Below are 274,281 nucleotides of genomic sequence, written 5' to 3'. Positions count from 1 at the left end.
GGGTGTACAAGTGTGTAAAGGTAAAATTAACATTCACTACTCTGCCCACTTTTGTCTCTGGTCCTGACCAACACTGGCATGCGCCCCCTGAAAGGGGTTGAAAAATGTTCATGATCCCTGATTTAAAGCAATAGTGGGAGTGGTGGGAAATATAGACTACACTAAGCCAGATCTCGAAGAAAGAAAGAAAGAAAGAAAGAAAGAAAGAAAGAAAAAGAAAGAAAGAAAGAAAGAAAGAAAGAAAGAAAGAAAGAAATCTTCATTGTCATTTTGTTAATGAGAGGAGAAGCACAGGTTACATAGACTTTTCCCAATAAATGGGACAGCAATAAAACACCACAAATCGGGAGGGGGAAACCAGGATGTTGCAGAAGCATGCAATGCAACTTTACAAAGTGATCATAAATAGAACATACAGGGAGAGAAATAAGAAAGTAGGCTAAACTTTTATGAAGCCTCTCCACATAGTAACCTAGGAAATTGTGGAGGTTTGGTGGGTTTTGCATCTGCGTTGACAAAGGAAAAGTGTTTGTGCCACATCAAATGAAAACAAGTCTATTTTTGACTCACCTCTAAGTGCTTTCCTTTGCTGTGTTAGGTGTTCTGCAATGAAATGTCCCAAATTCTTCCAAACCACTCCTCCCGAGAGGGGGATATGTTAGATTTCTAGTGAGACATACTTTAATTTGTCCTTAAGTGAGCTTTCCGAAATAGGCTGACTTTTGGGCAAAATATATTTAATTGTACAGATTTCTCCTTTTTCTCCAAAATAGGAACTGGTGATGTTTGTCATTAAAGCAAAAGGCTGGAGTTCCATTTTGACACATAAGAGTTGAAGCCGAGTTGTCAAATCATATGTGTCAACTTTTAATTGGAAAGTCTCATAATACAACTTAAGATTTAGGGCACCAATACCTTATTTAGTTCTTGGTCAATACAGGGTTAGACCGCTCACCTTGCTTCTTTTACCTCCTGAAATAAAATTTTAATCGAGTGTTGCCATCAAGCCAATTGAGAATTATGGATAGGTATGGGCAGGGTCTGAATGAAAGAGAAGAATTTAGGGAAAATATATATCTTCACTTGTGCGTTGGCCTGACCCACTTAAATTTAAACACTTCCAAGACTGAAGTTGTTTGTGGTCTTTTTGTGACAGTTCTCAAAGTTCCTTCAGCCAAGTTGACATAACTCCACGAAGATAACTCCACCACACAGCAATTTAAAACAAGAGTTAGACCTTAACCAGTTGTGTTCTGAAGTCATGGAAATTATAGGCAATATGACCAATTTGTTGTAATTGATTTTTAACCCAGCAGCCTTAGCCAACATATTAAGATCCTGCTATAGTGGCAAGAGAGGATGACAGAACATTAATAGCAGATTGTCTGTGAACATATTTAATTTGTGTTCAGTTCCCTGAATTTAGATATCTTCAATTTCAGTGGAGAATCTCAGAATCGTATTGAAAACCTCTACTGCCACTGCAAATAGGAGGAGCGATACTGGACAGCCTTGTTTGTTCCGTCATTTGTGAAATGAGCAGAGTTAACCCCATTAATGGTAATGCAAGCCAAGGATTCCAAATAAATTATTCAATTAAATGTAAAAATCTATTCCCAAACAACATGTTTGATAAGAGTCTCTTGAGATAGCGCCATTCAATACAATCAAAGGCCTTGAAGGCATCTAGTGAAATTAAAAGTTGCATGCATGGTGAATTATATTGAGAGCCCTTCTCATAGCATAAGAAATTATCCTCTGAGGAATAAAACCAGTTGGTCCAGAGCTTAATAATTGCCAATAAACACATCGAGTTGTTGGGCCATTGCAGATAGTAATTTTGCATTAGCATTCAATAATGCTGTAAGTCTATATGATTCCACCACAGTGGGGTCGGCATTAGGCTTAGGGATTAATACAATTCTAGAGGTTGGGGGGGCAGTGCCCCCTGACAGGATGTCCTTAAATAGTGCAGTCGTTTGAGGAGCTAAAGCCTCAATATCTCAAGTCTTGAGCCCTTGCAAACATAATCTTTTCCAAGTCAGTTTCAACCGAGACAAGGAATTGACATCTTGAACTTAATCTGACACATCAGGCTTCATCCACAGACAGGAGAACGTTTCGATCTACTTGCTGTGAACTTTCTCTCTGCCCTAAAAGTGCTCATCATATAGTTTCCCACTGGGCTCCCCTCTGTTTTACCAGCAATAATTGGGAACTAAACAGTGATGCCTTATTCAGAGGGGCTTTTGAGCAAAATGACTCTGTAAAGAAGAAGAGGAGGAAGAAAGCTATCAACACCTGAGGAACAGGCCTGTGTTTTGTTTTGTTTTGTTTTGTTTTGTTTTGTTTTGGCTTTGTTTTTCTTACAGCCAGGAAGACAGAAGGTGCAATAAACCATTTAGGAGCTCCATACTAGCAATAGTGTGCCTTCCTGGATGTCTTGTGACACAAGCAATTACAAATCTTGGAGATCTCCATCCACCATGGTTGCCTTAAGCAGCTACTTACTACTAGTTTCTTAAACTAGAGAGCCAGTGTGGTGTAGTGGTTAAGAGTGGTAGACTCGTAATCTGGTGAACCGGGTTCCCGTCTCCGCTCCTCCACATGCAGCTGCTGGGTGACCTTGGGCCAGTCACACTTCTCTAAGTCTCTCAGCCCCACTCACCTCACAGAGTGTCTGTTGTGGGGGAGGAAGGGAAAGGAGACTGTTAGCCGCTTTGAGACTCCTTCGGGTAGTGATAAAGCGGGATATCAATTCCAAACTCTTCTTCTTCTTCTTAAACTTGGTTGTGACTCATAGTTTTTGACACCCTCACAGTACATTTTATAGCAAAACAAGATGGAGTATTAGCTCCAGCATAATGGAACATTTACCTTCATTTTCACACTGTGTTCCTGATGTCTTTGCGCAGGCTTTCTTGTGTATTCAACGTGCTCCCCAGGCGTGGGTGGCTGTTTTTCTCCCCCGTCCCCCCAAAAGCCCCCCTACTAAATGCATTGCTTTAAGCGTTCTCCAAGGGATATTTAATGGCATTTCTGTAGATATGCTCCCATTTAGAGGGGGGAATGCTGCTTACAAATGTATTCTTCCTACTCTCCCTAAACACAAGGCATTTTACTATAATGCACTTGACCATCCTCATAAATGCTTCTTAGCTTGAGGGATAAAACAAGATGTTTACTTGCTTGTAACATTTGGGAGCTGATTACCTTCTTGGATACGCAGGCTCCATTTTTTCAAAAAATATGCAGGTAAAAGTGTTATTAAGGGATGCATTCTATTGTATAAAGAAAATACTCCCTCCTCTTGTGAGTACTCACCGAACACTGGGACATGGGAGAAAATGTTCCATCAATTGGTTAGAAATTATTTTTAACATGGAATTTTTATTTGTCTGAATGTTGAAAGTGTGCTCAATTCTTATTGTCACGTTGCCTGATGCTAGAGAAGATGTGAGTGAACCACCCCTACTTCAGCCCCAGCAAACATGGCCAATAGCCAGGGATGATGGGTGTTGTTGTTCAGCAGCATCTTGAGGACCAAAGGTTTCCCATCCCTTTGCTATACAGATGAGTGAATCTGAAAACCACAGGGAGCTCTATCTAGGGTTAAGCATTCAGAATGTTTAGCCCAGGGCAGGTTCCTTTAGTAGGCGGACTCATATTGTCCGTTCCATTCCAAACTAAATAGTTTTGCATATGAGTGCATTTTTGCACACCACAAACTACTGTGCATCTCATTCAGGGACTGCCGTTGCTCCCGAGATTTTGTATTTTACAGTGGTACCTCGGGTTAAGTACTTAATTCGTTCCGGAGGTCTGTTCTTAACCTGAAACTGTTCTTAACCTGAAGCACCACTTTAGCTAATGGGGCCTTCTGCTGCCGCCGGAGCACAATTTCTGTTCTCATCCTGAAGCAAAGTTCTTAACCTGAAGCACTATTTCTGGGTTAGCAGAGTCTGTAACCTGAAGCGGATGTAACCCGAGGTACCATTGTAGTTCATATCTTTGGGGTCTTGAGGGCTAGAAATTTGCTTCCTTGTTCCTAAATTATGAGCCAAGTTATTCAACTAACAGTGTGCTTCTGTGGAAGAGTTCTGTGCAGAAGAATTCTTCACCCCTGCCATCCTACACCTTCAGCTCTTTATTCCCGTTTCGCACAGGCCCCACAAGTTTCAAAGTGCATTCTGGAAAACTTTCACTTAGAATTCGGACCTGTTGCTGCTCTGTTTAGCCTTGGCCCTCTGCAGCTTTCATCTCCTATTAACAGCTGTCTGCAATAGCTGACATATGGTGCTGTGGGGAGAATCGACTCTTCCCCACTTCAATTAACCGAAAGTGAAAAGGGTGCTTCAGTTTCTCCCCTCCTTCCCCGCCTCCCCCAGGCTGAAAGTGTGAACTGACACTTTCTTTGCTTCTCCATTTACTTCTCTCAGCGTTGCAGGTTTTCTGCTTTCTCGGTATCACAGGTCGTCACAAAACTGGTAATCAAAGCCAAAATAATAGAGCAGAAGCTGCAGGGGGAGTAAAAACCATCAGCAGTCCTGCCCTGCTTGTTTCTGCCTTTATCACTTGGATAGAGCTGCATCCTGGCTTAAACAGCAGGTGTTGAGCTTTTGACCTCCAGAATGCTTCTCTCTCCCCTGGGACTTTTGCTCTCGAGTCATCATAACCACTTACCTACTTTCCTCAAGAGAACTGGGGGGAAATTCAGAGATCATCCACGTACAGCTTTTGACTGCTTAGGTCAAAAGCGGGAGAATTGCATCCCTTCAGAATTTGCAGAACTACAACTCCCATCATCCGTGATGATTGGCCTTGCTGTCTGTGAGCTGATGTGATTTGTAGCTCAATGTCACAGGGGTCGGCAAACTGTTTCATCGGGGGGCCGGTCCACTGTCCTTCAGACCTTGTGGGGGGCCAGAATATATTTTTTTGGGGGAAAGAACAAATTCCTATGCCCCACAAATAACCCAGAGATGCATTTTAAATAAAAGGACACATTCTACTCATGTAAAAACATGCAGATTCCCAGACCATCCGCAGGCCAGATTTAGAAGGCAATTGGGCCAGATCCAGGCCCCGGGCCTTAGTTTGCTTACCCATGCTCAATGACATCAGGAGTACAAGAGGTTCACCTGGCCTAGGTACAAATCCATGTGGACTCAGATATTCAAGCTTGTTATTGTTATTATGTTATTATGTTATTGTTATCCTTGGTCAAAGGTAGAAAATTAAGGTCTCAGTGGGCAAGATTCAATCTAATGGCTGGAGGAGTAATTCAAATTTTGATTGTGTTTCGATGAGAAATTAAATCACAGGTCTCAAACCAAAGTGTCCTCCAAATTATGTGACACCACACAATGTGTGCAAAGATGCATATATTAGGGGACAATTTGCATGAAAATGCATATATTAGTGAAAATAGCATAATGGAATCTGGGGGGGGCACTTGCAAAAATGTGCATATTAATCGAAGCAGTGTAGAAAAATATGTATACTAGGAGAAAATTGTACTAAAATGTGACTCAATTTTCATGAAGATTCTTTTTTTAAAAAAAAAAGCAAAATGCTGCAGACGTGTGGAAAACTGGATTTAAGATTGGAAAAGGGAAAGCAAATGGAATTGTCAGATCCATCCCTAGTTGAAGGACAGGTAGATTTCAGCTGAACACCAGGAAAAAACTTGGTTGAAAGAGCAGCATGGCAAATGGAAGCAACTTCCTACAAGGGGGGTGGGGTCTTCCTCATTGGTGGGCTTCAATATGAGATTGGGGGTGCTCTAAGTCTGGTGACCCTGAAGGTCTTCAAGGATCAATTGTGCTTTTTATCTAACCAGGTTAGAATCACTCATTTTTAAAGGAATACCTGGAATCGTGTATGTTTGATCTGCATAAATGGTAAATGCAGGGAAATGGGTGTGGAAAATTTATTCCAGAAATGACTTTATTTTATTTTTTTTAATAATATTTATTACTTTTAAACACTACAAAAGAGAAAAGAAAGAAGAAAGAAAATGAAAAAAACAATACAATACAATATATAAACATTGCACAACACAACATAAACCAAACAAAACAAAAACAATTTAAAACTCAGATCATATTTCAATATCTTAACTTTCATTCACTTGTTTCAGGGACCTCCTCACACCTCCTTTTTTGTCTTCCACTTCTATTAATTGTTTCAGCAATTCCTTTCCATCTTCCTCTATTTTCTGTCATATAGTTATCTTAACATATTTTAATCTTATTTTCCCTTTAATACTTTAATAATCTAATTGTACTTAATTCCTTATAACATTTCTACTAAAGCCATGTAGCTTCATTCCAACATTATTCCAGAAATGACTTTATATGCACCCATGAATACTGTATTCATCCACTCATAAACTGTCATCCTTCAAATCAATGCCATTAATCAATCCTGACTGATCAGAACGTCCCGCTCCCTGTCAGGGAATTCTCTGGCAGCTGTTAGTGATGTCTTTTCATTTCTGCTGGCATTGATCATAATTTCCTATCAATCGCCATGCTTAAAATCCATCACAGAATATAACACATTTTGCTCACTGCCAATTATCCTATCGCTCTGAGTTTCTCTCTGCCGCTGTGTTATCTATCCCTAGGGGACTGCATGCTATTCTCCCACTCAGTTCATAAGTCCACACAAATAAATCGTTTAGTATATCCAGTATACTCGCTGATTTTGGAAGAGGGTCACAGGGAGAATGGCAATGGGCTGGACAGCTTCTGCTTTGAGATTCTTAACATTCCTGTTCAACCCCATCTGGCCCTTTGCAAACTGCTACAGCTGTTCCTGCCTTGCCCTTGGGTGTATCCCCACTTTATTTTTTTCCTGAAATAATTCGTATTTCATTTTACAAGTATAAAGTTATAACAATGCAAAATACATATCAATATTTAGAGATTTCTCCAAATCTCTAGACTTCCCACCTTTCCCTCTATTATAAACCTTTTCAACTGAATATTATTTCATCATCCAAATGTTATGACTCTCCATTTTGTCCACAATGTCTTCTACATTACAAGTGTTATTACAATTCTGCTAATGTTTTCATCTGCTTACAGTGGTCTCTCAAGTAAGTTATGAATTTTCCCCATTCTTTATGGAAGTTTTGGTCTTCTTGGTTCCTGAGTTTTCCGGTCAGCTTTACCATTTTGGCATAATCCATCAGCTTGCTTTGCCATTCCTCTCTGGTAGGGACTTTGTCTTCTTTCCATCTCTAGTAGCATCCATGTGCCTGTTGTTGTGTACATCAAGAGTCTTTTCTGTTCCTTTGGAATTTCAGTACCTACAATTCCTAATAAAAAGGCTTCTGGTTTGTTTGTTTAATAAAGGATATTTTGAACAATTTTTTCCCAGTTCATTATATATCATTTCCCAGAATGCTTTTGTTACCTTACACATCCACCACATATGGTAAAAGGTACTGGGTGTATCCCTACTTTAAACCCTTGAATTTTCATCCTCTTCTTCTTCTTGGCTGGAAGAGCCAGGCCCTGTGACTGGTAGGGCTTTGCAGGACTGGGGCCTTCCTAAATTTGTTCTGAAGAGGCAAGGCACGGCCACACAGGTGAGGCCGATTGGTAACTCACAGCACCTGGTGGCAAGAGCCGGGGAGGGATATAAGGTCAGCATTTCCCTTTGGCTCTTTGCCGCAGCAACACGCTTCCTGCGTTGCTGTGTTTGGCTTCTTGACTCCTTGCTTCCTGGCCCTCGGACCCTTGGCTTCTGGACTCCTGGCTTCTGGACTCCCATTTCTGCTCCCACCCCGCCCTCTTGCCCCTGGTCCCGACGTCCTCAGCCAGGACTTCGACTGTCCATAAACTGGACCGTGACAGTGTCCTTGAAGAATGCTAATGCTTCTTGTTTGTCTGGATGGTGGATATAAAAATGTGTAAAAACAACCACAAATCTGACATCAGTAATGGCAGTATCCAAAAACCAGTGGAGGAACAATTCAATCTCCCAGGACACTCGGTACCTGATCTTTAGGTGGACATCAGAGCACAAGGAAACTTCAAGGGAGACTGCAACAGGGAATTTGTGAATTAAAATTCACCAGGAAGTTCAGTACTATCACATATTTATTTATTTCATAAAATTTATACACAGCTTGACAGGGGGGTAGGAACCCCTCAAAGCAGTTTACTAAATCTGGATGTGTCTGGGTTGTTTTTAATCACACTATAGGTAGTATTTGACTTACCAATGACAGGGGGTTGGAAGTTATACCCAGAGCAGACCCGCTGAAATTAATGGCCCCTCCTTGCTTCCCTAACTCCACATCCACAATTCTGCCCAAAGTTGTCACTGACTTTAAACATCATGACTGAAGGCTGCAAGAGATACAAGCTCTAAAAATGTTCTTCAAGCAGATGTTTCCCTCTTGCTTCTTCTTTTCCATTTGAAAACGTTAACGTCTATTGCCTTGGGGGGCCTGAAGAGATTGACACACTGGATGGTGGGTTTTTTCATCAAAGAAGAAAATTGAGTCTGTATTTGCAGAAAGTATAGACTCAATTAAAAAACACACACAAAACTTCCTAGCTAGCTGTTGTCCTCATCATAGCCTTGGTTCAGTGTCGCCTATCATCATTGCAAAAAAATAAATTCAGCTGTCTGTGGAAATCAGATAGAAAGTATAGTCAGAATAGATTATGTTGTGTGCTTCCTTCCTGCAAGCTATAGTGACTCTATACGCAAACCTACACATGCATATAAAACTGCAGCCAGAGTTGTGATGAACAGAGAGTATTGAAAATGTGTTATCTTTGTAATATGCAACAGCAGCAGAAGTTGTCACTTGTCCAGCTACCCCAGTATTGTCTACTCTGACTAGCAGCAGATCTCCAGGGTCTTTGTTGTTGTTTAGTCATTTATAAGGCAGTTTCATACATTTATGTGGAGTTGGGCTGGGAATAAGTGCATTATTCCATTTTCTCAAAGGGATTTTCATGCCTGTTGCACTTCTAGTATCAAAGAACTAACAAATCTATTTTAAGGGGGGAGAGAGAGAGAGAGAGAGAGAGAGAGAGAGAGAGAGGTTTTCCGCTTCAAGGAGGGGCATCATTTGAATAGAAGTGCCATCAAATTAAACAAATACCCGGAGCAGAATATGAATTTAATGCTGTAGTGATGTAAGCCCGTATTCCAAACCAGTTCCATTCTCCCCAAAGCTATTGCAAACCGAGATGAATATTAAACTCTCCCCATCCACTTACTGGTTGTTGCTGCTACTACTGCTACTGTAATAGTAGGGTGGAAGGAAGGTAATTTCCCAGGCTACCATAAATCCATAAGAAATCAGTGGCTCGGGGAAAACTACATATCCCAGGGTCCCCAGGGGCTGGGATGATTCCAGATACTGCAGATGGGGGGGGGGGAGTGCAACACCTCCTGCAGGTAAAGCAACTTGGGAGATTTAAAGGTAAAGGTAAAGGGACCCCTGACCATTAGGTCCAGTCGTGACCGACTTTGGGGTTGTGGCGCTCATCTCGCTTTATTGGCCGAGGGAGCCGGCATACAGCTTCAGAGTCATGTGGCCAGCATGACTAAGCCGCTTCTGGGGAACCAGAGCAGCGCACGGAAACACCGTTTACCTTCTCGCCGGAGCGGTACCTATTTATCTACTTGCACTTTGACGTGCTTTTGAACTGCTAGGTTGGCAGGAGCAGGGACCGAGCAACAGGAGCTCACACCGTCACGGGGATTTGAACCGCCAACCTTCTGATCGGCGAGTCCTAGGCTCTGTGGTTTAACCCACAGCACCACCCGGGCCCCTAAGATTGGGAGAGTTACAGGGGTAATTATAAGTTAATTTAGAACTTTTGTGGGGCAGGTGGCTTTAAAAAAACAAACACATTATCTAAGGTAACTCATAACTGCTAGTTCCTTTCTGAGTCAAGCCAGGCAGTGCTCACCCATCAGTAGTTTTTGGAAATAAGAGTGCTTTTCTTTCTTTTCTTTGTATAAAAAAAGAATTGTTGGCATCGCTTGATTCTTTTGGCAGGCGTCAACCAAAAGAGCTCATAAACTGTCAGCTGTCAAATACTAAACAACATTGCATGCCAACTTTCAGATACAGTAATGTCCTAAATACTATTGCAGGACAGCTGCAAAAGACTGCCAAATATCAACTGCCAATAGAAACAAATGTTGCAATAAAAACGCCATTGTTCCCTCTGTTGGTAGTGTTCACGTCTGAGAGCCAATCCACCCACCCTTAAGTTAGTTACAGAGGTAAGCACTTTCTGTCTGTGGCTGTTTTGGCAACCGGAGACACGGACCAATATGAGATTGTTTTAATGTATGATAGGACCCTAGTGCATTTGTCATGCCTGTGATGTCTCACCGGACACGAAATGATCATTGGAGATTAGACTGACAACTACATGCTGCCACTGATGAAGGACTTTATTTTTAGGCTCAACAGAGCATGCTGGCTTTGGCCAGTAAAATATCTAAATTGCTATATAATAATAATAATAATTTATTATTTATACCCCGCCCACCTGCCTGGGTTTCCCCAGCCACTCTGGGTGGCTCCCCACAGAATATTATTAGTAATAATAACCAATAAAACATCAAACATTAAAAAACTTCCCTAAACAGGGCTGCCTTCAGATGACTTCTAACAGTTCGATGGTTGCTTATTTCCTTGACATATGATGGGAAGACCTTCCACAGGGTGGGCACCACTACCGAGAAGGCCCTCTGCCTGGTTCCCTGTAACCTCACTTCTCGCAGTGAGGGAACTGCCAGAAGACCCTCGGAGCTGGGCCTCAGTGTCTGGGCTGAATGATGGGGGTGGAGATGCTCCTTCAGATATACTGGGCCGAGGCCGTTTAGGGCTTTAAAGGTCGGCACCAACACTTTGAATTGTGCCCGGAAACATACAGTGATACCTCGGGTTAAGTACTTAATTCATTCCAGAGGTCCGTTCTTAACCTGAAACTCTTCTTAACCTGAAGGACCACTTTAGCTAACGGGGCCTCCTGCTGCTGCTGCCGCGCCGCCAGAGCACAATTTCTGTTCTCATCCTGAAGCAAAGTTCTTAAACCGAGGTACTGCAGCCTGAAGTGTATGTAACCTGTAGCGTATGTAACCCGAGGTACCACTGTACTGGGAGCCAATGAAGATCTTTCAGGACTGGTGTTATATGGTCTCGGCAGCTGCTCCCAGTCACCAGTCTAGCTGCCGCATTCTGGATTAGTTGTAGCCCCATGTGGAGCGCATTGCAGTAGTCCAAGCGGAAGATAACCAGAGCATGCACCACTCTGACGAGACAATAGGGTACCAGATGGAGCTACACATCTACTGCACCAGAGGAACCAGCTCCCAAGGGCTGAGCCCTTTTAGGCCCCCTCAATATTTGGGGGGTTGGGGTTGGGGCCGGGGCTCCTGCCCAATGTTCCAAAAGCGCAGGGGCAAAGCATGGCGCTCAGCAAAGCATGACTCCAGGATCCGGCTTCTTCTTTTCTTCCTGCTGCTGTGGATAGGAAGGAGGGTCAAGACAGCCAATGGCAACGCCAAGAGGAGGGAGAGGAGGAGCTGTCGACCATTGAAGCCATGAGGCTGCTATGTTTGGCTCCACACCCAGTTGCTCCTGATGACGTGACATCACACGCATGACGTTGACACCCCCCCCATCGCCCTTGCAAGCTGATGCCTCTGAAATGCACACCCATTTACCCTCCCCCCTAAACTTCATTGTAATGGGAAAAAGGGGCTGCTCGTGCGTAAGCGTTTAAGCCCTCCAAGCTTTACCATAAGTTCCTAAACTTTCCCAGTCCGAGGAGCCATGGGTGCGTGGCTACCTCAATCGCTGGCAGAATCCGTCAGTGGGCGTTTCCGGAATTTACGCCAACATAAGAGTTCCTTGACGGAAACTCTCCTTCTGGATTCTCTGCGTGACAGTTTCCTCCACAGAGTGGGCGTCCCCAGCGGAGGTCCTGAGCCCTCCCCGCTGTTCTCACTGGAAACATCTTGGAGCCATTCCTCCGGTTGAGTTTCTGCAGGAACTCTCCCTCTCCCCCTACTGGTTCCTTCCTCCGCATCCGAAGCTCTCCTAGCCTCCTTGAGCCCTTCCACCACCTGACTCTCCGATGGCAGTTCCCTGACATTCATTTACTCTTAAGTTGTTTTTGTTTGCTTTGCAGACCCCTTTGGTACTTCGTTGTGCTGGAAAGCGGTTTATAAATTCTCTGAATGCAATAAAACAATCTGCTTCCTTCTGAATTCTCCAGAATGGCACGCCATAAACGTTATCTTTCTTGAAAGAAGCGGCAGATTGCAAAGCTGAGCAATGAATAATGCATCAAATGAACTGTTTCGTTTTGTTCTATTCACTGCTGATTGCCTGAAACAGCGAGGGAAGGCGCCTTTGAACAGACTCTCTGCCCAAATGTTGTCAATAGGTGTTATCCAATCTCACTTCCCAGACAGTTATGAAAACATCAGACAGCGCTTCTCACAAGTTTGCTCTGGTTCCCTTTGAGGATTCAGTAAATCACTAAAATAATATATATGTTGTTTCTGTGATTAACAGAACAGTGCATTTTATATATATGTGTGTGGTATAATGTTTCAGTTTCCTCCTTCAGAATATCTGATGGAGGAAGCTGAAACGATTTGCTACACAAACAATACTCGGTTCATCACAGTATTTTTTGTGTACACACACACACACAAGCTGTTTCAACGTGTCAAAACTCTGTGTAGAATCAAATGGGAGGGAAATAATTTAGATAACTGTATAATTTAGATATCTAAAACATAAGCACTGCTTCACCTTTCTGCTTATTTAAAATATTGTTTGGTTGTTTGTAACTGTTTGGTTGTTTGTAACTGCCATTAATGGCAAATAACAGCAACAGCGAAACACAGATGAAAGTGGGCAGATTGACTGGAAAGGTGGGGAAAAACATCACTCAGCTTCTTTACAATGTCAGAGAATGCAACCATGGCGGACACCTTTTCTGAGGGTAAATGAGGGTTGGAAGAAATTGCTTCCTTACAGACAGTTGTAAATTTCCACGTGAAAGGAGCTTGCAAAAATCTGGATCTGTCTTTCATGTCACAAAGGACATTGTGTACAAAGGGGCTCAAAAAACACCAAGCCACCCAAAGTTATTTTTAAAAGCAAAGAAGAAGGCTATATCTTTGAAGTGCTTGAGAATTTCACCATGGACTCTGGAGACTGTAAATGTTACATCATAAGCTAAATGAAGCTGGCCAGTGCCTGCAAGGTCTGTCCCCTCAAGCCATTGGCTGAGCATTTTGTGATGTCACAGGCAGAAGGTTTCCCTTTCGCACACCTGCAGCAGGAAATGGAACAGCCTGAGAAACCTTCTTAACCTGAGGTACCACTTTAGCTAATGGGGCCTCCCACCGCCGCTGCGCCACTGGAGCACAATTTCTGTTCTTATCCTGAAGCGAAGTTCTTAACCTGAAGCATTATTTCTGGGTTAGCGAAGTGTGTAACCTGAAGCGTCCGTAACCCGAGGTACCACTATATTTATTATATTGGCAAGTCGCACTGTTTTCAATTGAGTTTACTCCCAGCTGAGAATTGCCGGCTTCCTGTGACACCAATATCGGACGTTGAAGCCTTTGTCAGATATAGACGTCAATCTAATATAGATTCTGACAATGGTGCATCTTCAGCCTTGGGCTCCAAATGTTTACAGAGCGGACAGAAGAGGAGAAAGTGGAAAATAAGTGAAACATTCACATTATCCAAAGGATTCTTCACGCACTCCAAGTTGTGCTTGTTATGTGTGTGTTTTCCTTTTCACTAATACTAATGCTACCATCTTCCTCAGGGCACAGGCTGATTATCCTCAATTTGTGGCAATTTAATTTTGTAAAGAACGTTCTCAACATTACTCACGTTGTCAGCATAAACATTCCAGCAAACAAAAACCAACTCTTTGTCTGCGCGAGGGAAAAGCCATTAGTGCCGCTGTCATGGTCATTTCAACCAGCTATTTCCTAACAATTCCCACCCACCCACCCGCTGAGGCCCCCAAACCAGTCCTTGGCACACATCTTATGTTTTAAACAGTGAAAGGGAGTGGGGGGGGGATTTGGTTTTGAATGGAATTGATTTCAAAATTCCTTTCTGTGAATTGCACATGCAGATGGGTTTCCCAAGAGATAGTGCAGGGCTTGATAGATTTAAATGGTATTTATCTTTCCACAAACGTTATCTGCCCTATAGAAAACAATGGTCAAGTACCATAATTCTAGTGTCATCTCCCAGTTGGATCACATCCCAGAGCAGGCCACCTCCTCAGTGGCATAGAATCTAGGGGGGAGGAGGGAAGAGAGGCAGGGGGCCTGTGGCCCCAGGTGCAAAGTTATGAGGAGACACTGCCAGGCGCCCCCACAAAGGCACCGGCTTCAGCGGAGAGCCCCACCCTGGTGAAGGCGGTAGAGCAGCCTGTTGGGGGGCTGCTGCCACCGCCCATGTGTGTCCTGGCGGGCCCTGCCCCCCCCAGCTTCCTGTCCCTGCCTGCCTGTCTGCCTGTCTGTCACCAAGGGTCTCTGGGCCCCAGAGCCCAGCCTGGTGTCACTCCGATATCCTTGGCAGAGGCCGGCAACCATAGAGGCTCCATGCAGGCCAGGCAGAGGGCTTCATTCACCCACCTCTCACTTCCAATGGTGCAATTCTCTAGGCCAGGCTGCCCTTCGGACTCCAGGTTGGGCTGAATGGCTGCCCAGTGCTCACTCCTGGAATCTAAAAACCCAAGAATCAACTGCTGCCCTAAACATCATCTCCTGGAATGTTGCCGGCTGGTCCAGATGCCTCTCCCACTGTACAGATATTCCCTTCTACCGTCAAAACTTTAACATCATCGCTCTCCAAGAGACATGGGCGGCTGAAAACCCATCATTGGAAGGATACTATACATATGCAGTGAGAGCAGTTGCAGGCAGAGGACCAGGGAGGCTCAAGGGGTGTGTTATGCATCCTAATCTCACTCTCCTTAAACGCCACCTGTAAGGAACTGTCCCCCCTAGACCCCTAGACTAGTCAGTGCTCACTCACTCCTCTCTCAGCATCCCATGCTTCCCGGACAGCAGTGGGAGCAGCCCAGGCTCATGCTGTCAGCCCAGCCCAGCCCTTCTCCTTGCAGGCGTGGGGGGGGGGGGCTCATGCACCAAGGGACACATTGACTGGCCAGGCTCCTCCCTGCATTGGCCACCCCATTTTTCTCCCTCTCTGCCACCTCCTTTCTCTCTCTTTCTCTCTGCCACCTTATGCAGTTTCTACTGCCTTATCCAGAAACTTGGGGGGCAGGGGAGATTGCTTACCATCCAAAAAGTGACTTTAATTTGGAAGGAACAAAGCAAGCAAACAAACCTTATTCCCCTAAAAACCCCTTTGCCCTTTCCACCACTTTTGGGGGTCTTTGGCTTTTGCCCTCTCTCGTTTGTTCTTTGGAGAAGATCAAGAGGAATATTGCTGTTCAGCTTGAATGGGAGGGTCTGAAACAAGTGAGCGGCAAAAGCTCTCTCTCTCGCTCTCGCTTGCTCTCTTAATGGGCCTTTGACAATTGATCCGTTAGAGAGAGAGAGAGATGTTCAATAACACAATGGGGGTGTTCATGGCACTGCTGAGACTAAGGGATGAGGAGCCTCAGCCTCTAATTCCCATCCACATGCAATATTAATAACCACTTAGTTGACCCTTAAATTTGTCTAAATGTGCCCTGTCATAATTGAAGCTGCTGCCCACACATATTTCCATTAAGACTTTGAGAGAGGGCAGACTTCCCTCTAAGAGCCACCCACTCTTGCACTGCTTGGAGGCAAATCTGAAGGCTACTCAGGAAAGCTCATTTGCAAAGGCAAGGGAACATCTTGAGCAGTTCACCCTCCCTGCACTGAAAGGCACGAACAAGACCCTGGAATCCGGTCAAGTGCAGCTACTTCTGAAACTTTACTTTGCAGAGATGGCCAGTTCCTTGAGAGGATGCTGCAGAGTGGCTGGCAGCTGGTTTCCCGATTTTGGACTGGCCCTATCATTAGGGGATGGGATGCAGGTGGCGCTGTGGGTTAAACCACAGAGCCTAGGAATTGCCGATCAGAAGGTCGGCAGTTCGAATCCCCATAACGGGGTGAGATCCCGTTGCTCGGTCCCTGCTCCTGCCAACCTAGCAGTTCGAAAGCACATCAAAAGTGCAAGCAGATAAATAGGTACCACTCCAGCAGGAAGGTAAATGGCATTTCCGTGCGCTGCTCTGGTTCGCCAGAAGCGGCTTAGTCATGCTGGCCACATGACCCGGAAGCTGTACGCTGGCTCCCTCGGCCAGTAAAGTGAGATGAGCACCGCAACCCCAGAGTCGGCCACGACTGGACCTAATGGTCAGGGGTCCCTTTACCTTTACCTATCATTAGGGGAAAGGTCACAGCTTGGTGGTAGAGCGTCTCCCAGTAGGACTGGGAGAGACTCCTGCCTGAAACATAGCTTTCATCCAAGCATTTGTGGGGAGTGGAGCAAATGTTACATTGGAGTCTGCCTTGTACAGTGGTACCTTGGTTCTCAAACTTAATCCGTTCTGGAAGTCCGTCCCAAAATCAAAGCATTCCAAAACCAAGGCGTGCTTTCCCATAGAAAGTAATGCAAAATGGATCAATCCATTCCACACTTTTAAAAACAACCCCTAAAACAGCAAATGAACATGAATTTTACTATCTAATGAGACCATTGATCCATAAAATGAAAGCAATAAACAATGTAGTGCAGTCACACAATCAATCAATCAGTAGCTGAACTGGGTTCCACACAGTCACAAAAACAAAACAAAAAGAGCTGCAAAAACAAAAACGCAAAATAAATAGCAAAAACAGACTGACCTCAGCATAACACTCAAAATGGAAGTGTAACAGTCAAAACAGAGCATGTTCGGCTTCCGAAAAAAGTTTGCAAACCGGAACACTTACTTCCAGGTTTGCAGTGTTTGAATTCCAAGTTGTTTGAGTACCAGGGCATTTGAGAACCAAGGTACCACTTCACTTGGTCAGACCAAACCTAGCTCAGTATTTGTCTTCTAAGCCAAACTGAAGAGGTGTCCTAGGACCCATTGTCATGACTGGAATGCAGGATCGGACGAGGAAAGCACAGAGTCCAAGAACCAATTTTCAAAAACAATTTGTTAATTGGTCAAGAGCTCTCTGTCATACTATGCATTCATAGATGGTCTGCAGGGAAATAGTTACCAAAGATGGTTGCTTGGTATAACAAAATGGCAGTTCTAGCAGCACGAAGCTATGGGTGGAGCAGGACAATGGTGGAATACTCCTTGGGGCAGTGCAGAGTTTTTCACCCAAAAATATCGCTGTCCCCAAAGGTCTTGTCGTTCTCCTGACTCTGATTGTTTAGTCCTTGAGCCTCTTTCTCTATTTACTCTCCCCAAAGAGATGCAAGGAGCCCTCGTTTCCTTTCCAACCTTAGTTTTCCATATTCATTACAGGCTGTACTGTTTGAGTTCTGCTGCAGTTCATCTTCCACCAAAAACAATGTTATCCATCTCGCTGTCCGCTGTGGCGAAATTATTTAACTTGCATAATTCATGCATTTAATAACTTAATTACATTGTCGTTACGTTAAGCTGCCCCATTTATTTCAATGTGCAAGCCTTTCATTTCAAAAGAAGCTCGATGCATGTGGGAGGAAAATTGGAACATGTGTAACAATGCAAAACATGTTTAAAGCACATGACTTCCTGCAACTTCTTGGAAGGTGTAGTTTACCCATCACAGAGCTACATTTCCCAGTGCCCTTAACAAACTAGAGCCCCCAAAAATATTTGGGGGAAGCCATGAGCTTTACAGGTATAGAGCAGCTGCAGACAAAACTGGAGTCACCATAGCTTTCCAGATCTGTTTTGTTTGTTTGTGTGTTACACGAAAGTCCACCTCAATGAGTGACAACTCTGCTGAAGCTCCTTTTATCCTTTGATTTTTATATGTATGCACTCGGCCTAATTTGGGGTTTTTCATCATCTCGAAGGAGTACAGTTCTGAACAGGGAAACTGGAACGTCCAGAAGGACTCTGAGCTGAGTGCCAGAAGTGGAGAACTGCTGAGGCGAGTGGCTTGGGAAAAGGGGAGATGAGCACTTTTTCAAAATGTGCAGTGGGTCGTCCTTTAGAAAGAGCATGTTTGCCCTCCAGGATCCACATTTATTCCCAACCCGAGAGTGGAGTAAGTGCTTCAAAACGAAGCCGGTGAATTAGGCTGGATAATTTCAAATTGCCTCGGAGTCGGACGTTTCGGAGGCAATTTTTGTGCTTCCTGAGTGACATTTGGCCTTGAAAAGACTCAAGATGAGAATTCCTGTCAGATGAGAACTGTCCGTAGTACCAGAGTGCCTGGGGATGGCAGCAAATGCATCACTGCGGATTGTCAGGCAGGTTAACTTGAAACAGTCAGAGTACTTCTTTCGCCTCCGAAAATGGGCCGGTTTTCTACTTTCCCTAAGTGGGCTAGGATAGCTAATGCACCTGTTAGTGGAACAGACTAAAATAAAAATGGAACCATTTGAGGACGTTGATATTTGCAGTTTGTTGAAAATTCCTAGCATTACTTGGTAGTCATTGTAAAATCACAATGATCCCCCCCCCCCCGTGGGAAATAGCAAGGGAGTGCCTCTGGTGTCTTTTCGTTTCATTTTTCCTACAAAAGAAGTCTGCACGGTTGCTTTTCAGAGCTCTGTCTCTCTCGGATTTGCTGTCTTGATTGTTCCAAAACGATACAGTGAGACTCTAATTACCTGACTCCTGAAAATCCAGGTTTGCAATGTGGGTGTCAATCCATCTGACCTGATAGTTTCGAGCCAAGTTGGTGAAATGGAAGAACCACACTGATATAGGGAAATGTTTGATGTTTTACTGCATTTTCATATTTTGCTGGAAGCTGCCCAAAGTGACTGGGGCAACCCAGTCAGATGGGCTACATGTTGTTGTTGTTGTTGTTGTTGTTGTTGTTGTTGTTGTTGTTGTTGTTAGCATAAAAAAATAGAGAGAACTAGTGGACTCTCTGAATGCAAATTCTGTAGGGAGGACAGGGAAGGGACATACTGGTGGCAGCAGCACTCTGTACATGAACAAGGGCATTGAATCAAACCAACCAACTTCTTATATTCCTATTTGTTTAGACTAGGGGTCAGCAGGACTTCCGGAGGCGGCGCAAAACAGCAATGGCGGTCCTCTTTACTCAGTGAAGAGGGGCTCCGCGAAAAAGGGTCGTCCGCTACGGCAAAGCGGAGACCCATTAAGAAAAACCGCAGGCAGAGCGAGCCTGCGGCCGTGGGACTCGGCGGGCGCCCAAAGCCCCCCCGGAAACGAAGAAGGAGTTCCGTAAGGGGCTCCGGAACGTGAAAGGGGGAGCGGCGCTGTGAGTTCATCGCTCTTTTCGTGGACGCAAAGCCGCGCTGCTGCTGCTGATGAGCGCCGACCTTTCTTCTTGAAAACATCAAAATTGGCTGTTACGTACCCGTGAGTAAGGGGAGTTAAACATCGGAAAAACTTGGGAATTTGGTTGAAATTCGGCTGAAAACGGGAGGCGAGTAACAGGAAGTCCGTCTCCCGATCATGCTAACCAGATTAAGGCAATTGCGCAGAAGAGCGCTGAAGCGCTTAAAAGGGACTGTAAATGTAAAACGAGGGTGTATTTGACAGACTTTGTAGTGAAAAGACAAGCAGGAAATCTTTGCAAAAGTTGTGGATCTTATCTTTGGGACCTTCTTCCTAATTTTGAGCTATGTGGAGTTAAAAGGGACAACCCAGTTATCGGGCTGTCAGTGTGCAAAAGAGAACTGTCAAACTGCTGATACTGTTATTGGAGCTTAACTGATACATAGACTGAGATACTAACGTTTAAACATTGTTGCTGGGACCTTTCTTTACACCTTGTGGCTTTTCTTCAAGAAAAAGAAAGCCTGTGGAAACTTCCTTTTGTGCTCTGGAACTACTAAAGACTTAACATAGGGAATATAAGAACTTCAATGGTGGATAAGAGTTCTCTCCTTCCTTGAAACTTTGAAATACCCCCACCTAGAGGATTGTGGAGACATAGAGGCCTGGGAACTGTACTTTATTGTGATTCCCTGTGGTTAAATTGTTTACACTCCGGACTTTGTCTAACTTATGAAACAAAAGAAAATTTGACCTTGAACAGAGGCAGGTGTGGAATGAGTGGCACAGGGAGAACAAGAGCAGCTAAAGCTAAAGAAAAAGAAAAGAAACCAGGGCAACTTGTTCAAACAACCCTATCTCATCAACGAAGATCATCCGTCCCAACTGTGCTGACAGCACAGGAGGTGGAAATTGAAGAGCCTGCTGTAGAGCCTGCTGCAGAAGATATGGCAACTGGAGGATCTGAAATAGTCCTGAAACAAATCTTGGAACAACTTGGAATTTTAAACCAAAAAGTGGACAATCAATCATCAAAAATTGACCAAGCTACATCCTCTATTACTAAATTATCCGAGCAAGTTTCTCATCATACTCAGGCAATTGAAAAATTGTAAGGGGCAACGACTGAAAATTATAAACTTGCTGTGGAAGCTAGTCAAAAAGCAGAACAGGCGAACAAAAAGGTTGATGAGATTAGGGGGGAAGTAAGGCCTCTGAAAAGACAGGTAGGGGAACAACAAGCCTACCTGTCATTGGTTGAATTGAAAAGTAAGGAAAATAATCTCAGATTAAGGGCTATCCCAGAACTGGAGGAAGGAAATCTACAGGGATTTTTAACACTTTTGTTCTCCAAATTCTGGGGGATAGAGGAAGATAAGGACTTTAAAATTGTGACTGCCTTTAGACTGGGAAAATTGATAAAGAAGGACAAGTCCAGAGACTGTTTGGTTATTTTGAGATCGAGAGAGGAAAGAGACAAGATACTAGGCCTACATTTCAAAAAATCTTTGGAGATAGAAGGTAAAAAGGCTGAAATTTACAGAGATATACCTAAACACCTTTTGGATCTTAGGACCACTTATACAGATTTGACAAAACTGTTGAGATACAACACAATCCCTTATAGGTGGGAGTTTCCGCAAGGACTATCATTTACCTACAAAGGAAGGAAAGTAAGAATTAAAACACCGGAGGACCAACAGAAGTTCCTACACGACCACGAGGAGGACCTCCAGAAAGGAGCTGCAGCTTCTTGGCCTCCACCACCACCGGGACCACCTCCAAAGCCTACACCGCCTGGATCTGGACCAACATTACCACCTCCGGGATCGGAGGGAGACCTAGACACCCCATTGTAGACCCACCAATTAGACCAGGATGTCGCTGCAGCTTCTTAGTTGGAATATAAATGCCGGAAATTCTCCGGAAAAAAGAAGAAAAGTATTTCATATTTTGAAAAAAGAACAATTGGACATTATTTGCCTGCAAGAAACACATGTGACAAGGCTCCACAGAAAAGTGCTAATCAATAAAAGACTAGGCCAAGAATTTATCTCTTCGGACAAAGTGAAGAAAAGAGGAGTGGTGATATATGCAAAGGAGAGCCTGTCACCGAAATTCTTATTTAAAGATGAACACGGCAGAATTTTGGCGATTGAAATTCAGACACAAGGAGAAAAATTTTTGATATTAGGAATATATGCCCCAAATGAAGGAAAATCGGAATTTTTCAGGAAGCTGCATGAGATTATGCTGGACTACCTAGACTACAACAACATCATCATGATGGGTGATATGAATGGGGTTGCGTCTGTAAATATGGATAAGTCGCAAAGTGCTAACATAACGAAAGATGGCAGACTACCTAAAACTTTTTTTGAAATGACTGACAATGTGGACTTAATTGACATATGGAGGGTTAAGAACCCCCTAGGAAAAGAAGGGACTTTCTTTTCTGAAGCTCATCTGACATGGACACGAATCGACCAAATATGGATAACTAGAGGACTGGCACCTAAGACTAGAAAGGTGGAAATCTGCCCAAAAACCTGCTCCGACCATAATGCTTTGAAAATGGAACTCAGACTAAATACAACCGGATCCTTCAGATGGAAAATGAATGACACCCTACTAAGGGATGAGAAGATTGTTAAGAAGGCCCAAAAAACTTTAAAGGACTATTTTGAGATAAATTTAAATACCACTGTGGAAAAAAGAATAATCTGGGATGCAAGTAAAGCAGTCATGAGAGGGTTTCTAATACAACAAAACACGATCAAGAAAAAGCTCTGGAATGAAAAGAAGGAGAAGATATTGGAAAAAATAAGAGATGGAGAAAAAAAACTAAGATCCAGGCCCAAGTCGAAGGAAGTGCTGAGAGAAGTGAAATTTTTCCAAGCACAATATTTGAAATTGATAAATCAAGAGGTGGAATGGAGAATTAAACAAATGAAACAAAGATCTTTTGAATCAGCAAATAAGTGTGGGAAACTGCTAGCATGGCAGTTGAAAAAGAGACAAAAACTTAATACAGTTACAAATCTAGAGATTGAAGGGAGAATGGTACAGAAACCCGAGGAAATTAGAAAGTGCTTCCAGAGATACTTCAAAGAGCTTTATTCACAAGGGCCACAGAAAGATTCGGAGGTGGACCAATTTCTTAAAACCAACGGATTACAGAAAATACCTCAGGAAATGAGAACAACCCTGAATAGTAATATCACACAGCAAGAAATTGAAAGTGCCATTCAGAACCTCCAATTAGGCAAATCTCCAGGCCCCGATGGACTTACCTCCAAATACTATAAGGTTCTGAAGGACTATTTGACACAACCTTTGTTGGAGGTTTGTAACCAGATTATGGAGGGGAGGAAGGCACCGGAAACGTGGAAAGAAGCTTTCATCACATTGATACCCAAACTAGAAACTGAAAAGACCCAGCTTAAGAACTACCGCCACATCTCACTCCTAAATGTGGATTACAAAATTTTTGCAGACATTTTGGCAAGTAGGTTTAAAAAAGTGCTTAATGAAGTGATCCATAAGGACCAGGCTGGCTTTCTCCCTGGTAGGCATTTGTTTGGCAACATAAGAAACATTATTGATATTTTGGAGCTTTTACAAACAAAGCTTAACACTAGAGCGGTGCTAATCTTTATTGATGCGGAGAAAGCCTTTGACAATATTTCCTGGATGTTTATGAAGAAAAATTTGGAAGGGATGGGAGTGGGGCGGGGGTTTGAAAATGGAATAGAAGCAATATATTCAGAACAAAAAGCGAAATTGATAGTAAACAATGTGGTGACAGAGGAGTTTAAAATTGAAAAAGGGACACGGCAGGGGTGCCCCCTATCCCCCCTATTGTTTATTTCAGTTCTGGAGGTGCTATTGAACATGATTAGAAAGGACCGGTTGGTACAGGGAATTGAGGTCGGAGTGAAACAATATAAATTGAAAGCATTTGCAGATGACCTGGTATTAACATTGCAGGAGCCTGTCTCTAGTACTAAAAGAGTGTTAGAATTAATTTCGGACTTTGGTCGGGTGGCGGGATTTAAGTTGAACAAGCAAAAAACTAAGGTTCTAGCAAAAAAATTGACAATTACAGAAACAGATGAGTTTGTGAAAGAAACAGAATTAAATGTGGTTAAAAAAGTAAAATACCTAGGGGTGTATCTGACCTCCAAAAATTTGAATCTGTTTAAAGACAACTACGAGAAATGTTGGTCAGAAATCAAAAGAGATTTGGAAACGTGGTCAAGATTGAAACTTTCCTTGTTGGGCCGAATAGCAGCTATAAAGATGAATGTATTGCCAAAAATGTTATTTTTGTTTCAGACCCTACAGATCGTGGACAAGATGGAATGCTTTGGAAGGTGGCAGAAGGATATCTCTAAGTTTGTTTGGCAGGGCAAAAAGCCCCGAATAAAGTTTAAGATATTAACTGATGCGAAAGAAAGAGGGGGATTTGCCCTGCCAGACTTGAGGTTATATTATGAATCCGCAGCCTTCTGCTGGTTGAAAGATTGGATCTTACTGGAAAACACCGATGTCCTAGATCTGGAAGGGTTTGACAACGCTTTAGGGTGGCATGCATATTTGTGGTATGACAAGGTTAAAGTGCATAAACTGTTTAAAAACCACATTGTCAGGAGAGCAATTTTAATGGTCTGGACAAAATATAAAGACTTATTGGAGAGTAAGACTCCGAGGTGGCTCTCACCGGTGGAGGCCAAGGCACGTAAGAGACCTAATATGGAAGCCAATTGGCCTAAATATGAGGAAATTATTGAAAAGATTGGAGACAATTGGAGGTTGCAGAGCTTGGAAAAACTAAAAAACAAGGTGCGAGATTGGTTGCATTATGCACAAATTCAAGAGGTCTTTAAAGTAGACAAGAAGGTTGGATTCCAGGTGGAAAAATCGAAACTAGAGACAGAACTGTTAGAACCAAAAAGTAAACTACTTTCGAGAATGTATAACCTGCTGCTTAAATGGAATACTCAGGATGAGACAGTCAAATCCGCCATGATAAAGTGGGCGCAGGATTTGGGGCATAACATTATGTTTGAAGACTGGGAAAGGTTATGGAACACCGGAATGAAATTCACGGCATGTAGTGCCTTGAAGGAAAACATTATGAAAATGATATACCGGTGGTACATGACCCCAGTCAAGCTTGCTAAGATATATCACCTGTCTGATAATAAATGCTGGAAATGTAAAGAGGCGGAAGGGACATTCTTTCACCTCTGGTGGACCTGCCCGAAAGTGAAGGCCTTTTGGGAAATGATTCATAATGAACTAAAAAAGGTACTTAGATTTACCTTACCTAAGAAACCAGAGGCCTTCCTCCTGGGCATGGTGGACCAGAGAGTGCTTAAGAAGGACAGAACCTTTTTTATGTATGCTACTACAGCAGCAAGGATCCTGATTGCAAAACATTGGAAGACACAAGATTTACCCACACTGGAGGAATGGCACACGCAGTTGATGGACTACATGGAGCTGGCCGAAATGACTGGCAGAATCCGAGACTTGGGAGAAGAAACAATTGAGGAGGATTGGAAAAAATTTAAAGACTATTTGGAAAAACATTATAAGTTGTATGAATGTTAAAAAACGCACCTTTTAGGAAATTCTAGCTTCAGTAATGTTAAGTTAAAGAAATGGAAATTAAGGTACAAGAAGTCAGAGATAGAATATTGAAACAACTTTATTGTGTTAAAATGAAAACGTACATGATTTGGGTCATAATATATTTGAAATTGGGTAACATGATAAAATGGAAGATACAAGAAGTATTGAAACAAGTTAACAAATTGCAGATGTTATGTATTACAGAGAATGCAGGGTTGGGAGGACGCGGGGAAGTCCAGTAGATTTGGAAAAAAGAACAAGAAAATTTGTAACTTTCTTTTTCTACTCTTATAATATGCTTTTTATTCTTTTTTCTGTACTTCATAAAACTAATAAAAAATATTATAAAAAAGACAAAAAAATAGACTAGGGGTCAGCAAACTTTTTCAGCAGGGGGCCGGTCCACTGTGCCTCAGACCGTGTGTGGGGCAGGATTATATCTTTTTTTTGGGGGGGGGGGGAATGAACGAATTCCTATGCCCCACAAATAACCCAGAGATGCACTTTAAATAAAAGAACGCATTCTACTCATGTAAAAACACCAGGCAGGCCCCACAAATAACCCAGAGATACATTTTAAATAAAAGAACACATTCTACTCATGTAAAAACATGCTGATTCCCGGACTATGTGTGGGCCGGATTGAGAAGGCGATTGGGCTGGATCCTGTATACCTGAAGGAGCATTTCCACCTCCATCGTTCAGCCCGGACATTGAGATCCAGCAGCGAGGGCCTTCTGGTGCCTCCCTCATTGCGAGGTTACAGGGAATCAGACAGAGGGCCTTCTCGGTAGTGGCGCCCACCCTGTGGAACACCCTCCCTTCAGATGTGAAGGAAATAAGCAGCTATCCTATCTTTAAAAGACATCTGAAGGCAGCCCTGTTCAGGGAAGTTTTTAATATTTAATGCTGTACTGTTTTTTAACATTTGATTGGGAGCCGCCCAAAGTGGCTGGGGAAACTCAGCCAGATGGGCGGGGTATAAATAATAAATTTTTATTATTATTATTATACTGTCCTCCTGTTCTTGGGAAGGTTCAGGAGAAGGGGGTGGCCCCCACCATTCCTCCTCAGTCCAGCCCCTGATAATGACTAGCAGGGGGTGGTTCTCCAGGGTTTCAGGCAGGGGCATGTCCCATCCCAATCTGGGGAATGAACCTTCTGCATGCAAAGCAGGTGTTCTACCACTGAGCCATCACTCATAACGCACATGACCAGTGTTGTGTTTAATGTTCATTTGTTTCCTTATTATCCTTGTTATCGACAGGGGAAGAAACAGCACCAGTGTCCGCGCTACAAATGGTGTGAAGGATTGCAGCACTTGAAAATCCATCATCTCTGGTGAAAAGGGAAAAGGTGTGTAAGCACACCATGCATTAATGTTGTCAATTGAGCCACAAAGGAGAGAGAGAAAGTATTCAAAAGTTGAACAAATGCATAAGCAACACTGTATGAGAGTATGGAAGCTACTCCACCCCCCGCCAGACCACTGGCCCTTCTTGGAGGGATGGGCACCAGCTCTTAAAATCATAGACTTGTAGAGTTGTTGTTCTTCTTTGAATTTCAATACAATATTTTATTGGGGGTTTTTTTCCATATTACATCACAGTATAAATAAACCAAAGCCATCACCACATCCTCCCCCCCCCCCGCCATATATCCATCAATCAAACCTAATATTCTTTTGTCCCTCCCCCCCCCACTCAATTTCCTCTACATTCTGGGATTACATTTATCTTTGCATTTTACAATCTTCTCAAATCTTCCCTATATTCTTATTATCTTTCCTTACTAATTTACCTTCCTTCAGATACTTTACATTTTAGTCTAGGCATATTAGCAAAAAAAAATATTGAGCAATATTTTACTATATATTCATCATAACATCCCCACTCCTTTTTTAAATTTTTGATTCGATTATAGATTTGTAGAGTTGGAAGAGACCCAAGGGTCATCTAGTCCAACCCCCTGCAATGCAGGAAACTCAGCTAAAGCATCCACGACAGATGGCCACCCAACCTCTGCTTGAAAACCTCCAAGGAAGGAGTGTCCACAATCATCTGAGGGGGACCATTCCACATAGCTGTCAACCGTCTCTTATTTGGCGGGGAGCTCCATTATCCCAGCACCGTGTCCCGCTGCTGTCCCTTATTGATGATGTCCCTTAAATTTCCTGGGTTTCATGCTTGCCTGGGTCGGGAGGGAAGCAGCGGCTCGGGGTCCTCCGTCGCGAGAGAGTGCGCACGAGCTGCCGCGTCTCCGTCTCTCCATTTTCCCCCTCAAGGGTGCATTGTGAGGAGACGGGTGGCGGCGGGCGGGCAGGCCTCCCCTCTCTTGCAAGACGTCCGCTGCGCTGCCAGGGGAAACCGGAGGTGGCAGCGGCTGAGGAGGCAGCCTGAGGGAGGAGGAAGAGGAGAGGATGGGGAGGGACGCAGAAGGGCGGTGCTTCAGCGGCCGCTGCGGTGCCGCAACCACCTCATGCCAGGCTTGCGGGCAGCGTGGGCAAGAGTCTCTCTCCCTCCCTCTCTCTCGGGCGGGGAAGGGCCGATGGAACGCCTCGCGCCAGGACGACAGCAGCCCTGACGAGCTGCTTAGCATACCCTCCAACCAGTGCAGCATCTTAATGTAGTGATTTCCCCATCTGCATCCCTTTCATAACTCTATTTTTATAAATCATTTGTCCATCCATAGTTCACATTTTTACTGCAAGTTTTCTGTCAATCCTACCAATGTATGTAACTCTTTACAATAGCTTTTCAAATAAATTATAAACTTTCCCCATTCTTTATTAAAGAGGTCCTCTTCCTGGTTTCTAATTCTGCCTGTAAGCTTTGCTATCTCAATGTCGTTCATCAGTTTTGTCTGCCACTCTTCTTTAGTGGGAGTTGTAGACCCTTAGGATCATCTAGTCCAACCCCCTGCAAAACACAGTCAGTCGCAGCAAAAGCAGCATGGCTCCATCAGTGGCGGATTTCTGTATAAGCTAAGCCAAAATCCCTTATTTTGGCTGCTGATCCCTTATTTCCAAGGCTGCTGGTCCCTTATTTTCAAATCTGTAAGTTGACAGCTATGCCATTCCACTTTTCATACCCCAACAATGAAGTGAATTGGTGTGATTTAGGCAGCATCGGAGGAAGCCTCTCATGCACTTGGGTAGGGGCAGGGCAAACCACACATAGGGACGGGACGGACCGCCCATAGGGACACGGCATGCATGGCTTCCCAAAGGCCTGTCCCATCCACTGTCCATCTGCTGCCCCCCTCCCAGCTGTAGGGCAGCTGAGGCCCTGTGGAGCGCCCTGTCCCTATAGGACCACGCGTCCCGCCCCGCCCCGCCCCTATGGCCTTCCCTATCGGTGTGACGGCGATCCATCTAGGGGGGATTTTGTCACCCCCCTCAGGGATGACACCCCGGGTGGGATGCCCCCACCGCACGCCCCTTTCTCCACCACTGGATTTAGGGAGTACACTCATTTGTAATTTGAATTGCACCATTAACAAGGCGTGTTGGGGAGGAGGATCAATTTTCCGAGCAGCTCTGTTACCTCAGTTTCTCCATGAAGATAAATGCATAGACATTCTCTGCCCCCAGCTCCCGCCCCCTCCCCAAAGAAACAAAGCCAGTGTGACTATGGAAATTCTCAGAACTCTAGGCGGGGGTGGAGGGTTGGGGCGGAGAAGTGGGCAGACATAGCTTTTAATCACAGTGAATTGTTTTCTGAAGCCACTCCAATCACAGCAATTTGCAGGAGGGATGTTGAAGAATATAAACAGAGTTGTTTTCCCCTCAAGAATCGTCATACTACAAGGTTTGGCTGTGAGACCAGGGCCTAAGCAGTGGACTACTGGGGTGGCCTGCTTCCTTCCCAATCATTCTCTCCCCCCCCACAGTAAACCATTAAAAATAATCACCCCCCTTCACTTTTTAGGAAGTGGTGAAGGGGGAAACCCCTGACTTCTGCTGTTTTTAAAAACTAAGCTAAAATCACCTTATCACAATAATCACTGGACCTATTGGTTTGAACTTTGGCAGGTTTTGTACTCAGGACCACCTCCCACACACCACCAGTTTCCAGATGGATTGCCCCCCCCCCCAAAAAAAACCCAGTAGAGGGAACATTGAGTTGTATCCATTGCTAGTTTTACTCAGAGTAGACCTATTGCAATTAATGAACCTAAGTTAGTCATGTCCATTAATTCCAATGGGTCTACTGTGAATAGCATTGGATAAAACCCATTATTTCTACCCTGCCTGCCTCACCCCACCCCACAAAAAGGCAAAGTTTGCCCTTGCAGGGAGAATTGCTACAGCTATCTCTCTGAAATTTGGCAGCCTTCATACTGTCCAAAAGGATGACCGTGCCTGCAATTTGCATCCAAATAAAAGTGTCTGAGAGTTAAAAGGTTCCCTGCGTGAAAACCCCTGGGTAGAGTGGACTGAAGTCTGACAGGCTTAATCCATTCTGGAGGGGCTCCTTTGCCTTTGATATTCATCCACTTAAGTAAGAAGGGGAGGAGCTGTAGCTGTTTTTAGGTTGCCCATTACAGGCACTGGGGACAAAACAGAGCTGCACATTTAACTGATCAGATTCAGGCCTGAATCATGAATGGCTTCCAAATGCTAGAGGTACGAGGGAAATTGTCAACATGCATCTTGTGATGGTCATTGCACAGCTCTGCCATCTAGTTCTGTACTGTTTACCCAAGGCTTCCTCGAGGCTTTTGCAATATGTTTTGAATGACCACAGCCACCAGCCCCACCCTGCTAATGGTCAGGAATGATGGCAGTTGTGGTCCATCACAGCTGAGGGCCACTTGGTTGGAGGAGAGCTGAGATACATACTGATGAGAATAATCTCTCCAAGGTTTCAGGCAGGGGACTTTCCCTGCGTCAGAACAACTTGGCCACAGTAAGGAAATTTTGCCCATGGTATAAAGAAGAAGAGTTTGGATTTGATATCCCACTTTATCACTACCTGAAGGAGTCTCAAAGTGGCTAACAATCTCCTTTCCCTTCCTCTCCCACAACAAACACTGTGAGGTGAGTGAGGCTAAGAGACCTCAGAGAAGTGTGACTAGCCCAAGGTCACCCAGCAGCTGCATGTGGAGGAGCGGGGAATCGAACCCGGTTCACCAGATTACGAGTCCACTGCTCTTAACCACTACACCACAGTGACTGTTTTCCACCTTCCCATTTTGACTCTCTGGCACCCTATCTGCATAACCTAGCAATTCCAAAATATAGACGCGCTTTTACGCTTGCAAGATTGAATATACTGCCCTCGGCAGTACGTGAGGGACGATTCCAACAGATTCCACACAAAAAACACTTATGTTCCTGTGGAGATGGCAGTACCGAATCGGTGGCGCACGCCCTTCTGGCTTGCACTCTTTATAAAGACTTGAGGGATGAAATTATCACCCCTCTTTTATTCCTGGTCACCCAGCCACTGCCATAGTGTCCTTTCTCTTGGCAGATCAAAATGAGCAGGTGACAGCAAAGGTTGCAAGGTTTTTAGCTGGGGCAATCAGAATAAGGTCCACTATTTGACTGTTGATTCAGGACCCTAACGTGTGTTTTATATAACTGACTTTTGTTTCTGTTCTTTGTATATCGCATTGTTTGTTTATTGCTATGGCCGATGGCTGGCGCAAATAAAGATCAATTCATTCATTAATGGAGGACAGATGCTGGGGACTCAACCCGAGACCTTCTGCATCCAAACCAGGTTCTCTGCCACTGAGCTATGGCCAGCACTACACTGTAGGTTGCTACGTTAAAGATATTTTATGCTCATGCTGGCAGAGCATTGCTGCACAAAGGAAAACACAAGTACATCAACAAATATTGTTGTGCAGCGGGTTGCACAACAAGGATCAGCTATTGTGTAACAAGCCTCAGTCGGCACAATTGTTGCACTGGGCTCATGCGTTAGTGGGCAGAGAATGTTGGATAGATAGAGCCCTGTTTCTGGCTCCTGGTTTGCCCTTCTGTCCCCCAGCGAGTGTGGTTCTCTTCTGAAAAGGAAACCAAAAGTTTCATTGTGTTTCCTGGATTCAGCTGGGGTTTTTCCTGCTTTGGCATCTGATCGTCACCATCTGTTGCCAGACGCTTCTTGAATGTACCGAGTACATCCTATGGGATGGCCTCATCCCTCTCCCTTTCTCTCTTTTTTAAATTTTATGGCTGGCTTTTACTGCAAAGGGGGTGGAAAGGCAATGATCCATACGAAGAACAAACAGGAGGCAACAGATTTCTATGTACTTGGCTGCATGGAAATTACAGTGGCATGGCAGGGATAATCATCTGTTAAGGGGCACAGAGGAGATGCTAGAAAGATTAAGCCACAGAGGTGAAACCCACTCTATTATTTTCGGTCGCTATGGATTAAAGCATCAGCAGTGCACAAGAACCCACAAGTGTGTTGTTGTTGTTTAGTCGTTTAGTCGTGTCCGACTCTTCGTGACCCCATGGACCAGAGAACGCCAGGCACCTCTGTCCTCCACTGCCTCCCGCAGTTTGCTCAAACTCATGCTGGTAACCTCGAAAACACTATCCAACCATCTCGTCCTCTGCCGTCCCCTTCTCCTTGTGCCCTCCATCTTTCCCAACATCAGGGTCTTCTCCAGGGAGTCTTCTCTTCTCATGAGGTGGCCAAAGTACTGGAGCCTCAGCTTCACAATCTGTCCTTCCAGTGAGCACTCAGGGTTGATTTCCTTCAGTATGGAGAGGTTTGATCTTCTTGCAGTCCATGGGACTCTCAAGAGTCTCCTCCAGCACCATAATTCAAAAGCATCAATTCTTCGGCGATCAGCCTTCTTTATGGTCCAACTCTCACTTCCATACATCACTACTGGGAAAACCATAGCTTTAACTATACGAACCTTTGTTGGCAAGGTGATGTCTCTACTTCTCAAGATGCTGTCTAGGCCTGTCATTGCCCTTCTCCCAAGAAGCAGGCGTCTTTTAATTTCGTGGCTGCTGTCACCATCTGCAGTGATCATTGAGCCCAAGAAAGTAAAATCTCTCACTACCTCCATTTCTTCCCCTTCTATTTGCCAGGAGGTGATGGGACCAGTGGCCATGATCTTCGTTTTTTTGATGTTGAGCTTCAGGCCATATTTTGCGCTCTCCTCTTTCACCCTCATTAAAAGGTTCTTTAATTCCTCCTCACTTTCTGCCATCAAGGTTGTGTCATCTGCATATCTGAGGTTGTTGATATTTCTTCCGGCAATCTTAATTCCGGCTAGGGATTCATCCAGCCCAGCCTTTCGCATGATGAATTCTGCATATAAGTTAAATAAGCAGGGAGACAAAATACAGCCATGTCGTACTCCTTTCCCAATTTTGAACCAATCAGTTGTTCCATATCCAGTTCTAACTGTAGCTTCTTGTCCCACATAGAGATTTCTCAGGAGACAGATGAGGTGATCTGGCACTCCCATTTCTTTAAGAACTTGCCATAGTTTGCCGTGGTCGACACAGTCAAAAGCTTTTGCATAGTCAATGAAGCAGAAGTAGATGTCTTTCTGGAACTCTCTAGCTTTCTCCATAATCCAGCGCATGTTTGCAATTTGGTCTCTGGTTCCTCTGCCTCTTCTAAATCCAGCTTGCACTTCTGGGAGTTCTCGGTCCACATACTGCTTGAGCCTTCCTTGTAGAATTTTAAGCATAACCTTGCTAGCGTGTGAAATGAGTGCAATTGTGCGGTAGTTGGAGCATTCTTTGGCACTGCCCTTCTTTGGGATTGGGATGTAGACTGATCTTCTCCAATCCTCTGGCCACTGCTGAGTTTTCCAAACTTGCTGGCATATTGAGTGTAGCACCTTAACAGCATCATCTTTTAAAATTTTAAATAGTTCAGCTGGAATGCCATCACTTCCACTGGCCTTGTTATTTGCAGTGCTTTCTAAGGCCCATTTGACTTCACTTTCCAGGATGTCTGGCTCAAGGTCAGCAACCACACTACCTGGGGTATACGAGACATCCATTTCTTTCTGGTATAATTCCTCTGTGTATTCTTGCCACCTCTTCTTGATGTCTTCTGCTTCTGTTAGGTCCTTTCCACTTTTGTCCTTTATTGTGGAAATCTTTGTACGAAATGTTCCTTTCATATCTCCAATTTTCTTGAACAGATCTCTGGTTCTTCCCATTCTATTGCTTTCCTCTATTTCTTTGCATTGCTTGTTTAAGAAGGTCTTCTTGTCTCTCCTTGCTATTCTTTGGAAATCTGCATTCAATTTCCTGTATCTTTCACCATCTCCCTCGCATTTTGCTTGCCTTCTCTCCCCCGCTATTTGTAAGGCCTCATTGGACAGCCACTTTGCTTTCTTGCATTTCCTTTTCATTGGGATGGTTTTCGTTGCTGCCTCCTGTATAATGTTACGAGCCTCCATCCATAGTTCTTCAGGCATTCTGTCCACCAAATCTAAATCCTTAAACCTGTTCCTCACTTCCACTGTGTATTCATAAGGGATTTGACTTAGATTGTATCTTACCGGCCCAGTGGTTTTTGTTGCTATCAAAGGGTTAAAGGGTAGCAGAAACGCTCTAATCACTGAGCAGCTGGAGGTCATTAGGCTTCCAGGAACATGAGTTTGTATAAATAGTCTCCTGTGTGTTTGTTCTTCCCTTTTTTCCCCTTTTTGGGCGTGTTTGCTGAGATGTGTGGTTCTTCGCCAGGGTTGTTTTTTGTTTTGTAAATAAACCTTATCTTTGAGTTACAAACCGCATGCTCCAAGACTCCTCTTTGAAAAGATACTGCCTCTCCTGCCCTTCTTCAACTGCTGTGCGAAATACTCTGCTGTAGTGGGACTTGTGACGATGGAAGCGCACTGGGCATTTACATTAAACTAATTAAAGTTTAATGGGACAGTTTTTCCTACTTTCTTCAGTTTAAGCTTGAATTTTGCTATAAGAAGCTGATGATCTGAGCCACAGTCAGCTCCAGGTCTTGTTTTTGCTGACTGTATAGAGCTTCTCCATCTTTGGCTGCAGAGAATATAATCAATCTGATTTCGATGCTGCCCATCTGGTGATGTCCATGTGTAGAGTCGTCTCTTGTGTTGCTGGAAAAGCGTGTTTGTGATGACCAGCTTGTTCTCTTGACAGAACTCTATTAGCCTTTGCCCTGCTTCGTTTTGATCTCCAAGGCCAAACTTGCCAGTTGTTCCTTTTATCTCTTGACTCCCTACTTTAGCATTCCAATCCCCTATAATGAGAAGAACATCCTTATTTGGTGTCACTTCTATAAGGTCTTGTAAGTCTTCATAGAATTGGTCAATTTCAGTTTCTTCAGCACAAGTAGTTGGTGCATAAACTTGGATTACTGTGATGTTAAAAGGTCTGCCTTGGATTCGTATCGAGATCATTCTATCATTTTTGAGATTGCATCCCAGTACAGCTTTCACCACTCTTTTGTTGACTATGAGGGCCACTCCATTTCTTTTATGGGTTTCTTGCCCACAGTAGTAGATATGATGGTCATCCGAACTGAATTCACCCATTCCCGTTCCATTTTAGTTCACTGATGCCCAGGATGTCAATATTTATTCTTGCCATCTCATTTTTGACCACCTCCAACTTACCCAGGTTCATGGTTCTTACATTCCAGGTTCCTATGCAATATTTTTCTTTACAGCATTGGACTTTCCTTTCGCTTCCAGGCATATCCGCAACTGAGCGTCCTTTCGGCTTTGGCCCAGCCGCTTCATCAGCTCTGGATCTACTTGTACTTGCCCTCCGCTCTTCCCCAGTAGCATGTTGGACGCCTTCCGACCTGAGGGGCTCATCTTCCAGCGTCATATCTTTTATATGCCTGTTGTCTTTGTCCATGGAGTTTTCTTGGCAGGGATACTGGAGTGGCTTGCCGGTTCCTCCTCCAGGTGGATCACGTTTGGTCAAAACTCTCCACTATGACCTGTTCATCTTGGGTGCCCTGCTCGGCATAGTTCATAGCTTCTCTGAGTTCTTCAAGCCCCTTCGCCACGGCAAGGCAGTGATCCATGAAGGGGATCACTGCCGTGTGACTTGGCAACAAAATGTTGCAATGTGGAACGCTCCTGTTCAGGGTTCTAGACAGCCAGCCATGTTTTCTTCCAGGACACTCCATTCCCTTAAATCTCTATCCTATCTGGCTTTCAATTATTTCACCCAACAGTCAGCATTCAGGATCCACTGAAGATGCTCATTGGGCTATTTTTTCCCGGGGGGGGGGGGAGGTCTCCACTTGGGTTTTTCTGTTTTGGTACTTCTGTAACCTTGGGATTTCCCAAGCCTAGGGACAGGATAAAATGTGGATTAGTTTGCATGTAAAGGCTAAACCCGCCAAATTTGCACTTTACAAAGCAATGGCTGAACTTAACGGTGCCATCCTTCGAAGTTCACGCTTTTTTGAATTTTGCAATGCAGTTCTCTGGCCAGTGCAATGCATTTATCAGGTGACATTTTGCTTCTAAATGCATATATTAGTGAAAGCAGCATACAAAAATGCATTTGCATCAGGTGAAATGGCTTTGCAAAAATATGTACATTAGGCTAAATTGCAAAATAAAATTAGAAGCTTTTTGGGGGAGAAAATGGAACTTAAATGCTGATTAATTTTCATGTGGACTTAAAAAAAATGCAAACTGTTGTGGAAATGTGGAGAACTGAACTCAACACTGGGGGAAAAAGAAGACCTAAGAGAAACTGAAATTGACAGATTCACCCATCCCTGACACGCCCCTCTTGTACAGTATGTCATTTATGCCTTCCTAGACATCCATAGGGACGCAGGTGGCGCTGTGGGTTAAAGCCTCAGCGCCTAGGACTTGCTGATCGAAAGGTCGGCGGTTCGAATCCCCACGACGGGTTGAGCTCCCGCTGCTCGGTCCCAGCGCCTGCCAACCTAGCAGTTCGAAAGCACCTCCGGGTGCAAGTAGATAAATAGGGACCGCTTACCAGCGGGAAGGTAAACGGCGTTTCCGTGTGCGGCTCTGGCTCGCCAGATGCAGTTTTGTCACGCTGGCCACGTGACCCGGAAGTGTCTCCGGACAGCGCTGACCCCTGGCCTCTTGAGTGAGATGGGCGCACAACCCCAGAGTCTGTCAAGACTGGCCCGTACGGGCAGGGGTACCTTTACCTTTACCTTTAGACATCCATAAGTGGAGAAGGAATTTGCTACTAGCATATGAGAGTCTGCCTTTCCAGTTTGCTAATAACCACTAAGCCTCATTTATAATAATCATTGCTGCTACTGCTGCTCCCCTAACAATAAATTCAGCTGGTGAGTGCCAACAGGATTGCAGCCAAATTAGGACCACAGAGAAACAACACAGTGGAATCAGGACTATCCTTTACTGCAGAATACAGACTGCTATCAAATGCTGCATGCACAGGCCAACGTTACTGATCTTTGCATTTATATCTCACCTTTCCTCCAGGAAGTATAAGGCACCTTTGAACCCTCACAATAACCCTGTGAGGTAGGTTAGGCCCAGAGAGTGTGAGTGACCCAAAGTCAACCCAACAAGCTTTATGGTTGTGTGGGGATTTGAATGCAAATCTACAAATACCTAACTGGAACGTTAAGGAGAGCCTGCTGGCTTAGGCCAATGGTATGGCTGTGCATGTGGTGGGATGTGGGTGACGCTGTGGGTTAAACCACAGAGCCTAGGACTTGCCAATCAGAAGGTCGGCAGTTCGAATCCCCGCGACAAGGTGAGCTCCCATTGCTCGGTCCCTGCTCCTGCCCAACTAGCAGTTCGGAAGCACCTCAAAGTGCAAGTAGATAAATAGATACCACTCCGGCGGGAAGGTAAACGGCATTTCCGTGCGCTGCTCTGGTTCGCCAGAAGCATTTTAGTCCTGCTGGCCACATGACTCGGAAGCTGTACGCCAGCTCCCTTGGCCAGTAAAGCGAGATGAGGGCCACAACCCCAGAGTCGGCCACAACTGGAACTAATGGTCAGAGGTCCCTTTACCTTTATTAGGGCTGTGCATGACCTCACTCCCATCCCAATCTGATCTAGGGCATGATTTGAGTGGCCCTAATCTGACCTGGGAGAATCAGGACTAACCCAGCCCTGATCTGGGCCCTGAACCAAATCAGTGGTCTTGGACAGTGCTTAATGAAGGTTTAAAACCCTAAATACACATGTGGTCAGCGGAGACGGAGGTGAAGGAGATCCACATGGGCTGCCTGCCTGCCTGCATCTCCTCCCTGTCTCACCACCCAAATATCACCCTTTTGAGAGCTGCATGTCACTCCGGGTGAACCTTATCCAACCTGGGGTGATCAAGAGCTGCCTCAGCTCACCCCACCCAAATCCTAGATTGACCCACTCATCATTCAGCCTGATTCAGTTTGGGATCTAGGATTGGACCAGAGCCAGCGCACAACCCTAGCCAATGGCTCATCCAGTCCAGCATTCTGTTCTCATAGTGGCCAACCTATGGGAAGCCTGGAAGCAGGACCTGGCCCCAACAACACCCTCCCTGCTTGTGACTGCCTCCAACAGTGCAGGGAGAACACATTAAACATGGCAGCACCCTCAATCTTAATTAATAATAATAATAATAATAATAATAATAATAATAATAATAATAAATTAAATAAATAAATAAATAAATAAATAAAATGGCCAAGGCCGGGCTCAGGGCAGCTAACACCAATAAAATCACAGTAAAAATATAATGGGGGGGGCAATTCAAAATACAGGTTAAAATGCAGCCTCATTTTAAAAATAGCCGATAAATCAAGACCATAAGGGAGGGGAAAACATAAGGGTCAGACTGAATCCAAACCAAAGGCCAGGCAGAACAGCTCTGTCTTACAGGCCCTGCAGAAAGATGTCAAGTCCCACAGGGCCCTAGTCTCTAGTGACAGAGTGTTTCACCAAGTCGGGGCCAGTACTAAGAAGGCCCTGGCCCTAGTTGAGACCAATCTAACCACCTTGTGACCTCCAAAATGTTGTCATTTGTGAACCTTAAGGTCCTCCACGGGGCACACCAAGAGAGGCAGTCCCGTAGGTACGTGGGTCCTAGGCAGGGCAGAGTCATAACACTGGTCCATCTCATTCAGTATCAAGTAAAATGACTGGCCAAGGGTTACCCAGAGATTCGGACAGGAATCTTTCCCCACCTTGCCTGGAGATGCTGGGGATTCCTTCATTTAAACAACATACCACTTAACCACAATAGTCTCTAAGCCATTTACAAAATGCAGTACAAAAACTGAAAGTCAGTTAAAACTATAAAATCTAACTTCAAGGAAGATTCCTCCTGGAACTAAAAGAATGGGGAGGGGGGTTCATAAGGTAATAACAGGGGTCAGCAAACTTTTTCAGCAGGGGTCCAGTCCACTGTCCCTCAGACCTTGTGGGGGGCTGGACTATATTGGGGAGGATGAACAAATTCCTATGCCCCACAAATAACCCAGAGATGCGTTTTAAATAAAAGACACATTCTACTCATGTAAAAACATGCTGATTCCCGGACCCTCCGCAGGCTGGATTTAGAAGGCGATTGGGCCGGATCTGGAGCCATTGGTATTAATAATAATAATAATTTATTTATACTCCACCCACCTGGCTGGGTTTCCCCAGCCACTCTGGGTGGCTCCCAACAGAACATTAAAAAACAGTAAAAAAATCAAACAGTAAAAACTTCCCTAAACAAGGGCTGCTTCCAGGTGTCTTCTAAAAGACAGGTGACTTTTTATTTCCTTGACATCTTATGGGAGTGGGCCTGTCTGACCTCAACTGGAAGGGTGTTCCATAGAACTAACCTCACAATACTAAACACATGGTTCCTCGGGGGCAGGAGCCAGGAAGGACCCCCTGAAAACCTCAGAGATCAGACAGGGAGCCAAGAGTTCGGGCATATCCTGAGATATCCTGAACCCAACTAGTTAAAAGCCTTGTAGATGAACACAAGGACCTTGAACCTAGCATATGGGTAGCCAATGTTGAGTTTTGAGCATTAGAGTTATGTTCTGGCGATAGTCTGTCCCCATTAACAGTCTAGCCACAGAGTTTTGCACCCGCTGGAGCTTCTGAGCCAGGAATTGAACCATGAACCTCTTGCATACAAAGCAGGTGGCTGTACCACTGCAATACAATCTTTCCTTTTAACTGCTGCAGGTATCGGTAGTCCCCATTCACATATAATAATTGCAGTGGCAGGAGCTTCCTTTTAAAAGCCAATTTCAGTGCATATACACACACTGTATCAAAGAGGTATTCTCTAAGCCTTTGTTCTAATGGGCAGAAAGTGTGATTCCCAGATGTAAGATTTTGGACTTGTTACTATTATATGATTTTCGGGGGGGGGGGGAATCACCTGTCTTCGCAATGTTAATTCCAACCACTAAATCTCTCTTAATCCTCTTAATTAAAGTTATAGCCTGAGTGAATGGGGCTTGTCCATTGCAGCTATAATCTTCATTGATGTGATTAGGGAAGTCTAAGAGAGCGAGAGAGAACACTTCTCTGACATTCCAGCCAAAACATCGATTTTCATTTATTTCAGTGGCAATAAGGGCTCATCTTCTTCATCACATTCATGTTTCTAATGCTAGGTTCCTATATTGGCACGCTGATCATTTCTCCAAGGCAGGAAACTATGGCACTCCAGATGTTGCAAGAATCCAGCTCCCATCATCCCTGACCATTGGTCATGCTGGTTGAGGTTGATGGGAACTGGATTCCAACAGCATCCAGAGAGCAACAGGTTACCCGTTGTAGATGAAAGAAGCATTCCAAAGGTTTTCTAGCCCATCCCCCTGCGATTCAGGACTGACAGATAAGCATTCCTGACATATAGCCATCCAACTGCTCTTTAAAAACTTACAATGAAGGAGTGTCCACCACCTTCTGAGGTAGTCCGTTCCACTTTTGAACAGCTCTCAATGCCAGAAAGTTCTTCCTACTGCTTATTCAGAATCTCTTTTCTGGTAATTTGAATCCATTGGTTTGAGTCCCACCCTCCAGAGCAGGAGGAAACAAGCTTGCTCCATCCCCCATGGAGATATTTGGGGATGGCCATCGACTCTAGAGAGTCCCATGGACTGCAAGAAGATCAAATCTATCCATTCTTAAGGAAATCAGCCCTGAGTGCTCACTGGAAGGACAGATCGTGAAGCTGAGGCTCCAATACTTTGGCCACCTCATGAGAAGAGAAGACTCCCTGGAAAAGACCCTGATGTTGGGAAAGATGGAGTGCACAAGGAGAAGGGGACGACAGAGGACGAGATGGTTGGACAGTGTTCTCGAAGCTACAAACATGAGTCTGAGCAAACTGCGGGAGACAGTGGAAGACAGGAGTGCCTGGCATGCTCTGGTCCATGGGATCACGGAGAGTCGGACACGACTGAATGACTAAACAACAACAACAAAATCATAACACCTCTCAGTCTTCTCTTATCCAGGCTGAGCATACCCAACTCCTTCAACTGATCCACACTGTGTGAAGAAGCCTTTTCTTTTTGCCTGTCCAGAATCTTCCAGCATTCGGCTTTATCGATTAACCCTCCAGGTTCTAGTCTTATGAGAGAGGGGGACAAAATTTTTACTTATCCACTTTTCCACCCACCTCCTTTCAGACATGAAATACAGAAAAGATGGAGGGGGAGGCTTCTGACACCCGTTTCCTACACACACAAACCTTTATCTCTCACTTGCTCCCCGCTTTGCTCCTGTCACGTTAGTATCTATTCCGCCCCAGACCTCTTCCCTTTTAAGATTTGGCATGCTTGAATTAGCAGTGACCATGATCACTGAGAAGGAAGGAAAACAGAAGTGCTTGAGCATTTGCTCAATGGAGGAAAATTCTGACAGGGACAACGGCAAAGGGCATTTAAAAATAAAGCAAGTGACTGCCTATGCCATCAAGACACAGAAAGACAAAAGTGCTTGCCTGTACATTACACTTTATAAAAGCCATGGCCCTGATCTAGCTCATGGGCCTAATTGGGCCTGATGGAAGTGCATGTGTCTGACTGCATCAACTGATCCTCAAAGAACGTCCATTTGGGAAAGTATTTGACTGAACCCCTTCTGGCTGCTGCACACTCTGGTTTTTTCCCTTTCCCTTTTTTCTTTTTGAAGGTGTTGACCTACGGTAATTTAAAGATCCATCTGAAAATGTAACCTCATAACATGACCAGCCTTATGCATCATGGAATAATTAGATTCAGGAGGGCTGGCAACACTGACAGCAAAGATTAGAGACCAAAATGACGGAAAATTCATTGAGGACTGGAAACTTTAATGGACTATTTAAAGAACTACTGTAGCGAGATGAAAAGGCAAGCAGGACTTGAAATATGAGGAACAGCAGGAATTATTAAGACAAATAAGTTAAATCGAATTTATTGACTAGTATAGAGGAACTATGTAGCATTCAGGGGTAGATATGGAAACCATGGAAGAGGAGGACAGGAAGTCAATTGATAAAGTAACTTAGGGATTATGTTAACATTTGTAAAGGTGTTTTTTTCCCCTTTGTGAAAAACTAATAAACAAGATTCAGGAGATCTTCTCAGTTGAATGCTTCCCCTTGTGTATAATTCCTGGCATAGAGGGATGCAGTGAGTCTCTGTCTGCACACACTTTCTGCTGCACATATATGGCCGGGATGCTCACGGTTCCCAAGATTTGCCTCGTACTTGTGCATTTTGTAAAATTCTACTGTTTCTGAGTCAACCTGTGCTCTCTCTGCTTTGACCTGCATTTTGTGTTCTAAGCTTCTCTGTATAAAATGAAGCTCTGTGAGCTTCACTATCACTGGGAATCTAAAAACAGCTAAAACTCTTTTCCCCCTTTGGCCAAAGTGAATAAAATTTGCAGGCACTGGAGGCCCTCTAGAGTGGATTTATTTGGCCAAATTGCAAACGAATAGGATCTGGGAACACTTTCCTTCATATTTCTTTTGGAGAGGGAAGAGCAGGCTTGCTTATACATTTTTTAAAACTTTGCAGCTTCATGTGGCCCTTTCTTTCAGTTGACCGTGTCCTCCAACGGTCCTTAAAATGTGGCGGTGTCTAGAACTCTGCCTCTGGAATTCTGTGGACCTCTGGGCTGTTGTTGTTAAAGCAAAGCAACCTAAGTTTTTATAAAATGCTTCAATGAATCTTATAACCTTAAAAAAAATATCCTCCACCACTATATGGTAAAATCCAGAGTTCTTCAATGCTCTGCAGGTGACATTTTGCATAGCCTCATTTACTGCAATGCCCATGGAGCTAGAGAAATAGAGAAGAACATATAAAGCTGTGTATATAACACAGAAAAGCATAAGAACAGAGTGGCACTAGACTAGACTCAGGGTTTATTGACATTGCGCTTTGACTCAAGGGGTTGCAAGTCCGCTATATCATCCCAATTTTTTGCAGTATTCAGCTCTCACCCAGAGCTGGTGTGTATTCCTAGTATATGGAGGGGTTGCAATTTTCAGTTAAGGATATGTGAAGGAAAACTGGGGTTTCTGTGGCTAACTATGTCAATGAAGCCTCAAGAAGTGTAATTGCTACTCCTATCCCTGTATCCTATCTATTCTAAGTGTTCCCTCATCTATTTTTGTTTAAATGTATATCATTGAATTTCAACTCACATTAGCCCCTCAATGTTCAGTGATGTTGCCAGGAGTTGTAGAAGTCCAGCAACATCTGGAGGACCTCAGCTTCTCCATCCCTGGTCTAAATCTACTACTTCATTCATTCATTCATTCATTCATTTAAAACCTGCTACTTATGTGGCTTTAATCTATTGTCATCCTCTTTAGCATTTTTCAATGACAATTTCATGCCTAACATGAGATTCAGAATTGTGTCTCCTCAATGAATCAGGCACCCAGTTTTAGAAACAGAGATCACTGGTAGCAAGTTTGGCTCCTGACCCCTAAAGTGAAGCAGGACATGTTTGGAAATGCAATGCAAACCAGCTGTCCCATCTTAATGGCCTACCCTCTCTGCTCTCCTTGTAAGTTACATCCTTCCCGTATCTGCTGGATGTAGCTGATTGCATTAAGAGCAAGATTCAAATGAGGTTCAATGCCATAATCGCATTATGACTGTAACATCTCTCCTTGCCTCTAAATTGCCTTGGCATGGATGGCTGCATCGGGGGAGAAGAATGTTAAGTTTGCTTGAGAAGGAACGTAGATTTCTCAGCAACCAACTTAATTCCATTAGGCTGGTATCATTCAATTTTTATTCTAGTGTGTACATGTGATATTTCAATGTCCTTCTGGAGCATAGCTCCTTAAATGAATCTAAAATCATGCAAATCAGCTGCTTGGTGTGGAGAGGAGCCTGCCTTCAGACCCCTGCTTCTCATCTCGGGTCTTCAGAAGCCTGTTATAAGCCCTACAAAGTATTGTTGGGGTTGAGTATGGATTGGCAGGCTCTAACACAGTAGAAGGAAGAAACAAGTGAAGGGAGTCATTATGGAAATCTGGGTTAGAGGAGGGGATCTCCCCTTTCTTCCCTGATGTCAGCCACTTTGGAAGGGAAAACAGAGGTGCTGTCTCTCACTCCAACCTTCTATACCAGGCACCCTCAAACTCAGCCCTCCAGCTGCTTGGGGACTACAATTCCCATCATCCCTGACCACTGGTCCTGTTAGCTAGGGATGATGTTAGCTAGGGATTATTCTCTCTCTCTCTCTCTCTCTCTCTCTCTCTCTCTCTCAGAGAAGAAGGCGGAGGCGCCATGATTCCTTTGCCCTGTATATATTGCTTAATAAGTACTTAGAATGCACACTCCAAGCTCCACCTCGTTTCTGCTATACTCTGCTGAGTTGAGTGATTGGCGAGCACATAGACTTCTGTTATTTTTTGCTGGAAGTGTGCCGGAACTGGAGATTTATGGACGTCCTGAGCTGCACTTTATCAGGAAGACACCAGAGAGGTTTGTCTCACCCCGGGGGCTGCATGGACTCCCTGGAGTTATTCCAACAGGGACCTGTAGTCCCCAGACAGCTAGAAGGCTGAGTTTGGGGGTGCCTGTTCTATACTGAGTAGAGAGACGCATTGGAGGCTGGCAAAGGCTTTGAGCAGCCGAGTGAGGATGCAAAACAGAAGGTGGCGGCAACTAAACTGAACAGTAGCCTAGAACCAGGCATCATCTTCACAGATAGGAGCAGATCTACCCATCCCAATGGCCCTGCTCCTGAACTCCTATACCATGACTCCTGATCCCTGTGTCTACTGCTGAGCTTATATTTTACTTGCATGTTTTGGGATATGAGCCAAGGCAATGCCCAACTTCCTTTAACAGGCGATATATCATGGGTCAGATGACTAAGGCACGGGGGCCGCATCTGGCTCAATTGCCTTCTGGATCCGGCCCGCAGACAGTCTAGGAATCACCACGTGGATCGGCATGGATCTGATTCTGAATGTTCAGGCTGTGCCATTCCCCCCCCCCCACACACACACCATGTGGTGCCTCCTCCCTCCCTCCTCCTGGCTTCTCCCCACCTTGTGGAGGAAGGGGGCTGGGCTTTGGTTGGTGCCAACAGCAGCAGCGTGATCGCTCAAGCGGCTGCCATTTAAAGCAGCCCCTCTCTGGAGCCCTTTCACACACTGCTCATCACTGTCTAAGGGACAGTGGAGCAGCCCCCTGCTGAATTTTTTTGCCGGAACCTGGGACATATGCATGCATCCCCAGTGGAATTGCAGCACCCATGCACACGTGCCATTTCCTCCATCACGCTAGAGATGTGCATTCAGAAAGCTGTTTCGGTGCATATATGAGCCTGAAGTGAATTTGGATGACGGGAATGTCAGGAGTGTGTGCAGGAGCCAGGCCCTGTGACCAGTAGAGCTTCGCAAGACAGGGGTGTTCTGGAGTGTTCTGGAGAGGCAAGGTGCAGCCACACAGGGGAGGCCGCTTGGTAACTCACTGCACCTGGTGGCAAGAGCCGGGAAGGCATTTCCCTTTGGCTCTTTGCCAGAGCAACACGTTTCCTGCCGTGCTGCATTTGGCTCCTTGCTTCCTGATCCCTGGACCTCAACTCCTTGACTCCTTGCTTCTCGACCCTCAGAACCTTGACTTCGTGACTCCCAGCTTTCTGACACTTGGACCCCTGGCTTCTGGACTCTCATTCCTACTCCCACCCCGGCATCTTGCCCCCAGCCCCGACGTCCTCAGCCGGGACTTTGATCACCCGTGACAGGGAATAGGATTGGGGAGGGATTGGAGAAAGTCACCCATCATATTTATACTGTTGATCATCCCAAGTCTATTCATCACCTGCTCACCAGGAATGGGTCCCAGCCACTGCCAGCAACAAATGGGCAATAAAATCGCATCCAGTTTAGCAAATCTTGCCCACCTGGAGATATGCCTTTCTGACCATTGATGAGCAGAATTGCCAAGTCTGTTATAGAAATACAACTTCCATGCATTTTCCATTGAAGATCAACTTTCCTTCCTTTGCCCAGTAAGGGCATTATGTTGAACAAATGGAACTTGGTTAATATTGTCAAGGCCTAATTGTCTGGAGCTCTGTCTCTGTTTTAATTTCCAGATGTGGGGTTTTTCACTGGTGGCACCCCTATTATGGAAGGCACCCGTTGCTAAAATGCAAGGAGTCCCATCTGCATTGGGACTCCACCGGCTTTTGAAGATGTACCTGTTTACACAGGAATCCCCTTGATCTCTGGACATCTGTCTCCTGTTTTAATTTGCATGTTGCTTTGATGGGACTGTTCTATTGAATTGTTCTATGGACATTTCTATTTTACTGTTTGCATCATTGATTTTCATGCTTGGAAACCCCTTAGAAACCCATTTTAACATTAAGTGGTACAAAAATGACATAATAATAATTAATTGAAATCGACGGCGCTGCACAATATGCTACCGTTTTAATTTCGGAAATTTGGGACCTGTCCTAGTTCAGTTCAAAGCTCTTAGGGAAGCCTAGCTTAAAGCAGGGGTGACTAATTGGCTTATGAACCACATTCACCTTTAGCCAGCTTTCCAGGAGCTGCATGCTATTACAGGATGTGACTACCCCACACTCTTGCATACACACAAAGCCAGGCACACCTGGGCACACATGCATGCACATACACACACCCCTCCCCCTCCTCAGCTGATCCATGCAGATCAGCTGAGGAGAAGACTTGTCACTAAAATCAGTGGAGTGCTAGCTGCCATGGAAAATTTGATGAGGGGGAGCAGATCAAGCCTTTGAACTGAGAGTTTGCCACCCCTGGTTTAAAGCAATGTTGCTTACTGGAAGAGCAACACCCATCAGAACAGAGTTGACACAATCTATGCCAGTGATGGCCAAACTTGGCCCTCCAGCTGTCTTGGGACTACAATTCCCATCATCCCTGACCACTGGTCCTGTTAGCTAGGGATGATAGGAGTTGTAGTCCCAAAACAGCTGGAGGGCCAAGTTTGGCCATCACTGAACTATGCAGAATCATAATTCAGTACCCTGGACAGCTTCAATGTGGCTAATGCTTCAATGGCACCCTAGTCTGGGCCAGGTATTAGCTCCACCCTCTCTGAGGAGCTCCTCTCTGTTTCCTAAAGGGGCATTGCACAATTCTTCAGCCGCTGGCTCCTATATCACAGAAGTGGTTAGGGTTGCGTGGGCATGCCCTCTGAGTTGGGGGAGTCACATAGAGCCAAAGTCTCTGGCCCGGAATGTCTGGGGGTGGGGTGCTGATGCCTTCTGTGTCTCCGAGTCTTCCAATACAACAGATGGTCCACTGCAGCCAGAGAACCTAGCATTTCTATGATTCTAGGTGGAAGCTGGGCTTCCCCAATTTTGGTTCCCCAGATGGGAGCCTAAAGCTGAGCAATGCTGCCCTATTCAAAGCACTGATCTTACAAGCTCCTTTCTTAGCTAGTTATGCTATGACTCAGAATCCCATTTAATGGTCCCCACATCCCCTCTCATCCAGAAAACCAACTCGGTGGAGAGGTTTGCATTTTGAAGAAGCTCTGTTCGTTTTATGGTGATCATTAAACTAGAAATATTTCTCCCTGGGGAGCCAGCAAGTTGGCGGGAGCTGATGGACTTTCAGTGCTTCCCAGTCAGGGCTTCGCTTTGCTGTGCGCGCATGCACACACACACATACCACACACACACACACACTGCCCCTCTGCCCCAACTGCTGCCTTTCTTCTTCTGCCCCTCTGTGGCAGATGTTGATGACCCCTTTATTTAGCCTTATTTAATCAGGTAGGCCACCCACCTCCACAGACCTTCTGCGCACTTTTTAACAGCGTTAATTTCAGAGATGCTCACGAGGCGAAAGGTCCTATGGCTCGTAAAGCCCAACGAGGCGAGGGGAGGGTTCAGTCACTAAGGCTGTAAAACAAAAGGAGCTGCTGATGCCTCCTCCTTCCTTTCCTACAGCTTGCATGGTTGTGGTATCACAGCAGCATGAGGCAGAAGGCATGTACGCCTGTGTCATGCGAAGCCATATTGGAAGAGGTCCAAAGGGCAGCAGGTGAAGGCAGGACTTAGTGGTCTTCCTGCTCCTTCAGAAACCTTGCCCCAAGCAGGGAACAGAGTATACCAGTGCCTATGGAGAAAGCTTCCATTTATTAGACTGCTGGGAATGTGAACCAAGATCACAGTGCTGCCTCCTCCAATGACGCAGCATGATTAAAAACAACAACAAATGAAGTGCAGGAGGCAACATGCATGTTTTCCAGACATGGTGCAAACATTGTCAAGGTCACGGGTGGAAATAAGGGTTCAGAGAAGCTGTATGCCAGGGATTTCACTCTAGTCCTTAGGACTGCTTCTAGCCCTGGGTCACACTCAGGCGCACCAACTCCTAGGAGTGGTGGGGTCTTCGGTTCCCCTCAATATTTTCTGGCAGGGGGCCAGGCCCCCTCGGTGTTGAGAAGGCTGAGTGTGATGCAGTTCAATGGCTGGCTCCTCCTGAGCATGAGAGGAAGCCACTGGTGGAGGAATGGGGGGGCGGGGGAGTGCACCACCCTGACACCATCAGGGAGGGGAGTACCATCACAGGGAGGGGAGTACCCTGCACCCCCCCACTGCACCGGGTGTCACACTTCCAGGATACGCACTATGCCCCGCGGGTGATGTGCCATGCCCCCGCGACATGCGTGATGCACCCTGGGATGTGTGCCAGCCACGCCCCCACCTGGTCTCTACCCCCAGTGCTGGAGCATGCAGCTTCACCACTGAAGGAAGCCATGCTGCACTGGGCTCTCCACTCATCCTCATCCCAACTTCACTTGTGTGTGTGATGTCATACACAAAACTTCCTCTCTCGCACTCAGGAGGAGCCAGCTATTGAACTGCACCATGCTGGACTCCCCATTTGGCCTCCTCCCAGTGATGCAGAGCACGCATGACATCACACACGCACAACACACTCCGCCCCCTCCACTCTTGTGTGCAACACGGTACCTCTGGTCTTACTGACCCTGCTCCAAACCTCCTTGAATTCTTTCTCACCTTCTTGAACTGTGTCAATGACACAGAGCTTGGGAGAAAGAAAGAAAGAAAGAAAGAAAGAAAGAAAGAAAGAAAGAAAGAAAGAAAGAAAGAAAGAAAGAAAGAAAGAAAGAAAGAAAGAAAGATTCTTAGCTGTCCTGGATGTCTTCAGGGTCTTAGCAACTGTCAATTGATTTTCTCACCTTGATGTATGCCTGGGTAAAAGTCTAGTTTAGACCTTGCTCACCTAGTTCCCTGTCCTCTTGCACCTGCTACATGCCTGTATACAGAGGTTCTTCATGAACAAGAAGTTAAGAAAAACCTGCTGGATCAGACCAAAAGCCCATCAAGTCCAACATTCTCACAGTAGCAACCAGATGGCCATGAGAAGCCTACAAGCAGCACCTGAGTGCAACAGCACTCTCCCCTCCTGTAAGGTAAAGGTAAAGGTACCCCTGCCCATACGGGCCAGTCTTGACAGACTCTGGGGTTGTGCGCCCATCTCACTTAAGAGGCCAGGGGCCAGCGCTGTCCGAAGACACTTCCGGGTCACGTGGCCAGCGTGACATCGCTGCTCTGGCGAGCCAGAGCTGCACACGGAAACGCCGTTTACCTTCCCGCTAGAAAGCGGTCCCTATTTATCTACTTGCCCCCGGAGGTGCTTTCGAACTGCTAGGTTGGCAGGCGCTGGGACCAAGCAGCAGGAGCGCATCCCGCCGCAGGGATTCGAACCGCCGACCTTTCGAACGGCAAGTCCTAGGCGCTGAGGCTTTAACCCACAGCGCCACCTGCGTCCCCCTCCCCTCCTGTGGTTTTCAACAACTGGAGAAGCCATTGCAGAGCCTCATGCTCCATCCATCACAGAGGTGGCAGGGAGTGTTTCACACCAGGTCCCCAAAGGTTGCCCCTGATGTTGGGCCTAAGGACCCAGGGGCAGTTCCAAAAGTGCCCTGGACCTATGCTGTTCAAGGCTTTGCATGTCAATACAAGGACCTTGAACCTCCCTTGGTAGCAGTTGGGGAGCCAGTTGCAGATATCTTAAGCATGGCGTCACATGTTGTTGACCAGATGCCCCATCAGAAGTCTGGCCTCAACATTCAGCACCATCCGGGAGCTTCTGGACAAGGTATCTGAGAATACCAGTAAGTGGCATATAGAATTGGGAGGGCACCTTGTAAGGTCATCTAGTTCAGTCCTGCTACATAAATACATAAGTATTTGAAGTACTTGAGTTATTTCCTCCTCCCCAGTCATGTTCCAGGACAGCTTATACCTCACACGGAAAAGTTATCTTGCAGCTGTATATAGAAACATGCGTCCCATGCTAGCATGGTAAGCAATCCGACTGAAGAACCGGGGCTATATATACACTTTCCTGGGTGTAAGTCCCATTGGATTCAATAGGATTTACTTCTAAGTAGACATTAGGGGATGTAGGTGGCACTGTGGTCTAAACCACAGAGCCTAGGGCTTGCCAATCAGAAGGTCGGCAGTTTGAATTCCCACAACGGGGTGAGCTCCCGTTGCTCGGTCCCAGCTCCTGCCAACCTAGCAGCTCAAAAGCACATCAAAGTGCAAGTAGATAAATAGGTACCGCTCCGGCGGGAAGGTAAACAGCATTTCAGTGCACTGCTTTGGTTTCACCAGAAGAGGCTTAGTCATGCTGGCTACATGACCCAGAAACTGTCTGCGGACAAACGTCAGCTCCCTCAACCAGTAAAGAGAGATGAGCACAGCAACCCCAGAGTCATTCACAACTGTACTTAACAGTCAGGGGTCCCTTTACCTCTAGACATTAGTAGGGCTGCCCTGTCCATGGGACTTACTGCTGGACAGATAACTTGCTGTGCTTTCTAACACCCTTTTCCATTGGTTTTTCAGTCCTGTGGCTTTCTGAAGTTCCCCCACTTCCTTTCCGATAATATTGCTCGTTAAAAATCTGAGCTTTGCAGCCAGTATGCCTCTGTTTCAAAGTAGCATTTAGCTTCACAATTGGTAGCCTCCCTAACACCCACTTCCTCTAATTTTTGATTACGGCTACCACGGTATCATTTCCCTATCAAGCGTCGAGATTGCTGCATTTTAAATGTGCCTCTCGAACATAATCACACTTCTAAGAATACTCCCGCATAATATTTTTCCGTCTGTAATTGAAATGTGAAATGTTCTCACTCTCAAATTGGCTGCAGCTAGTCACTTAGTTTATAGAGCATTCAGCCATCTTAATGCCATCTACAGCTTTCTTGTTTATCCATAAGCTGTTTCCTCTCCCCCCATCTAATCTATGGCAAATACACGCTCACTCCAGTCAGTATTTGCTGTAGCTTGCATTTAGCTGCCTGACACTTGGAATCATAGAATCAAGGGTTGTCTAGTCCAACCCCCAACCCCCTGCAATGCAGGGATCTCAGCTAAAGCATCCACGTCTTCTCTCATCATAGACAGTATCAGCTCTGAGCTTTCATTGACCCCCCCCCCAAAAAAATGGCTTTGGGGCATCATTACTGCTATTTAAGAGACAAGCGCAGAATAGGAAAAAAATATTTGCACTTTCATTTATTAACAGCTACACTTGTTGTTTAGTCGTTTAGTCATGTCCGACTCTTCATGACCCCATGGACCAGAGCACACCAGGCACTCCTGTCTTCCACTGCCTCCCGCAGTTTGGTCAAACACATGCTGGTAGCTTCGAGAACAGTGTCCCACCATCTCATCCTCTGTTGTCCCCTTCTCCTTGTGCCCTCCATCTTTCCCAACATCAGGGTCTTTTCCAGGGAGTCTTCTCTTCTCATGAGGTGGCCAAAGTATTTGAGCCTCAGCTTCAGGAACTGTCCTTCCAGTGAGCACTCAGGGCTGATTTCCTTCAGAATGGATAGGTTTAATCTTCTTGCAGTCCATGGGACTCTCAAGTGTCTCCTCCAGCACCATAATTCAAAAGCATCAATTCTTCGGCCATCATGGCGACATGGGACTCTCAAGTGTCTCCTCCAGCACCATAATTCAAAAGCATCAATTCTTCGGCCATCATGGCTTGCATGGCGGCAGCAGGAGGCCCCATTAGCAGAAGTGAGCCTCAGGTTAAGAATGGTTTCGGGTTAAGAATGGACCTCAGGAATGAATTAAGTTTGTAACCCGTGGTACCACTGTACATTCATTCATTTTAATTGTATGCCGCTTTTACACACACACACACACACACACACACACACACACCATGCTCAAATCAGCTTACAACAAAGAAAACAGGAATGCATTTCAAGAAAAGCAATTTTATGATCACATTATTATTTACTGAATTTACATACCGCCCTATACCCGGAGGTCTTAGGGTGGTTCACAGAACATAGCAAAACAGTAGCAAATGTAATAACATATAAAACCCCACATTTCAGGGGTCGTGGAATATGCGCAGCTTGCGGACCTAACACATAGAATAAGAGAACAAGAAGAACGTACGTTTAGAGAAGATTGTAAAATGTTTATTGAATATATGGGGAGAAATTGTATACATTTGAAAACGTGGGCAGCATCAAGATAAATTCAACAGTGTAAATGGGTTTTGATGGGTGTAATAATGGAATACTGAATGGTTTAGTTTATATAAGATATGAAGGGATTTATGTTATGCAAAATGAACCATGGAAAGAGAAGAAGGGATGTCAATGGTCAATGATATTTTAAGGTTGTTTAAATGAATATTCTAAAATGTAAAAGAGAAAATTTAATAAAAATTATGGGGGGGGACACCCACATTTCAATCCTATAAATATAACAAGATTACAGGAACAACTTGCAACACCTAATAGCAAAAATAACAAGGGCGTTTCACAGCTTTGTGTTCCCACCCTCGCATGATGTTGCTCACAGTCCTGCTCTTGCAGTAGCTTCTTACAAAGCGTCCAAGGGCAAGGGGTGGCATAGCTGAAAACGCCTTTCTCATGATTTTCCACTTTGCAATGTCTTTCCTGCCATGTGCCGTAGAGCAAGTGATGACCAAGGAAGAAGGTGGGCTTTCAAACTCCCTTCCATTTTTGTGTGTGCAGGTGTAAGTTGTAAACAAAGAGAAAAAAGGTGTCAGCTCTTCCTTGTCCTCAAGCAGAAACCCATGCTGGGTCTGCGTGCAGCTCCTCTCGTTGGTGAGCTGTGGAACTGCAGTTGGCAGCTTCTCAGTGAAGTACCTTCAGGCCTATTATTATTATTAGAATTTATACTGCCCTATACCCGGAGGTCTCAGGTTGGTTCACAGAATAAAATAAAAATATAAAACCACAAAAATACATAATCAAAATAAAAGCAAAGACCCAGTAACCCACACACACCCATAAAAACCCCAACATTTTAAAAGGGCATAGGATGTCAAATCAAATCAACCCTGGACTGACTCTGCCCACCCAGGCTGGCCACTGGAGCCTCCTGGACAGGACCAGACAGAGAAGCTTGGTGCCACATTTGGTGGCCCAGGCAGGGGCGGAGGAAGGGGCGGTCTGGCCCGGGTGTTTTCGCTGAGGGGGTGACATTCGGCACACCGCCTGCCCACGATTCCCAAACCTACCCCAAGCCGCCGGGGTAAGGAATGAGCTTTGGAAGGAGGGGGTAAACTTTACGGCGTGTACTTCGATAAGGGAAAACGTCATGAAGATGTTTTATAGGTGGTACTTGACACCCAGGAAATTATCAAAAATGTATAAGGTGGATAATAAGTGCTGGAGATGTAAAGACATAGAGGGCTCCTTCTACCATATGTGGTGGGAGTGCAGAAGGGTGAAACAATTTTGGGAGAAAGTACACACTGAATTGAAGAAGATATTAAAGTACACGTTCATAAAGAAACCAGAAATCTTTCTTCTAGGGCAGGGGTCTGCAACCTTTAAGACAAAAAGAGCCACTTGGACCCGTTTCCGAAGAAAAAACAACAACTGGGAGCCGCAAAACCATTGCGACATTTAAAACAAATATAACACTGCATACATTGTTTCTTAGCCCAATGTTATCCTCGTCATTATAAAAATAACTTTTTTGACACTTTTTAATTATTTTTTGTTTGACCCCTCAGAATTACTCCTCCTCATAGAAATAAACGTTATATTAACAAGTTACCTTTTTTTGAGTGTGTGTTCTTCACTCCCCTTCAAAACAGTAGCTGCAAATTGCAAAGCAATAGCAGCAAATCAGCCAGCGGCAGCCTGTTGGGGCGGCAGCCTGTTGCCCGAAGCACAGGGAGCCCTCCGGAGGGCTCCCCGTGCTTCGGGCGAGTGTCTGCAAGCCTTGCGCGCCCGGCAGGAGCTCCCGTCGGGCGCGCAAGGCTTGGGGCGGCAGCCTGTTGCCCGAAGCACAGGGAGCCCTCCGGAGGGCTCCCCGTGCTTCGGGCGAGTGTCTGCAAGCCTTGCGCGCCCGGCAGGAGCTCCCGTAGGGCGCGCGAGGCTTGGGGCGGCAGCCTGCCGCCCGAAGCACGCGGAGCCCTCCGGAGGGCTCCCCGTGCTTCGGGCGAGTGTCTGCAAGCCTTGCGCACCTGGCAGGAGCTCCCGTCGGGCGCGCGAGGCTTGGGGCGGCAGCCTGCTGCCCAAAGCACAGGGAGCCCTCCGGAGGGCTCCCCGTGCTTCGGGCGAGTGTCTGCAAGCCTTGCGCGCCCGGCAGGAGCTCCCGTCGGGCGCGCGAGGCTTGGGGCGGCAGCCTGCCACCCGAAGCACAGGGAGCCCTCCGGAGGGCTCCCCGTGCTTCGGGCGAGTGTCTGCAAGCCTTGCGCGCCCGGCAGGAGCTCCCGTCGGGCGCGCAAGGCTTGGGGCGGCAGCCTGTTGCCCGAAGCACAGGGAGCCCTCCGGAGGGCTCCCCGTGCTTCGGGCGAGTGTCTGCAAGCCTTGCGCGCCAGGCAGGAGCTCCCGTCGGGCGCGCGAGGCTTGGGGCGGCAGCCTGTTGCCCGAAGCACAGGGAGCCCTCCGGAGGGCTCCCCGTGCTTCGGGCGAGTGTCTGCAAGCCTTGCGCGCCCGGCAGGAGCTCCCGTCGGGCGCGCGAGGCTTGGGGCGGCAGCCTGCCGCCCGAAGCACAGGGAGCCCTCCGGAGGGCTCCCCGTGCTTCGGGCGAGTGTCTGCAAGCCTTGCGCACCTGGCAGGAGCTCCCGTCGGGCGCGCGAGGCTTGGGGCGGCAGCCTGCTGCCCAAAGCACAGGGAGCCCTCCGGAGGGCTCCCCGTGCTTCGGGCGAGTGTCTGCAAGCCTTGCGCGCCCGGCAGGAGCTCCCGTCGGGCGCGCGAGGCTTGGGGCGGCAGCCTGCCGCCCGAAGCACAGGGAGCCCTCCGGAGGGCTCCCCGTGCTTCGGGCGAGTGTCTGCAAGCCTTGCGCGCCCGGCAGGAGCTCCCGTCGGGCGCGCAAGGCTTGGGGCGGCAGCCTGTTGCCCGAAGCACAGGGAGCCCTCCGGAGGGCTCCCCGTGCTTCGGGCGAGTGTCTGCAAGCCTTGCGCGCACGGCAGGAGCTCCCGTCGGGCGCGCGAGGCTTGGGGCGGCAGCCTGCCGCCCGAAGCACAGGGAGCCCTCCGGAGGGCTCCCCGTGCTTCGGGCGAGTGTCTGCAAGCCTTGCGCGCCCGGCAGGAGCTCCCGTCGGGCGCGCAAGGCTTGGGGCGGCAGCCTGTTGCCCGAAGCACAGGGAGCCCTCCGGAGGGCTCCCCGTGCTTCGGGCGAGTGTCTGCAAGCCTTGCGCGCCAGGCAGGAGCTCCCGTCGGGCGCGCGAGGCTTGGGGCGGCAGCCTGTTGCCCGAAGCACAGGGAGCCCTCCGGAGGGCTCCCCGTGCTTCGGGCGAGTGTCTGCAAGCCTTGCGCGCCTGGCAGGAGCTCCCGTCGGGCGCGCGAGGCTTGGGGCGGCAGCCTGCCGCCCGAAGCACAGGGAGCCCTCCGGAGGGCTCCCCGTGCTTCGGGCGAGTGTCTGCAAGCCTTGCGCGCCCGGCAGGAGCTCCCGTCGGGCGCGCGAGGCTTGGGGCGGGAACAAAGGAAAATGCGCCTCCTCCCCTCGCCTCCACCCCGGAGCCGCGGCAAAGGCGTTAAAGAGCCGCATGCGGCTCCGGAGCCGCAGGTTGCCGACCCCTGTTCTAGGGATATTAGGACAAGAGATAAAAAAGGAAGATCGCAGATTGGTATACTATGCGGTTACGGCAGCAAGGGTAGTATTAGCCCAGAAGTGGAAACTACGGGAAACCCCAATGGTGGAGGAGTGGAGATCTAAATTGTCGGATTACGCAGAGTTGGATAGATTAACAGGAAAAGTTAGATACATAAGAGACCAAGTGTTCACCAAAGATTGGGAAAAGTATGTAGATTATCTGGAATGTATTAGTGAAGGGCAAATAACGCTAAAGGGATTTAGAGACGCACTGTGAAAGACTAAGAGTTATTGTGCAAAGCAAACAGGAATTAGGAATCGGTATAATGACAATATAAGTAATGAAACGTGTAATTTTATTTATTGCTTCGAATGATTTACGGACAGGCTGAAGGAAGCCCCGTAAGAGACAACTATGTTATATGGATGATATGGAAATGATAATTGCTGTTTATTATTTTTAATTTTTCTTTTCTGTGTATTTTCTTTGTATTTGTGTGTTACCTTGTGTTCTTTTTGGAAATAACTAATAAAAAAGAATGAGAGAAAAAAAAAAGGAATGAGCTGTGCCACTTTGCTGGTGGCATTCCCCCCTTCCCCTTTCATTTTGACAGCTGGGGAAGGTTTGGGAGTTGCGGGGGGGGGCGGCATGCTGAATGTCCGCCATTGGCGGCTCGCTCCACTTCCGTGGGTGGCTCATTCTGTCCCTGGCTACAGGGCGCATGTGCCACTCCATGCACCTGAGCGGCTATCCTGGGCCTGGGAGGGTACCCTCCATATCCCTCCACGCCCCTCGAGAGGGTGCCTACCCTGGGCAGAGTGGGCATATGCTCCCCTGCTGGGCCCAGGTCTGAGGTTCCCCACTCCTGCTCTAGACTGATGAATAAAACCTGAAGTAGCAGTTATATAGAGCCAGCCAGATGCTCTTTTTAAAAAATACTTTATTTAGAATTCAACGCTAACCAAAAAAACCCCACAGTAGTTGCTACATTAATGCATTACAATTAACCAATTTTAACAATATATAAATAGTAATACAAATAATTACACAACCTCATTTTTAACCTACTGAAGTTTTCATATTACACTTTTATCTCTTTATCTCTTTCTTAACATTTCAAAAAGAAAAAGACCAAGAAAGGAGACACACACAAAAAAAAAAAAGAAATAAAAAGAGGAAGAAGAAAGGGGAGGGAAGGAGGGGAATGGGGAAAAGAAAAAAGGGAAAAGAAAAGAAAAGAAACACATTTGACTTCCGATTAGACTCATTGTATTATTATTTCTACATTTTTTCATACACAGTTCCAAGTTGTTGTATTTCTTTCTTTGTTTTCGACAGATATCAAAAAACATTATATTTGTTGTTATAAGTAAAGGTAAAGGTAACCCTGACCATTAGGTCCAGTCGTGACCGACTCTGAGGTTGCGGCGCTCATCTCGCTTTATTGGCTGAGGGAGCCAGCGTACAGCTTCCGGGTCATGTGGCCAGCATGACTAAGCCGCTTCTGGCGAACCAGAGCAGCACACGGAAACGCCATTTACCTTCCCGCCAGAGCAGTACCTATTTATCTACTTGCACTTTGACGTGCTTTCGAACTGCTAGGTTGGCAGGAGCAGGGACCGAGCAATGGGAGCTCAACCCGTCACAGGGATTCGAACCGCTGACCTTCTGATCGGCAAGTCCTAGGCTCTGTGGTTTAGACCACAGCGCCACCCGCGTCCCTTATTTGTTGTTAAACAAAGATGCTTTTCTTGGCTGTTACATGGATGGTGCTTCAACACAACAAACATGAGGTTAATACCTCCTTTGGCTTGAAAACTGCCCCAGTAAAGCAGGAAGTACCGCTGTCTAGAATCCTTCGTGTGAGTCCCCAGGCATCTTCCAGTTCTGCCAGTTCTCACCGGATCCCTGGAGTTTCAAAAGCCCCACAAGCGGCACCTCTGATAAACAATTGTTTCTTCAACATGCTGAGAGATTCAGATAAACAATTGTTTCTTCAACATGCTGGCAGCTTCTGAAAGAGAACCAGGAACGAGTAATCAATAACATAAAATTGAAACAAATACACCACCCTCTTTTTGCACCTTCCTGCACTTGCTAGAATTCTCTGCAAATGCAAAATTCCACGTAACATTTTGTGCACATTCAACCTATATCATTTGCAGCTTTGTGGGGTTAATTAGTCCTGTGGGCCAGAGATTCTGCACCTTCACTTTTGAGGAAGTGACAGAACGAATTGCTGAATCACCCAAATTCTGCGATGATAACCTCAGGCTCCAGGCAGTTGTATTCAAAGGGGATTGTTTTCAGCTCAAGTGAGCCAGGAGCAAATGACTGCTGGCATCCATCCATCTAGAGCAGGCTTCCTCAACCTCGGCCCTCCAGATGTTTTTGGCCTACAAATCCCGTGATCCCTAGCTAACAGGACCAGTGGTCAGGGATAATGGGAACTGTAGTCCCAAAACATGTGGAGGGCAGAGTTTGCCTATGCCTGATCTAGAGAGACAAAGGACTGTACCTCTGGTGTTGAAGTCAAACCACTGCCTTAGCACCACCGAAGTGACCTCCCCAGGGCACAAGCCTGGACAGTGTGCATGGAGGTCCCAGGCTGCCCAAACTACAAGACCCCTCTACAGCACCTGCAGAAACCACCTTCTTGACCATTGGACCCACTATAGGTTTTGTCCACTCCATCTGGTAGAGCCTGTCTTCACATGCCTCGGTCCTGTATACCTGAAGGAGCGTCTCCACCCCCATCGTTCAGCCCGGACACTGAGATCCAGTGCCAAGGACCTTCTGGTGGTTCCCTCACTGCGAGAAGTGAGGTTATAGGGAACCAGACAGAGGGCCTTCTCTGTAGTGGTGCCCGCCCTGTGGAACGCCCTCCCCTCAGATGTGAAGGAAATAAGCAGCTATCCTATCTTTAAAAGACATCTGAAGGCAGCCCTGTTTAGGGAAGTTTTTAATATTTAATGCTGTATTGTTTTTAACATTTGATTGGGAGCCTCCCAGAGTGGCTGGAGAAACTCAGCCAGGTGGGCAGGGAATAAATAATAAATTGTTGTTGTTGTTGTTGTTGTTGTTGTTGCTGTTGTTATGCAGCAGAAGTCCCAAATTCACTGAGGGTTTGAGACCCATTAGCTACCCTCACCTGGTTTAGCCAGCCAGTCAAAGCCATTCCCAGGGGGTGGCCGCTGTTGCATGCTGACAGCTTCTAGGAGCCACAGGTGAGAGCTGAGTGCAGGGTAGGGACCAAAGGTGGACAAACTACCGCAGAAGGAGCACAATGTGTCCCCCATCAGAGGTACTACCCCTCCCAAAACACCCTATACATCTCCCAGGAGCAGATACATGGTCCAAAACAGACAGGGATTGAGTTCTCGAACCAGGTGCAAAACCTGCCAGGGCTCAAGTTCCAAATAAGCAGTCGAGGAAACAGACCAAGAACATGGACAAGGTGCTCACACCAAGAAGCTCTGAGATTGGGTCTTTATAGGGCTAGGTGGTTTAAATGGAAGTCTAAACGGAGTGTTGTCATGCCTGACTCTGCAATGCTGCTATAGTCATGCATGACAGAATACTGGGCTGGGACTGGCAGGCCACTGGGGAAAGCTGGGTGAGCCAGGTCAGGCCACCAGTTCAGTTCCTCCCCACCCCTGCCATACAGAGATTATATTAAGTAGGAAACTTATTTTTTAAAGATAAAATAAAATGGAAAGAAATCCATTGAGTTGTACAAAGATGATTTTGCTAAGTGTCATAAAATATAGAATCTCCCTGTGGACAGCTTTCTGTTAGATAACTATCATGAAATGCTGGGTTATATAATGGATTGAAATATATATGTGTTATTGGAAGAGTTACTAATGGACGACTGCTCTCCTGTCTCTACCAACGAGCCCAGAAATGGAGCTAAAATATGTTTTGAATAACCAGAGCTGGGGAAAAGAAAGGAGAGAGAAAAAACATTGGGGTGGCAACAGACATGGAGGGGGGAAAAGGATTGTGATTGAGTTACAGTGGAGGAGTTTCCAGCGGGTCTTTAATGGCGTGTAATATCTTCTCGTTCTCTGGATATTGTGATAAACAAAAAGATCTACAAGAGGCTTCGAGCGAGGAGGGTCATAAGCAATTTGGTTCAATGGTTCTGCAGCATCAGTTGGTGTTTCTGTAACATCATATTGTTGTAAATTGGCATGCGCTTTTCTTACAGACCAGTGGCAAATGCATTTTCTTAAACAAAAATAAAAAAAAACCCAAATCATTTGCTCTTGGTAAAAGAAATAAGAGTTAACACACGTTCATTTTTGTTCTGTTGTGTTTTAGTTTTCATTCTGCGTATGTCATAGGAACACATGGAGTTGCTTGATATTGAGATGAGAAGACAGTGGCTTTCCCAGCCCTACCTGGAGATGCTGAGGATTGAATCTGGGACCGTCTCCATGCAAAGCAGGTGCTGTACCTCTGATCTGTGGCCCTTCCATGGAAGTAAATAATAATAATAATTTATTTTTTATACCCTGCCCATCTGGCTGGGCTTCCCCAGCCACTCTGGGAGGCTTCCAACAAAATATTAAAATACAGTAATGCATCATACATTAAAAGCTTCCCTAAACAGGGCTGCCTTCAGATGTCTTCTAAATGTCTGGTAGTTGTTTTTCTCTTTGACATCTGGCGGAAGGGCGTTCCACAGGGCGGGCGCCACTACTGAGAAGGCCCTCTGCCTGGTTCCCTGTAACTTGGCTTCTCGCAGTGAGGGAACCGCCAGAAGGCCCTCGGCGCTGGACCTCAGTGTCTGGGTAGAACAATGGGGGTGCAGACGCTCCTTCAGGTATACTGGACTGAAGCCGTTTAGGGCACCAACACTTTGAATTGTGCTCAGAAACGTACTGGGAGCCAATGTAGGTCTTTCAAGACCGGTGTTATATTGTCTCGGCAGCCGCTCCCGGTCACCAGTCTAGCTGCCACATTCTGGATTAGTTCTGGTTTCTGAGTCACCTTCAAAGGTAGCTCCACATAGAGCACATTGCAGTAGTCCAAGCAAGAGTTAACCAGAGCATGCACCAGAGCAAGTAGATATGAACGTAGCGTCAGACAACCAACTAGCTGGCATCTGGGGCTTTCTGGGGCGACCATTAAAAAAAAAATCACATACCCTCAAGCAATTAAATGTTCCAATTATTTCCTATAGAAACACAAAGCGAGGAGAGAGAGAGAGAGCAGCTTCGTTTTGTTTCCTACTCCTGGCTCCATGCATGCTTTCCTACTTAAGACCTAGCCTGAGTTTTCTGGGTGTTGGAGCAATGTTGGAGCTTCTGTTCTTTGATTTGCAGACTTAATAACCACTTGGAGCTGTCCAGGGTGCTGATCACCTTGCTTCCTTGCCTTTAGGAGAGGCATGTTCAAAGTCCGTTTCGGGGGCCTAATTTGGCCCGCTGGTTGGTTTAATCCTAAAGAAACCTCAACAACTTCCACCCTAAAAAAAAGCTCAACAACGTTAATCCTAAAAACAACAACTTTGGTCGGCGCTCATGGCCCTTCGCTTCATCAAATCTGGCCCTCTTTGAAAAAATTTTGGACATCACTGCTTTAGGACTTTGACCCCTGCTTTATCTGAGCTTGTCTTGCTGGATCTTGACTCTGCTTCCTGGATCTGGATCTTCTGCTACTGGTATCCACTGGCCGCTACTGGTATCTACTGGCTACTGCCGCTACTGGCCCTGGAGCCCCTGCCAAGCACAAGCTCCCCACCTTCTTATGCTGATAGGGCTTTGCAGCTGTTCAAGTAGTTTGGCCAGTCATTTTAATGACTATTTGTGTTGCTTTCCATAGTGGTTTATGTTTCCGGATTTATTCTTGCATGCTACCTTGATGTCGCGTGATATGGTGGTATAGAAATACTTTTATTGATAAATGTAAAATAAATACAGTAGAAGGAAGATAAAACAAGCAAATTGAGAAGGTGGGATAAGACCCGTTAGAGCAAAAATAATAAAAAAATAAAAAGTTCCTGCTGATTCAGTGGAGGCAATTCTCTCCATAAAACTGCATACTTCACAGAAGGAAAATAGACTTGCCACCCTTTCTCCCCCTTTTTTGCAGGAAGAATTATTCCGCTAAAGTGATGTACTGAAGCAAAAGAAGAACAAACAAGCCAAAGCCTCTGGTAAATCAAATAAGCCAAGAAATGAACAGTGAAGAGGACTGTGTTTGGGGAGTAAAAGAAAAACTCAAACAAGGAACACAAATGCTTCCAAAAGCATTATATCTATATAGGACAACCTACAGTATCTCCCACTGGATTAGATGCTCTGAAGGGAAACTACAGCCAGTCTGCCCCCCCCCCCCAATCAGGTAAACTGAGGTACCAATAAGGGCCACTCCTGACTTCTCTGAATGGTTCCTCTATGTATTTTTTGAGATGCACCGTAACTACAAAAAGTGAGACCTTGACAGATTAGAGAACTGGGCCAAAACAAACAAGATGAATTTTAACAGGGAGAAATGTAAAGTATTGCACTTGGGCAAAAAAAGTGAGAGGCACAAATACAAGATGGGTGACACCTGGCTTGAGAGCAGTACATGTGAAAAGGATCTAGGAGTCTTGGTTGACCACAAACTTGACATGAGCCAACAGTGTGACGCGGCAGCTAAAAAAGCCAATGCAATTCTGGGCTGCATCAATAGGAGTGTAGCATCTAGATCAAGGGAAGTAATAGTGCCACTGTATTCTGCTGTGGCCAGACCTCACCTGGAGTACTGTGTCCAGTTCTGGGCACCACAGTTCAAGAAGGACACTGACAAACTGGAACGTGTCCAGAGGAGGGCAACCAAAATGGTCAAAGGCCTGGAAATGATGCCTTATGAGGAACGGCTAAGGGAGCTGGGCATGTTTAGCCTGGAGAAGAGGAGGTTAAGGGGTGATATGATAGCCATGTTCAAATATATAAAAGGATGTCACATAGAGGAGGGAGAAAGGTTGTTTTCTGCTGCTCCAGAGAAGCAGACACGGAGCAATGGATCCAAACTACAAGAAAGAAGATTCCACCTAAACATTAGGAAGAACTTCCTGACAGTAAGAGCTGCTCGACAGTGGAATTTGCTGCCAAGGAGTGTGGTGGAGTCTCCTTCTTTGGAGGTCGTTAAGCAGAGGCTTGACAACCATATGTCAGGAGTGCTCTGATGGTGTTTCCTGCTTGGCAGGGGGTTGGACTCGATGGCCCTTGTGGTCTCTTCCAACTCTATGATTCTATTCTGTGAGATCAACTTAATTCATTTACAGGGATGAATACATTAATGTATTTTTTAATGTTCTGACATACAGAATCTAGCCTTCTCCTTTTTTATGAACAGTCAGAGCAGAACTTTCTCCACCCAAGGGCCACATTACCTTCTGGACAGTCTCCTGAGGGCCACATGCTAGTGGTGGGAGGGGCCAAAGTGGGTGGAGTAACACACACAAGTTTTACTTTTGGACTGTAGCCTCATTTCTGCGCACAGGAACACTCTCTGTCCTCCATCCAGACAAACAAAAGGCGTTAGCGGAGTTCAAGGACACATTCTAAGCAGGCAAAAGCACTCAAGGAGGTTGCAGGTCAAGAATGGTGAAAAGTGTGGCTGAGGAAGGCGTGTGGACTGCAGAGAGCCCTGAAGGCCAGATGGAAAGGCAGGCAGGGCTGCATTTGGCCTCTGGGCTTGAGGTTCCCCACCCCCATGATGTTGGTATTGCACTGTCATCCTCTGGGTTCTTCATGATCTCTCTGTGGCTTTTGATTCTGTCAGGGTTGTCTCTGCAGGAGCTCATCCAGGCTGGCCATTGGATCCTTCTGGGCAGAAAGGTGTGTAAGAAGACTTCCTGTCCCAGTTGAGTTTCATTTGAGAAATGTGGTCCTCTTGAGCACTGCTGTGCTCCTGCATCCATGATGATGGTGTGAGCCTGACACCTGGCTTGCTCTTTGACCCTGCCGCCTAGTTTCTCCTTCAGCCTGATTTGTCCCATAGCTTCTGGTTCCCAGCTTTTGGCTCACCTCAGACTGGTACCCATGGCCCAGGCTTTAATAGTTAGCTTCCCTGGCCTTGGAACCCAACAGCTTGAAGCTAACTTTGCCTGAAGCCTGGCAGGATGGAGGTTGCTGGAATCCACCCGGAGAAAAGAAATCAAAAGGCATTTGGCAGAGAGAGAGAGAGAAATCTTCCCATAATGCTACACATCAGCTATTCAGTTACCCCTGCCGAAGGAACACTTAAATGGATGCTATGAAGATAAAAATGTCCCCTTAAGCATACTGGTGTGACACGCTCTGCCAATGGACAAGTCACATTAACAAGACTGCCATTTCCACAAGGTGACATGGAGCATCTGACAATTAAATTGGTTCCTGTCCGTCTCTGCACAGTGTGCAATTTTCTATCTTTCTCCCCATCGATAGAAAATGCAAAATGCCCATTAAAGGTCCATAATGAGAGGCCAACAGTTCATCAGTAGCCTCATGTAAAATCTCATAAGCAAGCAAAGACTTACAAATAGAAACACACACACACACACTCTGTCTGAAATAATGTTTGCACTTAATTTATTTCCAAGGATGGATTAAGAGGGGGGAAAGATGAAGTTCCGCCTCTGGTTTATTGACCTCCTGGGTTCCTTATGGTAATAATTCATGCATCAAGTACCATCCAGCTTTTTTACAAATGAAAAAGGGAGACCATTATACTTGCCTTCTATGAAGGACTCAAACTCAGGTTGTGGTTCTTACCAAAATCTTGAATGCCCAGATTGGTGTGGTGCATAGGCAAGATGCAGTCCAAAGGCACCGCAAGAGTTATGCAAGAACAGACATTGATCCAGCAATGACACACGCCCTGCCACAACTTAGCAAGCAGTTCTGTTCCTTAGACCCAGCAAGCAACCTGGCATTTTGCCGAGAAAGCTAAACCAATTTTCGAAGGAACTTTTGCAGGAGGGGAGTCTGAAGAACTGGGGTAGGTAGTGGCGATGAAAGATGAAGTTCTGGGCCTAATAGGCCAAATAAGAAAGGACAAATCACCAGGTCTGTATGGCAAAAGTGAAGAAGGCAAATGTGAAATTCCTGATCTTCTAACAAAAATATGTAACTTGTCCCTCAGATCAGCCTCCATGCCTGAGGACTGGACAGTAGCCAATGTAGTGCCAATTTTTAAAAAGAAATCTAGGAGGGATCCTGGAAACCACAGGCTGGTTACCTTAGTGTCTGTCCTGGGAGAACTGGTGGCAAGTATTATTAAGGATGAACTATCCAAGCATATAGAGGGAAAAGCCCTGCTGAAGCAGAGTTAGCATGGCTTCTGCAAGCGCAAGTTCTGTCTCACAAACCTGTTGGAGTTCTTTGAGTGTGTCAGCAATCATATAGACAGTTGACATAGTGTACTTGGGCTTTCAAAAAGCTTTTGACAAGGTACCTCACCAAAGATTCCAGAGTAAGCTTGGCAGTCATGGAATAAGAGGAGAGGTCCTCTTGTGGATCAGGAATTGGTTAAATATCAGGAGAGATGTAGAAAGTGGAGTCCCCTAAGGATCAATATTAGGGCCTGTTCTTTTTAACTTGTTCATAAATGATCTAGAGTTAGGGGTGAGCAGTGAAGTGGCCAGGTTTGCTGACAATACTAAATTTGTCCAGGGTTATTAAAACAAAAAGAGATTGTCAAGAGCTCCAGAAGGATCTCTTCAAACTGAGCAAATAGGTGGTAAAATAAAAGTGAGGCATGTGGGGGCATAAAATCTTAGTTTCACATATACGCTCATGAGGTCTCATGCCTGGGTGTTCTGAACTGTCACTGATGAACGAGGAACAAGACCCTGGGGTCATAGTAGGTAGCTTAATGAAGGCATCAACCCAGTGTACAATGGCCATTGAAAGGCAAATTCCATGCTAGGGATCGTTGGGAATGGATTTTTTTTTGGGGGGGGACATAATCCTGCCAATATCATAATCCAGAACATAGGTGGGGAAAACTACAATTAGTTTATTGTGCCTGATATTGGCTTGAAGTCCGCCTACCAGGGCCACCTTTACCCGGGGTGCAAGGTGTGCGGTGCACCCAGGCGCCAAATTCTGTGGGGCGCCAAATTATTACCTACTGCATACCAGTCCCTCTCGATCGGTGGCAGTGAAAAGCAACGGGGCGCTGCATGGATCTTTGCACCCGGGAGCACATAGGCTAAAGACAGCCCTGCCACCTACACTTGAACTCCCCGCTTTCTGCCCCACCATTCCCTCCCATGAACTTATTTCAATTATTAGCTCCTCTTAGCAGCCAAGACTCTGACTTTTCTCAGTCAATTGCTCTGTCAAAACCATTCAGCCTTAACACACACACACACACACACACACACCAACTGCGTTCTAGTTGTAAGAAGGCATTTATCTTGGAGCATTTTTGTGGCGGCGTGACATTGCTTAGCAACACCACGCAGGGTGAAGTTTCAAGTAAGTTGCTTCAGAATCTCTTTCTTAATAGGAGTTGCATCACTTGGCAATTGACATGACTCCAGGCAGATCAACATTTCCCTGCAGAGGGATGCAAAGTGAGTATACATACGCTGGAGGCAAATGTGTTTAGTAATAATGGTAAGAGATGGTCACTTGCAGAGAAGTCGCCATGTTTGGCAACTCCAGCTCAGGTTTGTGGCGGAAGGGGGTCACATATTCCTTTAGCACCTGGAGTTTCACCACGGAGCCCCCTTTGACCCTCCTACCGCTGTGACGCAGCAGGGGCAATCCCAGAATCACAGCCTTACAGCAGTCCAGTCAAAATAAAGGGGAAGTGTTTTATTTATTTATCACATTTATAATCCACCTTTCCTCCAAGGAGCTCGAGGTGGTGTACATAGTTTTCCTCTTCCCCACTTTATCCTCACAACAACCCTGTTGTGATGGCCTGGGACTTGAGCTCGGGCTCAGAACCAGAGGAGTCTTAGTCCGCACCGGATCCTTTGCCTCAGGCACCAAGTCTGGGGCCTACTCCTGAAGAGTCCCAGTCTGCACAGGTTCCCCTGCAACAAACACCAGCTGGGCCGAGTCAGGGGCCTGAGCCTGCCCTGGCTCCAGATGTGGGGGATTACCTCGTTGCCTTCAGCTGGGCCATCACTTACAGCTGCTCCACTACCAGTTTGGTCAGGGGAGGCTGAGGTGGCCCCTGGGTCTAGTAACCTACCAACATCTCCTGACCTGCAGAGACTAAGGTCTGAGAGAAGGAGAGACCTGAGTACTCGCAGGAGGAGTGCTTGCCTTTGGGCAAAACAGGGAGGTGAGTCGCCAGGGGATCAGGACCAGCCACTACCCTGACAAAGATAAAAGGCTGTTGGACCCCGCCCCAGGTTACAGGAGCAATATTGCTGTATGCATGATATCCTGTACCTATCCTTGCCTGGTTTCCCACCTCGTGTCCTGCCTTGGCCCTGTCGGACTGACTCCTAGTGGAACCTTTGGATGCTGGTCCGGTCCTGGACCGCATTTTACGGGTTACACCCAGGTCCAGCACACCTGTGAAGGTAAGGTAGGCTAAGAGGCAGCGACCGGCCCAAGGTCACACCCAGAGAGTTTCATGAGTGGGGATTCGAACCCTGGTCTCCGAGGCCCAAGTCAGGGCATGGGTGCAAAGTTGTTGCTCAAGCACTTTGTGTCCACAAACAGGGACGGAAGGATGTGTACATTTAGTTCTCCACATTTCTCCACCAATTTGAAAAATCCTCATGAAAATTCACCAGCATTTTGGTGCTAATTTCTCCCCAAGCAAATCCCCCACAAAACACAGTCCCTCAAAACAAAAACAACACACCACCCCCTGCAAACAAGCAAACAAACAAACCCTAAAGCAACCTTTTGTTGAACTCTTGACAACCCTGACTGAAAGTTTCTGCACAGACATGTTTGCTTTCATCGCAGAGGAGAAGAAAATCTAACTTCCAGTGCTGCAGATCTGCCCATTTTAAGTGTTATGATATTAATAATAATAATAATAATAATAATAATAATAATAAATTTTATTTATACCCCGCCCTCCCCGGCCAGAGCCGGGCTCAGGGCAGCTAACACCAATAAAATTACAATAAAAACATAATGGGGGAGGGGATCAATTTAAAATACAGGTTAAAATACAATTAAAATGCAGCCTCATTTTAAAAGTAGCCCATAGATCAAAACCATAAGGGGAGGGAAACATAAGGGTCAGACCGAGTCCGAACCAAAGGCCAGGCGGAACAGCTCTGTCTCTTGTGACAGAGTGTTCCACCAAATCGGGGCCAGTACTGAAAAGGCCCTGGCCCTAGTTGAGACTAATCTAACCACCTTGCAACTTGGAACCTCCAAAGTGTTGTCATTTGTGGACCTTAAGCTCCTCCATGGAGCATACCAGGAGAGGCGGTCCCGTAGGTATGTGGGTCCTAGGCCGATGTAATGTGATGACACTTAAAAACTAGTTCTAGTTGGTGAACTGCTGAGAATGAAAACCTGGAGCCAGCCTGCGTAGGGAGTTGGACCTGTGAGACCAGTGATTGAATCTCCACTTGACCATGAAGCTCAGTGGGTGTGACATTGGGTCAGGCACTGCCTCTCAGCCTAACCAGTGTGGTGTAGTGGTTAAGAGCTGTGGACTCGTAATCTGGGGAACCAGGTTCGATTCCCCACTCCTCCACATGCAGCTGCTGGGTGACCTTGAGCTAGTCACACTTCTCTGAAGTCTCTCAGCCCCACTCATCTCACAGAGTGTTTGTTGTGGGGGAGGAAGAGAAAGGAGATTGTTAGCCGCTTTGAGACTCCTTCGGGTAGTGATAAAGCCGGATATCAAATCCAAACTCTTCTTCTCTTCTAACCTACCTCATAGGGTTGTTGTGGGGATTAAATGAGGAGGCGGGAGAACCATGTACAATATGTCACCTTAAGCTCCTTCATTAAACATGAACAAAAAGTGGCTTAATTGCTTAGCAGCCATATGCACTGTATGGAAAATGCCGAATGTCGTTGGCAGGCTTTAACATACACCACCACAACTGGACAATTTAATTTTCCAATTACAGTGATGCGCGCCGGACGTATTTGCTGCGTTATAGATGTGCCTCAGCTTTTCCACTGACTGCTCTGTGATCATGCCTTCTCTCGCTGTTAAATTCTGGATGGTTCTAATCAGCCAATCCGCTGAGCAATGATAGCTTCCGCCCCTTCCCCAACCCCCAGCCCGTCAGCAGTTGTGCTCAGCCAACCAGCCAGCCATTGTGAAGGGAAACAGGGAAATGTTTCCTTCCTGAAATATAATGGCAAGGCAAATCAGGTCCTAAGCAAGAAGCATAGCCAGAGAGACAGTTCAGTCAGTAGAGCACAAGACTCTTAATCTCAGGGTTGTTTGCTTGAACCCCGTGTTCGCCAAAAAGAATCCTGCATTGCAGGGGTTTGGATTAAATGACCCCTGTGCCCCCTTCCAACTCTACAGTTCTATTACTCTGTAACCTTGGAGGCTGTCTTGGGCTGAATCAGACCATTGGTCCAGTTAGTCCGGCATTGCCTACACTGGACTATCAGCAACTCTCTGCAGTTTCATGCAGATAATTTTGTCAGTTTGCATTTCTTAGTACAGAAAGTATTGATCTGATGTGTAGAGATCTGTCCTGTTCTACTTAGTTCAAGAGTGCTCTGGAAGGTTTCTTTCTACGTGAAAGAAGCAGGCAGCAGGTTTCTGATGTTTGGGTTATTCGTTCCGGGAAGCTGAGTGCAGATGGTTTAAGCTGTTTCTGTTATCCTTCCTGTCAAGGTCATGCTGATTATAATAGTCAGGCCAGAAGGAGCCTGGGCTTCCCTCACTTTCTCTTTCTATCTCTTTGTTCTGGTGTGGTGTTCTGTTCTGTATACAGGGGTACCTTGGTTTTAGAACATAATCCATTCTGGAAGACTGTTCAGCTTCTGAAACATTTGAAAACCAAGGCGCAAAGGACCGCCTGCAATTTCAATTGAGAAAAATTGGGGGGTGGGGTGGGGTGGGGAATGCAATGGAAGACGTTTGACCTCTTGGGCGCGTTCGAAAATGGAAGCAATTACTTCTGGGTTTTTGGCGTTTGAAACCGAAATGTTCAGCTTCTGAGATGCTCGGAAACTGACAGTGGTACCTCTGGTTATGAACGTAATTTGTTCCGGAGGTCCGTTCTTAACCTGAAACCATTCTTAACCTGAGGTACCACTTTAGCTAATGGGGCCTCCCGCTGCCGCCATGCCACCGCCATGCAATTTCTGTTCTCATCCTGGGGCAAAGTTCTTAACCCGAGGTACTACTTCCAGGTTAGCGGAGTCTGTAACCCAAAGTGTTTGTAACCCAAGGTGTTTGTAACCCAAGGTACCACTGTATAGTGTTAAGGTTTAGTCTTATAGGTTATTGTTAAGTTTAGAGAAGTCTGCTGCAACTGGATTTCTTATGGACTGTGCCAATCCGGAATGCGTTGGATTTGTGACCATTATGCTCATTTGCCTTGAGTAGCAGCAAAGCTCTGCTGGATGAAGTACAATTGCCTCTGATCCATTTTGGGGGAACTCTGCAATGTGTTTACGTTTTCCTCCACATGTTTGGCAAATTTTCCCAGCCCTGCTTGGAGATGCTGTGGATTGAACCTGGGACCTTCTGTGTGCAAAGCAGAGGCCACACCACTAAGCTACAGCCCCTCCGGGCTGCTTTGACTAGCATGGCTGAGATGTGGGTGGAAAGTGACCAGGCAGCCAAATGCAGAGGTGAGGAATCTTTTGCAGTAACATGCCATGTCTTCTGGGGATCACATACCTGTTGTGCTCAGCAGGGCCACAGACACAGCAAGGAATGCATACTTTACCTTTGCAATTGTAGGCTGGTTTCCACACACACCCCTCTATATCCCCCTTGAACCAGCTGGAAGGCTCCTGGCCAGATTTTTGTGTTACATTAATTTGGTGTGTGGTGTGGTTTGGGTGTGCAGGTGGCATATGAAACAGCCAGATGGGGAGCCACTGCAGAGAAGGCTCGTTCTTGCCAGCCTCCGCACCTCTCAAGGAGAAGGCACACAAAGGAGGACCTCAGAAGACAATCTCAAGATCCGGATAGGTTCATATGGAAAGAGGCAGATGCTAACCTTGTGTCACCTTGTAAATATTTCCCTTTGATCCCTGGAAACATGGAGGTGGTGGTTAGGAGCTTACTCTAGCATGAGTGGTCTACCCAGGCAGGATGCTGGCAGGACGAAGGAAAGGGAATAGATACAGACTTTCTCAACCTGTGGGTCCCCAGATGTTGTTGGACTACAACTCCCATCACCCCAGCTAGCAAGGCCAGAGCTCAGGGATGATGGGAGTTGTAGTCCAACAACATCTGGGGACCCACAGGTTGAGAACCACTGGATTAGAAGATTCCTTGTGCCCTTTCATTACAATCTGTTGCGCCAGTCTAAAAAATAAGGGTCCCCCGTCCTGGATCCAAAATTATAGTTTCTTTTAATTGGAAATTCTGAAGGTCTTGTCTGCTCCATTTTACCGGGATTTCTTTGCATCACAGCAGAAGTCCAACAGCCCCCCTGAGAAGGGCCTTCTTGGCACTTTCCCCTACAGCATAATCATTCCTGACAAGCACAGCCTAATGTAACTTCATATAAAAATGTATGTTATTCACATTCAACATGATTCGACTCCCATCCCGCACCTCTCGTATGCTAACTAATGTTAGCTTGGTTAAATAACACGGTTATAATGAAAGATTGATAGCAGAAGAGAATGGAGAAATTAAAAGGTACAGGCAAGCGGAAAAACCTGCTGAGAATCCTAGTGCAATTTCACAATAAGAGAGGATATGAAGGATGAATGTTTAATCATTTCTGGGTAAGGCCACTTTCCTGGGAAGATTGAGAATCGGCTTTCCGGTAACTCCAGAAAATCCACAAGGCGTTGTGGAGAAAGGTTGCTGCTCAGCATTTGGTTTGAATGCAAAAGGTCCCTGGTTCAATCCCTGGCATCTTCAGGTAAGACTGGGAGAGACCCTTGCCAGAAACCTTGGAGAGATGGTGTTTGTCAGTAAGTACAGACATTAATAAGGGACGCAGGTGGCGCTGTGGGTTAAGCCACAGAGCCTAGGACTTGCCAATCAGAAGTTTGGTGGTTTGAATCCCTGCGACGGGGTGAGCTCCCGTTGCTCGGTCCCTGCTCCTGCCAACCTAGCAGTTCAAAAGCACGAAGTGCAAGTAGATAAATAGGTACCACACCATTTACCTTCCCGTTGGAGCGGTACCTATTTATCTACTCGCACTTTGACATGCTTTCGAACTGCTAGGTTGGCAGGAGCAGGGACCAAGCAACGGGAGCTCACCCCGTTGCGGGGATTCGAACTGCCGACCTTCTGATCAGCAAGTCCTAGGCTCTGTGGTTTAACCCACAGTGTCACCCGCATCCCCACCCAGCCAGATGGGTGCGATATAAATAACTTCTTCTTCTTCTTCGTCGTCGTCATCGTCGTCCCAGGTTATGAGCTGTACTGATGGCACTTTCATAATGGCACAGTGAGAGACAGTTTGATGGCACTGGTGGGGGTTAAGTGGTATATTGTAGCCTGGGCATTGGTGGGGGGGGGGTTGCTCACATCTACCTCCTTCACCAGCTGCATCAAGTCTCTGTGACTGCTGAGCCCAGACTCAGCCAGTCTCAAAGGCACTGATGTGCCTGTTGAGCTCTTGGAGCTGCTGTCCTCCTTCCAGCATATATAAACATGATGTAATGAGGCCTGCCGACGCTTTCCTTGTGCGCTGATACCCAAAGCTCGTTAGAATCGCTGGCTGGCAGGTCGTGCCTTGTAACTCCAAACAGTGCCAGACCAAAGGCTTATCCGAGAAGGAAGGGTTGCATTGCAGGCTGGCAAGTGGCTCTTTGGGATCAGGGGGAGCTTGTAATTCTCTGCCAGAGTGAAGGGCTGTGACACTGGGGAGCGAGAAGGCAGAGAGGAGCACTTTGAACGAGTGCAAGCAGTTGCACATTTAGCCTGTGGCAAGCATCTCCTGCCCTGGAAGTATTTTGAATTATTAAAATAAATCTGCCTTGGCACAGCTGAAACAAATGCGGCTTGCTTTCGTCTGCTGCAAGAAAGTGAATTGCCAATCAAGAGCAACAATTCATTCTTCCCCCACCCCTCCAACTTGCTGTTTTCCTCACAACCCAGCCATGTTGCACTGGGATGGAGCCACATTCTTTTACGGTACAGTGGTACCTTGGTTCTCAAACTTAATCTGTTCTGGAAGTCCGTTCCAAAACCAAAGCGTTCCAAAACCAAGGCGCGCTTTCTCATAGAAAGTAATGCAAAATGGATCAATCCATTCCAGACTTTTGAAAACAACCCCTAAAACAGCAAATGAACATGAATTTTACCCTCTAACGAGACCATTGATCCATATAATGAAAGCAGTAATCAATGTACTGCAGTCACACAATAAATAAATCAATCAGTCAGTAGCTGAACTGGGTTCCACACAGTCACAAAAACAAAACAAAAAGAGCTGCAAAAACAAAAACACAAAATAAATAGCAAAAACAGACTGACCTCAGCATAACACTCAAAGCATGGCACTCAAATCAGAAGCATAACACCCAAAACAGAGCACGTTCAGCTTCCGAAAGAAGTTCGCAAACCAGAACACTTACTTCCGGGTTTGCAGTGTTTGGGTTCCAAGTTGTTTGAGTACCAAGGTACCACTGTACAGTCCTTGATCATAGCGGTAGGGAACCTTAAGACCTCTCTGCCAGACCCTTGGATCTCCCCCCCCCCAGGCCACACCCCTTACTGCCCCTGTTTTGCACCCTCCTTGAGTGCTTTTGCCTGACTAGAACGTGTCCTTGGACTCTGATGGTATCTCTTGCTTGTCTGGGTAGAGGATACAAAGGGTGAGAGTATGTGTAAGGTGGCTGACTCTGGGGTTGCGGCGCTCATCTCGCTTTATTGCCCGAGGGAGCCGGTGTACAGCTTCCCAGTCAAGTGGCCAGCATGACTAAGCCGCTTCTGGCAAACCGGAAACACACGGAAACACCGTTTACCTTCCCGCTGGAACGGTACCTATTTATCTACTTGCACTTTGATGTGCTTTCGAACTGCTAGGTTGGCAGGAGCAGGGACCGAGCAACTGGAGCTCACCCCGTCGTGGGGATTTCAACCGCCGGCCTTCTGATCGGCAAGTCCTAGGCTCTGTGGTCTAACCCACAGCGCCACCCACATCCCTGAGAGTATGTGTAGAAACTAGCTATTGTACAAAGGTAAAATTCACATATATTGCTCCTCCCACTCTTGCATGTCCCTCATGGGTAAGCGGCCTCTGGAAGGGCTGAAAATGGTTCCTCAGCCCGGGTACTCAGAAGTAAATCTGCCTGCATTCAATGGGGCTCACACCCCAGTGGGTGTGGAGATGATTCTAAAATGGCACCTTTAGTCAGCTACCTGGGAGTAAGCCCCCTTGAACTCAATGGGGCTTATGTTTGTGTGTGAGAGGATTTAAAACTGTTAAGGCTATTTTACTCCCTGAGATAAAAATGCTAAGCCCTGTTAACACATGCGTACTTGCTGCATCCATTAAAACAAGACCACTGATATTAAGGGGAAGATTAGATTAACAGCAGGATTAACCATTAAGCAAAATAAGCACATGCTTAGGGCATCAAGGGAAGAGGGGCACCCCAGAAATTTTCCATTGCCAGATTTACCAACGATCATATGGTGCAGCTGAAGCAAGTTTCACAAAAAAGGCTCCCACGATATGTATGTCACAAGTTCAGTGAGGGGGGGGGATGTAAAAACAATATTCAGTTAGCTGAACTTTATAAAATAATGGTAGAGGCCAATATTTTACAGTTTACAGTCATACCTTGGGATACAGACACTTCAGGCTGCGTTTTTTCGAGTTGAGGACCACCAAAACCCGGAAGTACCGGAACGGGTTACTTCCAGGTTTTGGCGGTTGCGCATGTGCATAAGCGCTAAATCACACTTTGTGCATGCGCATAAGCGCCAAATTGCAACCCACGCGTGTGCAGACGTGCAGACATGGATTGCAAACTATGCGGGTTGTGAACATGCATCCCGCACGGATCACATTCGCAACCCAAGTGTCCACTGTACTATTGTTTCTATTTTGAATTATAAATATATATAGAAGCACCAAAATATTTTAAGTGCTTAGGGCCTTTGAATGTCTTAATCCAGCCTTGGGTTACAGTGGTACCTCGGGTTACAGACACTTCAGGTTACAGACTCCACCAACCCAGAAATAGTACCTCGGGTTAAGAACTTTGCTTCAGGGTGAGAACAGAAATCACACGGCAGCGGCGCGGCGGCAGCAGGAGGCCCCATTAGCTAAAGTGGTACCTCAGGTTAAGAACAGTCTCAGGTTAAGAACGGACCTCCAGAACAAATTAAGTTCTTAACCCGAGGCACCACTGTACTGCAATGTGTTGTATGTGGGGCTGCCTCTAAAGACAGTTTGGAAGCTTCAACCAGTGCAGAATTCCGTGGCCAGGGCAAGATGTTTTTTTTGGTCAAACTGCAGGAACTGCCAATTAGTTTCTGGGCCCAATTCAAAGTGCTAGCATTGCCCTATAAAGCCTTAAAAGGCTCCAGACTGCAATACCTCAAGGACTGTCTCACCCGAACCCTGCGATAGCCATCTGAAGCCCTTCTTCATGTGCCTCCTCCATGAGAAGCATGGAGAGCGTCAACACAAGAACAGGCCTTTTCTGTAGTGGCCCCGTTTGTGGAATGCTCTCTCCAGAGAGGCTTGCCTGGCACCTTCATCTTTAGGCACCAAGTGAAAACACTTCTTTTCAGACAGGCCTTTGGCTAATTAAACTGGGGTGGGGGGGGTAAATTGTTGTTTTTTTATAAAAAAACAACTGTTTTTATTGAAGGATTTTCATAGACAACAAGAGTACGTCTATTTCTGCAGGGATGTATTCTGTTCATTATTCTGTTATGTATTTTTGTAAACTGTCCCATGATCCTTGGATGAAGGGCGGTAAAGAAATTTAAAGAATGAATGGAGTTGCTTTGAGTCTAAAGTTATTGCAGTGGTACATCAGGATGCAAACGGGATCCGTTCTAGAGCCCCGTTCGCATCCTGAACGGAACGCAAGACACGACGGCGTGTCTGCGCATGCGCAGGTCGCGTTTTGACACTTCCGTGCATGCACATGACATCATTTTGAGCGTCTGCGCATGAGCGAGCGGCGAAACACGGAAGTAACGTGCTCCGTTACTTCCGGGTTGCTGCGGAGTGCAACTCGAACACACTCAACCCGAAGCACATTTAACTCGAAGTATGACTGTATATAATTACTTAGGAATGTTCTGCAATGTTACTAAACTTGTATATACCATGCTTAACATTTTTGTGTACATTGTTTGTTTCACTCTGCTCGTTTCCCAATCTATCAAATGTGTATTCTTTATTTTAGGGGTCTGTGAGCCAAACTGAACCACTTGAAATACAAAACTAATGAGATCCCTGCTGGATTAGACCAAATGTGATCCAGCATCTTGATTTTCACAGTGGCCAATCAGATGCCCGCAAGTAGGGCATGCGGGTAATAGCCCCCACAGTGTGTTACCATCTGACAAATGTTAGTTAGTGGCTTATTGTGTGTGTCAACTCAATGGAACTTACTCTTAAGTAAGTGGTGTTATAATGGCAACCTTCCTGCTTCTGAGCATAGAGGATCCACGCAACCAATAACAAATAAAATACTAAATTGACTGAACCCTTAATCTACCAGGTTCCACTCCTGGACATGCAAACATAGGCATAGGCTCCACCCCTTGGCCAGTCAAAATTTCCTCTCTGGGTATTTTTAAAACCCATATTGACAACCCTTGCAAAGTTAAATGGCACTTAGAATACCTAAACATAGAACTGCATGTCTCCCTTGGCTACAAACCTCATTCTCACCTAGGAATATGAACCCAGTCCTATGCAGTTCGCCCTGTAGTACGTTTAATGAGGGTGGCATCTTATCCTCACAACAGGTAGTGAGGTAGGTTAGGCTGAGAGATGATGAGTACTGGCCCAAGGTTACCCAAGGAGCTTCAAGGCTGGTCTCTTAAGTCCTAGTCTAACACTCTAACCATTTTACCTCACTGGCTCTATATACGTTTTTAATCTCACCCAAGGAACAAAGATGTTCTTGGCACTTAAATAAGGGGACAGTAGGCTTCTATATCACACAGTTTGAGAAGGTGCAGTACAACCCTTAAAAGAAGGCTCAACAAATCATTCTGGGAGTGAGAGTAAGGGATTTACACTAACACGTCCCTGTTTTCAACACGGAAAGTGTGACGAATACAGGAACCTGAACCAAATCCACACGCGCGCGCGCACACACACACACAAATGGACATGAAATACGCTGAGGACGGGCAAATTCTTCTCACAGCGTGGCTTCCTTTTAAGCAAATATAGGTGCGATGGCGCTGTGAGTATCGCACCTTTGGGTTAAATGCTAACCCCCAGGCGCTTGGAGATGGTTGATAAGAAAAATGGAGGACAGCGGAGGAAGGGAGGGTGACTCATGGAACGGCCAGGGATTGGTCCAAGGACTGATCCTGGCACTTCGACGGCCTAAACCAGCCGCGTTGGGAAACAGTCCAAGGTGCCCGAAGCCCCGCTCGCGGCAGCAGCGGCCCCAATGCTCTCCCAGAAGAGACGCGTGCGCCGCCGGATCCCGCGCGCCCCTTTCTTCGGAGGTCGACCGTCCCCCTTAATTCCATGGAGCTCTCCAAAAAAGTGCGCGTCGGATCGCAGCCCCGCGAGCCCCTGGAGGCGCAGAGCGAACCTCCGTGAGAACGGGGGTGGGGGTGAGTGCCTTACTCCCAAGGAAACGTGGATTCGGTTCGTAGCCAATGGCTGCTTCTGGAAGAGGAGGAAAAGGAGGCGCTGGTGGCGGTGGCGGTGGCGGCAGCAGCACACCACCGCCTTGGTTTCTCGCTGCCCACCGAGGGAGCGTTTTCCCGAGACTGAGCCGGCCCCTCCCCTTTCCCCTTAGCGCCGCCCTCCTTCGCCTCTCACCGCCTCCTCAGCCGAAGGACTTCCCCGGCTGGAGCTGTGCCGCCTTCAGAGACAAGCGAGAGCGGAGCGGCGGCGGTTCCTCGACGTGGTTTGCTCGCCGGTGTTCGCGCTGCTTGGAGTGGCTGGCGCGTAGCGCAATCCGGAGCTGGATTTTATTATATTACCCTTTTTAGAAGAGAAGAGGGAAGGGGCGGGCGCGGTGAAAGGGACCCACTGCCAACAGGTTTTCTCTGTTTTCTTGCGGTCCGAGAAGCGAGGGCTCCGTCGCTTTGGCATGCATCTCCCGCTCGCTTCCCCGAAGGCGCGCGGCTGCGCTGCGAAGGGAGCCCGGCGCGCGTAAAAAAAGTTGGAGCGTTTGGCTGCCTTTTTCTTTTACACCTTCGGATCTGTCCTTTATTTTCCTTTTCAAATCCTTCCCCTCTCGCCCTCGACTCCCTGCACTCTCCCGCCAGGAACGCGAGCCAAAGAGCAAGGACGTACGATGTCCTCCCCGCTGCTTGCCTCTTGACGCCCGAGGTGGCGGGCCGGCGGCGGCGTGGCCAACAGCAGCTCCCGCAGCAGCAGCGGCGGCGGCGGCGGCGCTACCCGGAGGCCGCGGAGCTCGGATGTCGCCGCCCGCCTCTCTCCCGCTTCGGCTCGGCTGTGCTGGACGCCCTCTGCCCCCTTCCTCTGAGGAGCCTCGGCAGCTGCAGGAGGCGGCGGTGGCGGCGGACTAAGCGCAGGAGGGATGCTGTGGAGCGGGCCCCCCCGGCAGAGTGCTTTCCCGCAGGAGATGTTTCTGATGCTCGCCTTCTGCCTGGCTTCGCGGCGGACCCTGGCAGCGCCCACTCCGACCGCTGAGGACATCACGCTGGGAGTTGTGAGTTGGCACCTGCCGGGCTCTTCGTGGGGTTTTCTGCCCGGGGAGGGAGAGGAAGGGGGGGCCATCCGAAGAAACGGCGCGAGAGAGTCGCACGCCAAGCAGCTGTCCATGGCCGCAAGGATGAAGTTGGCGGCTGTTATTTGGGGGGTGTATTCTCTTTATTTAATCTCCCACCCCATTCTGATCATCACTGGAAGCCAAAGATCCCCCTCGCCTCACCCGCGAACCCCATTCCCAGCGCAGCTTGTATTGGGCGTGTGCGGAGCTTGCTGCGCGCTCTGGGGTATCTGCGGGCGCCGATCAAACAAGGGCTCCTCCTATTTCCTGGGGGGGCGTGCGCGGGTTTTTGTGGCGCGTGTATGTTTGAGTTGCCGCGGGATGGAGCTGGTCACCAGCGGTAAAAAGAGGGGGAGAGGTGGCGTGAGCAGGGGGACAGGTTGTTGCTTGCCAGCGCGGCGCGGGTTACTCGAGAGGAGACGACGCAGCTCTCCAAGGAGCGTTCTCCTTTTGTGTGTGTGTGTGTGTGCGTGCGTGTGTATGCGCGCGTGTTTGTTTTGGATTGCAGCCATCCTCTGGTCTGATTCCTCGGAAGTAAGTCTCAGTGTTCCTTCAACGGGGACTTTACTCCCGGGAAAGGGCGCAGGGATCTGCCGCTTTTGCAGCGCAGTCTCTTGTCTGAAGTAAGTCCCGCTGTTTTTAGAGGAAGGATGGAGGCTCACCGCTAATAAATGTGGGTGTACGGTTGCGGTCTGAATCAGCCGCTTGGTGGTGGCGGCGGCGGCCAGAAAGTGGGAAAACACTGCAGTTGGTAGTAGTGGTGCCCACTAGTTTCCCCAGGCTTTTAAATCCCTTGCCCTGTGGCGTGTTTAGGAAAGCAATGGTCTTGCTGCCACTTCTAGTCCTTTGCTGATTTAGTAACCTGTTGGTCTGCTGTGAGAAGGCAAAGAGGAAATATCTCTGTCTGTGGTTAATACTAATGGGTAAAAAAAATAATGCCACTTATCGTTATTTGTCTGTGTGTGGTTCTTTCCTCCTTCACTGCATGGTAGGCGTTAGGCAAAGATGATTCTGGTTCTTGGTTTTTCAGTCAAAAACGTCAAGAAGGCTCCCCCTCAACCAGCTGATGCCCTGGAATCAACCCATCCTTATTTGGGCATTTGTTGGAATCTCTTCCCTAACCCGGGTCTGTATATGTGCAGCAGAAGCTATTGAGCCTATTGGTGATGGGTGGTTATCTCCCTTGCTGGCCTAGCTCACTGGCCAACAACTGGTGGGTCGCAGCCTGATCCAACATACAATAGGTCTCCAAATGCGTGTCTGGGTTCAAAGTGGGCCCTAGGTCTGAGAAAGTTGGAGTTACCTGGCCTAGATAGTTGCCACCTTACTGCTAGCGGCATCCTCCAGAGATGCAAAGCAGGGCTGCCCTGTACCTTAGAAAATGACCAATTTCTGTGTTTATAGGAGTTGCTCTATTGCACTCGTGGCCATTTTAGGGGACAGAACTGCAGTTTGCCACAGGCTCTGCCTGCCCCCCATGGATGATGACCGTGTTCTGTAATAATCTCAGCCGCCTAGCTGTAAGAACCTTGTTGTCTGTGAGAGCCTTGTTTATCCAAGTAGCTATTGAATTTCAGGGCAGTTGAGGCAGAAAATCCCAAAGTGAGAGGCAACCATATTGAAGTATGAGACAGCGAGCCTGAAACTTTCCGAAGCCAGTTTGATGTTTCAGAACTGAGCAAAAACTTTCATTCCGTCTTTGTGGAAACATTTGGCCAACTCAGAGAAACTGGATAATAATGGTCTTGGTTTGGCCAACTCTGATCTGGCGGAGAGTAGACTTGAGTTGAATGTTGAGCTCTATATATCCTAAAGGGAGAAATGCAATCCATGCAAGTCAAACACTGAGTTGAACTGAAACCTTCATGAGTGTGTGAAGGAACTAAGCCTGGTGTACAAAGATTGAATTTGCACCCATTGCTCTGACCACATTTGATTCTGGCCTTGCCCAACACTGACCTGGTGCTCTCAGAAATTCGCCTAGATGGGAAAGTGTCCCTCAGGTGGAAAATGGTCCCCCATCACTGCTATAGATCTATGAAATAAATAAACTCAGGAAGTGAGTCATAAACCAAGATGCTTCTGGTTTGATAATTGCCTCTGATGGATGCACCTGGTGGCTTTCACCAAGATAAATTTGTGGGACTGGGAGAAACTCTCACTTAAATGGTGTTAACAAATTCTGAGACAATGGATGTAAAACCTCTTGATCACACAGCTGGTATAGCTGTGCTCCAGATCCGATTTTAATAATAATAGTAGTAGTAGTAATACAAAAGCCAGCAGCTAGAGTGTTTCAGGGCCTGGTTACCAGGCAACTCTACCTATGTTCCGATCGGGTAGAAGTGTTTCTTATTTCTGCCCATATGCTCCTAGGAAGGCAACCCAGAAATCACAGTAATTAAGATATGAAAAGTTATGGGACATGATGTGGATTTGCTAGGGATCACCTGTAACTGAGACCCCATCTCCAGTATACATTTAAGCAGTATCATACTACTTTGAGCAGTCATTGCTCCCCGCCCTCTTGCTGCCAAAGCATCCCAGGAACTGTTCTTTGGGAAGAGTCCTAAGAGTTGTTAGGAGACCCCTATCATCCTCACTGAGCTACAATTTCCATGGAAGAGGGATTAGCTAATAAACCTGATCTTCCAAATCCTAATCTGATACTCTACACGCAACATCACATTGACTCGCTGGCTCTCAGTGTGCATGCTTTGAACCTCTGTTGGAATTCCTCCGGATTATTCTATTTCCCCCCATGCCTTTCCCTCCTAGATGTGCTGGTGCCAAGAGACTTCACCTGACATGAGATTTGATGTACTTTTCAACAACCTTCTTATGTAACTAGCATGTTACCTAGTTAACTTTTAGCTGGTGGTTTGCATTGCCGGGCAAGCTATGCTTGACCTTAAATTTGATTTAGCAACTAAACCTGTAGAGGGTTTTACAGATGGTCCGTTCCAGGTTCAATCTTAAGTGCCTCCAGGTAGGGCTGGGGAAAACCCCTGCCTGAAACTTTGCGAAGCCTCTGCCAGTTAGTGCAGATAATACTGAGCTCAAAGGGCCAATGATCTGACTCATTATAAGGCAACTCCCTCCAATGTATGGTTTTCTCTTCCGCCCCCCTGAAAGCAAATGCAAACTTCAGGAGAGGTATTTTCCTCAGGATCACAACAGGGAAAGAAAGGGTTAGACTCCCGCTCCATGCCTCCTCTCATCTTAATTATCAGCTGCCCCCCAGGAGATGCAATTTGCATGTAAAAACAACCAGTCTCTGCACCATAGTTGCAAAGATGCATTTAGTGTCAAGTCTGGTTTGCCCCACCATTTATTGCTCTGTTCCTCCAGTGCAAAGCTTTTTTTATGTATCGCTTGATTGTGTCTTCAATATTGTTTTACTTTGCTGGTGGTTGTCCTGGGATTTTATTTTGTAAACTGAAAAACGGCAGGCACATGATTTTTATTTTTATTTTGAAACGAAATAGATTGAATTTCATCTTCTATCAGAGACAGGGTTTAAATGGTGTGTTGTGGAGAGGAATGACTTGGGCTTGCTTTCAGATTTAAAGGGCCCCTCCCATGGGCGTGCATGGGGTGGGGTGTGTGCTGGGTGGGCCAGGCACTCCCCTTTTTTAAATCAAGGGAAGCAGGCAGAAATGCAGGCAGAATGAAAAAGACTGGTTTTAATTTGGAATGGATCTGCAGCTTTTGCCTGGTGGTGGGGTGACTGGTTCCAGCAGCAGCAGCAGTATGGAAGGAAGGGGGACTCCCTGCTCTGCAGGCAGAAGCTGCAGATCCATCCCAGCCTTTTTCTTCTGCCTGCGCCTGTCTCTGTCTCATAGCTCTGTCTTCATCCAAGCTTTGCTCTCATCTTTTGTGGTGAGAGATCTGTGGAGGCTGCTGTTTTGGCATGCAAGCAAGGAGGAGCCAGCCTACCCATGGCCCTCCAGATCTGCCCTCTGGTTAGCTTGGCACTGGTCTTTTTCTCTGCAGGAAAAATATCCTGTTTGGGCTTCTTGTCCACTTGTGTGGTCATTTTGTTAGCTTTTTGCCTCTTCTTCCTTGTCTTCAATAAATAAATGAAGATCCTGGGTGCACATCCTAATGGAATGTGCTGAGCACATCAGTGGCTCTTCCAAATTGCTGAGTGGTCATCATGATTTGCTTGCAGAAAACCTATGCGGAGGTTAAACTATGCTCAGTCTTTATTGAGCTTCCGTTCTGATTTGTTGGCAGGGAGGTTATATAACAGTGCTCATTCATCCTGGTTTGCTTGTGTGGGGTTTATTGGTCTTACTGTTAATCGTTCATCCCATGCTTTTCAGCATGTTCCCCCCATTACTTTCCTATCCACAAAAACAGTGGTGAATTTGTTGTGCTGGGTTGACAGAGCGCTTTAATCCACTTCAATTGTGCAAATCTAAATTCCCAGTGTTTACCCGATTCCCTCCTGCAATATACTGGCTGTCTGGAAGCAACAAAAAAATTGTCCAGTAGCACTTTAGAGACCAACTAAGTTCGTTCCTTGTATGAGCTTTCGTGTACATGCACACTTCTACCAAGAACAAACTTAGTTGGTCTCTAAGGTGCTACTGGACAATTTTATTATTTTATTTTTATATTTCTACTGCATCAGACCAACACCTGACTCTGGAAGCAACAGTCTATCTTTGCCTACATTTCTGGTATGGAGCACCTCACCTGCTTATACTGTTTGTGTGGGACATTCTGCAAATGGGATGAAATGAACAACTCCACTAGAGGGTTTGGGTTTGTTCATGGGTAGTTTTTAAAGTAGCCCTTTTCTTCTTTTTAAAGAAAGAAAGAATGAATCAATGAGGTGTGTCTTTTTATATTGGGAAATCACTGGGAGTAGATGGGTCTGGGACTCACTGAAGAATCGCATTAAGAATCTATTCAGTGATCCAACCACTCAGGCATTTCACTGTTCTGAGAGGACCGTACCACCTCCAAGTTCAGGTAGAGGGGAATTCTTGTTTGGCGTCTTCCCCCATGGGAAGGCCTGCCTGCCTGACTCTTTTCCTGCAGCCACTTCCTTGACACATAAGCTTTCCGTAATAGAAGGAAGTGCCATCAAACTCCACCTTTCACATTTTGAGGTGGTACAGTCACCTGAGAAGATGCTCAAATCAATTTTGCATCTTTGTAGGAGCCCCAAAAGACCTAATGAAATTGAAGCACTTATTGGGGCAGGAACTGTTACCATAGCTTGCTGTGTTGTTTTCTCATATCTGCGAAGGGGATAGAGCATGCAATTGCAAGCGTTGGACTAGGAATAAGGCAACCTGAGTTTGAATCCTCGCTCAGCCATGAAACTCACACTAGCCTGGTTTGCACGTAGTGCTGAATCCTGGTTAATGCTCACCATGGTTAATAGACCATGGTTAAAGCAGAGGCATATCTGACAGACAATCCTTTAAACCTTGGTTTATCACCTCACAGAACACGCCTTAGCCGTAGTTAAGAAGCTGGTATGGATTTGCACATAATGCTAAGCAACAGTTAATATTAACCTTGCATGCAGAAGGTCCCACATCCAACCCCCAGCATCTCCAGTAGGGCTGGGAGAGACCCTGGAAAGCCACTGTCAGAAAGTACAGGCGATAATGAGCTAGATGAGCCAGTGGTCTGACTCTGTCTAAGGCAGTTTCCTGTGTTCCTGAGAGAGAGGGAGATATCTTTAAAATGGGTGGGAATCGATAGATGTAATAGGTAAGCCCTCTGGAAATGCTGTTTCCTGTCTAATTAGATCATTAAGCTAACATCTCTATCATCACAGTGGCTGCCTTGGCGTTCAGAGAGACACTCTCAAAACCATGCAGAAAGTCAATCAGCCGCTTCTTCCTCTTAAAACTCAGTAGGGAATACAGTGTTCAGTTTGTGAGCCCCTGGGAATGGCTGTGCTGATTGCAGGAGAAATCCAGGGCTTCAACTGCACCTTTGACCTCGTTTTTTATTTATTTATTATTTATTTCTCAAATGTACACCTTGCTTCTATGGTTCTGTGGGGATTCCCAAAGTGGTTTATGCTGTGAAATGAGATTAAAAGGCCACTATGAAATATGGCTGCAAATCAAGTAAAAGGGGAACTGGATAAATAAAATGTATTTAACTGGGCTGCAAACTCTCTAGCCTAATCTAATCCAAGTATGATTTATTATTATTAAATAGTTTCATATGGAGGGATAGTTTTCTGACTTTCTCCCCCAACAGGGTGGGTTTAACTGTCTTCCCTTGGGAGGGTGTTTGGTTGAATGGGATGTCACGTACCAAAAAAACCCCCAGAATGTATAACAGTATATGCAATTTTGCAATTGAGTAGAGAGTCTTTTCTTCCCCCTCTTTCGTGATGTTAGAACTTGCGGGCATCCAGTGAATGCTGGAAGATTCAAGACAGACCAAAAAAGGACTTTTCACAGAGTGCCTAGTTAAATTGTGGAATTTGCTCCCCACAACAGGTAGTGATGGCCACAAACATGGAGGGCTGTAAACAAAGATTAGGCAAATTCATGGGAAATAAGATTTTTGATGGCTAGTGGCCATGATGGTTATGGTCACACCTCCACTCCATTGAAGGCAGTATGTCTCTGAAGAGCAGTTGCTGGGAATCACAGGTGGTTTCAGGGACTGGCTGGACACTGCAGAGTGCTGACCGGCTGCTGAAGAGTGAGCACCTGGAGAAGGGGGGCGCGGGGAAGAAGGAATCAGTGATTTGGGGAGCTTGGAACAGCTGGGAGATCCGGCAGGAGAAGCTTCAGGATTGGAGAGTGAAGAACAGGTGCAGGAAGTGGGAGAGAGATGAAGGCTGGTGTAAAGTCAAGGGCTTCCATGCCTCTTCTTCCTCCTCCTGCTGCCCACCCGTCTCTCACTCCACCATCTCCCAGGAGGAGCAGAAGGTTACATGGAGGCAGAGTCTGTCCCTGCTTTGCCTGCAGCTCAGCTGGGGGCGATGCACAGATTGAGGACAGGGCCTCTCTGTTGCAGCAACAGCCTCCTTAGCTGCCCACCTAGGCGTAGCTGAAATACGTAAGACTGGTGAACATGCCTCTCCCTAACTTGTAGGCGGTGTGCTTCTGACAATGAAGAGTTAATTCCTTGCTCTGGACATTCTGTGCCTGAGGACGCTGTGCCAGGTGGAGAGAGTGATGCTGCTTTCAGATTCTGGTTGGCCAGGTGAGAACAGGATTGTGGCGATCATACAGGGTCCCTGGACGTTTAACGGTCTGTTGATCCCTGTGCCACCACCGTGCTCGCTTTCCTGCTACCACCAACCAGTTACTCTCTGGTAAAACACTGAGTCCAGTCAGTTGTTAAAAGTGAACCAAAAAACCCAAGTTTATTTTACAAACGTTAACAAGTTTACAGTTTCTCAGATAATATTCCTGTCAGTATCTTAACTTTAGTTTCTTTACCGGCCTATACCTTCCTAATACCTTCTGACTGATTATCTCAACTGTTTGACTGACCCCTCTTAACAAATTCTCTCACTCTCTCCCACCAGACTAGCCCAACCCACAGACTTTTCTTATCTGTCTCTTCTAACTCCAGACTGTCTTCTCCACAACTCTAACTCTCTCTCAAAAAACCCTCTGTGCTTAAAACCATATACACAGTTAACTCTGCCCCCTGGGTTCCCATTGATTAGTCATTTTACAATTAGTTAATCCTTTCCCTATGAACCCATTATGATGTCACACACATCAGAGGGCAAACGCTACAAGGATGTTGGACCAGATGGTCATTGCGGCAATTTTAAAAAAACAACAACATTTTTTAATCTCCCCATTTCCTCCAAAGAGTTCAGGGAAGCCCACTAGGTTCCTCTTTCCTTCACTCCCACTGTTTTCCTCATCAACTTTGCAAAGTGCCATATTTTTCGCTCTATAGGATGCACCAGACCATAGGATGCACCTTGTTTTAGAGGGGGAGAACAAGGGAAAAAAATCTCCCCCTCTCTGCTCAGCGCCCCTTCAGTGAAGCGGCAGGAGAAATGGAGCCCCTTCCATTTCTCCTCCCGCTTGGCTGAAGGGGTGCTGCGCAGCTCTCCCTCTCTGCTGAAGCCAGGAGAGTCTTGCTCTCCTGGCTTCAGCGAAAGGAACCTGAAGCCTGCGGAGTGCAGCAGGAACTCGCGCTGTGCTCTGAAGGCTTCAGGCAGCTATCCCTGAAACCTGGAGAGCAAGAGGGGTCGGTGCGCACCGACCCCTCTTGCTCTCCAGGCTTCAGCGAAAGCAATGCAAAGCCTCCGGAGCATGGAGGGAGCGCTCCCTCTGCATTTGGAGGCTTTGCGTTGCTATCGCTGAAGCCAAGGAGCCTGCATTCGCTCCATAGGACGCACACACATTTCCCCTTAATTTTTGGAGGGGGGAAAGTGTGTCCTATAGAGCGAAAAATACAGTAGGTTTGGCTGAGAAAGAACACCTACCCATGGCCACTTGGGAAGCCAAATGACTAAATAAGGATGTGAACCTTCGCTTGTGTGTCTGTCGTCCACAGAAGGCCTCTAGCTCAGTAGTAGAGCATCAGCTTTGTATGCAGAAGATCTCAAGTTCAATCCCTGGCCTCTCCAGGTAGGGCCAGGAAAGAATGCTGCCTAGAATCCTGGACAGCTGCTGCCAGTCAGTGCAGACCATGCTGAGCACAAATGGGCTCTGCATAAGGCAACTTCCTATGTTTTCATCCACTGCACCACAGTGACTTTCAGCTGAAGCCATAAATCCATTGGGTCATCTCGACTGGGTGGGAACGAGGCTGCCGATGAGCGGGAGAACAAAGAGGTCTTTGTTTTGGCAGAGGTCTCGGCATGATGAGTGGAAAATACAAGACAGTTACTGAAGTGGCTTGTTTGCAGCAAGTGTGCTTGCGAATCTCTGCCTAGAGAGGCAGCGCTCTCTCTCGAAGACATCCTGTTTTGGAATCCATTCCCGCACGCAAATAAACCCCAAGGCTGCTGAAGCGTTACCCCCCCCCATCATATTTGAAAGTCAGGAAGCATGAAACGACACCGATAGAGAATTGTGCTAACCTTTGGAGGAATATTATGTCTCCAAGTACTTTCCGCAGTAAATACAATGTGAATAGAGCTCTTGCACTTTAGAATGATGGCTCTCACACCCCCTCCTCTCCACTGAAAATTGCAGCTAAGATGCCATTCTGCATGATTAGAAGAAAAAGAGCAAGAGAATCGAAGCTTGCAGGAGAGTTATAGACTCTTCCTGTGCCATGACAGACTGAGGTGAAGCATTCCAATGATGTTTGCTAGATTAAAACTTGGGGATCACCTCCTTTCCCTTCCCCCTAACTGAATTTTAATTTGATGGCATGACTTCCTAATAAGCTGCCCAAAGCAACGTGAAAGCTGATGGATGGCTCGCATTGTCATTCTCCCGCTTTGCCTTCTGAATCCCGGTTGCTTTGCAGTCTGCTATATTCCTCAGTAGGCGGTCTAGCCGAGGGAGCAAAAACAAAATGGTTAGTTGGAGCCTGCCTCGAATGTGAAGAGATCGTGCTGGTGCTCAGCACCCATCCCTCCCTCTCCTCTCTTCTTCTTCTGAATTCAGGTGGTTCAGCTCAAGGAGGGCCAGATGAATGGCTTTTAGCTCATGGTGATTGGTGCCTCTTGAGGCTGGTAGGGTGGGAGCCAGGGAGACCAACTGTAGAGGGAGCCAGAGGCAAAGGAAGGCAGAGCCAGCTGATCAGCCTAGCAAATCAGCCTTTATTGCTTTTAGCTATTTGAGGTTCAGAGGTGGCATTCCGGAGGGCGACCACTTGGAAAGGGTTGGGTGTTTTTAGCCATCACACTTTGCTTGTGGGTGTTCCAGAAAACATCTGGATTATGTGGACCATAGGCTCCTCCAGGTGGCTTGTTTATTGAGCATCCTTATTTGCTTCCATGATGGAAGATAGACCATGTCCAGTCTTCAATGAGCATTTGTTCACAGGGAGCTCATATATGACCATGAACACCCATCCTGATTTGCTGGTGGTCCAGAGCACTTTAATCCATTTCAGTTGAGCAAAGCTACATTTCCAGGTATGCACCTGGATCTTTCACACAAAATAATGACAGGCAACCCCTTTCTCTAATCCATCTGTGCACCTTTCATGTTTTCCTTGACTCTGATGAAACAAAATTAAAAAATAATCCTCCCAGTAGCACCTTAAAGACCAACTAAGTTTGTTAATGGTATGAACTTTCATGTGCATGCACACTTCTTCAGATACACTGAAACAGAAGTCACCAGACCCTTATATATAGTGGAAGGGTGGGGTGGGTTTTTTTCTCAGAAGGGTAGTAGGAGATGGGTGATTGGCTCAATGGGTATGGTAAACCTGTTGATGACTGTTAATGATTGCAATTAGTCCTACAGGGAAAAGCATGGGATGGTATGCAGATGACCACAAATAGCTTTAGCATGTGTGATGAGACAAGAATCCAGTATTCAAACCAGGTCTCTCCATAGTTTTCAGTTTGCATGCACACGAAAGCTCATACCAATAACAAACTTAGTTGGTTTCTAAGGTGCTACTGGAAGGATTTTTTAAATTTTGTTTCGACTACGGCAGACCAACATGGCTACCTACCTGTAACTTGACTCTGATGGTTAGGAAATAACCTCCATCTAGTACGAAGCCACCACAGTGGTACCTCGGGTTACAGACACTTCAGGTTACAGACTCCACTAACCCAGAAATAGTACCTTGGGTTAAGAACTTTGCTTCAGGATGAGAACAGAAATCATGCTCTGGTGGCACAGTGGCAGCAGGAGGCCCTATTAGCTAAAGTGGTGCTTCAGGTTAAGAACAGTTTCAGGTTAAGAACAGACCTCCAGAACGAATTAAGTTCTTAACCCGAGGTACCACTGTATTCCTATAACTAGAAGCTGCAGGACAGAGGGGGATTACAGGACATGAAAACTGACGCATCAACGTGCCTGTTTTGTGGACTTTCTGAAAGTATCCGACTGGTTCCAGGGGAAAAGAAGATGTTGGACTAGATGGGCCTTTGGTCTGATCTAAACAGGGTTCTTATGTTCCTAAGTCTCCAGGGTAATTTTATCTGAATGATCTTTCTTAACAAAGTCACTTAAACTAACGCAGATGGAGTCCAGAGAGAAGAATCCTGATTCCGATTTACTAAGCAAACTGAACAAAAATAGTGTATAATTTGAAGAGAAAGGGCTTTGTCTTTCTTGTACATAGCTGGGAGACATACATGCAAACCTACAGGGGGAAACTGCCTCAGAACTGCCCCAAACCATTGGAGCACATGCCAGCTCAGCAAAGATCATCCCATCCTTCCTGGTTGCTAGGCAACACTCCCATTGGTCTCCTTCTTGTCTAGTTGACTTTATCATTAGCAGAATCAATGTTAAAGCTGCATACTGAGTGATCCCTGCTGTTGGACTACCAACACTCACGACCCTAACAGATTTTAATCAGAAGTTAGCGGAGTGAGGGGGAGGGGGGGAGTGTGAAACTGTGAGCCAATTTGTTTAATAAGGGGGGAGGACAAGAACATATTTTCAAAAACTGGAGCGATTCTGTCTTTGTTTATTATTTGTCAAAACAATAATTAACACAATGAAGAACCAGCATATGTTTTGTTCCCCGTGTTGTGAAACTTTTTATATTCTCTTATAGCGTCTGTGTGTTTCATCCTTTAAATGTTTATTTGCTTTTATTTTCTTTGGCCTCCATCATTCTAGCTACAAATCTACTTTTATTCTTTTCTGGGTTTTTTATTTATTCATAAGGAAACTCGCTATTGTTTTTGTTTTTTAAAACAATAAATTCCAAAGCGGTTTACAACAACGAATTAATGCAATCGTGGCAAAACATGTCAGTGCAATGAAACATCATCAAGACACACAGAAGGCATTAGCCATTAGGGAACAGGCTGGTTCTTAAGAAATGATGGAGACACACCATGATGGAGTGTGCAGTTTACAGGGGTCGGCAGAAAGGTTGGCAGCCCTTGCTGTTGGTGTGAATTTACTATGCGGGCTTTTGTCCTGCACCGACTTTGGAAGTAGCGTGGAGCCAGTTAAGCAATCACAATGTTTTTGCCTTTTTGCATTCACTTTGCCAGCTCAATGAAATGGAAGCTAGTGCATCCTGCTTCAAAAGGCACTGGCCCCAAGGAAGGCCAAATTATTTGCTGGAAATGGATTCAAGGAGATAGGAACTCATTCTGGACTGATTTCATCAAGCCCACCCAGACCTATCATGCAGTTACTTATGCTTGTTTTAAAACAGGGGTCAGCAAACTTTTTAAACAGGGGGCCGGTCCACTGTCCCTCAGACCTTGTGGGGACTGTATTCTGGAGGGGGGGAAATGAATGAATTCCTATGCCCCACAAATAACCCACAGATGCATTTTAAATAAAAGGACACATTCTACTCATGTAAAAACACCAGGCAGGCCCTACAAATAACCCAGAGATACATTTTAAATAAAAGGACACATTCTACTCATGTAAAAACACACTGATTCCCGGACCATCCCCTGGCCGGATTAAGAAGGCGATTGGGCCGGATCTGACCCCCGGGCCTTAGTTTGCCTACCCATGTTTTAAAAGTTCTACTGATTTTTATTTGTGCTTTAATGGTGATCATGATGTGTACATATTCCTTTCTCTTAATAGTTTCGCAGGTTTTAGCTGTGTTATCTGTAATTTTGTCATGCACACCACTCTGACAGCTTTTTGACACAGCGATTTATAGAACTTTCTCTAATGTAAATGTACAATGCCCCGTTTTAGTCTCAACATTTGCCTCCCGTTAAACAGAGGTGTCTGTTGCTGTCACATCTAGTTCAATCCCTGATAGAGAGAGGCTAGAGCAAAGTTTCTCTTCAAAGTTTCTCTCTCCCCCCCCCCCACATTGGGGGGGGGAAGCCTCAGTCCCTGTTCTGCTCTGAATATCCTCTTTGCTCCAATACCTCCTTTCATTTTGCTTCTCTCCATGCCATCGCCGGCTGCCCTTTGGGCGAATTTAAGTTCTAAGAGGGAATACAAACATTTGTATTCATAACTGGAGGCCACGGGAAAGAATTTTCCTCTGCCAGACTCCTTTTCTCCGATGGCTTTGTCCCAAAGGAGTTGCGCTTGCTAGCTGCCTTTTGTCTGTGCATTTTAGCTGGGCGACAAAGATGGAAGGAGAAGCAGGTGTCTCGCTGAGTCTCTCACCCCCACCGATCCCCAGTGCTGCTTGGCACAACTGCAAAGTTCAGATGTTCATCCGTGGATGTGATCAAAGACAATTGGGTAGAGAGAGCTCCAATCTGTGGGAACAGAGTTCCTTGGTATTTGCGCAGGCGTTCCTTCAGGTTTGGGGGCTGAACTGTGCATTGGATTGACATTTGTCCATCTGTACTGGAGCTTCAAGGGGGAGGAAAGAGGGTTGTGTGTGTTTGCTATTACACAGACGATTGCTTCAGGGAAGCTGGAGATCAGAGGAAGTAAAGGGAGAGGGCTGTGGCGTCTGGCCAAAGGTCCATCAAGACTACGGGTTGGGAACCTTTCTCAGCTTGAGGGCCGTATTCTCTCCTGGGCAGCTTTCCAGGGGCCACATGCTCCTGGTGGGCAGGGCCAGAGGAAAAAGCAAGTGGAGGAATAAATGTAGATTTTTCCTTTGTACAGGGGGCTAGTTTCTGCACACATCCATGCACCCCTCTCTATCTTATACCCAGGCCAGCAAAAGACATTATCAGAGTCCGAGGGCACATTCCAGCCACACAAAGCAGGGGTGGTGGGGGAAAGGGGCTGTGTGGTTTGCGGTGAGTCCCTGGGGCCAGATAGAGGGGCTCAGAGGGCCATAGGTTACCCACCCCATATCTAGATGAGCAACTTGCAGTAGGCTTCTCTTTCTGTTGGTTCCCAGCGACTGGCACTCAAGGCAGATTTGCGTTTGACACTGGAGGTTCTGTTTTTCTGCTGGTTATAATCGGCGTTTTGTAAGCCTACCCTTCATGTTTTTGCCGAGTCCTCTTCCAAAGCCATGTGAACCACCATCACATCTCACGGGAGCAGAGTCCATAAGTTAATGATGTCTAGCTTGGAGAAGTCCTTTCACTGGTCTGGTCTGAATCTGCTCCTTATCCATTTCATTAGCTCACCCCAAGTATCAGCTTTATTAGAGAGGCAGCAAAAATGTCAGGTCTTTCCAGTATAATTCTGCAGTCTTTCCTCTGGCGACTCGCACTCATCTACAGATAACCCTGCCCTTCAGACCCATCTATATTAGAAATAAGTAGCACTGTGGACTTGTAAACCTCTAGACTCTTCTCCTGTATGGATCAGCTCCTTCTTTCTAAGCCCACTTCTCTGTAATATTTCCAGTTCAACAATCTGAATGTGGCATTTATTTCTCTTTGCACCGGTTTCTGGTTGAGGCTGCTGACCAACTTCTGACACCATGTGTTGCTTGTTGAATCTTGACTCTAGAATTCAGACTTTGCAAAAGCTGCCCCCATGACTAACTGATGCTCTACCACTGGGCTGCAGCTCAGTGGTAAGATTGTCTGCCTTGCATGCAGAAGGTCCCAGGTTCAGTCCCAGGCAGCGCTGAAAGAGACTTCTGCCTGAAACCCTGGAGAGCTGCTGACTGTCAGTGTAGACAGTACTAAGCTAGATGGATTAATGGCTTGACTCAGAAGATGGCAGCTTCCTATGTTGCTAACTCAAATGGAGAGGGCAAGTGCAGTATTTTATTACCTTTCTCACTGATCAAATAGCTGCTTAATCATCATCATCATCATCATCATGAACTCTATATGGAACTAATCACTATAATTGGTGCTCAAAGGATGCACCCTTTGCACCCAGAATCCAAGTAACCCCCCAGAATCGCAAACCACCACTACATTTTTCAAATGTAGAAACATGAATAATGTAAGGTAAAGGTAAAGGGGCCCCTGACCATTAGGTCCAGTCGTGACCGATTCTGGGGTTACGGCACTCATCTCGCTCTATAGGCCGAGGGAGCCGGCGTTTGTCCGCAGACAGCTTCCGGGTCATGGTCATGTGGCCAGCATGACTAAGCCACTTCTGGTGAACCAGAGCAGCGCACGGAAACGCCGTTTACCTTCCCGCCGGAGCGGTACCTATTTATCTACTTGCACTTTGACGTGCTTTCGAACTGCTAGGTTGGCAGGAGCTGGGACTGAGCAATGGGAGCTCACCCCATCGCGGGGATTCGAACTGCCGACCTTCTGATCAGCAAGTCCTAGGCTCTGTGGTTTAACCCACAGCGCCACCCGTTTCCCATGAATAATGTAGCCGGTCTTTAAAATGAGCAGTAATGAGCCCCCCTGTACTCTACCTCCAGTCCTCGGCCTTTGGTGCCACTGGAGCTTTTACTGCTTCTCTAAGAAGTGGTGCTGGCTGTTTCTTCCCAAGTACTTCCCCCAAGTATGTTTTAAGCGTCGCTTGTCAAAATGCAGTCTACGATTTAAGAGTGAGCTTTGGGGCCAAGGTGCAGGGCTGGGTAAATCAGCTTGACAAAACGTTGGCTGGGTTCTTTCTCAAGCAGGCCTGGGATCTGTAGATGCACTTAAATCCTGTGTTTTAATTTCAGGGGGGAGGGGGGAACAAGGCTCCGTCTCATTAAGATGGCAACTTCGTTTTGAGCTCTGGGAATGGCTGATCTCAGGATGCGCCAATGCAATTCGCTCCTCTCCTGCGTTGCTGTCGCCAGCTTGGCCTTACTGAATTTCTGTAGGTAGTTACGCTAAATTACTCATGATAATGAGACTTTGCTTTCCATGAGCATTCCTGAGAGCCAGCCAGCGAAGCTCTGGAAATGGAAAGTTGCCAGTGTTCCTTTTTTTAAAAAAAGCATCTCTCTTTCTCTAGAAAAGGCCAGATTTTCACACCAGACCAAACTCTGGCAGTGTCTGATGGGTAGCTTGTACTTTGATCCTGAAAGGACATCATTTGGGCTGCCTACTTTCCATAGAATCCCTGAGTGATGTTCCCCTCTTTGTCTGTCACGTGAGAAGCCATCATGATCCGTCGTTGATATTTGTTTGGCCAAGGGCAAAACTAGGCTTTATTTTACCCTGGTCAAAGACCCAGTTTGGCACTGTTATTGAAATATACTCAGAGTTGAGAGTGATTTCATGCTCTTTATTCAGCTCATAGTGGTGAGGAGGAGTGAAAGTCCCCTCAAGTATCTGCTTTATATACATTATTTACACAATGGGCTGCATGTGATTGGCTAATTCTGGAATTCTCCTGTAGGCCAACCAGGTTGTGGATTCACTTCCACCTGGAGCTGGATTGGGTGGCTCCTGCAGACCAATCATATTGCTGCATTGTTCTAGGACCAATCAGACTGCTGCATTCTGAATCCTATTGTTCTAGGACCAATAGGCTGCTGCATTTTGGATCCTATTCAACTCAGTACATAACAGTTATGGAGAAAATTCCAGGGTGTGAGACTATTCAACAGCCCAGCTCATCGGGGTGCAAGTCCCCTGTGGGTCTATGCAGTCGGTAAAAGAAGGAAGTTGCCGCCAAGTAATTTGGAGCAAAACAGCAGTCAGTAGACCATGATCTTTATTGTTGTGCAACAGGTCCCCACAGGAGTAAGAACCCCGGGCATGTGGTGACATCCTCTTTTAAAACTTCTCTCCTTCCCCCAGAATACACTTTGAGCAGCATCATTGAGACATCATCACCACATCACTAGCATGTCACACATGGGGAGGGGTATACAAGGGTTGAGGGACGCTGGTTCATACATTCATCTTTCTGGAGATCCAGGCTATATGGTGGGGAGAGATAGAACAGCTCATCCGTCACATTTGAGAATGTGTATGGTTCAAGTGCAAGCAAGCAGGGTTTACTATATTTTGTGTCTGCTAACTTATACAGTAGATGTTTGGGTCAGTACCTAATGGGTGGTACATGATATGGGCAGCCCTTGTGATTCTGCTGACTTCAGTTTCCCATGGCTTAAGCACCATGGCTTACAGTGTGCTGCAGAAATGTAAGTTAATATTTCAACCTATAAGTGAACCAGCTGCCAAATCTCCCCTGGCAGAGGCTTCTGCTTTTCCAACCTATTTCAAAACATGCCACTTTCTCAAGATGTATGCTCTCAGCAATCCGATTTGCTGACTTCAATGTCTGGGTTAAGAGTATGTTCTGCTTAGTCCGAAAGAGGCAGCAAAGCCCTGAGAGAATCCAATAATTCCTTTGGTAGCGTCAGCATAAGTGTATTTGCTGCGTCCCCCGCACCTTCTAAACTGTGCACCTGTGCAAGCTCATCAGAAAGTACTGGGACCATCTGTATTCCATGTGCGTCACCGTCATCAAAAATGTCTCCAAGATTGTGTAGCAGGTTCCTGGCAACAAATCCTCTTATTGGCTGATCTGCTGTGATGTCGCCAATATTCCAGACGCTCAGGGAATTAAAGAAAAAAGAAAAAAAGGCAGCGGAATATATGCAGTTTGGCTTCTGTGATGGAAGGACAAGTTGTCAGTTTGGCAGGGATATCACTCTGTAAGGAAGCTGAGATGCAAGGAGTCCCTAGATGGAAATCGCAAACCAAAGCAAGGGGACCAGGGAAAGGCTGATTTAAGCAGCTGACACTTTCCTTACTGCAAATCTCCACTGGAGTTTCACAAGTGTCAGGCTGATGTTACAAGGTGAAAACCCTAAGACCTCCAGGCTATAGAATGGATAGCGGGAGAGAGCTGGATTTCACAGTGATTTGCACCAACTAGCCAAACCTGAGTCGCAGGCTTCTAGTCAGGATTTATTAATTATGCGACAAGGCTTCCAACACTTCTGCTGTTATGGATTTGCTGCCTGCTGTGTCATAACTCTGCAAATCTTTTCTGTAGAGCGAGGTGGAAAAACTCAACATTGCAAATCACTCCGCGGAAATGAACTAGCCAACAAAAACCCTCGCGCTGTCCAAATTGCTCACCTGTGCCCACATTACTTACAGATGCCCTAAAAGTGTGTGTGTGTGTGTGTGTGTGTGTGTGTGTGTTGGTGATGCAACTTTTATAATGTTTCATTACCTGGAGGGACCTTATACTCACCCAAGGTGAGTGGCTGTTCACATAGTGGGGGGGGGGGCACAGAAGCGGTGTTGTGCGTCTCTTCCTCCCCCACTTCTACAATTGCGAGTAGATTCTGCACCCGCCCATTGCTCCATCCAGGCAAACAAGGGACATTTACACTAGTGTACAAGGACACATTCCTGTTAGGCAAAGGCAATGGAGCACTGCTGCCAAGGGACATGGCATAGGGAGCTGGGGCATAGTCTGGAGAGAGCTTGTATGGCTGGATGGAGATGGGTCCACAGAACCATTGTATCAACACATCCCCTGTTTTGGGGATCCGGTTGCATGAGATTGCGGCTCCCCAAAACACACATTTTTTTGGTGCCCATGCTCTCATGTGTCCCGGTTTTTGGCCTGGACATGTTGGAGGGTGTAGTATCAATATTTGCAAAGCTCACATTCCAGAAGCACCCCTGCTTCCCAGCCACTGGGAAAGGCAGCAAAGAATAAACTACCTTGTTTGCAAGGAGGAGAAGTGCATATTGTTTAATAGCAAAGAGCTGGTGGTACCAGAAAACAACTCCATAATCGGGGTAGAATGAGTTTGCATACAAACATTAAAAAAAAATCAATCAAAATCACTTTAAATAGGGAGATTTGGGAGTTTCAGAGGATCTTCAAGTCTGTACATCTGGGAATATGTGTTTAGAGGGAGAGAGCATTTGTCCCAGATTTTTTTTTTTTATTATGAGGATTGCTTGTGGTTTCTGGGTCAGAGAATTAAGAGATTTGATGTTTATATTAAAAAGAAAAGAGGGAAAGCAAACTGAACCCTCCCCCCACCAACTCCTCAGTCCAATAGAAACAAAAGCTTTAGTGCACCAGTGCGGGGGCGAAAAGAGATGGAGACGCCGTTGAGATTTGGATTGTAATGTCCTTGCATCTGCCTGGTGCTTTAATTTTGCAGAAGGGATCCATGTGACACGGCAAAGAGGAGACAATGAGGTTCACCAAGAAGGGAGGCCTTCAAGGAAGAGGCTGACACCTTAAGTCAGGCTTAATGATTGGGTAGGGTATGGCACAATTACCTGTTTGAAGCACTTGCTTCTAATTGCTTCTCATTCTATCCAACATATGCCCACCTGACCGCTTTGGTCGGCCAAAACGCGCACATTCCCAAGTGACACTTTCCACATACCCTTGCCAGGGATCGATCTATCATTGCGGCAACAGCTACAAGTTGGCCCTGCCTGTTGACATTCGGCAGGTGCTTTCACTGTCCTGCTTTTGCTGCCTTAAAAATAATTATAATAATATAATAATAAATTGAAATTGCAGAGTTTTGAGAAATTAAAAGATAAAGTGCGAGACTGGCTTCATTATTATCAAATAATGGAGGCTTATAAGTTGGACAGGAAGATTGGCTTCCAGGTGGAAAAATCAAAATTGGAAACAGAATTGTTAGAACCCAAAACTAAGAATTTGTCAAGAATGTATAACTTGCTGTTGAAATGGAATACGCAGGATGAAACGGTTAAATCAGCTATGATCAAGTGGGCACAAGATATTGGTCATAACATTATGTTTGTGGACCACCGGTATGAAATTTACGGCATGTAATGCCTTAAAAGAAAATATTATGAAAATGATTTATAGGTGGTACATGACCCCAGTCAAGCTTGCAAAAATTTGCCACTTGCCTGATAATAAATGCTGGAAATGTAAAGAGACTGAAGGTACATTCTTTCACCTCTGGTGGACATGCCCAAAGATTAAGGCTTTCTGGGAAATGATATATAATGAAATGAAAAAGGTATTTAAATATACCTTCCTGAAGAAACCAGAGGCCTTTCTCTTGGGTATGGTCGGCCAATTGGTGCAAAGAAGGATAGAACATTCTTTATGTATGCTACAACAGCAGCAAGAATACTCATCGCAAAGTATTGGAAGACACAAGATCTACCCACCTTGAAAGAATGGCAGATGAAGGTGATAGACTATATGGGACTGGCAGAAATGACTGGCAGAATCCAAGACCAGGGAAGAGAGACGGCGGAAGAAGATTGGAAGAAATTTAAGGATTATCTTAGGAAACATTGCAAAATTAATGAATGTTAGAATGACGTTGGTTTAGAAATTAAGTGGTTTTCAGCTGTAATGATTAAGTAAAAAGAAAAGAAAGGCTAAAAATCAAATGAAAAATAAGGGAGAGGATTTGCTGACCTAATAATTAGAAATTGGAATACAGAAAGGGGAGGTATGAGGAGGTCGGGGAAGTAAGTTATAAGAAAATAAGGGATTGAAATTATACTTGTTTTTGTTTGTGTTTTGTTTGTATTATTGTTTTGTTTTTATATAATTTTTGAAACTTCAATAAATATCTTTAAAAAATAAATAAATAATAATTATAATAATTAAGCAAGCCTGCCCCCAGGCATAATTTTGATGCGCTATTTTATTTGATAATGTATGTGGTTTTTTAAATAATAAGTTGGTTTTATTTATACTTAGGTAAAGGGGCGCGGGTGGTGCTGTGGGTTAAACCACAGAGCCTTGGGCTTGCCAAATGAAAGGTCGGCGGTTCGAATCCCCACAACGGAGTGAGCTCCTGTTGTTCAGTCCCAGCTCCTGCCAACCTAGCCGTTTGAAAGCATGTCAAAGTGCAAGTAGATAAATAGGTACCACTCTGGCGGGAAGGTAAACGGCGTTTCCATGCACTGCTCTGGTTTCGCCAGAAACGGCTTAGTCATGCAGGCCACGTGACCTGGAAAAACTGTCTGTGGAAGCAGACAAACACCGGCTCCCTCAGCCTTTAAAGCGAGATGAGCGCCACAATCCCAGAGTCGTTTGTGACTGAATTTAATTGTCAGGGGGTCCCTTGACCTTGACCTTAACTCATTTTCAACATCTGATTGTATTTAGTGATTTCAATGTATGTTATTCTGGAAGCCATTTAGAGGTTTTGATGATAAAACAAGTATATACGTCCTGTTAAGCAAATGAATTAATTAAATGGATGCCATGAAAAAACAAGTGTGCAGGCCAAGTGTTGTTGGTGTGGCTCCGCCTCTGCGTGTGTCTGAGGGTTCTGCGCCAGCTACTTCCTATTGGGTGCAAACATTCTTGGAATCTCAACTTTTTTTAGGGGGGAGGGAGGAATAAGGGGGTGGGCAATCCCTTGGTGCCTGGAAGGAACAGGAGCCGCCATGGAGGCTTCCTTGATGCAGCTGCTGAAAGCCTTACTGCTGGTGGGGAGAGTCTGTAGATCAAGGAGAGAGCATCTGCTGAATCCCTGGCATCTTCAGATACGGCTGGGAAGGAATCCTGTCCTGAAATCCCAGTGAGCTGCTGCCAGCCTGTGTTAAGAATACTGAGGTAGATGGACCAAGGATCTCTCTCAGTATGAGGTAGATGGACCAAGGATCTCTCTGCCTGCCTGGGGGTGAATCATGGCAAGATCTCCTTCTGTTTCCCCAGTAAAGCCTTAGGGTGGTGGGGAGGAATATGCCCACCTTGGGGCTAGCAATCTTATTTGCCCCTCCAGTCTTGGAAAGATTGTAGAATGGGTTTGGGATGGTATTGCATTGCTTGCATTTTGTCATTTATTGTAATTTATGTGATTTAATCCCTGCAAGCTGCTCAGTGAACTTTAGTTATAGGGCAGCCTATAAATTGTATGTATGTGTCAGTAAGTTTTCCCATGGGGTAGCTTGCAGTCCTACAATGATGTGCAAATCTGGTTTGCTCAATGGAAGTGGAGTGTGTATGTGTGTGTGTGTGTGTGTGTGAGAGAGAGAGAGAGAGAGAGAGAGAGAGAGAGAGAGAGAGAGGAGAGAAAATAAATGCACACATTTGCCATGAGCCTTGGCAGCTTCTCTACACCACTTCCATGGTCTCCACAAACCAAACAAAGATGCTCCAACATCATCCGTAAGTACAGCAGAAAAGGAAAAGGAAAAGAAAGAAGACCAGAAGCAAAATGCAAAATAGTTCCTCAGCTGATTGCACCTTCTGAAAACCCACAACCTACAAATCATTCTTAAAGTAGGCACTTGCCTTTAAAAAAACACACACAAAACCAGATAGGCAATAATTGTTCTTTTCTGGCGGTCATTCTTTCCAGAAGGCAAAAAAGTTAACTGCATCCCGCTTTATTTCGTCTGCCAAACGGTTCTATTCCACCCCTCAAACTAGCAGTTTGCTTTGCAGGTAGTCTTTAACTGCTATCTTTTAGCATCACCACTCAAGGTGGACTTGTAAAAATAAAATAAAATGAAGCCAAGTAGACGGGAAAGCGATGGATTACGAGCATCGCAGACCGGCAATTGCTTCTGTCCTGCAAGAGGCCCCACAAAATGGAGCAACGTTGTGGGTTTGAAAAGTGACAAGCTGATGCAAGCCCACATTTGTCACTTTACTGCAGCACGTCTCACGCTGGCAATAATGATTTATGCAGCCTTTCCATACTAAAGATGCCAGCCCAGCATCCCGGATTATTTTTTTGCGGTTGCTCCAGAGATGCAGCTTCACTGGCTGGTGGATGCAGCCAGGTGGGTCTTGCCCTTGCGATGACGTTGCTCTTGAGAGGAAGCTGCCCTGTGGCCCTTGGTGGACTGTCTACTGGCAGAGTCCAGAATCCAAGTGTGAGATTCTGGACCTCTTGCTGAACCACAACTCCCATCATCCCTAGCTATTGACCAGGCTTGCTGAGGATGATGGGAGTTGCAGTTCAGTAACATCTGGAAGGCCAAAGGCTCCCCATAGTTGCCTTTTGGCTCTGTAGCAGTTGGGCACTTGCTCACAAGCTAGTTATGTGGGGTGTTTCAGGCTGCAAATCTAGAACAATGGGAGTTCTACCAAGGGGGAAGAATTCAATTGCATCATGAAAGGCTCCCGAAGACCTTAGTACAAACCACACACAACCCTTTCAGAAGTGCTCTTCCACACATTCATTGAGTGTGTCTCAAACCTATAATTTTGTTTGTCATGCAGTGGTTTGCAATTTGCACAATGAGGATGCTTAGTTAATGGAGTGTTTTCATTGTTGTTTTTGTTTTTTTTTTAAAAAAGCTTTGCATGATAAGCAAGTATAGAGGGAAGCTATTTGCTATGGATGGCAAGAAAACGCTCAGATAGTATTTACACATTTTAAAGGATCTTTATTTCACTGGTTTTCACAGGGATTCTTTCTTCCTGAATGTGACCTAGTTGGGGAACCAGTGGCCCTCCAGGAGTTGCCAGACTACAGCTCCCATAATCGCTGACCACTGGCCCTGCTGGCTGGAGCTGGCAGGAGTTGAGAGTCCAGCAACATCTGGAGACCCACAGACGTGCTGCCTCACTGCTGAATGGTCAGGTCGAGGGCCTTCTCTCCCTGTGGAACGCCCTCCCATCAGATGTCAAAGAAATAAACAACTATCGGCCTTTTAGAAGACATCTGAAGGCAGCCCTGTTTAGGGAAGCTTTTAATGTTTAACAGACCACTGTATTTTAATACTTTGTTGGAAGCTGCCCAGAGTGGCTGGGGAAACCCAGCTAAATGGGTGGAGTATTATTATTATTATTATTATTATTATTATTATTATTAGGCACACCATGGGAAGGTTATGCTGTAGAGATGGGTAACATGCTCTCCAACTTTTGGGGAGGGCAAATTGGGACACACACACACAGAGAGAGCCATCTTTCCCATTGGTGTTAGTGGTTCGTTGCACCAGGGCGCTGGCCTCCCAGGGGCACCCTAGCAAGTGGGGGAGCTGTGCGGCTTTGCCAGCAGCCTCCCCTTTCCTGCACACCCGCCAGCTGCACCCCACCAACTATATGGCTGACGGGCACGCAGCTTCCCTCCCAAGCCTCTGCATCGGCTAAAGATGGCCCTGATCCCAGTCGTTGTGCTCTTCCTGCTTCCTGGCGAAAGGCGGCGCGTAGCCTTCCTGGGCTGCCTTCTCAGGCGCCCCAACGCTGGACAACATGTCCGCCAGCACATTTTCCTGCTTGATCGATGCCACCACGCCGGGGATCGGGGCAGTAGGGGAGGCAGAGGACATTTTCCATAGCCACCTCTCTTGTTTTGGAGTTGCCGGAGGGGCGCCGGAGGGATCTTTGCACCACGGCACCGGCTATGCTTAAGACGGCCCTGCACACACACACACACACACCCGCTCAAGGCTGCTGTCGCACACAAACACATACTGCTGCCACCTTACCTTCACCAGCTCACGCCATTGCCACCTGAGGCTTCCTTAGAGCACTTATGCTACGACAGCTGCATGTGGACATCCTGGGTGGGTGTCTCAGCCCCAACAGTGGACCTCTCTCTCTTTCCCTGTTGCCACAGTCTCTGCTGAGAGCCAGTGTGGTGTAGTGGTTAAGAGCTGTGGACTCGTAATCTGGTGAACCGGGTTCGATTCCCCGCTCCTCCACATGCAGCTGCTGGGTGACCTTGGGCTAGTCACACTTCTCTGAAGTCTCTCAGCCCCACTCACCTCACAGAGTGTTTGTTGTGGGGGAGGAAGGGAAAGGAGATTGTTAGCCGTTTTGAGACTCCTTAGGGTAGTGATAAAGCGGGATATCAAATCCAAACTCCTCTTCTTCTTCTTCTGCTACCTCTGCAGCTGCAGCCACTGTCACCACCGCAGTGTGGCTTCTGTTAATCTGGGATGTCCCACGCAAAACTGGATACTTGTGCAGTATGGCATGGACCAGTGGCCTGATTCTGTGCAAGGCTCCATCATATGCCCCTTCACACCCACAGAGATTTTCTTCCCTAAGGGGAGCAGGGGAAATGTAACACACGAAGCAATGCAACAGGCTCCTTGGGAACCCAGATGCTGCAATGAAACTTGTTAACTCTAAAGCATCCAGAGGGGACTCAGATTTTGTTGGGAGCAGAAACATTTGGGGGCAGGATGTTTTCAGGAGCCGGGGCCTGGTGGCGGTTGGATCTGTGGTCAGCTGCCCCATGTGGTACAAAGACTGCTGTTCTGTTTGCAGGCTCTGGACTGACCCCTGCCCACCCTGGCTGACCATTGGTCCCTCTTGAACAGGAAGTGGGATCAATGACTCCTTGTTCTTGGCTGGCACTTTGCCTGAGCAACGACTCTCTTCCCGACTCACCAGACTTTCTGCGTGGTTCTCACATTGTGTCTGTTTGGCGGGAGGCATTCTAATGACAGTGGTTGAAATTTCTGAAGGCAATTGGATTTTTGGTTGTTATTTTTTTTTTAAATGTCCACTGCTTCTACTATACAGTGGTACCTCGGGTTACAGACACTTCAGGTTACGTACGCTTCAGGTTACAGACTCCACTAACCCAGAAATATTACCTCAGGTTAAGAACTTTACTTCAGGATGAGAACAGAAATTGCACGGTGGCGGCACGGCAGCAGCGGGACGCCCCATTAGTTAATGTGGCACCTCAGGTTAAGAATAGTTTCAGGTTAAGAACGGACCTCCAGAATGAATTAAGTTCTTAACCCGAGGTACCACTGTACATCACTTGGAGACGTGTGTAAGAACAAAAGCAGAGCTTTGGTGGATCAGGCCAAAGGCACATCTGGTCCAGCATCCTGTTCTCACAGTGGCCAAACAAATGTTTATGAGAAGTCCATGTGCAGGACCTGAGAGAAACAGCACTCACTCTGTTTGTGATTCCCAGCAACTGAGATTGAGAGGAATATTGCCTCCACCAAACCAAACTGATGGACTATGCTGAGATGGCAAAACTGACGGGTAAACTCAGAAACCAAGATGCACAAAAACTTTAGAAAAGAATGGGGGGGGACTATAAGCTATTTAAGGACGCGGGTGGCGCTGTGGGTTAAACCACAGAGCCTAGGGCTTGCCGATCAGAAGGTCAGCGGTTCGAATCCCCGGGACAGGGTGAGCTCCCATTGCTCGGTCCCTGCTCCTGCCAACCTAGCAGTTTGAAAGCACGTCAAAGTGCAAGTAGATAAATAGGTACCGCTCCAGCGGGAGAGTAAACGGTGTTTCCGTGTGCTGCTCTGGTTCGCCAGAAGTGGCGTAGTCATGCTGGCCACATGACCCGGAAGCTGTATGCCGGCTCCCTCAGCCAATAAAGTGAGATGAGCGCCGCAACCCCAGAGTCGGCCACGACTGGACCTAATGGTCAGGGGTCCCTTTACCTTTACAAGCTATTTAGGAGACCACTGTAAGCAGATGGAAGCAAAGGGCGGATTTTGATTTCGCTTGTAGTGTAAAAATTACAATGGATAATATGGTTTCATATAAGAAATTGATTACTGATGAACATGCAGTAGTAGATGTTTAAAATGAGACTCCATGGAGGGGATAGAGGGAAGTCTTGAGATTTGGAGAATCTCTTTATATGGATATCCTTTTTATTCTCTGTTTATTTGCATTTTGTATTTGTAAAACCAATAAAAATGATTTCAATAAATAAAATAAAATAGGCATATTGCCTCCAACACAGCCATTATGGTTAGTGACCATTATCTTCCATGAATGTGCTTCAATTCTTAGAACTGGCCAAGTTTTAAGAGAAGTCTTTCCAAGGCAATAAGGGCTCCATACAATCATCTCGGTGTGTTTTTCCACACTCCTGAAAACATTTGCATAGCTCTCACTTGATTGTGGCATCTTCACATTCACTATGGGAGGGACCATTTAATTTGTGGTAGAAGGATGTGTCCTTTACATAGGGAAGATCCAGTAGCTCCGTGTGTGTGTGTGTGTGTGTGTGTGTGTGTGTGTGTGTGTTTGTGTGTGTTTGCAGTGTAATTCTTTATTTCAAACGCAAGCACCAGCTTGTCTGAGGAGAATTACACTGCAAATTCCCCCCTGAGCCTTTCTGCTTTACTCCCAACAATGTTATTATGGTGTGGGGGGGTTGTGAATGAGTAATTCAAAAGACCTCTTTATCCCAAGGATGGTAATGGGCTTTGCCAAGAGATGAGCCTTTTGCAAAGCGGTTTGGGGAACGGAAGCCCTTCCTTCTGTTGCTGAGTGATAGTCTTGCGACTGCATTGGGACCTTATTATCTGAGTCACCTCTTTGGTCCCCATTTAGTGGGTTAGTATACAGAACGGTGGTAGCTGAGGCCTCTCAAGAGAAATCTCGCTTGCTTTGATAAATTCTCTCTGTTAAAATTGGCTTTTCTTCCACCTGTCTCGTATCCAGCGCTCCTCCGTCACGTAAAATCCCTGTAGGTTGCTGCGTAGCCACCTGACCCATTTCATTATTTCATGCTACCGGTGTATTTAAAGCAAACAAGCGCTGAAGACACATATGTATAAGTTTGTGGGGAAGGGATTGAGGGAGAGAAGGAGCCTCTGAAAGCTGTGGCTCTGGAGACTTCTCGTCCGTTTGTTGACAGCGTTTTATTAACATGTCCACTTCACACGCCTCAACCACGATCTTCCTTGTTTGCCTGAAGAGATACAATAGCTTGCTGTGATAACCGATTTATAAGCCCAAATCACTGGTGAAATAAGCATCAGGCTGAGCACTTAAAAGAAATGCTTTTTTTTTTTTAGTATCACCCCTCTCCACCACTTCTGTGAACCATCCCTTTACACAGAAACAAGGGAGCTACCTTATACCAAGTCAGACTGTTGGTCTTCCATCTAGTTTAGTATTGTCTACACCAGGGGTCAGCAAAGTTTTTCAGCAAGGGGCTGGTCCACTGTCCCTCAGACCTCGTGGGGGGCCAGACTATATTTTGAAGAAAAGAAAAAAAAAGAACAAATTCCTATGCCCCACAAATAACCCAGAGATGCATTTTAAATACAGTGGTACCTCGGCTTACATACGCTTCAGGTTACATACGCTTCAGGTTACAGACTCCACTAACCCAGAAATATTACCTCAGGTTAAGAACTTTGCTTCAGGATGAAAACAGAAATCGCGCACAGCGGCAGCGGGAGGCCCCATTAGCTAAAGTGGTGCTTCAGGTTAAGAACAGTTTCAGGTTAAGAACGGACCTTCGGAACGAATTAAGTACTTAACTCAAGGTACCACTGTACAGTGGAACCTTGGGTTGCGAACGTGATCTGTGTGGGAGGCACATTCGCAACCCACAGCGCCACACGATTTAGCGCTTCTGCGCATGTACGAGCGCCAAAACCCAGAAGCAACCCGTTCCAGTACTTCCACGTTCGGCTTAGTGCGCAACCCAAAATCATGTAACCTGAGGCGTCTGTAACACAAGGTACAACTGTAAAAGGACACATTCTACTCATGTAAAAACACGCTGATTCCCAGACCATATGCAGGCCAGATTTAGAAGGCGATTGGGCCGGATCCGGCCCCCGGGCCTTAGTTTGCCTACCCATGGTCTACACTGACTGGCAGCCTCTCTCTAGGGTTTCAGACAGGCGATGTTCCCAGTCCTACATGGAGAGGGTGGTGATTGAACCCGGGTCCATCAGCAGGCAAAGGTGATGGTCTCCCACTGAGCTGCAGCCCATTGTGGATCATCTGAGTGGCCACAGGCTCCCCATGTAAATTTTATTGCTGCTGCGATTGTTTCTCCCTGTTATAAAAAAAAGAAGCTTTGCTCCATTTGCGGCATGAACCTCTGTTCCCACCATCCACCATGTGTGAGAGCATTCCTGGGAGGTCGATGCAATGCCCTGTTTTGGTGTCTTGTGCCCTTTTTCCTTTTTGGTAATTTGCCCATTGGTCTGCGGCTACGTTGAGAGCCAGCCCAGCAGTGACCTCACCATGGGCATTGTTCTTGTTGCCAGGAAACTGTTCTTGGGTTAATTTCTTTCCACATGGCAGGAGGAGGAATGAATAGGAGAAAGGGGCATTTGAAACCAAGTCTTCCCAAAGCAGCCATTCAGCAACAAGGCAGGCTGAGAGGCCAACTGCGTAGCTAATGGAGGGACAGGCAAAAAGAAACACCCCCCCCCCAAAAAAAGGTAAAGGGCCCTAGTAACCAGACTGAGTTCGTCCAAACAGCCTCGGACAGATCCTGGCTCCCAGTTGGCTCCAGAACAGAAAAAGAGTTCCAGCTTTTTGCATAGCCCTCACGTAAAATAGCACATTTTACAGAGCTGGAAAGAGTACAGAAAAAGACTTATCAGGGGGCTGGAGCACCTCTGCAGGTTACAACATCAGGGGCTTTTTAAAGGTAAAGGGACCCCTGACCATTAGGTCCAGTTGAGGCCAACTCTGGGGTTGCGGCGCTCATCTCGCTTTATTGGCTGAGGGAGCCGGCGTACAGCTTCCGGGTCATGTGGCCAGCATGACTAAGCTGCTTCTGGCGAATCAGAGCAGTGCATGGAAACACCGTTTACCTTCCCGCTCGAGTGGTGCCTATTTATCCACTTGCACTAGTGTGCTTTCGAACTGCTAGGTTGGCAGGAGCTGGGAACGAGCAACGGAAGCTCACCCCATCGCGGGGATTCGACCCGCTGACCTTCTGTTCAGCAAGTCCTAGGCTCTGTGGTTTAACCCACAGTGCCACCCGTGTCCCTGGGGGCTTTTTAGTCTAGGGGAAAAGGCAAGAAAGGTGGGGCATATGATAGAGATATATAAAATGATAGATGGATTGGAAGAAGAAGAAGAAGAGTTTGGGTTTGATACCCCGCTTTATCACTACCCTAAGGAGTCTCAAAGCAGCTAGCATTCTCCTTTCCCTTCCTCCCCCACAACACTCTGTGAGGTGAGTGAGGCTGAGAGACTTCAGAGAAGTGTGACTAGCCCAAGGTCACCCAGCAGCTGCATGTGGAGAAGCGGGGAATCGAACCCGGTTCACCAGATTACAAGTCTACCACTCTTAACCACTACAGCACACTGGAGAAAATGGAGATGACCCCCCTCTGTCTTGTAGAATACCATAACCCAGAGCCACCCAGTGAAGCTCAGTGTTGAGAACAGACAAAATAAAATACTTATTCACACTTCATCGTTGAACAATGGAGGTGTCTTCTGCAAGATGCTGTGATGGGTACCAACATGGATAGCTTTAAAAGGGGATTAAGCATAGTAATGGAGGATACAGCCATGAGTGGCTACTAGTCGTGGTGGTTATATATTACCTCCAGGAGCAGAATCTCTTCTCTGGGGACCTCCCTTGTGGTAGTACTCATCTGCCTCCACTGTTTTGATCAGCTTGGATATTTTCAAATGCTCCAAAGATATCTGACTCCTTTGGCTCACAAGCCTTGGCCTTGTGGGCAGCCACCCTCCTCCACCTTCAGTAAAGTGAGTGCAGCTTGTTATGCTGTTTGAACCCAGACAGACTGCTGAAACTGTGGAAACAACCTGGCTTTAAACCATAGTTGTGGAGTGTGGGATGTGAAACACAAGAGCAGTCAAGTACAACATTCCTAGAGTGAACATGTTTACACATGGGGAGGAATGTTTGTCCAGCCAGCAGGTAAACTTCCTGTTTCCTTCCGGGCTGGGACAGACTTCCTCTGCATGTGACTAGAGGTGGGCGTGGCCTCACCTGTGCAGGTAACGACAAAAGCACAGGGCAGGACAGCCATCTCTCTCTCTCTGTGGCTACTTTCATTGAAGAAGCAACATCTGGTTAGCCAAAGATGCTCTCTTGGCTTCCAGCCCAGAGAGGACAGAGGGACTGTCTCCTTATGAGATAGTTTCCAGGTGTATGTTACTTTTCTAAGATAAGTCTGCCTTCTGGGATCCGATTGTGAACAGAATGTGAGTGAACTCTTTTTGTACTTTTATAGAAGACTGTGTCGTGTCTTATCTTTTATAAAGGAATAAGGGGAAAATACCAGGACAGTTATTATAGAGGCTTTAGCCATCCTGAGCAAATGCATCCGCTGTGAGTTTAAAAAGGGGAATGTTACTCTGCTAAATTGTGAACTTGTTAGCACAAGTTGGAAAGGCTATAAACAAACCATATATCCTCTCCTGCACCCCTGAACATTCCCACATGGAACTGGCTTTGTTTTGCCGATCGTAGGAGAAACCATAGTTTAGGGTTCAGGCAACACACTAGTAAATCTGAAACAGAAGTGGAAACTTCTGGTTTCCTCTTACCAACTTCAGCTAGAGGACGAGCAGGGAGGTAGAAGCACAGGAGCCCAAGGGGTGCCTAGAATTGCTCTTGTAATGCTAAACTAAGTTGAGTGTTTCATCCAGCTGGGTCCTCTAGAAGTCTTTAGTCTCCTCTCGCTTTCAAAGGAAGCTTAAACAGAGTAGTGCTGTCCCTGAGATGTCTTATCACTTGGTGAAGTAGGGAACATACAGTAATACTGATGACTTACAGAAAAGCTCTGTGTAAACAGCTCCCGGGTGTATGCTTGCAAGTCACTGCGATTTTTTTTTTAAGTAGAGTAGTGACTAATTCATCTATAAATTAAAAATGCACTGCATTGCATTCTAGGTCACCTTGACCTGGGACAACCAAGGATACCCAAATGTTCAGGTCTGTTATCTCTGGGCTGTTTTATCCATTACTCAACAGTAAACCCAGGTTTGCCATAGAGTATGCACACTAACCAAGGAATAACAGCTTATATACCAAGGGGTCACATCACCTCATATATTCTTGCCTGGCAACTCCACTCTTCAGATGGAACAGTGCTGAGAGTACTGGACTTTAGTGTTGCAGCTTTAGCCTTTCTGGAATTGGTTACCTGGGGAACTGAGGTTGACCTATCAGCCAGCCCTTGGGTCTGCAGCTGTTATTTCTGAATGCCAGCTCATAGTTACACTTCCCTCATCCATGGTCTGATTTTGCCAAATAATAATAAAATTTTATTTGTATCCCGCCCTCTCCGGCCGAGGCTCAGAGCAGCTAACATCATAAAAACAACACAATATGCATAAAAACAGACATCAATTAATTAAAATACATCATAAAATTAATTCAGACAAGTTAAAATCTGGGCAGGTGGCAATTATCAGGTTGGAATTGAGAGTGGTTAATACTTGCTAGGACCATCTGGCTTGTTTTATACAAAGGAAAGGAAGTCTTTCTTTTGTACATCCTGCCCAAAGGCCTGGCGGAACAGCTCCATCTTGCAGGCCCTGCAGAAAGATGTCAAATCCTGCAGGGCCCTGGTCTCTTGTGGGAGAGCATTCCACCAGGCTCCACGGCCAAAAAGGCCCTGGCTCTAGGCGAGGCCAGTCTAATTTCCCTGGGGCCCGGGATCTTCAAGATGTTGTTGTCAGCAGACCGTAAGGTCCTCCGTGGGGCATACCAGAAGAGGCGGTCCCGTAGGTATGAGGGTCCTAGGCCGTATAGGGCTTTAAAGGTTAAAACCAGCACCTTAAACCTGATCCTGTACTCCATCGGGAGCCAGTGCAGCAGGAAAAGCACTGGGTGAATGTGATCCCGCTGCTTTGGTCACCATGTATGATGACCTATTGTTGGGAGAGAGGTGGTGGAAATGTGCCATTGATTTGTGGTGGTTCAGTTGCTACTTGGATGGTCATTTCCAGAGGGTGATGCTTGGGGAGTGCTCTTTGGCCCCACGGAGCTTTCATTGCGGGGTTCCTCAGCGTTCAAATTTTCCCCCTATTCTGTTTTAACATCTACATGAAACCGCTGAGTGGGGTTATCCTGAGTTTTGGAGAAGGTTGTCAGCAATATGCTGGTGACACACAGCTCTCCTTCTCCTTTACATCTGTGGATGTACTCGACCATTGCCTTGCCTCACTGATGGACTGGATGAGAGCCAACAAACTGAAGCTCAATCCAGATAAGATCCAGGCACTGTTAGTGTGTGTGGATCCCAAGAGGTTGCCTGCTCTTGATGGGCTTACACTCCCTCTGAAAGAGTGGGCATGGAGCTTGGGCGTGTTTTTGGATCCTGTTGCTTGAGGATCAGGTGGCCTCAGTGTCCAGGAGTGCCTTCCATCATGTTTGGCTGCTGACTCAGCTGTGCCCCTACCTGCACAGGGACTGCTGTCTATGCTCTGGTAACCTCTAGGTTCGATTACTGCATGGCTGATGGGAGCTGGTGCCCACCAACCTCTGGGAAACCACAGGTCCGCCACTCCTGCCTTAGATGGTCTCTTTGATGTGCTGTTAGGCAAGCCAAGGCACTCACCTTCAGTTCTCCTTCTGGCAGTAACAGGGACTTTATCTTGCAGCACTGCTCTGGAGAATAAATCCAGCTTGTCAGTGATTTTGCACATTGCAGAGCGCTTTAGCGATGACTCCGTGTGGTTGGGCTGCACGTATTCACGAATCTCCCTTCTGTAACCTCATTGTTCTGTGCCTGATCCGGGCGTTGAGGTATTCAGGGGGGATGATTTGCAAACTGTGGCAGTTTCCAGGTGGGCATGAGATGAAAGGGGATCCCTTCCCTGTGTCTCTGTGTAATGCTGATTCCCGAGTTGCATGCAACGGAGATTTGGGAGCGAGCCTTGAGGAGGTAGGGGGACGCAGGTGGCGCTGTGGGTAAAAGCCTCAGCACCTAGGGCTTGCCGATCGAAAGGTCGGCGGTTCGAATCCCTGCGGCGGGGTGCGCTCCCGTCGTTCGGTCCCAGCGCCTGCCAACCTAGCAGTTCGAAAGCACCCCTGGGTGCAAGTAGATAAATAGGGACCGCTTACCAGCGGGAAGGTAAACGGCGTTTCCGTGTGCGGCTCTGGCTCGCCAGATGCAGCTTTGTCACGCTGGCCACGTGACCCGGAAGTGTCTCCGGACAGCGCTGGCCCCTGGCCTCTTGAGTGAGATGGGCGCACCAACCCCAGAGTCTGGCAAGACTGGCCCGTACGGGCAGGGGTACCTTTACCTTTACCTTTACCTTGAGGAGGTAATCAGTTCAGTCTGCATGCTTTTACTCAGGGAAGTAAGAATGTAAGAACAGCCCTTCTGGATCAGGGCAGTTGGCCTCTCGAGTCCATCATTCTACTCTCATGGTGGCCAACCGGGATCCTGTAGGAAGCTCACAAGCAGAATTTGACGGCAACTGCACATGCCCCTCCTGCTGTTTCCAGCATCTGGAACTTAGAAGCATCTTGTGTCTGACTATGGGAGGTGTCCACTGCAGCTAACAGTCCTCTCAGGGCTGGGCTGCAATAGTAGTCATCTGGGGCGGGGTGAGCCAAGAGCCATGGGACCAGCCAGTGGCCAAGCCCAAAGAAGGGGTGAGGGTGGCACTGTGGCCTAAACCACTGAGCCTCTTGGGCTTGCTGATCAGGAGGTTGGCGGTTCAAATCTGCACAACAGGGTGAGCTCCCGTTGCTCTGTCCCAGCTCCTGCCTACCTAGCAGTTTGAAAGCACGCCAGTGCAAGTAGATAAATAGGTATCACTGTGGCGGGAAGGTAAACGGTGTTTCTGTGCGCTCTGCTTTCCATCACACCAGAAGCGGTTTAGTCCTGCTGGCCACCTGACCTGGAAAGCTGTCTGTGGACAAACACCGGCTCCCTCGGCCTGAAAGTGAGGTGAGCGCTGCAACCCCATAGTCGCCTTTGACTGGACTTAACCGTCCAGGGATCCTTTCCCTTTACCTCAAGCCCAAAGAACAAACTAGGAGGCAGGATTGAAGGTCAGTCCCCAAGCCCCTTGTTGTTGTGTTGTTCTTTTAATAAAACCCTTTAGGGATCCGTTGGACTCTGCACCCCACCCACCCCATCTTAAGGAACCCCATGGGAAGGGTTTCCTGGGTGTCCTTTAAGAGGGTCCCCAAAGCACTGTCAGGTCTGCATTGAACTCTGGCGTGCTTAACACCCACACATGCTTGTCAAAGCCATATTGTGATTTAGCTCCTCAAGGCTTTTGAGCCAAAGAGGTTTGGATTACAACTCCCATAAATCTTGAAGGGCTTTTGCATGTGTGTCGAAAGCTGGGATTTGAGGCGGGGGGGGGGTGAGGGGGAGGCACAGGAGAAAAGAGGGAAATAAACAAGGCTCTGTGAAGAAGCGAGGAGAGGAAGGTGCCCTTCCACTGTATTGTGGTGCCCCCTTGTGGGTGTCACTTCTCTGCAAGAAGGATGCCTCCTGGCTCTTCTTCGCAGCTGCCGCAGCTGCTAATATCTCGATGCTTCTGAGCAAAGGAGCTGCTGGTGCTGGACTGCAGGGACCTGAGCATGAAAAGCAGGGGCAGGGAAACTTTTCTGGCCCAGGGGCCACATTCCTTTCTGGGCAACCTCCGGAGGGCCACCTGCCAAAGGCAAAAGTGAGCAGAGCAATGAATAGGCATCCTACTTTTGTACAGCAACCTGGTTTCTACATGACCACTTTACCTGACTTCCAAGCAAGGAAGAGGCACCACCAGATTCAAGGGCCATAGCTCAGTGATAGAGAATCTACCTTGCAAGCAGCAAGTCCCGGGTTCAATTCCCAGCATCTCCAGGTAAGGTTGGGAGACACTCCTGCCTGAAACCCTCAACGTTCACTGATAGTCAGTGTAGGTCAGTGTTTCTCCAGCCTGGGTAGCCCTGACAGTTGTAGGACTACAATTCCCATCATCCCTAGTTAGCAGGACCAGGGGATGGTGGGGGTTGTAGTCCCACAACTGGTGGGAAGCCAAGTTTGAGAATCAGTGGCTGTAGACCAGCCTTTCTCAACCTGTGGATCCCCAGATGTTGTTGAACTACAACTCCCGTCACCCTTAGCTAGCAAGGCCAGAGCTCAGGGATGATGGGAGTTGTAGTCCAACAACATCTGCTGTAGACAATACTCAAGAAGGAGGAAAGTTGGGCCAGGGAAGGGGTGGCCTGGGGAGAGGGTGTGTAGCTAAGGAGGGGCCTGGGGGTAATCCTGAGGGCCACACAGTGATGCCTGGAGGGCCTCATATTCCCAACCCCAATGTAAAGAGCACTCTCCTAGTAGTTAGTGATGGATCAGAGCAGTAGGAAGGCTAACATGGAGGCAGCATGGAGTTGTTGTTCAGGAAGGCACCAAGTTCTCTCTCCCTTTCTGCAAGGGCAACCTTGCCTATTTGATTTCAATTGTTATTTTAAGGGACGCGGGTGGCGCTGTAGGTTAAACCACAGAGCCCAGGACTTGCCGATCAGAAGGTCAGCGGTTTGAATCCCCGCGACGGGGTGAGCTCCCGTTGCTCAGTCCCTGCTCCTGCCAACCTAGCAGTTCGAAAGCATGCCAAAGTGCAAGTAGATAAATAGCTACCGCTCCAGCGGGAAGGTAAACGGTGTTTCCGTGCGCTGCTCTGGTTCGCCAGAAGCGGCTTAGTCATGCTGGCCACATGACTCTGAAACTGTACACCGGCTCCCTTGGCCAATAAAGCGAGATGAGCGCCACAACCCCAAGGTCGGTCATGACTGGACCTAATGGTCAAGGGTCCCTTTACCTTTAACCCGCCTTGAGTTCTATCAGTGGGGGAAGGCAGGGCATAAATAAATGTAATCATAATTTGTAGATGACATTTAAACTCTGCCCTTTCTCCAAGACGGGGTTCTTCCCACCACATCCCCATTTTATCCTCACAACAACCCTGTGAGGTAGGTTAGGCTAGTAACCAGCTGGAGACAACCTCCTGGTGATTCTGGCAGCAAAGTCACTTGGGGAAGGATCATAGTTCAGCGGCAGAACATCTGCTTTGCATGCAGAAGATCCCAGGTTCAGTCCCTGGCATCTGCAGAGAGAAATCCTCTCTGAAACCTGGGAAAGCTGCTGTCAGTGAGTGTAGGCAATATTGAGCTAAGTTGATGAATGGCCAGTCTTCAGTGTAAGGTGCCTGCCTGTCGCCATTCCCCTTTCCTTTTTTGTGAGACGCTAAACTCCTTACCACTGGGCCTGTAAGGAGGTTACGGTGGCAGGTTTGCAACCTTAATATCCTCCTGAGGCCGACAAAAATGGTGAAGCGTTTTCTTTTAGTATAAACACTGGGGGAGATTATCATGGTAACCGCCCTGCAGATTCCGTACACGATTGTTTATACTGGCATTTATTTCTGTGCCGCACGAAATCTGTGCCTGCCGGAAGGGGTTATGTCGCAGTCAGCTTTCCCTTCTGTTTTTGCAAATACCATTTAACGCAACACATCCTCCACACAGAGAGAGCACAGCCCCCGGTGATGAGCTGTGCGTTTATTCATCCTTTCTACCCACTTAAATACCCAACCGTGCCTCCTTATGTTTGCCCAGTTTACCAGCCGCTGCCCTTTCGGTCGTGCTTTCCTGTGTGAGCTGCCAAGGCAGGGAGCATCAAGTTTCAAGGGCTGTGATGGAAAGCCAGGACTGTTGCAAACTTTCTGGTGGCGAAGGCAGTTTTCTGGCTTCGCTGCAACAGAAGGGGCTGCTAATCACCTCTGTGTGGAGCACTTTTGAAGGTGTCTGCAGATGTGACGTGGAAGCTGGCAACATCAACCTCGCATGCCAGCTTCCCCCGTGCTCATGTCATGCACACATGCCACATGAGATGCTGACGGGTCGTGAGCATGACGTGTGACTTGCGTGTGTGATGCGAGCATGTCACGCAGTATGAGCACATGACGTGTGCATGTTGCTGCTGAACATTATTATTATTATTATTATTATTTATTGAATTTATGGGACGCAGGTGGCGCTGTGGGTTAAACCACTGAGCCTAGGACTTGCCAATCAGAAGGTCGGCGGTTCGAATCCCTGCGACGGGGTGAGCTCCCGTTGCTCGGTCCCTGCTCCTGCCAACCTAGCAGTTCGAAAGCACGTCAAAGTGCAAGTAGATAAATAGGTACTGCTCTGGCGGGAAGTTAAATGGCATTTCCGTGCACTGCTCTGGTTCGCCAGAAGCGGCTTAGTCATGCTGGCCACAAGACCCGGAAGCTGTACGTCAGCTCCCTCGGCCAATAAAGCGAGATGAGCGCTGCAACCCCAGAGTCATCCACAACTGGACCTAACAGTCAGGGGTCCCTTTACCTTTAACTTTATTGAATTTATATACCGCCCTATACCCATGGGTCTCAGGGCGGTTCACAGAATAAAATCAAGATATAAAACCACAGAATACATAATAAAAATACAAACAACAACCCAATAGCCGCCGCCCCCCAAAAAACACATTTTTAAAAAGGGCATAGGATGTCAATCAGATCAACCAAAGGCCTGGTTAAAAAGGAATGTTTTTGCCTGGCACCTAAAGGTGTATAATGAAGGTGCCGGACGAACTTGCCTGGGGAGAGCATTCCACAGGTGGGGAGAGCCACTGCAGAGAAGGCCCCGTTCTTGTATTGCCATCCTCCAGACCTCTTGAGGAGGAGGCACACAAAGGAAGGCCTCAGAAGATATCATTGTCTGGGTAGGTCCCTATAGAAAGATGTGGTCCTTGAGAATATTGAGACGGCCAGGCCCCTCTCCTTGAAAATTTGGGGGGCTTGGTCCCTCCCCCCACCCAGATGGCACCCCTGACATCACTCCCTCCATGTGGGAATCCTTCGCAGATTACTGCTGCTCCTAGAGACACCGTCAGGTTGTGTATCCACAGCAAGGACCAGAGAAGAAATGACCGCTGGAAGGAATGCAGAGAGAAGAAATGCCATGGTGCATCTGCAGCAGCACAAACGGATGCCTCCATCTGCCCCGGCTGCAACAAAACATCTCTCTCCCTCATCAGTCTCTACAGACACAGCAGGTGATGCAGCCTTCCAACAGTTTGTTGTTTTGTTGTTGTTGTTGTTTAGTCGTTTAGTCGTGTCCGACTCTTCGTGACCCCATGGACCAGAGAACGCCAGGCACCTCTGTCCTCCACTGCCTCCCGCAGTTTGGTCAAACTCATGCTGGTAACCTCGAAAACACTATCCAACCATCTCGTCCTCTGCCGTCCCCTTCTCCTTGTGCCCTCCATCTTTCCCAACATCAGGGTCTTCTCCAGGGAGTCTTCTCTTCTCATGAGGTGGCCAAAGTACTGGAGCCTCAGCTTCACGATCTGTCCTTCCAGTGAGCACTCAGGGCTGATTTCCTTCAGAATGGAGAGGTTGGATCTTCTTGCAGTCCATGGGACTCTCAAGAGTCTCCTCCAGCACCATAATTCAAAAGCATCAATTCTTCGGCGATCAGCCTTCTTTATGGTCCAGCTCTCACTTCCATACATCACTACTGGGAAAACCATAGCTTTAACTATACGAACCTTTGTTGGCAAGGTGATGTCTCTACTTCTCAAGATGCTGTCTAGGCCTGTCATTGCCCTTCTCCCAAGAAGCAGGCGTCTTTTAATTTCGTGGCTGCTTTCACCATCTGCAGTGATCATTGAGCCCAAGAAAGTAAAATCTCTCACTACCTCCATTTCTTCCCCTTCTATTTGCCAGGAGGTGATGGGACCAGTGGCCATGATCTTCGTTTTTTTGATGTTGAGCTTCAGACCATATTTTGCGCTCTCCTCTTTCACCCTCATTAAAAGGTTCTTTAATTCTTCCTCACTTTCTGCCATCAAGGTTGTGTCATCTGCATATCTGAGGTTGTTGATATTTCTTCCGGCAATCTTAATTCCGGCTAGGGATTCATCCAGCCCAGCCTTTCGCATGATGAATTCTGCATATAAGTTAAATAAGCAGGGAGACAAAATACAGCCTTGTCGTACTCCTTTCCCAATTTTGAACCAATCAGTTGTTCCATATCCAGTTCTAACTGTAGCTTCTTGTCCCACATAGAGATTTCTCAGGAGACAGATGAGGTGATCTGGCACTCCCATTTCTTTAAGAACTTGCCATAGTTTGCCGTGGTCGACACAGTCAAAGGCTTTTGCATAGTCAATGAAGCAGAAGTAGATGTCTTTCTGGAACTCTCTAGCTTTCTCCATAATCCAGCGCATGTTTGCAATTTGGTCTCTGGTTCCTCTGCCTCTTCTAAATCCAGCTTGCACTTCTGGGAGTTCTCGGTCCACATACTGCTTGAGCCTTCCTTGTAGAATTTTAAGCATAACTTTGCTAGCGTGTGAAATGAGTGCAATTGTGCGGTAGTTGGAGCATTCTTTGGCACTGCCCTTCTTTGGGATTGGGATGTAGACTGATCTTCTCCAATCTTCTGGCCACTGCTGAGTTTTCCAAACTTGCTGGCATATTGAGTGTAGCACCTTAACAGCATCATCTTTTAAAATTTTAAATAGTTCAGCTGGAATACCATCACTTCCACTGGCCTTGTTATTTGCAGTGCTTTCTAAGGCCCATTTGACTTCACTCTCCAGGATGTCTGGCTCAAGGTCAGCAACCACACTACCTGGGGTATACGAGACATCCATTTCTTTCTGGTATAATTCCTCTGTGTATTCTTGCCACCTCTTCTTGATGTCTTCTGCTTCTGTTAGGTCCTTTCCACTTTTGTCCTTTATTATGGAAATCTTTGTATGAAATGTTCCTTTCATATCTCCAATTTTCTTGAACAGATCTCTGGTTCTTCCCATTCTATTGCTTTCCTCTATTTCTTTGCATTGCTCGTTTAAGAAGGTCTTCTTGTCTCTCCTTGCTATTCTTTGGAAATCTGCATTCAATTTCCTGTATCTTTCACCATCTCCCTCGCATTTTGCTTGCCTTCTCTCCCCCGCTATTTGTAAGGCCTCATTGGACAGCCACTTTGCTTTCTTGCATTTCCTTTTCATTGGGATGGTTTTCGTTGCTGCCTCCTGTATAATGTTACGAGCCTCCATCCATAGTTCTTCAGGCATTCTGTCCACCAAATCTAAATCCTTAAACCTGTTCCTCACTTCCACTGTGTATTCATAAGGGATTTGACTTAGATTGTATCTTACCGGCCCAGTGGTTTTTCCTACTTTCTTCAGTTTAAGCTTGAATTTTGCTATAAGAAGCTGATGATCTGAGCCACAGTCAGCTCCAGGTCTTGTTTTTGCTGACTGTATAGAGCTTCTCCATCTTTGGCTGCAGAGAATATAATCAATCTGATTTCGATGCTGCCCATCTGGTGATGTCCATGTGTAGAGTCGTCTCTTGTGTTGTTGGAAAAGCGTGTTTGTGATGACCAGCTTGTTCTCTTGACAGAACTCTATTAGTCTTTGCCCTGCTTCGTTTTGATCTCCAAGGCCAACTTGCCAGTTGTTCCTTTTATCTCTTGACTCCCTACTTTAGCATTCCAATCCCCTATAATGAGAAGAACATCCTTCTTTGGTGTCACTTCTATAAGGTCTTGTAAGTCTTCATAGAATTGGTCAATTTCAGTTTCTTCAGCACAAGTAGTTGGTGCATAAACTTGGATTACTGTGATGTTAAAAGGTCTGCCTTGGATTCGTATCGAGATCATTCTATCATTTTTGAGATTGCATCCCGGTACAGCTTTCGCCACTCTTTTGTTGACTATGAGGGCCACTCCATTTCTTTTACGGGTTTCTTGCCCACAGTAGTAGATATGATGGTCATCCGAACTGAATTCACCCATTCCCGTCCATTTTAGTTCACTGATGCCCAGGATGTCAATATTTATTCTTGCCATCTCATTTTTGACCACCTCCAACTTACCCAGGTTCATGGTTCTTACATTCCAGGTTCCTATGCAATATTTTTCTTTACAGCATTGGACTTTCCTTTCGCTTCCAACAGTTTGACCTCACCACTAAGGGCACACTCCTCCACTGACTTCCAAGACAGACAGATACCAACACCTCATGAAGAGTCGGTGTGTGCCGGTCAATTGCCCTTTGCCCTGTAACACCAAATGTTCTATAGCAAGGATAGGGAACCTGAAGGCTTCCAGATGTTACTGGACTCCAGCTCCCATCAGCCCCAGCCAGCATGGCCCAATGATCAGGGCTGTTGGGAGATTGAGTCTAGCAAGCTCCCCATCCCTGCTGTACAGAGTCAGGACTACCAGTTGCTGGGAGGACTAACACAGCAGGTCTGTTACACTGTTTGTGGGTTTCCATTGGGCTAAGAGGTACCCCACTCCTGCTGTTGTTGGACTGTGGCTCCCATTGGCTCTAGCAAGCACTGGATGGTGGGATTTGTAGTCCAAAATATTTAAAGAACACCCTGGCCTCAGCTACATTGGCAAAGAAAAAGCGCTTTATATGCGTTGCATATGCATTATAACACTGTGACACCAGATGGCGCTGTGGGGTTCCTGTTTTTGCCAGCCTAATTTCTCACACAAAGTTTGCAACGCGTTTAACTGAAGCACTTCTTTGGTGTGTCCAAGTCCAGCCCGTGTTGGGGGAGGCTGGGGTAAGCCTCTTTTGAAAGAGGATGCTGGACTCCGGTTGTTACGATGAGCGAGTCCTCAGTCCCACTTAGTTGCAGGATTGCCCTATCCCATACATGCCTGTTTCAATTGATTGGGGTGGTTGAAATTCCTGAGCAGCAGGACTTGTGCTGCAATGTTTTGGATGGACTGCACTGTTGGAGCTGCCGCGTAATACCTGTTTGGCTGTTGTAAGAAGTTATTCTTTTAGTGTGACAGGACCTGCACTTTGCAACTCCTAGTGACACCAGGCAGGCTCCCTTGCTGCATTCTTTTCGACACCTGCTTAACACATATATTTTTTTGCTCAGGCAAGCTGATCCAGACACGTAGAACTTTTATCTCTTTTTAGCTACTGTTCGTTTTCATCTTTTGAATGCTTTTATAAACCTGTTTCAAACGGTTTGTTTTTTAAAAAACTTAGAATTGTATCATAGCTGTCAACTTACAGATTTGAAAATAAGGGACTAGCAGCCTCGAAAATAAGGGATCAGCAGCCAAAATAAGGGATTTTAGACAGCCAGCAGCCAAATGAAGCCTCAAGTGGTGGTTCCCATAGTGCAGCAACCCGGCAAAGGGGATGCAGCAAGGAAAAATACCATCACCTCTCCGCTGGGAAGCGCTGAGCAAAGGCGAGTCCCCAGGCAATGCAGCCGATTTGATCGGCACAAGGCATGCAAGCTCCACCCCCCAGTTGTTCTTAGACTCCTTATTGGGTGAGCAACGCAGCCAGCAACACAGTTGGAGCCTCCCTCCTCCGTGGCCGGCAGGGAGGGAGGGAGAGGAGCTGCTTCCTCTGAAACCCGGGAAATTTAAGGAACATCATCAATAAGGGACAGCAGCGGGACATGGAGCTGGGATAAGGGACTGTCCCGCCAAATAAGGGACGCTTGCCAGCTATGAATTGTAATGTTTTGCTTTCTATTTTTATAAAGGACTTAGAGGTGTGGGTTTGTTCGCCCCCCCCCCCCCACAATCAAGCAGTATATAAATTTTGCTAAATAAATGAATTGATCGGTCAAATAGTTAACCTTCAGTCATTTGATCATGCTCAAACATTATCTGCTCATCCAAGAATGTCACGGTGTACGTGGAAACTTGCCCACATATATTTGTGTGCGTAGAGAGATGCAGTTATAGATATCCATCTATTTCTCGTCTGCAAGCGGCGGGTTCCCATTTGCTTAATTGCCAAAATGGCGCCACCCCCACATGAGAGGGAGGAAATCTGCCCATTTGAGGGAAACCTGAGGTGTGCAGTTGTGGAGGCGAATGAATCTTTAGGGAGGGGGAAAAACTTGCAAAGGGAGGATTCCAAAAACAACGCCATAAAGACTGAGCATATTCAGTAACTCTGGCATGTAGGCTGATGCCCAGGGGGTGGGAAGATTGGGGTGGGAGTGGTTGGAATCCTGAGCAGCAGGACTTCACACCGCAACATTTTTGTGGCAGCTCCCACTCGTTTAGTTGTGATCTCATTCATTAGCAAAGGCAGGGAGTTGGGGGCTGTTTGTTCATGACCTTGAAGCAGCCCAGGATTCTCGGATTAGCTGATTGGTGGCATTTGGAAAGCCCAGCGCAAAGCCCAGTAATTTCAAACTGCACAAGCAAAAATGGGTCACCTGATATATCATGGTGATGCCAGGTAAGCAGCGGGGGGGGGGGCAGGGAGAGATGAGGTTCCATCCTGCCAGGTCCAGATCCACTTCCCCACCCCTGAGATATAGGTCTTCTGGCACATATTGGGAAGGTCTGCCCCTGGCCACATCCTAAGCTGGGAGCAACTCATAATGAATACCTTTCAGGAGTAAGCTTCTCCTAGGGATTCTGTTTTAGTTTTAAGAAGAGGGCTCTCTCTTTCTCCTGTCCCTACTGACAGTTGATTCCTAAAAGGGAAAGGAAATTTTGCAATGCAGAACTGGATCAAAGGGCAAATGGTACCTTCCAGGCTAGTGAGAATCTGTGTAAAAGAGAAGGGAGAGGCCAATTCATCATCTCCAGGTGACGCTGTGGCTCAGGTGCTCTCTGGCACTGGTTCGTATATCGGAAGTTGTTCAGAGGGCGGGGGCTGGGAGAGGGAACTGCAATATGTTGCAGAAATTGGACCACTACCATCGTAATCTGGAGGAGAGGGACCATCTCGCGGGAATGAGAATATGCTTTCAAGCCTTTTTTTAAAGAAGGAAGGGAAGTAGATGCCAGTGGAAATATGTAGGGATAGATGGCTGGAACAATATTCTGGTGGTGCTAGCCTTGTCCATTCTGAGACTCCCAAAATAATAAGACATAGAGTCGTATGGTCCTTGGGTTTTTATTATTGCAGAAACTTGGGCTACAGTGCACTTTGTCAGATGTAAGTAATTAAGGGTGAACTCTCCTAAAAAAATTAGTGTGGGGGGTTTTGGGGGGAGGGGGAGATCAGGGGGAGCAGAGCTTGTTGGAGCAGGAGACACCTGTGCTTCTTCACCAGCCTAACTCTTTGGTGCCTCTTTTGGCCTCCCTCGTCCCAATGTCCTGCTGCAGCTTCTGCCTCTGATTCTGGACTGCTTTCTGCCACAGACTCTCCCAGCTCACTAAGCCCTGTTACCTCTCAAGCTTCCAACACCTCCTTCTCCCAGTCTTCTCCCCGTGACCGCTCATTGTCCACCAATCCCTGGGCTCTGAACCTTCTTCCCCAGCTGATGCCTTCCACCATTGCTCTGCGCCCAGCCAGTCCATGACAGCACACACACACACACAAGTAACAGGCAACTTCTCTTATGCAGAAGAGAACCACACACACCCTAGTCTGGGGGACAGAGGGGATTCTGCCAGCCCCTTCCTCTCAGACACCAGCTCTTCCTCTACTCCTGGCATGTCCTGCCCTTCATCCAGCCCTGGCTCCTGCCTCGCGGGAGACACAAAAGCCCATAAATCGCTACCCCCTCCCCCTGGATCAGCCTCTGGCCATGCTGCTTCTGCCACACGCTCTTTGGAGCATTTCCCAGTCCCTGATGCCCTGACAGAAGCTTCCTAAGTACATTGTTGTCCTGTGGGCAGCATCCCAAGTCTCTCCCTCCCACCTACACACAAGCCTTTTAAGATTGTGCCTTTAGTGCTGGCGGTGAGGTTGGTGTTTCTTGACTCCTGCATTTGATAATGGTTTTAGCTTCACCGCTTTTCATTGCATTCTATTGTGCCGGTCACTTATATTTGGCTTTTGCTGGCTGGACATTTTGGAATCTGTGTTGGGTTTTTATTACAGCATTGTTTTATTGTTATGCTTTTAAAAAAATAAATCTGTAAACACCTAGATAACTTCTATTAAGAGGCGTTTTATCCATAAAAGGATGTTATAAATTAACACCAACGTCCCAGACTGCACCACTTCTGAATAAAAAAATATAAGACGGTCCCTGCTGAATGGGGACAAAGGGGTGCATCTATTCCAGAGAAGGGGGAACAGTGGCCTTCCAGATGTTGTGGATGTTGTCCAACTGCCATCAGCTCCTGCCAACATGACCAATGCTCAAGGGTGGTGGGAGTTGTAGTCCTGCAACATCTGGAGGACCACAGGTTGCCCAACCACAGAGCCTGCTGGATCAGGCCAATGGCCCATCTAGTCCAGCATCCTGTTCTCACCGTGGCTGACTAGATGCCTCTGGGAAACCAGCAAGCAGGGTCCAAGCAACTCCCCTCTTGTGGTTCCCAGGAAATGGAATTCAGAAGCATTGCTACCTCCAGCTGTGATAGCCTCTCTTCCAGGAATGTCTGTAAAGGGTCCCCTGACCATTAGGTCCAGTCGTGACCGACTCTGGGGTTGCAGCACTCATCTCACTTTGTTGGCCGAGGGAGCCAGCGTACAGCTTCCAGGTCATGTGGCCAGCATGACTAAGCCGCTTCTGGCGAACCAGAGCAGCACATGGAAACACCGTTTACCCTCCCACTGGAGCAGTACCTATTTATCTACTTGCACTTTGATGTGCTTTCGAACTGCTAGGTGGGCAGGAGCAGGGACCGAGCAACGGGAGCTCACCCCGTTGTGGGGATTCGAACCACCGACCTTCTGATCGGCAAGTCATAGAATCATAGAATCATAGAGTTGGAAGAGACCACAAGGGCCATCGAGTCCAACCCCCTGCCAAGCAGGAAACAACCCCCTGCCAAGTCCTAGGCTCTGTGGTTTAACCCGCAGCATCACCCGCTTCCCAGGAATGTCTGTAGTCTTCTTTTTAAAAGGTACCGTAAATGGACCGCTGACCATTAGATCCAGTTGTGGCCGGCTCTGGTCACTCATCTCACTTTATTGGCCGAGAGAGCCGGCATACAGCTTCCAGGTCATGGGGCCAGCATGACTAAGCCACTTCTGGCAAACCAGAGCAGTGCACAGAAATGCCATTTACCTTCCCGCCAGAGTGGTACCTATTTATCTACTTGCACTTTGATGTGCTTTCGAACTGCTAGGTTGGCAGGAGCAGGGACCGAGCAATGGGAGCTCACCCCGTTGCAGGGATTCGAACCACCAACCTTCTGTTCGGCAAGTCCTGGGCTCTGTGGTTTAACCCACAGCGTCACCCACATCCCAGGAATGTCTGTAGTCTTCTTTTAAAAAGGTACCGTAAATGGACCGCTGACCATTAGATCCAGTTGTGGCCGGCTCTGGTCACTCATCTCACTTTATTGGCCGAGGGAGCCGGCGTACAGCTTCCAGGTCATGGGGCCAGCATGACTAAGCCACTTCTGGCAAACCAGAGCAGTGCACAGAAACGCCATTTACCTTCCCGCCAGAGTGGTACCTATTTATCTACTTGCACTTTGACGTGCTTTCGAACTGCTAGGTTGGCAGGAGCAGGGACAGAGCAACGGGAGCTCACCCCGTCGCGGGAATTCGAACTGCCAACCTTCTGATTGGCAACCCCAAGGCTCTGTGGTTTAACCCACAGCGCCACCCGCATCCCAGTCCTCCCAAGACCACCCAAATTGGGGGCCATCACTTCCTCATAGGGGAGCGAGTTCCATAGTTAACTATGCTTTGCATGAAGAAATCCTTTTACCTGTCCTAAATCTTCAGCTTCGTTAGATGTCCAAGAGAGGGAGAAATACTTTTCTCTACCTACTCTCTTAAGACCACACATAATTTTATAAACCTCTATTGTGTCACTTCTTATTCACCTTTTCTCTAAACTAAAAAGCCCCAAATGCTGCAACCGTTCTTCATAGGGGAGATGCTCCGTCCCCCCCGATCATTCAGTCAAACGTGATGGGATTCCAGCTTGCACCAGCCCCTGCAAACATGGCCAGTGATCAAAAACAATGGGAGATGTAGCTTTGCAACATTTGGAGGGCCACGGATTCCTTATTCTTAATCTAGTCCAAACATCTGAAAGGCAACAGGTGAGAGGTGCTTGCTGAAGCCATTCCGCCATGCAAGGAATTTTGCAGTTTGTGTCAAGCTTCTTAGAAAACTGGCCAGAGAGAGAGAGAGAGAAAGAGAGAGCTGCTTTCCATCTCCCTCGAGCCTCTGCTTCCTATTGCATTTTTAAAACGGCTAATCTGTGAAGTCGAGACAGATAACTCTCTGCTTTCTTGTGACACTCTCGGTTATGTTTCCCTTCCTGCTGTCCCCTGGAGCAACGGCAGAAGAGATTCTCCTGCTAAGAAAAGCAGAACCTTGCATTTCCTGGGCTCAGAAAGCATCCTTCGCTTAGGCATCCTCTTGGATCTCTGTCTATTTAGAGAATACACAGGAGGCTGATGACCGGCATATGTGTTTGCAAGAGCTTTAAGGAACACGCCAGCATACCTGGCACCTGGGCTTCTGAAATGCAGGATTATTCATATGGGCAATTCTGATGTTATGTCTTTGTGTCCCCCTTTGGCAGATCAACTGCTGCTGTTCAAAATGCTTTTAGACGTGCACTTAACCCGCAGCACTGGCAACAATGCCTGGGACATGAACTAATTATTCTGGATTACCACCATTATCTAGGGGCTTTGGCAGAATTTCCACTTTTGGCACATGCCAGTGGGCTTTCTTCATGCATCTCATTTTCTCTCTTCCAAGGCTTTAACCAGCTGCTGGCTTCCTCTTCTCCTGTTAGGGTCTGTGACTTTTGAATGGCAGGGCTCCTCTTAATGTTGTTTCATGCTTTTATTTAAAAATAAATCTATCCTGCCTAATTTTGTACAGAAGTGGCATCCAAATCAGTTAACAGAATGCTACAAAACAGATAACCAAATAACAACACCCAAATTAAACCCAGCCGCAGAGCTGAAATATTGAATCCCAAAGCAGCCATTGAATAAACAAGGAATGCAAGAGAATAGGATGTTGCCTTATACTGAGTCCGACAATTGGTCTATCTAGCTCAGTATTCTCTACACAGACTGGCAGAGGCTCTCCAAGGTGTCATATAAGGGACAATCCTAGATCTATCTCAGGGTGACAGGGATTGAACCTGGGACCTTTTGCATAGAGCACAGAACTCTAGAGTGGAGAGGGACACCAAGGGTTATCTGGTCCAACCCTCTGCAATGCAGGAATCACAGCTAAATAATTCCTGACAGATGGCCATGTTTAAATACCTCCAGTGAAGGAGAGCCCACCACTTCCTGAGATACGTTCCACTGTCAAACAGCTCTTACCATCAGGAAATTCTTCCTGATATTTAGTTGGAATCTCCTTTCTCATAACTTGAAGCCATTGGTTCGAGTCCTGGCCTCCAGAGCAGGAGAAAACACGCTTGTTCCATTTCCCGTGCAATTGAGCCCTCTAGATCTTTGAAGGTGGCTATCATAGCTCCTCTCAGTCTCCTCTTTTCCAGGCTAAACATACCCAGAACCCTCAACTGTTCCTCATAAGGCTTGCATTCCATACCCTTGATCATCTTGGACGCCCTCCTCTGCCCACTTTCCAGCTTGTCAACATCCTTCTTAAACGGTGGTGCTCAGAACTGGGCACAGGACTCCAGATGCAGTCTGACCAAGGCAAAATATTACTATTATGCCCCTTGATCTGGACCCCATACTTCCACTGGTGCAAACTAAAACTGCGTTAGCTTTTGCTGCTGCTGCATCACACTGCTGACTCAGCTTAAGCTCATTTTCTACGAAGCAAGTGCCCTACCCATGATTTGTTGCCTCCCCGGCAAAAGAAAAGAAAACATAGGAAATTGCCATATACTAAAACAGACCATGGGACATGGGTGGTGCTGTGGGTTAAACCACAGAGCCTAGGGCTTGCCGATCAGAAGGTTGGTGGTTCAAATCCCTGCGAAGGGGTGAGCTCCCGTTTTTCAGACCCTGCTCCTGCCAACCTTGCAGTTCAAGTGCAAGTAGATAAATAGGTACCACTCCAGCAGGAAGGTAAACGGCATTTCCGTGTGCTGCTCTGGTTTGCCAGAAGCGGCTTAGTCATGCTGGCCACATGACCCGGAAGCTGTACGCCGGCTCCCTCGGCCAATAAAGCGAGATGAGTGCTGCAACCCCAGAGTTGTCCACAACTGGACCTAATGGTCAGGGGTCCCTTTACCTTTACCTAAAGCAGACCATGGATCAACTATACTGAGCTAGATGTGGTTCTTTTCCTCCCTTATTTAGTCCCCACAGCAACCCAGTTTAGGCTGAGAGGTAGTAACTGGCCCAAGGTCACCCCGTCAGCTTCGTGGGTGAATGTGGATTTGAACTCTGGTCTCCCAGGTCCGAAACTCTAACCACTGCACTACATTTGAAAGAAACTCCACGCAGCCCATGGTGTTGTTGTTATATGGGCAGATGGCGAGCCAAACTCCTGAATGAAACACCATGAAATGATTCTCTTGTACTGCAGTTGCACTTTTTAAGAAAAGAAGATGTCATTTGTCTGGCCCTGTGGTGTCCTGGGAATTGAGGCGAGATGGCTGTGCGGAAAAGGATTTGTGGACAGTACAGCAGCATGTGGGAAAGGGAGCTGCCGTGTGCCGCTGAGCAAATGAGCCGAAAGCAGGACAGACACAGGGGACACAGCTGGTTGGCTTTCATTTGAGCGAGCGGGTGGGTTGGTTGGTGTCTCTGTACACGCGCACAAGAGCGAGAGAGAGAGAGAACAAATTATTTTCATTTTTCTTTCACTTGAGAGGCTCTGCTTGGCCTAATTGGCAGGGGAAGAGGCCGCCGCTGGGATTCCACTGACCATCAGTTGGCGCTGATGAAACTCCTTCTCTCAATAGGAGCAGAGACACCCGAGGACTCATTTCTCTGCCTCTGCTGCTTCTTGGGAGCAACTCCCTCCGGCGAGGTGATGGTTCATTCCCTCCAAATGGAGGCTTTCCCTAGAAGGGAGCCAAGGCTGAGAGAGAGCTAATTGAAGAAAAATCCCATGGCAGGCCGCAGAAAAGACAGAGTGCTGTGTGTCAAAGAGGTTTGAAGGAGATAATACTCTCTTCCCAACATGCCAGTAGCTGAAGGTTTAAAATCCTCGTCTTCTGCCACGGGAATCTTTTCTTTCACTGCTTTTCAGACAAAAGATGGAGCAGAGGGAATCTTTGCCTCCTATCCTAAAATGTTCTGTAGAGCATTTATTTAACTCAAAGGGGCTTTTCTTTTCTTTCAAGGTTCTTCGTTTATGGATAGCTCAGTCAGTAGAGCATGAGGCGCTTAATCTCAGGGTAGTGGGTTTGAGTCCCACGTGAGGCAAAAGATTCCTGAATTGCAGGCAGTTGGAGTAGTTGACCCTCGTGCTCCCTTCCAACTCTACAATTCTATTATTCTGCTTAATATTTAAAATCCTGCCTTTGTTAAGTTGGGATTCAAGGTGGCTTCCAGCATTAAAAAAACAAATCATTATTGTGCTCTCAGCTGCCGTCGCCCGCAGCAGCTTTAGCGCCTCCTTGCTCTTCCTCGCCTGCTCAGCAGCCGCGCTCAGCCTCAGTGGACGGGAGTGTAAGGAAGAGAAGTTCGCGGGAACATGGCTCATACCAAGCAAACTGCCCGTAAATCCACCGGTGGGAAGGCGCCCAGGAAGCAACTGGTGACAAAAGCCCCTCTACTGGTGGGGTCAAGAAACCTCATCGCTACAGGCCAGCTACTGTGGCTCTTCGTGAAATCAGGGGTTATCAGAAGTCAAGTCTGATCCGCAAACTTCCTTTTCAGCGCCTGGTGCGTGAAATTGCTCAGGACTTCAAAACAGATCTGCGTTTCCAAAGCGCAGCTATTGGTGCTTTGCAGGAGGCAAGTGAAGCCTACCTGGTTGGCCTGTTTGAAGACACCAACCTGTGTGCTATTCACGCCAAACGTGTCACAATCATGCCAAAAGATATCCAGCTAGCACGCCGCATACGTGGAGAGCGTGCTTAAAGTCTTCTAAGATGGATTTGTCATTCTCAAAACAAAATAAATCTCTTCTTCCTGTTAAAAAACAACAACAACAAATCATTATAAAATGCAAAGGAATGATAACAAATGAGTTAAAAGCAATACGGTGGTACCTCGGGTTACATACGCTTCAGGTTACAGACTCCGCTAACCCAGAAATAGTGCTTCAGGTTAAGAACTTTGCTTCAGGATGAGAACAGAAACAGTGTTCCGGCGGCGTGGCAGCAGCAGGAGGCCCCATTAGCTAAAGTGGTGCTTCAGGTTAAGAACAGTTTCAGGTTAAGAACGGACCTCCGGAACGAATTAAGTACTTAACCCGAGGTACCACTGTAGTTCTAATACAATAAAACACATTTAAAAAACAAAATTATAGTATGGTTTGCCCAGGGAGCAGGATCCCCTGCACCTTAGTTTCCAAAGACCTGTCTGAATGGGGAGGTCTTAGCCTGCTGCTGGAAAGATGACAAGGAGGGATCCAGTATAACCTCTCTTGGGAGGGAATTCCAGAATCTGGGAGCAGCCCCAGAAAAGGCTTTCTCTTGTGTCACCACTAACTGTGCCTCTGATGTTGAGGGGCTTAGCACCAGGGCAGGTTCATAAAGGGGTATACAATCTTTCAGGTAACTTGGGCCCAAGCCATATGACTATAGGTCATGGGTAGGCAAACTAAGGCCCGGGGGCCGGATCCGGCCCAATCACCTTCTAAATCCAGCCTGTGGGTGGTCCGGGAATCAGCGTGTTTTTACATGAGTATAATGTGTCCTTTTATTTTAAATGCATCTTTGGGTTATTTGTGGGGCATAGGAATTTGTTCATTCCCCCCACCCAATATATATATATATATATATATAAAATCCGGCCCCCAACAAGGTCTGAGGGACAGTGGGCCGGCCCCCTGCTGAAAAAGTTTGCTGACCCCTGCTATAGGTCGTAACCATCACTTGGAATTGTGTCTAGAAACAGACTGGTAGCCTGGGAAGTTGCTTTAACAGGTGTCCTTTCTCAGTTTTGACCTCAGAGCATGGAAATCTTGTGTTGGCTGCCCTCATGCTACAAGGCCACATTCAGGGTCCTTGTATTAATATACAAGGGCATTTGCAACTTGGACCCAAAATACCTTCAGGTCTGCTTGATGACTTATATCCCTACCCAACCACCGAGGTTTTGGGAGGAATCACTGCTAGTGGACCCCGGTGGGTCAGACACACAGCTCATTTCCACCAGGATTGTGAGTTCAGCATACCCTCCAACATTTCCATGATGAAAATAGGGAAAACTGCGGCAAGAATTTTAATGGCCCAAAAGTGGAAACAAGAGGAATTACCGACAGTGGAAGAGTGGAGAATGAAACTTATGGACTTTGCAGAACTAGATAAAATGACTGGGAAAATTAGATACCAGAAAGATCACAAGTTCACTGAGGACTGGAAAAAAATTACGATTTATCTGGAAAATATCTGTGATGAACAGACAACGCTAGTCGGTTTTAAAGAGGCTTTGTGATGAGAAAGGGTATTGTAAAAGAAAATGAGAAGAAAGGATATTATTAACTGGCAATATATTACAAAGGAAATGCGTAATAAATATAAAATATGAGGATTGTGGGAGGAGCTAGTGGAAGTCAAAAATTTGTAATTTGGCAAATATGGTAATGTCTGAATAATTTGTAAAAGAGAAATTTGTAAAAAAAATTAATAAAAAAAGAAAAGAAAATAGGGGCGTCCTATTCAATAATAATAATAATATTTATTGTTTATACCCCATCCATATGACAGGGTTGCCCCAGCCACTATGGGAGGCTTCCAACGTATATAAAAACATAATAAAACATTAAACATTTTTTTTAAAACCTTCCCTGTACAGGGCTGCCTTCAGATATCTTCTAAAGGTTGTAAAGTTACTTATCTCCTTGGCTCGGGGGTCGCATAACTCCATATCCTCCAATGAAAATAAGGATGTGGCGCTGTGGGTTAAACCACAGAGCCTAGGACTTGCCAATCAGAAGGTCGGGGGTTCAAATCTCCACGACGGGGTGAGCTCCCGTTGCTTGGTCCCTGCTTCTGCCAACCTAGCAGTTCGAAAGCACGTCAAAGTGCAAGTAGATAAATAGGTACTGCTCCGGCGGGAAGGTAAACGGTGTTTCTGTGCACTGCTCTGGTTCGCCAGAAGCAACTTAATCATGCTGGCCACATGACCCGGAAGCTGTATGCCGGCTCCCTCAGCCAATAAAGCGAGATGAGCGCCACAACCCCAGAGTCGGCCACGACTGGGCCTAATGGTCAGGGCTCCATTTACCTTTACCTAACATGCCCTCCAACATTTCTCTGATGGAAATAGGGATGACCTAAGGAAAAGCGGGACATTCTGGGATCAAATTAGAATCCAGGATGGCTTCTCTAAATCAGGGACTGTCCCTCGAAAATAGGGACACTTGGACAGTCTGGTTCAGTACTGTGGTCTCAATTCTGCAGAACTCTTTTATGGATGAGTTCAGACAGCCCCCCCCCCCTCCCTGTTCAACTTTCAGGGCTCGGTGAAGACTTTCCTTTATTTTTGCAGGAGGCATTTGAAATAAGCTTTTTCCTATTAACTGAGTTTATGATGTATAACTATATTCTGCTTGTGGGGGGGCAACATACTGGGAATTGCAACTGGGGAGCATGGCTGTGGCTGGTGGGCTTCCAGTAGATGGGATCCCGGACCTGATGTGTCTTTGGTTTGATCCAGTTGGGTTTTCCTCATGCTTCTCTTGAAGGAAGGGGGAATTAAAACATCCAGATAAATAAATAAAACATCCAGAAGCATTAGCCAGAAATTACTATTTCCAGTTCTGGGTAGTAAACAGCTGTCAGTATTCAATGCAGAGTCAATACAGTTCCTTTCACCAGGCACATTATAATTATTCTTTAAACTCCTTTTGCTTAGGTATCTCTCTCTCTCTCCCCCACCCCGTTTTTTTAATTCCTGCAATAAATTGTATGTTCCCATTTCCACTACCGCTTTCTCTTGTTTACAGTCGAACCGCTCCTGGGTTGAATAATTTACAAAATAGCTGTCTCCCCGAACATAAGTAATGCCGGCCGTATGTAGGATGAGGAGAGGAAGGAACGTACAAATTACAGGCTGCAGGCAGCCCAGCAGAGAATGGGACTGAATAAGCAACGCCTGTGATTCTCAGTTGCACAAAAGTGCAAGGTCAGTTTGCGTGACAGCCGCCTCATCCCTTGTCGTAGGGGGCAGACCTGTGCGCTGTGACGTCAGCCTCACGTCCTTGCGCAAGCAGCATACATAAATGAAACATAACTGGTACATATACAGGTCTTGGCTGCAACTGCCTTCTGGCAAATGGCTAATTGGTTTTGACGCCACAGCGTTCCTTGGCTGTGCTATGGCAACCCCGTGTGCTGTTGGCTTAGTTGTCAATGTGCTGCCTGCATCATCATCATCATCACCATTTATTATTTATACCCTGCCCATCTGGCTGGGTTTCCCCAGCCACTCTGGGCAGCTTCCAGCAAAATATTAAAATACAGTGGTACCTCGGGTTACAGACGCTTCAGGTTACAGACTCCGCTAACCCAGAAATAGTACCTCAGGTTAAGAACTTTGCTTCAGGATGAGAACAGAAATTGCGCGGCAGGGTGGCAGCGGGAGGCCCCATTAGCTAAAGTGGTACCTCAGGTTAAGAACAGTTTCAGGTTAAGAACGGACCTCCAGAACGAATTAAGCTCTTAACCCGAGGTACCACTGTACAATAATTCATCAAATATTAAAAGCTTCCCTAAACAGGGCTGCCTTCAGATGTGTTCTAAAAGTCAGATAGTTGTTTATTTCTTTGACATCTGGTGGGAGGGTATTCCACAGTGAGGGCGCCACTACCGAGAAGGCCCTCTGCCTGGTTCCCTGTAACTTCGCTTCTTGCAGTGAGGGAATACCAGACGGCCCTTGGAGAAGGGCCTCAGTGTCTGGGCTGAGTGATGGAGGTGGAGACGCTCCTTCAAGTATACTGGGCTGAGGCCATTTAGCTCTTTAAAGGTCAGCACCAGCCAGTGGCGTAGCGTGGGGGGTGCAGGGGGGGCTGGCCACACCGGACGCAACATCTGGGGGTTAGGGTTAGGGGGCACAAATCCATGGGTTAGGGGGTGCAAATTACTTGCCTTGCCCCAGGTGCTGACAACCCACGCTACGCCACTGGCACCAGTACTTTGAATTGTGCCCGGAAACGTAGTGGGAACCAATGTAGGTCTTTCAGGACCAGTGTTATATGGTCTCTGCGGCCACTTCAGGTGCTAGTGTGCCCCAAAGAACTTTCTGGAACACCCACTAATGGTCTCAGTGAAATATATCTTCGAGAATCCACAATGCAATGCACAGACTTGGCCTTCACCCATGTTGAACATGCACATATTGCTTAAACATTTCTGCTTTTCATGGGATGCCAAGTTTGGACAACTGCTCACCCTTTTGTAATGAACAGAGGTGTAAAAAGTTTCTCTCTCTGAGTGATTGTGGTTGGTGTAGGTGTTTCTCCTTCCCACCATTGATGGGTGGCTGGTGTAGGGGCATACCCACACCATTTCGTGGTGCTGTCTCTTTTTCTGTTCTTTGGTTGTGGCAGCCATTTTGAGTTATGCCATGCCTCCATGGCAGCCATTTTGCTTGATGCCACGCCGCACCCTCCCAGGGGCCATATTTGCATCCTACAAATATGAAATGCCTTGTATATGTCTCAGTTACTTGAGCAATTGTACCATTAGAGTTTGACAAGTATAAATCCCTTAATGTTCTTCAATCACCAATTAAAAATGCATCCCGTGTCATAGAGAGAGAGCCGCAAGCTGCCTTGGCTTATGGAACTTCTAATACATCTTTGTTTTTGCCGGTTGGGAAAATAGGGGTGGAAAAAACCAAGCTGAAATGGAAACTGTCAACACTGAAGTAAACAAAGCAAGGTTTTATTATGTGGGCTCAGAAAGCGTATGCGGACCTCAATGCGATCATGCCAAAACAGATGGAACTCATATTTTGAGGCAGAAAGCTCAGAAAATAAATATTCCTATAATGCAATTAAGGGCTACCAATAAATTTGGATGTTTGAATAAGTTTATAATAACACTGAACTTGTCAACAGTATATCTTCAACCTGGTACATATTCTACTTTCCTTCCGGAAGCCATGTATCTTTTAGACTGTGATCAGACAAATGCAATTGACTTCCACTAGCATTTTTAGGAGTATCTCATTTACTTAAAAGCAAGAGGTACATGAAATAAATACCACTAAGCTGCTCGCACTCTGCTCCCACTCTCACAGTTAGGTGTGCATAGGACTAGAACTTTACACCTGGGATGGCAATTTATTATTAATTTATTTGAAGTTCTTTTTTGACAAAAATCCCAGCCCCCCCCAAAAAAATTTTGCATCCAGAGCCGCTACAACAACAACAACAACAGTCCCTGCCCTCAAGTTTACCATTTAGAAAGATCCAACCCACAAGGAACTGGAAGCGTGGAATAGGACAATGTAGTTACTGAGTTACAAAGTTTGGGTTCAGTCAGATGGCACGGTGGGTCAGTGCATCTGGCTGTTGATGGTTTGAGCCCAGCTAGGGACAGCTGTGAGACACGGGTGGTGCTGTGGGTTAAACCACAGAGCCTAGGGCTTGCATGATCAGAAGGTCAGTGGTTTGAATCCCCGCAACGGGGTGAGCTCCCGTTGCTTGGTCCCTGCTCCTGCCAACCTAGCAGTTTGAAAGCACAAAGTGCAAGTAGATAAATAGGTACCGCACTGGTGGGAAGGTAAATGGTGTTTCCGTGTGCTGCTCTAGCTCGCCAGAAGCAGCTTAGTCATGCTGGCCACATGACCCGGAAGCTGTACGCTGGCTCTCTTGGCCAGTAAAGCGAGATGAGCATCGCAACCCCAGAGTCGTCCATGACTGGACCTAACGGTCAGGGGGCCCTTTACGTTTAGGGACAGCTGTGGCTGGATTCCCACATTGCAAAGGTTTGGAGTAGATGGCCCTTGCAGTCCCTTCTAACTCTACATTTCTATGACTCTAAGCCAGAAGGGAAACGGTTTGAGGAAGGGACACACACCGAGAGCTGCTACTCCAGGCATAGGCAAACTCCGGCCCTCCAGATAATTTGGGACTACAATTCCCATCATCCCTGGCCACTGGTCCTATTAGCTAGGGATGATGGGAATTGTAGTCCCAAACATCAGGAGGGCCAGAGTTTGCCTATGCCTGTGCTACTCCTTCGGCAGAGTGGATGGAGTGCCCCTTCTCTCCCTCAGCTGCAGCCTGATGGGAGGGCTGCTTCCGGATGGCAGTTAGTGAAAGGAGGAACCTGATGGAGTTGGCTTCTCAGCAGAGCCGAGAAGCAAAACCTCCAAAGAAAGAGAGTCCACCACCTTCTAAGGGAGTCCGTTGCCCTGTTGAACAGCTCTTGTCATCAGAAAGCTCTTCCTATTGTGAGTTGGGATCTTCTGTTGTCATTTTGATCCATTAGTTTGAGTCTGATCCTCTGGAGCAGTGAAAAACAAGCTCGCTCCACCTTCCATGTGTTGCAGCCCTTCACATATTTGAAGATGGCTACCACATCACCTCTCAGTCTTCTCTTTTCCAGGTTCTTCTCCCCACCTTTGCCCACAGAAATTAATTTCTTAGAATGGCTATGAAATGGAGGGTTTGCAGGTTGAATGATGCTCCTCTGTGCTTTTGTGGTATGTTTGTTCAGGTTTGTCCATTTTCAAATAACCCATCAGTTTGTTTTAGTTGGCGGCCTTGCCTTCATCTTGCAGGAGCAACGTGAATGGCTTGATTCCTAAATCTGAATGAAAGACCTTCAGGCACCATATGCAATTTTATTATGCATTCATGACTATTTGTGCTCATGATTGTGTCGGGGCACTCATACACCATCCATTTTTAACTCTTCTTCCACCTGCAAAGGTTTTTGGGATGGGCATACTGCTTTGTTGCCTATCAGTTCATATCCCGTATCTTCCTGCTGAAATCCCGTATCATATATACTGGAAATATTCTGGTGCTTATTTTGTTGTAGATCATGTAGAAAAGGAGCAGGGGGCCATTTTTCAGTCCAAGGGCCACATTGCTTCATTGAAAATCTTTGGAGAACCACATGCTAGTGGTGGGCGGGCCCAGAGACAAAAGTGGGTGGAGCAACAGTTACTTTGCATGGTAAGTTACATTCCAGTTATGTGAATGGCAGAGGTTCATACACACACACACACACACACACACACACACACACACACACACTGCTACCATCGCCCATCCAGATAAACAAGATGTCTTATAGTTTGAAGATATTCTTGCATCTCACCACAATCTCAGAAAAGTGAGAGATTCCAGGGGTTCCAGGCACTAACGAGAGTTTGTGTTTCCTTTTGGAAATGAGGCACAGTAGAGACTGTGGTGTCTTTAGGATAAATGGTTTATTTACACACATATATAGAACCTGAGCCTGTGATGGAGGGGGTCACAGGGCTAACACCCCCAAAAAGAGTCCTGGTTTTCCCATAGCCACAGCCTTGCATTCGAACACAGATCTGGCATGGTTCTCTCTCTCTCTCTCTCTCTCTCTCTCTCTCTCTCTCTCTCTCTCTCTCTGCTTGCTGCTTTGCTTCCAGCTCACATCACTGCTCACCCTCAACTCTAAGCTCAGGACCTCTGAGCTTTCCCCTAGCCAGGAAACTAGCTTGGTTTGATTAGATTCTCTTGATTAGATTAGATTTTCACACTTACTGGATCCAGAGGTTAAAGGGGTCTGGCACCCATCTTAACACCCAAAACTCATAACCATACATTCCAGCCAAGCAGAGTCACTAGAAGTGAGCCTACAGCAGGGCCTGGGAAGAGTCTCAAGAGACAAGCCAAGAGGCATGGAGGGCGCCATGAACCCCCTGGCCCTGAGGTTTCCCGGGTTAGAGGTCTTTGGAAAGGTTAGGTGTCTTTGGAAAGACCCCCTGCCAGAGACCCTAAGAGACAGACAGTGCCAACAATATGGAGCTTAAGGAGTTTTTAGTGTGACTTGACATAAGGCAGCTGCCCAGGAAATCAATATCCTTTCATTTTCCCACAAGTTTTCCATCTCTCTTTCCCTGTTCCCTTGATGTCTCTATTCTTCCACTCTCTCCACTGCATCAGCTCCCTGGTTGGCCTTTGGGGATTACAAGGCATATCAATCCAAAAGAGGCAGGTAACTTTTTAGCCAGTGGATTGCCTCAAATTGCACCTCTCCCTTGCTAGGCATCCTAGGGATGAAGATTGATTGGTAACCAATGGTTTATATTCTAGGATTCCTTCTTGGTGCACCTGCAGTATGTAAACCGATTAACTCCTAACCGCTTCCCTGTCCCCCTTAGAAATAACAAGGGTGCTGCTGCCCAGACCTGTTTTCTACATCTCATCACTGCTGTCCCTTCCCATTAAGCCTCCCTTCTTTGTGCACCTGGCTGGACAAAGCTTGCTGATTCCAGGGAACTGTGTTTCCCCCCCTCCCCAAAGCCTTGCTTTTTGCCATCATGCAGTTGGGAAAGGGCTGTGACTCAGGGGCGGGGCAGCAGCTCACACAGAGAGCCCCCAGGTGCAATCCCAGGCATCTCCAAGCAGGACTGGGAAAGACCCCTTCCTCAAATCCAAGGGAGTCGCTGCCAGTCAGTGTAGGCAATACTGAGTGAGATGGAGCAGTGGGTCTTGACTCAGCATCAGGCAGTTTTCTATGTGAACCCATGTTAAGGAGAAAGACAATAGCTTAATGCTAGAGTATCTGCTTTGGGTCAGGAACGAGCCGGCAGTAAATCACACTTCTCAAGTTGGAGTTAACTACAGTGGTACCTCGGGTTACATACGCTTCAGGTTACAGACTCCGCTAACCCAGAAATAGTGCTTCAGGTTAAGAACTTTGCTTCAGGATGAGAACAGAAATCGTGCTCCGGTGGCGCGACGGCAGCAGGAAGCCCCGTTAGCTAAAGTGGTGCTTCAGGTTAAGTACAGTTTCAGGTTAAGAGCAGACCTCTGGAATGAATTAAGTACTTAACCCGAGGTACCACTGTATTAGCAAGAACAACATCTGCACAGACTTGGCTTGAGTGTTGGGTCTAATGAGCATAGCAGCTCATTCCCAGTAGGTCTTACGGCATGGATCAGTTGCCAAGACTGAAAGTCCTTGCCTCCCCACAGCCTTCTAAGTCCCTTCCTTTCCAGGGTTTTTCTCAAGCAACCAGAGACTGCGCCTGAGTGAAGCCAACCTCTCCTCTGCCCTTTTCATGCCTCTTCTGGTTCTGAGAGACCAAGGGAGAAGGTGAGCTTGTTGCAGCAGGAGCAGGAGATAGCCATGCCTCTCTTGCTTCAGCTTCTGTCTCTGAGTCTGGACTTCTCCTTGCCACAGACACCCTGTTACCTTTTCAGCTTCCGACATCTCCTCTTCCCAATCTTCTCCCTGTGACCACTCATCGTTTTCCCACCACCAATCACTTTGAGCCTTTTTCCCTTGGTTGTTCCCCAGCTGGTTCCTCCCACTGTTCCTCTGCATTCAGCCAGTCCCAAGTTCAATCCCAAGCATCTCCAGTCAGGGCTGGGGGAGCCACTAGCCATTGCTGAGCTAGATGGAAATGATGGTCTGACTTGGTATAAAGCTGCTTCTTATGTACCTGTCAGAGACATGGCTGGCCGAGAGGACTCTGCAAAGGGGGGCGGGAGGAAGCAGAGGATAACAGGAACTTGGTTCATTCACACCACGAAAGTGAGATAAGCCCTTCTCGCTCTGGATTGCTGACTGTAAGTTTTCGCAGCAGCACAGAGATGAAGGAGCAGGATGCAGGTGGTAGTAGAGGGTTGGATTCAACTCCAGAGGAGGAGGAATTGGCTGCACCTGAGTCTCCAAGAAGCAGGAGGTGGACCAAGCGATTAGAACAAAAGGAAGACCAGCAGAAAGCGGGGGCGGGCTTGAGGTATATCTGGCCTTGGGAGAGGCCAGAAGCCAGTCGAGTCAACTGATTCTGACAGTGGGATATGAGTTGTGGAAAGATTGGATTGCTGGAAGCCTGTTGTTGATAGTAAACTTCAACCAGTCGAACTGCCAGTGATTCGTGTCTTGTGCGGGAGAGGTGCTAAACCTGACAGTACTTGGACACCTGGATAGCTCAGTCGGTAAAGCATGAAGAAGAGTTTGGGTTTGATATCCCGCTTTATCACTACCCGAAGGAGTCTCAAAGCGGTTAATATTCTCCTTTCCCTTCCTCCCCCACAACAAACACACTGTGAGGTGAGTGGGGCTGAGAGACTTCAGAGAAGTGTGACTGGCCCAAGGTCACCCAGCAGCTGCATGTGGAGGAGCGGGGAAGCGAACCATAATCTCAGAAGCGACTCATAATCTCAGGGTTGTCAGTTTGAACCCTATACTGGGTTCCCGCCTTGCAGGGGGATTAGACTAGATGTCCCTTACAGTCCCTTCCAACTCCATGATTCTATGAATATTGAGATTTTTCACCTGAGTAGGACATTTAGAATCCATTTGTAATTTGAATTACAAAGAAAAGCTGCCCCTTGATTGGCTTGTCAGTTTTCCTTAAGTTTCCCCCCCCCAACGAAAATGACTTGATCAGTAACCAGATGTGCAAGCAACTGGGTTAATTAATTAATTAATCAATCAATCACATTTCTATACCGCTCAAGGTGGCGTATGTGGCTCAGCCCCAGCTCATTTAACCCCCACAGCAACCCTGTGAGTTAGGTTAGTCTGTGAGCAAGTGACTGGCCCAAGGTCACCCAATGAGCTTCATGGCCAAGTGCAGATTAGAACCCTGGTCTCCCAGGTCCTAGTCCGATTCTCCAACCACTACACCAAGCTGGCTCTGACGCTGGCACCAAAATGGTATTTGGAGGGATACTTCCTCCAATACTGGAGCAAGTACATAGGTATTGTGACCAACAGCCGTGACAGCCTTATCTTCCACGAATTTGCCTAATCTTTGAATTATTTGCTTTATTCATTTAGCAAGATTTATATTCTACTTTTTTTAAAAAAAAACTCCTCTCAGCATATTTTGCATAAGATATAAAATATTCATTAAGAATAGTAATAAAAGCAGAAGATTAATAAAACCATCAAAATATAGATTTTAAAAACAAATGTGCATAATAAGAAGTGTCTGGGTAGGCTTGCTGGAGCAAAAAAGAAAACATGATGAGAACAGGAGTTGAAAACTGTGCAATTCATGTGTCTGCCTAATATCAATAGGCAGGGAGTTCCAAGGGAGTTCCAAATAATAGGGGCCACCATGCTAAAAGATTGGTTTCTTCAGAATTGCAGAACGAACATTATGTGGCACTTGTAAAAGATGGTTTTGATGGGAGCCGCGGTGTTTTAAAACATCGCTAATCCTTCTGAGCAGCTATCATCTGAAGCAGCATAGATCCTCTTTCAGTGTGATCCTTTATTCAATGGGCCTTATTTCCCTAGCTGAGTGTGCCTTGGGGATTGTGGCACAAATAAAGAAATAGATGCAGGCATTGAGAGGCCTTTTGGCCTCCTTTATTGCTTCAGGACAATGAAAGGCTTTGTCTGTTTTTCCCAATTCCGTCTTCTGCCATCTCTCTCTTGAAAGAATCTGCCGTGCTGGGTGGCTGGGCTAGGCTGCCAAGTTCCACACAGAAAGGCTTAAGAACACAGAAGTTTTGAAAAGAACAGATCTTCAAACCACCTAAGTGCCTTTCCACCCCTTCCCTCTCCCACCACAGCTTAATGTCTCCTTCTATAAGTACTCCAATTGGCAGCTATTTCTGAGCCAGATCAAAGTCAATCAGGCTGTCAGCTGAAGTCCTGTCTTCTATTTTGCATCTGTCTTGGCTGCCAGGTGGAAATGGACAGGTGGAAAATAACCCAGTTCCTCCTCTCTCTTTTCCCCTTAATGACAGCTTGCTTTGAGCCTAGCAGCGCAACTAGATGACTGGATGAGTTTTCCTCCCTGGAGGCAGCCCGATTCAATTTTTAATTGACCTTCACTTCATAAAAAATGCAAAAGTGGTACAGTTTTCCCATCTCAATCACAATGGCAGGCACCCACCTGCCTGTCTGACCTGCGGAGGAAGGAAGAGCAGACAAAAGATGTGCTCTCTGTGTGGGTTAAGGTGTCGCCAACACCGTGGTTCATGGCTGCTAGGAATGACTCAGACCATATTGCCCTGGAGAAGTCTATCCAAGACTTGCTAATAGGGACCTGGATGTTTAATTTTCTCTTCAGAATCTGGAGGCATGCCCAGATCCAGATTTCTGCACATTTCAGAGTGACGCATGGGGCACAGCGCTCTTAAGATGCAGAGTGCGACCAAGTTATGGGGTCAGAATCCAACAACACCGAATGCAGGAAGAGTCAGGCCAGACCAAAGAAATGGCTTCTTTGCTCAGCTCATAGTGCAACTATGGAATGTGCTCTTGCTCAAGAAGCAGCAATGGCCTCCAGTTTGGACAGCTTTAAAAGAGGATTAGCAATGCCAGATTTAGGAGGGTGTGGTTTTTTCCCAGCGGAGGGCGCCAAGCCAAGGGGACCCAAAATAATACAGTGGTACCTCAGGTTACAAACACTTCAGGTTACAAACACCTCAGGTTACAGACTCCGCTAACCTGGAAGTAGTACCTCGGATTAATAACTTTACCTCAGGATGAGAACAGAAACCGCGCAGCGGCGGCGCGGCCGAAGCAGCAGGCCCCATTAGCTAAAGCAGTAAAGGTAAAAAGGTAAAGGACCCCTGACAGTTAAGTCCAGTCACGGACGACTCTGGGGTTGTGGCGCTCATCTCTCTTTACTGGCCGAGGGAGCTGGCATTTGTCCGCAGATAGTTTTTCCGCGTCATGTGGCCAACATGACTAAGCCACTTCTGGCAAAACCAGAGCAGCGCACACAAAAAAGCCATTTACCTTCCCTCCAGAGCGGTACCTATTTATCTACTTGCACTGGTGTGCTTTTGAACTGCTAGGTTGGCAGGAACTGGGACAGAGCAACAGGAGCTCACCCCGTCGTGGAGATTCAAACCTCTGACCTTCCGATCGGCAAGCCCTAGGCTCAGTGGTTTAGACCACAGCACCACCCATGTCCTACGTTAAAGTGGTACCTCAGGTTAAGAACGGTTTCAGGTTAAGAATGGACCTCTGGAACGAATTCAGTTCGTAACCAGAGGTACAACTGTACACTTAAAAGCATGCACAGAATGGGAGGCAGGGAGGGCACTTTAACAAATTCTGATCCAAAAGGAATTATTGTGAAAATAATAATAATAATAATAATAATAAAATATTTGCGTTGAGAGCCCAAATTTTGTCCTCGTTGAGGCACCATATTACCAAAGTCCTTCACTGGGATTCAACCAATTCATGGAGGATATACAGCTATCAGTGGCTGCTAGGGCTGGACAGATCCTGTCGATTTCCATTCTCTCACCTTCTCATTTTCCCAATCTTAAATCCAGCTCTCCGCATTTCTGCAGCAGCTTGCAGTGTATTTATTTTCAGCTCCTCCTGAAAATCCCCCAGCATGTTAGTGCAAATTTATTCTAGTGAACACTTTTTTGAATGCAGCTTTTGACTAACATGCACCTTTCTGCAACTCATTAACGAAATGCATTTCTGTATGTTATTTTCACTAATAGATTCATTTTTGTCGCGCACTTTTTCTCCCCTGACACATGCATTTTTGTCAATATTGCTTGGTTGGAGAGCTGCATTGCAAAATTCCAAAAAGTGCGGATTTTGAAGGACAGCTGGGTTTCAGTTCTCATATTGTTTTAGAAAGTATAGAATTGTTAGATTCAGCTTTCAATGCAAACTGAATTGAACTCCTCCCCACCCCATCACATCCCTAATGACTGCTAGCTATCCTGGTTACATTCTACCATTCAGTATGCCTCAGATATTCAGTTTCTGGACTTCCCACAGGCATCTGATTGGCCACTGTAAGAGCAGGACACTGGGCTAGATGGGGCTAGGAAGACCAGCTTGCTCAAGCAAGGCTCAACTGGAATGTGCATGTCTCTTCCCAATGCTTGACTTCCCAATGCACTTTTTGGATTCCCTCGGAAGGTGGAAGACTCTCCTTCGTTGGAGGTTTTTAAGCAGAGATTGAATGGCCATCTGCCAAGGATGCTCTAGTTGAGATTCTTGCATTGCACAGGCTTGGTTTAGATGACCCTCAGGGTCTCTTCCAGCTCTGAAGTTCTATGACTCAATTGCCAGCCCGGGTAGGCAGCATCAGTCCAGGGCCTGAAGACTGCGGAGAGAATAATTGGGTGCACTCTTCCCACCTTGGATCAAATCTATGCTTCCAGGTGCCATAAGAAAGCTGCAGAGACAGTGCAGGATGATGCACACCCCGGAAATGATCTCTTTCAGCTTCTGCCTTCTAGAAGAAGGTACAGGGTTCTAAAAACTAGGACTAGCCGCCTGAGAAACAGTTTCTATCCAAATGTGATTTTGGTTTTAAACACAGTCTGCTCCTGCCAACCTAGCAGTTTGAAAGCACGTCAAAGTGCAAGTAGATAAATAGGTACTGCTCCAATGGGAAGGTAAACAGCGCTTCTGTGCGCTGCTCTGGTTCACCAGAAGTGGCTTAGTCATGCTGGCCACATGACTCAGAAGCTGTACATCAGCTCCCTCAGTCAATAAAGCGAGATGAGCGCCGCAACCTCAGAGTCGGCCATGACTGGACCTAATGGTCAGGGGTCCATTTACCCTCTACCTTTACCTTTTTAAGGTAGTCTCTATGGGAGTATATTGTATTTAATTATGGGGTATCAGAGTTTTTAGGGGGCTAACCAGGCTGAGATAGTATGCTTTATGGTTTTTGAATGTCTGATGTAGATTTTTTTAATTTCGTTGTTCTGTATGGGACAATAAAGATTATTGTATCGTATCGTATCGCATCGCATCGTATTGTATCGTAATTCTTTGAACTGCTTCCTGCAGTTCAGCAGCTCACTGCACAGAGGAGCTGCACATAGACCCAGACCTCCCTGGCCCGCAGTTCTCATTCAGGTTGAGTAAACTGCTACCAGCCACTCTCCACCATTGTCCTCCTTTCCCCACCATCGCTTTCTCTGCCAGATACGCAGATTTGCCAGGACGAATAGTGTTTTCGTTATTTATCTATGACTTGGCTGTGTGGCTTTTCCTCACTGAGAAGTGATGGGGGGAGGGGGACTCATTCTCAGGATCTGGCTCTGGGTTTCTGGCTCGAGCCAACCAGCTCAGCTGTCGCATTCAATCAAGTTCAATCCATTGGCAAATGCATTGTGACAGACTATTTATTCTCTGCAGGAGTGCTTGGAAAGCTAATTTTCTGTTTAAATGCTGTTCCGCAAATGGAGGCTGGCTCCTTTAATCAAGCTACATGGATGTATGGACTGACGCAGAGGGGTCTGTGCGGGGACACGGCAGGCCAGCATTTAACTCAGCGGTAGTGGAGGGGTTGCGTGTGTCCCTCCCTTCTCTTTCCCCCTCTCCACCTCCTTTGCTTTAGCAGTGGAAGAGCGAGGGCAGGCATGAGGGCCACCTTCTGTCCCCCCCCAAAAAAATCCTATATTGAAGATTCAAACCATCCAGTTTTGATTTCCTTCTCTTATGTATATACTTCCCCACCAGCCTTCCCTGGCCTCCTCGTCTTGCTGCGTATCATTCTTAACCACCCTCTTCTTCCTAGATTTATATTTATACCACCCCCCTCTTTTTACAAGACCTTGCATATAAGCGACCTCTCTAACTCTTCTCACTGGCTCACACAAATAGCTGAGCCTGGTGAGCACTTAATGTTCCCAACCCTTATAGTTATAGTTATAAATTGTGGGTTGCCATCTGATTTATTCTGATTTTAAGCTGATTTTAAGCTGTATTTCAGTCAATTGCTGGGTTTTATGTTTTAATGTATTATATACTTTGATGTTAGCCGCCCTGAGCCTGGTATGGCCAGGGAGGGCGGGATATAAATAAAAATTATTATTATTATTGATTTACTATCTGTTTTCCACAGCTGCTCTGAGTCCTTGTCCTACTTGTAAGTTTATCTGACTATTATACTTCTTCAACTAATCTACAAAGGGTTTCCACTCATCCCTTAACAATGACTCTTCTTGGTCCCTGATTTTTGTTGTCATAACCTGCCAACTCCACAGATTCTATCAATTCATTTAGCCACTCCCCTTTAGCTGATATCTCTTGATCTTTCCACCTTTGTGCATACATGGTTCTTGCTGCAATTGTTGCGTATAAAAGATCAAGTACATTTGGGGGGGGATATCCAAATTTGGGGGGGGATATCCAAATTTGTTATTCCTAGAAGGAAGGCCTCTGGCTTTTGGGGGGGAACATCATCTTCTGCATCTTTTTCATTTCCCCGTGGATCATTTCCCAATATGTTTTTGCTTTTTCGCATGTCCACCACATGTGGAAGAAAGTGCCTTCCACCTCTTGGCACTTCCAACGGAGGGCCACATTCTGATCTGGGCAACCTTCTAGGGGCCATATCCTAGTGGTGGATGGATCCAGAGGCAAAAATGGATGGAACAATATTTTTGATGCTTCCCATTGTACAGTAAACTAGCTTCTATCCACATTCGCACACCCCTCTCTGTCTTCCATCCAGGAAAACATTGCCCAAGTTCAATGAAACTTTCCAGCCAGGCAAAAACAGTTAAGCTTGAATTCTAGAGTTGGAAGGGACCACGAGGATCATCTAGTTCATGGGTAGGCAAACTAAGGCCCGGGGGCTGGATCTGGCCCAAGCGCCTTCTAAATCTGGCCCATGGACGGTCCGGGAATCAGCGTGTTTTTACATGAGTAGAATATGTGCTTTTACAGTGGTACCTCGGGTTACAGATGCTTCAGGTTATGCGATTTCGAGTTGTGCACCGCACCAAACCCAGAAGTACCAGGGTTACTTCTGGGTTTCGGCAATTGCGCATGCAGAGAAACACAAAGTCGCGATTTGAGCATGCGCAGAAGCACCAAATCGCGACCCACAAGTACACAGATGCGGCGCTGCGGGTTGCGAACGGTGCAGGTTGTGTACGTGGCTCTCGCACAGATCACGTTCACAACTTGAGGTTCCACTGTATTTAAAATGCATCTCTGGGTTATTTGTGGGGCCTGCCTGGTGTTTTTACATGAGTAGAACATGTGCTTTTATTTAAAAGGCATCTCTGGGTTATTTGTGGGGCATAGGAATTCGTTCTTTTCTTTTTCTTTTCTTCAAAATATAGTCTGGCCCCCCACGAGGTCTGAGGAACAGTGGACCGGCCCCCTGCTGAAAAAGTTTGCTGACCCCTTTCTAGTCCAAACCCCCTATAATGCAGGCATCTTCCACCCAGTTTGGGGCTCAAACACACAAGCCTGAGATTAAGAGTCTCATTCTCTACTCACTGAACTGCCCCTCAGGATTAAGAAGAATGTGGAGCAGGACTGGTGAGGGGTCAGGCCTGGAAAGAGATCTGAAGGCCAGATTTTACCCCAGAGGTTCCCTCTGTCCTCAGCTAGACTCATAATTGGGATTGGACCAGGGCTATTGAAATAGAGGCAAAATCTGGAATGCTTTATCTTGGATGGAGAAGGTGAAAAATGAGGTTGATATATTTTTTTTATAATATTTTTTATTAAGTTTATAAAGTGCAGAAAAAAGAATAGAGAACAGATTATAAGAATAAAATAGAAAGGTTACAAATTTTCATGTTCTTTTTTCCAAATCTGCTGGACTTCCCCACATCCTCCCAACCCTGCATTCTCTGTAATACAGAACATCAGCAATTTGTTAACTTGTTTCAATACTTGTTGTATCCTTCATTTTATCATGTTACCCAATTTCAAATGTGTTATAACCCAAATCATGTACATTTTCATTTAAACACAATAAAGTTGTTTCATTATTCTATCTCTGACTTCTTGTACCTTAATTTCCATTTCTTTAGTTTAACATTGCTGAAGCTAGAATTTCCTAAAAGGTGCATTTTTTAACATTCATACAGCTTATAATGTTTTTTCAAATAGTCCTTAAATTTTTTCCAGTCCTCCTCAATTGTTTCTTCTCCCAAGTCTCGGATTCTGCCAGTCATTTCGGCCAGTTCCATATAGTCCATCAACTGCGTGTGCCATTCCTCCAGTGTGGGTAGATCTTGTGTCTTCCAATGCTTTGCAATCAGGATCCTTGCTGCTGTAGTGGCGTACATAAAAAAAGTTCTATCTTTCTTAAGCACTCTCTGGTCCACCATGCCCAGGAGGAAGGCCTCCGGTTTCTTAGGTAAGGTAAATCTAAGTACCTTTTTTAGTTCATTATGAATCATCTCCCAAAAGGCCTTCACTTTCGGGCAGGTCCACCAGAGGTGAAAGAATGTCCCTTCCGCCTCTTTACATTTCCAACATTTATTATCAGACAGGTGATATATTTTGGCAAGCTTGACTGGGGTCATGTACCACCGGTATATCATTTTCATAATGTTTTCCTTCAAGGCAGTACATGCCGTAAATTTCATTCCGGTGTTCCATAACCTTTCCCAGTCTTCAAACATAATGTTATGCCCCAAATCCTGCGCCCACTTTATCATGGCGGATTTGACTGTCTCATCCTGAGTATTCCATTTAAGCAGCAAATTATACATTCTCGAAAGTAGTTTATTTTTTGGCTCTAACAGTTCTGTCTCTAGTTTCGATTTTTCCACCTGGAATCCAACCTTCTTGTCCACTTTAAAAACCTCTTGAATTTGTGCATAGTGCAACCAATCTCGCACCTTGTTTTTTAGCTTTTCCAAGCTCTGCAACCTCCAATTGTCTCCAATTTTTTCAATTATTTCCCCATATTTAGGCCAATTGGCCTCCATGTTAAGTCTCTTACGTGCCTTGGCCTCCACCGGTGAGAGCCACCTCGGAGTCTTACTCTCCAATAAGTCTTTATATTTTGTCCAGACCATCAAAATTGCTCTTCTGACAATGTGGTTTTTAAACAGTTTGTGCACTTTAACCTTGTCATACCACAAATACGCATGCCACCCAAAAGCATTGTCAAACCCTTCCAGATCTAGGACATCAGTGTTTTCCAGTAAAATCCAGTCTTTCAACCAGCAGAAGGCTGCAGATTCATAATATAACCTCAAGTCTGGCAGGGCAAATCCCCCTCTTTCTTTCGCGTCAGTTAATATTTAAAACTTTATTCGGGGCTTTTTGCCCTGCCAAACAAACTTGGAAATATCCTTCTGCCACTTTCCAAAACATTCCACCTTGTCCACGATCTGTAGGGCCTGAAACAAAAATAACATTTTCGGCAGTACATTCATCTTTATAGCTGCTATTCGGCCCAACAAGGAAAGTTTCAATCTTGACCATGTTTCCAAATCTCTTTTGATTTCTGACCAACATTTCTCGTAGTTATCCTTAAACAAATTCAAATTTTTGGAGGTCAGATACACCCCTAGGTATTTTACTTTTTTAACCACATTTAATTCTGTTTCTTTCAGGAACTCATCTGTTTCTGTAGTTGTCAAATTTTTTGCTAGAACCTTAGTTTTTTGCTTGTTCAGCTTAAATCCCGCCACCCGACCAAAGTCAGAAATTAATTCTAACACTCTTTTAGTACTAGAGACTGGCTCCTGTAGTGTTAATACCAAGTCATCTGCAAATGCTTTCAATTTATATTGTTTCACTCCGACCTCAATCCCCTGTACCAACCGGTCCTTTCTAATCATGTTCAATAGTACCTCCAGAACTGAAATAAACAATAGGGGGGATAGAGGGCACCCCTGTCGTGTCCCTTTTTCAATTTTAAATTCCTCTGTCACCACGTTGTTTACTATCAATTTGGCTTTTTGTTCTGAATATATTGCTTCTATTGCATTTTCAAACCCCCGCCCCACTCCCATCCCTTCCAAGTTTCTCTTCATAAACATCCAAGAGATATTGTCAAAGGCTTTCTCCGCATCAATAAAAATTAACACCGCTCTAGTGTTAAGATTTGTTTGTATAAGTTCCAAAATGTCAATAATGTTTCTTGTGTTGTCAAACAAATGCCTACCAGGGAGAAAGCCGGCCTGGTCCTTATGGATCACTTCATTAAGCACTTTTTTAAACCTACTTGCCAAAATGTCCGCAAAAATTTTGTAATCCACATTTAGGAGTGAGATGGGGCGGTAGTTCTTAAGCTGGGTCTTTTCAGTTTCTAGTTTAGGTATCAATGTGATGAAAGCTTCTTTCCACGTTTCCGGTGCCTTCCTCCCCTCCATAATCTGGTTGCAGACCTCCAACAAAGGTTGTATCAAATAGTCCTTCAAAACCTTATAATATTTGGAGGTAAGTCCATCGGGGCCTGGAGATTTGCCTAATTGAAGGTTCTGAATGGCACTTTCAATTTCTTGCTGTGTGATATTACTATTCAGGGTTGTTCTCATTTCCTGAGGTATTTTCTGTAATCCGTTAGTTTTAAGAAATTGGTCCACCTCCGAATCTTTCTGCGGCCCTTGTAAATAAAGTTCTTTGAAATATCTCTGGAAGCACTTTCTAATTTCCTCGGGTTTCTGAACCATTCTCCCTTCAATCTCTAGATTTGTAACTGTATTGAGTTTTTGTCTCTTTTTCAACTGCCATGCTAGCAGTTTCCCACACTTATTTGCTGATTCAAAGGATCTTTGTTTCATTTGTTTAATTTTCCATTCCACCTCTTGATTTATCAATTTCAAATATTGTGCTTGGAAAAATTTCACTTCTCTCAGCACTTCCTTCGATTTGGGCTTGGATCTTAATTTTTTCTCTCCATCTCTTATTTTTTCCAATATCTTCTCCTTCTTTTCATTCCAGAGCTTTTTCTTGATCGTATTTTGTTGTATTAGAAACCCTCTCATGACTGCTTTACTTGCATCCCAGATTGTTCTTTTTTCCACAGTGGTATTTAAATTTATCTCAAAATAGTCCTTTAAAGTTTTTTGGGCCTTCTTAACAATCTTCTCATCCCTTAGTAAGGTGTCATTCATTTTCCATCTAAAGGATCCGGTTGTATTTAGTCTCAGTTCCATTTTCAAAGCGTTATGGTCGGAGCAGGTTTTTGGGCAGATTTCCACCTTTCTAGTCTTGGGTGCCAGTCCTCTAGTTATCCATATTTGGTCGATTCGTGTCCATGTCAGATGAGCTTCAGAAAAGAAAGTTCCTTCTTTTCCTAGGGGGTTCTTAACCCTCCATATGTCAATTAAGTCCACATTGTCAGTCATTTCAAAAAAAGTTTTAGGTAGTCTGCCATCTTTCGTTATGTTAGCACTTTGCGACTTATCCATATTTACAGACACAACCCCATTCATGTCACCCAACATAATAATGTTGTTGTAGTCTAAATAGTCCAGCATAATCTCATGCAGCTTCCTGAAAAATTCCGATTTTCCTTCATTTGGAGCATATATTCCTAATATCAAAAATTTTTCTCCTTGTGTCTGAATTTCAATCGCCAAAATTCTGCCGCGTTCATCTTTAAATAAAAATTTCGGTGACAGGCTCTCCTTTGCATATATCACCACTCCTCTTTTCTTGACTTTATCCGAAGAAATAAATTCTTGGCCTAATCTTTTGTTAATTAGCACTTTTCTGTGGAGCCTTGTCACATGTGTTTCTTGCAGGCAAATAATGTCCAATTGTTCTTTTTTCAAAATATGAAATACTTTTCTTCTTTTTTCCGGAGAATTTCCGCCATTTATATTCCAACTGAGAAGCTGCAAAGACATCCTGGTCTAATTGGTGGGTCCTACAATGGGGTGTCTAGGTTTCCCTCCGATCCCGGAGGTGGTAATGCTGGTCCAGATCCAGACGGTGTAGGTTTTGGAGATGGTCCCGGTGGTGGTGGTGGCCAAGAAGCTGCGGCTCCTTTCTGGAGGTCCTCCTCGTGGTCGTGTAAGAACTTCTGTTGGTCCTCAGGTGTTTTAATTCTTACTTTCCTTCCTTTGTAAGTAAATGATAGTCCTTGCGGAAACTCCCACCTATAAGGGATTGTGTTATATCTCAGCAGTTTGGTCAAATCTGTGTAAGTGGTCCTAAGATCCAAAAGATGTTTGGGTATGTCTCTGTAAATTTCAGCCTTTTTACCTTCTATCTCCAAAGATTTTTTAAAATGTAGGCCTAGTATCTTGTCTCTTTCCTCTCTTGATCTCAAAATAACCAAACAGTCTCTGGACTTATCCTTCTTTATCGATTTTCCCAGTCTAAAAGCCGTCACAATTTTGAAATCCTTGTCTTCCTCAATCCCCCAGAATTTGGAGAATAAAAGTGTCAAGAATCCCTGTAAATTTCCTTCCTCCAGTTCTGGGATGGCCCTTAACCTGAGATTATTTTCCTTACTTTTCAGTTCAACCAATGACAGGTAGGCTTGTTGTTCCCCTACCTGTCTTTTCAGAGGCCTTACTTCCCCCTTGATCTCATCAACCTTTTTGTTCGCCTGTTCTGCTTTTTGACTGGCTTCCACAGCTAATTTATAGTTTTCAGCCGTGGCTCCTTGCAGTTTCTCAATTGCCTGAGTGTGCTGGGAAACCTGATCAGATAATTTACTAATAGAGGATGTAGCTTGGTCAATTTTTGATGATTGATTGTCCACTTTTTGATTTAAAATTGCCAGTTGTTCCAAAATTTGTTTCAGGACTGTTTCAGATCCTCCAGTTGCCATATCTTCTGCAGCAGGCTCTTCAGCTTCCACCTCCTGTGCTGTCAGCACAGTTGGGACAGATGATCTACGTTGATGAGATAGGGTTGTTTGAACAAGTTGCACCGGTTTCTTTTCTTTTTCTTTAGCTTTGGCTGCTCTTGTTCTCCCTGAGCCACTCATTCCACACCTGCCTCTGTTCAAGGTCAAATTTTCTTTTATTCCATGAGTCAGACAAGTCCAGAGTGTAAACAATTTAACCACAGAAAGTCACAATAAAGTACAGTTCCCAGGCCTCTATGTCTCCACAATCCTCTAGGGGGGGTGTTTCAAAGTTTCAAGGAAGGAAAGAACTCTTTTCCGCCATTGAAGTTCTTATATTCCCTATATTAAATCTTAGTAGTTCCAGAGCACAAAAGGAAGGTTCCCCGGGCTTTCTATTTCTTGAAAAAAGGCCACAAGGTGTCAAGAAGGGTCCCAGCAACAATGTTTAAACGTTAATATCTCAGTCTATGTAACAGTTTAAACTCCAATAACAGTATCAGCAGTTTGACAGTTCTCTTTTGCGCACTGACAGTCCGACAGCTGGGTTGTCCCTTTTAACTCCGCATAGCTCGAAATTAGGAAGAAAGTTCCAAGAATAAAGTCCACAAATTTTACAAAGATTTCCTGCTTGTCTTTTCACTACAAAGTCTATCAATGCGCCCTCGTTTTGCTTTTACGATCCCTTTTAGACGCTTCAGCGCTCTTCTAAGCCGTTGCTTTGATCTAGTTAGCAAGATCGGGAGACGGACTTCCTGTTACTCGCCTCCCGTTTTCAGCCAAATTCCAAAATTTTAGTCCGATATTTAGTTCCCCTTACTCACGGGTATGTTGCAGCCAATTTCGATGTTTTCAAGAAGAAAGGTCAGCGCTCATCAGCAGCAGCAGTGCGGCTTTGCTTCCACGAAAAGAGCGATGAACTCACAGCGCCGCTCCCCCTTTCACGTTCCGGAGCCCCTTACGGGGTTCCTTCTTCGTTTCTGGGGGGGCTTTTGGCGCCCGCCGAGTCCCACGGCCACAGGCTCGCTCTGCCTGTGGTTTTTCTTAATGGGTCTCCGCTTTGCCGCAGCGGACGACCCTTTTCCGCGGAGCCCCTCTTCACAGAGTAAAGAGGACCGCCATTGCCGTTTTGCGCCGCCTCCGGAAGTGAAAATGAGGTTGATAGGGTGGCCAGTGACTCACCCACCCACCAGCCCATGAATCTCATTTTCACCCCACTTCCATTTATTTTTGAGGCAAAATAGTTAAAAGGGAGCATCCTTTGAGGGGCAGGTCTGAGGAACCATTAGCACCCCAGATGTTGCTGCACTACAACATCCTTCATCCCTGGCCATTGACCACAATTGGGGGGTTTTGTTCAGCAACATCTGGGAGGGCCAGAGGTTCCCCGGTCCAGTCCTGCGGCAGGAGGAATCTTCCTGATTCTATTTCAGGCGACTCTTTATTATGATCACATTTCCTTATGTTGATTGTGTTTTAATTCTCCCCACTGCACCCCTGGCATCCTCTTAGCATTCTGCTGTCCGACTGGAAAGTAGCAGGTGAATATTCAAAACAAATAACTCTGTGAAATTATTATTTATAAAGTGTCTGTCCAGAAGCTTTCGATATAAATAATAAAGGATAATCTGCTAGGATTTTATATATATATATATATATATATATATATATATTGCTGAGCTTCTTGCATACTCTGTGCTTGGAGTATTTTGGAGCGGTTTTCCATTAAGGTTGCAAAGCACGCCTTGCACCAAACTGAACCCTAGCTGACTGAAGGGTGGGGAAGGAGACTCAGATGCCTGGAGTGAAAATGAAGGCAGATGGCACAGGTGTTTCGTGAATATTTTAGAAGCCAAAAGCTGGGATGTTTGGACATCATTTCTTAGAAAGAAACCTTGGAGGGTTAATCCCGCTTGACATCTTAAAATGAAGAGAATGTCTTCTGCGCTGCACAGATGTCGAAGCCTGATTATTATTATTTTTGAAACGTAAATCCTTGGCATTGCATGGCTGGCTGTATTATAAAAGTGCAGGAAGTGAGGGGGGGATCGTTTCTTTCCTCCTTGTGAGTAATAGAATTGCTATAAATATTTTAGGAGAAGCAAAGGGTGAGTCCATAGGAGAGAATAGAGGAAAGGGTGAGGTCTGGAAGATGAGAAAGACAATTGGAAAGGGCAATGAACTAAACTTATGATCATTAACACCCATGGCAGGGGATGAATAGTAAAACTGATATATAAGGCCGTGTTGAGGCACCATATTTTTCAGGCTAATAACACTTTGCCTTTTTGTTATGTTTCCCTTTTTCTTCTTTTATTTTATTGTATAGAATCCCGCTTTATCACTACCCGAAGGAGTCTCAATGCGGCTAACATTCTCCTTTCCCTTCCTCCCCCACAACAAACACTCTGTGAAGTGAGTGAGGCTGAGAGACTTGAGAGAAGTGTGACTGGCCCACGGTCACCCAGCAGCTGCAGGTGGAGGAGCGGAGATGCGAACCCGGTTCCCCAGATTACGAGACTACCGCTCTTAACCACTACACCACACTGGCTCATTTGGGGGACACATACGGGGTTGGGGCTTATTTCTGGGAGTCATCACAGTCCATTTTTGCAGGAAGCATGACATGCACCGTCTATCAGCCACCAATTACCAGCTCTCAGGATAATGCTGCAAAGTACTGTGATTGTGGGGGACAGAGGCAGATGAGGCAGTGACGATGCTGGTCATTTGGCACTCTTCTGTGGGTATAATGGACCCCATTAAGAGCAATCTGCCACGGATAACCACTCCTTGCACACACTTGTTTAAATAGTAAGTTTAGGCAGGAGATTGGGACTGTGGGGAGGGGAGGTGATAGCTTTCTTGGGCTGTTTCCAAGTGCACAAACAGCATGAAATACTTTTGTAAGCATTGTTCATGTTGGTATGCTGTTCATGCTACTTTCATGTAATATGAAAGTTTCCCATTTGTTTACTTTCTAAGATGGTCAAGTTCAGAACTGCAGCTTAGGAATGGATTGGTTATACAGTGGAGTCTGATCGATTCCCGAAACAGTTCAGGAACCAAGGCACAGCTTCTGATTGGCTGCAGCAGCTTCCTGCAGCCAATCAGAAGCCATGGAAGCCACACCGGGCATTTGGCTTCCAAAGAATGTTGAAAACTGGAACAATTACTTCCAGTTTTTGTTCGTTTGGGAACCAGAACATTCGGCTCCCAAGGCGTTCAAGAGCCGAGGTTCCACTTTAGACGTAGACTTTGGATGGGCAACTATAATGATATTTGGAATGCATTTATGCAAAATATAGTAGGTTAAAAATAAACATATACCTGGATAATATTAATAATTATAATAATACTTAAATAAGTACATATGGAATTTTAATTGTTAACGCTTATAATTATATAGTATATGTTTTTCATTTTTGCTTGTTAAAATAAACTGTTACACTGTTCTAGAAAGAAAGAAAGAAAGAAAGAAAGAAAGAAAGAAAGAAAGAAAGAAAGAAATGTCATGTGATTGTATACAGTGGTACCTCGGGTTACAAACACTTCAGGTTACAGACTCCGCTAACCCGGAAGTAGTACCTCGGGTTAAGAACTTTACCTCAGGATGAGAACAGAAATCACACGCCGGTGACGCGGCAGCAGCGGGAGGCCCCATTAGCTAAAGTGGTACCTCAGGTTAAGAACGGTTTCAGGTTACGAACGGACCTCCAGAAATCATTAAGTTTGTAACCAGAGGTACCACTGTACAGTTCTTTCTCTTTACCTTCAAAGAACATAACTTTGTATCCACCATCTAGAAATGAAACAGTACGTAGGTCTACCACAAAACCTGAAAGCAGAATCATCATACTATCGTGAGCACAAGTCATCACAGCAAAACAGAAAGGACATCTTGAGGGAGCCCACCCACACCCACTGCATATCATTCATCAGAATTTACATTTCCTATGATGCCTCTAGCTTATCTGATGCTTTCAAGTGGGTTTCAGGTCCTAGGTTAAAGATCAAGTCTAGCATTGGCAGACAGCATCCTCGGGCAGCTGCTGAGGCCCTGCTGACCTGGCAGGACCCCTCCACACTCATTAATTTAATTTCCCTCTGTGCCCTTGACATGGCATTGCTCCCAGGCACTGTGGGGAATTTAAATACAGCTCCGTTGGTGTGCTACTCCTGCCAGGAGAGCCTGCAGTGACAGGAAGTCCACTGTTGAAGGAGGAGAGTCCACAGGGTCGGTGCATCCTGTTTCACTGCTGAAGCCTGCCTTAACCACATTGCATGGTGGCTCCCAAGAAACACCAGCCAGAGTGCTGGCTTCCTGCAAAATCTCACCAGAAACTAGTGCCAATGAAGACACTGTTTCTCCACTGATGGTGGAGGCAATTGGGTAGATGAGGCCCCCATAGGAGTGCCACCTTGTGGACCTGCTGCTGGAGGCAGTCACCTTACTTTGCCTCATGGTCAGGCCGGTGTTTGGTGAGGAACAGTTCAAACGTGGAACCAGCCCTTTCAAAGGAAATCTTGATCAACCTCAGTCCTGCTTCAGAACCGGGATGGTCAGATCTGTTTATTTCCATTTTGTGGCACTCCTGCATGTGTTCAGCAATTGCTATGAGATATGTTATGGGAAGCGATCCACAAATGGAATCAAATAAACAGCAGAGGCCATTACAAGTGGTTAACTGAGGATTAAGCAAACAAACAGGGAATTTGCATTCAAATTGTATGGATGGCATTCAACTAAGTTTGACTCATAGTAGACCCGTTGAAATTAACTTCAGTGGGTTTATTCAAACCTAGTTGAATGTGTGGTTTTGTGCACACATTCGGCTAAAATACAAATTTTGCACGCATTTCCACCTTAAAATATGCAGCTTTGTAAGCACTTCCCCCATGAAATGCACATTTTTGTACACAGTGGAAAATTAAATTCGTTTGTTAGCAGCAGTCTGATTCACAACTGCATCCGGGAATAGCAGATTAGGTCTTTACAGCATGGACCAAAAAGACATCTCCGGACCAAGTTAAGGCATGCTGAAAAGTTGCTTAAGCCACAGCCACAGGGATGTTGCTCTATGTAGGAAATGTGTGGAGGGAGCAGGCATTTCTGAGACCGACCAGTCATATAGGGAGGAAGCTGAAGTGGACTCATAGAAACATAAGCTCCCTTATACTGAGTCAGGTCAGGGCAGACTTTAGTAATCTTTGGTAATATGGCACCCTGAGCGAGGCCAAAATTTGGCACCCCCAAATGAATCCTCTCAATTTTGGATCTTCTCGGTTTTGTGCCCCCTCAGCTCAGCGCCATGTGCGAGGGAACCTCTCTAAACCCAATACTGGTCAGGTCAGACCATCTAGCTCAGTGTTGTCCATATTGACATGGCTCTCATGGTTTTCAGACAGTGGAAGAGCCCAACCCTACCTGGAGATACCAGGGATTGAACCCAGAACCTCATGCATGCAAAGCAGGTACTCTACCACTCCGCCACAGATGGACCCTAAGCAGCATTGAAGCTACAAAGTGCCTTAGGTTGAGGCGAGTGGTTTTCCAAAGTACCTGACTGGGGTCTGAATCAAACATAAGAGCCCTGCTGGATCAAACCATAGGCCCATCTCATCCAACACTCTGTTCTCCCAGCGGCCAAATCCTATCGTCTGTGTGCCCCCTTGTCTGCCTGGACCACAAGTTAGCTTTGTACTGAATGGTTCAGAGTTTGCATGCATACTGACACGCTGCCTGCAGCTCTGATTCCTCGCCAAGCATCTCTTTGCTTCCTTTTCAGGGCTGAGCAGGTTTTCCAAGTGCTTAGGCAAGCTCCGGTGGAGATGGACATCTTTTTGGGAGCAGGCTGGTGTGAAATTGGTCCGTATGGCTCAGATTTGTTTCCTGATCAGATTTGCCACTTTTATACCAGATGACATGCCCCGCTGCCTTTCATGCTCAGGAGCAAGGCGTAGCTATTTTCAGACTGTGTTCTCTGTTTCGTTCTCAACAGTATTTGATGTCCGGGAGTCATCCATCAGGGTTTCCGTCGGCTGCAAATGAAATGGCGAAATTTAGCACTGGTTTTCAGCTGGTTAGCAAATGATGGATTTTGGTGTGGCGGGTTTGAATTCTCGGTAGCAGTGAAAATGTTACTGCTGGTCCTAGATGTAATAATAATTTAGAATAATAATTTATTATTTACACCCCACCTACCTGGCTGGGTTTCCCCAGCCACTCTGGGGAAATGTACATTTTCTTCCTTGAATGTGAGAAGTTCTTTGTGATAGAAGCAAAGAAGGTGCTGGTGCCACTTGCTGACAGACAGAAAAACAATCATGCTATGCACTTCAGTGTACTTTAGGTAAAGGTAAAGGTATTAGGTCCACTCGTGGCCGACTCTGGGGTTTTAGCGCTCATCTCGCTTTACTGGTCGAGGGAGCTGGTGTACAGCTTCTGGGTCATGTGGCCAGCATGACTAAGCCGCTTCTGGCGAACCAGAGCAGCGCACGGAAACGCCATTTACATTCCTGCCGGAGTGGTACCTATTTATCTACTTGCACTTTGACGTGCTTTCGAACTGCTAGGTGGGCAGGAGCAGAGACTGAAAAACAGGAGCTCACCCCATTGTGGGGATTCAAACCACCGACCTGATTGGTTTAACCCACAGCGCCACCCGCGTCCCGCTCAGTGTACCTTAGCGCAGTTCAATTAATTCAACTGTACATTTGCCACTGCTGCTGAGGTGCTTCTGGTTTTCTGAGAGGTGCAAATGCTTATTCAGTTGTGGCTTATGGTTTGACATGAAATTCCAGGGGGCTGAAATTCCATATCAGCACCCCCAGGGTGAAGGATTAGGATCAGGGAGGAGAGGAGCAGGGCAGTTTCTGCTTAGCTTGATAGTTTTTCTTCATTCTGCTTCTTCCACCACCCATCTGCATCAGGAACAGCCAGTCTCTTCCCTTCACTTGGTAGGTCCTGATTTCTTCCCCTTGCAGGCAGCTCCAGAGTCTGCCTTTAACCTACCAGACTCCGCCCCCTCCTGCCAGGCACTGCCCCTTAGCTAGTCTTGGGGGTCTGTGCTGGAAAATTCAGAGCATGCATAGCACAGTGCTGGTGATCCTTCAGCCCACAGACTAATTAGGCTGTCGTTTGTCCCACAAAGCTGCCCCAGGCAAGCCGCTCACATGTCCATCACCTGTCATGTCAGCCACAGGCAGAATAAAGCCCACAGCTGCAAAGCAACAGCCAGGAGCACCCTCTGAGTTTTAGAGCGCATTGCTGATTCTCCCATTGCCAGTTGAACTTGGTGCCTTTCCATGTCACACTCCTTTCGGCAGGGATCAGATGCTCCCAGCAGTCCCCATTGCAGGCACAGCTTTGCCTTTCCCATGCCAGGCATTGTGTGAAGCCTGAGTTGTCCACTTTGGCCACCCCCACCGTTGGATTGTGGACTTCAAGATGTTGGTTGTGTTCCAACGCAGACCGCAGGCCAGAAGTGGTTTCCAACCTCCAATATGGCACCATGCTGGTGCAGCTCCCGGCCCCATTCCATGGCCCTCCTTCCACCCCAATCAGCCTGGAAAGAAGCAGCAGTGCAGGAGAGGCTGGCAGGGGTACAGGCCTGATTCTGTGCCAGGTCTGCCCAATCCATCCACCAGTGAGACAACTGCAGGCTGCCAGCCATGCGTGGCATCCCACCAGGGGCTTCATAAGCTTCCTGGCTGGTTGTTTTTTCTCTGCCCGCCTGGGACTGCAAAACAAAATCAAAAACTGGGAAAGAGAACTGCATTGCAAAATTCAGTCAAGTGCGAAATTTGTAGGATAGCTCTGCTTTGTGTACTGTTTTGGAAAGCACAGACCAGGGAGAGTGGGGGGCTTGCCTTTAAAAGTGAACTTAATTGAATTTCTCCTCTATCCCAGACAATTGTCTATACTAACCGGGGCTGATGGGAGTTGAAGTGCAGCAACATTCAGAGAGACAAGGTTCCTCACCTAGAGGCAGTAAGAACCGCCTCCTGTCAGAAAGTAACTATCTGACGCAGGCTGAGAAGTCCATTAAAATTCATCCCACTGATCTATGTGGGCTGGAGTTACCACATGCTTCTTTTCAGCTGGTGTCTCCCTTTGTGGGGGGGGGGTGTTAATTGCTTTTAGCCAGGTTAAGTGGTACCAGAACGATATGAACACACTTTGTTCCTCTGGCTTCCATTAAACACATCCATGAGAAGCCAACAATGTTGTGACTTACAACATGTTCTCATCCTGCTGGCCTGCTCCTGAATTAGATCCCACCACCCATACATTTATTCCATCAGCACAGCAACACTTTGGAAAGCACAGCTCACTGAAGAGCAGGTTTGCTCCAAACACACCTAGGCAATCACCCAGCTCCGTGGTGTGGCAAGGCTCAACTGGATGTAGGACAAGTTGAGGGTCAGATTGGGTCCTGGTAGGGTGCAGAGCTCCAAAGTTGCTCCAGCCGGAACCAGCTGAGATTGAGCCTTTTTAGAGCAGTGGCATCAGGTTGTTGTGGGAATCTGTCTATGTCTCATGAGACAATGGAGGCAGTGATGGGGGTGATCTCATAGACTTTCTGGGTACTTGGGGAGGACCTCAGGGTCTGTGGGGACCCACAAAGCCTCTGAGCCCCACTCTGCCCCTACTCACTGCCCCCTTGGTCATAGGGTGTCGAGAGCGGTTGCAACTCCCATAAGAGGAACCAAGAAATGAATGGCTGGTGTGAGTCTGGTATGCACAGAGGTGGAGTAGTTTAGAAGGGCAAAACGAGGGAAGAGAAAGAGGCATACTTGGCTTCAGCGTAAGGTCAGCATAACTGTGTTTGGCCTGCCAAGCACACATGGCTCTAAGTGCTCCCTTAAATGCTCTCTGAAAGCAGCATAAATTCACTCTGTATTAACTACACTGGGACCCATCACAGTAAATCTGTTTCCCCTAAATTTCCATTAGCGGAGCTGAGCTTTAATGGGCAGAGCAATGCCTAGGACCAAAGAAAAGCCAATAGGCATAACTCTCACTCTTGAATTCAAGATGGATATGTCATCCATTCAAACACAAAATCCCCATCTACATCCTGCCTTTAGAGCAGTAGGATTCCACTTGATTTATACCAAGGCTTACCCCCAAAGAATCCCAAGGTTATGGGTGCCAGGAGTTGCTGGGAGACCACTATTCCCCTCACAAAACTAAAAAAAAATCCCTGGGGAGAGGTATCTTAGAACCCCTCTGAGAATTGTATCTCTGAGGAGATACTTGGGTTGGAAGGTAACCTCCCTTCCCAGCTGACATTGCTCCATTCACCTTCCTCTTTGTTCTTGCTTCCTCTATCCTTTGGGACTATGTCCAGTAGGCAGTGGGGATGGTCCATTAGGACAATGGTGACCCTGCCCCACTGACCGCACTCTGCCTTAGCCATTCCCCACCTGCCTGCCTCCTTATTTACAAGAAGTCCAGGCCTTGGCTGTCTGCTTCTTCCTCCTCTGCCTCTGTGTCACTCACCAGGGAGGACGGTGGAAGCAAAACTAGAGTTACTTGACTCTTCCTCCAGTGTCTCTGGATCCACCGCCTTCTGGCCTTCCGCACCTGGCTGCCATTGGCTCTGGATCTGGTGGTATTCAGAAGCACTGCCTCCTCCAACTTTAGAGGCAGAAGGTAGTCATTATGGCTAATAGCCTTTGACAGCCCTTTCCTCCATTAAATTCTATAATCCTCTTCTGAAGGCTTATCTCGTCCTATGGCTTTCTCCAGGGAAAGCAGCCACCTGGTGACCAATTAGAGCAAACAGCAATTCGGGTTTTCTCCGGATTGGCATTTGCTACGATTTAGCACTACAGAGCAGGTGTTTCCTGGGAAAGGAGCCAGGCAATGGGAAAGCTTGTTGGTCCTGTGCTTTCTAGGCACGGAAGGAACAGAAGGGCTTGTCCACACATACCTTTCCTCCACAATTTCCAGGCACAGTCCGTGCTTTAAAGTTCTGGTGAGCGCTCCATGGAAAACCCAAATTGTTGTGGGGTTTTGTTTTTTTTTTTTTTTTTTTTTTGCATGTCATGCATAATTTTATAAAAATTCTATCACATCACTTCTTACTGCCATGCTCTCTAAACTAAAAAGTTCTAAACGCTGCAACTGTTCTTCATTGGGAAGTTGCTCCATCCCCTTGATGCCCCTGAAGATGTAGTTTCCAAATCCTTTATGGACCCTCTTTTTATCACACCATAGGTACGCGTGCCACCCAAATCTGTTGTCAAAACCTTCCAAATCCAATAATTCATTATTTTCTAACTTTATCCATTCTTTTACCCAGCATAGGCAAGCTGCCTCATAATACAGTCTCATATCTGATGCCCTTTTCAGAACCTTTTCCAACTCTTCAATATCCCTTTTGAGGTGAAGTGACCTGAATAGTATACAGGAAACAAAACTGTTTGACATCCCTGCCATTGCCTGCCCATCAAGTGCTCATCAAGCATATACAGTGGTACCTTGGTTTAAGAACAATTTGGTTTACAAACTCCGCAAAACCGGAAAGGACGCGGGTGGCGCTGTGGTCTAAACCACAGAGCCTAGGGCTTTCCAATCAGAATGTCGTGGTTCGAATCCCCGCGACGGGGTGAGCTCCCATTGTTTGGTCCCAGCTCCCACCAACCTATCAGTTCGAAAGCACGTCAAAGTACAAGTAGATAAACAGGTACCACTCTAGCGGGAAGGTAAACAGTGTTTCCGTGTGCTGCTCTGGTTCGCCAGAAGCGGCTTAGTCCTGCTGGCTACATGACCCAGAAGCTGTCTGCGGACAAACGCCGACTCCCTCGGCCTATAGGGCGAGATGAGCGCGCAACCTCAGAGTCATCCACGATTGGACCTAACGGTCAGGGGTACCTTTACCTAAGAATAGAATCTGAATGGTGGAAGGGCACTGGTGGTGGGAGGCCTCATTAGGAAAAGCATGCCTCGGTTTAAGAATGGTTTTGGTTTAAGAATGGACTTGTGGTCTCGGGGGGGGATTGATGGGGAGGTGGGGAAAAAGAAGGGGAAATAATGAATATGACATGTTTTGATATTTTGCTATGTGGAAATTGTGAATAAAAACATTTTTTAAAAAAAAAAACAGATTTCCAGATCGGATTAAGTTTATAAACCGAGGTACCACTGTATATCTAACATGCCTAATTCACCCATTTTCCAACTTGCACTCAATCATTTTTCCAATTGCACATAAATCTTTCCAACTATACATTTTGTGTCTGGCTGCAAACCAAAACAATACCCACCCCCATGCTTTTATAGCTGTGTCAGTCTGTCTGCCCACCAAATCCAGCACAGCTGCTCAATTTTAACGCCTACCCAGGCCATTCCGTTTATTTCATTCCTTCTCGACTTCTGTCCTAGACCTCCATGTTCGTGTGATCTCCTACTACACGACAAAGATCCCACAGCCCACCTCTGACTAATTCTGCCCAAATGTTCATCTTGTGACATTAACATAAAAGGCAACAAGAGGGAGAGGAAGCTGGTGACAAGAATGTTCCATTGACAAGGGACTCGTGTGGTAATGAGCTAATAAAAGGAATTAAATGAGTTGATATTTGTGACTAACAGCGGGTGGTGGGAGATGTATGCTTCTGTGACATCAAGATGCTATATGTTGTGCATTAGAAATAAACTTGATTGCTAACACAGTGTTTATTTCAACACTGAAGGAACACTGCTGCTCCTTTGTTCCAGTGTTCAATGATTCATTACAGCACCCAAATTAGAATGGGACCAGGGTGACCCCAGTAGGATAGACACATGAAACGGCCTTCAGTTACTCACATGGACCCCTTTAAAGGACTAATTAGCTGGTGACCTATAAGTGTTTTAAGTTGCATTGAGAGGGAGAAAGGAAAACAGTCTGGGGTAACTTCAGTTATCTAGATGCAAGTCTCTTTTTTCCATACTCTTCACTCATCTCTCTCATAATAGTAGAACCCAAGGTCATCAATGAAGATGAATGTTGGGAGATTTCGGACAGACAAAACCAAGTACAGTGGTACCTCGGGTTAAGAACTTAATTCGTTCTGGAGGTCCGTTCTTAACCTGAAACTGTTCTTAACCAGAGGTACCACCTTAGCTAATGTGGCCTCCTGGAGCCACTGTGCCGCCACCATGCGATTTCTGTTCTTAACCAGAGGTACCACCTTAGCTAATGTGGCCTCCTGGAGCCACTGTGCCGCCACCATGCGATTTCTGTTCTCATCCTGAAGCAAAGTTCTTAACCCGAGGTACTATTTCTGGGTTAGCAGAGTCTGTAACCTGAAGCATCTGTAACCTGAAGCGTCTGTAACCTGAAGCGTCTGTAACCCAAGGTACTACTATACAGTCAAACCTCAGTTGTAGAACATAATCCGTTCTGGAAGCCCGTTTGGCTTCCGAGATGTTCGACAACTGAGGCGTGGCTTCCAATTCATTGCAGGAGCTTCATTCACTCAAGTGGAAGCTGCGTTGAACGTTCGGCTTCCAAAAAACGTTCCAAAACCTGAGCATTTACTTCCAGGTTTTCGGCGTTCGGAAGCCGAAACATTCCAAAATGGAGGCGTTCAGGAGCTGAGGCTTCACTGTATTTTTTCACACAGTGCATAACTGAACTCATCTAGTAGGATACAGTGGTGCCTCAGGTTAAGAACTTAATTCGTTACGGAGGTCTGTTCTTAACCTGAAACTGTTCTTAACCTGAAGCACCACCTTAGCTAATGGGGCCTCCCGCTGCCGCCGTGCCGCCAGAGCACGATTTCTGTTCTCATCCTGAAGCAAAGTTCTTAACCCGAGGTACTATTTCTGGGTTAGCAGAGTCTGTAACCTGAAGCGTCTGTAACCCGAGGTACCACTGTATTGTAGAGTTGGAAAATGTGCAGAAAAGGGCAACTAAAATAACTAGAGTGCTGGTTGAAGCACTAACCCTAATGGCATTTGTGACTTTTTAGTTTGGAAAAAGTATGGCATGATCAAGGTATATAAAGTTATGACTGGCAATAGATTGGTAACTGTCCAAAGGAAGTGCTTGTTCAGACAGTAATTCGCTCTTTCATCATTCCTCGCTCATATGAGTTTCCTTCTTACTTTTCTCCTTATTTGTGCAACTGACCAGACCAGAATCTTGCAAGCTTATAGTCAATCTCATTAGCCCTTTGACATCCATTAGATTAGTAGGGAAGTTTGGAATTAGTAAAAGAATGGACCAGCTTTACCATCAACACTCCCTTTCCATTACACTTCCCTAGATACCAGGTCACTGGTGTAGGCACTGCATTTCTGCCCGTCCTCTCCCTCACAAAATGTAATAATCCTATTGTAAACCTAGTGAAAAAAACTTTCCATCGGGTTGGAAAGCGCCTATATAAAATTGTTACATATCCATAAAGCCAAATTGCTGCCGACCTGAGATTTCTCAAGGGAACAGTTCATTAAGACGTATCTAACACTTTCATTTCTAACCAGTCTCTTGGAGAATGATCACTGGAGTAGACTTTCTGGGAGGAGGGGAAGCCTTTATCTTGATACGTTTGATGTCGACCATCAAGAGATGCAACGAAGTCGCCTTGACACTTCCCTCCCTCTTCCCTCCGCTTAATCAAGATTGATGGTTGGGAAGTGAACTTGTGTTATTCTCTGCTGTGTGTCCCATTAATAAAACACATCAAAAAGGCCTGTGGGTGGCTGCTTCCTCCCCACTTTGAATCCCACATTTTGCTTATAAGGTGTTAGCAGCCAGAATAAACTGTTGTCACATGATCTGGGTCTTATACTACAAACCTTATCCAAGGCACATGTGGCTCTGTAGTTTATATTGTTTGCCTGGAGCTGCCCCATGTGGCAAGCCTGTCAACTGCAGGTTGCAGTTTCTTAGGGTAGAACATCTGGTGAGAGACACATCATGCTCCTTCTGGGGCAGTTTGTCCACCTTTGGTCCACTCAGCTCTCACCCGTGTCTCCTAGGAGCATGAGACAGTGGCCACTCCCCGGGAAATGGCTTCAACTGGCTGGCTAAACCAGGTGAGGGTAGATGATGGATCTCAAACCCTTGGTGAGTTAAGGACTTCCCCTGCATGTGAAGACAGACTCTGGCAGATGGAGTGGACAAGACCAGGAGTGGATCCAGTGGTAAAGAAGGAGGTAACTGCACATGCCGTGGAGCAGCGGTTCTCAACCTGTTGGTCCCCAGATGTTGTTGGACTACAACTCCCATCATCCCTGAGCTCTGGCCTTGCTAGCTAGGGGTGATGGGAGTTGTAGTTCCACAACATCTGGGGACCCACAGGTTGAGAAAAGCTGCCATGGAGGGAAATGAGTGGCAAATAGGGCTGTACTACCCTTAAAGGTAAAGGACCCATGACAGGTAAATCCAGTTGTGAACGACTCTGGGGTTGCGCCGCTCATCTCGCTTTACTGGCAGAGGGAGCCGGCGTTTGTCCGCAGACAGTTTTTCTGGGTTATGTGGCCAGCATGACTAAGCCGCTTCTGGTGAAACCAGAGCAGCGCACGGAAACGCCGTTTACCTTCCCGCAGGAGTGATACCTATTTATCTACTTGCACTTTGACGTGCTTTCGAACTGCTAGGTTGGTGGGAGCTGGGACTAAACAATGGGAGCTCACCCCGTCGCGGGGATTCGAACCGCGACATTCTGATTGGCAAACCCTAGGCTCAGTGGTTTACACCACAGTGCCACCCGCGTCCCTTAACATGCCTCATTGCAGAAGCTAAGCAAGGTCAGGCCTTGTTAGTACTTGCATGGGAGACTGCTTGGGAATACTAAGTGCCATAGGGGGTTCCCCCCCCCCCCTGGATAGCTCAGTCTGTTAGAGCGTGGTACTGATAATGCTATGTTTGCAGATTTAATCCTCGTTTGGGACAATTGCTTATTCTTGCATTGAAGGGGTTTAGACTAGATGATCCTCAGGATCCCTTACAACTCTGTGATTCTATGAATCAACAGGACTATGAATTAACCAGGGAAAGGAACTTGTGGCCGTCCTCATTCATGAGAAAGGCTTCAGGAGTAAACCTCCAGGAAGAATCACAGCACCTGCTGTGGCTCCAGAGACCAGTAACTCGTAAATGCTGCCTCCGAAGTTGTTTTTGCTGTGTTAGCAGCACCAAAGCGATCTCTTCAGGGTGTAAGACTTCACCTCCAGAGGTGCACTCCATTGTCTCTTGAAACAGGCAGATGCAAACAAAACAAAAAACTTCAGGCCCTGGGCTGACTCCATCCACTCAGACTGGCCAATGAATCCTCAATGGGCGGGAAGGATAGAAGAGGTTTTGCTGTTCCATTTGTGCTTTAGAGTCTCCCATCGACTTGCCCTTCTTGAGCTGGCTTACTCTTCCATCCTGACTTCAGGTGGGCTTCTCAATCTCACCTCCTGGCTCCTCCTTTGAACTGGACTTCTCTGATGCCCTACTTTTTAAAAAGATTTTAAATTCTGGATATTTAAAATTTGGGGGTGGGTGGGTTGTTTAATGTTTTAAATGTCATATTTCTCATAGTTGTAAGTTGCTTTGAGACCTCCATGGTGAAAAATGGGGTATGGTTTTTTAAATTAAAAAAATCTTCTGCCGGTGCAAAAATTATGCCACTAAGTACTTTAGCTTAGTGCTACATTGGCTATAATTGTATTTTGCTTTGCTTTGCTTTGCTTTATTGGGAATGGGGTAAATCTCTCTCTTTTTTAAATACCAGCGCATTTAAATGAATATGTGCCACCCACTGTAGATCGCAACACTTGGGTATATTTTTGCTTTGGCATCTCTACCTGATTACACAAAGTGTGAATTAGCCTGAACTTCCAGTAATAAACCTAAATTATATGATTTGCCAGAAACTCTCTAAATGTACTCTAAGCTTTGCAGTGAATGTAGGTTAAAAAGAAAAATCTAGAAGTCCATGATCATTTGCAGCTTATCCCTGCCTCTTCTTATTCCCATAGCTGACTTCCAATTAAGATCAAAGTCTGGGAAGGGTGCTCTCATCCTCTGGCCTTTTGAAACAGGCAATGGGACCAAGCCACACTTGGCAATTTGACATTATTGATTTCTGCAAAGTTTTTGCCCAATTAACAGCAGTAAGGTGGGATAGTGAATTACGTTACACGTTGGTGTGGGGTTTCTTTGGTCCCCATAATCCTGCACTTCACTGTGCCTTTGGCCAAAAAAGGCTTTAAAGGATGTAAAGCATGGATAGGCAAACTAAGGCCCGGGGGCTGGATCCAGCCCAATCACCTTCTAAATCCGGCCCATGGATGGTCCGGGAATCAGCTTGTTTTGACATGAGTAGAAGGTGTCCTTTTATTTAAAATGCATCTCTGGGTTATTTGTGGGGCCTGCCTGGTGTTTTTACATGAGAAGAATGTGTCCTTTTATTTAAAATGCATCTCTGGGTTATTTGTGGGGCATAGGAATTCATTTGTGTGTGTTTTCAAAATATAGACGGCTCCCCATGTTAAGTTGTGGGCGAACATATCAGACGACACAGCAATTCTTCCAAAGCAGCTCTTTATTTGTAAGCTGGAACAGAACTGAACTGAGGAGCTCAGTCAGCCTGCTTATATAGAGCTCCACTAGAATGCAACAGTAACCATTTTCTGTAACTAGCCAATCACTGAACGTCACTTTCGATCCTTCATTTGCACACAAACTATCCAATCACTGAACGTCACTTTCAATCCTTCATTTGCATAACTATCTACAGTATCCCCCTGCTGGCCCAGGGTGAGAACTTCAGTACATAACACCCCACAAGGTCTGAGGGACAGTGGGCCCTGCTGAAAAAGTTTGCTGACCCCTGATGTAAAGGTTCCTGCTGGCTACGTATTGCTGCTAGTAGACTATGAGTAGGGAAGATTGAACCTCAACATCTGTCAGCCACCAATACAGATGCATAATGGAGAAGCAGGGCCAGGTCTGTTCAGTAGATGGTACAAACAATGAAAAACAATGAAACTGAAATCTGAAAAGACAGCGGTGTTATGCATTCGGAGTTCTCAAGTCCAGGTGGGTGGAAGATGGCTTTGTTCTAGATGGGGCTGCCATCCCTGGAAGCAGTAGACAAATCCATGAAGGAGGATAAGGCTAAGTTCTACTCTTTGGCATCAGAGGCAACATGATTCTAAATACCATTTGCTAGGAATCACAGACCGGCAGAGTGGCCACTCATGTCCTGTTTGCAGGATTCCTATGGGCATCAAGTTGGCTGCTGTGAGAAGAGGATGCTGGACTAGCCAGGCCAATCCAACAGGCTTGCCTTATATTCTTAGAAACTTTTTAATTTACCGTACATCTGTTGGCAGTGCAGCAGCAGGGATCATTCCATTTGCAATGTAAGGGTTAATTCTATCACTGTTAGAAGGTGGAAGGGGAGGTGTTAGCAACCTGGTAGGTGGCATGACCTCTAGTGAGGTAGCACAGGCTCTATGTCTCTAACTGGTTTTTCCCCTGGAGGTACAGTTGACTTTAACCCTGTTCTCAACAAACCCTCCCCCTAAAACACAGGATCACTTTGTTTCTCTCTCCTCAAGTTATATACTGTTTTACTCAATTTGTTCAGTAAAGTATTATCAGGATTTCCTCTTTCTCTGGATGCTGGATGCATTATTTGAGTGACCCCTGCTAACAACATCCAGGTATTTGAACACACATTCTCCTTGGGATTTTTGGCTATTACAAATCACCTTGTCTTAAAACACACACACACACACACACACACACACACACACGAGAGAGAGAGAGAGAGAGAGAGAGAGAGAGAGAGAGAGAGTTGTCATTAGAACCACAAAAATGTGCCCCCTCCCCCATCACAGGGAGTTTTGTACCTCAAAAAAGTATGAATTGTGTGGTGTTAGAAACTGAGATATGAAAGCTGGGAGCTAAATGGTTCCTTAAACCTAATGGTGCTGCAATGGAGACGTGCTTTCTTATAACAAGAATACAAAGCTGAAAACGAATTAACTGCAGCTAAAATCTTATGTTCATTTTTCACATGGTCTAGTCCTTCCCCTGCCCACCCCCCTAATATTCTTAAGAGGGTCTCTTCTCCAGTCTTCAAAGAGTGACTGGAAGTGGGGAGGCAGAAAAAAGCTCCTCCTTTCCTTCCAGCAGTGGCTGTTTTAATCTGAAAACTTCGGCGCAGCACTGAGCCCAAAGCTCAGAAACTGCTCGCATTAATGATATTCCCTATCGCAAAATGCATCTAGAACAATGGGAGTTTTGAACGCTGATTGTGTGGGGGGTTTTTTTCCAGCATGTTTAAAATAAAAGGAAACATGTGCTGCACTTCAAACACTTAAATCATCCTTCTTATTGCCTGCCAAGTTTGTTTCTTCCTCGAACCAGGAAAACATTTCCCACCTCTTCTGCTGCTCCAGGTTTTACCTGTGGCTCAGCAGGCAGGGAAATGAATATAATTGGGGACCAGCAGCTCATCTGCTTCAATTTATTATTATTATTATTATTATTATTATTATTATTATTATTATTATTATTATTAATTGTGGCAACTTGGCCTGCATGAATGAAGACGAGCCTTGATTTTGAGAAATATCTTTCAGCAGGGCCAATGTTTAGGTTTGAAGGGGCCCTCGACAAAGTACCTTCTATAGGGTTGAGTAAATCTGTCCATTTCAGTTTAGAACATAAGAAGAGCTGTGCTGGATCAGGCCATTGGCCCATCTAGACCAACATGCTTTCCTAACAGTGGTTTTTCTCAGTTTCTTGTTTTTCCGATCTGTTCTTCCAAAATTTGCAATTTTATTTAAAAAATTTATAAAAACACTCGTGAAGATTTGTTTTCACCTTAGTGTAAATTGCTCCTAATTTATGGGCAAATTTGCCCCATATACACATTTTTGCAATGTTTTAATGTATTTTTAATCTTTTGTTGGAAGCAGCCCAGAGTGGCTGGGGAAACCCAGCCAGATGGGCAGGGTAGAAATAATAAATAATAATAATAATAATTAGTATTAGTATTATTTCCCTAGTTTAATGCATTTCAATATGTTATTTTCATTAATATATGCTTTATTATGCTCTCTCTCTCTCACACACACACACACCCACACACAGAGAGAGATTATCAATATCCTACTTAACTGGACACAGGACTCCAGATGAGGTCTGACCAAGGCAGAATAGAGAGGTACTATTATTTCCCCTTATCTTGTCACTGTACTTCTGTTGAAGCAGCCTAGAATCGCATTTGCCTTTTTTGCTGCTGCATCACACTGTTGACTCATGTTAAGCTTGCAGTCTACTAAGACCCCCTAGATACTTGACATGACGTGGGGGAGAATTTTGTAAAAATATGACTTGCCACCACAGCATCACAGTGCATTTATCTAACCTCCCACCATGAAATCACAATGAATGCTCATTTAAATAGTTGGTGTCACCTAACCTCCCTGCAGAATGAATGCTCAGTGAAGAGGAAGCAATCTTTATGTTTAAACTTGTCTTGTACGTGCAATAACTGCGAACTTTGTGAGCACAGCAGTTGCTGGCCAGTTTTCTTTCTCTCTCTTTTTGGCAAAATGCTAGTATTTCTTCTGCTTCCATCTGGCAGTGCATGTAGCTGAAGTAGTTTGCAAGAACAGATTCTCTGTGTGACATGATTAGATTCCACCCTCATTCTCTTGGCGTTTCAGGCGAGAGACATCAGCCTCACAATTGCTTCCCGTGTCTTTAAACAAACAGAACTAGGCCTAAGAGAATACCCGCCTTCTGAGAGTGTTGTGATGGGCGTTTATAAAGCCTAATGCCTCTCAGGAAAACAACCAAGGATTTCAACAATGTGCAGATGTTGTTCTTTTGACACGTTCATTCAAATCTAGTGCCAGAAATAAATTATGATGAAATTGCACCCCAGAGTCAGATTGTCTAGTTTAAGCACACTGGCGCAGATTGCATTATTTTCCTAGCCAGCTTCCCCAACTTTTTCCTAGCCAGCTTCCCCAACTTTGTGGTCCGGCCCAAAGTTGACTGTAGCAAGACAAAATGTTCTAGACAGGAGGGAACCGTGTGATGCCCAGATTCTAAGACATTCTCCTTGCAGGCATTAAGCCTTTGCACCAGATTTTGCCCAGAGCAAAACAGAATTGGGCAGATTAAGAGGGATCCAAATTTTGACTGAGTCAGGCAGAGACAACCCCAAATTGCCTTGGGTTGGGTCAGGCTGCCTGGAGCGATCTAGGCCTATCAGGGAGTGAGGCATTAGGTGGAGAGGCACCCACCAGGATTGAACCCTCCTGCTCACAGTATTGCTCCAAAATTGATGTGGGGCTGCATCTAGGTCAGTTGTTGGGGGCCTGCTCTAAGAAGATGACACCATTCAGTTCTGGGGTATGTTATGCTTGGGGGTGACATAACTCTGTGCCCTCCAAGTTCCAACATTTCTCCACTGAAAATAGGAACGTCCTACCATGCCCTCTAGGGACATGGGTGGCGCTGTGGGTTAAACCACAGAGCCTAGGGCTTGCCGATCAGAAGGTTGGTGGTTCGAAACCCCGCGACAGGGTGAGCTCCTGTTGCTCGCTCCCTGCTCCTGCCAATCTAGCAGTTCGAAAGCAAGTAAAAGTGCAAGTAGATAAATAGGTACCGTTCCGGTGGGAAGGTAAACGGTGTTTCCGTGCACTGCTCTGGTTCGCCAGAAGCGGCTTAGTCATGCTGGCCACAGGACCCGGAAGCTGTACACCGGCTCCCTTGGCCAATAAAGCGAGATGAGCGCCACAACCCCAGAGTCATCCACGACTGGACCTAATAGTCAGAGGCCCCTTTACCTTTACCTACCATACCCTCTAACACTTCTCTGATGAAAATAGGGATGTCCTAAGGAAAGGCGGGACATTCCGGGATCAAATGAGAAACTGGGACGGCTTCTGTAAATCCAGGACTGTCCCTGGAAAATAGGGACACTAGAAGGGGCTGCTGTCCACATCTGCACATTTCAATGTGTTTCAGCTCCACCCGTGATCTTTGTCTGTGCACAGGATCCTTTTGTGCCCATCCTAACTCTCAAACTGTGCATGTGTGCTGTGCTATCAAGAGCCAGCCTAGTAGGCAGGTCTCCTGCTGGTTTCTGTGGGCCATTAAGAACACAAAAACCGACCTTATATTGAGTCAGACCACCAGGCCATCAAAATAAGGAATGTCTGCACTCCTCAGCACCTGAGTTTCAGACAAGGGGTCTTTCCTAAAATTGTATTTTAATTTTGTTTTTAAGTTGTATTCGTTCAACTTGTTTTTATTATTGCTTGTTAGCCGCCCTGAGCCCGGCCTTGGCTGGGTATAAATAAACATTATTATTATTATTATTATTATTATTATTATTATTATTACCTGCTGAGAATTGAACCTAGGACCTTCTGCACTCAAAGCTGATATCCTGCCACAACCTTCCCTGTTTCACCTTGTACAGCTTGCAGTGCAGCCTTGCAAAGAAACCCACAAAGGTCGCCCGGTACTCATGCGCAATCGGAGCAAGGAACTTTTAACATGCCAACAGCTTAGAAGAAACAGAAACTTGACCTCTCTCTGTCTGGTTGCCTGCAGACCATTGTTGGCGCGCCATAAGCAAGCTGCCGTTTTACAAACCTGGTCTCACACAGGCACTTCCCTTCATGTCTGGAAGCATCCCACAAATTTCTGCACGTTTTAATGTGAGTTTCCTCTCCTGCAAGGCAGCCCCGCTGCTGCCGTGTCACCGGGAGCAGTAATGGGTCTGTGCGAAAATTGCCACAGGGAACAAAGCGAACAAGGCTGATGGGAAACAAACAGTCCTCTCAAGCAATGGAGGCGATTAGCCTACATTAGCAGGGAATTGCCACACCGCTAAATGCGTGGCTAATTGAGTCGGGAAGGGGGAAAGTCACAGAGTTTAAAAGCAACTCATTAACCTAGCGAAAGAGGGAGTGTGAGTGTGTATTGTTAAATGTCAGTAGCATGTAGGGTCCTTTGTGTTGCCCATTTTGTGCATCTTTTAAGTTCAGGCATCCACCGTTCCACTCGCCATGGTGAGCGTTTTGTTGCTCTGGCGAGGCTAGTGAGTAAAACTTTAGCCTTCCTCACCAGCTTTGCTTGGGGCAGGAGAATATCTCCCGGTAGGGCTGGGACCCTGGAGGTTGGGGAACCTGTTTTGGCACCCTGCACAATATTTTTATTAGGAGATGCCTCGCAGGACAAATTTGGCATGTAGGCAGATGATGTCTCGCGATCCGGTGCTTTGATGTTGCAAGCAGCAAGGCACTGGTAACATGAAGCATTTCCCCCTCGTTGTTTTAGCAAATGTTCCCATGAAAGTGGTGTCAGGTGGCTGGCCCAAAATGGCCGGGTGGACTGGGTTTGACCCATATGTTAGAGGCTCCACAGCTCTGCTGCAGACAGCACTGAGCTTGATAGAGCAATGGTCTGCCTCAGTGTCAGAAATGAATGAGAAGTTTATATATTGTGTTTGGCACAACACTTCTCTGCTCTTGGTTTCTCTTTTCTTTTAATGATAACTCAGCCTTTAAACATAGATATTTCTTAAGGAAAAACCTTCTCCGGTGATCTCTACCCCAGAGGAACCTCAGCTGGCAAAAGTTGATTTGGCTAGTTCAGCCTTTAGATGAGGAGGAAAGTAGTATGTTTGCAGGCAGAGAAGGCTTTTTCCATCCAGCTCCTGAATGGTTTTTTCCCCCTGAGCTAAATAATAATAATAATAACAAGCGATTACCATAGCAACCAGAGTGGCATGCAGCTTGTGAGGAGCTGGCGAGATCACAAGATCCAGTTGTACTCCTATGTACAACAGCAAAGGTTGGGCAACCTGGTAGTTGCCCGGTCATGCCATTCGTAACATGGCCTTGGCAATTTCTAGGTTTATTGACCAGGTCACTTTGCCTTTGTTTTTACAGAAACAAATTGTCACTGCTAGGTCTCTAATTGAGCGGCTTAGAGTGATGCAGAGAAGAAGGGAGACTCTTGGCAGGCTGAGCATAACAGAGAGAGAGAGAGAGAGAGAGAGAGAGAGAGAGAGAGAGATATCGAAGGAAGATTCTGAATCTCTCTCCCTTCTCTCTCTCTTTGCCAGCCGTGAGATGATTACAAATGATGGGCTGTCATCAGAACAGCCTGCTTCTTGTCCAAGTGACTGCTGATGACTGGTGGATAGCTAACTACCTGCAGCACTGAGAAATTCAGATGTAGTGTGGCAGGAAAACAGCTTAGTGCTCAGCTGAGTTTCTGGCAATTAGGTAAAGGTAAAGGTATCCCTGCCCGTACGGGCCAGTCTTGACAGACTCTGGGGTTGTGCGCCCATCTCACTCAAGAGGCCAGGGGCCAGCGCTGTCCGGAGACACTTCCGGGTCACGTGGCCAGCGTGACAAAGCTGCATCTGGCGAGCCAGAGCCGCACACGGAAACGCCGTTTACCTTCCCGCTGGTAAGCGGTCCCTATTTATCTACTTGCACCCGGAGGTGCTTTCGAACTGCTAGGTTGGCAGGCGCTGGGACCGAGCAGCGGGAGCGCACCCCGCCGCAGGGATTCAAACCGCCGACCTTTCGATCGGCAAGTCCTAGGCGCTGAGGCTTTAACCCACAGTGCCACCTGCGTCCCTGGCAATTAGGGCATTATAAATCTGGCAGAGGGCAGCTTTGGAAACTGCCTAGCCCCAAAGGGAACTATTTATCCATCCCTAGCCTGCTGTTGTCCACACTGATTCAGCAAGGTCTCGGGTAGAGAAGGGTTTTCCCCATTGCCTGCTTCCTCTGGGAAAGCTGGGGGTCAGTCCTAGGGATACTGGAGAGTCCTAGGGATACAGGGGAATCCTGGTGTATCCGGAACATAAATAAATCCAGTGGCTACGATTGGTATTCACTTCTGTTGCCGCTTGCAGTTGCGTGTCAAGGTCCTCAAGGCACCCCAAATAACTCACACATCACACAGAATTTTTGTTTAAGGTTTTTGGCATAATTTTGGCCACACCTTTATTAAAATACAAAAAAAGTGAGTGGTTGCTTAGGCATTGGTTGTGACCATCTGCCCCCCATGGGGGACAGACTGACATTTTGCACGCCTGAGAAAGTCAGAAAAGGGGAATACATTTTAGGGATAGCGACGGAGCAGGGAACCTGCCCTCAGCCCTCCCCAAATGCAACCAGGGGCTCTTGCGTGGCCCTAGCCCCTTGACAGGGTGCGGACAAAAGCAATGGTGAGCCCCTGTATTCCTTTAATGGAATACCCTTGCAGCAGCAGCATTAGAGGGGCTGGCACAGCCAATCCATACCCCTCAAACAACCAAACCAAAACCAATGCGTATCCGCAACCTTACAAGTTGTGCCGATTTGCTACGCAGTAGACAAAAACCAAATGGCACCAGCCAATCAGCCAACTGGACAAAATTCCCACTGGGCCCCTGCTTCAAGAGCAGACGACCTCATGACAGGCATATCAAGGTCAACACGAAAAACCCTAAATATAAGGGGGGCGGGCAATCCGATGCACGGAGCGAAAAGAGGAAGCTCTACGCTTCGTGCAGGGAGTTTTAAAGTTTCTGGCTGTCAATCACAAAATGGCAAAATTAACTTCTTCTCAACAACAAGAGAAGCCCAATCACAGCAGTAGCCAATGATCAATTAGCCCGCCCCACAACTTTGGAGTGTCCTGTCGGCCCCCACCGCAACACATGCTCTCCATGAAGGAGGAGACACTTTGGCAAACAAGACATAAATGGGGAAGTCAAAGTTGTTGAGCTTTTCTTGAGGGGGGGACTTCTTCACCCAATCTCCCCAAGCTCTCCGTGCCATGCCATGCTGCTATACAGCTGCAAATACGCTACAAAGAGGTGCCACCCCATAAATGTGGCAGAACTCAGTTCCGGTGAGTTGCAGCTAAAATAAAGCCCTGCCCTGTGTCCCCTATGCATTGAAATGAATGAGGTGGAATAATGTGATGACAACATAATTAAGGGACTCACAGTTATGTTATCTTGGTACAGCAGATGGTGAGATGGATAATGCAGGTTTTGGCAGAAGCTGAACTGCAGTGGCACAGAATCACCTCTGCCTATGGTAAATGCAAACCTGAATGGCGTCATACATTGCTAGTTGAGCCTTGGACCTTCTGAGTGCAAATCAGCTCCTACTGAACTATGGATTGCCCTCCAATGCAGGCTTCGCCAACCTGCTGCCCTCCAGATGTTGTAGTTCAACATCTGCCAACCCCCAGTGACCTTGGGAGAGTAGACATTTGAACCTGGTCTCCCAGGTCCTGGTCTGACATTCTAACCATTATGCCTTTTTGCAAAAATAAATAAAAATGTCCCACGGGGAACTCACAAAGTTTAACAAATATACGGCACTGAAGCAAGAAAACGCAGCTTACAAAAATGTAAAGCAGCCCCCGCAACAATGTCTTCAAAAGAGTCTCATGCCAAAATACACCCATCCCCTTGCCACAAGAAAATGCAAGTTCCTTTCCCCTCCCCTCCCTCCCCAAAAGCCCCCCAAGAAATGTTAGAATGCATTGGAATAAACTCCCAGACTGCTCCCTCCCATGCAGGTTATAAAGGTCCCAGGCATTTGGGGGGGGGGGCAGAGCAGATGGGAAAGCTTGCTGGCCAAACATATCCTTTTCACATAGAGACCAACCCAATGAGTAGCACCCACGTCTGCTAGCTAATGAGAAACAAGGCTCTCCCCTCTCATCACTGCATCCTTAGGAGAATCTTCAGCATCATCAGAGACTGTTTTCTGCAGCACGGCAGACAAGAAGTGCCAGTTGTGGCCCCCCCCCTTGCATTGTCACTGTTTTCTAAAGTCACCGCATGCTTGGAAAGGGGTTGGGGTACTGCGGGGGAAGTTCATTAGCAGGAACATTTCCACCCCTGCCGCCATCCCGTTCTTGGAGTCAGCTCAGATCAAATAAAAGATGTCAGGCTTTGAGCAAACTCCTCCAGCCTCTGCTAATGAAGCCTCCCCTTTTGTCCAGTGACTAGGACCTGGGCCTGTTCCAGAGCCGCCGTTTCTCCTCCTAATGAATTAATCGGCCGGTGAACTGCGGACGGCTGCTCATTAGAGAGGTGCGGAGTCGCTTTTGGAGCCCAAGTTGATGAAGAAAGGGAGGAAACTCCCCAGAAAGGAGGTTTCCTTGGAAGGAAGGAAGGGATTCTGTTCCTTAGGCATCCTTCTCTTTAGCAGGCATTCTCAGTAGCTTTCCTTGGACAGCACTGCAAGGACTTTAAAGAATATGGGCCAGACAAATAGAAAAGCTGTTTTTTAAAGAATTGGGAAAATAATAATATAATAAAAATAATGGATTTCCCCAGCCACTCTGGGCGGCTTCCAACTGAATATTAAAAACAATACAGCATCAGACATTAAAAACGTCCCTAAACAGGGCCGCATTCAGTTGTCTTTTAAAAGTAAAATAGTTGCTTATTGCCTTGACATCTGCTGGGAGGGTGTTCCACAGGGCAGGCGCCACTACCGAGAAGGCCCTCTGCCTGGTTCCCTGTAACCTCACATCTCGCAGCGATGGAACTGCCAGGCAGCCCTCGGTGCTGGACTCAGTGTCCGGGCTGGATGATGGGGGTGGAGACACTTCTTCAGGTATACAGGACCGAGGCCGTTTAGGGCTTTAAAGCTCAGCACCAACACTTTGAATTGTGTTCGGAAACGTACTGGGAGCCAATGAAGACCTTTCAGGACAGGTGTTATATGGTCTCGGCGGCCACTCCCAGTCACCAGTCTGGCTGCCGTGTTCTGGATTAATTGCAGTTTCTGAGTCACCTTCAAAGGTATCCCCACGTAGAGTGCATTGCAGTAGTCCAAGTGGGAGATAATTAGAGCATGCACCACTCTGGCAAGACAGTCCGCGGGCAGGTAGGGTCTCAGCCTGTGTACCAGATGGAGCTGGTAGACAGCTGCCCTGGACACAGAATTAACCTGGCATCTCCATGTGAGTCCAAAATGACTCCTATGCTGCACACCTGGTCCTTCAGGGGCACAGTTACCCCATTCAGGATAGAGTTTATTTGCTTCTTTTTGGCAACCAGAGTATTTGGGATGTTTGGTCCAGATTTGAACCAGTTGTGACTTGAGGGGTGTGTTTACATGTTGCATTCAACAAGCGTACAATCTGTGTGTATCTAGCGTTGTTCTAGGGTTGTTCACATATGACACTGAACACTTGCTGTGCTATACCATGCCCAAGTGTTTGTGTGAAGGGGTTACATTTGTTCATTTATACGGCTCAGCTGTTGTGTACAGAGGTACACTGATCATAGGGCCATTATTTGTGAATGGCTGTGCAAGTGTACATCATGACTATGTTTGTGCGCAGATACCCATGTTGTACAGTCGTTGAATGAAAGGTGTGTACACCCCCATCTGTATTTAGCTGTGCACTTTTACAGTCGGTGAACTGTATACGCCAAGTATACAGTCTGTGTATCTGGGTACACAACAGCAGAGCTGTAAATATCAACGTGTACAGGGTTTTCATTCAAATCCTTGTGCATCTATAGAGATATATTATATCTGTGTTCCCCGAAATGCATGAACAAGCCGTGTGTGTGTGTGTGTGTGTGTGTGTGTGTTAGGGACCTGACCCTGGGTCTAGAGAACAGGGTCAAAAGCACCAATGTCAGAAAATCTGATTTCTTGAAGAAGAGGCCTCTTATGTAGACTGCCTTTTCTACTGACGGGAACAAATGTCTTTTTCTCCAAAGAGGACCTGAAAGTGTAGCATGAAGGAGGACTCTATGTCTACACCATGGGTAGGCAAACTAAGGCCCAGGGGCCGGATCCGGCCCAATCGCCCTCTAAGTCCGGCCCGCGGACAGTCCGGGAATCAGTGTGTTTATACATGAGTAGAATGTGTGCTTTTATTTAAAATGCATCTCTGGGTTATTTGTGGGGCATAGGAATTTGTTCATTATTTTTCCCCACCCAAAATATAGTCTGGCCCCCCACAAGGTCTGAGGGACAGTGGACCAGCCCCCTGCTGAAACAGTTTTCTGATCCCTGGTCTACACCTTCCCACTCAGCCATGAAGCTCACTTAGGTCAGTCAAGGTTGATGTGAGGATACAGAGGTGGTTGGTGCTGGGTCTACTCTATGCACACCAACCTGAGCTCATTTGGGAGGAAGGGTGCGATATAAATAATAATGATTAGCTAAATAAATAATCAGAAGGTGATGCTGAACTTTTAGATTATACTGTTTCAGCCTGAAATGGGAGGTAGATTTTTAAAAATCTTTCCGCTGTGTTAATAAAAATTAATAAATCATCCAGCATGTGGTAAGTGTGCATTTTATAGAAAAATGCAATGTGCTAGTTTACTACAAGCAAGGAGTGCTTTACATTGGGGGAGGGGGAGGTTAAGAATATGACCCCTCTGTATATCCCTGCAGTCCATCCCTTCATTCTGCATAATGGCTACACCATCTGTTGCATCTGACAAGGCGAGAAATTCTAAGTGTACACCAAAGTTACACAAAGTAATTTCTAACTTCACTCAAGTTAGTAAAACAAGCTGATTTAACTCTGCCTGAGCAGGGAGGGTCATTCTTTTGGGGTCATCTTTTCTTCTGTTTTTGAAGGTTGAAAGGCTCTGCTTTGAAAACGTGTTTTTCAATAATTCATCATCCACCGCAAAAAAGCAGCGGGGGGAAAGTGCCGACAGAAAATGCATTAAAGCAAGCAGTTTCAAAATTATAGCATTTCCATTGACAGTCCCGCCTTTGCAAAAATGTATTGAGCCCAGGGTCATCAAAGTGCTTTATTAAACTACATCCTGGCAGGATTTTTTTTATTTTTTTTAATGTTGCTTCAAAACTAAACAGTGCCAATAATGAACACCAGGAGGGGAAACCTAGGGAACAGTCTCCTTTAAATAAGCAGTGGCTGGGAGACCCACAAATGGTTGTAATCCAAACCTGAGCTGCCCGTTTTGGTCAGATGAATGCTGTCAAATGCATTTCATAACAAAAGCTGCTCTCTTCTCCTTTTCAACATTGCTGTAGGTCTTCAATAACTTGCGGCAGGAAGCTGCCTTGTTTCATCTCACGCTCTTTGTCCGTCTAGCTAAGCCCTGATTAACCGGGGAACGTCTAAATGTTTTGGACCACATCTCCCACCAGCCCCAGCTAAGCGTGGGAATTGTAGTCCAAAACACCAGACTGCTCCAAGGAGTTCAAAGTGGCACTCATGGTACTCCTCCTCGTCTTCATACTGTCCCCACAATGACCCTATGAGGAAGGTGACGCTGAGGGAGAGCAACTGACCTAAAGTCAAACAGGGAGCTTCATGGCATTGCTGTCAATGTTTCCCTTTTTTTAAGGGAAATTCCCTTATTCCAAATAGGATTCCTCGCAAGAAAAGGGAAAAGTTGACAGCTTATGCTTCGTGGCTGAGTGGGGATTTGAATCCTGGTCTTCAGGACTGGATCCAACCAGGACACCATATGCTATACTGGCTGGCTGCAGGTAATAATAATAATAATAATAATAATAATAATAATAATAATTTTACTATTTATACTCCACCCATCTGGCTTGTTTCCCCCAGCCATATATCAGAACATACTAACACATCAAACATTAAAAACTTCCCAATACAGAGCTGCCTTCAGATGTCTTCTAAAAGATAGTTGTTTATTTCCTTGATATCTGAAGAAGAAGAAGAAGAGGAGGAGGAGGAGGAGGAGGAGGAGTTTGGACTTGATATCCCACCTTTCACTCCTCTTAAGGAGCCTCAAAGCGGCTAACATTCTCCTTTCCCTTCCTCCCCCACAACAAACACTCTGTGAGGTGAGTGGGGCTGAGAGACTTCAGAGAAGTGTGGCTAGCCCAAGGTCACCCAGCAGCTGCATGTGGAGGAGTGGGGAATTGAACCCAGTTCACCAGATTATGAGGCCACCGGTCTTAACCACTACACCAGGCTGAAGGGAGGGCGTTGCACAGGGAGGGCACCACTACTGAGAAGGCCATCTTCCTGGTTCCCTATAACCTCACTTCTCACAGTGCGCGAACCAGTAGAAGACCTTTGGAGGAGGATCTCAGTGTCTGGGCTGAACAATAGGGGTTATAATTCCCATGCACACTTGGCAAATGTCGCTCAGATACTTGTAACTCCAACAGCATGCCTCGTATCTGACCATACATGAAAGTCCTGCAGGCAAAGGTTTGGGCATTTTGGATCAATGCAGTGGTACCTCGGGTTACAGATGCTTCAGGTTACAGACTCTGCGAACCCAGAAATAGTACCTCGGGTTAAGAACTTTGCTTCAGAATGAGAACAGAAATCGTGCAGCAGCAGCGGGAGGCTCCATTAGCTAAAGTGGTGCCTCAGGTTAAGAACAGTTTCAGGTTAAGAATGGACCACCAGAACGAATTAAGTTCTTAACCCGAGGTACCACTGTATGTGAATGTGACACACACACACACACACACACACACACACACACACACAGCATCCTGGCCTTCCTAAGATTTCTTGTCTTTCTCATATTTATGGTTTCAAGGCAGGGGTCTCTCTTCCTGTTCTACCCATAGATGCAGGGGATTCAAACAGGCAGCTGCTGCATGTGAAACACATGCTGTAACCCACTGAGCTTTGTACCCCAGACTCAAACCCTGTCTATCGGAGTGAAGTCAGTTGATTGGTGGGTGGAGATTTTTTATTTCAAAGACTTTGCAAGCCTTATCTGACCCCTCTGGTGGACCAAGAATGGCCCACAGGTCACAGGCTTTGCACCCCTGGAGAAAAATGAGCATCGGATCGAGCCGCAAATGTCACCCTGGTTCCAGAGACATTTGTAGTCGAAGGCAGCCTTTTGTTCAGCACCTGAAGGCGCAGTGGGATTCTGCCCCAGCTGTGTTTACCACAGGGAGCGGCACAAAGCGAGGTCTCTGCGAGAAGGAAAATATCTCAGACATTTCTGCCTATCCCAGCACTTTTGACTTTTATTAGTATTATTATTATTCTCTTCTGAGCACCGGAACAATGGCACAGCTTTTTTCTCTCTTTTTAGCGTTCAGCAATAATGCTGGAACATCTGATTTTTTTTTATTTTCAAGTTGCATCTTTTTGTTGGTTCCTTGGAGGAAGTTTTGAGAACTGGAAGAGAAAGCATGCCAAACAGGCTGTTGAAAGGAGGCCGTGATATGCTAGGATGTACAATGAACTCAACAGGGACGTGGGTGGCGCTGTGGGTTAAACCACAGAGCCTCTTGGGCTTGCCAATCAGAAGGTCGGCAGTTCAAATCCCCGCGACGGGGTGAGCTCCTGTTGCTCAGTCCCAGCTCCTGCCAACCTAGCAATTCGAAAGCACATCAAGTGCAATGGGTACCGCTCCGGCAGGAAGGTAAACGGTGTTTCCGTGTTCTGCTCTGGTTCACCAGAAGCGGCCTAGTCATGCTGGCCACATAACCCGAAAGCTGTATGCTGGCTCCCTCGGCCAATAAAGCGAGATGAGCGCCGCAACCCCAGAGTCGGTCACGACTGGACCTAATGGTCAGGGGTCCCTTTACCTTTACCTTACAATGAACTCAGGGGCTTCTGGATCCAGACATTGTGGTGGCTAGAGCAGTGGATTTAGAGTAGGGAGACATGGGATCAAAGCCCCAGTGACTTTGGGCAAGCCACTGGCCTCCCTTATAAGGTTGTCGAGAAGACAGGTCAGCACACTGAGCCATGCTGCTGTAACCTTCAAGCTTGACAGCTGTAATGTGCAGCTGGCTCGCAGTTGCCCTTGAAGATGATTGAAAAGCTTCAGTTGCTTCAGATTCTGCAGCCTCATTAATTTCAGTCTGACCTACCTCACAGGACTGTTGTGTTACATTTCAGAATATATCCTCATCACTAGTTGGCTTCCAAGCCCATTCAAGGTCCTGGTATGAAAGCCCAACACAGTCTAGAACCCACAAATCTTACAGACCATCTCACCCTCTATAAAACTATGGTTTTCCTTCCTCAAATATGTTCACCTGTTCACTTTCTTTTAAGCACTGAAACTAAGCTTCTAGATATCATGCATACAAGGAAGAGTCCAATTTTATCCTCGAGAGGTAAGTTAGGCTGAGAGATAAGTGATGAGCCCATCGCAGGTCATGCTGTGAACTGAGTAGATGTCGGGCGTGGATTTGAATCTGGGTCTGTTTGGATTAGCCAATCCTATTCCGCTAGACCACAGTAGAGGAGAAAGATGATGAAGAAGAGAGGGGATAAATCATCTCAGAAAAGTACATTTTGGTGGAAAGTTAAATTACAGTGAATAAATTATAAGGAGACACATAACCTGCTGTTTTGTCATTCCAGTATTTGACGAACGAGGTCGGTCTTCCCATTAATATATTTTGATAATTAATACAAATAGTTTCCCCATTATATGTCCCTTTCCTGGTGTTGATTTCAGCCAATCTGTTACAATTTGAGGGTTTGGGGTTTTCCACATTGGAGCAATGCAAGGTTTTACATGATCCCTATCAGTTGAAGACCAGCTTCGATAAGATCAAATCACTATTTCTTTCTTTCATTCTTAACACTTTAAAGCTGCTTGGAGCAGCTGAACAGCATGGTGCCATCAGGGACTAGGTAAAAGGTAAAGGTAAAGGTACCCCTGCCCGTACGGGCCAGTCTTGACAGACTCTGGGGTTGTGCGCCCATCTCACTTAAGAGGCCAGGGGCCAGCGCTGTCCGGAGACACTTCCGGGTCACGTGGCCAGCGTGACATCGTTGCTCTGGCGAGCCAGAGCCGCACACGGAAACGCCGTTTACCTTCCCGCTGGTAAGCGGTCCCTATTTATCTACTTGCACCCGGAGGTGCTTTCGAACTGCTAGGTTGGCAGGCGCTGGGACCGAGCAGCGGGAGCGGACCCCGCCGCAGGGATTCGAACCGCCGACCTTTCGATCGGCAAGTCCTAGGCGCTGAGGCTTTAACCCACAGCGCCACCTGCGTCCCTTCCATCAGGCTGGGCAATATCTGGATTCCAACATTATGGTACATCACCAGCTAAACATTGTAATATACTGATCTAGCACAACTTCTGAAATAAGAATGCAACTATGTAGAGGCAAACGGGGTGATGTCCTGGCAACTGCTAGTACTTAGGGGTCTAAAACTGATATATATATTTACCTGCCTTTAACAGCTGTTATTTTGTAGTACAGAGCAACAGGGGCAGCAGGAATCATGAGAGAAGGGATGATCAGCTACATGGCTTTTCTCATATCACAATTTTTTTTACATAGCACACACACACACGCGCACACACACACACACACACACACACATTGTGATTCATGATATATTGCCATGTCAGATATTATGAAACCATGAACATGATGTGGACTTCAAAACTGATTTTGGACGATGCATCTAAACATTGCCCAATCCTAACACACACACACACACCAGGAGCCCGTGGGGAAGCTGCTACCACCCAGGCACATCCTGGCAGGCTCCATCCCCACTTCCCATTATTCCCTGCCTGCCTGCCTGCTACCAGGGGTCTCGGGACCCTGGAGCCCATCCTGGTCTCACAGCTGCATCCCCAACAGAGGCCAGTAACCATGAAGGCTCCATGCAGGCCAGGCAGAGGGCTCCGTCCTCCTTCCTTGCACTCCCAAGGGCACATTCCTGAGGTCAGGTCGCCTTTCGATCTCCAGGCCACACCACGTCAAGGGCAGCCCCATCACTGAATAGCCCACCAGCCAGTGCTCCCTCGCTCCTCGCTTGGCATGAATAGAGAGGCATAAAGGTCAGATTTGACTCATGGGTTCACCACCCAGCTATAAACGCTTCTCCATCTCTCACATTCTTCGTTTTGAAGAGTGTGTGGTCTTTGTCTTTGCTGAGGTTCCTGCAATGATTTTCCTTCCAGAAATGCTCTACAATCAGTCAAATCAGCCCATTCAGTAGCATACCAAAGCTTCCTTAACAATTAGAGGATTAAGGACATGGGTTCCGTAGATGTCGAGAAAACCAAATTGCACTCTGCCAAGACTTGGCGATCGATGGGCCAATGTAGGGTTGCATGTCTGAGATGATTTTTCAGGACCCATCAAGAGCAAATTGTGTATCTCATTTCTGTCGCAGCTACTTTTGCTGTACAAAGGAACAAATAATTGCAGCAGGGAGCTGACAAGGATTGTGCAGGCTGCCTCCTGGACCACACTTGCCTGGCGATGAAGAGGTTGCTTTCCCAGGGGCTGGTTCAGGGGGACTTGCTCCTAACAAATGGTTGCCACTGGAATCAGGAAAGAAGGCAGGGTGGGAGACTGGAGGGGACAAGAGCATGGATGGATTGCATAGGAAGGGAGGTGATGAATGGGAATATGAAAGAAAGAATGGCTTGGATAAGAAGGAATGGTGATGCAAAAATGAAGGGAAGAAAGGAAGAATAAATGAATGAATGAATGAATGAATCAAGGAAGAATGGATGGATGTAGAAGATGAAAGCAAAGAGGTATGGTGCATGTAATAAAAGAAAGGAGAAGGACGAATGGATGAAGGAAAAAGAAAGAGAAGGATGAATGGTTTTAAAAAACAAAAACAAGACAGATGGGTGGGTGGGTGCAAATGATCGGCAAACTTACTGTTATTATTGAATTTACTATTAATTGATATTTTTAGTCATTTTAACTTGCCCAAAGCAGCTTACAAACAAACAAGGAGACTTACAAGAATGTCTCCAGCGATAACATGGGAAGGGGGTTCCCAGTTTCAATACCAATTGTGATATCTCTTGTGAGGATCATGGGTCAATGCTAGAGCATCTGCCTTGCGTTGGGGAAGTCCCTGGTTCAATCCCCCAACATCGTCGAGCACAGGGCATTATAATTGTAGCAACAGACCACACATTGTTTTAAAATGCTTTGCTTACAAAGTGTCCCAAAGGTCAGATTCATGCATTTATCTAAGCAGCAGCAAGGAGAACACAGGCAGAATACTCTTGGGTAGAAAATACAGAAATAGACATGCTCTAAGCTTGGAGTTTGCTTAGGCACATCTTCCTTGGTCACTTGCATGGTGCAGAGATAGAGGGAAGAGGAAGAGAAGGCTTGACTTGGAGAAGACCTATCTGAGTCTAGGAATCTAACCCTGCAGTCCAAACCTCATCATGCACTAACTGGCACTCACGCATAGTTATGTTTTACTGCAGTGTCCCACAATCAGTTGGAACAATCTGTGGCATCACAGCATCTCAGCCAATGGTTGACAGAGCCATGTGGCAACTATTTTTTTTTATTAAAAAAAATTGTTGTTGTTTAGTTGTTTAGTCGTGTCCGACTCTTCGTGACCCCCTGGACCAGAGCACGCCAGGCACCCCTGTCCTCCACCGCCTCCTGCAGCTTGGTCAAACTCATGCTGGTAGTCTCGAGAACACCGTCCAACCATCTTGTCCTCTGTCATCCCCTTCTCCTTGTGCCCTCCATCTTTCCCAACATCAGGGTCTTTTCCAGGGAGTCTTCTCTTCTCATGAGGTGGCCAAAGTATTGGAGCCTCAGCTTCAGGATCTGTCCTTCCAGTGGCTGATTTCCTTAAGAATGGATAGGTTTGATCTTCTTGCAGTCCATGGGACTCTGAAGAGTCTCCTTTCGTATATAACGTGATTCACAGTGAAGTTGCAGGAACATCACTAAACACTAGTGAAATCTATCTCATGCTCTCTTTTGCATCAGAATCTCAGTGGTGCACTGGAGGGGAGTCCATTAGGGTAAATGGGGCTCTGCCCTTACTAGGGTGTGGCACTGCCCATTGGTTTCCTCCTCCTTGGTCTGAATATTGCCTTTGTAGAACTCAACAGGTGGGAAGGGGCGAGGGATGTAGCTGGTTGACTCCTCCAGTCATTGTCTCTGGCTCCACTTGTTGCTGTGCTCCTTGCCTTCTGCCCTACCAGTTAGAGTAGCCCCCCAGACACTGCTGCATTGCTGCAATGGATGGCGGAGATCAAAATACTGAACAACTCAAAGGGAAGCCAAGATACGGAGATGTGCAGAGGCCAGTTTCCCATCAGAACATTTCAGAACCTGAGAATTTTCTGCTGTGCTGTCCCAACCGTCTCCTGGGGTGTGACTTAGACATGAAGCGGTCAAGCGCTGCTGTTCTAACCTGATGTTGACACTCAACATTAATCATTGCAAAGAGAGAGGACTTAATGGGGTATCGACCCAGTTAAAAGCCCCAGGTTGATAGCAGCCCTTAACAGCTCGATATTTCGATACTTCTTAGGTACTGATCAAGAACAATGACCGTTGTCACCCCAATCACCACCAAACCTTCCGTTTCCTCTGCAGATGGAAGACGGGTGTGAATTGTCAAAATGATTGAGTGCATTTCACCCCCTGCACGGATCCAGCATCCTCATCCTCTAGTAAACATTTGATCAACCTTTTTTGCTAAGTAGCGAGGGGTTGCTTATTCTGGAAGCCTCTGCTTTTGCTCATTCAGGAAGATCAGTCGACCCCACCGTAATCAACCCTCAGCTTCTCACCAAAACTGTTGATGCTACAGGTATCTCCACAGAAATCACATCCACAACCCCTAATATCTCAGGTGGGCATGCTGAAGCAAGCCAGATACCTATGGGTGTGGTTGCAGAAGTCCCACCAGTCCCAGACTGGCCTGTGGTTCAGAAACTGCAGCCCTCTACTTGAAGGTTAGACTCCAGCACCCATCAACCCCAGCCAATGTGCCCAGTGGGGTGATAGGAGATGCACTCCAACAAGATCTAGAGCAGCCTTTCTCAACCTGTGGGTCCCCAGATGTTGTTGGACTACAACTCCCATCACCCCTAGCTAGCAAGGCCAGAGCTCAGGGATGATGGGAATTGTAGTCCAACAACATCTGAGGACCCACAGGTTGAGAACCACTGATCTAGAGGGTGATGGGTTCCCCTGTCCCTGTTGTTAACCCCAATATCTCAAAACTCCTCTCCCCACAGGAACCAACCCAGACCCTGTAGTTGTCATATGAAGCCATTCTCCATATGCTCCCTCCCAAGGGATGTATGGAGGGCAGTGACATGAAAATGGGCCTTCTCAGTGGTGGCAGTCCATCTGTGGAATTCTCTCCCAAGCAAGATGGGGCTGGCTTCATCACTGTTCATTTTTAGGTGCCAAGCAAAAACCTTCTGATTTAGCCAGGTCATGGGTGGGCAAACTGGATCCGGCCCAATTGCCTTCTAAATCCGGCCTGCGGGGCTTCCGGAGGCGGCGCGAACGGTAATGGCTGCCCTTTCCTAACCGGGAGAGGGAAGCTCCGCTGGAAAAGGGTCGTCCGCTACGGCGAAGCGGAGACCCATTTTGGAAAACCGCAGGCAGCGGAAGCCTGCGGTCTCGGGACCCGGCGGGCGCCAGGAGCAACCCCCGAAACGTTGAGGGAACCCCGTAAGGGGCTCCGGATCGCAGAGGGGGCAGCGGCGCTGTGGGTCTATGCGCATTCAGCGGAGCGAAGCCGCGCTGCTGTTGCCGGTGAGCGCCGACCTTTCTCCCTGCAACACAAGATTCCGAAACGCAACAACCCGTGAGTAACTGAGGATTTTACTAAATTTTGAGACTAAAAATACTGAAAACAAGCTGAAAGCGGAGTGACGAGGAAAAGGAAGTCCGTCTTCCGCAGCCATTGACTTTTAAAGCAAAGAGCAGGAGGAGTGGAGGCATAGAGAGAACTTTTGACAGCTCAGATTGAGCACCCGTAGAAATTACTTTCAATCCCCTTAAAGACTGTAAGCAACTGATTTTTGGACTTTTATCAGGACTTATATATCCTCTTCTTTGTGGATTACAACTTTACTTAAGAAGCCCAGGTGTCAGAACTGCCTGAGCAGTAGAACTGTCAGACTGCAAATTTGGATACATTGTATTTAAGACAATCTGAGGGAGTTCAGAATGGTTACGTTCTTGCACTACGGAACTCCAGTAAGCACAACTTGAAATATTGTGGCAAACTTAAAACCAACTCTGCTAAAACTACTTTTGTGAAGATCCCTAAGTATTGGCTCAGATTTTGTATGATTGGAATGGACTCTTCTTCTCAGGACATTTTATGCTCCCCCTAGAGGATTGAGGATTTATAACAAAAACATTGTTTTACTTTCTATTTCCCGGCCCTCTGTTTGACTGCTACCACCTGGGCCATAGCTTTCTCATGGGAACAACTCAGCTTGACCTTGACTGCTAGATAATTCTGGAATGAGTGGCGCAAAAAGAAAGGGATTAAGAACTAGACAAACAACTCTGACAACCTTAACTGCAGCCTCACAAACACGCAGATCATCTGTGCCTACTCTGCCCTCGGAGGAAAAAGCTACCTCCCTGTCACAGGCAGGGGAGGGAGAAACTGAGGAATTACAACTAGAAGAGATGGCCTCAGGAGGATCTGGTTCTGTATTAGAGAGAATTCTTGAGAAATTGGAGTCTTTGGACAGGAAAGTTGACCAACAAACTGCGAAAATTGACCTTAATACAGAAACTTTAAACAAATTATCTGGGCAAGTTGCACAAAACGCACAAGCAATCGGACAACTGAAGGAGGCTGCAGGTGAAAATCAAAAACTGGCCGAAGAGACCAGTCAAAGAGTGGGAGAGTTGGAAAAAGAAGTAAGGCCGCTCAGCAAGCAGGTTGGGGAACACCAGATCTACCTCTCTATGTTGGAACTTCGGAACAGGGAGACTAACTTAAGGATAAGATCGATACCAGAAGTGGAAGAAGGCAATCTAGCTGAGTTTTTGACCAAAGAATTCTCCAAGTTCTGGGGTCTAGAGGAGGAAGACTTTAAAATTGTGTCAGCCTTCAGACTTGGAAGACTCATAAAGAGAGAGAAGCCCAGAGACTGTTTGATTACGTTGAGATCAAAGGAGGAAAGGGACAAGATTTTGGGCCTGCACTACGGAAGATCCCTGAACATTTCGGACAAAAGAATTGAGATCTTTAAGGACATTCCTAAACAGCTGTTGGATCTCAGATCTGAATATTTGGACTTAGTAAAACTGCTGAGAAGCAACTCAATCATCTTTAGGTGGGACTTTCCCCAAGGATTATCCTTTACCTTTAGAGGGAAGAAGATTAAAATCAGAACTTTGGAAGATAGGGATAAGTTTTTGACTGCCTACGGTGAGGACCTTCATAAAGGACTTGAGCTACCCTCAGGGCCTGAACCACCACAGGTACCTGTACCACAGAACCCTGAAGACTCACAGAACAAAACACCATCCCAAGGAAATTAAACAGATTCACCCAGGATGTCTCTGCAACTTTTAAGCTGGAATATAAATGGCTGTAACAGCCCGGAAAAAAGGAAGAAAATCTTTCACATATTAAAAAAGGAGCAACTAGACATTACTTGTCTACAAGAAACACATGTGACTAGGCTCCACAGAAAAATATTGGTAAATAAAAGGTTAGGCCAAGAATTTATATCTTCGGATTCAGTTAAGAAGAGAGGAGTGGTGATATACGCAAAGGAGAGCCTCTCACCAAAATTTCTATTTAAAGATGAACATGGAAGAATTTTGGCAATTGAAATACAGCACCAAGGAGAGAAAATTTTGATACTAGGAATCTACGCTCCAAATGAAGGGAAATCAGAATTCTACAAGAAGTTGCATGAGATTATGCTGGACTATCTGGACTACGATAACATCATCATGATGGGAGATATGAATGGGATCGTCTCAACGAACATGGATAGGTCACAAAGCCAAAAGGTTACTAAAGATGGCAGACTACCAAAGACCTTTTTCGAAATGACAGACAACATGGACTGGATTGATATATGGAGGACAAAGAACCCCTTGGGGAAAGAAGGAACATTTTTCTCTGAAGCCCAACTGACTTGGACAAGAATTGACCAAATATGGATTTCTAGAGGTCTGGCTCCTAAGGTTAGGAAAGTGGAAATCTGCCCAAAGACCTGCTCCGATCATAACGCGTTGAAAATGGACATGACACTATCACCAACCGGCTCCTTTAGATGGAAGATGAATGACAACTTGTTTAGAGATCAGGAGATTATTAAGAAGGCCAAAAAAACAATAAAGGACTATTTTGAGATAAATTTGAACACTGCAGTGGAAAAAAGAACAATCTGGGACGCAAGCAAAGCTGTGATGAGAGGGTTCTTGATACAACAGAACGCCATAAAGAAAAGACTACAAAATGAGAAAAAGGATAAGATTTTGGGGAAAATTAAAGAGTTAGAGAAGAAACTAAGAGTAAACCCGAAGTCACAGCCGATCTTGAGAGAAATTAAACTTCATCAGGCACAATATTCCAAACTGATAAATCAGGAAATAGAATGGAAGATTAAATTAATGAAACAAAAAACATTTGAATCGGCTAACAAATGTGGGAAACTGCTGGCTTGGCAGTTGAAGAAGAGACAAAAGTTGAACATAGTAACAAATTTGGAAATAGAAGGAAGATATATTCAGAACCCGGTGGAAATTAGAAAATGTTTCCAGAAATATTTTAAGAAATTATACACTCAAGGGCCACAAAATGAGGAAGAGATTGCAAAATTTTTGGAGAAAAATGGACTTAAAAAACTATCACAAGAAAATAGATCACTCCTGAATAGTAAAATAACACGATTAGAGATAGAACATGCCATTCAGAATATGAAGCTGGGCAAGTCTCCAGGGCCAGATGGCTTGACCTCCAAGTACTATAAAACATTAAGTGACTATTTGATTCAACCACTGATGGAGGTCAGCAATGAAATTATGGAGGGAAAGAAGGCGCCTGAATCGTGGAAGGAAGCTTTCATCACATTGATACCAAAATCAGAAACTGAAAAGACACAACTTAAGAACTACCGTCCCATTTCCCTTTTAAATGTGGATTATAAAATATTTGCTGATGTTTTGGCAGGAAGACTCAAAAGAGTTTTAAATGAGATAATTCATAAAGACCAGGCAGGCTTTCTCCCAGGAAGACACTTGTTTGCTAATACAAGGAACATTATTGACATTTTGGAACTTTTGCAAACAAATATTAACACTAAAGCAGTTTTAATTTTTATAGACGCGGAGAAGGCCTTCGATAACATCTCTTGGAAATTTATGAAGGGGAATTTAAAAGAAATGGGAGTGGGGCGGGGTTTTGAAAATGGGATTGATGCGATTTACTCAGAACAAAAGGCAAAACTGATAGTTAACAATGTGGTTACAGAAGAGTTTAAGATTGAAAAAGGGACACGACAAGGCTGCCCGATTTCCCCTTTGCTGTTTATTTCTGTCCTGGAGGTGCTCTTGAACTTGATTAGAGGGGACCGGTTGGTGCAAGGGATTCAGATCGGAGCGAAACAATATAAACTTAAAGCTTTTGCAGATGACCTTGTTTTGACATTGCAAGAGCCAGAATCTAGCACAAAAAGAGTGTTACAATTGATTCAGGACTTTGGTCGGGTAGCGGGTTTTAAACTAAATAAACAGAAAACTAAGGTGTTGGGAAAAAACTTGACAGATACAGAGTCAGAACGGTTTCAGAGAGAAACAGAACTAACTGTGGTTAAAAAAGTAAAGTACCTAGGGGTAAACATAACAGCAAAAAATTTGAGTCTATTTAAGGACAATTATGAAAAATGTTGGTCTGAAATTAAGAGAGACTTGGACAGTTGGTTAAAATTGAAGCTTTCTTTGCTAGGCCGAATTGCTGCTATTAAGATGAATGTATTGCCTAAGATGTTGTTTTTGTTTCAAACATTGCAAATAGTGGACAAGACGGAGTGTTTCAGGAAGTGGCAGAGAGATATTTCTAAATTTGTCTGGCAGGGCAAAAAGCCCAGAATTAAGTTTAAGATATTAACTGATGCGAAAGAAAGAGGGGGCTTTGCCCTGCCAGACTTAAGGCTGTACTATGAAGCCGCAGCTTTCTGCTGGCTAAAAGACTGGCTACTTCTAGAAGACACTGATGTCTTAGATCTGGAAGGTTTTAACAATGCATTTGGTTGGCATGCATACTTATGGTATGATAAAGTTAAGATCAATAAGGCCTTTAAGAATCATATTGTCAGGAAAGCAGTGTTTAATGTCTGGACAAAATACAAAGACCTATTGGAAAATAAAACTCCAAGATGGCTATCACCTCTGGAGGCCAAGGCCCGAAAAAGACCCAATATGGAGGCCAAATGGCCGAAATATTGGGAAATAATAGAGAAAGAGGGCAATAATTGGAAATTGCAGAGTTTGGAAAAAATGAAAGACAAAGTGCGAGACTGGTTACACTACGCTCAGATCCAAGAAATTTTTAAAAATGATAAAAAGTTAGGATTCCAGGTGGAGAAATCGAAGTTGGAAACAGAATTGTTAGAACCTAAGACTAAAGTACTCTCAAGAATGTATAACTTGCTGTTGAAATGGAATACACAAGATGAAATGGTTAAGTCGGCTATGATAAAGTGGGCACAGGATATTGGGCATAATATTATGTTTGAGGATTGGGAAAGGTTGTGGACCACGGGGATGAACTTCACGGCATGTAATGCTCTGAAGGAAAATGTAATGAAAATGATATATAGGTGGTACATGACCCCAGTTAAACTTGCCAAAATATGCCATGTGCCAGACAATAAATGTTGGAAATGTAAGGAAAATGAAGGAACATTCTTTCACCTCTGGTGGACTTGTCCCAGGGTGAAGGCCTTCTGGGAAATGATATATAATGAGCTGAAAAAGGTATTTAAGTATACCTTCCTTAAGAAACCAGAGGCCTTCCTCTTGGGCATTGTCGGCCAGATGGTGCCAAAGAAGGATCGAACATTCTTTTTGTACGCAACAGCAGCAGCAAGGATACTTATCGCTAAGAAGTGGAAAACTCAAGATCTACCCACGCTGGAAGAATGGCAGATGCAGCTGATGGATTATATGCAACTGGCAGAGATGACTGGCAGAATTCGAGACCTGGGAGAAGAGAGGGTTGAAGAAGATTGGAGGAAATTTAAGACTTATTTACAAAAATATTGTGATTTGGTGGAAAGTTAAGTAGGATGTTTGATCATAAATAATTGGCCACCACAAAATCGGATTGGAATGGGATGTAAAGCGAGATTAAGAGAAACAAATTTTCAGAGAACTATATTTAAATAAGCGGTTATAAAATTTGCAAACTAGATGATAAATTGCATGAAAAAAATTTATGATGATGAAATTGGCAGTGGGAGATGTGAGGAAGTCCAAAGAAGTTATGAAATTCTGTTGAGATAAAAGTAAGGTTGTTTGTATTCTATTCTGTAAAAAACCCTAATAAAAATTTTATTAAAAAAAAAATAAATCCGGCCTGCGAACGGTCTGGGAATCAGCGTGTTTTTACATGAGTAGAATGTGTGTTTTTATTTAAAATGAATCTTTGGGTTATTTGTGGGGCATAGGAATTTGTTCATTATTTTTTTCCAAAATATAGTCCAGCCCTCCACAAGGTCCGTGGGACAGTGGACTGGCCCCCTGCTGAAAGAGTTTGCTGACCCCTGACCCAGGTCATTCGACCTTAATTTTCTGCTTATCTTTGGGTGGGGTAGAATTGACTCTACACACACACACACAAAGATGTGAGTGACATTTAGTGTTGTTTTTACTCTTGCTTTTGCACTTTTCAATTCTTGTTTTTGTAAGTAGCATTGAGTTCACCTTTGTGGGAAAAGAGAATTTAAACCTTGGGTGTGCATGTGCCCTTTGACTCTGTTTGGGTTTCACAGAGCCTTTTTCCAGTTTTGCTTGTTTTTTGTACATCACACCGACTGTGGTGGACCTACATTGGGGGGGGGGCATTCTTTCGTCAATGCTCCAGGAGACCTTGCGGGACCCTTTCCCCTCCCCCCCCCCCGGTGAAACACCCCAGGACTCTCCAGGCAGTCCCATCCCAAAAGACTTGGGGGGGCTGAAAACACCTCAGCCCTATAGTGTTGGTGCCTATGTTTGAGGGCCCTGAAGCCTGAACTGTCCGGGGGGGGGGGGGCCTTCGCAACCAGCAATGAGGTCTGGGTAACCACTGTTATCTTCTTCAGTGGGGTTGTTCCATGACAGATCATCACAAGGTATGATATATACAGTGGTACCTCGGGTTAAGAACTTAATTCGTTCCAGAGGTCCGTTCTTAACCTGAAACTGTTCTTTACCTGAAGCAGCACTTTAGCTAATGGGGCCTCCTGCTGCAGCCGCGTCGCCGAAGCACGATTTCTGTTCTCATCCTGAAGCAAAGTTCTTAACCCGAGGTGATATTTCTGGGTTAGCGGAGTCTGTAACCTGAAGCGTATGTAACCCGGGGTATCACTGTATATATACTGTACAGCGGTACCTTGGTTTAAGAACAGTCCTGTTTAAGAACGATTCGGTTTACGAACTCCGCAAAACCAGAAGTAGTGTCCCGGTTTGTGAACTTTACCTCGGTCTAAGTATGGAATCCGAACGGTGGAAGGGGACCAGCTGCAGAAGGACTCATTAGGAAAAGCGCGCCTCGGTTTAAGAATGGTTTCGGTTTAAGAACGGACTTCCGGAACGGATTGAGTTGATAAACCAAGGTACCACTATATAAAACTTCAACGTCTCATACTTTGATTAAAATTGCTATACTGGATTGTTTCACATGTCAAGGTCCCTGGTGTGAATAAAACTTTCCTATGCCTTATCCTTTTTGAGTAATTAGGAGGAAGTAGGGAAATGATGTGGGACGCGGGTGGTACTGTAGGTTAAACCACAGAGCCTAGGACTTGCCGATCTGAAGGTCGGTGGTTCGAATCCCCATGACGGGGTGAGCTCCTGTTGTTCGGTCCCTGCTCCTGCCCACCTAGCAGTTCAAAAGCAAGTCAAAGTGCAAGTAGATAAATAGGTACCACTCTGGCAGGAAGGTAAACGGCGTTTCCGTGTGCTGCTCTGTTTCGCCAGAAGCGGCTTAGTCATGCTGGCCACATGACCCGGAAGCTGTACGCTGGCTCCCTCAGCCAATAAAGCGATATGAGCGCCGCAACCCCAGAGTCGGTCACGACTGGACCTAATGGTCAGGGGTCCCTTTACCTTTACCTTTTAGGGAAATGTTGTATACATGCATGATGCACTTTTCAAAGCAAATTTTTTAAGCATTGTGGACTGAACTGGTTTGTGGGGGCCCTTCAGGATTAGGCATCATTAGTTTCGCAGTAGATTTTCTCCTTCACTGTGTTTCTGAAAGACCCCTGTCTCTTGCCCAAAGCAGGAGTGGGAGAAGGGAACATCACCTTCCCCTTCGCTGTTATCTCACCGAAATGCACATGGACCCCTTTAGCGACAAGATGGAAGTGCAACCCCGAGTTTCCTATAACTGCTCGTCTATGTAATCAAAAGTGTTTTGTAGCTGGTTAGGAAAATTAAACGTCAGCTCCGGGATGCATGAAGGTCATCAGATTCCATTACTTAAAGTAATGTACATAGATCTGTTCTGACACATCCATTTGTTAACGAGGGATGCGGCATTCAATGTGGAAGCCGAGTGTAAACATGTAAGAGTATGTGTGAGAGAGAGAGACTAGGTGAGGTGTAACTAAAGAGACCCTTTGACGTATTGAATCATTTCTTTCTTTTCCCAACCTTCTCCTTTTTTGGGTTTTAACAGGATTGGCTGACAAAATTCGGCTATCTGCCCCCTCCAGACCCCATCACAGGAAAACTTCAGACACAGGAAGAGCTCACCAAAGCCATTGTGGCCATGCAGCAGTTTGGTGGCCTTGAAACCACTGGGATTCTAGGTGAGTAGAGAATTGGGAAAAGAACATTTGTTGTTTCCAACATAGCTCAATGCAGTGGGTGCCATTTTTTTTAATGCTGGTGGACCCATTTGTATTTGTGAGTGCCACCCCATCTGGTCATTTCACTTCCTCTTCCTTTGATAAAAACCACCCACCTCCCTAAGAAAGAGAGAGAGAAAGAGAGGGAGAGGGAACTCATTGCATTTCCAAGGAATCTAGGCAAAAGTCAGACTGAATAGAATTCACCTGAGCTTGAAAAGCACATAGAGTTGACGGAAGAGCATCATTCTTCTCAACTTCTTTCAGCTTTCCAAGCAAGGGGGGAGTGACCATTACACCACCTTAGGACCCAAGGGGGTAGTGTGTCAGGGGGCTCAGAGACTTCACGGGCACCGGATAAAGACCTCAAGAGTGCCCCAGGCGCCATGCTAGCAGACCCTGGCTTAGTGGTTGACCATATCCTTTGCATGCAGAATGAGCTTAGCACTCATTTCCACATTAATTGCAACTGAGGTTTTGTTTCAGGAAGCAAATAACATAGAAATAAGCACTTTGGTTCTGGAAACGGCTTTTACATCACACGAAAGCAATGTGGGAATCTGTCCGGTAGATTCAGATTTCAGGTGCGGGTTTGTTTGCCAACCTGATGCCCTCCAGATGTTTGATGACTAAGGTGATGACTAGGGCTGTTGGAGTTGCGGTCCAAAACATCTGGATGGCGCCAGATTGGCAATTGGCTCCTTAGACCATGGGTAGGCAAACTAAGGCCCACCGGCCAAATCAGGCCCAATTGCCTTCTGGATCCGGCCCGCAGACGGTCCGGGAATCGCCGTGTGGATCACCAGTGCGTGTGTTATTTCCCTCTCCATCCCTCTCCCTCACACAGCAGTGCCGCCTCCTCCCTCCCTCCCTCCTCCTGGCTTCTCCCTGCCGTGACTAGAGGAGGAAGGGGGCTGGACCATGTTGGTGCCAGAGCAGCAGCAGCGCTCGAGCGGCCGCCATTTTAAGCAGCCCCTCTCCAGAGCCCTTTCACAGGCTGCTCATCATCCCTCCACCACCGCTGCCACCAGCCCCTGCCGCTCGCAAGACACAGGTAAGCAGTCACCAGGGCTCATGGTGCTCTTGCATCTTATTTTCCCCTTTAAAATATAGTCCGGCCCGCCGTCCCCCCAAGGTCTGAGGGACAGTGGACCAGCCCCCTGCTGAAAAAGTTTGCTGACCCCTGCCTTAGACCATTGCAAAAAAAAACAAATGAAATACTGTGAAAATCCCTGAAATGAGAAGTAATCGACTAGAAATATTATCTTGTGGATAATAATTCAGTTTCTAATACTGAATTTACGAAAAAGGTTAGAAACTGTACTTTTGAGTCCTCAATCCTTTATTACTGCACTTTGCTTTACCTAGGTTGAGCTAGGATTATAATACTTCAGAATTTTTGGGGGGGTTTTACCCTTTTTTTAAAAATTGGTCATTTAAAGTTTATGATTCTTCTATTTCCTTCTGAGGAAACTGAATAGTTCTGTGAAACGAGGTTTGTAGCCAGCATCCCGTTAAGGCTTTGTTCTATTTTAGGTTTTTCTAGTCTTTTCCTTAAGCTTTTTGATTTTTATTATTTAGTTTATTTCCACAAGATAATGTTTCTAGTTGATTACTTCTCGTTTCGGGGATTTTCATGGTATTTCATTTGCTTTGTGCAATTTCTCAGTTGTATCACTGTCTTTTTTCTATTAGACCAGGGGTCGGCAACCTGCGGCTCCGGAGCCGCATGCGGCTCTTTAACGCCTTTGCCGCGGCTCCGGGGTGGAGGCGAGGGGAGGAGGCGCATTTTCCTTTGTTCCCGCCCCAAGCCTCGCGCGCCCGACGGGAGCTCCTGCCGGGCGCGCAAGGCTTGCAGACACTCGCCCGAAGCACGGGGAGCCCTCCGGAGGGCTCCCTGTGCTTCGGGCGGCAAGCTGCCGCCCCAAGCCTCGCGCGCCCGACGGGAGCTCCTGCCGGGCGCGCAAGGCTTGCAGACACTCGCCCGAAGCACGGGGAGCCCTCCGGAGGGCTCCCTGTGCTTCGGGCAACAGGCTGCCGCCCCAAGCCTCGCGCGCCCGACGGGAGCTCCTGCCGGGCGCGCAAGGCTTGCAGACACTCGCCCGAAGCACGGGGAGCCCTCCGGAGGGCTCCCTGTGCTTCGGGCGGCAGGCTGCCGCCCCAAGCCTCGCGCGCCCGACGGGAGCTCCTGCCGGGCGCGCAAGGCTTGCAGACACTCGCCCGAAGCACGGGGAGCCCTCCGGAGGGCTCCCTGTGCTTCGGGCGGCAAGCTGCCGCCCCAAGCCTCGCGCGCCCGACGGGAGCTCCTGCCGGGTGCGCAAGGCTTGCAGACACTCGCCCGAAGCACGGGGAGCCCTCCGGAGGGCTCCCTGTGCTTCGGGCGGCAGGCTGCCGCCCCAAGCCTCGCGCGCCCGACGGGAGCTCCTGCCGGGCGCGCAAGGCTTGCAGACACTCGCCCGAAGCACGGGGAGCCCTCCGGAGGGCTCCCTGTGCTTCGGGCGGCAAGCTGCCGCCCCAAGCCTCGCGCGCCCGACGGGAGCTCCTGCCGGGTGCGCAAGGCTTGCAGACACTCGCCCGAAGCACGGGGAGCCCTCCGGAGGGCTCCCTGTGCTTCGGGCAACAGGCTGCCGCCCCAAGCCTCGCGCGCCCGACGGGAGCTCCTGCCGGGCGCGCAAGGCTTGCAGACACTCGCCCGAAGCACGGGGAGCCCTCCGGAGGGCTCCCTGTGCTTCGGGCGGCAGGCTGCCGCCCCAAGCCTCGCGCGCCCGACGGGAGCTCCTGCCGGGCACGCAAGGCTTGCAGACACTCGCCTGAAGCACGGGGAGCCCTCCGGAGGGCTCCCTGTGCTTCGGGCAACAGGCTGCCGCCCCAACAGGCTGCCGCTGGCTGATTTGCTGCTATTGCTTTGCAATTTGCAGCTACTGTTTTGAAGGGGAGTGAAGAACACACACTCAAAAAAAGGTAACTTGTTAATATAACGTTTATTTCTATGAGGAGGAGTAATTCTGAGGGGTCAAACAAAAAATAATTAAAAAGTGTCAAAAAAGTTATTTTTATAATGACGAGGATAACATTGGGCTAAGAAACAATGTATGCAGTGTTATATTTGTTTTAAATGTCGCAATGGTTTTGCGGCTCCCAGTTGTTGTTTTTTCTTCGGAAACGGGTCCAAGTGGCTCTTTTTGTCTTAAAGGTTGCAGACCCCTGTATTAGACCATTGCAAAGCAGAGCCTAACAATGAAAAGAGGAGTTACAATCAGCTTGGATACAAACCGTGTTTCTTTTATTGCACTTCTCTATCCTGCCTTTCCATCTGAGGAGCTCAAAGTGGCATATATGGTTCTCTCCACCTGCCTTCTCTCTTAATCCTGACAACAACCCTGATAGGTAGGTTAGGCAGAGGGGGAGGGACTGGCTCAAAGCAGCGGCGTAGTGTGGGTTGTCAGCACCCGGGGCAAGGCAAGTAATTTGCGCCCCCTAACCCGGGGCAAGGCAAGTAATTTGCGCCCCCTAACCCGGGGCAAGGCAAGTAATTTGCACCCCCTAACCCCTAACCTGCCGCCACTGCCAGCTTCTTCTTGCTGCTGCCTGGGCTGGGGTATTTACGGTAAGGTAGCCACAGCGGCGGCGGGTCCGTGTCAGGTGATCTGAGGCGAGTTGCCACTGGCGCTGCCGCCCAAACGATGCCGCTTGCCCAGAGGAGGAGGAGGGCAGAGAGGCGAGGAAAATGCAACATGGCCCAGCAGCTGCAGCAGCAGCGGGGCTGTGAGGAGGGGCTGCCTGGCGCGCCCTCCGCGGCCCTGACGCATGGGGACCGCGGCGAGCGCTGAGAGCCGCTGCCTGCCGGACGCCTTCAGCCCGTACGCGCGCACAGCTCGTTGGTTCCGCGAGACATGGGGCTCTGCTACAGCCTGTGCCCGAGGCTCTTCGGCGACTCCGGAGGCGGCGAGCGCGCCCCCCCCCAGATGTTGCGCCCGGCCCCCCCTGCACCCCCCACGCTACGCCACTGGCTCAAAGTCACCACCCAGGGAGCTTCATGGCGGAGTGGGGATTTGAACCCTGCTCTCCCAGACCCCCAGTCCGACACTCTGACTGAAACGCCATGATGTGAGCAAGCTTAACAGTGCAGGCATTCCTTGGAAAACACCACCTCGTGGCAGAAATGACTGGCAGAATCCGAGACCAGGGAGAAGAGTCGGTGGAAGAAGATTGGAAGAAATTTAAAGATTACTTACAGAAATATTGTAAAATTAATGAATGTTAGAAAGATGTTGGAATGAAGTTACATGGCTTTAGCAGAAATGCTATAAAGAATTAAGTACCATAGATTGTAAATGGATTAAAGGGAAAAATAAGGTTAGAATGTATTAAGATAAATTATAGGACAGAAAATTGAGGAAGATGGAAAGGATTTGCTGAAACAATTAATTGAAGTGGAATACAAAAAAGGGAGGTGTGAGGAAGTCGCTGAAACAAGTAAATGAAAGATAACAATATTGAAAGTATTGGAGTGTTTTCTTAAATGTTTTTGTTTTGTTTTCGCTATTTTTGTTTTTGTATTGTATTGTTTTGTTTTGTTATGTTTAATTCTTTTTCTTTTCTTTTTGTAACTCATAAAATTTTAATAAATATAATTTTATACAAGGAAAACACCACCTCGTCCCCTCAGAAGAGGAAAGGCTGTTACCGGTAACATATGTTCAGAATGACTCGAATGAAATGAAAGTTATGCAAAGGCTGGAGGAGAGTTTGCAAGGCCAGTCGGCTTGCCCCCCAACCCACCCGCCCCACTGCAGCCGTCTGTCCAGAAGGGAACCAGAAGCGGTAGCTTCACCCTTCCATTGCGCAGCTGCTCTCGTGGCCTCTTGGCAGCTTCCGCTGGGAGAGGAAGGATCCCTGCGTGCGAGAAGCAGACGGTCTCGCCTGCCATCCCGGGGAAGTAATTACATGGCTCAGGTGTTTCGTCGCCCCGTGCGGCCGGCAACCCGAGGCGGGCAATTATTTCGCCAGCTTCTCACGCTTCTGGGGTGGGGTGGGGGGTTTCCGCAATGTGATGCGAAGAGCTTTCTGTCTCTGCCTGTCTTCCCACCTCTGAAACACGTGAGCCGTCCAGACATCTGGTATGCCTTTTCCTCCTCCAAAAACCCTCCTGCCCCTGTTTCGCTTTCTTTCTTTCCCACCCCTCCCCAGCATAATTGCTTTGCAGATTGCTAACGACTTTATCAAAGTTGACCTTAAGCACAGCTAAAATGAGCTAGGTGAAAGACAAGCCACAGCTTTGTGACAAAGTCATAAGGGGGGGCAGATTGTGCATTGTTGTTATTACCAAATAATAATAATAATAATAATAATATGATAAGAAATAATAAATTTTATTTATACCCCGCCCTCCTAGGCCAGAGCCAGGCTCAGAGCCGCTAACACCAGTAAAATTACAATAAAAACATAATGGGGGGGGGGACAATTTAAAATACATGTTAAAATGCAATTTAAAATGCAGTCTCATTTTAAAAGTAGCCCATAGATCAAAACCATAAGGGGAGGGAAACAGAAGGGTCAGACTGAGTCCAAACCAAAGGCCAGGCAGAACAGCTCTGTTTTGCAGGCCCTGCAGAAAGATGTCAAGTCCCACAGGGCCCTGGTCTCATGTTATAATAATATTAATGGGTTGCAGCCATCTAAGAGTAGACCCCTTGACTCAAGTTATGCTGTCTTCCTGAAAAGGTGATTTCATTTCACTGCCATGGGAGCCCAGGAAAACCGCTGGTTTTCCCCCTCTCTACCTGAAAGCATCCTTTTCGAACTGCTAACGTCCTTCAGAATTCATTCCACAGGTATAAACAAGCCCCTTCACTTTTCACCATAAGGCCTGAGTACTTATTTGCTGCTCTTCTCTCCCTACGACGACCCAAAATCCTGAGACAGCTAAGCGAAATGAAGGAAATTGTGCATATTTTTGCAGAAGGCTAGGAGGGGTGCGGGTGGTGCTCTGGGTTAAACCACAGAACCTAGGACTTGCCGATCTGAAGGTCGGTGGTTCAAATCCCCGCAACGGGGTGAGCTCCCGTTGCTCGGTCCCTGCTCCTGCCCACCTAGCAGTTCAAAAGCACATCAAAGTAGATCAATAGGTACCGCTCCAGCGGGAAGGTAAACAGCGTTTCCGTGAGCTGCTCTGGTTCGCCAGAAGCGGCTTAGTCATGCTGGCCACATGACCCGGAAGCTGTACGCCGGCTCCCTCAGCCAATAAAGCAAGATGAGCGGCGCTACCCCAGAGTCGGTCACGACTGGACCTAATGGTCAGGGGTCCCTTTACTCTTTACCTTTACCTAGTTTTCTCAATGCAGGATTTCCACGTTGCCCACAGCAAAAAAAGTGGATCTCTGTTTCAGAGGAACAGAGAGCTTTTTTCCTGCCCAAGGGAGGAAAATTCCCTTCTGGGCAACTTTCTTGGGGTCGTATGCCACTGGTGGGAGGAGCCAGAAGCAGAAGTGGGTGGGGCAAACAGGGAGTACATTTCACCACTGTTCTAAGTAGGCTACTTTCTATGCACACAACCTCACAGACCTTGCTGTCTTCCATCCAGGCGAGCAGGAAGCATCCTCAGTTCAACGACACAGTGCAGCCAGGCAAAAACCCATTTGGGTTATAAAGGCAGGGCCTGGGGAGAATTCCGAGGGCCAGATAGGGAGGACGTGAGGGCCGCTCACAGCTCTTGGGCCAGGGGCTCCCCTCCCTCTGGTTTCGGAAAAAGCTTGAAGGAACCTGCTAATTATGTCAGAGCTGCCTCTAGGTCCCAGCTCACAGAGGACCAACGCCAGGTTGATGTAATATACAAAAGTCTTTATTGAAGTTTAGTTTCCATTTCAACGCCAGAGCGTGCAGCCCTACGTCTTAGACCTTAGATCGGCGAAGTCCCGTCTGAATCACCTCCCCTTCCGCACCAGTTTAAGATCCTAGCCCTGCTCCACCTTCTGCGCTGTTCTCTCCTCCTCTGGGTCCTCCTGCCCACCGGGACATTGCCCTTTCTGGACTCCTCCGACGCTGAGTCGCTCAGCTCCTCCCCCTGCCTCCGGCGGGCTTTAGGACCCGGTTCCCAATCCTCATTCTCTGCTGTCCCGCGCTCCTGTACATTTGAACTTGTTTCTCGCGCCAACCCAGTGACCTTTCTCCTAACCGTTACACTGCTTCTATCGCTGCTTCCCTCTTCCGTGACACTGGCCGGATCTGACCTCCCCTCCGTTGCCCGACTCTCCGATGGAGGCGTGGTCAGCTCTGCCTCGTCTCCTCTCCCTGGTGGGGAAAGCACTGGCCCCGATACCTGGGACTCTTCCCCCCCACTCTGCTCTGGTGGGGAAGCTGGTCCTGATTTCCAACTACTGCTCTGGGAGTCCCTGCTGCCCCCTTGCTCCTGGGGCGTTCCCCTTGGGAACCCCCTGCCCCTGGCCACTGGCGCCCCCTTTTGTGAATCTTCCGATTCGCTGGGGAGGCTCATGGAATCCCTCGGACCACTGTCCCCTCCTACGTTCCCCTCGGATTCCTCCCCCTCACTCTCCATCTCCCCTCTTCCCTGTGCCTCTGCTCCTAAGCCCCTGACAGATGCCCTCTTTCTTTGCCAAGTGCAGAGACGCTTTTAGGGCAGCTCTGTGTGACTCAGGCTTTGAACAGCAGCCACTGTCTTTTGAACAGCTCTTCAAGCTTCCCCTCCTCCCTTCCTCTGCCTCCCCCTCCCCTATCGCCACATCGCCGGGACTCTCCTTCTCAGTTCCTAATTAAATTCATGTAATTATTTCTCCCCCGTCTTATCGGATGCACCAAGGTGCCCAGGAGCGAAAAGAAGGAACAGTTTGCTTTTATTGGTTGGCCCGCGCTTTCGTTGAAATTGGAAGTGCACGCCACTTAAATTTAAAGGAGAGCATGTGATCTGTTCTCTCTTAAAGAGCAGCTTGGAAATGGCAGGACGTGCCTGTTTTTTGTTTTTGTTTTTCCTTTTGAGGAAACTCGAAGCAATTCCCCGCACGTATCTTGTGTGTGAACCTTCGGGGGTTGCTCTAGTTATCTCCCGCTTGGACTACTCCAACGCGCTCTACGTGGGGCTTCCTTTGAAGGTGACCCGGAAACTGCAATTAATCCAGAATGTGGCAGCTAGACTGGTGACTGGGAGTGGCCGCCGGGACCACATAACACCGGTTGCGAGAGATCTGCATTGGCTCCCAGTACGTTTCCGAGCACGATTCAAAGTGTTGGTGCTGACCTTTAAAGCCCTAAACGGCCTCGGTCCTGTATACCTGAAGGAGCGTCTCCACCCCCATTGTTCTGCCAGGACACTGAGGTCCAGCACCAAGGACCTTCCGGCGGCTCACTCACTGCAAGAAGCCAAGTTACAGGGAACCAGGCAGAGGGCCTTCTCGGTAGTGGCACCCACCCTGTGGAACGCCCTCCCATCAGATGTCAAAGAGATAAACAACTACCTGGCATTCAGAAGACATCTTAAGGCAGCCCTGTTCAGGGAAGTTTTTAATATTTAACGCTGTACTGTTTTTAACACTTGATTGGGAGCCACCCAGAGTGGCTGGGGAAACTCAGCCAGATGGGCGTGATATAAATAAGAAATTATTATTATTGTTGTTGTTGTTGTTGCTGACTTTATGTAAAGAAAAACAGTGAGTGTAATAAAATAATAATAATAATAATAATAATAATAATAATAATAATAATAATAATATAATAATAATAATAATAATAATAATAATAATAATAATAATAATTTATTAATTCATTCCCCAGCCACTCTGGGTGGCTCCCAACTGAATATTAAAAACATGATAAAACATCATTAAAAACTTCCCTAAACAGGGCTGCCTTTCAGAGGTCTTCTAAAAGTCAGATAGATGTTTGTTTCCTTGACATCTGACGGGAAGGCAGGTGCCACCACTGAGAAGACCCTCTGCCTGGTTCCCTGTAACCTCACAGTGAGGAAACCACCAGAAGGCCCTCAGAGCTGGACCTCAGTATCCAGGCTGAACGATGGGGGTGGAGATGCTCCTTCAGGTATAGCATAAGAAGCGCCCTCTTCAATGAGACCAAAGGTCTACCTCGTTCAGTATCCTGATCTCACAGTGGCTGATCAGATGCCTATGAAAAGCCTGCCCTTCGTGTGGTCCTCACTGCCTGGTATTCAGAAGCTTAGGAAGGAAAGATCTTCCAGTCCTTAAGGACATGATACTAGCTTGCTGGGTCAGCCAAATGACCCCTCTTGTCCAGGACCCTGTTCTCACAGGGAACAAACAAATGCCTATGGGAAACCCGTAAGCAGGACCCGAACACAAGCACCCTCTCTCCTCCAGTGGTTCCCAGCAACTGGCATTTGAAAGCATTCACTGCTGCCTCCCAACTGTGGAGAGATCTCCTAACCATCATGACTAGTAACCCTAGAAGGCCCTCTCCTCCATGGGTGAAGTCCTTTCTTTCATCTGTTCCTGAATCTATTAACAATCAGTTCCATTGAGTGTCCACGAGTTCTGATGTTATGAACGTGCAGATTTCTGAGTCATTTTTCAGGCAGTAATTATATCATTTATAAATGCATAATGAGTCAGGAGTCTGCGTTGACTGCGGGGGGGACGACAGCTTTCTAATGGGCCAATTTAGACCATTCTTCAAGCCATGGTCTGGGGTATCAGAAATAAATCTTGGATATGTTCGCTTTCCTGTTGGAGCAAAGACTGATCGATTCTGCATCAATACGCTGCCTTTCAATGATAAATCATACTTAAGGCGGCTTATGAACCATACAAATGAAAAACGAGCCTAACAATTACAGCAAACAATGTCATTAAAAAAACTCTATATATCAGCAGACATGTCTAAATATATAATTCTTCATGTGCCTCCTCCATGAGAGGTCTGCAAGATTTTTCTTCAGTAGCTCCCCATTTATGGGATGTTCTCCCTCGGGAGACTCACCTGGTGCCTTCTTTAAAGACCTTTTAGTGCCTGGCGAAAACATTCCTCTTCAACCAAGCCTTTGGCTGATTAACATCCTATATCCTTTTACTGTAATTGTGTTTGTGGGAGGCGGTAGATCAGGGAAGGGGGTTATTGTTTTGGTTTGTTTTCGTTCCTTTTCCATTATGTATTTTGTGGGGGTTTTTTATCTTGTGTTTTTATGCTGTGAACTTTCCTGAGATCTTCAGGGGAAGGGTGGTATACAAATTTAATAATGGGCGCTCACCATGTCTCTGACAGTGGGCGACTATTTGCGGCCCAGCACGCAGCCCCGCCACCCACCCGAAGCCACGCCATGCTGTTGGGCCATCGCTCTGATCTCTAGGCAAAGGCCTATGGGTTCCCGCCAAACCTCCATATTTGAATCAGCCAATCCGCAGCAGGCCAGGGAGCTGAGCTAAAGGAGAGGACCGTGGAAGCGCAGGCTTCACTCTGGTCCACTCCTTAGATTTAAAAGGAGGTCGGAGCCAACACTGGCAGCACAGCAGCCTCAGAGCGTCACCCACCCAGCCTTCCAATGGTTTCTTTCTTTACAGGCTAACCTTCTCCTTTCCAGGTCCATGAATGTTGCTGCAGTCAGATGATGGTTGCTGTTTTTCAGAGCCGGGAAGGAATTTGCCCTGCTCTGCAGGTTTTGCCTTCCCCGTAGCAATGATCACACCTTTGGCGGTTTTAGGCCTTGGATGGAATCCAGTCTAGTCCATCAATCGATAGAAGGGGTGGGGTGGTGACACACCCCACCTGCGGCAGTGATACCAGGGACCCCATTAAAGGGAGCATTGAGGGGAGTCTCAGACCACAAGAATATGGTGGTGGGTCATAGAACTCCCCTCAGCAACATGGATTGTGTTATGTACTGAAGTTCTCACCCTGGGCCAGCAGGGGGATACTGTAAATAGTTATGCAAATAAGGGATCGAAAGTGACGTTCAGTGATTGGATAGTTTTAGAAAGTTGTTACAGTAACGTTGTACTGGAGCTCTATATAAGCAGGCTGACTGAACCCCTCAGTTTAGTTCTGTTCTGGCCTCTAAATAAACAAGAGCTGTTTGAAGAATCGCTGTGTCGTCTGATATCTGTGTCGTCTACCCACAACTTAACAGATTGGGGGCCAGCTGTGTGAATGCTGTGATAGTATCCCCATATCACCAACTGACCTTGTTTTGCCTCAGACCCCCAGCAAGGGAGCTGAGAAGGATACATGCCCAATGCCTAAGCCAAGGTTTTCCTACATTTGAAATTAAGAAAGCTGTGGCCGTTTTAATCCCAAGTATGTTGTCCTGCGTTTTACCTGATATGTAGTCTGACTTCTGGGGGTGGGAAGGGGAGGGGGTATCTGCACCTGGGCATTCAAATAATAATAATAAACACAGGCTCTGGGGTTTTTTTAATAAAAAAATACACACTCAAATAAAATAGTCTTAAGAACTCGCTTAACAGGAGGAAAAGAAAAGAGCAGCAGATGAATGCCAAACACAAGTTATATTATGGATTTACTCAGGGGGTTTTGCATACTTCTGAATAGTGCTGTTTTTCTGCATATTATATTTATTGCTAGACAACACTCCTCCAGGCTGCTTTAGGAGATGATATCTTATTAGCAACCAGAGCAAACAGTTCTGAAATACTATGGTTGCATCTACAGTAGGGTATATGCAAATTCAGACACGTGTTTTCTCTGTTGGGAAAAGCTATGGCTCTGCGCCAGCACATCTGTTCAGTCCCCAGCATCTCCAGGTCAGGCTATGAAAGAACCCTGTCTGAAATCCTGGAGATAAATGCTGCCAACCAGTGCAGGGAATAGTGAGCTACATGAATCAGTGGATATTTACCACGTTCCTATATTAGCTGCTTTGTATAGTGCATGGTAGGGACGCGGGTGGCGCTGTGGGTTAAACCACAGAGCCTAGGACTTGCCGATCAGAAGGTCGGCGGTTCGAATCCCCACGACGGGGTGAGCTCCCGTTGCTCGGTCCCTGCCTCCTGCCAACCTAGCAGTTCGAAAGCACGTCAAAGTGCAAGTAGATAAATAGGTACCGCTCCGGCGGGAAGGTAAAAGGCGTTTCTGTGCGCTGCTCTGGTTCGCCAGAAGCGGCTTAGTCATGCTGGCCACATGACCCGGAAGCTGTACGCCGGTTCCCTCGGCCAATAAAGCGAGATGAGCGCCGCAACCCCAGAGTCGTCAGCGACTAGACCTAACAGTCAGGGGTCCCTTTACCTTTACCTATAGTGCATGGTGGGGAGGTATGTTTCATATCTGAAATGGCTGTTATGAAAATGCACTGTTGATGTTGCTGTTTCAAGGCAGAAACTCTCCCTATCCCCCCAGCCTGAGTGACTTTTCTCTTTTGAAATATAGATGAAGCCACGCTGAAATTGATGAAGACACCTCGGTGCTCTCTCCCTGATCTCGCTGAATCGGAGGCAAGGAGGAAGAGGCATGCTCAGTCAGCAACCAAGTGGAACAAAAGGAACTTATCTTGGAGGTTGGCTGTTAAATCTTTTGCACTTGCAGTGCCGGTGGGGAGGAATGGCTCAAGGGCTGATTCAGCTGTCCGTGATTATTTGCGTGCTTGAATGGGGCCACTGCCATTCGAAGGGCACTTCAAGGTAGCCTGTCTGTGGAACGTTCATCCCTGTTCATTTGCTGCCCAAAAAAAGCCTGCAGGGAGATTCAGTATTTGCTGAGCATGCATAACGATTTGTTTCCGGGGGACGTTAGATGGTGGCCAACTTTGCAGTTACACGTTTAAAGCAGTATCATACCAATTTAAACCATTGTGGCTTTCCCCAAAGAATTCTGGGAACTGTGCTTCGCTAAGGATGCTGTGAGTTGTTGTTGTTTAGTCATTTAGTCATGTCCAACTCTTCATGACCCCATGGACCAGAGCATGCCAGGCACTCCTGTCTTCCACTGCCTCCTGCAGTCAAATTCATGTTGGTAGCTTCAAGAACACTGTCCAACCATCTTGTCCTCTGTCATCCCCTTCTCCTAGTGCCTCAATCTTTCCCAACATCAGGGTCTTTTCCAGGGAGTCTTCTCTTCTCATGAGGTGGCCAAAGTATTGGCGCCTCAGCTTCAGGATCTGTCCTTCCAGTGAGCACTCAGGGCTGATTTCCTTCAGAATGGATAGGTTTGATCTTCTTGCAGTCCATGGGACTCTCAAGAGTCTCCTCCAGCACCATAATTTAAAAGCATCAATTCTTCAGCGATCAGCCTTCTTTATGGTCCAGCTCTCACTTCCATACATCACTACTGGGAAAACCATCGCTTTAACTATACGGACCTTTGTTGGCAAGGTTATGTCTCTGCTTTTTAAGATGCTGTCTAGGTTTGTCGTCGCTTTTCTCCCAAGAAGCAGGCGTCTTTTAATTTCGTGACCGCTGTCACCGTCTGCAGTGATCACAGAGCCCAAGAAAGTAAAATATCTCACTGCCTCCATTTCTTCCCCTTCTATTTGCGAAGGAGCTGCAAGTTGTTAGGAGACCCTTATTCCCCTCACAGAGCTGCAATTCCCAGAGTTCCTTGGGAAGAGCAATTGATAGGTAAACCACTGTGGAAATTGTAGCTTGTGTGATGGGAATCGGGGTCTCTTAACAACTCCCTTAGCAAAGTACAATTCTCAGAATTCTTTAGGGGAAGCCACAATTGTTTAAAGTGGTATACTATTGTTTCTAGGAAGCCCACAAGCCAGACATGGGCACAGTCACACCCTCCCCACTGGGGTTCCCGAGCAGTTGGTGGCGGCCATCGTGACAGCTTTATCTTGCAGGAGCACTTGGCTGCTTTCAGGAGAGATATTCACCTTAATGGTCCTCCTGTGCTGGGGAAGAACATCGTTACCAGAGTCCTCAACAGGTTGAACCGAGATCAAGTGGAAAGTAGATAAATGTGGGGTTTTGCGTTTGATTTATTCTGTTGTTTGGATTTTTAACAACCGCAGTAGTTGGAGCTTTGCTGTCCCCAGGGGAAAAGGCAGGCTGGAACTCCAAGCACTGCAGCTCGTGGGCTTTAGTTCTGGGACCTCCGTGTGGCAAGAGCACCCCCTGCTGCCGCTTGCAAAAATCAGGTGTTGGTGAACAGAAAGCCCGACAGGAGTGACTCAGAAATCGTAAAGGGATTCCCAGCTTGTAATAAAAAATAAACAGGCCTCCGTGAATATTCCTTTATGTTGTCCAGTGGTATATTCCTGAGTCTTCTGTTCTTCTTTGTGCTGAACACCATGGGGCCATCTGCTCATTCAGGCACTTAGAACTGTAGAACTGGCACATTTAAAACAAGTACCAAATAATATTTATTCTGCACTTTTAAGGGACCAATCTTTTAGTGTGGCAGCTCCTGCACTCATTGACTTTAGGCAGGTGCCTTCCCTCTATTTTTTTCAGTGCCTCCTCAAAACTTTTCTGTTCTGGCAGGCAATGTAAAGTTGATGTGTATTTTTCACTTTTTTTTTTAAGAGCTGTATAAAATTAGTAACCAAAATATAAACATATAATGGTTAAACAAGAACAGAATATACTGGATATCCAGTACAGTCATACCTTGGTTCTCGAACGGAATCCATTCCGGAAGTCCGTTCAACTTCCGAAAATGTTTGAAAACCAAGGCACAGCTTCTGATTGGCTGCAGGAACTTCCTGCACTCAATCGGAAGCCGCGTCGGATGTTCGGCTTCCAAAAACCGTTCGCAAACCGGAAAACTCACTTCCAGGTTTGCTGCGTTCAGGAGCCAAAACGTTTGAGTCACAAGGCATTCAGGAACCAAGGTACGACTGTATAATAAAGTTGATGCCTATTTTAATCTATAATTTTAGTTTAGAATGTCTTCTTTAAACCGTTGATTTTACTCATTTTGCCAAGAGCTACAGGTTCACGGAGCTACAATTCCCAGTGTGGTTTAACAGCCAAGGAATTCTGGGAATTGTCCCTGTGTGAGGGAAATAGGGATTTCCTAATTACGCTCAGAACCCTGAACAAACTAGACCTCCCATAATTCTTTGGGGAAAGCCATGGCTGTTTAAAGTGGTATCATTGCTGTTTTCGTGTATGGTGTGGATATGGCCAATGTACAACCTATGTCCAGTATAAATCTGCCACTACAGTGGTACCTCAGGTTACAGATGCTTCAGGGTACAGACGCTTCAGGTTACAGATTCCACTAACCCAGAAATAGTACCTCGGGTTAAGAACTTTGCCCCAGGATGAGAACAGAAATTGTGGGGCGACAGCGGGAGACCCCATTAGCTTAAAGTGGTACCTCAGGTTAAGAACAGTTTCAGGTAAAGAGCGGACCTCCAGAACGAATTAAGTACTTAACCAGAGGTACCACGGTATTGCACTATCACTGCATCAATGGCATGTTGCAGAACACACCTGTGGAAAATAAAAAATCAGTCTGGAGCAGCTCAGACCTTTCACCACCTGAAAAGTCACCTTTGCAAAGACCCGGGAAGACGCTGAGCCCCAGAACACAATCACTTTGATCTAGCCGCTTGCTCTAAACAGCATTTTAACAAAGCATCCCAAACAAAGAGATGTGTGGTGGTTAATTTCCTAGGACAGGGGTCTGCAACCTTTAAGACAAAAAGAGCCACTTGGACCCGTTTCCGAAGGAAAAAAAACTGGGAGCCACAAAACTCGTCATTATAAAAATAACTTTTTTGTCACTTTTTTATTATTTCTTTATTATTCCCCTCAGAATTACTCCTCCTCATAGAAATAAATGTTAAATTAACAAGTTACCTTTTTTTGTGTGTGTGTGTTTCACTCCCCTTCAAAACAGTGACCAGCGTACATGCTCCCTTTCAATGCAGTGACCAGCGTACATGCCCCTTACAATGTAGCGGGCGGGCGGGCGGGCAGGTGACGTCGGGACAGTGCGTGACTAACGCACGCACCGCCCCCATGCGACGTCACAGCCAGTACAGTGCCCGCCACAGTGGGGAGCGTCGGGGCGCACAATGCGCCTCCTCCCCTCGCTAGTATCCGCCCTGGAGCCGCGGCAAAGGTATAAAAGAGCCACATGCGGCTCCGGAGCCGCGGGTTGCCGACCCCTGTCCTAGGATCAGGGCTTAGAAAAGGAAGATGGTCTCTGATCAGCGGAGATGTCAATATCCTGGAGCCAGAGAGGGCAGGAGAAAATATTTCTCTCCTTTCTCGTGAAATTGCTCAGGCATAACCCTGCCTGTCATATTTCGTTGCTCAGAGAAGCGAGCGGGGACTTGGTGATACCCAGACTGGCAAGCTGACTCAGCAATCGTAGGAGCAAGTGGGGCTCCAGGCTTGTGAGCTGACTCAGCATCCCCACACGGCTGCTGTCAATCTCAATGAAAGGAAGAGCTCTGTGTTTGTTCAAGTCATCGACTCTGCGTGGTCTTTTGAAGCCAAAACAATCCCCGCAGACGGCTTGGCTCTCAGCCGGCTTTCAAATGCCAGTTAGGCTTACAGCAAAGAGAAGGTGGAGGGTTGCTGAGTCACAATAAGGAGCAACAGCGCTCACCCCCCACACACACACACACACCCTGGAGACAGCTTGCATTACTAGGTAGGGGGTCAGGGAGAATATTAATGCTAATATTAATTGCTTTCTATTATGTTAACTGTGGAACAAATCGCACACGCAGACACACACACACACAAGGGAGCTGTGGTTCAGTTGCTGCTTCCTGCTACATGTGAAGCTACTACAAAATGCAGTTGTGCTTGGCAAGCCCATTGGGACTTGTAGGGCAGTAGCCAAAGAGAAGAAGTAGGTGGAGCCAGACAGAGCCAGTGATAGGTAGAGCCAATGGCTGGCATGTTGGCAAAGTTCCTTAAATAATGGAGACCAGAGAGTCCAGAGAGAAAAGAAATCTTGGTAACATTTTACTGTGGAAACTGAACAAAAACAGTATATGATTTAAGGAGAACAGCAAAAGTCGCACCTTAAAAGTACAGGGGGACATTCAACGAAACATACAGGTGGAAACGTCTCAGAATGGCACAGCCAATCAGAGAGCATGTGCTACCTCAGCAAAGATCATGCTGGTTGCTAAGCAACACCTCTACCCACCCGCTTCTTGGCTAGGTGACTTTAACAGTATTAACCCTTAAGCGGCCATATGTCTGGGTTTTCCCAGACACGTCCAGGAATTGCACTGTCAAAATGGCATCCATGTGGATTTTTAAAGAAAAATGTTGGGAAATCCCCAGAAAGCCCAAAGACTTATTTTTTTGGGGGGTTAGATATTTAGATATTTCCAAAAAACAACTCCCCCCCCCCCAAAAAAAGAAGCTTAAGCTCAGTCAAAGGCAACTATGGGGTTGTGGCACTCATCTTGCTTTCAGGCCGAGGGAGCCGGCGTTTGTCCACAGACAGCCTTCCGGGTCATGAGGCCAGCATGACTAAACTGCTTCTGACACAACGGAACACCGTGACAGAAACCAAAGTGCATGGAAACGCCGTTTACTTTCCCGCCATAGTGGTACCTATTTATCTACTTGCACTGGCGTGCTTTCGAACTGCTAGGTTGGCAGGAACTGGGACAGAGCAATGGGATTCGAAGGGATTCGAACCGCCAACCTTCTGATCACAAGCCCAAGAGGCTCAGTGGTTTAGACCACAGCGCCAGTTGCGTCCCCAGAAGTTGCTGGACTAGTGCCCCAAATGGATATACCTGCCGTGCATCTCTTCTTTCTCCTTACCTCGCCCCCTGGACCCGATTGTGTACAAACGGTGCCATGGTTAGTGCTGGAGTTTGACCTGGGAGAACAGAGTTCAGATTCCCACTCAGCCTTGAAGCTCCCTGGGTGACCTTATGGTCACCGGTCTCAGCCTAACCTGCTCCTTCTTCTCTCTGCTTGCCATGAAGAAACTGCAAGCAAAGAGGCAGCAACAAGGCAGGAGGCTCAGGGCATTGATGGTGTGCCCTCAACTGGGGCCCAACAGCGCCAACCCTTCATGTTGGATCCAAGATTGGTGGCCCCAAGGAGAAGACTCGAACCACTAAGATCCCCCTGCTTCCGTCTAAACATTGTTCATCCCAGAAGTAGAAAACCTCACGCTGAGCTTCTGTTTCAGCTCTCAAGCCAACTCATTTGTTACCACATTATTTCTGAGATACAGACATGAGGAAGCAGCACCCACACCAGCTGGGTAACATATGAATCAGATCTCAGGATGTCAGAGATTTCTATTAAAAATGGGAATGTGGGAGCAGGAATCGCCAGTGTTTGCTTATTCATCCCACAAACCGGAATGGGAATCAATCCAGCGAATACGTTCTCTGCTGTTGCTTTCGGTCCATAATTGGTTTTGTTTCCCTCCTGCTTGCGTTGCGTTTCCTTCGCGCTGAAATGAACGGCGCGGAACAATTTAATGGCAACGTCTTTTATGTCATGTACTTAACTGGGTTACAAAAATTACGCAAGTTGCGTCATTTCGCTCAGGTGAGGCAGTGAGGTGAATGGCATACTTTTCGGCAGGGGGTGAACTGGAAACGATGCCTTATGAGGAACGGCTAAGGGAGCTGGGCATGTTTAGCCTGGAGAAGAGGAGGTTAAGGGGTGATATGATAGCCATGTTCAAATATATAAAAGGATGTCACAAAGAGGAGGGAGAAAGGTTGTTTTCTGCTGCTCCAGAGAAGTGGACACGGAGCAATGGATCCAAACTACAAGAAAGAAGATTCCACCTAAACATTAGGAAGAACTTCCTGACAGTAAGAGCTGTTTGACAGTGGAATTTGCTGCCAAGGAGTGTGGTGGAGTCTCCTTCTTTGGAGGTCTTTAAGCAGAGGCTTGACAACCATATGTCAGGAGTGCTCTGATGGTGTTTCTTGCTTGGCAGGGGGTTGGGCTCGACGGCCATTGTGGTCTCTTCCAACTCTATGATTCTATGAACTGCAGTGGAATGGAAACAGTGCCATGTGTGACAAATAAAAGGCAGAAAATGGAAAATGGTGTCTTCTTGCATCCATAATCAGACCTGAGCTTTTTAAGTTGCTCTGGACATCTGCTTTGTTTTGTTTTTTGTTAAATCTCTGAAGTAGCTGAGTGTCCCGAAGGACACACTAAAGAGCTACGTAAACCAGGTGTGGCCATGTAGCAACACAAAGCAGGGAAGCATGCCTGCCGCTTCACAATTGCATTCCTGCACAACTTTGTGTCCTCCACAGAGCCTGTTTGTGCCACATCCATCGCAAACCCATCCTCCCAAACGTGCCTCATGTCCCAGGGACTAGTTCTGCTCAAGAAGTTGCCATTTTTATTTTATTTTTAATATTTTTATTACAGTTTTCTTGGTTTACAAAGGTATGCGCCATGTCTCTTTTTTCAAGTTACATTTTCCATAGGTCAGTTTCATTTGTTGAGACATTAGGGTTACATTAGGAAGAAAAGGGGGGGAGGTGGAGGGGGGAAAGGCAAGGGGGAGTGGGGTAAGGAGGCGATGTTTCTAATTTGCTTCATGTTTGTGCAGATTCTCTTTGCTATTTACTTGTGTTCCTTTGGCGGTGAGAGAAATTGGGGTTGGCCTAGGGTCCGGTTGCTTGTTTGTGATTGGTTGCGGTGAACTTTCGTGTGTGAGTGGGGTGGGTGGGTGTTTTTGTATCAGGTTAGCCAGATTGATTCGTATGCTGTGAGTAGCTGCCATTTTAATAAAAAGGCAGGTCAGCAGCTGGAGCTGTTTGTCAACATGCCACTGCCAAGTGAGCGGTGGATGCATGTCTGCTTTGTGTGACAAGGCCAGGGAGAAGGGCAGGCAGAAGGGGGATTTGCGGAGGCAGAAATCAAGGGCACTGAGCTGTTAAAAATTTGTTTGTTGGCACAGAACTCAGAGGCTTGGAAGCCTAACCCAGTGAATCCTGAGGGTGTCAAAAGGCCTGCTCAGATCTTCCAGAAAGGTGTGAGGAGCATCAAGCCCCAGGGCTAAATGTGGCCCTCTGGTTCTCTCTCTGTGGCCCTGGGGACTCTTCCCCCCGGACCACACCCCTCACCAGCCCTGCCTTGCACTCCCCCCCCCCCCCCAGTTTCTTTTGCCTGGCTGAAATGTGTCCTTGAACTCTTATGGGGTATTCCAGAGCCCGTATAGAGTCCTTAAGTGGGTTCCCCATCAGTAGGAGAAAATAACAGAGGCCATCCAGAGTACAGTCATACCTCGGGTTGCGAACATAATCCATGCAGGAGGCATGTTCACAACCCGTAGTGTTCGCAGCCTGAAGCGCCATGTCTGCGCATGCACGTGACGCAATTCGGCGCTTCTGCGCATGCACGTGATGTCATTTTGAGCTTCTGGGCAATGCGCAAGTGCCGAAACCTGGAAGTAACCCAGTCCAGTACTTCCAGGTGCAGTGTGGTCTGCAACCCATAGCGTTCATAACCTGAGGTATGACTATATATTGAGAAGCAAAGCGGCTAGTAAGCCTAATCTTTATTCAAGGAACTGTTGCAACAGGGTCCCCGCTCACCACACGCAGGAGGGAGGAGACCCCTGAACAATGGTGTGCAAGCTCTCATATAGACGTTTGAAATTGCCCACCCTGTAGCCCAAGACCACCCCCCAAAACATCATATATACATCACAGAAGCATCTACAGCAGAAATCCTGTCTGCCAGGATACCTGATAACGGTCACTGATTGCATTATCTGGGCAGCCTGGCCATTCTTTTGTGTTGCTTAAAATTTTAGTTCCTGAATCCATGTCACAGGCTCACCCTTTTTTTTCATACACAAATACGCCCTTAAGGCAGGATGTGCAATCAAAATAACAATGGGAAGGCTTTCCCCTTTTGCCTCCCTTCCTGCAGAGGAATATTTGAGGTTCTTGGGAGAGTCAAAATGGCTCCAGGATTGCTCTCCCATACTATTTCAGGCACATGATTCATATATATAGTGGTACCTCAGGTTACAGACACTTTGGGTTACACGTTTTCAGGTTACGAACGTGCCGAAATCCGGAAGTACCAGTATGGGTTACTTCCGGGTTTCGGCGCTCATGCATGCGCAGAAACACTAAATCGTGCTTTGCACATGCGCAGAAGCCCAAATTGCATCACACGCGTGTGCAGGCATGGCGCTGGGGGTTGCGAACGTGCCTCCCGCACGGATCACATTTGCAACCCAAGGTTCCACTGTATTTAGATATGTGTGCATTTATGAATATTGATTTTATATTTGAGGCCTTAAAATTCTAATAACACCTGGATAGAGAAATGTGTGTGTGTGTGTGGGAACTAGCCTACTGCACAGAAGTAACTTTCACAATCATTGCTCCACTTGCTTTTGCCTCTGGCTTCATTCGCCATTGCCAAGTGGCCCCTGGAGGGTTCACTAGGAAGGGGTGTAGCCGCAGGGCTGAAATAGGTTCCCTACCGCTGTCGTAAAAAAATAAAAATCTCAAAGTGAGCGGGTCTCCTTTTTATTTTGGGTGAGAGAGTCTGATCTGACCAGCCCTGCTTTTGAGAAGCTGGACAGTGTGTTTGGTTGGGCAGGGACGTTCACAAACAGCAACAGAAGAAGCCACACGTCACCTGTACAGAGAGATAACTAAGCCTCTGCCATCCTCTCTGTGTCCTGCAGGGATTCATTAGCGAACACGCTTCCAACTAATGAATTTGTCCAATCGGATTCTTAAGGGACTTTGCGCAAATCAACTGCTAACTGGCTCCAGACCCGTGGCACTGGGAGATAACTGGATTTGTCGCCTTCGCTCAGGCCAAATTGAAAGTTGCAGGTTTCTTGAAAAGGACTCACTGGCTCTATCGCGACAAGACCGAGCCTGTGGCATTGGCTGGTACACAAGGGGACTCTCTCAGGCTAATTGCTGCTCTTGTCAGACAGCAGCTGTGCTTGGTTTTGAGAGCTCCACACCGCGTGGCCCCTCCAGAGACGAGGCTTGCTCTCTCCTGCTCTCCTTCTTCGCTTCAAATCCTCCACTGCTCTCCGTCTCCCCCCTTTCGTTTCAATCTGAAAGGTCTCAGCAGGAGACTGTTGCCTGTAGATAACCAGTCATTTTTCATTTTTTTAAAAAGAAACAGGAAAAAAAACCAGGAAAATTACTTCGCTGTATTTCTGACAAGCAAAGTTGCTTCTTGCACCAAAGAAAAATGGCTCCAGATTCTTCCAGTTGTGGAGAGCTCCAGATTTGATCAAAGAAGCAAAGGGAGGGAGTGACGCTCAGGGCTTTTTTCAGCCGGGGCTTGCCAGAACTCAGTTCCGGCACCTCTCAGGTGGGCGCCTGTTATGTACTGAGTTGAATAGGATCCAAAATACAGCAGTCTGATTGGTCCTAGAACAATAGAATCCAAAATGCAGCAGTCTGATTGGTCCCAGAACAATAGGATTCAGAATGCAGCAGTCTGATTGGTCCCAGAACAATAGGATTCAGAATTCAGCAGTCTGATTGGTCCTAGAACAATAGAATCCAAAATGCAGCAGTCTGATTGGTCCCAGAACAATAGGATTCAGAATGCAGCAGTCTGATTGGTCCCAGAACAATAGGATCCAAAATGCAGCAGTCTGATTGGTCCTAGAACAATAGAATCCAAAATGCAGCAGTCTGATTGGTCCCAGAACAATAGGATTCAGAATGCAGCAGTCTAATTGGTCCTAGAACAATGCAGCAATCTGATTGGTCTGCAGGAGCCACCCAATCCAGCTCCAGATAGAAGTGAATCCACAACCTGATTGGCCTACAGGAGAATCCCGGAATTAGCCAATCACGTGCAGCCCATTGTGTAAATAATGTATATAAAGCAGATACTTTGAGGGGACTTTCATTCCTCCTCACACTATGAGCTGAATAAAGAGCATGAAATCCACTCTCGACTCTGAGTATATTTCAGTGCCATTGCCATTCTAAGAGAACAATAGAGGAGTTCATGGTGTGATCCAGCACTTCTTTTTCCAGAAAAATAGTCCTTAACCCTTTGGGGAAGAGGGACATCCATCCATCTATCAGGGATGCCAGTTTGCAGATATTCTGCGCTGAACAGGGTTGAGCTAGATGGGCTTCAGAGTTTCCTCCCATCTCCGTGGTTCTCTAACAATGGCTACAGGTCCCTGAGTTCCTGTCTTTGTCTTTAAATCACAGTAGGGTGTGGCATGGAATTTTAATTGGAGCTGCAGCCTTTAATTAATTCACTGGCTTGATTAATTAAAAACCCCTTAAAGCAAATGAAAAAGCACTCTAATTCATCAGATGACATTTTTTCTCAAAACAAATCTTAATTGCTTTAAATGTAAGTGTTTACAAAGGTTGCAGGAAGCAGGGCTCCATTTTAAAAGAGGCATCTGCCATTCACTGTCACATGGGGGAATGAGGGGTGTGGGTGTGTGGGGGTGTGTTCACATGCACAATCTTAAAGACACACAAAACACGTGTGTCTCTCTCTTTTTCCTCTTCAAAACTGCACACACATTTATGCAGATTTCTTCACTCACTTGAAAGCTCATCAAATTAATCAACTAAGCTTTCTTCATACAAGCAGCAGACCTACCATAATTTTAACACTCTCATTCTTAGGATTCTTTCTTTCTTTCTTTTAGTTATTTAAACAGTTTTTGCCCCACTGCTTGGCCAGATAACCTTCCCAGAGCGGCTTGCAAAGATCAGTAGTAAGACAGTCTCTGCCCTCATTTTTTTAAAAAAAGTCACAGCATGAAAGGAAAATGGTTTGGGAGAGAGGAGGAAATAGGTAAACTTGTGTACCAGTTTTCAGGTACCACATCTTCATTACAAGCTCTTCTAATAACCAGTTGGGATCAGAAACTTTTCAAGGAGAGGAGGAGCCAAAAGTGGCTGGTGTCTCAGCAGAGCAGCGGGTGTCCCTGCATGTCTTTTTTCCCTCCCTCTGCTGCCACCCAGTGGAATGACTGCTGCAAGGTTGTGTATCAGTGGGCAAAGTAAAATAAGTAAACAAATGTGTCATGGTCCCACCTATTCTCAACAGCCAGAAGCCTCATAGCCAGACACCGGAGAGACCTGTCAGGAGTGAACATTGACCAATGGTATCAAATACCATTTGATGGGAAACAGCCTTATTAGAAAAACTAACCAATAAACTGAAACTGACATGGGGACAAATAGAAGAAGACGCCTACACCCTGCTATGGTTCCCCTTTATCACATACACAGCCCAACAAGACAACGACAAGAATCCGCCAACAGCATACGAATCAATCTGGCTAACTTGATCCAAACACACACACACACATACCCCACTCACACACAAAAACAAATCTCATTATAGCCAACCAAAGACAACCAACCACCCCCTAGACCACCCTCAACCTCTCTCACCACCAAGGAAATACAACAAGTGAATAGTAAGAGTACACAAAACCCCACACATACAATAAGTAGAAGAATAGAAGCATTGCCACCCGAACCCACCCCACTCACCATTCCTTCCTCCCCCTCTTCCCCCCTATTTTCTTCTTAACCTAACACTGTATGTCTGGATAGAAATAGGGGAAGCCACCCTAACATACAAGCTCAAATGAACACACTGTGTACATGGATAAAGATATGAAGAAGGAAGGCCTGACCGGAGGGGGGGGGAGGGCTGGAGTGGGGAGGGAGGGGGAAGTAAACCGGATGGTATTTTGAATTGATTTAGTTATGTAAGCCTTTTTTCTGAAACCATGTATATTAATGTTATGTAGTTATGCATTGTAGTATGAATGAATTTTGTTTTGTATTCTTTGTTTTATAGAATACATATAATAATGTTGTGTTACTAAGCAAATTTAATAAAACAGTGAAAGGGGAAGGAAAAAAAACCTAACACTGTATGTCTCACAACAAATGAAACTGATCTGTAGAAAATGCAACTTGGAGGGGGGGAAAGAGAAAGAATGCACATTATTTATGTAAACTAAGAAATCTTTAATAAATACAGTAGTATCTCAGGTTAGGAACTTAATTTGTTCCGGAGGTCCGTTCTTAACCTGAAACTGTTCTTAACCTGAGGTACCACTTTAGCTAATAAGGCCTCCCTCTACCGCCGCCACGTGATTTCTGTTCTCATCCTGAGGTAAAGTTCTTAACCCAAGGTACTATTTCTGGGTTAGCGGAGTCTGTAACCTGAAGCGTCTGTAACCCGAGGTACCACTGTACATATATATATAACAAATTTGTCACGGTCACCCAAAAAAGGGGGCTGTATCCAGGATTGCTTCCATTGAAAATAACAGACAAGACTAACATGGGTCCATTAATTTCAGTAGGTCTACCCTAAGTACCCTGAGTCTAGGACTTGCCAATCAGAAGGTCAGCGGTTCAAATCCCCGCGACGGGGTGAACTCCTGTTGCTCAGTCCCTGCTCCTGCCAACCTAGCAGATCGAAAGCATATCAAAGTGCAAGTAGATAAATAGGTACCACTCCGGTTGGAAGGTAAACGGCATGTCTGTGCACTGCTCTAGTTCGCCAGAAGCGGCTTAGTCATGCTGGCCACATGACCTGGAAGCTGTACGCCGGCTCCCTCAGCCAATAAAGCAAGATGAGCGCCGCAACCCCAGAGTCAGTCACGACTGGACCTAATGGTCAGGGGTCCCCTTACCTTTACCTTACCCTGAGTATAATTTAGTTTGGGGCTGTTCTTTTCTGACCATGGGCTGCCTTTTTCCATCCCAGAGTTCGCACGTTCCCCAAGGAATCTCACCTGGGCCACGACACAGTCCGCGCCCTCATGTACTACGCCCTGAAGGTGTGGAGCGACATCACGCCGCTAAATTTCCACGAAGTGGCTGGCAACAATGCCGACATCCAGATCGACTTCTCCAAAACGGACCACAATGACGGGTACCCCTTTGACGGTCCTGGCGGCACAGTCGCCCACGCTTTCTTCCCGGGGGAACACCACACCGCCGGGGACACTCACTTTGATGACGATGAATATTGGACTTTCCGATCATCAGGTACGTCAGGGTAAGAGAGCTGCGGAAATGTGCGTAAGTGCCCTGTTTGCCTCCATGAGCGTCGAAGGAAGAAGGGGGAGGCCAAAGGAAGATGGACCTTTATAGAAAGGGAAAAGCTTCCTTTATATATGTATAAAATGTACAGTGGTACCTCGGGTTAAGTACTTAATTCGTTCCGGAGGTCGGTTCTTAACCTGAAACTGTTCTTAACCTGAAGCACCACTTTAGCTAATGGGGCCTCCTGCTGCTGCCGCACAGCCGGAACACAATTTCTGTTCTTATCCTGAAGCAAAGTTCTTAACCTGAAGCACTATTTCTGGGTTAGCGGAGTCTGTAACCTGAAGCGTATGTAACCTGAAGCATATGTAACCCGAGGTGCCACTGTATAAAGTAAGTAACAAATGTTGGAAATGTAAAGAAAAAGAAGGATCTTTTTATCACATGTGGTGGGATCATAAGAAAGTGAAAAGCTTCTGGGAAATTATATATAATGAGATGAAAACGATGTTGAAATATACATTTATTTTTTAAAAAACAGAAGCATTTTTATGTGGCATTGTAGGGGAGGATATTAACAAACAGGTCAGTAAATTGTTTTTATATGCAACAACAGCAGCAAGAATATTATTGGCCCAAAAATGGAAACAAGAAGAATTACCGACGAAAGAAGAGTGGCAAATGAAGTTAATGGACTATGCGGAATTAGATAAGATGACAGGAAGGATTCAAAACCTGCGGGACCAGAGATTGTTAGAAGACTGGAGTAAATACTTGAATTATTTGAAAAGCAATTGTAATAAACAGATTACATTAGTAGGATTGCAAGAGGTTTTGTAAGGAGAATTATGCGAAATATTGCAATGAAGACTATGAAAAGAGTTATTAGTTAAGGACAATTAAAAGTAATAGAGAAATTAAGAAATGTAGATTAGCGTATTTTTTTGCCCTATAGGGCGCACTTTTTTCCCTCCAAAAATGAAGGGGAAATGTGTGTGCGTCCTATGGGGAGAATGCAGGCTTTCGCTGAAGCCTGGAGAGCGAGAGGGGTCAGTGCGCACCGACCCCGATCGCTCTCCAGGCTTCGCGCACCTCTCCGCAAGCAGCGGGAGCCAGCGCTGGGCTCCCACGGCTTGCAGAGAGCTGCCTGTTTGGGGCCTGGGGTCGGGGGAAGCTCGGGCCTCCCCCGCCCCAGCCCCGCGCCTGGGGGGTGAAATAATTTTTTCCCCTTTATTTCCCCCAAAAAAAACTAGGTGTGCCTTATGGGATGGTGTGTCCTATAGGGCGAAAAATACGGTAAGTTACAAAGACTGAAAAATCTTCAGATGCGGTTGATGGAAGTCTAAAACATTGTATAAGATAAGAAAATATGTTAAATGACTGTTGGAAATGATATGTGTATATCACAGCCTAGGACCCTCGTATCTACGGGACCGCCTCTCCCGGTATGCCCCACAGAGAGCTTCAAGGTCCATAAATAGCAACACCCTAGTGGTCCCGGGCCCTAAGGAAGTTAGATTAGCTTCAACCAGAGCCAGGGCCTTTTCAACACTGGCTCCAGCCTGGTGGAACGCTCTGCCTCATGAGACCAGGGCCCTGCAGGATCTGATTTCTTTCCGCAGGGCCTGTAAGACAGAGTTGTTCTGCCTGGCCTTTGGCTTGGAGTCAATTTGATTCCCTCCCCCTCTTTCTTCTTTCATTTTTCTTTTTCCTTTCTCCTGTGATGAGGCTGCATTTTAATATTTTAATGTTTCAATATTTTAATTGTTGTATTTTAATCTTGTTTTTAAGTTGTATTCATTCAACTTGTTTTTATTATTGCTTGTTAGCCGCCCTGAGCCCGGCCTTGGCTGGGGAGGGCGGGGTATAAATAAAAATTATTATTATTATTATTATTATTATTATTATTATTATTATTATTATTTACACAAGAAAGAAAGAAAGAAAGAAAGAAAGAAAGAAAGAAAGAAAGAAAGAAAAGAGAAAGGCTTCCAGTGGGTCAACTTCTGTAGCAGCAGGAGCAGGTCCAAAGTAAGAGTTGCTGAAGCAGCAGTGGAGCTGTCCAGCCAAGGAGTCGGGCTGGAGATGTTGCACTAGCAGTGTGCTGTTAATTGGCAGCTTGCTGTTGACAATGAGATTGGGTTCTTTGCAAGCCAAGGCCTGTTGACAAGGACAGAGAGGGAATAAAATGAGAATGGCAGGTACTGTAGATGGTGGAAGGACCCCGAGTGAGAAACAGGGAAGTCAGAGGCAGTTTCTCCAGGTAAGAGAGAGGAAAAGAAAGCTCCCAGGTGAGAGGTGGGAGAGGGCCTTCTTGGTAGTGGCACCTGCCCTGTGGAACACCCTCCCATCAGATATCAAAGAAATAAACTACGATCTGACTTTTAGAAGACATCTGAAGGCAGCCCTGTTGAGGGAAGTTTTTAATGTTTGATTATTATTCTGTTTGGAGCCGCCCAGAGGGGCTGGGGAAACCCAGCCAGATGGGTGGGGTATAAATAAATTTATTTTTATTATTATTTATTAATAATAACTGGGAGGAGGTTGTCATTTTCTGTTTCGTCCAAAGATTTGGGGCAGATAAAAGAAAGTACTTATCATGCACCACATGGTCAAACTATGGAAATCAGTATGCCAGGAGGTGGTGAAGGCTACCCACTTAGATGGCTTGGACATATTCATGGACTTGGGCAAATTCATGGAGGAGAGGGCTATCAATGGCTCCTAGAGATGACAGCTTTGCTCTGCTCACACAGCTGGAGGCAGCAATGCTTTAAGTACCAGTTGCTGGGAGCTACAGGAGCATAGCTGTCAACGTTTCCCTTATTCCAAATAGGATTCCTCGCAAGAAAAGGGAAAAATTGACAGCTATGCACAGGAGGGGAAGAAGAGGAGGAGTTTGGATTTGATATCCTGCCTTTCACTCCCCTTAGGGAGTCTCAAAGTGGCTAACATTCTCCTTTCCCTTCCTCCCCCACAACAAACACTCTGTGAGTGGGGCTGAGAGACTTCAGAGAAGTGTGACTAGCCCAAGGTCACCCAGCAGCTGCATGTGGAGGAGCGGAGACGCGAACCCGGTTCCCCAGATTACGAGACTACCGCTCTTAACCACTACACCACACTGGCTCTCAAGAGCATTGCTCTTGTGTTCAGATCCTCCTTGCTGGTCTCCCAGGTTATCTGGTTGGCTGCTGTGAGAATAGGATACTGAACTAGGTGGACCATTAGCCTGATATAGCAAGCTATTCTTTTTTATTAAAAAAATAATAATTCATGTTACAGTGGTACCTCTGGATGCGAACAGGATCCGTTCTGGAGCCCCGTTTGCATCCTGAGTAGAACGCAACCCATGTCTGCGCATGCATGGATTGCGATTAGCTGCTTCTGTGGATGCGCTTGACATCATTTTGAGCATCTGTGCATGCGCGAGCGGTGAAACCTGGAAGTAACCTGTTCCGTTACTTCTGGGTTGCCACGGAGCACAACCTGAAAACACTCAGCCTGAAGCATATTTAACCCGAGGTATGACTGTACATAGGGACGCGGGTGGTGCTGTGGGTAAAACCTCAGCGCCTTGGACTTGCCGATCGCATGGTCGGCGGTTCGAATCCCTGCGGCGGGGTGCGCTCCAGTCGGTCGGTCCCAGCGCCTGCCAACCTAGCAGTTCGAAAGCACCTCCGGGTGCAAGTAGATAAATAGGGACCGCTTACCAGTGGGAAGGTAAACGGCGTTCTATGTGCTGCGCTGGCTCGCCAGATGCAGCTTGTCACGCTGGCCACGTGACCCAGAAGTGTCTGCGGACAGCGCTGCCTCCCGGCCTATAGAGTAAGATGAGCGCACAACCCTAGAGTCTGTCAAGACTGGCCCATACGGGCAGGGGTACCTTTACCTTTACCTTTACTATGACTGTACATGTTAATTGTCATACACATTCAACATTGTACATAACATATAATAGATTATTTCTACAAATTCCCCACACCTAACCCTATAACCACCTCCCCTTTTACCCAAATACCCATGTGACTTCCTTCACCCACATGCGTGATATCCAACTTGTTACTTTAAAAAAAGAACAACTCTAATATTGCGTTCATTTTTGTTCATTAGAATGATCATTCATCTATTAAAAACATAGTTTCTTAACTTAATGGGTTCAATCTATACTTATCCAGAGATTTCTAATAGAATGATTTTGTACAATATATTCTTCAACACATTTCCATTTCTTTCTTAATTTTTCTTTTGATTGCATTCTGATTGACGCCGTCATCTTGTTGCTTTTTTTGTATTCTAGATACCCTGCTGACAATTTTCTCCTCTATATTTTACACTGTTGCATAAACAGACTCGGAGGGAAGGGAAAGAAACTCCACTCTACTGTTTGAAATTGCATATGATTTGCAATGTGTATGCTTGCAAAAGGAAGGGAAGGGCAACCAGTTATACATTTATTTACCTATTTGTGCATCTTTCCCTGCCTGCTTGTTTCAGATACCCATGGGATGGATCTGTTTGCCGTGGCAGTCCACGAGTTTGGCCACGCCATTGGCTTGACCCACATCTCTGCCATAGAGTCGATCATGAGGCCGTACTACCAGGGCCCCGTCGGAGATCCCCTGAAGTATGACCTGCCTTATGATGACAAAGTCCGGATATGGCAACTCTATGGTGAGCCTGGGTCTGTTTGTGCACATGTCAAGTTGGTTGGGTGAAGAATTGGTTCTGAGAAACCAGGAGGCATGGCTCGTTTCCCTGCACAATGGAGATGTCAGGCGCTTGGAACTATAGGCTGGCAAGTATCATGGAATCATAGAATTGAAGAGTTGGAAGGGACCACGAGGGCTATCTAGTCCAACCCCCTGCAATGCAGGAATCTTTTGTCCTATGTGGGGGTTGAACTCACAACCCAGAGATTAAGGGTATCATGCTCTACCGACTGAGCTATCCTCGCTGTAGGTGGAGCAGATGGAATAGCCTGATAGCTATCTTCAATTATGAATGGCCCAGACTGGAGGAGCATAGCAGATCTAGAAGGTTTATATAGCAGCGGTGGCATGCCATTGGCTCATTGGCATCACCTGACACAGCCAAGAGGATTCTGCACTGATCTGATATTTATACACCACCCTGTTATTTTCAGGCACCCGTATGATAGACCTCTTTGCTGTTGTGGTCCATGAGTTTGCCCACACTATTGGCTCAGCCCAACCCTAAACTGCTTGCAATTCCCTGTTCCAGTCACTAGGAGGTGGTATAGAGAGCAGGCCAAATGCAATCAACACCTCACCAATAGGGCTTGCAGCCTGGGCTCTATGGCATTTGATAGGATAACAAATTTCCTCCAGCCTCTGGGTTTTGTTTTGAGTTTTTGCATTTCCTTCTTTTTGCATTTGAAGGGCACCTGCCCCCAGAAAAATTCAGCTGGAGAACTAGACTCTCCTCAGAACAGGGTTTCATGTTTTTATGGTGAGGCAGGGGACCTGCCAGCCCATGAAAAACTTGGCTGGGCAGTCTGTCTGCTTGCCTGACCTCTCTCTACTTCTGCCCCAAGATGGATAAGCCACCCCTTGCTGGTCTAATTCATCCTTGTCTTTGCATGCAGGGGTCAGGGAGTCTGTGTCCCCAACAGCCAAACCTGAAATATCGAAAACAGAGGACCACCCCATCTTGCCAGACTTACCGGAGAATCGCTCCACTGTTCCGTAAGTTGAGTTCAGGAGTCAACAACCCATCCTCATCTTCTTCGGTGGAAAAGAAGCAAGCGTAGGGCACAGAACTGGAATTCTCAGATCAAACTTTGAGTTTGAAGTACAGGAGTGGGAGTTCCAAAATCCGCATTTGCAAACACTGAAATTCTGAATTTTAATCCCCTCCCAGGGATTGAACCTAGGACCATCTGCACGTAGAGCAGATGTGCTACCACTAAGCTACGGCTCTTCCCGGCTATTCAAGTAGGCTCTCTACATGATGAAGAACCCAGCTCTCATCCTCCCCCTTGAACGATAGAAATCATGTGGGTGGGAGGCAAGAGAAGGAGTGAGCAGGATCACTCAGGAGGCAATGAGCATGGTATGGGACCCCATTTTGCCTAGAAAGTGAGGTAAAGGTAAAGGGACCCCTGACCATTAGGTCCAGTCGTGACCGACTCTGGGGTTACGGCGCTCATCTCACTTTATTGGCCGAGGGAGCCGGCGTACAGCTTCTGGGTCATGTGGCCAGCATGACTAAGCCGCTTCTGGAGAACCAGAGCAGCGCACAGAAACGCTGTTTACCTTCCCGCTGGAGCGGTACCTATTTATCTACTTGCACTTTGACGTGCTTTCGAACTGCTAGGTTGGCAGGAGCAGGGACCGAGCAATGGGAGCTCACCCTGTCATGGGGATTTGAACCGCTGACCTTCTGATCAGCAAGTCCTAGGCTCTGTGGTTTAACCCACAGCGCCACCCACGTCCCACAGAAAGTGAGGTATAAACAAAATAATTACATCTGAACCCACTTCTCTCCAGCTGATGTGGTATTTGAGTGCCTTCTAGACAAGCCTTCCCCAACTTGGTGCCCTCCAAATGTTTCAGATGACAATTCCCACCAGCCCCAGTCAGCATGGCAAGTGACTAGAGGTGATGAGAATTGAAGTCCAAAACATCTGGAGGGCATCAGGTTGGAGACAACTGCACTGGATAGGCATCCTTTGTATTGATGGTCAGTCTCTGTAGGCTCATGAGCTACTTTTATTCTCCATGCAGTGGTCTGAAAAGGATATGGGTACCTATTGCTGAACTTAGGAACATTGAAAGCTGGCTTAATATGAGTCAGACCTTTGGTCTATCTAGCTCAATATTGCCCACACTGTTTGGCAGTGGCTCCCCAGGGTTTCAGAAAGGCGGCTTCCCCAGCATGAGTTGGAGATGCTGGGGACTGAACCTGAGACCCAAAGCAGATGCTCTCCCACTGACCTATGGTCCTTCCCCACCCATGCTACTGTTTTGCTACTCTTGTTCTAGACTGGACCGCCATCTCCTGGTTCTTCTTTCCTGGGGGAACCAGAGCCCACCCTTTCAATAACTGACAAAATGAATTGCTCCCCAGCAGGGTGGAGAGGAGTTCAGCTCCCTCTCCATGTCCTCAAGTCACCTTGTATCACAGCAGCTTACTCAGCACAAGAGGGAAAACTCGTCCGCCATCACTCTCGGGGGAACTCGCCATACATGAAATTTTAATCGGTGCCCTTCCTCACCTGAAATTTGCACGATCTCTCCGCTCGCACAGTTTCACTTGGTGGCTGAAAGGCTGGCACAGTTTAGAGGGGCTCAAATAAATCTAGGGGGAGGTATTGGTGTTTATTTGCAGGGAGGGGGGTTCAATAAAGGTACAGTGGTACCTTGGGTTACATACACTTCAGGTTATAATATGCTTCAGGTTACAGACTCTGCTAACCCAGAAATAGTGCTTCAGGTTAAGAACTTTGCTTCAGGATGAGAACAGAAATCGTGCTCCGGCGGCATGGCAGCAGCAGGAGGCCCCATTAGCTAAAGTGGTGCTTCAGGTTAAGAACAGTTTCAGGTTAAGAACAGACCTCCAGAATGAATTAAGTTCTTAACCCGAGGTACCACTGTACTCGGAAACTTGAGAGGAAGTGATCATGTCTTCCTGGGTTTCATGATACAGAGGAAAGGGAAAGCTGAGTGTAGTCTGACACGAACTCTGGACTTTAAGAAGGCCAATTTCAAAAAGCTTAAGGAGCTACTGAGTGACATCTTGTAGTCAGAAATACTCAAAGAGAAAGGAGTCCAAGGTGGAGGGGAGTTTCTAAATGGAGAAATATTGAAGGCCCTAATGCAGACAGTTCCAACAAGAAAAAAAAAGTGGATCTAAGGAAACCTGTGTGAATGAATAATGAGCTTACAGTTGAGCTAAGAAGGGCATGCATAAGAAGTGGAAGGGGAAATCACAAAGGAGGAGTTTACACAAGTAGCCAACAGTTGCAGGGGAAGGTCAGGCTGGCTAAAGCTCAGAATGAGCTCAGAATGAGCCTGCAAGAGAGGTTAAAAATATTTTTTAAAGGTTTATTCGTCTATGTCTGAAGCAAAGAGGAAGAACAAGCAAATGGTAGGTCTTCTGCGTGGAGAAGAATGGTAATGGCGTCCACCTGAGGGGTGTCAGAACTGAGTTCCCATGACTTCTCCCTGGGAAAAAGCCCTGCACAAGCTGGAAGGTGTGCAGAAGAGGGCAACTGAGATGATCAAGGGTCTGGAAACCAAGCCTTATGAGGAGCTGGGTAGCCATCTTCAAATATCTCAAGGGCTTAGAAGAAGAAACAAGCTTGTTTTCTCCTGCTCTGGAGGGTAGGACTCGAAGCAGTGGCTTCAAGCTACAAGAAAGAAGATTCTGACTAAACATATGGAAAATCTTTCTGACAGCAAGAGCTGGAATGGTCTCCCTTGGGATGTTGTGGGTTCTCTGTCCTTGGAGGTTTTTAAGCAGAGGTTGGAGGGCCAACTGTCATGGATGCTTGAGCTGAGATTCCTGCATCGCAGGGGGTTGGACTAGATGACCCTTGGGGTCCATTCCAACTCTACGATTCTATGATTCTTGTGTGTCATGTGGGATTCTCCAAAGAACATAAGAGATGGGGCAATGGAGGCTGGTCTATTGGTGTGAATTGGGCCCTGCCTCAGCAGCCTTAGTTTGCGCCCAACCAGTCTCCTATTACCTGCCTACTTACTTACACCCAGCCAGAGGAACTGAGTTGTACACAACACTGCAGGGGGCCATAGCTGTCAACTTTCAGATTTGAAAATAAGGGATCAGCAGCCTCACCTGTCCCAGGGACGGTCTATGGGATATATAACAATCCGGGATAGCAGCAGGAAATGGCGCTGGAATAAGGGAATTTCCCACAAAAAAGAGAAGGTTGACAGCTATGCAGGGGGCTGTTGTGCATGTTGTGCTGGGCCCAGGGGTTAACCCGAGCAACGCGGTCCAGGTCCGGTCCCGAATTCAAAGATTCCGTGAGGAGTCAGTCTGACAGGGCCCAGGCAGGAAACCAGGCTAGGTCGGGCGCAGGGTCTCAGGCAGGTTATAGCAAACAGCAATGTTGCTCCCGTAACCTGGGGCGGGGTCCGACAGCCTTTTATCTTTGTCAAGGTAACGGCCAGTCCTGATCCCCCAGTGACTTACCTCCTTGTTTCACCCGAAGGCGAGCACTCCTCCTGCGAGTACTCAGGTCTCTGCTTCTCTCAGACCTGAGTCTCTGCAGCTCGGGAGACGTCGGTGGGTGACTAGACCCAGAGGCAGCCTCAGCCTCCCCTGACCAAACCGGTAGTGGAGCAGCTGTAAGTGATGGCCCAGCTGGAGGCAACGAGGTAATCCCCACATCTGGAGCCAGGGCAGGCTCGGGCCCCTGACTCAGCCCAGCTGATGTTTGTTGCTGGGGAACCTGTGCAGACTGGGACTCTTCAGGATCAGGCCGCAGACTTGGTTCAGATGATGCCTGAGGCAAAGGATCCGGTTTGAGACTCCTCTGCTTCCGAGTCTAAGCCCAAGTCCCAGGCCATCACACATGTGTAACATCACACACACCTGGCACCAGCATGCGGGGCTCCTCAGAGGGTCACGCCACAGTGCTGGACCTTCAGTGGACATGTGACAATACATGGAGGAGGTCGACAGGCGAGAAGTCCAACCTTTGGGAGCTGCCTCCTCCACCCCTTCAACATTGAGGGAGCCTGGCCCGTTGCCCAGAGATTTCAAGGGGTCTGAAGACACCTCGGTCCCCTGGAGCTGGCCTGTTAGCTTCCTCCTCCTTCATCTCAGTGTTGCCCTTGTAGAACTCAAGGAGGAGAACGCTGACAAAAGTAGAATAAATTGGCTCCATCTGCCATTGGCTCTGGCTCCATCTACTGTTGAGGCTCCCTACTTTCTGCCTAACCCGTTTTCAGGGGCACCAGCTGCCATTGGGAAGGGAGCTTGGCAAGACCCTCCCTGCAGAGGTAGTCCATTAGCACCACCTCAGAATTTTCAGCTGAAAGAAGAACTCCAAAGTATATTTGATCCAGACAAACTCAAACCTTTTCAAATCCCACTGATTTCAGAATTAAATGTGTTGTTAAATCTCTTGCACTGGAACAGGTGCGGATCCAAAGGGCGTAAATTAGGTATACGATGTAAAATGTCCAAAGTGGGCCACTCTGCAGCTTCTGGTAGACTAATTAATGCAGCATATTAGAAAAAGCTGAGAGGTGTTTCTCTGGCTCAGATTTGTGGATCTCCAGGACAAAGGATTTTTTATTTTATTTTATTTTTTCAAAAAAAGTTATTCATTTTATAACACAACTAAACAACACAAACAGAAAAACAAACAATACAAACAAATTATTGTATTATCCTTATTTTTTCTAAACATTGTTAGATGAGCTTCCCCAAGTCCCCCCATCTGATTTTCATTTTACCTCATCTTTAGCAGTTTACATATATCCTAATTTTTAACCATTTTTTTATCACGTTTACTTTTACCATAAAAATCTTCACATTTTGTCACTTACAAATAGTACTATTTTAAAATACGCTATCTTCTACTTCTAACCCTACAGCCTCTATCCACTTCCAAAGCTATTCTAAGATTTAAATATTAACATATTTTTTTCAAATATTCTTTAAACTTCTTCCAATCTTCTTCCACCATCTCTTCTCTCTGGTCTCAGAGTCTCCCAGTCAGTTTGGCAAGTTCCATGTAGTCCATCATCTTCATCTGCCATTTTTATTTTATTTTTAAATTACAGCAACCTGATATTATTATTTTTTAATGAAGATGCCAGGGATTGAATTTCCTAGACCTGGTGCCCTTGGCTTTCTTGCAGTAGCAAGGAGAATGCCCCTTATTCTCAGAGATAATCAAGAAACTAAAACTCATTTTTGAGTGCAATAAAGAAGTGTTCCACAGGGGGGAGCAAAAGCAACAACTGTGTCCTATCTATTGACAGCTTTGGGTAGCCCTGCCTGATTGGACAGAACCTATGACATCACGAATGATAAGCAACGCCGTTTTGTTTTGTGTTCCCCTAGGCTCAGAAGAGACGTGCCCAACAGATGCAACACGCATTTTGACGCAGTGGCTCAGATTCGAGGAGAGGCTTTCTTTTTCAAAGGTGAGCATGTGGCTCTCTTCCTTTAAAAAAAACAGCACACTGCTTGGGTTTGCTTCCAGGCCACACTAGTTGGGGAAAGATCATAGCTGGTTCAATGCTTGTCATCTCCAGGCACGTCTGGGAGAGGCCCTTTGTCTCAAACCCTGGAGAGCCACTGACAGTCAGTGTAAAAAAAAGGTAAGCTAAAGCAGTGTTTCCCAATCATGATTCTCTAGCTGTTTTTGGACTACCATTCCCATCATCCCTGGCCACTGGTCTTGCTAGGTAGGGATGATGGGAGTTGTAGTTTGAAAAACAGCTGGAGACCCAAGGTTGGGAAACACTGAGCTAAAGGACCCTTGGACAATTATGTCCAGTCAAAGGTGACTGTAGGGTTGAGGCACTCATCTTGCTTTAAGGCCGAGGGAGCCGGCATTTGTCCACAGACAGCTTTCTGGGCTGAAGTGAAGAACATGAGGCAGGAGTTGATAATGCAGGTGAGCTGCAAGCAAGCTGCCGGCCAGCTCTGTGGAAGCTCCTTTTATTGACACAATATGCAAACCCAGGCAGATACATTTTGGCCTATGACCTTTACACATCTTCCAGTCCCGAGATCGTGGGGTGGTACAAAGCTATTTTGGCACCTGTTTCCACCGTGTCATTTTCCCCTTGCACAGTGTATGACGAAGGAGACAAAGGTCACAGACAGGACACCGCAGACTACTGAGACCGCAAAAGGTTAGACAGAGGGCAAGATGTTCAGACAGCTGTGGCTTTATCTGTGAGGGGGGGTGTGCCCCGCACCCCAAGGTCATGAGTGCAGACAGCTGAGGCTGCCTGCGGGTGGGGAGTGTGCTCCGTACCCAGCGATCATTCCTACACTGGGCCATGTGGCCAGCATGACTAAGCCACTTCTGGCAAAACCAGAGCAGCGCACAGAAACGCTGTTTACCTTCCCGCCAGAAAGGTACCTCTTTATCTACTTGCACTGACGTGTTTTCAAACAGCTAGGTTGGCAGGAGCTGGGACAGAGCAACGGGAGCTCACCCCATTACGGGGATTTGAACCGCTGACCTTCCAATCAGCAAGCCCAGCAGGCTCAGTGGTTTAGACCACAGCGCCACCCGTGTAGACAGCCCTGAGTAGAAGAATCAATGGTCTGACTTGGTATGCATATAGGGGCAGGGCTGGTGTAATGATGGTGGCAACTTCTAGTGTGTGAGCCCTAAGCAAGGGTCACCTCTCTAGTCTCCGCCAGCTGCTGCCATAAATGAGCAAGGCAGAGGCAAGGCAAGAGCTGCAGCAGCCACAGGAGCCCCATGGCACTACCAGCAAGCCCTGGCAAGGCCCTGATGCTTGTTCTAGGATGGATGAGGCCCCTTCCGATCCTTCCGTAAGGCTTCTGTCTCCCCAGCCTGAGACTCTGTTCAAGTCCCTAACACTCCAGCTATGTGTGCCTTAATGATGCAACCCATCTGGCATCACACTCTGCAACAGCTGCTCGCAAGACGTGTCCGGGAGTGAAAAAAGGAAGAGAAGCAGAGGAGCTTGGGTACAGCCTCGTCTTCGGTTGCTCTCCCACGAGAGCTCTTGTGCAGTCAAAATTTGGAGAATCTCCAATGGTTCCTTGGCTAAGATGCTTTCTGACTGCAAAAGCATTCGTTCCAAGCCACCTCTGCTTTCATTGTACTCTTCTTTCTGATGACGACGATATATGATTATTAGGAGTAATGTTTTTGAATAAAATATTCTATTTTTTAAGAAAAACAGCCACTACAAAAATTCACCTGTTTATAATTCTAAAAACACTATCCAAATGCTAAATGCAAATCATGGAAAGGCAGTCAACATCATTCAATGTAAGACAACCCATTTGTTCTTTGTAACTTATCATGGTTCTTAAAAGAGATTAACTGAGCCACGTATTCTAGATCTTATATATACTGTAGATTAATCTCTTCCTGCCCCAATAACCTACATGGATGCATTGCCTCCAGTGTACTATCATTCTAATAGGATACTAGCAAGCGTCACTTTTCTACTGACTTGCTGACAGCCTGACATAACCCGTATTATATTTGTACATTTCACCACCTGAACTGCCCCCAAACAATAATAATAATAATACTAATAATGATGATGATGATGATATATCATCATTAGCAACAACTGTATCATCATGTTTAGTATTTATGGAGTGTTCAGAACATTTCACGTTCAGTATTACAGTAGTAGCCCTTTGTCATGGCGCTGACAGGCACGAAATATCCAGAGCGAGGAATATAATCTTCATTGTCAAGTTAGGGAAAGGCATATCTATCAGTCCTATGTCTCCCAACTTCTCCTAGATGTGCAGCCAATGAGGCAGTTGCCGCAACTAAAAGGCCTCACCCCTGACCTTGGCTTGCAACCTGCTTCTGCTCCTCCCTCTTCACTCCTCTTCTGGTCCTGAGAGACAGTGGGGCAGGAGAGGTGGGGTCAGGAGGAGGAGGAAGATGTGTGGAAGCCCTTGGCGCGATACCAGCCTGAGCTATCTCTCTCTCCTTCTGCACCTCTTCTTCATTGTCCAGTCCTGCAACTTCTCCTGTCTCTGACTCTCATCTCCCAGCTGCAACAGGCTCCTACGGATCACCGATCCCTTCTTCCAAGTCAGTCTCCAACCCCCACTTCTCTGGGTGCCTCACTCCTCAGCATTCAACCACCAGATTTCTCAGTGTCCACCCAGTTCCTGACATCCTTAGAGCAGCCATGTGAAATGGTCAGCAGCACTATTAGCCCCATTTTGCAGATGGAGATGGTGAGGCCGGGAGATTGCTGGCTCCTCCAGGAGGAGGAATAATAAATGCCACCCACATAAATCGTACTTTGCAAGGGATGAAAAGATAGACCCATGTCCCATGCATCTTGCAATCTAGAAATTGACCCAAGGGAGGCAATCAAAGAAAGGGCAAGGATACCCATCATAAGAGTATTAAGTTAATAAATATTTTTTAAAAACTTTACAAAAAAGGGGGGGATAGTCTTCTTCTGGAGGTTGGCAGCTTTTTAACTAGTCAGCCCCCTGCAGAGCTCCTCCTACCCTTCTCTACGAAGGAAAGAGCCTGAAACCTGGTTTAGGTTATTCAGAAAAGAAACTGGGACCTTCTGCATGCAGACGATATACTCTCCCGCTAAGCTACACTTCCCCTGTGTTCCTGACAGCAATTATGACAAATTAGCTTTGGAACACTTTGAACTTTGGGTGTTTAATACCTTTTCGGAGGGGGAGGCTGGGGAGGAACGATATGACCCGGCAATATTTCTCCCAGAAATATTGGGAAGCTGCCCTTTTTGTAGCAAAAGCTTCATTAGGGATGCAAAGAACATCTCGATCTAATTGCATGCATTTCCCATAAACATGCAAAGGGCACCCAGTTCGAAGGCTGAGGTTTTAATTGTCCCATCCTTTTAAAAAAAGAAAAAACCCCGCCATCTTCAAAGAATTTGTAATTGCTGCTATCCAGACTGCATTCCAATGCATTATTCATGCATCGGCCCGTGTCATATAAAACAAATATGCAAAGTGGTGCATAATTACCAGCTGATGAAATAAATCCTTACAACTGTATTTTTAAAAAGGAAAAAAATTGAACCGCCCTGCAGATGTTGAAGAGCTTAGAGAGGGGGTTGTGGTGTGGGCTCCCCCCCTTTTGCCTTCTGAACTATTAGGCTAGGATCCAATTTTCTGAAAGACTACGTCACCACCTGTTGGAATTGCAGAAGTCAGGAAGGAGCCAAGCCACCTTGAATACAGACTTGCAAGGGCCGTCTTGAGTTAGCAAAGCATTTCCCGCCTCCCATGGGATTTTTGCTGCATGTGCATCGAACAGGAGGTTACCCATGTGAATGCTAACAAAACCACAAAGGATGCTGGGGCTCTGACCACAAGTTCCACAAGCTTCCTTCAACCAGCTGTTGTTCAGAGGGCTGCAACAATAACATTTGTCAAGGGAGAAAAAGAAGTGCCCCTGGGGAAGAAAGAGTTGCGTCTCTGAAATATACTCAGAGTCAAGTGTGGATTTCATGCTCTTTATTCAGCTCATAGTGGTGAGGAGGAATGAAAGTTCCCCCAAAATATCTGCTTTATATACATTATTTACACAATGGGCTGCATGTGATTGGCTAATTCCGGGATTCTCCTGTAGGCCCAACAGGTTGTGGATTCACTTCCACCTGGAGCTGGATTGGGTGGCTCCTGCGGACCAATCAGACTGCTGCATTGTTCTAGGACCAATCAGACTGCTGCATTGTTCTAGGACCAATCAGACTGCTGCATTGTTCTAGGACCAATCAGACTGCTGCATTCTGAATCCTATTGTTCCATGACCAATCAGATTGCTGCATTTTGGATCCTATTCAACTCAGTACATAACAATCTCCTACTAACCAATGCCTCTTCATCCAGGCAAATACTTCTGGAGACTGACTCGCAACAAACATCTGGTCTCCCTCCAGCCAGCTCAGATCCATCGTTTCTGGCGGGGGCTGCCTCTGAACCTGGACAGCGTGGATGCTGTTTATGAGAGAACCCGCGATCACAAGATTGTGTTCTTCAAAGGTAAGAGAAAGCATTTGACACAGTTGAAGGTGACCCTCTCTTTGGCATTCCCAAATTCTTTCTCCTCCCACTGTGTTTAAGCCTCTTTGAGCCTCATCTCTAAGCTTTAGAGTACAGATTGCTCAGCTGGAAGAAAATTACCTGTCTCAAATGACAAGCTTTGATTTGATTCCAGATGATCAGGCTGAACATCACTCTAGTAGTCTCCTGGGCTTTCCCAGCTGCATGTTGCTAATATCTTGTGGTGAGCTGTGGCACACCTGGGTAATTTTAGACTTTGGAATGCATGGTCTTGCAAGGCAGCCTCTTTTTAGATCAGGGGTGGAGAACCTGTGGCATTCCACACATTCACAGCATTCCAAATCCCACTGGCCTAGCCAATGGGAAGTGATGATGGGTGCTGGACTCTAGCAACATCTCGAAGGCCACAGGTCCCCCACTCTAGCTTTAGATGGTAATGTTCATCACTTCATTTACTCCAAAATGCCCTCAAGTCCTGTCCTGAGAGCATCACTGGGGGACCAATAGTGCTTGACATGGATTGATGACATCATTGGCCTGCGCCGGGTGTTGTCACAACATGCCTCCAGCCAACATTTCACCAACTCCTTCCGACTCTGGATGGGGGGGAAATGTAAATTTCATTTTCTTGGTTTTTTCCCCATCTTAGGTGCAGTTCTTCACATTGCTACATCAATTTGTGATATATATATATTAAGTCCTGCTGCAAATTCATTAGTATTTTACTGCAAATTTATCCTAATACAATTTTGCCTAATCTACATATTTTCGCAAAACAATTTCCCCCCAGGAGCCAGTGTGGTGTAGTGGTTAAGAGCTGTAAACTCGTAATCTGGTGAACCGGGTTTGACCTTGGGCTAGTCACACTTATCTGAAGTCTCTCAGCCTCACTTACTTCACAGAGTGTTTGTTGTGGGGGAGGAAGGGAAAGGAGAATGTTAGCCGCTTTGAGACTCCTTCGGGTAGTGATAAAGCGGGATATCAAATCCAAACTCCTCTTCTTCTAGTGCAATGCAGTTTTGTTTGCTATTTTTATTCATGTACGCATTTTTGTGCGCACTTTACTCCAGTACATATAGTTTTTTGTACACCTCATTTTTTTATGACAGGAGTGAGCTGATCAGTAAATCACACTCAGGTTGGAGTTAACTCTTTTTTAGCAAGAACACCATCTGCCCAGACTTGGTGGAGTGCCAGTCCTAATGAGCACAGCAGCTCGTCTCCAGTACTCCCCATGGGTCAGTTTCTGAGACTGAAAATCCCCACCTTCCCACAGCCATCTAACTCCCCTCCTCTCCAGGGCTTTTCCCCAGCTATCAGAGACAGTTCCTGCCTTAAGTCAACCTTTCCGCCACCTTTTTCATGCCTCTTCTAGTTCTGGGAGACCAATGAGAAGGGGAGCTTATCACAGCAGGAGGAGGAAACACCCATTACTCTTCACTAGTCTGACTCCTCTCTGCCTCTTGGCCTCCCTCTTCCTCTGCTTCAGCTTCTGCCTCTAATTCTGGACTTGTCTCTGCCACAGACTCTCCCTGCTCACTAAACCCTGCTCCCTCTTCTGCTACCTCCTCCTCCCAGTTTTCTTCCTCTCCTGCCTCTGATCACTCATCATCACCCCACCACCAATCCCAGGACTCTTAACCTTCTTCCCTTGGGGGTTTCCCAGCTGGTTCCTCACACCATTCCTCTGCATCCACCAGCCCAGGACACTTGGCTGGAGAACTACATTGCAAAATTCAGAAAAGTGCAAGTTTCAAAGGACCGCTGCATTTTGGTTCATTTATGAATCACACACCTTTAAGTGCAAACTGAACCAAACTTCTCCTCCACCCCTCCTTCTGACCCAGACACCTTGTTCTGCCAGCATCTGAGAAGGGTGGGTGGCAATTTCACGCAGGCTTGCCAATGTGTGCTCCACTGCTAAGTGAGCACACGCCCCCCAGTTCTCTCACCTAGAAAGCCTCCACGTAAAGTCACTGACACAATAAGAAATTGCATCTTTGTCTTCTTCCCCTTGAAATCAGATGGCATGGCAGGAGTTGACAGGGAGAGGGATTAGTCCTCTTTATTGGAAACACGACATAAACATGGAATTATACATGTGTCAAGGATATTACTAGGAGAGCCTGGTGTTGGCTTGTTGACTGAGCAATGCTGCCCTCCACTGGCTAATCGGGAAAGGACAGACACAACCAGCAAGAACTGAAAGGCAAAACACACACAGCCTTGGGAAGTCTCCTTGGTCCCCAACCTTTCCCTTCCCCCCACACCTGACAATACTGTAGTCTTAGCCCTAGTCTATGAAGGTAAGAAGGAGGTGTTCTTTGGGCTGCATCAATAGGAGTATAGCATCTAGATCAAGGGAAGTAATAGTGCCACTGTATTCTGCTCTGGTCAGACCTCACCTGGAGTACTGTGTCCAGTTCTGGGCACCACAGTTCAAGAAGGACACTGACAAACTGGAACGTGTCCAGAGGAGGGCAACCAAAATGGTCAAAGGCCTGGAAACGATGCCTTATGAGGAACGGCTAAGGGAGCTGGGCATGTTTAGCCTGGAGAAGAGGAGGTTAAGGGGTGATATGATAGCCATGTTCAAATATATAAAAGGATGTCAAATAGAGGAGGGAGAAAGTTTGTTTTCTGCTGCTCCAGAGAAGCGGACATGGAGCAATGGTTCCAAACTACAAGAAAGAAGATTCCACCTAAACATTAGGAAGAACTTCCTGACAGTAAGAGCTGTTCGACAGTGGAATTTGCTGCCAAGGAGTGTGGTGGAGTCTCCTTCTTTGGAGGTCTTTAAGCAGAGGCTTGACAACCATATGTCAGGAGTGCTCTGATGGTGTTTCCTGCTTGGCAGGGGGTTGGACTCAATGGCCCTTGTGGTCTCTTCCAACTCTATGATTCTATGACCTATTGCAATTATTAAGTTTGCTGATGACACCACCATAATGGGTTTAATTACAGGCGGAGACGAATCTGCGTACAGGGGGGAGGTTCAAAAGGTATCCACATGGTGCTCAGAGAACAATCTGCACCTAAACATTGGCAAGACAATTGGTGTTGGGCTTTTGGAGGAAGAGAGGGGAGCTAGCCCCTTTGTATATCAGCGGGGGCCGTGTGGAGAGAGTCTCTTCCTTTAAATTCCTGGGAGTCCATCTTAGTGAAGATCTTACTTGGAAAGTCAAGACAGCCCAGGCGGTTAGGAAGGCCCAACAGAGACTTCATTTCCTTAGGGTCTTGCAAAAGAACAATGTTAGACAGCAACTGATGATTTCCTTCTATCAGTCCACAATAGAAAGTGTTCTCTCATACTGTATTACTGTGTGGTACGCTGGTTTGACAGCCATGGACAGAAAGTCCCTACAGAGGGTGGTGAAGACAGCAGACTATATCATGGGCTGTCCCCTGAGTCTGCTAGATGTTATCGCAGGAGACCGTTGCCTCAGAAGAGCGAGGAACATTCTCAGGGATGACTCACACCCTGACCAGCACCTTTTTAATCTCCTGCCCGCACCAACAGGTTAAAGAACAGTTTCTACCCGTGGGCCGTGAGGCTGCTGAATGGAAGACAGCAACATTGCAGTTGACATTCTGGGTTGGTGGCACACAGAGTGTAACAAGGACTGAGAGATTGGGAGGGGGGCTTGTTTAATCTCATTGTAAACAATTGGTAAAGGTAAAGGGACCCCTGACCATTAGGTCCAGTCGTGGCCGACTCTGGAGTTGTGGTGCTCATCTCGCTTTATCGGCTGAGGGAGCTGGCGTACAGCTTCCAGGTCATGTGGCCAGCATGACTAAGCCGCTTCTGGCGAACCAGAGCAGTGCACGGAAATGCCGTTTACCTTCCCGCTGGAGCGGTATCTATTTATCTACTTGCACTTTGATGTGCTTTCGAACTGCTAGGTTCTCAGGAGCAGGGACCGAGCAACGGGAGCTCACCCCATCGCGGGGATTCGAACTGCCGTCCTTCTGATTGGCAAGTTCTAGGCTCTGTGGTTTAACCCACAGCGCCACCCGCGTCCAAACAAGTGGTACAGTGACAATAAGGAATTTCGATTTATTTCTAATTTAGATTCACAGCTCCAAAATCTTCCGCTAATAATCTAAGTAAGAGCCTCAGCATTTTAATTTACAGCAGCCCTGCCTGACCTCCAGATGTCTCCAATTTGTCCAGGTAGACTCTGTTTACCTTACAGCAGAGCTAGAGATTTGGACTCCAACTCCCATCAGCCTCAGTCAGCATGGTCCCTGGTCAGGGAGGATAGGAGTTGTATTCCAACAAAATTTGGAGGGCCATGTGTTTCCCACTTCCATCTCAATGCGTTTATCTCACAGGATGGCCATTAAGTAAGTTGGGAAAATTCTTCCAGATAATGGCCTTGTTTGGAACAAGCCTAGGCTTCCCTTGACTGCAAGGCTGAGATCGAAAAGCTTTGCTTCCATTTTTGAGTTACCACAGTTTGCCATGTCATTTGAATCTGGACCATAAACTATGGTTGATTAGTGAAAACAAACCAAGCCATTGTTTATGAAGCTGATATTAAGGATGTTTAAGATTAACCACAGTTTAGGAAAACCTGCCAAGTTGCAGCTAATGGATAACCACAGCAGAAGCTTCTGATCTCCTCCTTGTGGCTGCAGGTAACAAGAGACGGAAAGTGGGATCCTGTGGAGAGGCTAAACCATGGTCTATCATTATGCCCAAATGCAGTTACTATCTCATAATGTATAAATTCTAAAATATTGCTGTGGAGGAGGACACACTGTAGAAACTCATTAGAGGGCATGTGTTTAGTTCCTCCCTTCCCGAATCTAGCACCCCATAGATGCTGTTGGACTTCCATCAGCCATAGCCAGAATGGCCATTTGGTCAGAGAAGATGGGCATTGTAGTCCAGCAACATCTAGAAGGCACCAAGTTGTGAAAGGCTGAGTTCATTTTATTTAACCATTTGATATATCGCTTGTACAAAAAACATTCAAGAGCTTAAAAAAAAAATTTTTAATTAAAATTGTCGTTGAAAGAGTTAGAAACAGGAAGTTAGGAATTCAAAATATAATTAAAATAAAAAATAACCAATGGCAGATTAAAACATATATATGGATAGGCTTGCCTGAATAAAAATGTTTTTACCAGGTGTTATAAAGTGTACACTGAAGGTGACTGCTTGATGTCAATTGGCAAGGAGTTCCAAAGAGTAGATGCCTCCTTACAAGTGTGAAATGGACATTGTGTGGCACTTGTAGCAGGGCAGTTCTGCAGATTGATGCAGCCGAGTGGGCATATAAGAGTAAGGTGATGCTTCTAGTTTTACCATACCTACAGCTTGAGTGAGTTAAATTGAAAAGATTAGTCACAGGTTTTGGAGCTCAAAGGCTTTATTCATGCAGGAACTATCTGCACAATGAGTGGCTGAGGAGAGAAATAGCAAACAAAATAGTTCAGCTTTTAGGGGTGAAGTTAACTTAGAGAGACTTACAAACAAGTGCTTGCTGGATTGCTAGACAAAGAGTGCCCTCTTGTGGTTTAAACTCACATATGTATTAACTAGAAACTTGTGAGAAGGGAACATGCTTGCCTTCATGCACCAGTAAGGATGTCTTCCCCCTGGCCAATAAAGAAACACACAACATCAGTAGAAAAGCACAAACATATGCACACATCCTCATAAAAACAGACTCCTCAGCAAGTGGGGTGTGCATGTGCATGCGTGTGCTTAACTTTTGGGCATTTGCTCCTCCTGGAATGTTGTGAACTCAGACCTAAAGACTACCACAGCCTCTCTCTTTTTTAGAAGCTAGCTCTGTGCTGTGAAGTAGGAATGACTTTGCTACCTACCTGTCTGTTTCTTCTCCCCAGGGGACAGATACTGGGTCTTCAAGGACAATAACGTGGAGGAAGGTTACCCCCGGCCCATCTCAGATTTTGGCTTGCCGCCGGGAGGCATCGACGCCGCATTTTCCTGGGCCCAGAATGACAAGACTTATTTCTTTAAGGACACTCTCTACTGGTGCTATGATGACCATGAGCGGAGGATGGATCCTGGCTATCCTTTGGAGACCATGTTGTGGAAGGGGGTCCCCAGCGGGCTGGATGATGCCACGCGGTGGTCCGACGGTAAGTGTTAAGCACTGGGTCAAACGGGAGGGGGGAGGGGCTGTACATCAAGCTGGCGAGGCTTTGCCCTGTGCTCAGAATGCTACAACATAAAGGCCAGAACCAGTGTGTGTGCCTCCCGACTTGTATTTAATAATTAAAATAATTAACACCGTGTAACTAGCTGCACACGCTTTTGCTGTGGTCACAGCAAACCTCTTGATGGCCTAATTGTTTTGATCCATGCATGAAATGGCCAACTATCCATATAAATGGTGGAAGCCCTAGTATGAGGGAGAATAATTATGCAATGGAACCTATGAAGTATAATCATACCTCATGTTGCATCCGCTTCAGGTTGTGTTTTTTGGGGGGTTGCGGACTGCCAAAACCCGGAAGTACTGGAACAGGTTACTTCCAGGTTTCGGCAGTCGCGCATGCGCAGAAGCGCCGAATCGCAACCCGCGCATTCGCAGACGTGCAGATGCGGGTTGTGAACACTGTGGGTTGCAAACGTGCATCCCACATGGATCATGTTCGCAACCCAAGCATCCACTGTATGTGTACATCTGCCTTCAGTTTGCAAATTCAAACTCAAACTGAAAAATTTGCAATCTTTCAAATATGCATGCAGGGCCTACAACAAAAGGTTGCCGCATGGAACACATCGATGCAGGGTACCAGCCATGCCCATTGCCAGGATATTGAATTTCATTCCCCCTCCCAAGGGTCAACCAACATTCTATCCTGCATGCTCAGCCCCTTAACTTTCTCCCCACCCAGAGGTCAGCTAGCATTCTGTGGCTACTGAGCATGTTCATAGGCATCTGGGCAGTCAGTGTGAGAACAAGATGCTGGACTAGATGGGCCTTTGGCCTGATCCAACAGGACTCTTCTTAAATTCCCATATACTCCACCATTTAGCTTATTATTGTCTATAGCAGCCTTTCCCAACCTCGGGTCCCCAGATGTTGTTGGACTACAACTCCTATCATCCCTGACCACTGGTCCTGATAGCTAGGGGTGATGTGAGTTGATGCCCAACATCTGAGGACCTGAGGCTGAGAAAGGCTGGTCTATATTGATTAACAGCATCTCTCTAAGGTTTCAGACAGATGTGCCACCCAGCCCTGCCCAGATGTGCCAGGGGTTGCACCTAGGGCCTTCTGCACACAAGGCTATTGCCCTTTCACTGAAAAGACAGTAAGATTCCAGTCCGCATGTTTCTGAGAAAAGGGAATGAATGAATAGGGACAAGGGAAGAGTGAGCACTGTTCTGCTCGAGTCTTCCTTGTGGACATCTCATAGGCATCTGGTTGTCTTCTGCAAGAACAGGAGACCAGACTAGATGAATCAGGTCCAGCAAGTGGCATGGACTTGTTGGATGCAGAGAGGAATGATGGGAGGAACCAGCTGGGGAACCATGAAGGGAAGAAAGCTCAGAGCCCGGGAAGCGGTGGTGGGACAATGATGAGTGGAGAAGACCAGGAAGAGGAGCTATCGGAAGCTGAAAGGGTAACAGGGCTCAGTGAGCTGGGGGAGTACGTGGCAGACAGCAGTCGAGAATCAGAAGCTGAAGCAGGCAGGTGGGAGGAGGGAGGTCAAGAGGCAGAAATGAATCAGGCTAATGAAGAGTCACAAGTGTCCCTCCTCCTACTGCAACAAGGTCCCCTCTCCCTCTGACTCCCAAAACCAGAAGAGGGATTAAATGGGTGGAGCAAAGACAGACTGCACCCAGGCACAGTCTCTGACTGCTTGGAAGAAGCCCTGGAGGGAATGAGACATAGATGGCTGTAGGAAGGCAGACTTCTAATCTCAGCAACTGATTTCATGGCGTAGGACCTACAGGGTATGAGCTGCTGTGCTCATTAGGCCTGAAACCCAGCCGAGTCTGTGAAAATCATGTTCTTCTAATAAAGAGTTAACTCCAGCTTTGAACTGTGTGATTTACTGACTGACTTGCTCCGTGACAGCAAGGCTCTTCTTAGGTTCCCCTTTTGCTTCCTTTTTCCAGGGGCAACCTACTTCTTCAAGGGAAAAGAATACTGGAAAGTCATGGACAGTGACTTGGAAGCTGAGCCCGGTTACCCACAATCCATTGCCAGAGACTGGCTGGTGTGCAGCGACATGCAGGCGGATTCGCCTGAGCCGGCTGAGAGCAGCAGGACAGGGGGCCGGTCCAGACAGGGTCACCACGACGAGAGCCGCTCCGAGAGCGAAGTCTGCTCCTGCACGTCTTCGTCTCCCGGGTGGCCCTCATCCGGCTCAGCTCTCAGACTCTGCGTAGGCCTCTCCCTGGCCAGCCTTTGGACAGCGGCACAGCTTCAGAGATCGCTATGACAGAGGGTGTCAGGTGGACCAGAACATACCGCAGCAATTCAGGGATGCAAATAAAAGGAAGGAAATAGTTTTTTTAGAAATAAAGCAAAACAAAGAACAAAATCACAGGATGCAACACGCCGTTAAAATGAGCGACACAGTTAACATTCCTAGGAACGTGAAGGAAAATGTTTCAGATTCTCCATGAGAAGTGAACAGCCTCTATTTTATTTTATTTCCCCTTTCTGGTTATTTTTGTAAAAAAAAATATGAAAAAAAGAATAATGTTATTTTAAGTTAATGAGCTCCGACAGCAGCATCTGTGGGTTTCTCACTCCCCGACCATCCTTGTCTCCTCACTTCCTTGTCCCACCACACCGCCCCTTCCCCCCCCCCCCAAAAAAAGAATAAAGACTCTCATCTTGCCATCGGAAATATTCATTAGAGGTCTATATTGCTTTGGACATTTGAAAGACATCAAGAAGGAAACCACTGTCGGTTATAGTGGGCAGGGGCGGGAGGCGAAAGGCTGGGTATGTTGGTGGCCGATTCTGTTTGCATGGTAATCGTGAAAAGGAAAGGGGTAAAGACACCATTACAAAAATGTGGTTGTGGTTCCACGGGCGGAGGACTGAGACTAAAAATCTAGCCCTGGCACATCTGTTTCAGAAAGTGGCGACGTCCTCAAAGGCTCGTATCACAGATGCAGCTGGCAGAGGGCAACAGCTCAGTGGTAGGATATATGCTTTGAGTGCAGAAGCCCACAGGTGCCATCCCTGGAGTCTTCAGGTGCAACTGGGAATCCTGCAACCAGTGCTTCCCCAACTCTGGCTTGTGAAGCTGTGCATGCGTTATCGTAGCCACAATTCACACCTACCCTGTGCTTTCCTGAGAAATCCTGCATTTTGATGTGTTTTGATTTGAAAACGTAAAGCTGTCTAGACAGAGCAAGGCCCCATCTCTGCCCATGGAGCGCAGGCTACTCAGAAACACATGCAACCATGCTGATGTGAACCATCATGCAATCTGAAACACAGATTGACCTCCCTGCATTTTCAGCCTGTAGACTCAACATTATTTCTGTTATTGATTACCCGTCCTTCCCTCTGAAGTGCCAGGGTGTTGCACAACTGTAAAACACAATATTTAAAGCAGTTTAAAACAACTTTTAAAAAGGTAAGGATAAAGGACCCCTGACGGTTAAGTCCAGTCGTGGAAAACTCTGGGGTTGCAGTGCTCATCTCGCTTTACAGGCCGAGGGAGCCGGCATTTGTCCGCAGACAGTTTTTCCGGGTCATGTGGTCAGCATGACTAAGCCGCTTCTGGTGAAACCAGAGCAGCACACAGAAACGCCGTTTACCTTCCCGCCAGAGTGGTACCTATTTATCTACTTGCACTTTGAAGTGCTTTCGAACTGCTAGGTTGGCAGGAGCTGGGACCAAGCAATGGGAACTCACCCCGTCGCGGGGATTTGAACCGCCGACCTTCTGATCAGCAAGCCCAAGAGGCTCAGTGGTTTAGACCACAGCACCACCCGCATCCTTTTAAACAACTTATGATCACAGAAATAAGCTGGATCCTTAAAAAAACTGACACCTCGTTTCAAAACCAGGTTAAAGGGGGTTCTGAAAATTTTCATTTCTTTCCAGATGGGGGCAGCAAAGACAACCGAATTCAGTAGCGAGAGCAAAACCTGTTCATTGAACATCCACTCTGATTTGTTCCCACAAAGTTTGCTGTGGAGGTTAGACAACATAGGCAGTTTATTGAAGATTCGTTCTGATTTTTTTGCAGGGAGATTAGACACTGTTGTGCCCAGTAATCGTCGTCATCCCACACTTTCCATGGCTTTTCCAGTCACTTTCCAGATTGCAAAAAGGCTGGTTTTGAGGGCGGAGAAGGTTTGCTGCAGAAGAGCACCAAATCAATTTCAACTGCACAACTGAAATTTGCCACTGTGCCATTGAATCTGGAACTCTGGAAGCAGTGTTCGAAACTCCCATTGTTCTAGGCGCATTTTGTGATGGGGAATTTCATTAGGGTGAGCAGTTTCTGAGCTCTGGACGCAGTACTGTGCCTAAGATTTCAGATTAAAACTGCAGAGTGGAAGGAAAGGGGGACCTTTTTCTGCCTGCCCACTTCTAGCTACTCTCTGAAGACTGGAGAAGAGACCCTCTTAAGAATATTAGGGGGGTGGGCAGGCAAAGGACTAGACCACATGAACATAATATTTTAGCTGCAGTTCATTCATTTTCAGCACTGTATTCTTGCTATAAAAAAGTGCACCTGGACATTCCATTGTTGTATGCACAACCTCAGCTTAAGGTGTCGTTTAGCTCCCAGCTTTCATATCTCAGTTTCTAACAGGGTTTGGAAGTATGTGAGGGAAGAGAGAGAATGAGACTGGTCCCTTAGCAACACCAGATGCCAGAATATGCCTTGAAATTTCAGAATATGCCTTGAAATTTAGTTGGAACCCAGCCTGAACTCAGTTCAGGCACTTTTCAGGTTGGTGCCATTGCTGTTCTAAGAGAACAAGGGAGGTGTTTGTGGTGAGTTCTGGCACCTCTTCTTCTAGAAAAATAGCGCTGACTATACCCCGACTAGAGATACTATCCCTCTCTGCAAACTCTGTACGCTGTGCTCTCCACAGGGCAGGAAGGAAACAGACAGGCATGCCTCCTCCTGAGCTAGATGTCAGTACAAAGGGCACTTCAACAAACAATACACAGGGTAGTGATAGACTAGCAAAATGCAAAGTCACACAAAAAATATATCACCAAGGGAACTGCCCCACAATAAGGAGTACAAACAAGCAAACAAATAAATTACAGTAGTATTTTTCTTTACAGAATCATGTTCTGTGATCCAGCTCGCTTCCTACATGTTTGATTTTGGCCTACATGTTTGATTTTGGCCTCTTTGCTCCCTTCTGCTCCTCCACACAATGTATGGTCAGGCAAGTCTCCCATGCTGGTAAGTATTTCAGGAACCTTGGCAAGACTCATCTCAACAGCCAGCTGTAGTGCTTTGCTTTTTTTTAAAGACCTGACAGATTTTGTTAGCAGGTGGTAGAGGGTTAGTCCAAACTTTGACCAAACTGTGGGAGTTTGACCAAACTGCAGGAGGCAGTGGAAGACAGGAGTGCCTGGCGTGCTCTGGTCCATGGGGTCACGGAGAGTCGGACACGACTAAACGACTAAACAACAACAACAAGAGGGTTAGTCACTGAACGCAGACTGCAGAGGGAAATGAAATCCTGTGATGCTTTACTGAGCAACCTGAGCAATAACAGCATTTAACTTGAAAGGAAAGGAACAGAGGGGTTTTGTCTTTCTTAGTTCAGGCCTTGTACATAGCAGGAAGACATTTGCGCTAAAACAAACAGGGACAACTCCCTCAGAACAACACAGCCAATCAGAGCATGGTCTACCTTAGTGAAGATCATGCCGCTCTACCTGGTTGCTAAGCAACAGCTTTGTCCATCCCCTTCTTGGCTAGTTGACTTTTACACTAACAGAATCGACCCTTGGGAAGAACATTGAGACATCTGGCTTGCTTCTAAGTGCTGTCAATTTTGCAGCTCCAAATGGAATGGAGCAAAGTCTTTTTGGAACGAAGTCTCGTTCCAAAAGCCCCCCAAGCAGAAAAAGGGGGTCAATTCAGGGCAAAGAGAAACAGACTGCTTCCATATTGTCACTATTTGCAGGTGGCATAATGATAAGCTCAAGGTGCACAATTATTGTTGCCTGCACAACAAATCCTCTTTCTAAAAAGATTGGACTTTTTGCAACAGAAGAAGTGACAGAGAGAGGTGCTGGTAAGTGTGGGATACCACTTCATGGAACTGGAAGGTACCATGAGAGTTATCTAGTCCAACCTCTGCAATGCAGGGATCATAGCATCTGTGACAAATGGCCACCGACCCTCTCTTTTAAAAGCCTCCAAAGAGGGAAAGTCCACCATCTTCCAAGAAAAGCCCATCCAGCTCTTGTCAGAAAGTTCTTCCTGATGTTTAGTTGAAATCACCTGTAATGAATGTATGGGGGTTGCTTGTGCGTAAGTTGCCACCACACCTGGCTAGGTACCCTGGTTAAACCTTTCCTGACTGGACAGCCCTTCACTTCGTGGCTGTTCAGTCGCTAGCAGAATCCGTCAGTGGGCGTTACTTAAACTTATTCCAGCACAAAAGCTCTTGGACGCCAAGTCTACGCCTACTTTCCCTGAGCGGAAGTCTTCTGCGCAGGGTGGGTGTGGGCAGAGGAGGACCAGTGCTCTCCCCGCTGGTCTCCAGCGAAAAGTCCTGGAGACCCCTCTCCGATTCCCCCAACCGCTCCCCTTTATGCCTGGTGTTACGCTGATTTCCTTCCCCAGCCGATGAGTTCCCTCTCTCCCTGCTTGGCCCTTCTCCGGCATCGCTTGGGAGCCCTGCCTCCACTTCTGGCTCCGATGTCAGTTCCCTGACATCACCTTTCTTGTAATTTGAAGCCATTGGTTCGAGTCCTACCCTCCGGAGCAGGAGAAAAACAAACCTGCTCCATCTTCCATCTGACAACTCTTCAGATATTTGAAGATGGCTATCATGTCTTCTCTTCTCCAGGCTAAAGGTAAAGGGACCCCTGACCATTAGGTCCAGTCACGGACGACTCTGGGGTTGCGGCGCTCATCTCGCTTTACTGGCCGAGGGAGCCGGCGTACAGCTGCCGGGTCATGTGGCCAGCATGACTAAGCCGCTTCTGATGAAACCAGAGCAGCACACGGAAATGCCGTTTACCTTCCCGCTGGAGCAGTACCTATTTATCTACTTGCACTTCCTGCTTTCGAACTGCTAGGTGAGCAGGAGCTGGGACCGAGCAACAGGAGCTCACCCCATTGCGGGGATTCGAACCACCGACCTTCAGATCAGCAAGCCCTAGGCTCTGTGGTTTAGACCACAGCGCCACCCGCTAAGCATACCCAAATCTTTCAACCGTTCCTCATAAGGCTTAAGTTTCCAGACCCTTGATCATCTTGGTTGCCCTCCTCTGCACACATCTGCCTGACACATCCTCTAACCTCCCCTCAAGTCAGAATGGAGGCTCAATGAACAGATTGCTTTGGAAGCAACCTGATCGCATCCACATCAGACAGTTAAAGCATTCTTTTTACCACACTGACAGGCACGGCCTTCCCCCAAAGTATCTTGGGAGATGTAGTTTGCTATGGGTGCTGAGAGTTGTTAGGAGACCTCTCACAGAGCTACAGTTCCCAGAACCCTTAAAAAAACAACCGTTCTATCTCGCCTATCAGAGGTAGGATCTCTCTGAATACCAGTTGCTTGGGAATCACAAGCAGGGAGAGGGTTGCTGTGTTCTGGACCTGTGAAAAAAGGATGCTGGACTGGATGGGTCTGATCCAGGAAGGCTCTTCTCGTGTCCGTATGATTTGCCACCTCAGGAAGACCTGGGCTTCTAACTGTCAGTCAATAACTCTCGGAATCAGCACGACCAGTGCAGCTGGAACGATTCCTGGAAAATACACTTAACAAGAGGGCTGATAAGATGCATTGCACTTTAATGAGGTAAACATTCGAGAGAGAGCTTGGTTATCTGGGATAAGGGGGAACTCAACGAGGCCTCGTGGAAAATCTCTGCATGGAACTGGGTGACCTTTCCCTAGTGCAGTCCAACACAAAGGAGGAGAGTGGGGCTCCCAGACCTGGTCTGGTTGTTTGCAAGAGGCATTTAACATGCAACGATGAGGGGAAAACTGAACTTTTTCAAATTCTCTCCCCTATACAGCAGTTGAAGGCGCCAGAGCCTCCTTTGCCCCTGGAATGTGATGCAAAGAAAGGGTGTGAAAATAATTTGCCTTTGCCCAGAGGCCCTCCACATCCATTCATATGATTATCCCCATTCTGCAAAAGGCTTACTCTCCTTTCCTGGAGAGTAAGGCTCTCAATAGCTGCCAGTCCCAGTGGCGCTGTGGTCTAAACTGCAGGGCCTCTTGGGCTTGCAGATCAGGAGGTCTGTGGTTCAAATCCCTGCGACGGCGTGAGCTCCTGTTGCTCTGTCCCAGCTCTTGCCAACCTAGCAGTTTGAAAGCATGCCAGTGCAAGTAGATAAATAGGTACTGCTGCAATGGGAAGGTAAATGCCGTTTCCGTTGTTGTAAACAAAATCTGCCTTTTTCCCCTTATGGGGTACCCAAGAGCCTGTATAGAGTCCTTAAGTGGGTTCCCTATTGGTAGGAGAAAATAACAGACGCCAACCAGAGAATATTGAGAAGCAAAGCAGCTAGTAAGCCTGATCTTATATATTTGAAGCCATGTTCAAATATATAAAAGAATGTCACACAGAGGAGGGAGAAAGGTTGTTTTCTGCTGCTCCAGAGAAGCGGACACGGAGCAATGGATCCAAACTACAAGAAAGAAGATTCCACCTAAACATTAGGAAGAACTTCCTGACAGTAAGAGCTGTTCGACAGTGGAATTTGCTGCCAAGGAGTGTGGTGGAGTCTCCTTCTTTGGAGGTCTTTAAGCAGAGGCTTGACAACCATATGTCAGGAGTGCAGGGGGTTGGACTCGATGGCCCTTGTGGTCTCTTCCAACTCTATGATTCTATGATCTTTATTAAACTATTGCAACAGGGCTCTCACTCGGTACATGTAGAAGGGAGGAGTAACCCAGAACAAAGCTGTGCCAGCCCTTATATAGACATTTTAAATGGCGTGCCCTGGAGCCCAAGACCACTCCCCAATACATCATACATACATCACAGAAAGAGGTGTTCTCCAGCAGATATAGATCACAGGGGGCGGTCTAAAACAGAATCCTGAGTGTGTTGTTTATCTCCTGTCTGCCAGATTACCTGATTGCATTACCTGGGTTTTGGCCACTCTTTTGTTATTATAACTACTTAATTCCTGAAGCCAGGTCACAGGTCACAGGCTCACCCTATTCATATCTTAAATGTGCCCTTGATGCAGGACTTGTAAACAAAGACACAATGGGGAAGCTTCCCTTGCAGAGAAATATTTGAGGTCAATTTGGGAAAGTCAAAATGGTTTCAGGACTTTTTCTGTGGGTTTCTGACGTGTGGTTCATATATATATGTAGGTGTTTGCTTGGCACATTTATGAACATTTATTATATATATAAAAGACCTTAAAATTCTTGTAATACCTTGCACTCTGGTTTCTGTCAGAGTGTTCCATTGTGCCGGAAGCAGTTTAGTCCTGCTGGCCGCATGACCCGGAAAGCTGTCTGTGGACAAACACTGGCTTCCTCAGCCTGAAAGCGAGATGAGTGCCTCAACCCCATAGTCGCCTTTGACTGGACTTAACCATCCAGGGGTCCTTTACCTTTACCTTTTTACCGTATTATATCTAGGAGGAGAGAAGGCATGCTTCTGAACACCAGCGGCTGAGGTTCACAAGAGAGGAAAGAGCTGCTACACTCAGCTGCTGTTTGTGGACCTCAGAAAGGCATCCAGTGGACCTCTATGGGAAGCAGGAGCCCCAGCTCCTGGGGGCCAAGCCCTTCGCTCCCCCCCAAAAAAATATTTTTGTGGTGGGTGCTGGCCTTCCCCCAATGTCCCAAAAGCACAGAGCCGAGCATGGCATGGCTCCAATGACCGACTCCTTCTCCTGCTGCCACAGAGAGGCAGCCTCTCACTGAAGGTGGTACCAAGAGGAAGCGGAAGAGGAGCTGCTGGCCATTGAAGCTGCGCTGCCGCCATGTTCAGCTCCACCCCAAGTTGCCAACGGCCTGACATCAGGAGCACTATGTTGCTGTGCTGCCAAATGCAGCAGTTCTTTCCAAGGATATCAGGACAAAAGGAATGAGGAGGTGGAAGGGGAACCAAAACAGTTTTATTAACAAATAAACAGCAGGCATACATAAAACATACCCAACAGGAGCTACCCAATCTCCCCTTCAGCTGCCCAGAGCCCCAGGTAGAGCAGCAGGAGAAAGAACACAACCATAAGTCTCCCAGCATCAGGTCCTTTGATCTGGGCAGAAGCTCACCAGGCCCCTCCCACCTATGGCTTTTAGAGCCTGCCTTGATGTAATCAAGTGCACCTGGAATTACTCATGATTAGTCCAGGACCCTGAGATGGAACTAATACAGAGCGGCTGAGAGTCTCCCACTAGCTGCAGCCGGACATCCAGACAGCACTTGCAACACAGAAGAACCCAAGAAACTCCCGACAGATGTGTGAAACACGAGAAGCAAACTGGGGATGTTAAAGGGAAAGGGACATGCTACCTAACTCCTCAAATACAATTGTCTTCCACATTTCCACTACAGTTGCCAGCCCCTCAATCATCCTCACAAGCTGGTGCCTCTGGACAGTGATGAGTGTGAAGCAGCAACCTGGGCCTGCTCTCGTGGCAAGATGATGTCAGGCTCATGACATGAGTGACCCGTTTCCTGCGTGGTGATGTTGCATTGCAGCACAGGTCCCTCCCTTGTCAGGCTAATGTTGCAGATACTTCACCACTTTTACTCATCAGTTAGTTGTGCAACAGTGTGCAGATTCCAACTTCATTAGAAACCATTATGCAGGGCAGGAGAATGGCACTGGTTGGAAAGCCTTGGGCTATGACAAAATTTGGATTTGGGGCCAGTGTCACCATCGGTGGCTGTTGAAGAAAGATGCCATCTTTAACAGGGTCCCCCACCCACCATTTGTGACTGGAGAAGGCCCCCGTGTGTGCGTGTGATGTGCCAAGTTTTAGATGAGCAGACCCTCCAAGTGTCCCTATTTTCCAGAGACAGCCCTGGATTTACAGAAGCTGTCCCGGTTTCTGATTTGACTCTGGAATGCCCCGCTTTTCCTTAAGACGTTCTTATTTTCTTCGGATAAATTTTGGATGATATGGAGTTATATGACCCCACCCCTAGCCAAGAAGAGAAGTAACTCTACAACCTTTAGAAGACATCTGAAAGCAGCCCTGTATAGGGAAGTGTGGCGTTTGCCTGTTCTTTTAGGAAATGTCTGTACAGGGGAAGAAAAATTGGGTCCTCCCTTAAAGAGGGCACGTATTGTGGTGAGACCTGGAAAACCGACCCCCTATGTTGTGAGTGGGTATGATTGGTCAGCCACAACACCCAGTTGGTAGGTCCCTCGAAGCTGGGTGCAATCTAGCCAATGGGACACAGTCCAAACAGTTCGAGGGACCTATTTATGCCCATGCAACGTGACCCAGAGCTTTCTCTTTCAGTGCGTGCATTCAGAACACCCGCCCACCTCTCCCTGCTTTTAGGGCTTGTTGCGCTTGACGATTCTATGCTGTCATGTGTTGTCTGTCATTGGGACAGAGGCACGGCAGGAATTTTCCCCACTTGGCTGATTGGCTGGTGCCATTTGGGTTTTGCCTGCCATGTAGCAAATTGTCACAACTTGTAAGGTTGCAGATAGGCTCTGGTTCAGGTGATAGGGATGGGAGAACGCTCTCGCCATCCCTATGTGAAGGGAATTCCGTTAAAGGAATCCAGGGACTCGATGGTTTGGTCAACCCCTGAGAGGATGGCCCTATTTTCATTGGAGAAATGCTGGAGGGAATGGATGTGAAGTGCTCGTTTCTGTCACGACAGCTCGGATCACTCTTCCAAGATGACAACTCATCACCACTGCCACAAACAGGTCTAGCAACCCATAGTCAATTAAGTGCCAGTGCTGACAGCAGCCAAGATGTTATCTTACAGTGCTTAATCTAGCAGCCTTTAGATCACTTCCTAAAGTGTTTCTGCTCCCCGCTACTCTTCCTTAAATTATACAACCCCACTTTGGCCTGTTGTCTGGGCTCCTGTTAAATTTTGCAATGAGAAAACCTTGTAGATGTTGCCATGGATTTCAAGCTTCCCTAGTTGGTTCCAATTTATCTTTTATCATCCTATTTAGTGCTTAAAATAACAACAATGCATAAGGTCTAGGAAGTGGTCATTTGCCATTCCATTTCCCACCCCCACCCTTCTCCTGTTGCCAGGCAGAAAAGGGGTGGCGGTGAAAACAATGCAAGTCCATCATTAAGACAAATAAATAAATAGATTTTGCATTTCTATTCCATCTCTCTCTCTAAGGAGCTGAGGATCGTGTACACTGTTCCCCTTCTCCCCATTTTATCTTCACAAGAACCCTGTAAGGTAGGGTTATGCTGAGAGGCAGTGATGGGCTCAGGGTCACCCAGTGAGCTTCATGGCTGAGCAGGGATTTAAACCCTGTTCTCCCAGGTCCTGGTCTGATAGTAACCACTACACCATACAGTGGTACCTCCGGTTACGGACACTTCAGGTTACATACGCTTCAGGTTACAGACTCCGCTAACCCAGAAATAGTACCTCGGGTTAAGAACTTTGCTTCAGGATGAGAACAGAAATTGTGTGGCGGTGGCGCAGTGGCAGCAGGAGGCCCCATTAGCTAAAGTGGTACCTCAGGTTAAGAACAGTTTCAGGTTAAGAACAGACCTCCGGAATGAATTAAGTTCTTAACCCGAGGTACCACTATAAAATAGCTCTTAATTGGCTATACAAATGATGTCACTACCTGAGTGACTTTGCAATAGAGATGAGAGGAAGCAGGTGGGTGGCTTTTTCAAAAAGCTTTTACCTATGTGGAATACCTCTTTCTGCCGCGCACCCCATTTTGGGAGGAATGAGAAACAAAAAAATCCTCCTGACTTCACTCTGAATAGGCTTTAGGATGTGAACATTATTATTATTTAAAACATTTCTATGCCGGCCTTCATCCGAGGATCACAGGTCGGTTTACAATATAAAAACACAAAAAGCACACAACATAGTAGCAAACAAAACAATAAAGACCTCCCACAGGATTATTGTTATTTTAGATAACAAGATGTAATTGGCTATGTTGCATCCTACATTCAGAGTGAGGGCAGGAAGCACCATCTGCTCTGATTGGCTATGTGAAAGCATGACGCCATCATTCTTAATGAGCAATCCCTGATTGGTTGGGATGAGCACCCCAGGAGCAAGAAGACTTAGGGTTTCTATTGCAGCTGTTTTAAAAAGAGAACTGCAAACACACACAAAAGATAAATACTGGAAGTGACTGAACATCCCAGACTTCCTGGGGCCCCAAAGTCTGCTCAAAATATTTATCCTGAGCAGGGCAGGGCTGTTTTGCTCCCTCTTTGTTATCTGATTAAAGTCCTTGTGAATCAGAATCCTCATACTCTGTAATTTGTGATCGTGGGCCACATTCCCCTTCCCAGCGTCGTCATGACCTGCTTCGTGGGTGGTATCGCAAAATAAAATCTCTGCAGATGACATAACTCTGGTTACATTCTACCTGCGGCAGGTGGCCTTCTCTCCACGGCGCCTAATTTCTCATAAGGTCACACAAAATTGATGGGATGATGTCAGGATGACAGAATGGCCATTTATCTTTCCAGAGTTTTCAACTCCTTGTAACCTCTGGTTTTCTCCTTGAACGCATCATCACACAGGAGCATGACATTGCTTTCGAAGGCTGTATATGCATCATATAAAGCACATGACTTTCCCCAAATAATCCTGCAAACTATAGTGTGTTAAGGACGCTGAGAATTTTAGCTTGGTGAGAAGCAAACTACTATGCCCAGGATTCTTTGGAGGAAATCACGTGTTTCAGCTAGATGAAGTGCAACTCAGCCCTGGGTCCCAGGGCATGGTCTCAACATACCTGATGCAGCAGCCTTGTTGTAGCCAAGCTGTCTTACTCAATCATACTATAACATACTTGCACAAACAACAAGAGCTCTTGTGTGTAAGAAGTCTTTATTCAGGTAAGTAATGGTACTTACTGGGCAGCAACACAAAGTTCAGGAATCAGGTGCAATGTTCAGAACTGAATGGAAACAACGAAGATGTGCTGGTCCCGGGGGTAAGGTACCGTGGGCGTAAGCAGAGTCCACACGAAGAGGGGCGAGGTCCGAGGCGGAGAGCTGGGCGGGGAACAGGAACGCTGGAACAGGAGACCGAGCAGGGAACAGGAACACCGGATGATCAGGAACAGGAGGCCGAGCAGGGAACAGGAGCACCGGATGGTCAGGAACAGGAGGCCGGGCAGGGAACAGGAGTACCGGATGGTCAAGAACAGGAGGCCGAGCAGGGGTCAGGAACACAGGAAGGTCCGAAGCCAACAACGACGTTGCTCCCGCAACCTGGGACCGGGCTGACTAGGCTTTTATCCTCTTCTAAGGCCGGGGGCGGTCCCAGCCCCCAGGAGCCCCGCCTCCTCTGGCCTTAAGGCGAGCACTCCTCCTGGGAGCAACCAGTTCCCTTCGCCTCTCTGCCCTAAGCCTCTGCAGATCAGGAGAGGCCGAAGGGTTACTGGGCCCTGGAGGAGGCTCACCTGATGCCACTGAGTCCTCAAGCACCTCTGGGGCCAGAAGGGTTTCACCTGGGGCCAGCTCCTGGTGCTCTGCCACAGGTGCAGGCTCTTCAGCATCTAGGCCTTGCCCCAGTTCAGCCGGCCCTGAAGGCGGGGACTCCTGTGCAGGCTGGGATTCCTCTGGTTCATCCTCTGAATCGGAATCTCAGGCCATCACAGAAGATGTCCCAACAGCTGCCATGACCTACCCACCAAGCTTTTAAAGATGAGGTGTGGAGTGCTCACTGGGCTGCAGGAGCTTTTGGAGGACCAGCATTGCCTGCTACCTGATCACTGCTGGTGCCAAACTTGACCTTGAACTGCTCTGATCCTGCCTCTTGCCTGACCCTGTGTCACAAACTCTGTGTGCTGGTCCCGGGGGCTAACTGAGAGGTGAGGTCCGAGTCCAGTCCGAGTCGATGGTGCGGCATGGAGGCTGTCCGTCAAAGCAGTAGCTGGGCCCAAGGTGGGGAGTCGGGTGGGGCAGGATCTCTGGCAGAAGAGCAGGACAGGGTGCAGGTAGGAACAGGCTAGCAACAACGTTGCTCCCACAACCTGGGACTGGGGCTGACTGGCTTTTATCTGCCCCGAGGCATAGGGTGGCCCTGGTCCACAGGTGACTTGCCTCTCCTGGCCTGGAGGCGAGCACTCCTCCTGCAGGAACTTAGTTCCCTCTGCCTCTCTGCCCTGAGCCTCTGCAGCTCAGGAGAGGCTGGAGGGTTACCGGACCCAGAGGCAACCTCCTCTTCCCCTGACGGGGCTGAGAGTGGAGCACCTGCAGGCAATGGGTCCTCCATCACCTCAGGAGCCAGAGCAGACTCAGCTGGTGCCTGCACCTGAGGATCCAGCACAGGTGAGGACCCTTCAGGCTCAGGCCCCAGCCCTGGCTCAGCTGGTTCTGGAGGCGGGGACTCCTGTGCAGGCTGGGATTCCTCAGGTTCAGCCTCCGAGTCCGAATCCCAGGCCATCACACCCTGCTTTTTTGGACTGGCCCTGGAGTGCACAGCATCTCCAGGCTTCCTTAAGGAGCACCTCCAGGCAGAGCTTGGAATGTCCCCTGCCTAGAAACCCTGGAGAGCTGCTGCCGGTCAGAGTAGGCAACACTGAGCTCAATGAACCAATTCAATATCAGGTGGCTTCCTGGGTGCTCTCTCTGCAGCTAGAGGCATCATGTTGCCAGGTATGGCTCCAGGTTTGAGCCTGCCATTCCCCGCCAAGCGCTGCCTGGTGGGCACCTGTAATTCACCCTCAAAATAGGAGCAAGGAAGGCAGCAACTTGCAGGTGCTAATTTATAGGCATAGCTGCAAATTTAGAAAGCATTGTTATAAGCTAAATAGAAGTGCAAGGCATACTTCTCAGTAGCCTGTCCATGGACTCACTGTGGATGGTCAACTCCGAAGTCCCTCTTGTTCTCCCTTCTGAAGGTTCTTTATCCTTAAGCCAGGCTTGTCCTGAACAATTCTGCCCATCATTGTTGGCATCCATCTGTCTTGGGAGACAAAGGAAGAGTGTGCCATCAGGGGCAATGTCAAACTGTTGGAGAGCCTACTATGGCTGTGGAGACCAATATGGGAGAGATAAGTTTTGTTGCAGCTGGGGCAGAGGAAGGCGTCCATTTGTGCTGATGCAGATGCACCATGTCATTTCTTCTCTGTCAGGAACAAGCCAGCTCCAAGCTAAGGTTTGCAGCCAATGGCAGAAAGCAGCCAGGAACAGAGAGGCTTTGATGTTAGACAGGGGAGAGCCAGCAGCTGCAGACTTCGGCTCTTCCTGACCTTGATGTAGAGACTGGTAGGGCAGGAGCTGAGAGCAGGCTAGAACACAGCAAAAGCTTGCCGGAAGCACAATCAGGTGCGAATAAACTCAGAGACAGCCTGTCAGAACTGGAAGAGGTTGGAGCTGATCCAATAAGTCTGAGGAGTCGGCGAATGGGAGGGTTGTTAGACAGGAAGCAAAACAAGAGACATAAGGGTCATAAGTTCAATATCTGTTGGAGACGCTGGAAGGAGTCTTCAGAAGGGTCATCTTGAGTAATGATGCTGGAGGCTTTGTTAGAGCTGTCCGGAGCTATCTGTTTGTTTTTGCAATAAATCCAATAAAGCTATGCTTACTGTGTTATCAAGCTGGGAACCTAGACTCCTGAAATTCTCTCTGCGGTCCTCCCTGAGGTCATTCCTCCTCTGGTCACTGCTGTGGATACATGACCTGTCTTCAGGCACTGTGATGGTCCAATACACCTTCCAATAGAGAACTCCTATAAACAGAGGTCTGTTCTATGACAGCCCTACAGAGTCTTAGGTCTCTCTTGCAGACCCTCAGGACTCTCCCCAAGACATGCCTCCTCCCCAGGCCCCCCACCTCCCACTTCTGTTTCCTGACCGGGATGTGCTTCTCAAGCTGTGAGAATGCTTCTTTCTTGCCTGGACGGAGAGGTGTATGTGCTTCGAAACCTCTGGCTTTTGCACAACCAGGATGCTGACTATGGTACAGTGGCATCCATGTGCTCCACCCAATCCCCCTTTTCCTACCTCTGGCCCTGCACACATTTTGCCTCTGGCTCTGCCCTCAAGCTTGGGAAAGGTTTCCCTGTCCCTGAAACAGAAGACGGCCCTCTTTACAGCAGGACAAATGACCGCTCTACCTCTGGTCCCTACTGCCAGTGCTTTTCACACCATAAAACTGAACCACGTAGCTACACACACACATACACACCCCTTGAGTCCTTGGACCTGCAGTTTACAATTCCTAGCACCCTTAACAAACCAGAGTTCTCAGGATTCTTTGGGGGGAAGTCATGTGCTTTAAACGCATGGCGCTTCTCAGATATTCCAGCCTCTTCTCTCCTCTAATCCTGTGATTCTCTATTCATCTTTTAGGATCCAGAAGCCTTGTCTTGGGTACATACTGTACAACCCACGTCACTTAGTGAATTCCTGAGATCAAGGACACCTCCAGGCTGGTACCCAATTCATTAATTTAATGATGTAATTAGTTCACAAGGGGCGTGAGTCAGGTCAAACTTTTTCCTGCCTCATCACAGCAGAGGTTTAAGGGTAGCAAACGTTCTCTGTTGCTTTTGAAACAAGACCTTGTGCTCCATCAGCAGGCTGGCTATTGGCTATTGTGTGTCAGAAAGACTGTGAACCTGGCAGGTGACATTTGAAGAAACTGACTCAACATTTCAATGAAACTGACTCACTAAAGGAGAGTGGACGAATTCTGCCTTCCCTGGAGGCTATGAACTGTCTGGAGAGATATTAACTTGGTTGCATCAAAGCAGATTTCCAACACATATGCACAATTCCCACCCACACCTCTCAGATCAACAAAAACAAAGCCTTTAAGAAATGTCAAGGTTAAACCAGATGAGGAGTTGAGTAAACAAGGTAAAATAAAAAAAAATATGCTGGAATACTCAGATGTGCAGTTTCTTCTATAAAATGGCATAAGCCTACATCTGTCCCTGTTTACACAGGTCACTCGTGATGCCCCTATCATGAGCTAAATCCCTTAAATAACATAGTGCCCAGAGAGAAAATATACCCTAATAACAGTTGGGGGGGACCCTGCCTAATTCCTGTGGGAAAGAAAAGAGGGGTTTTATCTTTCTAACCTCAGGCCGTGTAGTGTGTTTATCAACCAGATACACACAGGAAAACTCCCTCAGAACTACGCAAGCAATTAGAGTATGTGGTACCTCAGTAAACCCAGCCTGGTTGCTAAGCAACACCTCCTCTTCCACCACAATCTTAGTTGGTTGAGAACAAGACTAGTTCTTAAGTAATAAAAACTGAATGTTCCCTGCCTGTTGCACTTGCAGCACCTGTTTGCTCCTGTTTTGCCTTCCAGAACCTTTTGGAATCGAGAAAAATCTCTTGGCAAATGCATATTGTGAGCAGCTGTCTTAAGCATATGCAGTGCCGGGGTGCAAACCCCCCCCCCCCGGGTTGCCCAGTCCCAGGCGTGCAGGAGGGCGGAGCCGGCTGGCCGGCCATCTCAGCGTCTCGCTGGTTTAGTCACCCCCGAGCCCGCGGCACAGAGCCGCCTGAGCAGAAGAGCCCGTCACGGTGCAACGACGGGCGGGCTCTTCCCCGGACTCAACTCTCGAGTCTCGGACTGTCGGCCTGGCACCCCTGAGAGCCCGGCACCCAGGTGCCCCGCGCCCCTATCACCTATGGGTAAGACGGCCCTGCAGCTGAATTTGCAGCTCTCCCAGAAGATGACACTGGAGTGAGGAGACAAATTGGATCATCTGGTTTAAAGGAGGTCCTCTGTTCTCCAAATTGCTTGTCATGTCAGAAGCTTGTCATGCACACACACACTCACGTGCACACGAACGCACGCACGCACACACAAACCTCCCTCCCTTACTAAATTCCCAGACTCCATGTTCCAGACATGCAGGGTGGTGCTAGATCACATTGTTAAAGTGGACTAGGACTCAGTGAAGCTGTCTCAGTCTTGAGTCAGGGAACATAAGAAGAGCCTTGCTGGATCAGTCCAAGGGCCCATTGAGTCCAGCGCTCCTGGTTGTATCCAACTAAGTTCTACTCAGCAAAGAATCATCAAAATGAATGTTCGTAGGTTAGTCACTCCCATTAATTCCAGTGGGTCATCTCTGGAATAGAAAGAACAGTGGATCGAACCCTCTGTTCTCACAGGGGCCAGCCAGATGTCCATGAGAAAGCTGAATTGCAGCGGGTCAGACTAGATGACCCTGGGGTCCCTTTCAACTCTGCAATGGTTCTATAAGCAGCACCTGAATTTAACAGTATTCTCCCTGCATGTGATTCGGGGGAATACCGTGTCTGACAAGGGAGGGAGAACATATCCATTGTGGCAAGTAGCCATCAATAGCCTTAACCTCTATGAATTTGTCTAAACTTTACTGGGTCAGGTGAATTTGTCCAATCTGCTTAGAGGATTTAAAAAACAAATAAACAAAAGCGAGCAATCAAGCAGTATATAAATTTTGTAAATAAAATCCTCTTTTAAAACCATCAAAATTGTGTGAGTTTCGTGCTTTATCTGTGCACTGCGTGGAAAACTTTTCTTTGGTCTGTGCTGAATCTTCCAACATCCAGCTTCACTGAATGGCCCTGAGTGCTAGTAGTATGACATATACAGTGCTATTTTTCTTTTGAAAAATGGAGGTGCCGGAGCGTGTCACCATCAACACGGATTAACAACCCAGGAAAGAAAATACATGTGCAGTATTATGGGACTTGTGAACTCAGCCTGTGGGGAGGTATCTTGGCTTAAGAGGCAGTGAGTGATCCAGGGTCACCCAGGGAATGCAGCTGGGGATTTGAACTCAAACCTCTCCATCCTGAATTCAACACCCAGGATGCCATTTCTCATTTTAAGCCAATTCTGGGTTTGTTTGCTTTTATAAATTTCAGCAAATTCTGATTTGTTTGTTTTCACGTTTTGTTTCCCTTGTGTTACAAATCAATTTTTCCAAAATTGTTCCATTCCCATTGATTCTAATTCAAATCGGGGTGGCCGGGTGGGAATATCAAATAAACCAGCCAAACAAACAATAAACCACAAGTATCTTCAACTGGAAAAGGAGTTCTGATTTAGGAAATCCTTAGGATCGAATAGTCTGAAATGGTCCCCTTAAAACACACACACACACAGAGAGAGAGAGAGAGAGAGAGAGAGAGAGAGAGAGAGAGAGAGAGAGAGAGCTTTGCAATGTCTCTTACGAGTTTGGGTGTAATCCTTGACGCCTCCCTTTCCATGGAGGCGCAGGTTACAGCAACAGCCAAGGCGACATTTTTCCACCTTCGCCGCATCAAGCAGTTGGTCCCTTGCCTTTCCCGCCCTGACTTGGCCACAGTGATCCATGCGACGGTCACCTCCAGGCTTGACTACTGTAATTCGCTCTACGCGGAAGCTGTCCCAGAAACTCCAGCGGGTGCAGAATGCAGCAGCGAGGCTCCTCACGGGGTCTCTGCCATGGGAGCATATTCACCCAGTGCTTTTCCAGCTGCACTGGCTCTCGCTGGAGTACAGGGTCAGGTTCAAGGTGCTGGTTTTGATCCTTAAAGCCCTTCACGGACTAGGACCCTCGTACCTACGGGACCGCCTCTCCCGGTATGTCCCACGGAAAGCCTCAAGGTCCATAAATAGCAACACCCTAGTGGTCCCGGGCCCTAAGGAAGTTAGATTAGCTTCAACCAGAGCCAGGGCCTTCTCAACACTGGCTCCAGCCTGGTGGAACGCTCTGCCTCATGAGACCAGGGCCCTGCAGGATCTGATTTCTTTCCGCAGGGCCTGTAAGAAAGAGTTGTTCCGCCTGGCCTTTGGCTTGGAGCCAATTTGATTCCCTCCCCTTTCTTTTTTCTTTTTTCTTTCTCCCCCTGTGATGAGGCTGCATTTTAATATTTTAATGTTAATGTTGTATTTTAATCTTGTTTTTAAGTTGTATTTATTCAACTTGTTTTTATTATTGCTTGTTAGCCCCCCTGAGCCCGGCCCTGGCTGGGGAGGGCGGGGTATAAATAACTATTATTATTATTATTATTATTATTATTATTATTATTATTATTATTATTAATGCCCATTATTATTATTGATAACAACAACAAAAGCAGATGGACCAGTGAGGCCTTTCCACAAACAGGGAGTCATCACCATAAAACAACGCTGGAGCGTAGCAGACAGCGACTCGTCTTTCAGATACTGTCTGTGAGCTAGAAATGCACTCTTTCAACCCTTTCACTTACTGCTGCATATATAACTGTGCATCCTTGCTGTCTTTGGTGCTCTTTCCCTCTTCAAATATTTGTTGACTGATGCCCCTGAGGCTAAACAGAGGCTTTAAGTCAAGCTTTGCGTATTCAGCTGCTACTTCCTTTGTAAACTGGCAACCACCCCAGTGTTTGAGTTTAATTTTGTCTTTTTTGCAGGGACAGAGGGACAGTTGCAAAGAGCGGAGAAGACTGGGCCACTGAGAAACACAGCTGAGTCTACAGGTCATTCTCGAGCAGGGTGCTGTAGTGCCACCTTGAAAATGCAGGTTATTCTTGGTAGAATCCCAAAATGGTAGGCTGGATTGCACCAGGATGTGGGTTGAAGATGCCGTTTTTAAACGTTCCTTTGAGAGAAAGAGAGAGAAGCAAAGTATAGACAAAAAAATAAAAGCCACTGCAAGTAGCAGGCTAGCACCTCAGAGTAGATGTACTGTTCTGCTAGTTTTCTACTTGTAGAAAGTTTGTTTGGTTATCGAGGGGACATCCAAAGGAGCTTTTAAAAATGCAATATGCCATCTGAGAAGTCCTACTGTATTCAATGGAGCTTATTCCCAGGTATTATTTTTTTTAATAATTTTTTTTCTCACAAATTTAATTAAATTTTTAAACAATAAACAACGTACATAAATACATATTCTTTTTCAATAACCACATTTCATTCTCATCTTTGGACTTCCTCACAACTCTTGTTCCTGCACTCTGAACACATAAATTTTTCTAGCAAATTATTTACTTATTTCGATTTATATTATGTAATTGTCCAATATTAGGTCTCAAATTTTAGAATTTAAATCACTCTTATTCTTTAAATCTTAATTCTGGAATATTATTTATCCAAAATTTGAATGGAGCTTATTCCCAGGTAGCTGGGTACAGACTGTGCAGCCTCATGCTGAATCCCCAAGTATTTTTACTCAGAACTAAGTCCCATTGAGTTCACTCAGATTTCCTCTCTGGTATGTTCCTGATGAGGTTGTAATTGGCTCAAGGTGACTGGTGTAGATGTGTATATGATGTCGACGTGTGCAGCGAGATCAAGTGCAGAAGCTCCCTGATGTGGAATAAAAAGGTAAAGGACCCCTAACAGTTAAGTCCAGTCACAAACAACTCTAGGGTTGCGGCGCTCATCGCGCTTTACTGGCTGAGGGAGCCAACATTTGTCTGGGTCATGTGGCAAGCAAGACTAAGCCGCTTCTGGCGAAACCAGAGCAGTGCACGGAAACGCCATTTACCTTCCCGCCGGAGTGGTACCTATATAACTACTTGCACTTGACGTGCTTTCGAACCCCGTTGCAGGGATTTGAACTGCCGACCTTCTGATCGGCAAGCCCAAGGCTCAGTGGTTTACACCACAGCACCACCTGCGTCCCAATGTGGAATAGGATGTCCTATTTACACCTGAAAAATCTTGGAGGGTGTGAGGTTGTTTTGCCCCTGTCTGCCACTCACAGCACCTGAAGTCCTAAAATATCTGAAGGATGCTCCATCCCTGAAATTAAACATTAACCAGCACCTCCCCCCATAACTATTAGCCTAGCCAAAGAAGAGTCACCCAACAGCCACAGAAGTATCTTAGCTTGTATGAAGCCCCCAAGTGGAAGTCCCAAGTGGAACTCATCCAAGATCATGGATGTCCAATGATGTCCCATGCTCCATGAACATTTCCCCCCGCTTTTCCTCCATTATGTCACTGATTGTATTATATAACTGGGTAACAAGCTACCACAGGCTCGTTGAGCATAATGCGTCCTATCCCACAAATTAAGCAGCGATGCCTCTGATTCACACTGAACAAAGGTGAGCTAATGCCAGGTGTACAGTTATTCCTCTTCTGTCCGAGGATGACTGTGATCTTCTAAACGTTCTTTTATCTACAGCAGACGTTCCCCAGGGTTCTGTTAGCGGAGGTACCTACAAATTGTGCCTTTAACACCAGTTCTGAAATGGGAATTGGACATGATTTTTAAGTATTTGGGGTGTGTAATGGTTGTGGGTTAAAAAGGTAAAGGTAAAGGTAAACCCAGCCTAGTTGCTAAGCAACACCTCCTCTTCCACCACCATCTTAGTTGGTTGAGAACAAGACTAGTTCTTAAGTTATAAAAACTGAATGTTCTCTGCCTGTTGCACTTACAGCACCTGTCTGCTCCTGTTTTGCAAAGTATAGACAAAAAAATAAAAGCCACTGCAAGTAGCAGGCTAGCACCTCAGAGTAGATGTACTGTTCTGCTAGCTTTCTACTTGTAGAAAGTTTGTTTGGTTATCGGGGGGGGGGGGGTTGGCAGGAGCAGGGACCAAGCAACAGGAGCTCACCCCATTGCAGGGATTCGAACCTCCGACCTTCTGATCAGCACGGCCTAGGCTCTGTGGTTTAACCCACAGTGCCACCCGTGTCCCTACCCTTAATGAAACCCACTTTTCTGCACCACTGAGACTGCAATCCTACACATACCACCCTGAACAGACATGGCTCCCCTCCCTCACCCACCGCATAATCCTAGGAACTGTAGTTTGTTAAGGGCGCTGAGAGTTCTTAGGAGATAACTGTTTCCCTAATAGGGCTATAATTCTCAGAGTTCCCTGAGGAGAAGGATTGACTCCACTCCGGAAACTGTAGCAGATGGAGCCTTAGTAAGGAATAGGTTGGAGACGCTATGCCTCTAAATATGAGATGCTGAGAATCACAAGAGTGCTCAACTCGGGTCCGGCTTTTAGATTTCCTATAAGCATGGAAGTGAGAGCTGGACCATAAAGAAGTAAAGAAGGCTGATCGCCAAAGAATTGATGCTTTTGAATTATGGTGCTGGAGAAGACTCTTGAGAGTCCCATGGACTGCAAGAAGATCAAACCTCTCCATTCTTAAGGAAATAAGCCCTGAGTGCTCACTGGAAGGACAGATCGTGAAGCTGAGGCTCCAATACTCTGGCCACCTCATGAGAAGAGAAGACTCCCTGGGAAAGACCCTGATGTTGGGAAAGATGGAGGGCACAAGGAGAAGGGGATGACAGAGGACGAGATGGTTGGACAGTGTTCTCGAAGCTACCAGCATGAGTTTGACCAAACTGCAGGAGGCAGTGGAGGACAGGAGTGCCTGGTGTGCTCTGGACACGACTAAACGACTAAACAACAACAACAAGCACCTGACTGGCCATTATGAAAACAGGAGGCTGGACTATAATGGATCTTTGGCCTGATCCAGACCCTCCAAGTTTCCCTATTTTTCAAGGACAGTTCCGGATTTACAGAAACCATCCCAGTTTCTAAATTGATCCAGGAATGTCTCACCTTTCCTTAGGATGTCTCTATTTTCATCAAAGAAATGTTGGAGGGTATGGAGTTATCTGACCCCCAAGCCATCGAAAGGCAGCGCTGTATAGAGAAGTTTTTTAATGTTTAATGTTTTTATATATGTTGGAAGCTGCCCAGAGTGGCAGGGGCAACCCAATCAGATGAGTGCAGTATAAATAAATTATTATTATTATTATTATTATTATTATTATTATTATTATTATTATTATTATTTTATATAGGATGTCCCTATTTTCATCACAGAAATGTTGGAGGATGTGCTGAACCATCACTGCTCGTCCTATGTTTTTATGGTCAACCACTGTTTTTTATTAGTAGTAGTGGTATTAAGAAATAATGGTCAACCATTGTTGGTTGGGTCCAAGCTAAGTTGCACCACAATCCTTTGAATGTCTACTCAGAAGCAAGTCCCACTGATTTCCGTGAGTCTTACTCCCAGGTAAGTCTGCATGGGATTGCAGTGTTAGTCACACTTGAAATAGATGGCGTATAAGCTAATAATGATTAACTTTTCACATTCATTTCAGTGGGAGTTAAGTGCCACTAATTGAGGCTGGATGCCTTGCTCACAGGTTCTCTTAGCAGCTGAATGCTAATTGCTTGATAATGAACTAGCAGTTCTTCTGTGGCACATACTCTGGGAATTACTGTTGTGGCTAGAGGGCCCAAAGAGGGCCTGGGAGGCGAGTTCAAATCCCCACTCAGTCAGAAATCTCACCAGGTAACCTGGGGCCAGTCAGCAGTACCTACCACACAGTTGTGGGGATGAAATGGGGAGGAGAGAGATCTGGATATGCAAAAAGGTGGGATCTAAATGTAGGAAGAAGAAGAAGAGTTGTTTGCCTATACAGTCCTGACCTGCCACTCTATTAAACTATGCCAAGAGTGATTGTGGGTTGTTTGCACACGCACGCACACACTGTAATTTTGTATTGATTTGTGCACTGTGTCCAACATTAGTCACGCTCCTGGTAGGTTCATTGAAATTTATGCACATGACTAAGTTAGCTCCATTAATTTCAATGGATATACTCTAAGAACTTAAGATACAATACCCTGTTATGTCCTGTCCTGTGACCAGATGTGAGTTTGTAGTTATTCTGGATAATTTATTCACACACACAAATACATAACACGATGTAAAATTCCTACATACACACACACACACATTTTCTGTATTCTTCCTCATTAAGTGCTTGGATAAGTTTTATTTGATTAATATATAACTTTGTATATTATTAGTAGTATTAATAATATTGTTCTGTATAGTATATATACAAAGAATACATAAAATTATAGATGGTTGGAGAGATAGATATGAATTCATAGAATCATAGAGTTGGAAGGGACTGTGAGGGCCATCTAGTCCAACTGCCTTTAATGAAGGAATCTTTTGCCCAACATGGGGTTTGAACCCACAAACCTAAGATTAATAGTCTCGTGCTCTACCGCCACACACACACACACACACACACACATTTTGTATCATTTTTTGTATTCTTTGCTCTAAATGTGTTTGCTGTATATGTGTGTGTGTGTGTGTGTGTGTGTGTGCATATATATATAGCAGTATATAAATTTGTATATTCAAATTAATGACAACGATATACAAATAACTATACTTCTCAGTCAATCAAAGCAGGGATCAACACAGAAGGCACAAACTGATACAGAATTCAAATACAGTGGTACCTCGGGTTAAGAACTTAATTCGTTCTGGAGGTCCGTTCTTAACCTGAAACTGTTCTTAACCTGAAGCACCACTTTAGCTAATGGGGCATCCTTCTGCTGCCGCGTCACGAGCGCGCGATTTCTGTTCTCATCCTGAAGCAGAGTTCTTAACCTGAAGCACTATATCTGGGAGTCTGTAACCTGAAGCGTATGTAACCCGAAGCATGTGTAACCCAAGGTACCACTGTATATGTACAGTAAGCACTATCTGAAACATTAAAAAACCTCAAAACACAGTTAGTCACTGGGTGGTATATTACAGTGATTGTAGTGATGATCATAACCCTTCGGGTTGAAGGGAGGAATACAAAGAGTGGCGTTCAGTGTTAGCCCTACTCAGGAGTAGTCCCATTAAAAACAACAGCCCATTAATGTCACTCAGCAGCTTCATTCTGAGTAAAACATAATTGGCCACGACCGTCATAGTCAATGAATAAACTATCTCTAAATGTGGTTGGGCATCCCTAAATGTATCCTAATCACTAGCTTAGGGACAATTCTTCCCATTGTAATTCTTTACACAGTCAAGAGTAGGAAACATTTGGTGACCTATTACACACCTGTCCTCCGCTGAAAAGGATAAATAAATAAATAGCCCCATCGCAAATCAGTGAGAGATGATCTCTTCCGCCTCTGTCCAAACTGTTCTAGCAAAGTCCTCTCTGAGGCACAACAGTCGGAAGTTACACATTGTAGACACAATGGGCTGGAGCATTCAGATTCCCCAGGTGACAGTGGCTTTTTTTCCTTTTCCTTTTTTTTTATGGCTATGTAAATCATCCTGTCAAAAGCCAGAAGAGGCAGGGAGAACTCTCAGAGAGTCCTGAAACATCTCATTTTTTAAATTGCCTGCCTGGAACTGCTGCAAAGGGAGGTGTCTGTGTGGAGGGGGGTAAGCATCTAGCAATCCTATAGCAGACCCTCTGGTATTATTATTATTATTATTAGACATACCTATTTTCATTGGAAAAATGTTGGAGGTTATCTTATACATGGGCAGTGGGTGGTATTCATTTTAGTGGCTCTGTGCTTGTTAATAAAAGTCAGTGTCCGCAAGATCACATCTATGGCCCATCGAATGCAACAACCTCCCCCGCCACTCCACATATGTAGCCATCTAGATGTCTCTGGGAAGCACACCATTTTGTTAATTTTTTATTATTTTATTTCTTGCTCAAGGTGGCGTGTACATGGTTCTCTGCTCCCGGTTTTATCCCCACAAGAACCCGGCAAGGTAGGTTTGGAGGCGAGGCAGCAGCTGGGCCCAAAGTCACCCAGTGAGCTTTGTGGCTGAGTGGAGATTCGAACACTGGCCTCCCAGGTCATAGTCCGACACTCTTAACCATTACACCAGACTGGGTGGGAGGCATGCATACAACAGTTCCCTCCTGATACTGATTTTCCTGGACTGGTGTATGCTCCCCACACCTGAATCTTTCATCATTCAGCTTCATTGGATATCCCCAGGTGTCTTGTGAAAGGGAGAAGATGAACCTCTATTCCAATTCTGCACTCCACACCATGCATGCTTTTTTCAAGAATATTCCTCACTTGCCTCCTCCTACTGCACAAACTTGCCGATCAGAAGGTCGGTGGT

The 274,281-nt window shown here is 46.6% G+C and overlaps 1 protein-coding gene and 1 pseudogene across 2 annotated transcripts; both read left to right on the top strand.

Moving 5' to 3' along the window:
• Nucleotides 1-77,493: 77,493 nt before the first annotated feature.
• MMP17 (matrix metallopeptidase 17) lies at nt 77,494-248,961 on the top strand. Its single transcript, XM_083717318.1, has 10 exons — nt 77,494-78,526; nt 198,296-198,428; nt 210,831-210,957; nt 224,087-224,370; nt 228,862-229,038; nt 229,973-230,072; nt 235,432-235,514; nt 239,938-240,090; nt 245,971-246,228; nt 248,222-248,961. The coding sequence occupies exons 1-10, from the start codon at nt 78,395-78,397 to the stop codon at nt 248,545-248,547; spliced, it is 1,773 nt and encodes a 590-aa protein (XP_083573444.1). The 5' UTR covers nt 77,494-78,394; the 3' UTR covers nt 248,548-248,961.
• On the top strand, nt 129,472-130,038 carry LOC310834255 (histone H3.3A pseudogene; annotated as a pseudogene). The gene has a single exon. The product of its transcript is annotated as a histone H3.3A pseudogene (transcript).
• Nucleotides 248,962-274,281: the final 25,320 nt, after the last annotated feature.

Source organism: Podarcis gaigeae, assembly GCF_964106915.1.
Source record: "Podarcis gaigeae genome assembly, chromosome: 16".
In the NCBI taxonomy this organism is placed as follows: Eukaryota; Metazoa; Chordata; class Lepidosauria; order Squamata; family Lacertidae; genus Podarcis; species Podarcis gaigeae.
This window is presented reverse-complemented; position numbering and strand designations above follow the sequence as displayed.

Bases quoted from the DNA above. Each gene is read 5' to 3' on its own strand.
- MMP17 (XM_083717318.1), top strand. From the start codon at position 78,395: ATGCTGTGGAGCGGGCCCCCCCGGCAGAGTGCTTTCCCGCAGGAGATG. The intron at 78,527-198,295 runs GTGAGTTGGCAC...GGGTTTTAACAG, and splicing joins AGGACATCACGCTGGGAGTT to GATTGGCTGACAAAATTCGG. The intron at 235,515-239,937 runs GTGAGCATGTGG...CTCTTCATCCAG, and splicing joins AGAGGCTTTCTTTTTCAAAG to GCAAATACTTCTGGAGACTG.